General features: G+C 39.0%; 9 protein-coding genes and 1 pseudogene across 17 annotated transcripts; 7 read left to right on the top strand and 3 right to left on the bottom strand.

Moving 5' to 3' along the window:
• Positions 1 to 18,931: 18,931 nt before the first annotated feature.
• Positions 18,932 to 32,233, bottom strand: LOC127417376 (carbohydrate sulfotransferase 1-like). Of its 2 annotated transcripts, none has more exons than XM_051657377.1 (3): positions 32,086 to 32,233; positions 24,575 to 24,720; positions 18,932 to 23,119 (listed from the first exon to the last, which is right to left on the bottom strand). In XM_051657377.1, the coding sequence occupies exons 2-3, from the start codon at positions 24,711 to 24,713 to the stop codon at positions 22,002 to 22,004; spliced, it is 1,257 nt and encodes a 418-aa protein (XP_051513337.1). In that variant the 5' UTR covers positions 24,714 to 24,720; positions 32,086 to 32,233; the 3' UTR covers positions 18,932 to 22,001. The 2 variants fall into 2 exon arrangements, with proteins under 2 accessions (XP_051513337.1, XP_051513336.1); XM_051657376.1 differs by having other exon boundaries at positions 24,575 to 24,748; positions 32,086 to 32,223.
• An 8,241-nt stretch (positions 32,234 to 40,474) lies between these two features.
• On the top strand, positions 40,475 to 43,648 carry mterf2 (mitochondrial transcription termination factor 2). Its single transcript, XM_051657385.1, has 2 exons — positions 40,475 to 40,562; positions 41,306 to 43,648. The coding sequence occupies exon 2, from the start codon at positions 41,386 to 41,388 to the stop codon at positions 42,508 to 42,510; it is 1,125 nt and encodes a 374-aa protein (XP_051513345.1). The 5' UTR covers positions 40,475 to 40,562; positions 41,306 to 41,385; the 3' UTR covers positions 42,511 to 43,648.
• Positions 43,649 to 44,935: 1,287 nt separating this feature from the next.
• On the bottom strand, positions 44,936 to 49,808 carry zgc:153031. Its single transcript, XM_051657392.1, has 6 exons — positions 49,576 to 49,808; positions 47,363 to 47,412; positions 46,700 to 46,805; positions 46,392 to 46,518; positions 46,149 to 46,264; positions 44,936 to 45,710 (listed from the first exon to the last, which is right to left on the bottom strand). Exons 1-6 carry the CDS (start codon positions 49,674 to 49,676, stop codon positions 45,626 to 45,628), a joined length of 585 nt encoding a protein of 194 aa, XP_051513352.1. The 5' UTR covers positions 49,677 to 49,808; the 3' UTR covers positions 44,936 to 45,625.
• Positions 49,809 to 56,424: 6,616 nt separating this feature from the next.
• On the bottom strand, positions 56,425 to 77,800 carry LOC127417374 (cryptochrome-1-like). Its single transcript, XM_051657374.1, has 13 exons — positions 77,075 to 77,800; positions 70,758 to 70,866; positions 70,466 to 70,608; positions 61,303 to 61,487; positions 61,125 to 61,213; positions 60,493 to 60,633; positions 60,054 to 60,365; positions 59,652 to 59,803; positions 59,284 to 59,486; positions 58,720 to 58,833; positions 58,446 to 58,535; positions 58,247 to 58,297; positions 56,425 to 57,854 (listed from the first exon to the last, which is right to left on the bottom strand). The coding sequence occupies exons 1-13, from the start codon at positions 77,230 to 77,232 to the stop codon at positions 57,769 to 57,771; spliced, it is 1,833 nt and encodes a 610-aa protein (XP_051513334.1). The 5' UTR covers positions 77,233 to 77,800; the 3' UTR covers positions 56,425 to 57,768.
• Positions 77,801 to 89,164: 11,364 nt separating this feature from the next.
• LOC127417369 (ankyrin repeat and BTB/POZ domain-containing protein 3-B-like) lies at positions 89,165 to 200,220 on the top strand. The gene is made up of 17 exons (XM_051657365.1): positions 89,165 to 90,228; positions 157,803 to 157,946; positions 169,155 to 169,359; positions 174,661 to 174,813; positions 175,438 to 175,603; positions 178,639 to 178,728; positions 180,055 to 180,156; positions 190,509 to 190,602; positions 190,714 to 190,849; positions 190,949 to 191,169; positions 191,700 to 191,878; positions 194,458 to 194,563; positions 194,800 to 194,902; positions 195,137 to 195,218; positions 195,365 to 195,433; positions 198,211 to 198,324; positions 198,420 to 200,220. Exons 1-17 carry the CDS (start codon positions 89,364 to 89,366, stop codon positions 198,627 to 198,629), a joined length of 3,039 nt encoding a protein of 1,012 aa, XP_051513325.1. The 5' UTR covers positions 89,165 to 89,363; the 3' UTR covers positions 198,630 to 200,220.
• A 5,681-nt stretch (positions 200,221 to 205,901) lies between these two features.
• Positions 205,902 to 221,712, top strand: mlc1 (modulator of VRAC current 1). 4 transcript variants are annotated; one of them, XM_051657379.1, is made up of 12 exons: positions 205,902 to 206,175; positions 213,561 to 213,802; positions 214,665 to 214,754; positions 214,859 to 214,912; positions 215,267 to 215,368; positions 215,494 to 215,595; positions 216,756 to 216,824; positions 216,927 to 217,043; positions 217,162 to 217,218; positions 217,433 to 217,555; positions 219,427 to 219,570; positions 220,841 to 221,712. In XM_051657379.1, exons 2-12 carry the CDS (start codon positions 213,563 to 213,565, stop codon positions 220,919 to 220,921), a joined length of 1,179 nt encoding a protein of 392 aa, XP_051513339.1. In that variant the 5' UTR covers positions 205,902 to 206,175; positions 213,561 to 213,562; the 3' UTR covers positions 220,922 to 221,712. The 4 variants fall into 4 exon arrangements, with proteins under 4 accessions (XP_051513339.1, XP_051513342.1, XP_051513338.1 ...); XM_051657378.1 differs by lacking the exon at positions 205,902 to 206,175 and adding an exon at positions 208,299 to 208,453; XM_051657382.1 differs by lacking the exon at positions 213,561 to 213,802 and having other exon boundaries at positions 205,903 to 206,175; positions 220,841 to 221,711.
• A 2,258-nt stretch (positions 221,713 to 223,970) lies between these two features.
• LOC127417373 (pannexin-2-like) lies at positions 223,971 to 235,123 on the top strand. Of its 3 annotated transcripts, XM_051657371.1 has the most exons (8): positions 224,063 to 224,135; positions 225,931 to 226,055; positions 226,294 to 226,883; positions 230,483 to 231,597; positions 231,795 to 231,927; positions 232,029 to 232,220; positions 232,375 to 232,669; positions 233,096 to 235,123. In XM_051657371.1, exons 3-7 carry the CDS (start codon positions 226,655 to 226,657, stop codon positions 232,665 to 232,667), a joined length of 1,962 nt encoding a protein of 653 aa, XP_051513331.1. In that variant the 5' UTR covers positions 224,063 to 224,135; positions 225,931 to 226,055; positions 226,294 to 226,654; the 3' UTR covers positions 232,668 to 232,669; positions 233,096 to 235,123. The 3 variants fall into 3 exon arrangements, with proteins under 3 accessions (XP_051513332.1, XP_051513330.1, XP_051513331.1); XM_051657370.1 differs by lacking the exon at positions 225,931 to 226,055 and having other exon boundaries at positions 223,990 to 224,135; positions 232,375 to 235,123; XM_051657372.1 differs by lacking the exons at positions 225,931 to 226,055; positions 226,294 to 226,883 and having other exon boundaries at positions 223,971 to 224,135; positions 232,375 to 235,123.
• A 3,155-nt stretch (positions 235,124 to 238,278) lies between these two features.
• Positions 238,279 to 256,726, top strand: LOC127417381 (traB domain-containing protein-like). Of its 2 annotated transcripts, none has more exons than XM_051657390.1 (10): positions 238,279 to 238,604; positions 239,315 to 239,372; positions 240,161 to 240,215; positions 245,785 to 245,951; positions 246,098 to 246,238; positions 246,391 to 246,501; positions 246,734 to 246,873; positions 249,675 to 249,847; positions 250,257 to 250,353; positions 252,696 to 256,726. In XM_051657390.1, the coding sequence occupies exons 2-10, from the start codon at positions 239,349 to 239,351 to the stop codon at positions 252,865 to 252,867; spliced, it is 1,080 nt and encodes a 359-aa protein (XP_051513350.1). In that variant the 5' UTR covers positions 238,279 to 238,604; positions 239,315 to 239,348; the 3' UTR covers positions 252,868 to 256,726. The 2 variants fall into 2 exon arrangements, with proteins under 2 accessions (XP_051513350.1, XP_051513348.1); XM_051657388.1 differs by having other exon boundaries at positions 239,311 to 239,372.
• Positions 256,727 to 269,100: 12,374 nt separating this feature from the next.
• Positions 269,101 to 275,133, top strand: LOC127417385 (protein adenylyltransferase SelO-1, mitochondrial-like; annotated as a pseudogene).
• A 1,327-nt stretch (positions 275,134 to 276,460) lies between these two features.
• LOC127417380 (mitogen-activated protein kinase 12-like) lies at positions 276,461 to 284,523 on the top strand. 2 transcript variants are annotated; one of them, XM_051657386.1, is made up of 12 exons: positions 276,461 to 276,837; positions 279,261 to 279,390; positions 279,509 to 279,567; positions 280,756 to 280,867; positions 280,945 to 280,974; positions 281,058 to 281,105; positions 281,190 to 281,304; positions 281,553 to 281,624; positions 281,734 to 281,813; positions 281,923 to 282,001; positions 283,286 to 283,459; positions 283,854 to 284,523. In XM_051657386.1, exons 1-12 carry the CDS (start codon positions 276,719 to 276,721, stop codon positions 283,925 to 283,927), a joined length of 1,092 nt encoding a protein of 363 aa, XP_051513346.1. In that variant the 5' UTR covers positions 276,461 to 276,718; the 3' UTR covers positions 283,928 to 284,523. The 2 variants fall into 2 exon arrangements, with proteins under 2 accessions (XP_051513346.1, XP_051513347.1); XM_051657387.1 differs by lacking the exon at positions 276,461 to 276,837 and adding an exon at positions 276,861 to 276,990.
• Positions 284,524 to 288,358: the final 3,835 nt, after the last annotated feature.

Raw genomic sequence — 288,358 nt, 5'->3', positions numbered from 1 at the left:
TGCCAAAATCGGGCATCCATCACACACCACGCCCCAATCTGTGTTGGATGCGTCTGTGGTCAGCACTTTTCTTCTGAAAATTTGACCCAGCATAACACCCTGTTGGTAGAAGGCCGGTGCTGTCCATGGTGCTAGAGCAGCCAGACAGCGGCGAGTCACTGCGATGGAGAGGTCTCATGTGTAACAGACCTAATGGTATGACGGCGGATGCTGCCACCATAAAACCCAGTATTCTCTGAAATGACTTCAGTGGCAATGTTTTCCCCAATTTGAACTGAGGCAGACACCGAAGAATGGTCTGTATGTGCTCGTTTGTGAGGTGCGTGCACATGCTCACGGAGTTGAGACGAACCCCTAAAAAGGAGATTTGCTGGCTGGGGGAAAGTGTACATTCAGACCCAGATTTTTCAGATGGCAAAGCAGCAAGTCTCTGTGTTCGCACAGTAATGCCTCTGATTGGGCAAGTAATAACCAATCATTGAGGTAATTCAAAACACGCACGCCGTTCATTTTCAATGGGGCGAGTGCTGCATCGATACATTTCGTGAACATGCGGGGAGCCAGAGACAGACCGAAAGGAAGGACTTTGAATTGATACACAGTTCCCTCAAATGCAAATCTCAAAAAATGCCTGTGATGCGGTGCAATTGGTACATGAAAGTACAAGTCCTTCAGATCTATTGACGCAAACCAGTCCTGAAGACAGATGTGCGATAAGATTTGTTTCTGAGTTAACATTTTGAATGGGTGCTTCGCGAGCACGTAATTCAATCGTCTCAGATATAGAATGGGCCGAAGCCCGCTGTCTTTCTTCGGGATGAGAAAATAATGGCTGTAAACCCTGCCGTGTGTGTCACAGTCTGGGACAGTCTCTACTGCATTTTTTGCGAGCAGAGAGTGAATCTCAGCACGGAACACCGGCACATCCTGTGATTGGACCACAGATTGCAGGTTGCTCATTGCTTTGCCGATGGCCTGAGTGGGAGCTTTCGTGGCTCGCAGCACCAAATCTGTAGCAGTGCAGAGCTCTTTGAACAACTCTGGATTGCTCATTCTCCTTGCTCATTCATTTGTTTAAGGAGCTTAGCTGGAAAAAGCACCAACATGCTATATAAGCTCTTCCAGCCAGTGCGGACATCAGTCAACACGGCTTGTAGGGGTGGGTGGGGCAGGATTTCAATCCCATGACAGTATTATGGCAGAGGTGAGCTGCGACCACCTGTTCCACCGGGGGAAGCTTTGAGTATACTTTGTCATTTGCATGGTCCACTTTAGTGAGGATGGCAGCATCTCCGACCTGAATGCACGAAGAGTAATGCACATACCAGGCCTTTGTTAGCTCCACATGGACCTCAGGGAAGAATGGTGCGCTCCTCCAGACTGCGGTCTGTTGACGATGGCCAGTTTGCAAAAAACATTCATCCAGGCGAGACTTTTCTGGCTCTTTTGGAAGGGACCACTCAACTTAACACAGAAGAGGCGGGTGGGAGGGCACGAGAGACTGGATCTTCCCTCAGAACAAGGTTGATCCTAGAGTGCAACATCCACATATTCATGCCCTCTCAGTGAGGGCAGTCTGTCTCCATGAGGACTGCCTGTGCATTGGCACGGCCCAGGCAGTGAACACAGCTTTCATGCTCGTCAGATGGCAGGATGTGCCGTTCACATAGGAAGCACTTGCGGAACGACATCTTTAAAAAGACATGTATCATGCAAAGTGGCTCTTTAGTAAATATTATATAAATAAAAAGGATACAGTAACTCCAGACAGAGTGCTGTATGAAGCAGGTAGATGTTTCGCTGAAGTGCTGCGTTGATCAATGACGAGCATCTGAAGCGAAGAACCCGTCCACCGAGAGCATCTTTGACAGCGATGTGGAGAACTCTTCACTGGAACACACAGGGGAGCGGAAAGCCTTTGGTGCAGGCGCTGAGCACAGGCGACAAGTCGTCCTGTTCACGTCTTGCTGGGAAGTTCCATCTTCTGTATGTGTATATGTCTGTGGGACTCTAAATAACACAATAAACACACTGTAGTGATGTCCTTTGGCTTCAACCAAAAACATGTTTACTATAATATTACTACAGTATGTAAAACCATCGTTATTTTACCCGGAACAAACCTTTCTCTCAATTCCCCAACCTTCACCGAGACTAAATCACTGTGAGGAATTCAACCTTTATATTAACTTTTATTTATTATTATAAGTAGTATTAAAATAAATGTTAAGAGTGGAGAAAAGAAACAGGGTGGGAAAAAGTGGGACAAAGGCTGTGTCGAACCCGGTTGTCTGCACGACAAAAGCAAATCCACAACACTGTCACAGGTTACACCACTTCAGCAATGCTCAGGATGCAGTTTGTCTTCAATATCTCTGTTTCTACCAGACTATTGGAGTGCAAATAGCAGCACTGTGAGGCGCAGCTATTTGCTAATATATATTCTCACTGTTATATTTTTAAGTAGCTTACACTCTACAGCATTTATTTACTAGCCTTTCCACTTTCAACACAGTTTAATAGATGCAGCTAACAGCTGGTGCTCGAGGACACTAAACAATAAGTTCTCATATACGGTATAAAACCCATTGTGCCAGATTATATATTTTTTTTGAAAATTACTGTCCTCATAAAGGCCTAAAATTTCAGTCTTGTGAGTCAGGCATTTGCATCACCATCACTGGTTCATTGAGAACCATTATATCTGTGTTTTGAGCTTGATCCATTGATTCTGATAGCCTACTTGTAAAGAAAAGTGGACCCATGTTTGTATGATAAAGACTTATGAAAAGATGGCCTGATGTGCACAGTTTTATTTCCTTTGTTGATGTATTTTCTATTGAAACAAGAAGTTTGGACAGAGCATATAGAAGGGCTCTTTCCTTGAACCATGATTTGCAACTTGCTATAGTTCATGGCAATTGGTAGGGGGAGAAGACAATTTCATTCTAGAGAGCATTTAATTGTACAAAAATGTGTCTATGCCAAAGAGTGTTAAATAACTCATCAATATTTGTGTCCATTTTCATGAAAGAAATACTGTACATTTAAAATGTTTATATCTGCTTAAAGAGAGTTTTGTCAACTTTTAGAAGTGTACTAGCATATATGGCTTTAAAGCTAACACACAAGGTCTTTATCCATAAGTAACCATGCCATTATTACACATAGCCCACCACTCCTGAGACGCATGACAGTCTGAGAGTTTTCCTTTCCCCATATGTGTGTATCATCTGGGGTAACAAACACAAGGTAAATGTGGTTGAAAGGCTTCTCTGAGTGAAGTTGTGTGTTGACACTGAGGCTGAATTATGGATGAGTTCACTCAGAAGACCAGCACTGTATGGAATTCATTGTGGAACTGCTGAGTTCTAGTGCACCTTGATCCAGTGGGAGAGAAAGAAAGAGAGAGAAGTCCTGGAAATCCTCTCCCCTTCATCATACAATCGTCACTGTGATGGTGTGGTTCATCCAATCCTTTCATCTCCTGTGATGCACATGTTGTTTGGTGGATAAAATAATCCAATAGCACGATGGAATATATAACTCTTGCAATCTGTGATCTCCTCCCATGACATATCAGCCTCTGGGATCCTGTTATAATCATCTTTCTACACTCCTGAAGTTCATACTTTTTTATATGGATTGTAAAAATGCTCACTGATTCTTAAGTATGCACACAAAACAGACTAGAATTGGAAAAAACTAAATAAAATTTTGTGTATCGAGTAATTACAGTTGTGCTCAAAAGTTTGTATACCCTGGCAGAAATTGTGACATTTTGACATTGATTTTGAAAATATGACTGATCATGCAAAAAAACTGTCTTTTATTTAAGGATAGTGATCATATGAAGCCATTTATTATCACATAGTTGTTTGGCTCCTTTTTAAATCATAATGATAACAGAATGTTTGGCCTTGTTACAGACACACAAGGTGACACACACAGGTTTAAATGGCAATTAAAGGTTAATTTCCCACACCTGTGGCTTTTTAAATTGCAGTTAGTGTCTGTATATAAATAGTCAATGAGTTTGTTAGCTCTCACGTGGATGCACTGAGCAGGCTAGATACTGAGCCATGGGGAGCAGAAAAGAACTGTCAAAAGACCTGCGTAACAAGGTAATGGAACTTTATAAAAATGTAAAAGGATATAAAAAGATATCCAAAGCCTTGAAAATGCCAGTCAGTACTGTTCAATCACTTATTAAGAAGTGGAAAATTCTGGGATCTCTTGATACCAAGCCAAGGTCAGGTAGACCAAGAAAGATTTCAGCCACAACTGCCAGAAGAATTGTTCGGGATACAAAGAAAAACCCACAGGTAACCTCAGGAGAAATACAGACTGCTCTGGAAAAAGACAGTGTGGTTGTTTCAAGGAGCACAATACGACGATACTTGAACAAAAATGAGCTGCATGGTCAAGTTGCCAGAAAGAAGCCTTTACCATGCCAATGCCACAAAAAGCCCGGTTACAATATGCCCGACAACACCTTGACATGCCTCACAGCTTCTGGCACACTGTAATTTGGAGTGACGAGACCAAAATAGAGCTTTATGGTCACAACCATAAGTGCTATGTTTGGAGAGGGGTCAACAATGCCTATAGCGAAAAGAATACCATCACCACTGTGAAGCATGGTGGTGGCTCACTGATGTTTTAGGGCTGTGTGAGCTCTAAAGGCAAGGGGAATCTTGTGAAAATTGATGGCAAGGTGACTGCAGCATGTTATCAGAAAATACTGACAGACAATTTACATTCTTCTGCACGAAATTTGCGCATGGGACGCTCTTGAACTTTCCAGCATGACAATGACCCTAAGCACAAGGCCAAGTTGACCCTCCAGTGGTTACAGCAGAAAAAGGTGAAGGTTCTGGAGTGGCCATCACAGTCTCCTGACCTTAATATCATCGAGCCACTCTGGGGAGATCTAAAACGTGCGGTTCATGCAAGATGACCAAAGACTTTGCATGACCTGGAGGCATTTTGTCAACATGAATGGGCAGCTATACCACCTGCAAGAATTTGGGGCCTCATAGACAACTATTACAAAAGACTGCACACTGTCATTGATGCTAAAGGGAGCAATACACAGTATTAAGAACTAAGGGTATGCAGACTTTTGAACAGGGGTCATTTCATTTTTTTCTTTGTTGCCATGTTTTGTTTTATGATTGTGCCATTCTGTTATAACCTACAGCTGAATATCAGTCCCATAAGAAATAAAAGAAATGTGTTTTGCCTGCTCACTCATGTTTTCTTTAAAAATGGTACATATATTACCAATTCTCCAAGGGTATGCAAACTTTTGAGCACAACTGTATTTTGGATTAAACATGTTCTGAGGTATTTTATGTCAGACATTTCATATAAATACTGATAATCACCTTTCAAGAATAATTGAGAATACATTTATGTTTTTTTCCCCATGTTTCAAGAATTAAGACCCAAACATACTCTACATAAGTACATGAACACAGACGCATCTTGATATGCAAGCTCGATTTCACGTGTTGTTGGGTTGTGAAACGTGTCAGAGCGCAATTCATAAGTGCAATTCATAACCTAACGCAAGTGCGCACTGTATTCTCAGCGTTGCCACAAGGGGGCGCTACAGCGGATTTTCTTTTTTTCAATTAACAACTGTCATGGCAGAGCAGCAATTTGAGGAGAGTCTTGCCGAACAAGTTAGATTATACAAACATATTTTTCTATCGTCTTCTCAGCAAATACAAAAGCAAGCACTCACTCCTCAGCTGTCAACATGTTGACTCTACCACATCCGGTTTCGTGGCACCCCCTTGTGGTCCGAGGTTTGTTACCGCCAGAGCAACGCAAGAGCGCACGTAATGTATATAAAGTGTTGGCCATGCGTTGGCGTAGTCCTCGCGTCTGCATTTGCGTACTTGCGTAAATTATGTTTGGGCCCTTAGTGTGATATCAAAAATACTGACAAAAACAAGAATTTAATTAGTTATATAAAAAATACTGACAAAAACAAGAATTTAATTCTAAGAAACAAGAAATGTGAACATTCTTAGGGGGAATAATGGAAACAGTTTGCGGTATCAGGTCAAAATGAATTGTCTCATTGTGTGCTGCAATTCAGGCGTGCTGCAGCATAGTTATTTTTGACACAAAGTTCATGGTATAAAGGTCAAAATGGCGCATGTGCATATGAGCGAGTGCTTAACTGTGCCATTAACAAATGCACATTAGTCCTTTTAAACTACCGATATACTGACAGACAGACACAGTAAGCCCTTACTATCTGGCTATCTGCTGCAATATGGTGCATATTATGGTTTGTAGAGTTGATTTGAATGTAATCATCTTTTCATGAAGGAAAGAAAGTGCTGAAAAGCATGGAATGTGTGGGAGAAGTGAAGCTGAGGGTGCCAGGTGTACTGCAAAACATTGATGGAATTGATGCTAAGTTTGCATAGTTGTGTACATACGTGCAACAACACTCCCCTCTACCATTCAGTCCTGTTCTCATGCTGCATTTCTTCCATTTCTACTCTCAGATTCACTCCTTTTTTAGCACTAAAACATCATGCTCTTCTCCTATGGCCCTGAGCCCACTACAGACTATAAAAAGATACAGCCTCATGAAATATAGAGTATTCGGGATTCAATTTTATGGTGCCTATTATTGCAAATTGTAATATGGCTAATTACTCCTCACCATGTAAAATTGCTTCAACAATTGTCTCATGGCCCCATCAGAAGACATTTCAACCAAATGGTACCTGAGGGGCATCAATTGAGGATTTCATTATTTTAATTATGTGGACTCGTGATTTATATCCACAGGAGGAAAGAATGAGGCAATTTGTGAGTCTTCTGTTAGGCTTTGCTTTTCTCATGGGTCCCGAATCTATTTTGTACAGCTTTCCAGATGTACCAATTTGTTTTGAATAGGGGAATAGCTAGATAGATAACACAAAGGATTTTTTCTGAAGCCAATGTTATTATACCGATGAATGGTCCCAACATAAGGCCTTGGCCGTTCATAAATTACACAAATATTTATTTGCACCATACTTGTAGAGCTTATTGCCTGATCACACAGGACTTTAAATCAGTCTCAGGTGAGTCACAGTGCCATTTGTAGTTAGCATGGAGAGTCATTCATCTTAAATTTTACTGTGGCTATTTAAAATCTGTAAGATCTTGGAGTGAGATTGATGTGGATGCTCTTTAAGGATGGTATTGGGGGGGGGGGGAGTCTAAATAGACTGAATCTATTTAGATTTAATGTTTATTAGAGTTTGGTTAGCCTCTTACTTCGATAAAACACATGGAGGTCCTGTCTTTAAGTAACTGAAGATCTCTCTTGATATGTACAGATTTCCAGTAAAAATTAGTATTACAGTATTCACAGTCAGCCATGATTCTTTTAATCCATGAGTGAAAGTGTCCAATAACAGGGCGATAACTGAGATTAAGCGAGTAGTATTCAGCTGGTCATATAACTCTAACAGGACAGCCTCCATGAGGACACCATCTCTCCATGTTAGCTTGGAAAAAACAGCTTTTATAATGTTACTGATATGATTATAGTCTTCATCTCTTGTGAGTGATCATGATATACATATGTTTCAAAATTACTATTTATTTCTTAAAAAGTAAAACTTTTTTAATGAGTATAAAAATTACAGAGTGCTCCTTTAAACTTGGATATAAACAGAAAGATTTAGGTTTGGGCTAATTTAAAGGGATAGTTCATCCAAAAATTAAAATTATCTCATTCATTTACTCACCCTCATGATATCCCAGGTGTGTATGACTTTCTTTCTTCAGCAGAACACATTTGAAGAAAACAAATATTTGAAAAAAAAAAAAATATCTCAGCTCAGTAGGTCCTTAAAAGGCAAGTGGATAGAGAGACATAAATACAGGTCTAAACCAAAACCAATTAAACTTCTGTACAGCATTCCTCCTACTCACTTGTAAACAGCGCTGCTCCTCCATGTGTGTCGCATGCGTTTCAGTTCGCCTACGCGATTACGTCACACACTCATACTGCTGCTGACAGGAAGCAATGGATTATAATTAAAAAATACTTAGATATTGATCTTTTTTGCACCAAAAGTGATCATATCATTTAAGAAGACATTAATTTAACAGCTGGAGATGTATGGATGACGTTTATGCTGACTGTCTGTGATTTTTGGAGCTTCAAAAGTCTGATCACCATCCACTTGCATTTTAAGGACCTTCTGAGCTTAGATGTTTTTCTATTTTTCTTCAAATGTGTTCTGCTGAAGAAAGAAAGAATGTCATACACACCTGGGATGTTATGAGGGTGAGTATTGAATTTTCATTTTTGGGTGACCTATCCCTTTAAACAAAGAAAAGTTATGATGTAAAATGAGGGGGTAATATTTATGATTCTAGAATATTTCTTGGTCACTTATGCCCAAATGTAAGAAAATTTATTATATTGACCTTGTTAAATCATTTGTACCACAGATCAGGTTTCCTTTCCTCTACTGAAACACAAGATGTTCTTTGGAATATTATCAAATCATGCTGGGATAATATGGATCATTAGGTTTTGTACAAACTTGTGGAGTTCATGGTAGCTCACAGACATTTAAACTCAATTTTAAATGTATATGTGTGTGTTGGGGCTGCAGTGGAGAGGAATACAAAGTATCAGGGGGAGGCTGTCAGCTCTGACAGATAACTGTGACATTGGCTTATGTGGCCAAAATGGCTTAAGACTTGAGAGTACTGAAGCATTCAGTTTATTCATTTAGAAAGAACATAATTTCAGACACTTTAAAACCTGTTAAATGTCACATACTAAATGCACAATGCAAAATAGGCTGATCTTCTAGTGGTCTCAGTTATTTACAATGAATCTGAATTACTGTAGCCAAGTGGAGAAATTTCATGTAATTTAAGTCATAAATTGGACGTGGCCCCTTTAAGAGTTTTGCGATGGCCGTTGTGTAACACACATGTGTGCTGGTTAGAATGAGAGCATACACTGAGCAAGCAAGCTCCCAGTTTTGCTCATCGGTTGAGAATTCTTTGCGTAAATATCAAATTTTACACAAAATGCTCATAAACTGCATAAAATATGTGTTCAGAAGAGTCATACGTTAAAATTGAGTGTTTGTTATGGGTTATTTTTGAAGAATGCACATAGATTGCATGTGTGGAGTTTGACCACAGTTTGGTACACATGTGATGACTGGGTATGTATATTTAGTATTAATCATATCTCATTTAATGATTTATTGCCCAGAGTAGGGATGGGCATTTTGGTTATTTTGTCTACTCGAGTACTCGAGGGGCAATGACATGTACATAACTGTATATATAATAACATGGCTGACAAACGTCTTTGGCTGCTGCATTGTGTCTTGTTGTTCCAGTGTATCGTCTATTCATTGTTATAGGCTGTTATAAAATAAACTGTTTCAAAATGTACAAAAGATTGCATAATCAAAATATAATGCATCATATTTTGTCATTATGTGAAGATTCGCTTCCCAACTAATTGAAAGAATGTGCACAACACCCGTCTGTCTGTTCTCCTTCAGGTTACCATAGTAATCTTAGTAAGTACGCAACAGTTTCTTTAGTGACTGTCTGAACCGTCTATTTTCAAATCACGGATGGCTTGACAGGAGACACCATAACCATCGCATTTTTAGTATGTGTGTTAAGTTTAAATTCAGTTTTGAAGACGCTGCGTTTTGTTTAGCTGTTTGAAACACTCGCCTGCTGTATAAAAGTAAATGTTTGTCACTGACTGTAAACCTCCCTGCCCTGGGTGCCGACATGTTTGCGTGATGTAACACACTTGCATCTCGACGAAATCTCAAGACTTCCGCATGAGTTTCCAAGTTAGAAGTCTGACATAAAGTGTCATTCCGTTGCACTTTCCCCAGTTGAAAGGTGGACTGAGCGCACTGATTCCACTGTCACAGGCCTGGTGTGTAGGTCCATATTGTTGTTGCTGTGATGATTCATGAAGCGTTCCATTCAATTTCCACCTTTCATCTGGGGAAAGCACAATGGAATGACACTTTATGTCGGACTTCTAACTTGGAAACTCATGCAGAAATCTTCAACTCCCATTTTGTTGAGATGCAGGTGTGTGTAACATCACGCAAACATGTCGGCACCCAGGGCAGGGAGGTTTACAGTCAGTGACAAACACTCTGTGACTGAGAGAAAGAAAGTGGTAATGGTGCGCACACCTGAGCACTATAATGTTTAACACCTGTTTCTGATTGCAGTTAGCACTGGGGAGAGCAATTAAAAAGGGACCATGCCAGAGACGAGGGAGAGAGAGCTACCCATCTGAAAGAGACTGTGTTGTGTTTAAGCTAAAGAGTGTTATGCTGAAAAGCCCCTTTAAGTTTGTTTAATAAAGTTAGACCTTTGAGTTGAAGCCCAAGTTCCCTAACTGTCACTCACTCAACGTTGTGTCGATGTAGTGACACTAGGGGTCACTCTTGGGAGCCCCAAACACCTCTGCTTTTTTTTTTTTTTTTTTTTAAGATAATAACACATTTTTATTGAATCATGCAGCAAATCACACAGACATAATAGAAAATACAACCTCAAACCACATGAAATCAAAACTTTTTTTTTTCTCCCTGAGCAATAATCCCTCCACCCCACCCGACACAAACAAGCACTCTAGTGATCAGAAGTCAACTGACAAAGACACACAAATAGACAATAAAACAGGAAATATTTAGACATAGAAATAAAAAAATACAAATAAAAAAAAATCCCTCTCCACTTCCCCTCCCCGTGAACCCTCCGAAAAGGCCAGATAACCGCCCTACTTCCTAATGAAAATATCCATGTTATCCAGCATTCTGTACACCATCTCCTCAAATGGCGGCATCCTACCCAGCTCAACGCACCACTCACGAAACGAGGGTACATCAGACGACTTCCATCCCTTGAAAATTAACCGCCTGCCAATCATCACGCCTGTCAGGACCCAACTCTCCATGTATTTATCACCCACATGCAGAACCGCTCCATCCCCCAAAACACACAATCTGGGGCAAAACGAAAACCGTGTGTTGACCACTTCACATACGAACCTCTGTACTTTCAACCAAAACTCTTGTACCCTAACACATCCCCAAAAAACATGGGATGTGTCCCCGTCCTCCGATTGGCATCTCCAGCAGGTGGGTGTGCCTTTAAGACCAAGCCTATACATTCTAGAGGGGGTCCAATAAAATCGATGCAAAATCTTAAATTGCATAAGGCGCACCCTTGCATCTCTAGATGCAGACTTGATGTTTTTTAAAATCCCAGCCCACACCCCATACTCCAACAGCAAATTAAAAATGTTCTCCCATAATCTCTTAATAGAAGTTAAAGCTCCATCCCCCAAACTCTGAATTAGCAAAGTGTAATACACTGATGCCTCATGTCTTTTACCAAAAGCAGCAAGCACCTCTCCCAAAGTATCTGCCGCTCTAGGGGGTGTACGCTACTCCCGCAACTGTAAATACCTAAAAAACTGAGATCTGGGAATCCCAAAATGTTGAGTCAAATTATCAAACGATCTCAAAACTCCATTCTCATATAGATCACCGAATGCAGCAACCCCCCTGACAATCCAATCTGACCAGCAGAAGGGGGACTTATCAATACATAATTTTGGGTTCAACCATATGCTTGAAGCAGCATTCAAATAAATGTCAGAATTAAACACTCTGGACACATTTGTCCATACCGAGTTCAAATGCGAGATGACTGGGTGTAACTTAACTCCACTGGTTAATTTGATACACAGGCCCTGCAATGGCGAAATAGGGGCAAGAACTTCTTGTTCAATACAAAACCAAGGAGGGGCCCTTTCAGGTGGAAGCGACCAATGAGCCAAATGTCTGAGACCGAAAGCATAATAATAAAACAAAATCTTGGGTAGGCCTAGTCCACCTTTGTCAATCGGCCTATGTAATTTGTTGAAGTGCAATCTGGGACACTTCGCTATACTTTCAAACTGCTTAAAATTAGAGAGGGGGACATCTACAGGGAGAGATTGTAGCAGGTAGTTGAATTTTGGAATACAATTCATTTTAATAACATTGACCTTCCCAATTATCAATAAATGTAGTGAAGCCCACCTGTCCACATCGCTCGAAAATCTTTTTATTAGAGGGTCAAAATTAACTCTAAATCAGACAAATTTGGTGGAAATAAAATACCTAAATATTTAATGCCCTGTTTGGGCCACTGGAAAGCGCCCGGCTGGAAAGCCACTACTGGACAGTATGCTGTCAGAGCCAAAGCTTTGGATTTAGACCAATTGACTTTGTATCCTGAGAACTTGGAGAAGGAATTCATAATTCTGTGGAGGCAAGGCATAGATTTAGAAGGGTCGGAGACAAATAATAAAATATCATCTGCATAAAGCAAAAGCTTATGCGCCACACCTCCCGCAATCACCCCAGGAAAATCATCCTCTTTTCTTATCGTGGCTGCTAATGGTTCCAGGGCAAGACAGAACAGTAATGGGGAAAGTGGGCAACCCTGCCAGGTGCCCCTATTCAGAGTAAAATAATCTGAAATTAATCAGTTTGTTTGTACTGCTGCTACAGGGTGTCTATAAAGTAACTTAATCCAACCAATAAATGTACTCCCGAACCCATACATTTCCAAAATCTTAAAAAGATAATCCCATTCAACCATATCAAATGGCTTTTCAGCGTTGAGTGAAATGGCAGCGACCGGAGTCTGATCATTCACCACTGACCACATGATATTGATGAAATGCCTAATACAGGTGCATCTCAATAAATTAGAATGTCGTGGAAAAGTTCATTTATTTCAGTAATTCAACTCAAATTGTGAAACTCGTGTATTAAATAAATTCAGTGCACACAGACTGAAGTAGTTTAAGTCTTTGGTTCTTTTAATTGTGATGATTTTGGCTCACATTTAACAAAAACCCACCAATTCACTATCTCAAAAAATTAGAATATGGTGACATGCCAATCAGCTAATCAACTCAAAACGCCTGCAAAGGTTTCCTGAGCCTTCAAAATGGTCTCTCAGTTTGGTTCACTAGGCTACACAATCATGGGGAAGACTGCTGATCTGACAGTTGTCCAGAAGACAATCATTGACACCCTTCACAAGGAGGGTAAGCCACAAACATTCATTGCCAAAGAAGCTGGCTGTTCACAGAGTGCTGTATCCAAGCATGTTAACAAAAAGTTGAGTGGAAGGAAAAAGTGTGGAAGAAAAAGATGCACAATGAGGATTGTCAAGCAAAATCGATTCAAGAATTTGGGTGAACTTCACAAGGAATGGACTGAGGCTGGGGTCAAGGCATCAAGAGCCACCACACACAGACGTGTCAAGGAATTTGGCTACAGTTGTTGTATTCCTCTTGTTAAGCCACTCCTGAACCACAGACAACGTCAGAGGCATCTTACCTGGGCTAAGGAGAAGAAGAACTGGACTGTTGCCCAGTGGTCCAAAGTCCTCTTTTCAGATGAGAGCAAGTTTTGTATTTCATTTGGAAACCAAGGTCCTAGAGTCTGGAGGAAGGGTGGAGAAGCTCATAGCCCAAGTTGCTTGAAGTCCAGTGTTAAGTTTCCACAGTCTGTGATGATTTGGGGTGCAATGTCATCTGCTGGTGTTGGTCCATTGTGTTTTTTGAAAACCAAAGTCACTGCACCCGTTTACCAAGAAATTTTGGAGCACTTCATGCTTCCTTCTGCTGACCAGCTTTTTAAAGATGCTGATTTCATTTTCCAGCAGGATTTGGCACCTGCCCACACTGCCAAAAGCACCAAAAGTTGGTTAAATGACCATGGTGTTGGTGTGCTTGACTGGCCAGCAAACTTACCAGACCTGAACCCCATAGAGAATCTATGGGGTATTGTCAAGAGGAAAATGAGAAACAAGAGACCAAAAAATGCAGATGAGCTGAAGGCCACTGTCAAAGAAACCTGGGCTTCCATACCACCTCAGCAGTGCCACAAACTAATCACCTCCATGCCACGCCAAACTGAGGCAGTAATTAAAGCAAAAGGAGCCCCTACCAAGTATTGAGTACATATACAGTAAATGAACATACTTTCCAGAAGGCCAACAATTCACTAAAAATGTTTTTTTTTATTGGTCTTATGATGTATTCTAATTTTTTGAGATGGTGAATTGGTGGGTTTTTGTTAAATGTGAGCTAAAATCATCACAATTAAAAGAACCAAAGACTTAAACTACTTCAGTCTGTGTGCATTGAATTTATTTAATACACGAGTTTCACAATTTGAGTTGAATTACTGAAATAAATGAACTTTTCCACGACATTCTAATTTATTGAGATGCACCTGTATTATCAGAAGAGCTACGGCCCCGAATAAACCCCACCTGATCTATATGTATAAGAGATGTCATAACTTTACTTAATTGGTTAGCCAGAATTTTTGACAAAATTTTTACATCTAACTGGATCAGGGAAATTGGGCGGTAACTTTTACGCTCGCTTGAATCTTTGTCCTTTTTAAGAATCAGACTGATCCGGGCTTGTGTCATGGTTGGGGGAAGCTTTCCACTCTTTAATGCTTCTGTATAAACTTCTAGCAAAATTGGAGCCAATTCTGTTGCACAAGATCTAAAAAATTCAGCGGCAAATCCATCTGGCCCCGGAGCTTTGCCTGTAGGCAGGGACTTAATTACCTCGTCAAGCTCCTTCAAGGTTACCTCAGAATCAAGAGAGTTTTTTTGCTCGGTCGTCAGTTTAGGGAGTTCTAATGGATCCACAAATTTTACAAAAATAGAACTCCCTAAATGCATTATTAATATCACTGGTCGAGGTAAATATTTCACTGGCAGAAGATTTTATTGAGGGAATGGTGAAAAAAAGACTCTCTCTGTTTTATGTATCTAGCTAAAAGCTTCCCTGCTTTGTCCCCCGACTCAAAGTATGACTGTCTTGCCCTGAATAACCAAAACTCCACTTTCTGCAACAAAATAGCATTATATCTATATTTCAATCGGGTCAATTCTCTGAGGCCATCAGACGACATACAACATTTCAGCTCTGCCTCTGCCCTTTTAATATTCCCTTCCAATTCCACAAGTTCTTGTGCTTTGGATTTTTTGAGGAATGAGGCATACTGTATGATCCGACCCCTAAGAACAGCCTTAAGTGCCTCCCAAGCCACGTCCACAGAGGATACTGAGGACCAGTTGGTCCCCATATAAGCATTGATTTCAGCCTTTAACATTTGTTGGAAATCAGGATTTTGCAAAAGCGATACATTAAAGCGCCAACTATATGATTTATTTTTCTCCGTATGTGGCAACATCTCTAAACTTACCAGGGCGTGATCTGAGACTAAGATGTTTCCAACTGAGCAATCGACTGCAGATGAAATGAGGGACTTAGATATAAAAAAAAAAATCTATTCTAGAATAAATCTTAAGGACTGATGAAAACAATTTATAGTCCCTACCAGATGGGTTCAAAAGTCGCCAGATATCTGCAAGACCAAGATTTTTACACATCCTGTGAAGTGTCAATGTTGCTCTAGGGGGCTTACACACTTTCGCTTCACTATGATCAAGAACTGAGTCCATCAAAAGATTAAAGTCTCCTCCCAATATTATATCATAAGGGGTGCCAGCAATTTGCAACACCCTTCAAGATCTATAAAAAAACTCTGGTCATCAGCATTAGGTGCATAAATATTAGCCAAAATCAACCTTTGTCCCTGAGTTTCAACTAAAACACTAATGACTCTTCCTAATTTATCCTTAATCTGTTTGAGATATTTGAATTGTTGATGTTTATTTATCAATATAATAACTCCCCTACTCTTACTTGAGCCAGCACTAAAAAAAAACATGTCCACCCCATATCTTCCCAAATTTTTCAGCTTCCTGTGGGGAAATATGTGTTTCTTGAAGAAACACTATATCATATTTCTTACACTTAAGAAAAGTAACAACCTTTCTTCTTTTTATGGGATGCCCCAACCCATTCATATTCCATGTGGAGAGGGATAATCCATTCATATTAACGATTGACATCTTGATATAATAGAAAGAAAAAAAATGTGTGTCAAAAACAAGATTATACAGACCACAATCCCCATTAGTGCAACATTCAAACCCCGAACTCCCCCCCGAACCAAAAAAAAAAAAAAAGAAAACGTGCGCAATAACCCCACGCATGAGAGCACCAACCGGCATCAATCCCTCCAAACTCAAAAGGTCCATGCGTGCCTGCAAGAGCCCCCATGACAACTTTGCCATCGGATTGCTCAATTTTGCCTCACAAATTTGTAAGGCAAAATTACATAACCTGCTAAGGGAAGTGGGCGTCTGCATCCTCAATTATCTCGATGACTGGCTAATCCTAGCTCACTCTCGGGATGTGACTGGGGCTTCGGGTCAACTGGGAAAAGAACAAGCTCTCCCCAGTTCAGAGCATCTCTTTTCTCGGCTTGGAGTTGGACTCAGTCTCGATGACGGCGCGCCTCACAAACGAGCGTGCACAGTCGGTGCTGAACTGTCTGAAGGCGTTCAGACAGAAGACAGTGGTTCCACTGAAAATTTTCAGAGGCTCCTGGGGCATATGGCATCCTCAGCAGTTGCCACACCGCTCGGCTTGACGCATCTGAGACCACTTCAGCACTGGCTTCAGACTCGAGTCCTGAGATGGGAATGGTGCCGCGGGACACATCGCGTGGTCATGCCGATCTGTTGCCGCCTCTTCAGCCCTTGGACTGATCTTGCATTTCTATGGGCAGGGCTTCCACTAGAGCAGGTCTCCAGGCACGTCGTGGTTATGACAGACGCCTCCAAGACGGGCTGTGGCACCGTATGCAACAGGCACACAGTCACCGGCTCCCGGACTGGCCCGCGGCTGCATTGGCACATCAACTGCCTCAAGTTGTTGGCAGTACTGCTCGCCCTGCCGAGGTTCCGGCCATTTATCCAGGGCAAGCACGTGTTGTTATACCTTTGAGTTGAAGCCGAAGTTTTCTGTGTCCTCCTTTCCCTCCCTTCCTTGAATGTTTACCCACTCACTTTTATTAAATAATATCCATTAACAAATCAAAGTTCTTACATGATAATAAAACATGTTTAGCAAACGTTTTGCAGAGACAGGTGTTCAAAACACGGTTAATGTTTTGCACGGATACACTCTCTTTTGATTATCGTAATGATAGCATTGCAGCATCGTATATCAGTTTGGTTGCTATGAGACATCTCTGACAATCAATGTACCCCTCAAAATCACAACGTAATCAATCTCAAAATTAAAAATAAGCTCCCTCTTTGACACGTTTGTGTTTAGTTGTCAGGTAATTGTCACTGAATTTGGAATCAAGTGAAATGTCACATCATGCATGATCACCATCGATCATCCTTTTCATGATCGATCATTGCTGCCAAGTCCAAGTACCCGAGTACTCAAGTACTTGTGCCCTTCCTAGCCCAGAGTGTTTTCCAGTTTAGTGAATAAGTGTAATACCTGTTATATGTGAAAACATGTGTAATGAGAACATGTGTAATGATAATTCTATTGTTTTAAACTGCAATATGTGTCCTTAAAGCCTGGTGAAAAATTATAAATAATAAAAATAATAACATTCTGTGAGTGTTTAAGCATGTATTAAGGTGATGTATGCTGAAGCATATGGGTAAGCTAATGCTCTGTTGTATTTTCATTTAATATTAGCCTCTACCATATTCCATTGTACCATATTTCTTTCTACTGATTTTCATTGTGCTGAAATTCACTGAATAATTTTTGCTCTCATTTGGGACATTGTTCTTTTTGAGTCACATTTACAAATTGTCAGAAAACTCCTGGATTGTAATTACATTTTTCATTTTTCAAAAAAGCACATAGGCACAGTTTTGTATTTTCTTTATACTTTTAAATATATATATATATAATATGGCCCCATCGACTGCTGTTTTTTTCCTTTTTAATGAACAGCTGTCCGAATAAAACCCCAAAATATATTTTTGTATCCTTTGGTGATTATTTTCAACTCACCGGCTACATTAGTATAGTTTAGTAGCTAGATATTGTAGCTTATATTTTGATGTAGCAATGACCATAGACCAGGTATCAACCTCCATAATGTAAATAATATTTACACTCTCTAATATTTGCTGCATTCAAATATTACATCCTGCTTCCTCGTGGCCATGATTTCAGCAATGTTAATATGTATTCTTCTTCCACAAGTCTGTGCCTGACCTTTATATGATCAATGTTTTCTAAGAAAAAAGGGGTCAGATGTGGAGAACCGGTTGATTTTTTCCCCTTTCACTCCTCTCTTGGCAAGAGAATATGTGGTAGATGCTTGACCTATGGGCACTTTACCGCCATCCCTTCATGCAAATACATTACTCACATGAACAAAACCACACTGTACACACCCACACACCACCCACGATACACACAAACACACACATTGTTAGAAACTGTGCTGGATTTGCTCTGAACATTGGTTACTGCCATCCTAAGAAGGGGCTGATATTGGCTGTGAAGAGATGGGTGATTAGCTGTGCGGCTGACTCAGGCGGCCGGTGTCTTTGTATGTCAGGTTACGACGGCAAAGCCAATGAAACAGTTCTCAGAGGGTGTCATAAACTCTGCTTTATTGCTGGTTTGTGTTGCCTTTGCAGATTAAGTTCAAAGAGAGATAGCTTCTCTTCTCCCTCCATCTTAAATCCCATTTCTATTGAGTTTCTTCTGTGGATATATTCTCAGGGCCTCTGAGAAATAACCCTGCAATCAGCAGCTGCAGGGCAAAGAGTGATTGTAAATTAGGGAGGATTACTCCCTCAGGGCTGTTTTAACTCTTCTGATTCTGGGTAGAAATGTGTCTTAGCATAGTACCTTGTGGTTACATTTAGTTTGGTTTCTTTAGAAGACACCGACTCATCTCTGTTTGTACGGTCTCTGTGGTAAGTTATTTTTGCAGCCATTTACTCATAAAAGATGTCTCCAGTTCATGAGTCAAATTTAGTTTTTCTTCATGCAAAAACGGAACTGTCTGACTGGGTCACTTGGATTAACAATATATTTTTATTATCTTACTGTTTGCAGAATAATATTATACTGTAATGAAAGAAGAAAATCTGATATTCTTTAATGCCAAAACCATTTTTACTCAACATCTCAATTATCTTTTATTGGTTTTGCTTTAGAGAACATCTACACTGTAATGCACACAGTCCTAAGGCATTCACAAGCAACTATTCTAAGCTGTGATGTCGAAGTGGTTGTTCATGCTTTTAAGAGCCCTCAAAAAGCCTTGGCTAAACATACAGTACATAAAAAGGAACATTAAAAATGTCTATGTTGCTTTGAAAAAACATATTTATGACTACCTTTAAAAAGCCATCAGTGGAGGAAGATGGTCTACACCATACTGCAAAAAGCATCTTCCTCCATTGATGAATTCTGTGGGACTGTGTGCATTCTTGTGATGCCATCAACCGACAGCATTGTCAACATGTCTAGATGTCATTTTACTCCGGTTTCAGAGGAATTAGTCACATGGTATTCACAGCCCATTCAGAAAGTATTCAGACCCCTTCATTTTTTTTCACATCATTCTACACTCCATACCCCATAATGACAAAGCAAAAACCAGATTTTTGATAACTTTGCAAATTTATTAATAAGAAAAAACTGAAACTGTGTGTAGATTGATGTGAAAAATAAATAATAATTTAAAGCATTTTAGCATTAGGCTGCAACATAACAAAATGTGAAAAAAGGGGACTTAATACTGAACTGAGTGCCCATAAGAAAAGATAGCAAAATTCAAATCACATACTTTCATGAGGTGATGCACCAGCTAAGCAACAGCCATTACAGAAAGCCTTTACCAGGTATTACAGACCTCCTAAATAGAGAACCGCAACACAATCACAACAAAACTGCTTACTTGTGCTGGTACTAAAAAAAGTACTTCTGAAAGTAAAGATCATAGAAACCTTTCAATGATGTTGAGTTCATATGCATTACAAAAATATGTAGGTGGGGAAATGGTAAGTATTCTATATTCAACCATTTAGTGGAAGGTCCACTGCTTCTCATCCATTTATTATGGTAATGGTAGGCTGCCTTGCTCATCTTGCCTTTGAAAACAAAATAAAACTTACGGAGAAAAAAGGAAGGTTTTGAGTTGTGGCCATTATCCCTTGGTAATCTCTCTCTTTATTAATTATTTTATTTTCCTTTTGAAAAATATCATTCAGAACTTCAGCAAATCACACCTACATTAAAACCGAAGCTTCTGGTTCATTTTACGTATAGACATTTTCCACCATTCCTGCTTAATTATTAATACTAAGGCAGATCAATGTGTTTACACTAGAAACAAACATAAAAAGCTTACAAATGGACAAATAATCACTCAAGACTGATCATGTTTGCTGCTACAATTCAATAAGTGCACAATGTTCCACATAATTCTGTTGCTTTTTTGGAAAAGCATCCATAAATAATTAAAAGAAACAAACATATTCACGTAGCATATTAAATTACAAAATAAAGATGACAATAATTTATTTCGTCATTGCTATTTTCTATTTTCTGCATATTTATTAAATGGCAGTGCGGCTGAAGAAGTGCATTGCATATACCTGAGATGAGGAACAGTTGTTTATAAAGCATGTTTCCAGTTTATATGCATTAGTGTTTGAGTTTAAGAGTATGAGTCACATACATTAAGTAAAGAATTTCTTAACAGAACAGACAGGAAGGCAAGAGCAACAACAACAATTCATAAATTACAAAGAGATCCTGAAATCCAAGATTACTTTAAGGCTAAACTAGACTGAGACAACCTTTTCAACCTCATAATCTCTGCATTTGTATTCTCAAAACAACACATGTAATAATAAGACATTTTCATTACATATTCTTGAATATTTGAGCCTCTCACTTCCAAAATGGTATGTGTTTGTGGAATTAGTAATTCAGCCCATGATATAAACTGTAAACTGCAATTGAAGTAGCAGGGCCGTGTTTACCCAATGGGCACAAGGGCTGCAGCCCTGGGCCTGACCTCTAGGGGGCCTGGGGAACAGGAGATAGCATATTAATTAAATAGGGATTTTTATTTGCATATCACAAGTTGCAAAGTAGCTCAGCAGCTCCAAAGTGTTTTCCCAAGGTTGAGATAGCATTTAGAAACAACTTTAACCTCACTGTCTCAAATGCCACTGGAGAGAGACTTTGAAGTTAGGGCTAGGAAAAAATAAGATGATGACTTCAGTAAATCAAAACAGATTGAACTGTTTGACGGTATTTCAAACTGATCATGACCTTCTGTGCCAGTCTGATTTCAAAGATTTAATTGGGGACTTTGCTATTAAGATCAGTAAGAGAGCTTTTTGATAGTGGTGAGTGACATTTCATTCATTTTATATTCATTTATGTGGTTGTAATGTGATTGCACAAGTTTATTTTAAATTTTTGTGTGCATGTTGTACCAAGGACATGCACTGTTTGTGTCATTTTCTGATCTACATTCATACTTAAGGCCATACAAGGTCTCGTGTAGACTATGTGCTCTTGATTTTACTGGCGAGTCTGCTGAGCAATTGTTGGAAGTTGTCCTTTGGTGACGCTAATGTACATTTGGTTTACCTAAAATGATGGGCACAGGGCTCCGGGTGATAATGAAAGAATCCTGCTATGCTAATAGCTTGACTCATGAGTATTAATTACTTCACGTAACGGGGTGCTAAAGGATGGTTACCAAGCAACGTATTCATGACATAATTACTTCCCACACGGAAGCCTTCGCCATAGTAGGATTCATTAAATGGCACATGGGAGGGGTGCGTTAGCCCCAGGCCTTGGGGGAAGTAACGCAGCTCTGGCAATTAGTATGCATGTTATGAGAACGGTGCGAAATATGAAGTGCAATTTAACACAATATTCTGTGTAACCAAAAATAATTTGTTGTGAAATCTGAGTAGTTCACTTAACGCTTAATTCACTATGTCCTAGGTTCTGTTAAACTATTTGTTATATTTCTCAGTTCATCTACGGAATGGACGATAGTATAGCCTAGCAAGGCAAGAGTTCTGTTACATAAAGATTGAACTGTCTTAACAATATCAAAGTTTAGATGCACCCTCCAGCTTTGAGCTGTGGCTTTAGAGTCTCTTGTGGTAGAGTACTTGTAGTTCCACTCTGAAGAAGATGGGGCAGTACCATTGGTGTTATGAGCAATCCATGTGAGCACTCTTTGATGCAAGTCCACCCCTAGGAATCTGTAGATCTCCTTGGCTTTTTCCTCCGGATTCAGGGCCAAGTCTTCATAGCGCACCAAAAGATACCTCCCCCTCAGCCAAGTAGGCTTCTGCAGGCCAATCTCCACAGAATACTCTATATCTCTGCATGTTCTCATTATCTGTGTCAGATCCACGTACCGTGGTTGGCGGCCAGTGGCATTCCAGATCTTCCAGGCCCTGAATTTACCCGCAAAGGCAGTCATACGTGATGCAAGAATGGCTCGGGGGTCCCTCACCAAATGTACAATTCTCAAATCTAAACGGGGGTCTTCTGACAGCGTACGTAGATCTCCTACTTCGGGGATACGAACTGTCTTGATGGCTATGTGGTTCCGTGATTGGCAAGCCTGAGAGGCCAGAGTGAGATTCAAGGCTTGGCACTTTTTGGGGCACCAGGTTTCATCTGGCTGGCCTCCCAGGATCTCCTCACTTCCTTCAAGGCATACAGGAGGTGTGCAGAGGGCATGGCTAGAGCTGCGGCGGAAAAAGGCCCCAGTCATGTGATCCTGTGGTTCAGGGCGAATGTAACTCTCCAGGAAGTTGATATCACAGTTGTAGAGATTGAGAAGGAGATCTCTGTAGGCCCCCAAAAGAGCTCTACCATCCAAAGCCCTTTGCAGGTGACTGCTAGAATTAGTGAAGGCCTGCTGGACATGGTAGAGTGGCTCGTAAACATAAAAGATGCCCGGGTGCTGATTGAAAAGCTGTCCGGTAAAGGAGGAGCCACTTCGGGTTTGCGCAAATAGAAGGATGTGTTTCCGAGCTGCATTAGTCTCAGCAGGGACACGATTGTCATCGCACAGAGATTTCAATCTATGCTCTGGGGAAGAGAAGAAGAGAGAGTGAGATCAAACTCGACTCTTAAAACCACAGAGGACATTACAGGGCCACAAAAGACCCAATTAGTTCAGCTTCTACCTCTTTAATCAATCAGTTATTTGGCTAAGATATGAAACCTGGGGCTTTGGTTTAGAAATAAAACAAGACCTTTGCAAAAACTTTTATAAAGTGTAGTGCAATTCAGAAACCTGTTCTCCCCTGCTGAGAGGTAATGTAGGGCAATAATCGTGTTGTTTTGAAGATCTGGATTGCCTCATTCTGTGACAGTAATCATTTCATCATTTGGAAGCAATAAGGTAAAAAAAAAAACTAGCAAAATTAAAATCCGAACAATGACTGCATTTCTCCACATAAGAAAAAAGATTATGTGACTTTTGCTCAAAATGAACAATTACTATTTATAGCAAAAGGGTGGCAGAGAGTAATAACATTTGTAATTACGGTTGATGAGAGACTGATTGCACGTAGCACATTAGGTTGTGTGAGTAGACAATTGCTGCAAGTGCAAACAGCTGGTCTGGGAGGACATATTACTGCAGATTAATGATGAGATAATTGTAGAATTAATGATTGATATTCCATCTTTTGCTCTCTTCCAACGTGGAGGAGGGAATTTCCAGGTTGCATCTCTTAAAGTTTTCTCCTAGATGATGGCGGTTAATTTCTTTACTTACTAACATACTAAGTACACAGTTGATGCCGTAAGAGAGATACTCCTATATAGGGAGAATGTCATCTTCGGTATGATCTTGTCAAACTGCCTAGAGCTGTGGTGGCTCAGCGATTAAGGCTCCAGGTTACTGATTAAAAGGTCAGGAGTTCAAGCCCCAGCACCACCAAGATGCCACTGTTGGGCTCTTGAGCAAGGCCCTTGACCCTATCTGCTCTAGGGGTGCTGTATCATGGCTGGCCTTGCACTCTGAACCCAGCTTAGCTGGGATATGTGAAAAAAAGAATTTCACTGTATATGTGCAAATGTGTAATTAATAAATAATTATAAGCAAACATTAATTATAATTGAATATAAAGGGATATTTCAACCAAAAATAATCTGTCATAATTTACAGTACTCACTCTTATGTTGTTCCAAACCCATATGACTTACTTTCTTTCGTGGAACACAAAAGGAGATGTTAGGCAGAGCTGTGAACTTTTAGTGAACTATTCCTTTAAAAAGTGTCCAAAAATGTAACTTGCAACATACTGCTTGGAATGCATGACAGAAATGTTGATTACAAATCATCAGATGTCAACACCTGTTGAAGGTAATCATTTAATCAAAATAATAAAATATAAATCAAAGTTACCCTATGTGTACCCTAAACATTGTGAATAAAACAATACACCATTTAATCTTATACATTGCAATGTTCCTTTCTTCTAGTTAGCACTACTGCAAAATCAACACTGCTTGTATTACAGGACAGTAACTCACCTTTACCCTGGCGTCCTTGGCAGTGGGCGTAGTCTTGGCATGGGCCACTGAAGGAGTCATGGAGGGAGCGGATGGCAGTGTACTGCACCCCCATGGACGTGCACACCAGCAGCAATAGAGTCTTCCAAGAGCACTCCATATTGCTCCTGCACAATCACGATCACATTCTTCACACTATGAGAAAGGCATGCAGGGACACATTTACATTTTACTTTTATTTTGTATGGCCATGGCTAGTGTAAAGCAACTTCTGTAGAATTAGGGAAGCATTATACTTTCTTTGTTGTTCAGGGTTGATTACCCCCCCCCCCCCCCCCCACTCCAGTTTGATAGCTGCATTTGAGAGAGTTTCATGTATATTGCTTTGACTGCAGTTGGGAGATCATTACACTGAAGTGCTTGTGGGGTTTTATGGTTTTAAATTGATGCAAATGTTTGAGGAGTGAGATGCAATTTCATTGCGGGAGATAAAGCCTAAACAAGGAGTAGTGGGGTGCTAATTTTCTCCCAGGGATAGTATTAGATATAATCTGAATCAGAGAGCTACAAAATTATGCATTTTTTCTATTCTCTCAATAACACATTAGAATACTTGTCCTTATCAGCATAATATTTAAATTTTAAAATGACCTTAACACAAGGTGGCCACTACTGTCACCTGAACCAGTGTGAGATAAACTCAAAATAAGATTTTTGAGGTTCAAATGAGGTAGTGGCTATCATGAGGAGACAGAATATCATCACATTTCATGATGGCTTTATCCATGAAACCACCGGCTTGCATATGCTTCAAACCAGGTCAATTCCAATACCTCTCTAAAGACGCCTTAAAAGTGACCTTGTCTAAATGTGGAAGGTCTGTTTATAAAGCTGTATCAGCCCATTGAGTGCACACAAATGACAACCTAAACCAGTTGTTGGTCTTTTACCCTTTTTCAAATGCCCACATTGTCTCAAACATACTACTAATCAGTTGTTGTCAGCAGTTTTCAGTTAAGGCCTGCTGAAGAAATGCAGGATCTGCAACATACTCCCTGCCTCTCATCACAGTCTCATCTCTCTTCAAATCATGACAGATTGCCTCCTAAATAATGCAGTGACTTTTCTAGCTGTGACGTATGTTGCCACTTTTCTTTTGAGTCACCTCTTAAAACAATTTTGTTAATCACAGGAAGCACAAAAAATACACAGTTGGCCTCCAAATCCATTTTCCTCTTTGTTTCCATAAAAGAATTTCAGAAGGTGTGCAGAATCCATGGTCTAAGTGATTTTTTGAAAGGTGCGATGAGCGTTTTTTTATTATTATTATTATTTTATCTTGAATAAATTGTCACTACTACCTGGCAAATCACTAAAATAGGTGTCCTGAGAAATCGCACTTGTCTCTGTGACAGCCTTCTCTGTAAATGGCAAAAAAAGAAACAAGGAAGGCCTTTTTGGCCAATCCGAAAAGACTTACTTCGAGAGGGCATGTGGTTGAAGGGATAAGGTTGTCTAATTCATTAATTCAAGTCTAGTGCAAGTTAGCAATATATCTGAAGTCGCTTACAGCACCTTTAAGAGCAGTAGAAAATGCCATATTACATATTCTCTTCATGCATCGAATTTTAATTAACATCCATGTCAGAGAAATGTAGCATAACGATTTTCAATGTACTTAGAATTTCAAAATACATAGCATGTTTTTTGGCAATTTTATAGCAGTCGAGCACTCCTTATCAGTGAACAACCATGTTGGCTTGCCTGAAGTCCCTTGAACTATACATGAAAAAGCGCTTGCTGGCCTGCTAATTGTGCATTCCCTATGCCTTTCTTTGGATCTGAGAGGTGGCTAGCCTGTAGGTTCAATGTTAGATTGTGGCTCGTACATTGCAAAGCCCAGTCACGACAGCAGTTGCATTGAAAATGACATTTATATACAGAAGAGTTAATGGCATGAGAGACAGAAATGGTGAACTAAAACAGCCAAGCGCCATCAGTATATTGATCCAATTGTTTATTTCTGTAACAATCAATATATTGAATCATTTGAGGGCTATAAAGCTATCTTAGGGCTACATGTGACCTGGTGATTGTATTTATGTGAATTTCTGGTTAGGGAAACTCCAGCTCTCAGTTTTTCTGATGTAACTACTCATGTATTCACAAGAAGTTGGCCAAAATCATGATTGTTCTTAAAATTAAAAAAAGAAATCATATCTGACCTATATGTTAGTGTCTAGACATGAGTAAAGAGACTAGTGTCATCCCATAGAAAAGAAAAATCACAAATGAGATCTCATAATGTCTTGATTGTTTCTCTCAATTCTCAATTGTTAAAAGTCTGCCATTAAAAGTGAGAGTTTGTCTTTGGGAGAAACGCAAACAAAACTACATCTGGTAAGAAACCTAATTTAGTTTTTCCATTGAAACCTGTTTGAGTCAAAAGATTAGAGTCTCTAGTTTCATTTTATATGCCTTTTTTAATCGCAAAACACCATGCTGCTAAATTATAATGTACACTATTGTGTACTTTAGTGCTACTTTTCCTTAGAAATCCTATATTTACTGTGCATTATCACACTGAGAATCAATGGGTTCATCCAAAACTGAAATATTTTGGTTTCAGAGGCTTTAGATGGAATTAAGATGAAAAAAGGTGCATTTTGAATTCTTCTGATATCAGTGCAGACAGACAGCACACTGGAGGTTAAGTCATTCACAAAATAAGTAGCAAGGGAGCACTCTATAGCTTTCCTATGCAGCTAAGTGCATTCAATTCTAAAATCTGACCAAAAGTTCAGTTTCAGGCTGCAGATGATATTTGGACCACTCAACATGTTTGGCAGACATGGGAGAATGGTAATCAGTACATAGATTCAGAATTTATAATTTTATTTTAACATGGTTGGCAGTGGATGATGCAGGCCATTACTCTGAATCAGAATTAATTATGATAATTTCTAATTGGTAAAATGCTTCAGCACTGACTATCACTTGTTTGTTTAACAGTGCAAAGAGAGAACACTGAGATTTTGTTGCCAAAGTAGAACATTGTTACACAAAAGTCAAGTCAAATCATTTTTATTTGTAGTTTTTTATTTGTGCTTTTCCCAATACAAATTGTTCCAAAGCAGCTTTAGAGAAAATCAGCTGTAATGTCAGTAATGTCTCAAAACATGAATAACTAACACTGTATTTTTTCAATTTCACAAATTAGTGCCGCTGTCCACATATAAGGACATAAATTTGCTCTAGATTGTTTGATTTTTTTTGCATGCTCATCAGGTGCTACTAGTTACAAAAATACACACAGCAGTCGTGCTCGGGTCTCAGGAGGTTAATGAATGTATTAAGTGACTGTGGCAACATTTTTACAAAACCAAATTACGTGCTTCATTACACGTTTCGCTACCAAAAGCGAGTGAAATGGTATCATAATCAGACTAGGTTTTTAAGGTGAATAAAAGACAGAGGTTTTAATGAGTAACGTACCTCCCTAATGTAGGGGAATATAGCTATACCCTTTTTTATTTTTTTATTTTATCCCCTTTTTATTTTGGAATTCCCACTACTTACTAGGTCCTCGTGATGGCGCGGTTACTCACCTCAATCTGGGTGGCAGAGGACAAGTCTCCCCCTCAGCCTCTGCTTCTGAGACAGTCAATCCGCACATCTTATCACGTGGCTCGCTGCGCATGACACCGCGTAGACTCACAGCATGTGGAGGCTCATGCTACTCTCCGCGATCCACGCACAACTTACCATGCACCCCACTGAGAGCGAGAACCACTTAATCGCGACCACAAGGAGGATGCCACATGTGACTCTATCCTCCCTAGCAACCGGGCCAATTTGGTTGCTTATGAGACCTGGCTAGAGTCACTCAGCACACCCTGGATTGAAACTCGTGACTCCAGTGGTAGTAGTCAGCGTCAATACTCGCTGAGCTACCCAGGCCCCCGGGAATATAGCTATACCTAAAACTTGAACCTAAACCTAATCAATAGTGTTATAAAAGAAAATGAGAGGTGAACAAAACAGACATCCTTACCTTTAACCAATGCCTAAACATAACCAATAGTGTGGAAAAAGCAAATGCGACATGAAAAGCACATTTTCTGAAGAAACCACGTAATTTTATGTCTATTCTATTACATGTTCGTCTCACATGTTAGCTTGCGTGTTTGGCTGGGCTGTCTCCGCGGTCTGCCAAATCAGGTGAGCTACTGTGGAAGCTAATCTCATTGCAATAAGTGTGTAAATGTCGGTGAGTCTGTAATACAAGCATTAAAATGTATAGTTTTTCAAATGATGCGTTATGTAAAAGTGTTTCAATATCATAACATAGCACTGTGTGCGTACAAGTGCAGAAAATAAGTGTTAATAAAGTCATAATCATCTGTTGTATTTGTAATTTAAATCACCAGGAAACTGTGAAATGTAGAACGTAGCACGTAAAAGTCAGTTTGCAAAAATTTGGTAATAGACAATTTCAAGAATGTTAACAATATCAAAGGAATTAGAACGGAACCTGTGCATGTCGTGCCCTGAAGCATTTCTGGTAGCTGCAATTTTATTACCCAGAACTGTCAAAATAAAATGACTAGCGCATACTTTTAGAGTCGAACTAAAACAGAACAATGAAGTGTTATTACTGGATGCTTTAAACAAGGAGTCAACAAATTTTCTTAAAGAACATCAAAGGTTTACCTATAATGACTTATTCAGACGTGTTGCTGATATTGAGCTTGTCTATTCGAGAGAGGTGATGGAAGTGTATCGCAGTTTAGAAACTCAATTATTTCCTCAATGGTAAAGTCGGGAATATTGGATCGCTCCTATTATAATCAATGAAGTGTAAAAAAACGTACCTTGTGTGTCTCTTTCTTCTGCGCTAGCTTTTAACCTACTTGTTTTGAATGAGTTTGACAACTAGCCGGAAATGTTCAAGGGACAAAGACATCACTTCCTTAAACCGACAAACAGTTCTTGAAATGGTCTATAGTAACATTCATTATATGAAACTAGGTTGCAGCAATTGTCTCATTTGTGTCTTGTTTTATTTCTCCTAAGGTATTTTAGGAGGAATAACTGAGACAAGGTTTATACATATATGAAATATAACTGAGAACTGCTTAAGTCTAAGTTACAGAAGTTTTCCAGTGTGTTTCTCTCTTCAGTCATTCCAATCCTGAAAGCCCTATTGGCTGCAGCTCTTTTCATACCATTTACAGGATTTTCAGGGTTGTCTCTTACAATAAACTCTCCTATCATTCTGCTATTTCAGTCAAAAATATTATTACCACATTACAGAAAGTATAAGGGGGGGAAATGCTCTTTATCTCTGTCAATGTGCACACTGGGAGCTATGATTAGCTTTCTCTGCTCTTTGAAAAAAATCACTTCAGCCACATCGACCAAGACAATCAAACACCAGCATTTTCAGCCATGAGAGTGTTATTGGTAGAAAATGTATATCTATTTCTCTCTGTCTCAATTCTCCCCCATAAATGTCTTTGGATCTCTCAACCTTACTGTGAATATATATAGTCATATGTTTTAAAACACCATTACAACCAATTAATGTCCCTAGAGCTCGAAATGGCATTCAAATAGTTACTTTCACCTCACCTAACACATGTCTGAATAGTTAGAGAATTTATTAAATCTCTAATTACTCAAGAGGAGGTAATGAACTGAAAAAAAAGAAGAAGAAGAAAAAAGATAAAGTATGCAATAAGAAGAAAACAGTTTACAAAGGACACCCACAAACATCTTATGACTTTTAGATATCTGAAGCCTATCATGAAATGTTTGCATTTGTAGCCAGATTTAACAAGTCCTCTCACTTTTTGAAACCAATTAAGCAGGAAACCAGATATCTGTTTAAAATAAAAAGTTGGATTTGGAGTTATCTTCAAACATCTACAGTACTGTATACAGTATTGTAATTCTCTTAGAGAATCATCTCAGTCCTGGCATTTCTTATACTTATCACATCAATTCTTTTATCTGAAGGAAGAATTTTTTTATGTTTTACCATTATTTGGAAACCTAAATATCCCTTTAATGCATTAAATGTTGGCAGAGGCTATTTGCAGTAAGTGCAAATAGCGATAGATGCTATTTTCACAAAGTGCAAACAGTGACAGATGCTATTTTCGCTAAGTGTAAAAAGCAACAAAAAGCATCTTCTTTGCACTAAGTGTAAATAGCGTTAGATAATATTTGTACTCTAGTGCAAATAGTGGTAGATACACTTACACCCCTGTTTAAATACTAACATACAGTATAGTGGCATCACTGCAGCATTTTTATTGTTTATTTGGAGTCCCAAAGACACCCTACACCAACCCCTACCCATAACCCTACCTTAAAAAACTTAACCATGGTTTTACTACAGTAACCATAGTATCACCATGATATTTTTCTAGTAAAATCACAGAAACCACAAAATTAAACATGGTTACTATTAACTACTATTAACAACATGTTACTGTAGTAACACCATGGTTAGTACATCAAAATTATAATTTCCACCAAAAAAACATGGTTACTACAATATTACTACAGTAAAACCATGGTTAATTTTATCCAGATCAGGTCCTTCTACCAACTCCCCGATCTTCACTGTGACCAAATCACTGCGAGGAATCGCTTTTATTTATTACTATAAGTAGTATTATAGGAAATATTAAGAGTAGAGACATGGGAAAAAGTGCTTCAGGGGGTGGGATTCGAACCTGGATCTCCAGTGTGACAACACATACACATACTATTGTTACACCCAGAGCTACATGTGGCAGTTTGTAGTAAAATCCTATGTTTCCACCACACAATTTGAGCGCAAATAGTTAACCAGTTTAACGTTTCTGCCCCATTGCGAAAAATTCAAATATGCCCACATTCATCTGATCAGCAGTTGACCCCAAATAAATCTGTTGTGGCTGTCGTGAGTTTTGTCTGAGCAGTAGTGGGTGGAGTTAGTGTAAATAGCCTCTGCCAACAAGATGGGCTATTTGCACTTAGTGTAAATAGACACTCCGTTAAATATTTTATCATAGGCTATTACACTGATAGAGAAAACGAATCATGCCTTACTTTCAAGAAGACTGCAGTTTGATTACCTAGAGGCTATAACTAATATCTTACATATTCCATATTCCATATAGAGTAGCCTATAACATATCAGTACTGATGAAGTCAGGGGCTGTTCACACCGAACACTTTTTTGCGTCCGTCCGCGCTGTTTACGTTTGACTACCAGCTTGTTTGAACCACTGAACCCAGACACTTTAATCAAGAGCATCCTTTGTCACAGCCTCTGCTGACACAACTAAGTTGCTCAAGCTCCTACTGCGGCTGTATCAAATGCACTCGGAACACATTTGAAGCCAAGAAGTTAGTATGATCACGACCAGCTTTAATTAAAGTAAAATCAATCACCAAAACACGACTTCGATAATAGCTGGAGAAAGGTATTGCATGAGAATGGGCGCGGATGAGAGGACGATAGGCGCGCATCTTACCATTCACGATCTGCTGAAATGCATCCCCAGTAAAACGCACATGGCAATAAAAAATCCAGTAGAGTTGTTATTCAGATATTCCAGCGGTCCTCGAGTCAGTTCATTAATTTCAGCCAAAAGATTCGAGTGCTGAGCAGTCTGTATGAAATGACAGATGGATAATGTTGGGTTTGTGTTAAAGCAGGGGGTGGGCATCGCGTGCATAACCAGTGGGATATTCTCTGCCTCTGTCATTGGTTTGCATGAGTTCTTATCTTTACTCAAGTCAAACGACTTTACTGAAAAGGAACACAAAAATAAGTGATTTGTTGCCTAGAGTAAAAAGCATTTGCTTCTTGTCTTTCCTTGAATCGTTTAATGAGACATTGATCTACAAATTATTTCTGAACAAGATGGCTCGTGTATAACCAGTACTGGAGAAACAGATTTAGATTGTTCACCTCACATTACAGATTTTTTAACATTAGTAAATACATTAGGTATCATTTATTATTAATCTTAGGTAATGTTAATTTTTAAAATATAATTGTTCATTGTTAGTCCATGTTAATTAAGTATTAACTAATGTTGGCACCTATAACTTATAATAAAAAAAGTATTTTTTTAAATTAACATTTAACTAATGTAGTTAACTAATGTTAACAAATGTAACCTTATTTAAAGTGTTATCCAGATTTAAATATGAGTTAATTTTGGTGAAGAGTGCTTATTGACAGATACCTTCCCCCCTATAATTTCCTCAGTTAGAGCATGGCACTCCCAGGTAACGTGCATACCGATGAAAAATGTTTACATTGAATACACTTTCTGTTGTTCTAAATGTAAATGTAAACCTATTTTATATAATTACCTTTGCATATATCTTTGCATAATTCATTTAATTCTGATTTGTAATATAACATGAGACCAAGCAAAAGTACATTGTTCAAACTACTCAACGAATACTGACCTCTAATATAGGTCTATTGCAAAGTATTTTTTAGACAGGCTCAAGGAGGTACATAAGAAATTATAAACAGAAACATACATTTTATTAAATGCACTGATAGCTAAAACCAAATACAGCCAGAAGCATAATGTTTTTTTGTTTTGTTTTTAAAAACAGACTTTTTGGCAAATCCAAAGGCACTATAATGCCCATTATAAATCAAAGACTTGAATTTACTGCTCATAGCCATCAAGGCGAGAACAATAGACCCAGGATGCAAGGCTACAAATAACCCCATGGAGTTCAGCACCACCACATTGCCTGTGAAAAGACAACCGCAAACAAGTAAACACATTCCATGCGAGGTAAGGGGAGAAATCCCATGCAGGGAGAAAGAAATGAAGTATCGTGCAGCAGCAACCTGAGCCTGCAGGTCCACTGACACCCTGAGGAGGCACGGTACACAAGAGACTAAAGTACACAAAGATTATTTACACTAGGCATTTGGATCCCAAAAGAAAATGAATAAATATAGCAAAATAATATACCCAGTGAAGAATAGTAATGAATGAAATCAACAAGACAACTATTTAGTTGCCACCTGTGATTGTACTAAATCAAATAACAAAACCCTATGTAAAACCTTTTGACTTTCCAGTACTGTCAACCTAAATCATCAGTTGAGTTTAATCCATATCTTCAGAAGCGATATGATAGGTGTGGGTGAGAAACAGAAATTTTTTTAATTCCTTTTTACCTACTGATCAGGGCTGGTCAAAGGTGGAGATTTATAGCAAAAAAGGAATTAAATATATATCTGTTTCTCACTCACATTTATAATATCGCTTCTGAAGAAATATATTTCACTACTGGAGTCGTATGGATTGCTTTTAACATGCCTTTATGTGCTTTTTGGAACTTCAAAGTTCTGGCCTCCATTCACTTGCATTGAACGGGCCTACAGAGAGATATTCTTCTAAAAATCTTAATTTGTGTTCTGCAGAGGAAAGGAAGACATACACATCTGGGATGGCACGAGGGTGGGTAAATGATGAGATCATTTTCATTTTTGGGTGAACTATTCCTTTAATTTGAGTCCCAATACAAAGCAAAGTTCATATGCTGCTGGTGGCTTCTTATTTTGTACTAGAAGGTAATTTGAGTGTGTGCTTAGTGTGGTTATGCTGTTCCAGGGCTATTTCAGGGGCCATGAAATATGTCTTTCATGTTTTTCAGTTAATTTAATGTCTTTCCATTACATTTTACAAGGCCATATGATCACTGCTGATATACAATATGTCCTAACTGTAAAATCCAGGTAATATTAATATAAAAATATAAAACAACCTTATACATTCTGAGGTAATCAAGGTTTATAGATTTTTAGTCCAGAAATAAAACACAGAAAAAGGTCAACATTTTAAGTTGATTGTATTATAGCACAAATGACACCCATGAAATTTGCCTCTTGCCTCTTGACATGATGCAAAATGACAGTTAGGGAGGTTGACAGCCTGTTTTGACAAGTGAAAGCAGACTGTGGCCCATTCGAAAACCTGCCTGTCTAACAGGTCTACATTGCTGCATGACACATGATTAGGGACTTCGTTATGAATCACTGACATGCATCATTAAAAATGAAAACAGTTGGAAGTTGGGTAAGAGAGAGATTACGTGCCATAATGGCTTCAATTACGCACATTGAGTCTGCTTGTAAATCTTTATAATCTATATCATTTTGAAACATAAACAAAGTTGTTGTATAGTGGTAAACACTATCAACACCTCTTAAAATGTTTCTTTGTGTTTCACTCAGCATGTTGTTTTATTATGTTTCTGTTGCTTTGGCATTTTCAGTTAGTTAAATGTTCCACACTTTAAAGAATCGTTTTTTTTAATACACATTTGGTTGCATTTTTAAAAGTAATCAAGGTGTTACTATATAAAATAAAATCCATTAACAAAGGACTGGATCATTTTTATGCAGCGGATGCACTGAGAATACAATTATGTAATATAATAAACAGAACTATGGATTCAAGTTTTCAAACCATTCCAAACATTCCAATGTAACTCAAATGCCTTTAATACCTGGTAGCAAAGAGTGCTTTGGTCATATCTGATATGCAGCTGTTTCCCTAATCAGACTTCCCTGATACATCTCTACCACAAGACCACTGATGCAGATTTACATTATATGTCATAACTGTGTCCATCAAAACTGTACTGCACTCTGTAGTCTTCCTCTGCTCTGCCAGTGCCAGTGCTTACCAAGCCAACTGTTTGACTAGGTTGTAAGAATCAGCAATAGACTCAAATTCTGCCTTGATACATTAACAGCGACCAAAGAGAAATTACAACAGGAAATGCATTACTCATTCTCAGTCAGGAGAAGAATGAAAATATTCATAAATGTGATTGCACATCTGTTGTTTATCATTACCAAGAGCAATGTCATCGGAGAGATAATATTCTAATGGTAGCAGTTCAGAGCTAGAAATGTTCAGTGGGGTCCAAACATCTGGAGCACATAGAAATGGGATTCAAAATCTAATTCATAACTGAAAATAAACAAAGTTTTAGGATTTTGAAAGACTAAACTCATCTAGGTCTTAGTGGCATTGGATCTAAGTGGCTTACCCTCCTCTTCAGATAGTTCAACACCTCCTCTTTGACTAGATGCATCTCTTTTCTTAGCTTTCATTTTTATACCCAACACAATGGCAATCAAAGCCAATACAAATAGGACTATAAGCACTCCACACACAGCATACATTGTCAAGTTAGTGTCAGGCACAGATTTAGGCTCGGGCGTAATTGTAAACTGAAGATTGGTGATCTTCTTATAGAGACACATGCCAATGTAATCATCCTCTATGAGCCAATGATCAGATTTCTCTTCCCCCTCTTTCTTGTCCTTCACCATCTCTGCATCATCATAACTGGAGTATGTATCATTGGGATCAGCATCACCAACCTCTACATTCTTCAGTATTACCACGCACCAGTATGTTCCAATGTCCTCCGCCTTGGGATCAGTAATGACAATCGAGGAATCGACCTCTCTAAAGTTTACTCTGCCGTTTAGATCATGAGGTAAGGAAATAGAAGGGTCCCCTGAGTCCATTATTAGGATGTCCCCTTCACCATGATTTCGATACCACAGAATGCTGGCAAGGTCCAATTTACCACTGATAACTGTGGAATTCATGAAGCTACAACTGATTACTACCTTCTCTTTTTCTGTAGAAAATGTAACATTAGTCATTTCACATAAAGGGCAAACATTCACAAAATAGTCTTCAACAAGGATTGTGGAGAAACACTTATAAGTCCCAGAGTGATCTGAAGTGAGAGAGTCAATGACAAGGGAAAAGACTCCAGTGCTCATGTCATTTGACACAAGCATCTGATTTCCAGATGTACTGTTGAAATTTACTGGTGCTGATAAGTTAACTTGTCCGAAGGGTGTTTCCCAGTAGTTTTGTCTGAGGTGGTCTACTGAACATGAAAGGGCTATGTTCTCTCCAACAGACCGGTAAATATACTTCATTTCAGGTTCTTCTGGTAGTCTTATGGCTTGGAAGCTCCTGCATTGCTCTCCCTCCATAACAAGACAGAAGAAACTGGGTCTACCTCTGATGAAGTCATCTGAAACATGTAATGAGCCTTTGCCACGCACCTGGACGAGTCCTTTAAACTCCTTTTGCAATGGCTCCAGTGAAGTTTTAGTATCCAAAAACAAAGATGTGTTTTGCAACTCTCTGTACCATTTTACTGTAGTTGTAGCTTGTTTGCTTAAACCGATATCACATACCAGGTCTGCACCTGTGTCTGGATTCAATAAAATTTCCTTTGAACTGATCTCCTCGCCACACACATAGAGATAGTGCTTACGATACTTTTGCGTAATGTTATCACTCTTGCACTCTGTGATGTAGATGCCAGAATCAGTGAAGCCAAGAATTAATATCCTTAGGCTGAGCAGTCCTTCAGTTTGGCTGGAGATATCGATCCGACCCTTAAAGGCATCAGGCGGTGAAACTGAGCTTGAGGACTGACCCAATAGCAGCCTTCCTTCAGCAGTTATTCTGTACACAGCAATGTAGTCCCCGAAGCAATAACCCATCTCCAGTTCCTCACCAAGTGCTTTGAAAATAGGCTCTGGATCTTCCTCTGCGAGCGTGCTTTCCAGCAGCAGAGCAAGTAGTATTACAAAGTTGGTGGTTTTCTTCATCCTGTTCCACTCTATCCATCCACAAGACTGCTTTCTGCCTGGTGCATTCTACATACTCAGGAGGAATTTGAGTATCCTGTTTCTGAAGTTTGGCATTAAGATCCACCCACGTTGTGATGTTGTCCTTAGGTGCAGTTTTTTTCCTCTGTTTTTCAGGTGCAGTTTTTTTTCTTTGCTTTCCTCAAGCCAATATTTTATCTTTTAACCCAGACCACATGGTTATTATGTATCTTTTCATTTAAGGTTCTTCTCTTTAACTTGTGTGCTGTTGTGCAGTTTCTCATGAATCAAAAAGAGACAAACTTCTGAAGCATTTCATAGTCAAACTGGTTTACTTTCACTCTCGCACGCTCTTCCTGTCTTTCTCGTGTGACTGAGCACTTATTTGCAAGAGATTGTACATAACACTTTCAACTACAGTATTATTGAAGCATACCAGAGGTGATGTTAAAAAGAAAAATTGGTTTTGATGATGTACTAATCTTAAAAGCAATTCAGTGTATGTCCATTTAAGTGAAACTATATTAGGAAACACATGTCCTATTTGCAGACAGGCACAGCTCCAGTCAACCATTTCAGCAACGTTCTGCAACACTTGAGATATTTGTATGAAGAATTTACATGATTCCATTGATCAAGGTATCAAGGTATCAAGGTACTTGCTTGTTTTGATTATTGGAGGGGGGGTGATGTAGTTATGCCAAAACATCTTCTGTGAACAGGGTTTCATTTCATTGTATATCAAATATCAGTTTGACCAAACATTTACAAGTTAGATGAATCAGACTAAATGACTAAATTATTTTTTATTCAGATGAGCTTTAACAGCAACAGTAGGTTTGTATCTTATTTACTGATATACATGATACATATTACAGTATATAATTTATATATGTAAATATCAGTGACTAAATAAGAAATGGATGCTTTTAAAGCTCATGTTAAATGTCAGATATGAACATTAACTTGCACTATGAAATGTTATAATGCTAAACAGATAATTAGGAAACGTTAATTCAGATAGTTCGAAATGTCCACATTAATCTCTTTCACTGACACCATTTGGGTTGAAACCCCTGGTTATAGTGCATTGATGGTGATCTTATTACCTGTTTTGAATTCGTAGGGGAAATTTCATTGCATTTCACATTCATTGCATCATGGATCAGTCAATACATTTTATTTTCTTTGATTAGGAGCTGACCCAATATCTGATTTGTTGATTAAACAACTTCTAAATATAATATTCAGTCAACCTGGGAGACCAGGCTGTCCCATATGTATCAAAAGGTGTTTGAGAAATACCAATTTTAGTATGGTTTCTCAAAAAACAGATTTTTGTGAATTCATTATCCAACTGTGCCTTGTGTCTTAGATACCTTGTAGTTTGTGAGGGGGTCTTTGTGAGTATCCAGATTGTAGAGATTCAAGGGTGGGCTAAGTGAACAGCTTGAGTAGGCAGGCATGATCCAGCATTGTGATTAAGCTCCGACTGTGACTCACTCTCTTCTGCCATTCAAACTAATTGCTCTCTCTACTGATAACAGAACTCACAGCCCCTGATACCATTTTGAGAAACATTTTTGTTCCCAAACATTGATTTGTGCTAGAAATAGTGAACTTAACCTAGATGTACGTGTAGCTAGAAATAGTTTGCCCAACTATAATAAATCTTTACATTAAGTGAAGATCCAGTTTTGACTAGTACCTTGACTAGTAGTTTAACCCTCCTATTATATTCAGGGTCAGAGGTAGATAAAAACATTTAAATACCACATAGTTTTTAATACATGAACCAAACTTTGTGGCTTTGTCAGGACTATCAAAATGAACATAAATAGCTTTTCTTCTTCTTCTTTTTTTTTTATACAATCGTTTAAGAGATATAACCATTTAAAAACAAACGTTACATCTATTGCAATTGCATGTCAAATTTGACCTGGACATCAACTATGGCTTTACACATGATATTATGCAGATTTTTTGTACATCTATGAATTCTTTAATTACATTTAGCCTCGTTTCCATGCTCTCAAACACATTTTTTTTCTCCCGATGGGACTGCATCCACCAAAGTCCATAGTTTACTCTGCAGCCATCTGCAGACTTATCTGATGGTGAACCAGCATGCAGCATACAGTACTTACACATTAACATTCAGCAGTTCATGCAAGTAAACAGAATAGATTTTGTATAAAAACAATGAAAAGAAGTATCGATGTTGAACAGCTGTGATGCACAGTTCATTTAATGTTGTTTAGTTAGAAAAGTATATATTGGTTTCATAGATCTTGACTACTGAGTTGTTTCTAGCAGTTATTTTTCCTTGATGTTTTGACATATAAGAGGTCGTTGTACTATAAAAACATACTGTAACTTTCAGAACTCAAAACTTCCTCCTCACTTACCACCTCCACAACAACACATCGACACCTACTTTACATTATAAGCTCTGTAGCCCCGCCCAGTAGCTGTGAATATTGAGATGACAAGGAGAGAGCAGGACAGTCAAGAGCAGAGAGCCTGTCAATAACAGTGGACGTTTACTTAAGTCTTAAAGGAGAAGCAGCACCAAAATAGAGTGTTTCTGACAGAGGGTGGAAATTATTGTTTTACAAATATATGACTGTTTTTTTTTTTTTTTTTTTGTGCAAAACAACTTTACTACGATTACAAATGAGCCTTAAGGAAATTATTAAAATAATTATAATAAAAAAGGCGTGTCCCTTTAAGAGTTAAAAGCAAATTCATTCAGATTACTAGTAATTCTTACATTAGATATTGATATACATTTTTCATAATGTTACATTCAAATATAGCTTCATATAAACCTTGAAAAAATATAATCTTCACATGTAACACACTGGTTTGGCTGTAGTTAGTGTTTATGTCAAACAATTTCTTAGTTTTACAATTTAAATAGAAATGGCACACTACATTATAACAATTATATTTGTCTGTTATAATGGCAAAAATATATAGTCTATATTTTTATATTTATATAGAATGTTTTGTAAGCTTAAATTAAACCGGGTCAAAACTGACCCGCTAATGCAAAAGGTGTATGCAGATTCTGAGGGTTAGGTCAGTGGTCAATCTATATTTCCTTCTGTTGGGCTCAAATTAAAGTATATGAATCAAAAATTTCACTGGACACAGTCAGTGGGCAGATTTCCTTTTTCTTCCCGTGCTGACGGTGGCGCTGTAGTGTTCAGACTGTATGACGGCTACAAAACCAGAACAAGAGGAGTAATGAAAGGATCCTCATGACATATCCCTCTCTGAAGAAAATTGACCGCTGTCATTGCAGAGGTATTGCACATATTCATTTTCAGTTATGTTAGTGTTGCTGACTGTGTATCTAGGATTAGAGAACACCTTTTTTTCCCCTTCTTTATCGCGAGATCACGACATATTGTTCTTGATATTAAAAGCAAAGTATGTTTGTCAAAACATCTCTCAAATATCGTCCCATTATTACTATTAACATTTATATAAAATACATATAAAACAGTTTTTTTAATGCTCTAGAACAATATATAATAGAATTTTCCATGTAATAAAAACAAACAAAAAAACATTGTCTGACAGTGCCTGGTATCTTGTTTACATTGTGGGCCTTTTCGGTCTGTGTAATATCCCCAGTCTTCCCCTAGCTAATATCTAATCTTAATTCTATTATCTTAAGGTTTTGGTGTAGGATAACTCGGCACTTCTGTGACATTGTCATTTTGGCGAGCCTCAAGAAATTAGAATTTTATTTCAATCAGCCACATTTGGTAACCTAACCACTTATAGGCTCGGATGCAAATATTACCGTCATTAATGTTAACACTGCAACTTTAATTGAAAAGAGCATCCCGTGGGCTGGTGGGTTATAGTGTCTGAACACTTGAATGGGCCTTTAACCCTTAAATGCTCATTCTGCTTATTAAACTAAATATATTCTGAATATTATATCAGCTTAGCATAAACTATGCATGAATAAAAGTCTTTTATTAAAATTGTTTGTAACTGGAAGTGGATTTTTGAATATGTTTTTCCATTTGTTTCAGACGTAAGGGCTTAGGCTGTTGTTTATGCATGCACACAGTTACTCAACAGCCCCTCCAATAGACTTGTGGATTGTGCAAACATGCTGCGATTAGTCAGGACATCACTGTGCCTCTACTGCCATAGGACTCAAGTTATGCCACACATGAGGCCCTACTCCTCGTTCATTCAGGAAGAGAACACAGTTGCTGTGGACACTCTGTACGACCTGTCAGTAGACATCAGTAAAGTCCGCAAGCTGAAGGGTTGGGTGTTGCGGCAGAGTCCTGTGTATGTGAGCGAGACCGCCACACTGTTGAGGGACATGGGGGCCAATGGCCAGGTCATCGCCCGTGTCTTGGAGCTCTACCCAGAGGCCATCCTCTGTACACCTGAACAAATGGAGGTGCAGAAAAAACTGTGGATGTCAGTCTGCGCCAGCCAGAAGGATCTGGTAGGAATCATCGAAAAATTCCCTGCCTCATTTTTCACACCATCCTCTGATCATGACAACCAGACAGCCAATATTCTGTATTTCCAAACGCTGCTTCTTAACAAACGCATCATTAGTAAGCTCATGGCCACCGCGCCTCAGAGCTTCAGCCGACCGGTGGAGCAAAATCAGGAGATGATTCAAGCGCTCCAGAAGACCTATTTGGACTTGGGTGGCAGAGAGGACAACGTGAAGGTCTGGCTTCAGAAGCTGCTTAGTCAGAATCCGTATGTGCTTCTAAAGCTCCCAGAGGCCCTGCGGAATAACTTGATGTTCCTACGTGAAAGCGGCTTCACCAGCAATGACCTCTTGCAGCTACTGTCCAAATTAAGGGGGTTTGTCACCGAACTCAACCCTGAAAGCATGAAAGTCACCCTCAGCTACTCACAGGAAACCCTGGGATGCACAGAAGCAGAGCTCAGGCAGATTGTTCTTCAGTGTCCAGCCTTGTTATACTATTCCGTGCCTATACTAGTTGATCGGTTCAAAGGCCTCCTCTCTACTGGAGTCACTATGGAGCAGATCACCGCGACACCCACAGTGTTGGAACTGACAACCCATATAGTTCAGCATCGCATTCAGAAACTGCGCTCTTATGGTTATGATATACGGACTGGCAGCCTGGAAGTCCTCAATGGCACCAAGAAAGACTTTGAGATGAGCTATGGAAAACTGCATCTTAGGCGAGAGAGGCCGCATTTTAATCCAGTAGCACCACTTAGCACAGAGGATTAAGATTGCTGCACTTCCATTAAGTTGCAAGCATTGTATTGAAGTGCCAAGGTGCTACACAGAATATTAACAGTCGTGTCTGTCATCACCAAGGGAAACTCAGGTTTTCTGTATGAATAGATTAATTTATTCCTTATTATTTATTTTGGTAATTGATGTGCTGAAAAGAATAAATTGTTGAATGTTTTGTTGAATTGTTGAAGGTGATTTGATAGATATTGCAAAATTCATTGCTACACGCTTTGCTCAAAGAAATGAAGCTATATTATTTTCTCTCCTTCTCGTCATATTAGTATATACTGTGAATAGTCTATCTATCTATCGATGGATGGATGATGATAGATAGATAGATAGATACTCTGTACTATGCAGAGATGGACAGAAATAAAAAATAACAAATTTAATATTAGTGTTGTGGCATGAGCCATTGGTTGTATGAATCGAATTAATTTTTTACATTATTTTTATGACAATTAAGTGAGCCCTTCCCAGCAATTCTCATTACATTAACGCTTATAGTGTTTAATTTTATTTATATTATTCAAACAGGTCATTCTCATTAGATTCTCATTACAGTAATATACTTTTTTTACTGTATTGTAGTAAAAATACTGTAATACATTTTTTTTATTTAAATCAGCATATAGTTAACAATGACAAAGTCAACAAAATAATACCGTGATGTATGAATATATTACAATTGATCTTTTTTTCCTATCATTTAGCTGTCGTTTGATTTGCGCAGATGTGTTCTTGACTGGTTTTGTGGGATTTGCCCTAATAGTGCTTTGCCAAGTAATTTGTGCAGCTTTTAAATTCCTTTTGTTTTCTCATCAAAGTCTCTAATAAGAAGCAATATAAAATACCTCTTTGAGGTATGCATTATGTAGATAAATATTCATATCAATGAATGTTTACCTGTATGCTGCTGAACTCTATGCAGCCAAAATCTCATTTGCAAGTATTTCTCAATATTTTGGCCTCTGGGCAACATTTCGAGATAATTCTGTGCTTTTTAATGATTAGACTAAAGACTTTACTGGTATCTATAATGAGTTACATTACAGATTGCCTTGTGGCATCTGCTGTATATGCTTTGGACTTTATGATGTCTTTAATAGTGAAATAAATTACATTTCTTACTGGCTTCCAGCCTCTGTGCAGTCATTTTTATTCTTTTATTCTTTATCTTGATTAGTGCTAATAATCAAAGTACTTTATTAAGTGAATCACACGGTAATGAGTAAAAAGATGTGTCACCTTTTTGGTACTCCAAAATGAATGAATTTCATTAATATGTATTGTTGCCCTTTTATTCCACCTCTCTCTTTTGTTTGCCATTCTTTGTACTTCTAGTATACAGCGGATGTGGATTACTGCTTTATCCGGCAGATGACACTTTGAGTTATACCCTAACGCATAGAAGGTTAATAAGAGGGGGTATAAATAGCTCTTTCTCATTTGAAATGTGACGATGGGTATTATTTGCAAATGTTACACATTGATTTTATGGAGCATAACTCAAAGAAAATATGAAAACATGACACATGCAATTAAAATCTCTAATTTCCTGCTCTGGGTTCTGCATGGTAGGATATTAAGGTGGTAAATATTCCATGTCTGATGTCATACAGATCAGGCCGAATTGATAAGAGCTCTGAGAGCAGAGCCCAGTGGTTCTCTGTCCTCTGTGCCACTTGCTCTCAGAGCTCCTGATCAGAAAAACAGTGCTGCATGTCAAGCGTTCATTTTTATGTACATTTAGTAAAATTCTCAGATTTTGTGGTAATGTGTCCAGCACACTTTCTGACCAATTAAGTTCCATAACTTTCCATTATTACTGGATAAGGTTTTTAAAGGATCATTTAGATTCAGTCTGTTTGCTAATGTATCAGTCAGACTGAGTGTCAACTGGTTCAAACAAATCACTGAGGGAAAAAAAAGACTGATCGAACATCACTATGACAATAGTAAATATTTCAGAGCAAAGCAGAACCAGAACAATTTATAGTCACCATAGAAATGACCATTCATAAGATTTGATGAATTTTTTATGCCTTTCCAGGCCTGGAAAACGCCATTATAAAATCTGGTATTCCTGATTTAAAAAAAACAGATATTTCCAGCTTTTGCATTACTGTGGGAATCCTGATCGGAACTATTTTACTGAACGTGTAAATGTAACCTCAAAACTGTAAAAGTAGCCTTAATTTTTATTTATTGTTTTTTATGTTTTTTTTATGTTTGGTTGTGATCACTCCAGTTCCCAAATAAAAACACACCTCAAGATCTCATCTTAGCTCCTGGCTCCATCTAGTGGAGAATAGCATTCACCCTCCTATTGACCTTGCAATAAAGCGGAGCATTAAAGTTTGACCTCCCATTATATGTAGTCAAGAAGTGTACTGCACATGTTGAATTGTATATTGTATTAGAAAATACTTTAATGTAGCACCTCACAATAACATAGTAGCGGATACTGTCTAGCTTGTACAATGTGCGAATGACATCAGAAACCTAAATGAACGATTACACTTCATTGAGAACTATCTACATTACACTTCAAGTGCACTTTACTGAAAACTGCACACACATTTTATTACATTCAACAAAGCTTGGTTTAAAATATACTGCTAATTAAGTAGCAGCAGTAAGGCACACAACAAATGGTTATAAGGTTCAAGTACACACATACATGACTCCTACTGTATCCCATCCCCCTGATCTGCTTTGATTCATTACACTTGTGTCACCATGGTGACATGAGTAACTGAGAATCTGGTGAGTGGTCACAAACTGTTGCATGTGTAATAGTGAGGGAAGTAGTGTTCATCGCTGGCTGCATTGTCTGCTGGTCCATCTGCTGTTTCATATCACGTATAGCACGACTGCTTATGTAATAATAAAGCAAGATAATGGTGATTATGACAATATGAAGAACTAGCTGTTCTGAAATGTTTTGCATAGTGAAGTACAACAGCACAGAGGTAATCAAAGAGCCCTTGAGCTATGCATGATACTGTAATGTTTGTATTAAAACAAGTCAAATACTATTTCAGGTTATGTAAACATAAAACAACTTGTACATTTTCCGACTTGTAAACTGTGTCTCACTGCTTCAGTCCTGAGCCTCCTTCTTGAAGACTTGAAATTGAAATTTAATACCATTTTCTTCATGAATTTCATCTGGAACTCCAGGAAAGCTTATATAAAGAAAGTCAACAATTAATAAGACACAGACAGAACAATGCAAATGTAATACGATGCATTATCTGATAAATACAGTCTTCAATGTATTTAAAGTGGGGTCCAATAATCTATGGCCAAAGAAGGTAAACATTTCTGTCACAATCACATGTAAGCAAATTTGTGACACTATTCATAGTATGATATATAATATGATAATTTATGATCATATTAACTACTTTTTACAAAAGGTCAGATTTCCTTGCTTCCACTGAAGCACAGAAGAAGCATTTCCATTTTTAATTATTTTTTATACTCAAATTGTCATGCTTATACTTTGTGATGTAAATGTTTGTATCAAATTTGATTTTTTTAAAAAGAAGCATTTTTAGGCTCAGTAGGCTCAGTTTCTTGTACCCCACTTGTACCCCACAAGGAATACAAGATAATCGTACCCCTTTTGTTTTGTGAAAACATTGCGGTCGAACTCTGGGAAAAAGACATCGCAGTCAAAGTCAGCCATGATGTCAGTGAGATAAATGAGATCACACCACGGATGATCAAGACCTTCCTGATAAATGGTGTTCCAGAGAAATAAATACCACAGTTGTTTCTTTTTCTTTATTATTTCAGAATACATCTGTGCAGACTGCTCCTTTATGTACAATGATAAGCATTGTATAAATCAAACTCCTCACCTTATATATCTCAGGGCCTCCTAAAAGCCAGATGGTCTCCACAAAGTGACATAGAGGAGGTTCAGAAGCCAGACGAATTACTGACCCGAAATCCTGACACAGATAGTGAGCATTTGTTGGCACTGACCTGAAATGATTCATATACAAAATAACCAAATAAACATAAGTTAATAAATACATAAAACATAATATACAATGCAGTTTTTTTATTTTGCTGACCCCCTCATCCAATTATCAGTATGATCAGCTCTTATAAACTTCATGTTAATCTGACCATCTGGAACATGTGTATAATTAAATATGCTTACTTCAGCTTTCTGCTCAACACCACATTGATGCCATTGGCCAAAGGGAAGACCTTCTCAGGACAAGAAAACCAGGAGACTCGTCCCCAGACAATCAGGTTCTTTTTCCCTGTGGTGCATCAAAAATATTATTAAAATGGAGAATATTGATCATTAATTTCATATAAATCATTAAAAAATAAGATTATTACTTCAACTAGAACATAAATCAAACAAATGTTTACCAAACTTTAAATTTAACCCTATAACACAGAAAAGCATACAAGGGGGAAAATGGCACAATTACAATATACCATGATTAAACTATATCCAAAGTCTTTATAAAATTACTTTTTCACACTTTAAAGGTGCACTCAGTAACATTTTTTTTCCTCACAAAAAAGATTTACTTCTAAAAAAAAATGAATTGTCATTTTGAAATATAAGTATAAAATCCTAACCACTCACATTAGATGAAGAATCTAGTCATACTGTAGCTGTAACATGATAAAAGCGGTTTTATTTCACATGAAGAGGGTCCCCTCATGGGGGCTGCCATGTTAAAATCACATGACCAGCCGAATACTACTCGCTTCTTCTCAGTAACTGCCCTGTTATTGGACACATTCACTCAAAGATTACATAGAAACTGTAGAAACTGGATGCCCATAAGTCAAAGCCACTCACCAGGTGTTGACACAGCTGTAATTGTGTCCAGAAAAAACTGAAATTCTTTCCTGTGGACAACATGAGAAATATTGTGTGCCTTTGCCATTTAGATATGAATGCAACTGCATGACGTGCAAAATGCAATTTCAGCTGCATGACGAATATCATTCATGTGTTTATCACTTTCTTTTAGTAAGTTTTTAAAAAGCAGGGCTAAATCCATTATTCCTCAAAATGTAATGCTGCAAGGCTATTCTGCACCATTATCCTGCTTAAAGAAAACATAAAATCTTGATTTCTCACCAAGGGCGTAGCCAGGAAATTGCTTCTGGGTGGGCCTCAATAAAATTGGATGGGCCAAGTTTTTGCCCAATTTTTATTTTTACCACATTTTTCTTAACCTTCTGAGACCCCAGCATGACTGCTGTGTGCATTTTCCATTCTCCTTTTTGATTTGTACATAACTAGTAGCACCTAATAAACAAGCAAAAAAATAAATAAATAAATACAAAAAAAATAAAAAATCTAGAGCAAATAGTTTTCCTAAAATTTGGGTCTAAGTTGTGAAATTGTAAGTAATACCAAGCTATAAAAAGTCTGATTTATTTCATCAAATAATTTGTGTCCAGGAGTGTTGGTTATTCATGTTTTTGAGACGTTATAGACATTACAGCTAATTTTCTATAAAGCTGAATAAATAATTCTGATGAAAAATAATGGTCAGCATCATCAAATCACTGCTAACCATGTTAAAAAAGTACATTTGTGCATTATAAAATTCTGAATCTAAGTATTGATTACCATTGTTCCATGTCTGCCAAACATGTTGAGTGATCCAAACATCATCTGGAGCCTGAAACTGAACTTTTGGTCGGATTTTAGGAGTGAATGCACTTAGCTGCATAGAAATCTATAGGATGCACCCTTGCTCCCTATTTAGTGAATGACTTAACCTCCAAAGTACTGTCTGTCTGCACTGGTCTCAGAACAGTTAGAAATGCACCTTATTTTCATCCTAACTCCATATAAAGCCTCTAAAAGCAACATTTTTTCTGCTTTTGCTTGAATACATTTATTCTCAGTGTGATAATGCACAGTAAATATATAGGAATGTATTTACAAATGTTAATGAATAGAACCGTTTTGTACAATGATAACAAAATAAAACAATAACTAAATTTATATTAAAATGAAGCGAACTGACCCACAGATGTGTTAATGTTGTAAAATATTTAAAATAACTACCATGTTCTTTGAACTTTTTAGGGAATGCGGCCCTAATTTCCACATATGTGGACTTCATCTTTATCATCACGCTAATGTGCGAAAAATGAATGGATGTTTTAAAGCGGCATATCAAATGAGATGCTACTCTTTACAACCAAACAGGTTTCAGTAAAAAAAAAAAACTTAAAGAGGTTTCTTACACGAGGTTAACAACTGAGAAGCGGCACATTCAAACAGTTCTTTCACACTTTCAGAATTTATGAATTTTTTAAACTATTTTATAAATATATACTTTAAGTCAAAAAATAATCTCTAATATTCAGGATGGGCCTGGATCTAATTTGGGAGCCCACCCTTGGCTACAGCACTGTTTCTCACACAGTAAACAAGTCTGTGGAAACATCTTTGGTTTTTTATAACTTTCCTTTCTATATAATTTATTTATTTAATGTGTTCCTGTTTAATGTGTATGTAACCAACATAGTTGTTTATACAATCATTATATATATATATATATATATAAATTACTTTATATATTACACTCTCTAATACTAATATACTATAACTCTCAATTCAGTGTTACAACATGTCCATCCAAATGTCTCAGATATGCTGTGATGACCTCTCAGTCTTACAGTAATGCTTTTTAATAATTTTATGTAAAACACTAGTCTCACAAATAACAAGTTCATGGACTCTGATCTAGAAGGGTCGGGACGGTGGAGGTTCACTTTTTCCACCACTCCAATTCAAAAACCAACTGGCATTCCATTTGAGTTCCAAAGATCAATCGAATGTTCTAACTAAACTGTTATTGTCGATTGGGTGTTTTGTCAGCTTTCTGTGGAATGCCACGTGACAATCTATTGTATGCAGATTCACAACAAATTAATCTAATTATCACTAATCACCCAACCGGTGATGGAGACCAACGATTCATCTAATACAATAATTTCATCACAAAACTAAGGTGAATGCTTGAATTATTATTGTGTATTTCTTACGGAAGTCTCCAGGGAAGCTGTCCGTTCTTCCCGATGCCCAAATCTCTGCATGCAGCCGCGATGAGCCGGATCGGTTTCTGCATCTCCTTCGCGATGTTCATAATTTACGCCTTTACAAAGGGAAGCTTATGCGGCTTACTGTTTAAAATACAGTTGTCCATTGGGCTTTGGATGAGTTCCCGATTCTTCTCTGCCAAGATCTGGTTCATGGGTTTCAACATCTGGTTGGCCGACCACGTGACATCCAATGGGCGTGGCTGTCTAACACAATCAATAGTTTTTTACAGGTTAAAGAGCCACACAACCAATTGAGGTTTTGGTGTGGGGGCAGCTTGAAATGGGTTACAGAAGTGAAATAGAACTTAAATGCACTCTGCTTTACATGCCTGTGTTTTTCTATGGTATGCGTTGGTATCTAAAGTTTTATAATTAGTTTGTTTAAGGAATATAAAGAAAATTCACAGATTCCAAGTAATATCATCACAAATCTCCAAACATCCATATGGAATTTGCCCAAGTCCTAAAGGAAAATTAGGGTTTCATATATATATGTCTTATATACTTAGTCAATATAATAATTTTGAATATTCAGTAATTGGTTAGACATTGCTCTTTGTGAGTGCAAAATGATATTAAATCCTTACCCAATAATTGAAAATAACTGTGAAAGTAATAGAAATCCATTGGTCAAAATTTTGGAATCCTGTGTCATGGTTTGCACCACCATCTATCAGTGAAGAATATCTCGGTTACTTACGTAACCTCGGTTCCCTGAGACGAAGGGAATGAGACCTAGCGTTTAACACATATGGGTAGTGCCTTCTTACACGACCTAGTTGAAACCTCTCTACAATAATGCCAATATTCTAATATTGGCTAAGGTGTTTGAGCCCCGCCTGTTTTGTCTGCTATAAAAACAGGTGCACAAACACCATTTCCTCAGAATATCTATCTGAGAACAAAGAGTGCATCGCTCATGCCTCAAGAACTCCGAGTCTTGTAGAGCGGCTAGCATTCGCAATATCTCGTTCCCTTTGTCTCAGGGAACCGAGGTTACGTACATAACCGAGACGTTCCCTTATGACTCAGAACACTTGACATTGCGTTTATTAACGCATATGGGGAACATAATCCCATCACGCCACATTACGTGACATAACCTCCCAGAAAGGAAGCATGACGCCGCAGTCTCGTGGGACGGCGGCCGACATAAGTACGCCACAGTGAGTGACCCTTGTGTTGGGCCAGGAGGGGAGCACTCAGAATGAATATATGAACTATAGTCATATAAACTCAGCAAAAAAAGAAACATCCTCTCACTTTCAACTGCTTTTATTTTCAGCAAACTTAACATGTGTAAATACACTATATTGCCAAAAGTATTCGCTCACCCATCCAAATAATTGAATTCAGGTGTTCCAATCACTTCCATGGCCACAGGTGTATAAAATGAAGCACCTAGGCATGCAGACTGCTTCTACAAACTTTTGTGAAAGAATGGGCCGCTCTCAGGAGCTCAGTGAATTCCAGCGTGGTACTTTGATAGGATGCCACCTGTGCAACAAGTCCAGTCGTGAAATTTCCTTGCTACTAAATATTCCACAGTCAACTGTCAGTGGTATTATAACAAAGTGGAAGCGATTGGGAATGACAGCAACTCGTAAAATGACAGAGCGGGGTCAGCGGATGCTGAGGCGCATAGTGCGCAGAGGTCGCCAACTTTCTGCAGAGTCTATCGCTACAGACCTCCAAAGTTCATGTGGCCTTCAGATTAGCTCAAGAACAGTGCATAGAGAGCTTCATGGAATGGGTTTCCATGGCCGAGCAGCTGTATCCAAGCCATACATCACCAAGTGCAATGCAAAGCGTCGGATGCAGTGGTGTAAAGCACGCCGCCACTGGACTCTAGAGCAGTGGAGACGCGTTCTCTGGAGTGACGAATCACACTTCTCCATCTGGCAATGTGATGGACGAGTCTGGATTTGGCGGTTGCCAGGAGAACGGTACTTGTCTGACTGCATTGTGCCAACTGTGAAGTTTGGTGGAGGGGGGATTATGGTGTGGGGGTGTTTTTCAGGAGCTGGGCTTGGCCCCTTAGTTCCAGTGAAAGGAACTCTGAATGCTTCAGCATACCAAGAGATTTTGGACAATTCCATGCTCACAACTTTGTGGGAATGGTTTGGGGATGGCCCCTTCCTGTTCCGACATGACTGCGCACCAGTGCACAAAGCAAGGTCCATAAAGACATGGATGAGCGAGTTTGGTGTGGAAGAACTGGCCTTCACAGAGTCCTGACCTCAACTCGATAGAGCACCTTTGGGATGAATTAGAGCGAAGACTGCGAGCCAGGCCTTCTCGTCCAACATCAGTGTCTGACCTCACAAATGCGCTTCTGGAAGAATGGTCAAAAATTCCCATAAACACACTCCTAAACCTTGTGGAAAGCCTTCCCAGAAGAGTTGAAGCTGTTATAGCTGCAAAGGGTGGGCCGACGTCATATTAAACCCTATGGATTAAGAATGGGATGTCACTTAAGTTCATATGTGTCTAAAGGCAGATGAGCGAATACTTTTGGCAATATAGTGTATTTGTATGAACATAAAAAGATTCAAAAACTAAGACATAAACTGAACGGGGGGGGGGGGGCTCAGAATCAAAAGTAACAGTCAGTATCTGATGTGGCCACCAGCTGCATTAAGTACTGCAGTGCATCTCCTCCTCATCCACTGCACCAGATTTGCCAGTTCTTGTTGTGACATTTTACCCCACTCTTCCACCAAGGCACTTGCAAATTCCAGGACATTTCTGGGGGGAATGGCCCTAGCCCTCTCCAACAGGTCCCAGATGTGCTCTATGGACTGCGATCCGGGCTCTTTGCTGGCCATGGCAGAGCAAAGACATTCCTGTCGTGCAGGAAATCACGCACAGAACGGGCAGTATTGCTGGTGGCATTGTCATGCTGGAGGGTCGTGTCAGGATGAGCATGCAGGAAGGGTACCACATGAGGGAGGAGGATGTCTTCCCTGTAACGCACAGCATTGAGATTGCCTGCAATGACAACAAGCCCAGTCCGATGATGCTGTGACACACTGCCCCAGACCATGATGGACCCTCTACCTCCAAATCGATCCCACTCCAGAGTACAGGCCTCGGTGTAACGCTTATTCCTTCTATGATAAACGTGAGTCCGTCCAACACCCCTGGTGAGACAAAACCGTGACTCGTCAGTGAAGAGTACTTTTTGCCAGTCCTGTCTGGTCCAGCGAAGGTGGGTTTGTGCCCATAGGCGACATTGTTGCCGGTGATGTCTGGTAAGGACCTGCCTTACAACAGGCCTACAAGCCCTCAGTTCAGCCTCTCTCAGCCTATTACAGACAGTCTAAGCACTGATGGAGGGATTGGGCGTTCCTGGTGTAACTTGGGCAGTTGTTGTTGCCATCCTGTACCTGTCCTGCAGGTGTGAATTTCGGATGTACTGATCCTGTGCAGGTGTTTGTTACACGTGGTCTGCCGCTGTGAGGATGATCAGCTGTCCTTTCTGTCTCCCTGTAGTGCTGTCTTAGGCGTCTCACGGTATGGACGTTGCAATTTATTGCCCTGGCCACATCTGCAGTCCTCACGCCTCCATGCAGCATGTCTAAGGCACGTTCACGCAGATGAGCAGGGACAATGGGCATCTTTCTTTTGGTGTTTTTTAGAGTCAGTAGAAAGGTCTTTTTAGTGTCCTAAGTTTTTATAACTGTGACCTTAATTGCCTACCGTCTGTAAGCCGTTAGTGTCTTAACGACCGTTCCACAGGTGCATGTTCATTAATTGTTTATGGTTCATTGAACAAGCATGGAAAACATTGTTTAAACCATTTACAATAAAGATCTATAAAGTTATTTGGATTTTTACAAAATTATCTTTAAAATACAGTGTCCTGAAAAAGGGACGTTTCTTTTTTTGCTGAGTTTAGTATGAATTAACTCCTTCACGAACCCACTCGTGAAGGGAGTTTATTTATAATGTAAGTGTTTGTGACTTACGGTAAATTACAACGGCCTGAATGCAGGCGGTTGTATAAAAGATGGGGAGTTCATACTTTAAGGGAGGAGCATAAGTATATATATTTGGCTAATGAATAGCAAGCGTTCTAAACAGAGAGGACTTGTGAATAGAAAGATGTTACATCTAGGTTGTAAAACCTTGCGAATGTGTTTTGAGAAGACCATCCTGCTGCAAAACATATGTCTTGTAAGGACACACCATTCATCCATGCAATAAGGAGGCCATGCCTCTAGTTGAGTATGCTTTAACACCAATTGGACAAGTCTTACTTGCGACTCACAAGCCAGGGCAATTGCATCGACAATCCAGTGAGAAAGTCTTTGCTTGTAGATGGGCATTCCTTTCATGCGTCCTCCATAGCATATTAAGAGCTGATCAGACAGTCTGAACTGGCATGTATGCTCAACGTATGTGTGTAGCACCCGCACAGGGCATAACAAATGCAATGATTGATCCTCATCCGAATTAAATGGAGGAGGGAAGAAGGCCCAAAGGTGAACCACCTGCGCTCTGAAGGCCGTGGTTAGGACCTTAGGCACATAGCCTTTTTTGGGTTTGACAGTGGCTTTTGAAAGACCAGGACCAAATTCCAGACATGAATTGTCAATTGATGGTGCAGGTCACCGACCCGTTTTACTGAGGCCAAATCCAGCAGTAGTGCGGTCTTAACAGAGAGCATGCACAAATCAACAGAGTCCAAAGGCTCGAAGCGGGGCCCAGCAAGAGCTTTTAGGACTAAAGTTAAGTCCCAAGTTGGGACTGTTAATCGTCTTGCTCCTTTAAGGACTTTATGATTAGATCATGCTTGCCTATAGTGGCGCCGGCTTCATGTGCATGATACGCAGATATAGTCGCCACATACACTTTGAGCATTGACGGAGTGAGTCCTGCGTCTAATCGCTCTTGAAGAAATATGAGAATTTCATGTATGGGGCAGTTTACTGGGTCTTGTGAGAGACACCAACCAATGAACACATTCCATTTTAGTGCATAGAGGCGTCTCGTGGATGGCGCTCTGGCCTGTAAAATGGTGTTCATGACTGAATGTGTCAGTTCTGGTGCATTTAGCGTGCTGTGTTCAGGGGCCACACATGCAGGTTCCATAGCTTGGGCTGGGGATGCCAGATTGTGCCTTGCGCCTGAGAGAGGAGATCCCTCCTCAGCGGTATTTCACATGGTGAGCTGTATTGCATCTCTATTATTTCCGGAAACCATGGCTGGTTGGGCCATTTTGGTGCAACTAATAAAATAGTTTCGTTGGCCTCTCGGACTTTGTATATGACAGAGTGAATCAGGCACACAGGGAGAACGCATATTTGCGTTTCGCCAGCCATTTGTGGGCCATTGTGTCTGCTCTCAGCGGGTCTTGGGACTTCAAGTAATAGAGGGGACAGTGGGTATTCCCCACTGAGGCAAATAGATCAATTTCTGCTTTGCCGAATATTTCCCAAATCCTCATACAGTTTGAGGATGAAGTCTCCATTCGCCTGGTATAACCCCTTGGCATGACAATAGGTCCGCACCGTAATTCGGGCAGCCTGGGACATATGTCGCTCTCAGGGAGAGGAGATGACGCTCACTCAATAGGAGGAGGTGACGCGTCAGTCTCAACAGTGGCGGTGAATGAATTCCGCCTTGGCGGTTTATAAATGCCACAACTCTCATGTTGTCTGAGCGAACCAGGACATGACAGTTTGCCATTTCTAGGTTAAGCTCTTCGACTGACCTTGTAAGGACACGGAGCATCTTCCTGTCAGTGGCGCGTGCAGCAAGAGTGAGGAGCGGCAGCATCATCCACTGACCACTCGCCTGATGCAGCGAGAGACAAGACATTGCCATTATCATCCCCAGTGTCAGAACCGCTGGATGAGATGAGGCCACGCGCTCTTTCAGAGGGCCAGAGCTCATCTTGCACATAGCGTATCAGAAAACATACACTTTGTGGAGTTTGAAGGGCTCACGGGGCGTGTGCTGTCACGAGGAACACCTCAAATTCATCCTGCTCGACCTCGTAGCCCCACCATGCCTCCTCGTATGAATCCTCGGGTATCAAAGAAGAGGTGGGTGGGAAGGCGCGAGGCTGAATCGTCCCTCAGAACAAGGGCGATTTGCGAGCAAAGCGTCTTGAGACGACTCGTGGCCTTGCAATGAGGACAGTCTGTCTCCATGACAGCTGACTCTGCGTGGGCGTAAATACAGCTCTTATGTTGATCTGACAGCAGGATGTGCCTCTCGCACAAGGAACACTTACGGAACGACATCTTTAAAAAGATGCAAACACGTAAGTGTATGTATAAATATATATTTATATCACACAGTATACAATTGCTTTGTAAAGATACACAACACCTACCGAAGCACTGCGGGGAATCAGGATGCTGAGGCCTGTTCACCAGTCTTCTCATTGCTGTGAAGATTCCACCCGCTGACTCGTGTATATCGATGGTGAAGGGTAGAGGGCTTCTAGGCAAGAGATGATTGCTGTCTTGAAGAAATTCTGAGGAAATGGTGTTTGTGCACCTGTTTTTATAGCGGACAGTTTGGTGCCAAAACAGGCGGGGCTCAAACAACATAGCCAATATTAGAATATTGCCGTTATTGTAGAGAGGTTTCAACTAGGTCGTGTAAGAAGGCACACCCCATATGCGTTAATAAACGCAATGTCAAGTGTACTGAGTCGTAAGGGAATCTGTGTGATGCTTCAGTGATAGCCATCTCAAAATACAATTGCTATTACAGTTCATCTGTATATGGGCACATTTATGAACATGCTTTAAATAACCTCAAAAGCTCAGCAAGTTAGTAACAGGTCTATCATGTTTTAATTGGAATTTATAAGACCAAACAATCCAATAATAATAATAAAAAATGTTTTTTTGTCATATAAAAAAATATAACAGCAAGTCTGTAAATTAGCAAGAAAAAAGTTATGTATAATGATTTGCAGACTGAATAACTTCAAACAAATCCTCTTGTGCTTACTGAGTCACAGGCCACAATAACAGAATTACTCAATTTTTAAAAAGGTAAAAATCAGACTAAATATACATCAGATATATTTGCTGTGGTCTTTATAGACATTTTAATGTCTCTCTATAACTTAGAAACAATCAAATACTTTTCAATAATGCCCAATTTCTCATTTCAAAGAGCAACAAGAATTTTAGGCTGGTACAAACCTCGTTATCTCAGTTTTACACACAGTCCCTTTTAAAGGAATTTTCCGGGTTCAATTAACAAAATAAGCTGATTTCCACACACCAAAAAAAAAAAATAAAAAATAAAAATAAAAAAAATAAAAAAAAACAATTATAATTTAAATGCAGTTGTAGTTAGGCACTTTCACTGAAGTGAATGGCTCCAGTCCATAAATACACAAGACAAATATTTTACATGTTAACATGTTATATCCAATATTACAACTTTGTTTTCATGTCAACGAAACCCTGAAATCTCCGTACTGGATGTAACTTCACAGTTAAGTGGTTTTATCACACAAAAATCATGTTAACATTTATAATGTTTACGTCTTGAAATACATTTGAAATAATGTGCATTTTAGTGTTTATGGACTGGCCCCATTGAATGTGCCTTACTTTAACTGTGATGTTTGCCTTTTTTGTTTGTTAAATAAATGAAGGGCAAAATTATATTTTTGTGTTTATCAACATTATGCCACAAATGCTGTTAACTGAGCTTGTATTAAACTCGAAACCTTCCTTTAAGTTACATCTCATTGTGTTTAAATTTCAGCTATTGTCAAATAATCAGAAAACAACACCAAAATGGACACTAAATGGTATGCAAGAATCACACACTTGGAAAGAGAAATCAATTCATAACATTTGGTTTGTGTGACTATGACAATGCATGGTCAAACACCACAAGAACAAAAACATTTTGCTCCACAATTCATAAACATACAGTTTGCAAACAATGTAGACATTTTAAATGCTGTAACCACATACAGTATATCATGTGGCTTAGTCCTCAATGCTAACTCAAGCTCTACAAGTGGAATGACACCATGGCAAATCATAAAGGGACAGAGCTGACGATGGGCAAGTCGAGAAACTGTTCTCTGTGCTTCTGTTCAACACAGGTCTGAGGAGAAGTGTGTGTATGGCTAGAAGTCCAAGGTGACTAGTTGTTGTCTTTCCTCAGAATCTTCGATGCGCTGCCTGCTGCTGGGTCTTCGCTTCGTCGCTTCAAAGTACTCATCCCTCTGGCTAAAGACAAAGAAATGACGTTGTAGTTAAATGACTATTAATGCACAGAGACTGTACACAAGTATATATGATGAAATCTGCCATTATTCTTGGAGTGTAAGGAAGACACAAGCATCTACAAGATAAATAGCCTTGATTTCTAGGTGTCTGTGCTTTCCTAATAGTATAATTCTCCAAACACATACGGTGAAGCCATTCCCTTTAATTGAAGCCGGGGCATGTCTAAGCAAGTCTGTCATTCATTCTTTAGTATTAAATCACTGCAATTATGGAATGGTAATCATTAAATGCAAACATTTTAGGCCACAGTGAGGAAGAGAAGATCCCAGACAGTTTTGTGATATTTAATCACGAACTGAGGAATCCTTTGAGCTGTATTGTACAGAACTTACCTCTCTGTGACTGTTTGTGGGCTTGTCCAACCATACCAACACATGTGTAACCTCAGATTGGGAAAAAAGAGACAGGCTTTGCAATTCCTATTACAATCATTTTATGGAATTATATCTCATTATCTCTCCATGCAAACTCCGAGCACCCTCTACATAACTGTAGAGAGATACAACGGTCAGCTAATGTGTCAATACACACCTGGTTGTTGGGCATTGTTGAGAGACTGATGATCACATGACAATGTAATTAATGGAAACTCTGCTTGAGAACTTACTGGTGCAGGGTGCACTGGAAAATTAAAGGAAAATAGAACACTAGAAATGTGAGACTGAAATTAACCTATTTTCTAATAGAGAAAGTGCATAAATAATAGTGAAAATAAAATGGAAAAATATCCTTAACATCTCTATAGAGATCAAACAAAATAGAAGATGCACGTCAAGAATAGTATAAAAGGTGCTTGTGTGTATACCTATTTTGAGGTTGCTCTCCTGTGTGCTATCTCCTGAGGAAGGACCTGCTCTCCAAGCTGCTCTGGTACCATCACCATTGTTGCTTGTGTTGGTTGGAACAGTTGCAAGGAGCCCTGAGAAACATTCAGAGAGATCCATTAAAACCCCATTGGCTGCATTTAATCCGACATACAGCATCAATAAACCAACTGGAGTCTCTCATGTAAATCTAGTTAAAGATCAACTGTTAAAATATATGTGGTGTGATGCTTGCCCGCACAACACTTGCCCCAATGTTAGGGTGTTCTGGGTGCATTGCTATGTGGTTACCAAGATGTTCTGAATGGTTGTTGATTGGGAGTGCTGTGTGGTAGCTAAGTGGTTGCATACTGGCCCATGTCAAAAGAGCTCACCCTCCACCCCCTTCTCTCTATGTAAGTCTATAGACAATTCTGTAGGGTCGCCCGTTTGATCACCTACCAGGCGAAAATTGCAAGTCTGATCGCTTAGAAAAATTATCAAACACACATCTCCTTAGCAAGCATTACTAATCATTCTTCTGTAATGCTACATCATTTTCTTACCAAGGCCTCGGTAGCAGGACAGCTGCTGGCAGATCTGTTTCATTCGCTCTATGTTTATCCTGCTGGCCTCAGCGTGATTAACCATGGGTTTGGGGTAGTGCACTCCAATTATGCACTTGGCAATCTTCTGAACACTTTCTGGGGCATTCCAAGGGTCATAGATGAACTTGGCAGGGAAGCCCCTCAATATGGGCAAATAGCGCCTGTAACAAAAAATAAATAAATAATAATAAAAAAATAATAACAAAATTCAATGTTTTAAGATATGAGGCTCGCATCGAGTATCTTGTTATTTATATTATGATATCATTACTGTATATGTAGTAATTTGAACGATAGTGACTATAATGCAGGGGTCGGGGTGGCACCTTATAAAGTCTCCATTAGGATCGGTACGTCGACCGAAGCCCACTGGACAGTAACAGTGAAAGAACTGCTGGAAGAATGAGCTGCATGAAAGCCACATCCAGCTGCCTGCATTTACACTCCAGTCTGCATCCAGCAACAACTCCTCAAACACCTTCAAAACAAACAAACAAAATGATTACATACATATGTCCTTATAGTGATGTTATTTTTTCAAAAATACTTCACCTATCCCAGTTTAATGTGCAGAGAAAATCCTGCAAAGCCATTTGTAAAAATAAATAAATAAATTATATATATATATATATATATATATATATATATATATATAGGAGGAAACATAGCAGGAGTTATATTGAAAAATAATAGCAATGCCCAAGATTTAGCGGATTCTTTTGCGGTACCTTCATGCCCTCCTCCCAGCTGATCCACAGGTCTCCACGCGTGAGGAAGCAAGCAACACCGTGCCTGGCTAGATGATGGACCCACCCCTCCTGCCTCAGCTGGGTCATAATGGCATCGATCCATGGGAAACCAGTCTGGCCCTCTGCCCACTTTGCCAGAGCTTCAGGGTTCCTGTCCCACGGGATCTGCATGCAGATGGGATTGCCCTCCATTTTGTCAAAGTGTGGGTTGTTAGTGGCAGCCGTGTAGAAGAACTCACGCCAGAGCAGTTGACCGTAAAGTGACAGTGGTGGGATACTGCTTTTCTTAACCTGCAATTGAAAAACCAGAAAATGTTGAGGAAAAACCAGGCAGCCTTTTACTGAATGACCTTTCAATCAGTCTTCACAATGATAAACATTACCTTAACTTCCAGTAAGCCAATGATACTCTCTTTACCTTTTTGTAGAGGTCTGTGAGTTTGAAGTAGAAAAGTCTGCAGGAGAGGCAGCCAAAGCGGAGGTAAGGGCTCAGGCCTGTGGGGCTGGCCAACAAGGAGTTAGCATTCATTCTGGGACGCTCGAAATTAGCTACCCATGCCTGCAAGAAAATATTTAACAAATAACTAGGCTAATAGGCTAATAAAATTAGACCGACCGACCGACCGACCGACCGATATATAGACCATTTCAAGTATGTAAACAAAAACAAAGGAATTAGAATGGTCCAAACGTATTTCTGGATCCTTTCAACAAAGTCTCTTTTTCAAGGAAAGTCAGTCCATTCAGCGGCTATCTCTGGAACGCTCTTGGGCAGTTTGACCAGCTATTTTCTATGTAAACAAGCATCATGAAAGTTCAGCTCCCATCTACTTGAATGGGGAAAGACAGAAATCACCAAAACATCTTGTTTTGACAAGCAGGAAATGTTCATGGAACAATGACATCATTTGACGTCACCAACGAACAGTCCTTGAAATGGTCTATATATCTATGTCTATATCTATATCTATATCTATATATATACACACACACACACACATGGTTTTTTTTTCTCCATTGCAATGACAATGTCATATACTTGATGATTACCTTCCTCTCCAGGTGCCTCTCTAGACGTGTCAGAGCTTCAGTCTCTCCACCAGGCCACACTGCTGAGGTCAGCCCCTCGGTCTCAAAACCTGGAGCACACATGCATTACTCGGTCAAACACCCATTTACAACAGATACATGCACACATACACAAAGTGAGGAAATGCAGGTGTCTCACCAAGCTCCTCCAGTGATGGCACCCCAAACTTGTCGTCATGGTCATCGCTGACAGGAGTGCTGCATCTGCCAGTGAATTCAGCAGTGATTGACTCTGCTGGTATTTCTACAGGCTCCATTCTGCTGATGAGCATCTGAAATCGTTTATAGGTGAGAGGAGACTGCCCTCCATTTAACTCTATGATCCTACAGAAAAAAAATATATAAATAAATGAGCACACGAGTCAATGTTTATGACAAATGGACAATAACATGACGCACAATATAACAGATTAGGATCGTCAAACTTGTCAAAATATAAAATTTCAGGAAACAATGCTTAATACAGCAAAAGCTAATGTTATAAAACACACTCCTTTATTTAAAAGGTAATATATTATCAAAATTAACAAATTACACTAAAACAATGGCATGTAGCTTTGAAGCAAACATTGCTTGAGTTTTTATAAGTAATTATTCATCCAAAAATTAAACTACTGTCATTAATAACTCATATTATTCCAAATCCGTCTAACTTTTTCAAATGGAACACAAAAATGAGATGTTAGGAGTGTAGGAAGGAAGTGCAATGGAGTAGACGTGTCTGCCTCATTTCCCCACTTTGGTTTTGTTTATTTAGCTATTTACCCCACACAATTTTTGTGATGCATCATTAAAAGAACAAGACAAATTTATAACAGCAGCATCCATCAAAAATGGCAACTAAATCAGCAAAAGCATCCAAGAAAGAATCCAACACGAGAGCCGAGTCATCCACTGTGCCAAATGAAGTGAACATGGTGGCACTAACAGGCCTGTTGGAGGAGCATAGAGCAGCCCTGGAGGCTGAGTTCAGGGCCGCAATTTCATCTTTGAAGGTAAAGCTTGACTGTGTGCAGACCACAGTGTCTGACCATGGACTCTGACTTACCACGGTTGAGTCCAACGCTGAGTTATTAGATGAGCGTGTAGAACGTAGCGGAAAGTAAAATCTAAAGGCCGTGGACCTCGAAGCCCGTAGCAGGCGGAACAATATCAGGATCATTGGCCTACACGAGTCGATTGAGGGCCCGCTGCCCATTACATTTTTCTCTGAGTTACTCTTTGAAGTTTTGGGTAATTAAGTGCTGTCTTCTCCCCCAGAGCTTGACAGTGCACACAGATCCCTTACCACTAAACCCAAACCAGGCGAAAGGCCAAGAGCGGTCATAGTCCACTTTCATCCGTTTGAAATAAAGGATAAAGTCGTCCGGGAGGCACGCAAAAAATGAAGGGAGCTGCAGATTCAAGGGAAACCTATAGCCATTTACGAGGACTACAGCCCTGAGGTTTTGGAGCAGCGGGCCCAATACCGTGATGTCATGGCCGAGATGTATAAACGTGGCCTCAAACCAGCTCTTTTGTACCCGGCCAGGATTCGCATAACGACTAGAGATGGAAATAAGAAGTGGTTCACTTCAGCGGAGGAGGGCAAACGTTATTTTGCATCTCAACGTGATGTCTCCTAGTAACCTGAACCGTTGACTGACACTGTTGTTATTGGAGCCATGGATATTATCGGAGCGATCTGACAGACTTCTCGTCATCTTATTTAGGTCAGTATTTGACTCTGTTTTGAGTTACTAAATTTGAAAACCAGGAGGGTTGTATTGATTTCATGCAGATCAAGGTTATTTTTGTTCAGAAATGCACTTCCGTTCAGCTTTGTTATAAAGAATATGGTTCATACCACTGATCTGTTTAAACTCACCCTAATGCTCTTTGATTGTAAGAATAATCTGACCAGCCTTTGTTAACTATGCTTATTTTTATTGATACAAGTTTCATCTGGGGTGCTGTTAATGCATCTATTTCATTTTAATTGTACATTGACAATTAATGCATGTCTATCACTAATTGTTTTAACTCCAAAATATCTCAATACTTGTCTTCATTGCAGGAGTTTCAATGTATTGCTGGGAAAATGTATATGGGGTTTGAGGCAAGACTCAAAATAAGGAAACAAGGTATCCATAGAGATACGTGAGAGTTCTGTGCTAATTTAAAGGGAGGGTGTGTGGGGGGTATATGGTTTATTTGACTGTTACTGTTGTTGTTAAGTGTTTTTTTTCTCAGGATGTTATTTCTTGGTTCAGGTTACTGCAATATTTATATAAGACACTATCTAGATGGCTGTAGTACAATAGGAGCCAGTACAAATATCCGTTTTATCTCTTGGAAAGTAAAAGGCATGAATACCATCACTAAGACCAAGAAAGGGCTTACACATTTCAGCTCCTTAAAGAAGGCATTATTTCCTTGCAGGAAACTCATCTTCGCACTTCAGATGTTTCTTGTATTAAGGGAACATGGGTTGGTCACTGTTTCCATTCTAAGTACTCTGGGAGGGCAAGAGGGACAGCGATTCTCATACATAGAGACATTGCTTTTGAGCCTGGAACAACGGTCTCAGACCAAAATGATCATTATGTGATTGTATCGGGCATTTTTCAGATGATTCCGGTTGTGTTGGCATGCATATATGGTCCTACTGGGATGACGACAAATTCTCGCCATGTGTAGACGCAGCTCATCGCTGCTCTCAGGTGTAGCCTCGTGGCACAAGGAAGTAATATCCGACTTGAAACTGTGGCCATACAATCTCCATCTCGCTGGACGAGTTGAGATTACTCTGTGTTCCACCGAACACTCTAACGGATCCGAAAGAGACTGCCGAGCAATCCGCATCTTCATCCGTTTGCCTGCAGAAGTGAAGAGAAAAAGATTTCTCTTCCCTCTTCAATCAAGTCGACGTTGCTGATTTCTCCGCCAGCCCGCCGAGAATCAGCAGGCGTATCGCCCGCCGACAGAGTGAGGAAACGGCCTCCCGTCATCACCTGAGCCTCAAGGAATCAAGTTGGAGTTAAACGACGGATGAACACACATTCTACCTGCGTCCTCATGCGATTCAAGTAAGAGGTTTACGTCTGGGCAGAGATAGAATATTATAGTGTGTTATTCTTGTGTATCAAGGTTATTGCTTGTACAGTTTATGGACCGCCGAGTCCGCTCATTGCTGCTAATAATACTCAAGATATTAAATGTAACATACTGTTATCACGAATGAGATCTGCTGTGTTGTAGTCCAACCACATTGGACTGTTGTGTATTTCCGCCATCGCGGGTGAGAGCGGCACACTGAGTTTATCCATTAAAGAACCAAAGACCGCGGGACGGTTTACGAGCCGTCCACCGCGTCTCTGAGTGATAAACTAACAGCTGCTTTCTCTCCCACGATTGCGAAACCGGCTTTGGTGCCGCCACTTTATTCTCTCTCTCTCTCGTACTAACCACACACACGCGACCCCCTCACAAACATTCTCGCACACACTTTTGGCTAGTAGATAACTTCGTGATAAAGCTCAGCTTTGTCGCTAAGTTATCATACAACGGAGACACGCGGTAAACGGGCAGACGCCATTAACTGTCTTCTCTCCGCCCACATTCGCTGGCCGGAAATCTCATGTGACGTACTCTCCACGAGAGTCACGTCTGCCATTTTGTGCGAGTCACTCCTCACACACACACCCCCCCCCCCCTCATGTGTTATAGGCTTATTTTGGTATCTAATCATGTCACTGTTTAGTTTGTAGTTGTAAGTCGGAAGTTTATTGACTGCATTGTCTTGATTATTAATTGATATTACTGCATATCTTTGATAATTATTAATTATTGCTAATAACCAAACCCACTCCTGAACGTAGCGCACTACATTTACTGGTGCCCCGTATGAGGTTTTAATGAGTTAGATTCTATTATTTAATTTTAATTTTAATTAATAACTAAAGAAATAATTATTCATTATTTCTGATATTAACACTGATCTAAACAACCAGTAGAACCTACAGAAGTTTACATACACCTTAGCCAAATACAATTAAACTCAGTTTTTCACAATTCCTGCCATTTAATTGTAGAAAACATTCCCTGTCTCAGGTCAGTTAGGATCACTACTTTATTTTAAGAATGTGAAATGTCAGAATAATAGTAGAGAATGATTTATTTCAGCTTTATTTCTTTCATCACATTCCCAGTGTGTCATTAGTTTACATACACTTTGTTAATATTTGGTAGCATTGCCTTTAAATTGTTTAACTTGTTTAACTTAAATTGTTAAGTTTAACTTAACATTTTGGGTAGCCTTCCACAAGCTTCTCACAATAAGTTGCTGGAATTTTGGCCCATTCCTCCAGACAGAACTGGTGTGACAGTCAGGTTTGTAGGCCTCCTTGCTCACACACGATTTTTCAGTTCTGCCCACAAATTGGACTGTGGTCAGGTCTTTGTGAAGGCCAATCCATTACCTTGACTTTGTTGTCCTTAAGCCATTTTGTCACAACTTTGGAGGTATGCTTGGGGTCGTTGTCCATTTGGAAAACCCATTTGCGACTGAGCTTTAACTTCCTGGCAGATGTCTTGAAATATTGCTTCAATATATCCACATAATTTTCCTTCCACATGATGCCATCTATTCTGTGAAGTGCACCAGTCCCTCCTGCAACAAAGCACCGCTACAACATGATGCTGCCACCCCCATGCTTCATGGTTGGGATGGTGTTCTTCGGCTTGCAAGCCTCACCCCTTTTCCTCCAAACATAACGATGGTAATTATGGCAAAACAGTTCAATTTTTGTTTCATCAGATCAGAGGACATTTCTCCAAAAAGTAAGATCTTTGTCCCCATGTGCACTTGGAAACTGTAGTCTGGTTTTTTATGGTGGTTTTGGAGCAGTGGCTTCTTCCTTTCTGAGCAGCCTTTCAGGTTATGTTGATATAGGTCGTTTTACTGTGGATACAGATACATGTCTACCTGTTTCCTCCAGCATCTTCACAAGGTCCTTTGCTGTTGTTCTGGGATTAATTTGCACTTTTTGCACCAAACTACATTCATCATACCGCTCAGGAAGGAGACTCATTCGGTAATGAGTCTCCTTCTTGAGCGGTATGATGGCTGCATGGTCCCATGGAGTTTATACTTGCATACTATCGTTTGTACAGATGAATGTGGTACTTTCAGACATTTGGAAATTGCTCCCAAGGATGAACCAGACTTTTGGAGGTCCACAATTTTTTTTACTGAGGTCTTGGCTGATTTCTTTTGATTTTCCCATGATGTCAAGCAAAGAGGCACTGAGTTTGAAGGTAGGCCATAAAATACATCCACAGGTACACATCCAATTGACTCCAAATGGCCAACTAGCATATCAGAAGCTTATTGGCTAATTGCCTAAAAGCTAGACATCATTTTCTGGAACTTTCCAAGCCGCTTAAAGGCACAGTTAACTTCTAAGCTTCTGACCCACTGCAATTGTGATATAGTCAATTAAAAGTGAAACAATCTGTCTGTAAACTATTGTTGGAAAAATTACTTTTGTCATGAACAAAGTAGATGTCCTAAACGACTTGCCAAATCTATATAGTTTACTAAGATGAAATCTGTGGATTGGTTAAATTTTTTTTAATGACTTCAACCTAGTGCATTTAAACTTCTGACTTAAACTGTAGGTGTATTTATTACCAAGTCATTCACAGCCATCTTCGCAAAAACTTTTCACTCCTTGCTTGATGTCTGTAAAGCAGATATAGAGAGATGGTCTTCTCTCCCAATATTGTTAATAGGCTGTGTTAATTTGGTTAAAATGGTAATTTTGCCCAAATTTTTATACCTTTTTCAACATATACCAACACTTATTAACAAAGTCTTTTTTTGTTACTTTTAATCGGATAACAAACTCTTTTAATTATTATTATTAATAAGTGTGCACGCATTAAGAGAACGGTTCTCCAACCTCCAAAGTCTAAGGGGGGCCTTACCCTACCTAATTTCCAACAATACTATTGGGCCTGCAATATTAATAAACTTCTTTATTGGATTGGTCCCTCAGGTGCCCCCGAATGTCCTATTTGGGCCCAAATGGAAATGTCATCCACAAAATATTCCCTTCATTCAGAGATTTTCTCCCAGCTTCCAATAACTACCAAAGATGTCTCAGAAAGTTTAGTGGTTACCAATGCTCTTAAAATATGGGTCCAATTTAGGAAGCATTTCGGGTTGATTAGTCCATTGTCTTTGGCTCATATCTTGAACCATTATTCTTTTCAGCCATCATGTTCAGACCCACATGTTTTTCGTGACTGGTCTTCTAGGAGTCTCAGTACCATCAAGGACCTTTATAATAAAGGAATATTTTTATCTTTTACAGAATTATCAGATAAATATGATCTTCCTAACACTCAACTTTTTCATTTCTTTCAGATCAGGCATTTTGTACAAAACCTATTTCCTAAATTTCCGAATCTCCCTTCTCTCTCTCTCAATCCAGACAGAAAAGGGTTAATCTCTGTCATTTATGAATCCATAGATTCATTAAATCCAGACCCCACTGTATCTCTTAAGAACACCTGGGAGCTGGAGCTGGGAGTGGCCTTATTGGAAGTAGAGTCGGATTACATACTTGATTTAGTACACTCTTCATCTATACAGTGCATCCGGAAAGTATTCACAGTGCTTCACTTTTCCCACATTTTGTTATGTTACAGTCTTACTCCAAAATGGATTAAATTCATTATTTTCCTCAAAATTCTACAAACAATACCCCATAATGACAATGTGAAAGAAGTTTGTTTGAAATCTTTGCAAATTTATTAAAAATAAAAAACGAAAAAAAAAAGAAAAAAAAAATCACATGTACATAAGTATTCATAGCCTTTGCCATGACACTCAAAATTGAGCTCAGGCGCATCCTGTTTCCACTGATCATCCTTGAGATGTTTCTACAACTTGAATGGAGTCCACCTGTGGTAAATTCAGTTGATTGAACATGATTTGGAAAGGCACACACCTGTCTATATAAGGTCCCACAGTTAACAGTGTATGTCAGAGCACAAACCAGCCATGAAGTCCAAGGAATTGTCTGTAGACCTCCGAGACAGGATTGTATCGAGGCACAGATCTGGGGAAGGGTAAAGAAAAATTTCTGCAGCACTGAAGGTCCCAATGAGCACAGTGGCCTCCATCCATAAATGGAAGAAGTTTGGAACCACCAGGACTCTTCCTAGAGTTGGCCGCCTGGCCAAACTGAGCGATCGGGGGAGAAGGGCCTTAGTCAGGGAGGTGACCAAGAACCCAATGGTCACTCTGGCAGAGCTCCAGTGTTTCTCTGTGGAGAGAGGAGAACCTTCCAGAAGAACAACCATCTCTGCAGCACTCCACCAATCAGGCCTGTATGGTAGAGTGGCCAGACGGAAGCCACTCCTCAGTAAAAGGCACATGACAGCCTGCCTGGAGTTTGCCAAAAGGCACCTGAAGGACTCTCAGACCATGAGAAACAAAGATTGAACTCTTTGGCCTGAATGGCAAGCGTCATGTCTGGAGGAAACCAGGCACCGCTCATCACCTGGCCAATACCATCCCTACAGTGAAGCATGGTGGTGGCAGCATCATGCTGTGGGGATGTTTTTCAGCGGCAGGAACTGGGAGACTAGTCAAGAACGAGGGAAAGATGAATGCAGCAATGTACAGAGACATCCTTGATGAAAACCTGCTCCAGAGTGCTCTGGACCTCAGACTGGGGCGAAGGTTCATCTTCCAACAGGACAACGACCCTAAGCACACAGCCAAGATAACAAAGGAGTGGCTATGGGACAACTCTGTGAATGTCCTTGAGTGGCCCAGCCAGAGCCCAGACTTGAACCTGATTGAACATCTCTGGAGAGATCTGAAAATGGCTGTGCACCGACGCTCCCCATCCAACCTGATGGAGCTTGAGAGGTCCTGCAAAGAAGAATGGGAGAAACTGCCCAAAAATAGGTGTGCCAAGCTTGTAGCATCATACTCAAAAAGACTTGAGGCTGTAATTGGTGCCAAAGGTGCTTCAACAAAGTATTGAGCAAAGGCTGTGAATACTTATGTGATTTTTTTATTTTTAATAAATTTGCAAATATTTCAAACAAACTTCTTTCATGTTGTCATTATGGGGTATTGTTTGTAGAATTTTGAGGAAAATAATGAATTTAATCAATTTTGGAATAAGGCTGTAACATAACAAAATGTGGAAAAAGTGAAGCGCTGTGAATACTTTCCGGATGCACTGTATGTGCTCGAAATGGTTTGATACAATGCAAGATCCTACATAGAGTACATTACACCAACGCCAGATTAGCAAAGATATACCCAGATCGAAGTGACACCTGCAATAGATGCAGACAGTCCCCAGCCAATCATGCTCACATGTTCTGGTCCTGTCCAGGATTGGCAGAGTTCTGGTCTAAAATATTTGACACTTTTGAAAAGATCTTTAATGTATCAGTCACTCCAAACCCTTTTACAGCTCTGTTTGGAATTCCTTTTAAATTAATTTGTCTTCAACTGTACAAAATGTTGTTGCCTTTACTGGCAAGAAGGCTCATTCTCATTAAATGGAAACACCTCTCCACCTTCACATGATAGATGAATAAAATAAATTCTGTTGTGTTTGAAATTGGAAAAATTACGATTCTCTTTAAAAGGGTCCCTAAAAACATTTCATAAAACGTAGAAGTCTTTTTTAGATTACATTAATACCATGTGTTAGGTATCAATGTAATCGATGTTAGGCAGAATGTTAATGACTGACAGCCTCAGTCACTATTCACTTTCATTGCATAGAAAAAGAAGCAACGAAAGTGAATGGTGACTGAGGCTGTTATTGTGCCAAACATTTCTTTTTGGAGAAACGGAAATGGAAGAAAGACAAATGTGTTTGGAAGTACATGAGGGTGAGTAAATTATTAAAACATTTTTCTTTCATTTTTGGATGAACAATACCTAAAACAGTACTTGAAGTTTTCAGGTATCTAAAAGCAATATAAAGTATTCAAGTAAACATTAAGAAACTTAAATAAATAAATGAATAATAGTAATCAAATGAAAAACAAAACTACCATTATTGTATATCAAAATACAGGACATTCATTCGTTAATTTATTGGGTTATTATGTATAATCAGACCTTGCACATCATGGGGATGTTTAGAACTTTGGGGATGAAAGGTTTCTGTGAGTGCAGATTTCATGTGGGTCTGGTAATAACCTCCCACATGACTGCTGGCATCTACAAATATGGGCGTCATATGGGCATGTGGCAATGAGTACATACACACACTCACTTGTCAAGATCATAAAGTGTGTGGGAGATCCTGATGCAGACTTCCACCCCAGCTTCAGTGGCCAGCTTCTTAATGGCTGCATCTCGATCCTTCCCGAAGGGCTCGGAGTCATACTCATATGACAGCCGGCTGATTTTCCACTCCTAAGAAAAAAAAGAGAGAATCAAACAAGGGCTCTGCCAGGACACACACAATATAGCTGCAAACATTCTCTGAGGTTTCACACACACAAAACATTAGTAGAACAGAGCTATTAGTTGTTGACTAGTCTCTAGGCAGTCTGTTTAGTGACCTTGAATAGCCTTGGAAAGACATCCGTGGGTTGTCCCCTGATGACGAAGAGGCGAGAGTTAAGTTTGCGGAGGCTTGCATCCAAGTCCTCCAGACATTGCAGTAAAAATCTGTAATGCAGAGAACACAGAGTGCCAAACACTCAGTTAAATGAACAGGGAGGAATCATCCTTCAATAGATTTATAAAGGTAGACTCTGAACATTGATGTCAACTGTATATTAAAAATCTTAACATTGCTTTGGAAAAAATAAAAAAACCGTAAAGTTGCACTCAGTAACTTTTTTGTTTGTGTCATCTTGGAATTGTGGCACCGAGACCTAGTTGCATAGATGTGACTTCATTTAAAATCATTAGTTTTAAGTTACTGATGCCATTGCAGAAATTAACTATTCACAGTCAGCCATGATTACTTTAATGCATGAGTGAAAGTGTCCAATAACAGGGCAGTTTTTTGAGATTATTGAGTACTAGTATTTGGCCGGTCACGGGATTCCAACATGGCAGCTCCCATAAGGGGACCCTCTCCAAGTAGAATAAAACAGCTTTTATAAGATTACTGATATGACTGGAGTCTTCATATTCAATAAACTTATACATTTATACTTGGATTGTTGCACAGATGACTAGGCTAAATCTTGAAAAGAACACTGGACAGATTTGAAAGCCCTCTATGATGTTCTGTTGGCTACACTGAACATTAGGAAATAATAATAAGCTTAACCCCGTCTCAGCTAGAGTCACGCTGCTTTTGCAGACTAGAGGTCTCTCTTGTGAGACTGGATCAGCAGTACAACATCCAGTTCAGCCTGTCTGCAACCTACCTCAGGTTGGCTGATCCTGCACAGCATGCACCAGGGCCAAGGTGAAGATAAGTCAGAGCATGCCTCCTTAAAGGGATAGTTCAACCAAAAAAATTTCACTCATCATTTACTCAGCCTCATGTCATCCAAGATGTGTATGTCTTTCCTTCCTCTGCTGAACACAAATATTTTTAGAAGAATATTTTAGCTCTGTATGTCCTCAAAATGCAAGTGAATGCATAAAAATAATGTAAGCTCCAAAAAGTAGATAAAGGCACCATTAAAGCAATCTATAAGACTCCAGTGGTTAAATCTATATCTTCAGAAGTGATATGAAGGTGTGGATGAGAAACAATATTTAAGTCTAGTTTTACTATAAAAATTCTCCTCCCTGTTCAGTAGGTGGCAATATGCACAAAGAATGTGCATCACAAAAAACAAAAGAATGTGAAAGCGAAAGAGGAGATTGACAGTAAAAAAAGGACTTAAAGGGGACATATTATGCCCTTTTTTACATTATGTAATATAAGTCTCAGGTGTCCTCAGAATGTATCTGTCAAGTTTCAGCTCAAAATACCTCACAGATTATTTATTCTACCATGGCTTTATACCCGTTTTGTAGACCTGTTCCAAATGGGCTGTTTTAGTGTCTGTGGCTTTAAATGTGAAGGAGCTACTGCTCCCCACACCTGGAAGTGGGCTGTGCCTTTCCTGCTGGTGCCATGAAAAACAGCTATAGTTGTCGAAAATACCACTATCGTTTCATAATCGTTTTTGAAATAATGACCGGTTTTATTACATGGAAAATCTTCATTGCATGACCACTCATGCGGGACTGTGGAGGATGCCAATCAGTTTATATCGTAAACTGAAACAGAGCTACAGCTTCATTTTTATGGAATTAGCACAAACGGCTCTAGCAAGGAGATAAACATGGCGGACTGTGCGCTGCTCGCTCAGGTTTTAATGAGGGTGGATCTAAGCTACTCGGGCAGATCTCTTCACCAGCTGCGGGCGGTACCTTTCCGCTTTTGACATCATAAGGGGCTGCAAACCTGAACGGCTCAATTGGAGACACTGTTTTTTATTGATGGGGAAAGGAAAGAAACGAGGGGATGGTCTTTTACCATATTTTGTGGTTGTCCATATATATTGAGGACACATAATTATGTTAAAAAATTAAAAAGTGGATTTTGCATAATATGTACCCTTTAAATATTGATCCGTTTCTCACTCATCATCCTGCTTCTGAAGTCACTGATTAAACCACATGAGTCGTATGGACTACTTTTATGCTGCCTTTATGTGCTTTTGGAGCTTCAAAGTTCTGGTCACCATTTATTTGCATTGAATGGACCCACAGAGCTGAGATATTCTTCTAAAAATCTTCATTTGTGTTATGCTGAAGAAAGTCATACACACCTGGGATATCATGAGGGTGAGTAAATGATGAGAGAATTTTCATTTTTGGGTGAACTTTCCCTTCAAAATCACTGCCATGGGCTCTTACAAAATGGTCTAGGTAGTATGACATGAAACACTTTTGGGAAATTGACATGTCCTGCATGATGTGCTTCATAAAAAATTATTTTAAATAGCGTTTCCAAGGACATGTTCTGTGTCAACTACACATCTGTAAATCAAAAGCACACACTTTGGCTTGCTTCACAAAATCCAGCACTATGGAAATCTATAAAGTACACTAACTACACCAGGAAATGTTTTCTGTTTCCCAAATTTCAATTGTAGATTGAGGAAGAACAAAGTTATCTTTAAAAGGGTCATGACATGATGAATCAAATTTTCCTTGATCTTTTGACATATAAGACGTCATTGTACTATAAAAACATTCTGCAAGTTTCAGAACTGAAAACTTCTTCCTTAATAGAAAAAGAGCATTTATTCAAACCAGGCTCTAGAAACGAGCCGTTTGGAATTTGTGGAACTTGACATCACAAGGACCAAAAACATCTGCATATGACTGCCTCCAGCAAGACATCAATGCCTATTTTTCGTCATTGCACCCTTGGCCCCGCCCACTGGCGCTCAGACAGTCACACTCACACAGGTGAAGAGGAGAGAGGGCCTTTCATGGGAGATTCATCCAAAGGGGACTTATACAGGACACCTTCACATTCCTATCTGGATTTAAATGTTTTTTTTTACATAAAACTGCATTAGATGAATGGCTTTGACCATTATTGTTCATCTCGTGCCGCTTTTAAAAGATGCGATATCATGTTAAGTTAGGACTCTAAAAAGAAGACCCTGTGTTTCATCTTCTTGTTGTGCTGTTTTGAAGGCATCCTGGACCGTTTTTGCACCCATCTGTTCTATTTTTAGTACACATGCACTATATGGACGTCTTTAATCGATTAATCGTTTCGATGCATTTCCGGTGATGTGTGGCACGTTTTAAGAGCGGTACAAGCGCAACATTTAAAAAGACATCTCATTCTGCTGCTGCCAATGACTGTGTAAACAAACACGGAAGATGTGAGATGTGAAGACCAGCATCTCTGCTTTGGCCTGTTGCTGGTGGAAGCACCAAACGTCACCATGGACTGTATAACATTTGTGTATTCAGAACATTTCAGCATGGATATATGTGCTTATGGCTCATTTCAGTGTGGTTTGCTTGTGAACCAGTCACAATATGATTCAAGCTTTGCAAAAGAACTGTTATTAAAGCATGGGGCAGTTAAACACTACCAAAACCATGAGTAAACATTTTCATTCATGAATGTTTCAAATGTCATGACTGTTTTTTAGTTGCTGTGCTTTAGGGGAAATGTTTATACATTCAGATGAAATATGTTGGGTTTACATTGTGTGTGTTACCCTGAAATGTACTTTTATAAATGATAATGTGAAGTTTGCTCATTTTCTTTCAAATGAGTTTCAAATAAGGCTGTATTTGATGGACTGCATGAACTTTGCCAATCAGAACAGCTGGCGTTTAAACTGAAGTCTTAAAGGGCCAGATAGCTTTAAACCAAGCTTTTAGACAGAGGGCAAGAGACAGGGTGGAAAATGATCATATATTATTAAATTATGATTGTTTTAAAAATAAATAAAAAAAAATATGTCATGACCCCTTTAATACATGACCAAGATATGCTTGGATGGGTACTGAATGTTTTCTAATTGTACTCTACTTCCTGTGTAATACTGAGCTAAACTTGATTTAATCTTTTTCACAGCCTGTTTGTACAGTGAATGTAAATTCTGTTTTAAAAGTTTTACTAGGTTATCGTCAAAATTGTCTTCAACGTAATCACTAAAGGACTGTATACAGAGCAATCCAGGGTACTAGAACACTATGAGCTCCCAAAAGAAGCCTCTGTGTGGGGTGTTATTTTGGCAACGGATAATTATATCTATAACCATTATAAAGAGCAGTGGTGGTACAAGCGAGAGGATGTTGGAGAAAGGAGGGAAAGTAGGTCAGTGCCGAAAGGGGAGGTAACAGCATCTACTGACACACTGACCTACTTCCATGTCCTGCACCCGGGAGAGAAGTGACTGTGCTAGACGTTACATCATTATTCAGCTATGAGGGGACCACCTAAGCATGCCAAAAGAATATCCCACCACAGACCAAAAATATCATCACATAGGCTAGAGGGTGATGATATACAGTACACAATTCTACCCCAGCACATAACTGTATATCTGTACGTAGCTTTTTGTATATGCATTATTTTGTCTTGATAAATTATACCTTTTTATTATTAATTATCTGTGCACTGGAAGCATCTGTCACCAAAGCAAATTCTTTGTGTGTGTAAACTCCCTTGACAATAAAGCTCATTCTGATTCTGATTAGAGAATACTCTTAAATGGAAATACATCAAGCACTAGCAACAGGCCATAATGACAGTTTCTTATTGCAGTAGTTCACATTTACTCTATTAGTCCTTACAAAATAGTAATCCTGCACAGAAAAGACAACTAGGTCATTCCAGCAATTTAGTAATATTTACAGCAAGTCCCCAGTACAAAATATGATATTTACATATATTATTTAATTTGACCTGATAACAATTTTAATAAGCTTGGTAAAAAAAAAAAATAATAATAAAAAAAAAACAGTAATGTTACACACTACTGTGGGCATAAAAGTCGAATTTTAAATATTGAAAATCATTTTAATCTGTTAATGTCATTTCCTCATGTCCCCAGAGCTGCACGTCAAACATCTTTGACAAAAATAAGTGTTAAATTAGCAGATTTCTCCATTTTGTTCCATCCAATTATGTGGTATGACACTTTCTCACTAACATGTATTCAGTTGCGGTAAATGTGTAATTTTAACACAGATAGCAGAGGTTTAGTTATTGCCCACCCTGTAATGTCATGATACTATGACCTTTAATTGAAGATGTACGTTATGAAATGATATCACACACACCGGAGGTGACATCAGCCATTCAGCAAATTTATTCTGAGGTATATGAAGTTTGTAAATCTTTTGTTATTGAGGTTTTCCTTTATTTTGTGATGTTATTCATATGTGGTCAAACTTCACATGTCCACACCATATATTGAAATTTTTTAATTTCATGTTAACAGAAATAAAATCATCAATATAAGTTCACAATTATGTTTGCAAGATATCATTCACAGTCCATGTAGTGGCTAATTTATTATCCATTAAATGTCGACCCCATTGTCGTCCAATCCATCATTTTCCACCCTGACCCTGCCCTTTTAACTGGATGGACATCTGAAGTCATTTAGCTTCACTGGTATGACTTATAAAATCTTTAACATGTCCCTTTAATAATGAAACATAAACACTTATAAAAGTATGCCAAAATATGACCGAATTGTAGGAATGACCCAGCTAATACGGTTTGCTGGTCTTAGCTGGACTGTTGGCTGATTTTAGAAGGGTTTTGTGCTCTTTCCAGCAGGTCAGCTTAAATTAAAGTTTAAAATGTACCTTTTTTTTTTTTTTTCCAGCAAGAAAAACAAATCAAATATTAAAACACAAGGTCTGTGAAATGTCCACAACTAAACTGCACCAAACAGGCCCACTCATGGCCAACATGCTAACGTTTACTCTTTTGGGGGAAGAAAAATAATAACCTTATTATGAGAGATTCAGAGGTTTACTCTATAAAAACAAACCTCACCTCTAAAGGGGAAACATACTACATTTTAATGCAATATAATATCTTTCCATGCTATAACTGCATGCTTTATCATGTCACAGCATGCCATACAGAACCTGTTACATACTGAGCTAATGATATTCAACCTGTGACAAATGATAGATAGTGTAAAGTGGCCATATGAGGTCATTTTCAGCCTTAAATCTTTATCTTTAACGTTGTTCCACATGTAAGCACAAGAAATTATCATCAATACTTGTTTGTTGACACCATTTAAATGATTACTTTAGATTGTAGTACAGTTTTGTTAGTACCCGCCTCACTGTATGCAGGTGGTGATTTCTGACTCACTCTTGTCCTATCTGTGCTTGTGTTTTGTTCCAAATGTAAACTCACCTCCATCTGCTGATTCCCACGTTGGACGATCCCGCAAACCAGGGGTCCAGTATGTAAACGCATCTCAGAGTGTCTGCTCCCGCAATCGAGTCTCGCAGTGCTGGGTTATCATGGAGCCTCAAGCCCTTTCTGAACCAGTAGATCGTATTGACCACCATTACTCCAAGTATCCTGTAAACCCTGTAATCACGAATGTTCCCGCAAAAACTTAGATCCCAGATGTATGAAGACAGTCAAAACAAGATCTGGGCCTGCTTTTTTTCAACCTTGCTCAAGAAAAACTTTTCCCATTTTGAAGCAGGATCTCTGCTTCCGTGACTGCTGAATCAACCAGCTTAAATTCATACAGTTGCTTTGCTCACCCTGTGATTGACGCGATGCATGTACACAAACAATATATTTAGAATGTTTTATTCACACAATGCGCCTTAACCAATCACACAGCACTGCGGTGAAACTGATGAATTCATGCAAACAAACACGCACAGGAAAAATTCAACAAAGAAAACAGGAAGGAAAAGATAAAAGACAAGCGTTCAACTTCTTCATTGTGCATTCATTAATCACGCCTTATATCCAAATAATATCCATCGATAAGCATTCATTCATCTACATGGCAATACGAGCGTCGATTGAAGGGGTAAATATTACGCGATTGTTATTCTCTTCAGTTAAATCGTTTGAATTTCTATTTTCATACACCCTGTGAACAGTCAGCAATTAGTCGACTCCACCCACATGCTGACGCACATTAGCGCCTACGCAGCTGATTGGTCAAATCCGCCCGCACACGTAATTCACTATCACGTTTCTGTGGTGTGGTCGCTCAAACCCGCACATCGTATTCATTGATAATCTTACAGATTAGGTTGCTTTTGTCAAGTTAGTGGCGTGTTTTTGTTTATCTGTTATCGTAAAGTGTTATGAACCCCTAAAATGATAATTAAATTAGATAAATACGTAATAAAAACTGGTTCATGCCTATTTGCTGCTCGATTCTGAGTGTGAGTACCCGGATAGGCACATGAACACAGGCCAGGCACAAAGGAACAACAAATGAGGTAACTTGGGTACAAGTTTTGTCATAAGAAATGTTTGTGAACAAGTCAAGTAGTAGGACATTTACTGTAGTTCACCTCAAGTCTATACAGTATTAGTGCCATAACTGATATAATCATTATATAACTTAATATAGTTGGGTAATGTAATACATTATACAATATTATTAGATTGTGCTGTGATATTACTTTTCCCCACATCAACATTGACATTACACTGTAAAAAAAAATTACATTTTAATTATGCTACAGTGGAAATCTATTAATTGGTTAAACAGCAAGTTGCCTTACCATATACAGTGGAAAAAAAAACAAAACATTTTTGACAATACTTAATTAGTAATTCATTACTTATCATATTGTAAAGTAAAATTATTTAATTATTTACATCATTTACACCTTTTATATTATCTTTAACAAAACATTTTCATTTAAAACATTTTCAAATTTTCACAGCAAAATAGCGCTCCCAGAATTTAATGTCCCATCGCATTTGATTATTTTATATTTATATAATGTTTCTTCTTTTTTTTTTTTTTTTTTTTGGTTGCGGACATTGAGTGTTTTATTTTAATGTCATGAGTGATATCCTGGTGGTGTTTTGTCTGTGTGGGTAACACTGTACATAACTTTTGGTAATGCCTATTTGATTTACTTAAACTAATGTGGCCTTTTAATTTACATTTACATTTAGTTATTAAGCAGATGCTTTCATCCAAAATGACTTACAAATGAGGAACATAAGCAGTTTGTCATACAAAAGTCAACAGTGTCTGCAGTATCGCACTGCAAAGTTCTCGCTGGAGTAGAAAAGATGCAAGCGCTGAAGAAAGAGACAGACAAGGATTTTCTTTTTTCCAATTGTTAAATAGTAAGTGCATTTAGTGTGGACTGGTTAAGTGCTCACAGAACAGATGTGTTTTCAGCTGTTTCTTAAATGCTGAGATCGTATCAGCGGATCGTGTGGAGGTTGGAAGCTCATTCCACCACAGAGGAACAGAGAGACTGAATGATCGTGAAATTGACTTTGTGCCTCTTTGCGTCAGGACCACCAGGCACTGCTTGTTCATTGACCACAGAGAGCGAATTGGGACATAGACCTGGAGGAGTAAATATAAGAGGATACTGTTCCATTGACTGTCCTGAAGGCCTGAGTCAAAGCCTTGAATTTGATGCAGGCAGCTACTGGCAGCCAGTGAAGTGAAATCAAGAGTGAGGTGAGCCCTCTTTGGCTGATTGAAGACCAGACTCGCTGCAGTGTTCTGGACCTTCTGCAGTGGCTTAGTCTTGCTAGCAAGCAGAAAGGCCAACTGGGCATTACAGTAGTCCAGCCTTTTAATGACCAGAGCTTGGATCAGGAGCTGTGCAGCATATTCAGACATGAGCGGTCTGATTTTCCAGATGTTGTAAAGCTCAAAGCTGCAAGACTGGGCAGTTGTTGAGACGTTGGCAGTGAAGTTAAGCTGGTCATCCACCACCACTCCCAAATTCTGAGCTGTATTGGTTGCCATTAGCGTAGTTGAGCCAAGATGAATAGAGAGGTTGTGGTCAATTTAATATTAGCAAACTATAGTTTTGGCAAGTTGTTTAGGACATCTACTTTGTGCATGACACAAGTAATTTTTCCAACAATTGTTTACAGACAGATTGTTTCACTTTTAATTGACTATATCACAATTCCAGTGGGTCAGAAGTTTACATACACTAAGTTAACTGTGCCTTTGATCAGATTGGAAAATTCCAGAAACTGATGTCAATCTGTTAGACAATTAGCTTCTGATAGGTGTACTGAATTGGAGGTGTGCCTGTGGATGTATTTTAAGGCCTACCTTCAAACTCAGTGCCTCTTTGCTTGACATCATGGGAAAATCAAAAGAAATCAGACAAGACCTCAGAAAAAAATGTGGACCTTCACAAGTCTGGTTCATCCTTGGGAGAAATTTCCAAACGCCTGAAGGTACCTCATTCATCTGTACAAACAATAGTACGCAAGTATAAACACCATGGGACCATGCAGCCATCATACCGCTCAGGAAGGAGACACGTTCTGTCTCCAAGAAATGAATGTAGTTTGGTGTGAAAAGTGCAAATCAATCCCAGAACAACAGCAAAGGACCTTGTGAAGATGCTGGAGGAAACAGGTAGACATGTATCTGTATCCACAGTAAATGAGTCCTATATCGATATAACCCGAAAGGCTGCTCAGCAAGGAAGAAGCCACTGCTCCAAAACTGCCATAAAAAAGCCAGACTACAATTTGCAAGTGCACATGGGGACAAAGATCTTACTTTTTGGAGAAATTTCCTCTGGTCTGATGAAACAAAAATGGAACATTTTGGCCATAATGACCATCGTTATGTTTGGAGGAAAAAGGGTGAGGCTTGCAAGCCGAAGAACACCATCCCAACTGTGAAGCATGGGGTGCTTTGCTGCTGGAGGGACTGGTGCACTTCACAAAATAGATGGCATCATGAGGAAGGAAAATTATGTGGATATATTGAAGCAACATCTTAAGACATCAGCCAGGAAGTTAAAGCTCAGTTGCAAATGGGTCTTCCAATTGGACAATGATCCCAAGCATACCTCTGAAGTTGTGGCAAAATGGCCTAAGGACAACAAAGTCAAGGTATTGGAGTGGCCATCACAAAGCCCTGACCTCAATCCGATAGAAAATTTGTGGGCAGAACTGAAAAAGTGTGTGCGAGCAAGGAGGCCTACAAGCCCGAATCAGTTACACCAGTTCTGTCTGGAGGAATGGGCAAAAATTCCAGCAACTTATTGTGAGAAGCTTGTGGAAGGCTATCCAAAATGTCTGACCCAAGTTAAACAATTTAAAGGCAATGCTACCAAATACTAACAAAGTGTATGTAAACTTCTGACCCACTGGGAATGTGATGAAAGAAATAAAAACTGAAATAAATAATTCTCTCTATTATTATTCTGACATTTCACATTCTTAAAATAGTGATCCTAATTGACCTAAGACAGGGAAATTTTTCTATGATTAAATGTCAGGAATTGTGAAAAACTGAGTTTAAATGTATTTGGCTAAGGTGCATGTAAACTTCTGACTTCAACTGTATATATATATATATATATATATATATATATATATATACACAGTTGTGCTTAAAAGTTTGCATACCCTGGCAGAAATTGTGAAATTTTGGCATTGATTTTGAAAATATGACTGATCATGCAAAAAACTGTCTTTTATTTAAGGATAGTGATCATATGAAGCCATTTATTATCACAAAGTTGTTTGGCTCCTTTTTAAATCATAATAACAGAAATCACCCAAATGGCCCTGATCAAAAGTTTACATACCCTTGAATGTTTGGCCTTGTTACAGACACACAAGGTGACACACACAGGTTTAAATGGCAATTAAAGTTTAATTTCCCACACCTGTGGCTTTTTAAATTGCAATTAGTGTCTGTGAATGAATAGTCAATGAGTTTGTTAGCTCTCACGTGGATGCACTGAGCAGGCTAGATACTGAGCCATGTGGAGCAGAAAAGAACTGTCAAAAGACCTGCATAACAAGGTAATGGAACATTATAAAGATGGAAAATGATATCAAATGATATCCAAAGCCTTGAAAATGCCAGTCAGTACTGTTCAGTCACTTATTAAGAAGTGGAAAATTCGGGGATCACTTGATACCAAGCCAAGGTCAGGTAGACCAAGAAAGATTTCAGCCACAACTGCCAGAAGAATTGTTTGGGATACAAAGTAAAACCCACAGGTAATCTCAGGAGAAATACAGGCTGCTCTGGAAAAAGACAGTGTGGTTGTTTCAAGGAGCACAATACTACGATACTTGAACAAAAATGAGCTGCATGGTCGAGTTGCCAGAAAGAAGCCTTTACTGCGCCAGTGCCACAAAAAAGCCCGGTTACAATATGCCCGACAACACCTTGACACACCTCACAGCTTCTGGCACACTGTAATTTGGAGTGACGAGACCAAAATAGAGCTTTATGGTCACAACCATAAGCGCTATGTTTGTAGAGGGGTCAACAAGGCGTATAGTGAAAAGAATACCATCCCCACTGTGAAGCATGGTGGTGGCTCACTGATGTTTTGGGGGTATGTGAGATCTAAAGGCACGGGGAATCTTGTGAAAATTGATGGCAATATGAATGCAGCATGTTATCAGAAAATATTGACAGACAACTTGCATTCTTCTGCACGAAAGCTGGACTTTCCAGTACGACAATGACCCTAAGCACAAGGCCAAGTTGACCCTCCAGTGGTTACAGCAGAAAAAGGTGAAGGTTCTGGAGTGGCCATCACAGTCTCCTGACCTTAATATCATCGAGTCACTCTGGGGAGATCTCAAATGTGCGGTTCATGCAAGACGACCAAAGACTTTGCATGACCTGGAGGCATTTTGCCAAGACGAATGGGCAGCTATACCACCTGCAAGAATTTGGGGCCTCATAGACAACTATTACAAAAGACTGCACGCTGTCATTGATGCTAAAGGGAGCAATACATAGTATTAAGAACTAAGGGTATGCAGACTTTTGAACAGGGTTCGTTTCAATTTTTTCTTTGTTGCCATGTTTTGTTTTATGATTGTGCCATTCTGTTATAACCTACAGTTGAATATGAATCCCATAAGAAATAAAAGAAATGTGTTTTGCCTGCTCACTCATGTTTTCTTTAAAAATGATACACATATTACCAATTCTCCAAGGGTATGCAAACTTTTGAGCACAACTGTAGCTCTGGGAAAAATTAAGAGACCACTGCAAAATTATCAGTTTCTCTGGATTTACTATTTATAGGTATGTGTTTGAGTAAAATGAACATTTTTGTTTTATTCTATAAAGTACTGACAACATTCCTCCCAAATTCCAAATCAAAATATTGTCATTTAGAGCAATATTTTTTATTTTATTTATTTTTTTGTGCAAAAAATGACAACTGGTCAAAATAACAAAAAAGATGCAGTGTTTTCTTTATCTTCTTTGTTATTAAATCCAGAGAAACTGATAATTTCGCAGTGGTCTCTTATTTTGTTCCAGAGCTGTGTATATACACAGTGCTGGGCAGGTTACTTGTGAATTGTAATCCGGTACTGATTAGAAATTACATGACAAAAAATGCAATGGATAATATAATCTCGTAGATTACATTTTTGGAGTAATCTAATCTGATTACTTTTTTATTACTTTCAACCTAATTCTATTTTATTTTATGTCACATGCATATGAATAGAATAATAATTTTAACATAAAAGTACAAAGAGGAAGAAAATGTATTTAATTCTTTATTACAAAAAGAGCCTCACATCTGTTTAACTGTGCATTTATTCACTGAGCATTGTGCTGCACTTAACGATTGCACTGCATTATTTTATTTCTGTATTCTTTTTTTATTTTTTATTCATTTGAATAATTTTCCCTTTATTTTTATAACTTTTTATTCTTATTTCTTGTTAATTTGTTAATGATTTTAATAATTTTTATGTAAAGCACTTTGAATTGCCATTGTGTATGAAATGTGCTATATAAATAAACTTGCCTTGCCTCACAAAAAGAGCTCATGTCATTTTTAAAAAGTGCTTTAAACATTACATGAATGAAATAAACATTAAATCTAACAGCAATGACAGTGTATGGCCAAAGTTTTGAATTCAAAACACTGAGACATCAAGTTCATTTTAAGTGCATAAAACAATAGCAACATTAAGAACAATAATGACAATAAAATCAACAGCAACTATGTTGCTAGGTCAAAGCTTTTATCTAAAAACACTGAAAAACTTTTAATCCTTACTGTTTACTGATAATCCATCACCTATTCCAGTGCTGAGGTGCAAGATATTCTAAAAGAGTACAATATTTAAAAACAGCAGAGTTCCACTGAGTCACACAAGGAACTATTGTGTCAAATTGTGTCAAGTTTCATGCAGTGGATGTAAATTTTGTGGACCTTTAAAGAATAAAAAAGCAGGTCTGAACCACTGTGATGCAACTTATTACAAAAAGTTATGATTTAAGTATCATTTAAAGGGATAGTTCACCCAATAGACCACATTTATGAAACTTTATGGTTTTTGTTTTTTTGTTTTTGGAAGCTTGAATGCTCCAGTCCACGTTCATTTAAATTTTATGGAAATGAGTGACAAGCAAAGTCTTCAGAATTTCTTCTTTTGTGTTCACTCACTGAAAAATGACAATTCAGTCATCATTTACTCCCCTTCATGTTCTTCCAAACCTGTGTGACTTTCTCTCCTCTGTGGAACACAAAAGGAGATGTTACTGACAACCTCAGTCACCATTCACTTTTATTGAATCTGCAGGTTGCCATTCTGATTAGTATGTCTGTTTTTTGTTCCCAGGTAGAAAGTTATACGGGTTTGGAATAGCACTGCATCAGCATCAACAGTAGAGTGATGGGCTTTGTTCCATTTTGCTGCACATTTTGCAGATGTACTATTGTGTACCCTGTGGGAGATGGCATCCACTAGATCCTTTGAAGCAATTCAATTCAATGTGAGCTGCATACCATTGGTGTAATTTCATTCTTAAAAATGAAATTATTTCTATAGATTTCTATAGTGGTTAAATGCTGAGGTAGACCGCTCCATCTTCACCTGACTTGCTAGTAGCGAGTATCAGTTCTGAGTGCAATACAATCCTTCCCCTCTCTTCCGAAAACACTCGAAGACTTACCGAATGTATATCAGTGGTGTGCTGATTTAGAATGAAAAATGTAAAAGATTGGAAAAAGAGAATGATTAGGATGATCAATAAATTAACAATTTACTGCTGTTGCCTTGCAAATATATAATCATGTAATCTATAAAAGTAACTGTAGTCCCATTATGAGCATTTTAAAATGTAATGTAATCCAAATACAAGTACTTGATTTTGTAATATGATTACGTAATCCAGATTACATGTAATCCGTTACTACCCAACACTGAGTTTGTGTGTGTGTGTGTGTGTGTGTATATATATATATATATATATATACACACCCAGATGGGCTGCATCTTTTTTGTTATTTTGTACAGTTGTCATTTTCAGCAAATAAATGCTCTAAATGACAACATTTTTATTTGGTATTTGGGAGAAATGTTGTCAGAACTTTATAGAATAAAACAAAAATTTGAATTTTACTCAAACACATACCTATAAATAATAAATCCAGAGAAACTGATAATTTTGCAGTGGTCTCTTAATTTTTTCCAGAGCTGTATATATACACCAATCAGCCACAACATTAAAACCATCTGCCTAATATTGCGTAGGTCCCCCTTGTGCCACCAGAACTGCGCCAACCCGCATCTCAGAATAGCATTCTGAGATGCTATTCTTCTCGCCACAGTTGTACAGAGCGGTTATCAGAGTTTTTGTTGACTTACTGTAGTCAGTTTGAACCAGTCTGGCCATTCTCTGTTGACCTCTCTCATCAACAAGGCATTTCCATCCGCAGAACTACCACTTACTGGATGTTTTTTGTTTTTGGCACCATTTGGAGTAAATTACAGAAATACTTAAACCAGCCCATCTGGCACAAACAATCATGCCACGGTCCCAATATATATATATATATATATATATATATATATATATATATATATATATATATATATATATATATATGCACACATTTTATAATATATACTATGGTTATTATGAACTAAAATATACAGTGACCAAAAAGCTACTGTATTTTACAATAAAGTTCGTAAACATATCTGTAAATTTGGAACAAATCTTGTGTTTGGAGGGAATAAATAATTAATGAAAGATGTAATCATTGTGCTAAAAAAAAAATATTCTCATTCACAATGGTAACTGCTGCATTGATCCGAGACATAATTAGTTTATTGATTAAGTCTTGGACTTGCCTTGGATACAGAGAACATTAGCATACAATAAAGAAAATGAGACTATTTATCATTTAAATATCAAGCCTACTACCTTTCTACTATAACATTACTGATGATTTAGGTTCAGAGCTGGTCGTTTTTAGTTGTTAATCATAGAAATTAGTCTAGACAGACCTAAATGTCAACTGTCTTGATATAACATAAATCTTTCATCCTTTATGAAATAACTGACAGATTTCAGGTGAATGAGGTAATCTGTAATGTCACTGATCCATGCCATGAGTTCTGTCTTGTCAATATTGCTTCTTTTCTGGAAACAGAGTACTGAAAATAAGACAAGACGTGATGGTTATAATGTGTTGGAGTTTGTAGAAACACTAGATGGCAGTCTACCACGACAATTTGTGAAATGCAGGCCAATCTTAAATAATTTATTGGTCCGATCCTGATTTACAGATTAATTTTGAGATACAGATTAACTATCAGATTAAAAATGGAAATGTAACAAAAAATGTGAGGATTAAGACTATTAAGTAAAATATGTAAAAGTTGGCAAACAGTGTTGGGTAACGTTACTTTTAAAAGTAACTCTTTAGAATATTGCGTTTCTCCTTAAAAAAGTATCTTAATTATTTAAAAAGTTATTTTTTTTTATGGAAAGTAAAGAGTTACTTTTTTCTCACAGCCACTTTCTGTTCTGCTATGCTATGCATTCCATACAAGAGACATTACAAGTCATGCTACTGTACAACACTCTTGTCAAAACAACATAGTTAACAAACAGATATTTAGAAAGTAGGTCTTCACATCATATTTATAATAAAGAATCAATAACATGAATATGCATGGTTTGTTTTTCCATCAACATGGTAGCCAATATGAATGTCTTACCTAAAGCAGTAAAGTCCAACACTTGAACCTGCATCATATATGTCATCATGTGATGTGCTCATCGACAATGCCAGAGTCAACTTAAGATGTTTTTCAAAAGTCAGGATAAAATTCAGTGAGGAATGCCAGTCTAACATGTTCAAGGAATAAGTCTAAATATTCTTCATTAAAGTCATGTCAGTGCACGCTTGTTTTGAGTTGATCCACGGTGCATACACACACCACAACTTCAAAGGCGCATGTTGATACAACTTGAATGGAATAATTTTTAATACTAGCAAAATGTCATTAATACAGTTTGTTTCATGAATCAAACTACTTGTTTATTATAAAACAAAAATGTAGAATATTTTTAGAAACTAAGACATTTTCTATGCATACACAATCGATGTAGAACTTTGCTTGGAGTCGCTGATCCAGAGTCAGCTTTTCTCATCCCATTCTCCCAGTTATGGGGAGCTGTAACACAGAGCAGTTCAGCTGCATAAGTCAGTGAATTGAGCAAGTATTTCACCCTGTGTATCATGTCGTGGCCAGTGGAAGACTAGTCTTATAATCCCTCTGCCTAAACGCATTTACTGATTTTTTTTAATGCAGTGTGTATTAACACATGAATCAGCGTTTCACTCGACCAAATGTTGTTGATCTCGCATCAGGCTAAAAACACGAAATGTGCATGCACGTTAGCGAGTTGATTGACAGGCGTTGTCTGTATCTAAAAGGTGTCTGACTCTTTTACCTGCAAGGCAGGACTTCCTTTCTACATCTATTGACTGTTTGGTGCTAGAGCTTCTTTCCATTCATTTAAATAGAAGTGACTTGTCTCTGCTAAATAGTCTCTGGCCTCAAACTCTATAGAAATACAATGCCCATCATGCACTACGCCTCCTCCCCGAAGTTTGCACACTTTTACTCCTGATTTCTTGCATTACAGGGACAGTAGAGGTGTACAAAAGCAACGCGTTACTTTATTTAAAAAGTAACTCCGTTATTATGGTCTAAAATAAAAATATTGCGTTACTTTACTCGTTACTCTGGAAAAGTAATCTAATTACATAACATTCGTTACTTTTATCCCGTTACCCCCAACACTGTTGGCAAAACAGCTTACAAAATGTTATGTCTCAAGAAAAAGTTTTGTCTCAAGAGGTCACTATTGAGTAAAATATGCACCTTTCTATACTGAAGGAGGGATAAAGACACTTGACCAATGAAGTTCTGAAGTGTTTTCTTCGGAATAGAATAATGTGCTTTTTGCTTATAATACAATCTCTGATTCATGCTGTTATGCTCTGATTTAACAGTCTCTATGTCATTTTGAGTTAGCTTGTTTATTTCACGTTGTTTCACATTCTTACTGCATTGGTCAAAACTACCAGGAAAATAAGAGCTGCTGGTTACTTCACTTTTATTGTTCATTTTACATTGGAAAATGTATGATCTTTGCAGACTGTGGGAGTGAAGTTCATAAGAACCCTCCATTCAAGATGACTGATATATTATGTATACTCTTTATTATTGATGACCAGGAATCTTGTTACTCTGAGCTCCATCTGAAAGGGAGGATAGGGAAGAGGACAGGTGTTCATTTGATCCCTTTGCTTTTTGTCCTCAAACATGCTGCCCTGCTTGGCCTACTTGTCCAGAGCCGTTTCATGCATGCTTACTACTAGTTGAATGTGGTCTATCAATTTGTTTGACCACTATGTATCGATCATTCTATCTATCTATCTATCTATCTATCTATCTATCTATCTATCTATCTATCTATCTATCTACCTGTCTGTCTGTCTGTCTGTCACCCTATCTATCTATCTGTCTGTCACCCTATCTGTGTATCTGTCACCCTATCTATCTATCTATCTATCTATCTATCTATCTATCTATCTATCTATCTATCTATCTATCTATCTGTCTGTCTGTCACCCTATCTATCTGTCTGTCTGTCTGTCACTCTATCTATCTATCTATCTATCTATCTATCTATCCAATAAAGTGATCTTTATACCATAAAATTAGTATAAAAAATGAAGCTAAGTTTCAGGTAGGTGTCAAAAGGGGAATTCCAGTCTCTCTGTTGAAACAGTGTCTAAAACACCCCATAACCTTCTCAGGGGCTCTCCAGATTAACAGTAATTTCAAAACCAACGTTCCGTCAGCATACTGGATGCAGCATTGTGGCTCCTCCTCCACCTAGTGCTTCGCAGCCTTCAAACACACTAGTGTGTGTGTGTGTGTGTGTGTGTGTGTGTGTGTGTGTGTGTGTGTGTGCGTGTGTGTGCGTGCCAAACAACACCACTGCTCATTCAAAGTTGGGGCGTATTTTCAACAGTGAATGCAACAATTTGGGAACTTGCCTGTATTTCTACTCACTCACTCGTGCCATTCTAATAGCATCGTGGACCGATAAGACAGTTAAGCAGTGGCATTTCTTTGCAAAGGAGCGTTTCGTCCTGGTTTCAGGCTTACAATATGAAGTGCAGTTATGGCAAAGAGGGGTAAATCCGTGGTGAGGACCCTGGAGGATTTAACGCTGGATTCGGGTTACGGTGGAGCCGCGGACTCCTTCAGGTCATCGAGCTTGTCTCTGTGCTGCTCCGAGGCGCACATCTCCTATGCGCATGGAGGGCACTGCTGGCAACTGACTGACTCCACGCACAGTCGACACAACAGCTTAGACACCGTCAACACCGTCCTGGCTGAAGACGGCGAGACCCTGGAGTGTTCCGGACACTGTGCGAAACTTCCCGAGCTTGAGGATGTGCCCTGGAGCCTCGGGGAGGTGGAGAACGCGCTCAACAAGGAGGAAGAATTGAGGTTCGGGACCGTCTCCGCGGATCTGCTGGCGCGGCTCTCTGCGCTCGTCAGCCGCGCGCTGGTGAGGATCGCCAGGGAAGCGCAGCGCCTGAGTTTGCGCTACGGCAAATGCACCAAATATGACATTCAAAGTGCCATCAAGATGATCTTCTCGTGGACCATCTCGGTCAACTGCATCGCCGCGGCGCTCAGCGCGCTGTCCATGTACAACATGAGCACCGAGGATAAATTCAGCCGGGGTAAATCCGAAAGATGCGGCTTGGTGTTCTCCGTGGGGAAGTTCTTCAGGTGGATGGTGGACAGCAGGGTCGCGGTGCGCATCCACGAGCATGCGGCCATATACCTGACCGCCTGTATGGAGAGCCTCTTCCGAGAGGTCTTCACCCGGGTGCTGAATAGCTCGGAGGTGGAGAAAGATAACGGGATCCCCAAATTTACACTGGAATCCTTTGAACATGCTCTGAGCAATGATTCAGAGTTGTACGGCCTGCTTTTACCCTATAAGCATCTCGTATGTGGGAAAAATGCCAATGGTAAGTTCTCCACCTGAAAAGCAGTTTTACAGCCTTACAAAATTAAAAGTCCTTTGCCAATGCAAATTAATTGATTGAATGATTGTTCTAATTTATTTTATTCTGGGAGAGGGGATTTTTTTTATCCTTTTATTCTATCTTTATTTTCTTTTTAGAGTCTAGTATTATAATGTGGAACAAATGAAAGAAAAAACAGTAACCAGCTATGATGTTTATACAATGAAATTAAGATTTAGGCTCACTGCCCAGGAACTGACATCATCTGTGTGTATATATTACAGTCTCATCAAGGATGTTTGGCTCAAAATGCTCAGTGAAGTGAGATAACTTGATTTTTCAAGGATGTGCTTTGAATATAGATTGTGTGTATGGACATGGACATTTTTGTCTGAGTACTGTGTTTAATGTAACAGTGTGTTAGAGAGTGGTTCATTTCTAACATACAGTATTGCTCAGCTGCATTTGGCACAGGTAATTAGTTCACAATTCCATTTTGTTCTCTTTAAATGCATCATTTGTACATTTACAGCACAGAAACATATCATTCAGAGTGTGTCCAGGCTGTAGTTTTGTAGTTTATGTCCAGGATGAGAAAATCAAGTGATGGACCCTAGAGGGAAGGGGATATTCAATGTATAACCTTCCAGTAATGCTTGTGCAACAATGTGGACTTGACAGTATTGCAGCACTATAGAGAGTGATGATGTCATTGATTTAATATAGCTGCCTGACAGAGAGGTTTCTCTACATTAAAGTAGTCTTTTTGTGTCAATTTTAGGATTATATATGGACCAGTGCCTCTTGCAAAGATATCTAACCTACCATACATACTGCATATACAGTATGGCATATATTGTGTTTATACTGTATACTGCAGATGTATAGGATAAAGGCACACACATACATCTATACTTCACAGAGATACAGAAATCAGACAGTGATGGTATAAAATGAAGGAATCTTTAGGATTAGTTTTAATGTATATTGGGCAGACTTTAGTATCCCATTTCTGGAGTGCATTCCCCTCTGTCGGAATGACTCATTTTGCATAGATTAAAAGGTGAGTGTTATATTAACCCAATTACAAGGAGATTATGTCTCCTCCATAGTAAGGTATATTTCTTTCTTAAGGGTTGTTTCAAGGTGGGCTGCTAGATAATAGCCCACCCTTTGTTCTTCTCAGGAGAGCAGTTTTAATTGCACTCTGGGTTTATTTCGAGAAACACATAGAGCATACATCTGCTTTAAATTGTGGTAGCGCAAGAGTTTGTATGCGTGTGAGAGTAGCTTTAGACATGCAACTGTTACACAACCTCTCAATTTCCTTGAATATGCATAAACATATTAAATGTGTTCCATAATGGAATTTATGAGCTTCCTCCTGCTGTGGTGGAGATGTGGAGGCTGTCAGTTCAACTGCAGAGGTGGCCTGCTGTGTGTTACTGTGTCTGATTTGTGCCAGGCACTGAGGGGTGTCTTAGTGTTTGGATGTGAGAGAGCTGAATGTGTGTGTGTGTGTTGAGGGAGGCAGTGTTAGGTCACCCAAGCCTGACACAGCTCTAGCTGTACCAGGCTGCCCCAGTACACAGCAGGTGTCTGGAGCTTTGGGTGTCAGGGATTTCTTTGGGGCGGGTTTGCTGAAGGGTGAAGGCATTACACACGGTTAAGGGTAATGTTGGAAGATGAGGTAACTGATCTGGGAGTCTGATACTTGGATATATTGTGAAAGATACACTTCATATACTATGTATTCATATACATTTTTATCCAAAATCTTGAAACAAAAGTCCATGGACACATTATGTGCCAACTACCAATTTATCTAAAAGAAATCATTGGGAAATGGCAGGGGCGAACATACAATCATACAAACTGTTGAATTCTGAATGCTGTCAATTGAGTTTGATCTTACTTATTCAATTCTTGATTTGTCACAGTCTTGATAAATGTCAATTAAGTATTCATGTAATGTTGAATTATTAATTTGTTCTTGCCTTGAGAGAATGAAAACTGCAAAGGCTGTGCATTAGGGATGATTATTTTTTTTCAGGATCTTTTGAACGTTTTTGGCTGTCAGATTCTCTGCCCAAAGACTTTGCTAAAAATGCTGATATAAAATCACCATGATCCTCATGTTGTGCAATACTGCAATGCAGGAAAGACAATACAAATAAAAAAGTAAAGTTAACATACACTGAGACCTCTTAGAGTGAGATACCTGCCTAACAATTTGCCTGAAAGTAAAAGGAAGTCTCATGTGACCAACTTGTGCCAATCTGTCAAACAGAAGCAAAATTCTATCATTATTTTTCATTCTGTACATTCCAATTAGGGATAAATGGTTCTGCTGCTGCTAGTCGACACTGGAATTAGTAGTCGGTTAATATTTTCCCCTATTAAACTGTTCAACATTTTTACACATTTATGTTTGGCTTTATATATTTACAGAGGCTGCGCTTAAATTAATGTCATATTAATGTTACACATTTTAAATATAATTAATAATACAATTATTATTTTTAAAAAAGTGGATATCTGGAGCAGATACAAAGTTTAATTTCACCTCAGGCTGAGTGTGCTTCTTCCCTCTCACTCATGGCGCGCGCAGGAAAATGTCCTCTCTCAAGACAAGCAAACTCAGCAAAGTAGTTATGAAATCACTTCGGTGGTGGTGCGCTTGATGTGTATTTTAAAAACCCACATGACATTGAGAGAAAACAGAATGAGTAACAGGTGTGATCTGCGCTTTTTCTGTCACAGGAGCACAAATGAAGGGACTGGGATGACTTCAATACTCGCGCGCACTTGCGTGATTCAGACTGCGTGCGCAACACTCGCACAAAACACAGCTGCGCGTGTTTGGATGGGAGGCATGTTTGGTGCACGGGATGAATGTCATTGAATTTGCTTTGACGGAGGCTCAAGCAAAATTTCATGCCGCATAAGCGGATTCAGTGTCATTTTTTTCTTGCGGTCTAGACAAGCTTTTCATCTAATGACACGTGCAGCTGTCAGTGAAAAACCGTGTTTCATTATTCAGTCTCATGTGAAGCCCTGACCACTGATATATACGTGCACATGGATATATATCGACATACACAGTGTACAAACCTTGCAAATAACTGTTTTCTGCATGGTATCGCGTTTTCTAAAGCCAAACCAATTCCATACCACAAAGGATGCACTTTTTCCTTCATAATCTCCTCTTATCTTCTCTTTCAAATGAATTTAAGGAACTAGCAGTCACTCTGCCTTCCTCCATTTATCCGACAGAGTGTGTAATGCGTACGTGTTATGTGCTGTACACATTTCTCGTGTGGCAATTTTGCATTACTGCGATAGAGACAATAATCCAAAATGTATACCGCTTGGCAAATTTCTACCGGTTTATCATGTCTACTGGTATATCTGTGAAGGTAAAATTATGTCTAAATGATTTGCATACGCAGAGTAAGATTTGTAAAAGCGTCAATGAAGTTACAAGCGTGATAGAAAAATGTGTATTCACAGAGTAAGATTTGTAAAAGCGTAAATGAAGTTACAAGAGTGATAGGAAAATGTGTGTGCACAGAGTAAGAATTACATGTATGCACAGCATTAAAGTATTGCTAATATTTGTTTCTTATGTTGCAACTTGATTTACACTTTCACAAATCTTACTCTGTGCATGCAAATTTTTCTATCACTCTTGTAACTTCATATACGCTTTTACAAATCTTACTCTGTGCTTGCAAATCATTTAGGCACTATTTTACCTTCATATACATATATCGCACACCCCCATGGTACGGGAAGCGGATTTCCGAAATGTTGACTTGAAAGTCGCCATGGATGTTTCGACATTTGAGTTTCCACTGAGCAGGCTTTTTCAAGCTCAGGATAGTCGCCTCAGGTGAGTCAAGTCTTTCACCGAACCATGTTGACGTGTTAATGTTGCTTATCAAAAAAAAAATTGCTTTTGAGTATGTAGCCTAGAAAATGTTTTCTAGTTTTAGGCTTGGTATGCCATTTTTTTATCTGCTGATTGAGAAGGCTATTTTGAACCAAGATCGTCATTTACGAGTGGGACGGGTGGGACACTTTTTGCCTTTGCCAATTATTCAAATAAATTCGTGAAATAATAGCATACAATCAGTATATTGAAGTATTAGATCCTTTGAGATGGTTTGGTTATTCTTTATGCTAGAGATATTGATTATTTCCCTTTTTGACAGACTTTTCATTGTTATGGCACCGGCCTTTTCAAAAGGTTTTACACACCTTGTTCAAGTTCAGCTGTGAATTCACTACATTCTGTGCAGATGAAAGTGGCAATATTACATTTATGTTGCTAATATAGCTTATTAATGTCATATATATATATATATATATATATATACAGTATAGCATGCGTTTGAAAAAAGTTGATTAACCCACCAAGCGCTTTAGTTTATCATGTTCAGCTCTTAATTTCCCGCAGCTCAGATGCCCCATCTCCTCAAAATACTATGACTGGGTAATTTGACAAATTTTATTTAACAAGGCTTTTCAGAACTTATCAATGTGGCTGGAAACATCATAACCCCAGACAGACAATGATTAAAAACACCTGACAATTGTAAAGTTTTCAGCCAAGTTTGGGCTGAACCATTTAATTACTGTCCAGCTGTTTACTGATATTTAGTTGTGTTTAATATTCGAATATAGCTATATTAATATATTTTGACATTCTGGAATATTTGTACCCGATGTAAAAGAGGCTTGGTTCAATAAAAACCAATACAAACTATTTTAAATGTTTTTTTATTATTTATATTATTTATTATTATTTGTGTTTCCTATTATATGCAGGGGTGTAAAGTAACAATTTACGAATACTCACGTTACTGTAATTAAGTAGATTTTCCCAGGAATTGTACTTTTTTAAGTAGTTTAAAAATTGTATACTTTTACTTGAGTACATTTTAAGTGCTGTAACAGTACTTTTAATGTGCTATTTTCCCACCGTCTGTTTTCGCTACTTCCCTGTCCTGATTTTATTTTTTCTATCAACCTGATTGGCTAGGGAGAGTCTCATGACTCCCGTCAAATCAAATCACACATAAAAAAAGAACGGCAGCTGGAGATCTGGCGCCAACTGTTATGGATGCAGAGGATGCCTCAAACACAGTTCAACACCTGAACATCTCGGCCGCACCTGACAAGGCTTTTCGCAATGAAAAAGGCCAGTTGCTTGACTGTGTCATGTGAGTTTAACTTGCTCTAGCCAGATATCAGCATTAATTCTGCCTCTAATTTTAAGAAAGATATCAAGGTAAATTTCATATTTCTGCATACAAGATTCTCTGTGTCTATAATGTAGCCTGATCTATCACTGAGATTATTGGGTTGATGTGAGAGATTAAAGCAATGTTATCAATAGGGCTGGGCAATAAAACAATCTTGATGTTTATCTGAAAAAAAAAAAAAAAGAGAGAGAGAGAGAGATGTCCTCTATATCGATGATAAACTTTTGAGTAATTTTCTATACTTAGCCTATGTTCTACATCTAGACCAGGTGTGTTCATTACATCGATCGCGATAGGAAGACAAACACTGGTTGGTTGATCTAGATGAAATATAAAAGATTGAATTGTATTTCCTGATGTCTGTAGCTGCGTGCTGTTTGATTGACAGGCGGCTAATGTTTGTGCGCTAATGCGGGTATGTGCCTAAATGGTCAAATACACTTCATAATTCTGCCAATGCCTGTCTTGGTGAGGCATTAAAGTAAATACAGTCGGTTTGGTCTAAAGTGAACGTAAACAGTGGGACAAAAAGCGTATTTGCATCAAAATGTCGGACTTGAAGTGTGCACGTAACCGAATTGAGCACTGTCTAGCTATGTCATATAAAGGCTATTAATCAAACAACAATAACAAGGAAACAAGAAAACCACTCACTACTTTTGGCTGAATAACTTGAGTAGTTTTTTTTATAATACCAACCTCTTATGTAGAGTGTGTTAATTTGTATAATAAATTACCAGGAAAGTAAAAATGATAAAATAATTTATAATTATGCTTAACCTTTATAAAAAAAAAAAATTCTAATGCCTGATAGAAAAGTATAAACCTTTGTAGAGCAATACTTCAGGCTAGGGCTGCACGATTATAGCAAAAATCATAATTGTCGATTATTGCCTTGGTATTGTAATTGCGATTATTAATGTCGATTAAAATATCAAATTACCGTGACGTCACAAAGTAAGCAAAGTAACAGATTTCAATGGTGGATATGAGCTGCACTCCAGTTTTTTTAAGCATCTTTTAAGCATTAAATATTGTAATAATGTTTGTTAATGTTAGGCCAAATAAAACTTATTTTAAATGGATATCTATGGTATAAAATAAATTAAATTATTGCTAAATTACTTTTTTAATTTTTTTTATTAACAATTTTTATTGATTCACATATACAGTTGTGCTCAAAAGTTTGCATACCCTGGCAGAAATTGTGAAATTTTGGCATTGATTTTGAAAACGTGACTGATCATGCAAAAAATTAAAAGTTAAAAATTAAAGTTTAATTTCCCACACCTGTGGCTTTTTAAATTGCAATTAGTGTCTGTGTATAAATAGTCAATGAGTTTGTTAGCTCTCATGTGGATGCACTGAGCAGGCTAGATACTGAGCCATGGGGAGCAGAAAAGAACTGTCAAAAGACCTGCGTAACAAGGTAATGGAACTTTAGGTCTTACGCAACAAACTAATTGACTATTTATACACAGACACTAATTGCAATTTAAAAAGCCACAGGTGTGGGAAATTAACCTTTAATTGCCATTTAAACCTGTGTGTGTCACCTTGTGTGTCTGTAACATGGCCAAACATTCAAGGGTATGTAAAATTTTGATCAGGGCCATTTGGGTGATTTCTGTTATCATTATGATTTAAAAAGGAGCCAAACAACTATATGATAATAAATGGCTTGATCACTATCCTTAAATAAAAGACAGTTTTTTTGCATGATCAGTCATATTTTCAAAATCAATGCCAAAATTTCTCAATTTCTGCCAGGGTATGCTAAATTTAAGCACAACTCTATGTATCTCATAAGACAAAACATATATACATAGAATCAAACTTAACCCCAACTATTCCTCCTCCCAATCCCACCCTAACCCCAACAACATAACAGTGGTCCCAAATGACATAGACACACACATGCACAAAAAAAAAAAAAAAAATAAACAAATAAAAAAACACAACAACAATAATCACACATCCACAAATTACAAATACCCACCCCATTTCTCCACGAACACTTTATACCTCCCCGTTCCTCTGAATGTAACTTCCTCAAAGGCCGCCACCCTTCCCATCTCGGAGCACCAGTCCAGAAAAGAGGGCGCTCCAGCCAACCTCCAGCCCCTCAAAATGATCTGCCTGGTGATCATGACACTGGTTAAGACCCAACTCTTTATGTGTTTACTTTCAATGTCAATGACCGCCCCATCACCCAAGATACAGAGTCTGGGGCAGATGGTACCAGAATGCCTAACACATCGTACACCAGACTCTGCACCTTTAACCAAAACCTTTGTATTTCAACTTTTAACTTTTCTGGTTAGATTGATAAAGGCTGTGCAATGGCAAAATAGGGGCAAGAACTTCTTGTTCAATGCAGAACCAGGGAGGGGCTCTTTCAGGTGGAAGCGACCAATAAGCCAAATGTCTGAGACCGAACGCATAATAATAAAACAAAATCTTGGGTAGGCCTAGCCCACCTTTGTCAATCGACCTATGCAGTTTACTAAAATGTAATCTGGGGTGCTTACCACTCCAAATAAAAGACTTCGCTATGCTCTCAAATTGCTTGAAATAAGAGAGGGGGACATCTACCGGGAGAGACTGTAGCAGGTAGTTAAATTTTGGAATACAGTTCATTTTAATAACATTAACCTTCCCAATCATCGATAAATGTAATGAAGCCCACCTGCCTACATCGCTCAATCTTTTTTATTAAAGGGTCAAAATTAACTCTAACTAAATCAGACAAATTTGTTGGGAATAAAATACCCAAATACATAATGCCCTGTTTGGGCCACTGGAAGGCGCCTGGCTGGAAGGCCGTTACTGGACAGTACGCTGTCAGAGCCAAAGCTTCAAAACTTAGACCAGTTGACTTTGTATCCTGAGAATTTGGAAAAGGAATTAATAATTCTGTGGAGGCAAGGCATAGATTTAGTTGGGTCAGAGACGAATAATAAAATATCATCTGCATAAAGCAGAAGCTTATGCGCCACACCTCCCACCACCACCCCTGGAAAATGATCCTCCTTTCTTATTGCGGTTGCTAATGTTTCCAGGGCAAGACAGGACAATAATGGGGAAAGAGGGCAACCTTGCCGGGTGCCCCTATTCAGAGTAAAATAATCTGAAATTAATCAATTTGTTTGTACTGCTGTCTATAAAGTAACTTGATCCGACCAATAAATGTACTCCCGAACCCATACATTTTCAAAATCTTAAAAAGATAATCCCATTCTACCATATCAAACGCCTTTTCTGCGTCAAGTGAGATGGCAGCGACCGGAGTCTGATCATTCGCCACTGACCACATGATATTGATGAAACATCTAATGTTATCAGAAGAGCTACGACCCCGAATAAACCCTACCTGATCTATATGTATAAGAGATGTCATAACTTTACTTAATCGGTTAGCCAAAATTTTAGCCAAAATTTTTACATCTAGCTGGATTAGGGAAATTGGACGGTAACTCTTACACTCGCTTGGATCTTTGTTTTTTTTTAAGAATCAGACTGATCCAGGCTTGCGTCATGGTTGGCGGAAGCTTTCCATTCTTTAATGATTCTGAATAAACTTCTAACAAAAGTGGAGCCAGTTCTGTAGCATAAGACCTAAAAAATTCAGCGGTAAAACCATCTGGCTCTGGAGCTTTGCCTGTAGGTAAGGTCTTAATTACCTCGTCAAGTTCCTCCAAGTTTATCTCAGAATCAAGAGAGTTTTTTTGCTCAGCCATCAATTTAGGGAGTTCTAATAGTTCCACAAAATTTCTAATGTCTTCATCAGTAGATGAAGACGTGGAACTATAGAGATCAAGATAGAATTCTTTAAAGGCATTATTAATATCAATTGCTTTATATATCTTGCCAAAAGCTTCCCTGCTTTGTCCCCTGACTCAAAATATGAGTCTTGCCCTGAATAACCAAAACTCCACTTTCCACGACAAAATAGTATTATATTTGTATTTCAAACGGGTCAATTCTCTGAGGCCATTAGATGACATTCAGTGCTTCAGCTCTGCCTCGGCACTTTTAATATTCCCTTCCAACTCCACTAGTTCTCGTGCTTTGGATTTTTCGGTGAATGAGGCATACTGTATGATCCAACCCCTAAGAACGGCCTTAAGTGCCTCCCAAGCCATGCCCACAGAGGATACTGAGGACCAGTTGGTCTCCATATAAACATTGATTTCAGCCTTTAACATTTGTTGGAAATCAGGATTTTGCAAAAGGGATACATTAAAGCGCCAACTATATGATTTATTTTTCTCCTTATGTGGCAACATCTCTAAACTCACCAGGGTGTGATCTGAGACTAAGATGTTTCCAACTGAGCAATCGACTACAGATGAAATGAGGGACTTAGATATAAAAACAAAATCTATTCTAGAATAAATCTTATGGACTGATGAAAAATGTATGGTCTCTACCAGATGGGTTCAAAAGACGCCAAACATCTGCAAGACCAAGATTTTTACACATCCTGTGAAGCATAAATGTTGCTCTAGGGGGCTTACACACTTTTGCTTCACTATGATCAAGGACTGAGTCCATCAAAAGATTAAAGTCTCCTCCCAATATTATATCATGAGGGGTGCCAGCGGCTTGCAACATCCCTTCAAGATCTGTAAAAAAGCCCTGATCATCAGCGTTAGGTGCGTAAATATTAGCCAAAATCAACCTTTGCCCCTGAATTTCTGCTAGAACAACAATGACTCTTCCTGATTTATCTTTAATCTGTTTGAGGTATTTGAATTGTAGATGTTTATTTATCAATATAATGACCCCTCTGCTCTTACTTGAGCCAGCACTAAAAAAACATGTCCACTCCATATCTTCCCAAATTTGTCAGCTTCCTGTGGGGAAAGATGTGTTTCTTGAAGAAACACAATATAACATTTCTTATGGTTAAGAAAAGAAATAACCTTCCTTCTTTTTATGGGGTGCCCCCAACCCATTCACATTCCACGTGGAGAAAGATAACCCACTCAAATTAACATTTGACATTTGATATAATAGAAAAAATTAATTGTGTCAAAAACAAGATTACAAATACCACATTTCAACATCAATGCAACAGTCAAACCCCGAACTTTCCCCAGAACAAAACAAACAGAAAAAAGAAAAATGTGCGCATTAACCCCGCGCATGACAGCTCCAACTGGCGTCAATCCCTCTAAACTCAAAGAGTCTACGAGACCCCCCGTGACAATTTTGCCATCGGATTGCTCAAGTCCGGTGCTTCTATACATATTTTGTGAGGCAAAATTACATAACAGAAAATACTTTGTAAAACAGACCCCAGCCAACAGGCAGAATAAACAGAATGAATGTGTAGATTCATTCACAGAACTGTCTTGAAGGTGTGTTCCCCCACAAAAAAATTCCAGCTGATATAAAGCCATTCAGTTTCCTCTGGCCGGGAACTTCAGTGTAAAAACGATCTTCTGTCAATGCAAAAGTTTCTTGAAGGAAGTGTCATTCCACAAAACAAACTCCAGCAGCTAGGTGGAGCCAATGCAGAAAGAAACAAAAATGGCGCCCAGCTTCCTTAGACAGTCGAGTTATGTACAGCGAGTCAGTCCACTCACATAAGTAACATGCAATGGTTTACTCACCCATAGTTTCTATAAAGGACAGTGCTTTTTTGGGGCATAAAAATACTTTGCGGCCATCTTTGGTGTCTATCCTCAGTTTGGCCGGAAACATCAGTGCAAAAGCGATATTCCGTTGATGTAAACGTTTCTTACATTCCTTGAACCGATCACGTTTCTCTCTTGTCGAATTTGCAAAGTCCGGGAACAAGAAAATATTGTGATTCTTCCAAGAAAGCTTTCCTTTGCTCCTCGCCTGGCGCTACACGAGATCTTTATCGAATGATCTCAGAAATTTGGCCAGAATTGTTTGGGGCCTGTCTCCCTCAGCAGATCTCCGAGCTGGGACTCTGTGAGCTCACTCGATTTCCAGTTTATGGCCTGTTATGTCGAGCAGACTCGGGAAGAGCTTGTCCAGGAATTTCACCATATCTCTGCCCTCTTCATGCTCAGGAATTCCAACAATTTGTATATTTTATCTTTGAGTCCTATTTTCGAGATCTTCCAATTTTTCCAAAATGTATTCCAAATCTGTTTTGGACATTGGTGGATTAGCAGATAATTCCCTTTCTGATCACTCGAGATAACCGAATCATTTCTCAACATCTGCCACTCTTGTGACCAACTCAGAGAATTTTGTTTCCATCGCTGTAATAGATCGACATATTACAGCGAGATCCTCCAAGTCAGCAACAACCTTCGTCAGCATCACCGAGATGTTGGACAGTTGATGCTGAATTTCTTCTACCGACGTGCCTTCCAAATCGAGTCCCCGGCTCGCAGGGCCGCCAGAGGTTTCAGCTAGAGCAACGTAAGTGTCTTTTAATGTCTCCAGAGTCTGAGGATTTTGACTTCTTTGCCATGTTTACCTCAAAGAGCAAATATCTAACTGGGTGTATCGAATCTCACCGGATCATAATATGAAACTAATTAAAAACTAGCAAAGTGCGCAGAGCTAGTCGCTCACACGTCTGCTTCTTGCATGGCGTCATGTGACCCCCAATCGCTAAATTACTTCTTAAATTATTAGTCCACATACAGTAAATAATATGACATTTTCAATTTTCAAACTTATTAACAGCCGATTTAAATTGACCAAGTTACTTACTGCGTTCAGTAAGCCCTTTGGTGGCGAGACAAGGGACCATTCATCCCTTTAGATCTTCAATGGTGATCTTGTTTATGTACGATCATCGTTAGATAATTTTTGGCCTCAGTGGTTGCACTTTGGAAATTAAAAACAGTAATTTGCGATCGGAGTTTGTGCAATTCGTGAAAATGTTAAATCTACTAATACCAGCTGCATGGCAAATGGGTCTTATTATAGCAGACGCGATAACAATGACAGTGATTCCTGAAATATGCTATTCATGCCATATTCTTTATGTTGGCTACACCTCCAAAACAAACTTAGAACAGTTAAGCTGAATTACTTTATTGCTATTTTGTACAAATCAAATTCACATTGGCCTACTTATTAACATGACAAAACAAAACTGTTATTACATTTTTAATAAATTGTACACAGAAATCGAGCAACGCGACAAACTCTCCCATTACAATGACTGCTGTCACTCACTGCAGGTTTACACTGTTTGAGACCTGCATTTCGCGAATGCTCTCATTAAAAACAAAGCTGTCTAATCAGCATAATAAATCAGTTATTTACACCATGTCTATGCCTTGATTAGAATGGGAGCATTTTAGTTTTGTCGTGTTGCTCATTTGCAGTGTATTTAACATCTACGTTCAAAGCGAGCTGTGCAATATGCAATGAATCCAAAATAATTTCAAAAAGGCTTTTCGCTCTTGTTCTACAGCTTCTTTTCGAGTGTCAGGTGATGTTTCCTCAGTATTAATTTTCGTGTGCCACCACGAGCAGAGGTGGAACATAAAGTAAGCATCTGGACATTCAGATGGTTTAAAACCTGCGCATTAGGATCAGTTGTCATTACTGATAGAAGCGGCTGGCCATTGCCCTTTTCATTGCTCAACAGACATGTTAGTGATTGGTTAGAATACTCAACTGCTGCAAAAAAACGTTGTAAATAGAAACCATTGAAGCAACACGAGCAGACTTAAACTGAACGCTGTAATCATCAATTTTCACGATTACATAATCGAGGCAGCCGTAATCGTAATCGCGATTAGTTTTTCGATTAATTGTTTTTTAAGAGCATTTATAGTAAAAATTGACTTAAATATTGATCTGTTTCTCACCCAGCTTATCATATCTCTTCTGAAGACATGGATTTAACCACTGGAGTCACATGGATTAGGCTACTTTTATGCTGAGTTATGTGATTTTTGGAGCTTCAAAATTTTGGCACCCATTCACTTGTATTGTGTGGACCAAAGGAGCTGAAATATTCTTCTAAAAATCTTAATTTTTTTTCTGCTGAAGAAAGAAAGTCATACATATCTGAGATGGCATAAGGGTGACTAAATGATGAGAGAATTTTCATTTTTGTGTGAATTATTCTGTTAAAGCCGATTTGGCCCCTGTACCTACTGCTCTACCGCCTCTATTGTGCGGAACATGACGTGCCAAGTGACCCTGATTTTTTAATGTTTTTTTTTTTTTTGTTTTTTTTTTTGCATTCCTTGCATTGTTTTGAACATGTTTTATGTGCAACAATAACTCTCTCAGTAAGCATTAAGGGAAATTTAGACCCTACACATAACCTGATTTTAATGTAATTGTTTCATACATTATGATATTGAAAATAACTTTAGCATCTTTTCATTTCTGTAATCATGTCACATTTTTTTTTTTTTTAAATCAGATTCATTTAGTGTTTACAGTATCATAGATAAGTGATGTATTTTAAAAGCTGTCAGTCACCAACACCTATAAAATACCCATATTTTTTATTCTTTCTGGCAAACAGCCATAAAAGGGGATGTAAATTACAGTATGTGTGCTACATTTTTAAATTGCAGCATCAAGTTTTTATTATAAAGGGGCATAGCTTTCGCAACTCAGTACTCAATACTCACTACTCATGAGTACGTTTAAATGAGCTACACTTTTACTCTTACTTGAGTAGTTTTTAGGACAGGTACTTTTACTCTACTCAAACTACATTTTTTGTGAAGTAACAGTACTTTTACTTGAGTATTATTTTTCAGTAATCTTTCCACCCCTGGGTAGAGTCTTAAATGTATAGATGATGATCTTTTGCAGGCATGTAGTGTAGTATGCATGAGAATGAAGCCCAACTGCACAGATGGCTCTCAGCAGGGCCGATGTGGCAGGTTCTGAGAGAGGGGAACACTCCTCTATTCATCAAAATGGACTGAACTATGAAAGATAATGAGCTGAGCATTACACACACTATTTCTCACTCAACCACTGTTATGTGTGGATTCACCCACACACATATGCATGCACACACATCGCAGCTCTTGTAAATAAACCCACACACATATGGATGCATGGCAGGAGTGAGGGCACTCACATTCACACAAACAAACACACACACACAAACTCAAAGACGACATATTGTTTGCAATACATATCAGTTTATAGGTCAATGACGTGACATTGATTGTTTTCAGCCTGGATCTATTAATTTGAGAAAAACAAAAAAACACTAAAAATGCAATTCATTCATAAAATGATTTGAATACACCTCTTCTATGATGAACACGTTTTCAATGTAATTGGAATGCTTTTTATTGGCCGTAAAATTGTGAAATGTCAAAGTCGTATAATTTTCCTGTGATTGTAACAAATTAAAAAAAGTCTAATGGCTGAAATTGTGTTATGCCAAACTGAAAAAGTAGTTTGGCATAACACTATTTCTTAAAAAGTATGGAAGTTTGGTCCAGAAAATATTCAAAAGGAATTGGGAAATTATTTAAAATAGCAATTGATAGTAAGGTCAATAATGCATGCTCTGACAATGTATTGGAGTATCTATAAGCACAAAGGCCGTCCTTGTATTTCCCCGAAGACTGGATGGAGATTAAAAGCAATCTTCACTCCAACAAACCCATCACACTGCATTTGAAAAGAGTCATGTCAAACACAGGCACCCAAGACTGGAGGACAGCCAAGATACTTATCAAATAAATGCTCAGAGTGAATTTATCACAATTCACCATTAAGGCAGCCCAGTGGACAATGACACTAGAGATGCAGTTGTAGTGACCACTATCAGCTTGCTCTTAGCAGTAGACAGTAATGACAAAGATCAGTCTGTGGCTTTCCAGTGCAAAGTAAGAAACAACATTCCCACAAGCCAAGGTCAGACAGAGGTCAGATAGCCTCCTTCAATAGCAATCAATACCACTACGGGTTTCAATTTACTAGTATCTTTTGCTTTGTTCAATAGTTCTAACAACATTCTATGGGTGTATTCAGAGTCGGATTGGGAAACAAAATTTTACAGAGACTTTCAGGATTCTTGTGGCCCACTGCACACTGCAATAGATATCTAATTAATCTATTATTATTGATTTAGTATTTATGGGTATTGCGCATAAATAGAACAGATCAGTCCATGCTATGACCCACTTAGGGATGTTGATTTGTTTACATTTTCATAATCAATTGTTGTGGAAATTAACAATCAATTAATCGTTAATGTTAATACCTCAAAACGCATGTGGAGGACTCCAAATAATATGTGCATGCAGCCTACTTTTTAAATCTAATTTAAATTAATACACTTAAGAAATGCTAGTATTGGCATTTACCTATTAAAATGTTCTTGTATGCAGAAAACATAATGTTGAGAAATGCTCCATGATTGATTACATTGAGCCCGATTCATCTTTACAGGTGAGGAAGTGGAGGATGCATGTCTGTGTTTCTTATTCTGTGTTGTGGACAAAACAGCACTCAAGTGCCAGTGTGCCCTTTAGTGGCAGATGACTGTATAGGCAGTCTTTTCAATGTCTGCTGGCATTTGTGCTGAAATAAATTAATTGACGATCGATAAGCTTAAGCGATCAAATTATTTACAACAATGAATCGATCATTGATTAATCATTTACAAACCCACTGACTGATGTTATTGACGATGCCTTGAAATTGTTATAATACATGACACACAAGCTCATTTGCTCTCGGGTGCTTACCTTCACCCAGCTGGATGGTAAGTAGACTAATAGCAATAACAAAAATGTGTTTAATTATTTAGAAGTTTATGATTGGCAATATTCGAAAATAATTTATAGATCAGATACATTTTATGAATTTCAGTAAAGACAAAAAAAATTAAGTTGCTTGGTTTTATTATTTCCCACAACTGATGCTATTGAGGTCCTATGGCACAATGCAATTTCAAATCTAATACATATTATGATCACAAAATTAATGATCATACACAACTAAAAAACTGTCTTACCTTTAAGTAAATAGTCATCTTAAGAGAACACTGTAATCCGGTTGATCAAGTCTGTTTTTTAGGAACTTCAGTGCAAACCTCCTCTTACATTCCACTTAGAACTTAAGAACTTGTTGGCAAGCCTAATTGTACATTTTTGCATCAATTTGCACGGTTTTTCAATTGTTGTCTCATGTAAACATGCGCTAGACAGACATCTTTGACCATTTTGAAGTGTCTTGCTGTTGTTCAGCATCTGGTGCAGGAGTGCTACTTTTTTAGACACTGTGACAAGTTAGAAAATAACTTACATTTTTTTAAATGCATCTCGGGACACCTGCGTTCTGCTCTATACGTTGAGCTGCTTCTAGCTTTTTTGTAGTGCAAGGGCACATTCGGTGTGAACGGCCCCTTTCTCTTTCTTCGATCCTGTTAGATCCAATGACAAAGAGGGGTGCATGGAACATTCAGGAATGAAGCGTTATGGGGTTTTTTTTATTTTCAAAATTAAATATATTGTACAGCAATAATGTAAATTTTTTAAGGAGATTTTTAATATTTTGGTTCTTTATATATATATATATATATATATATATAAAATGCGCATCAGCCTACTAGCTGCCCAGCGTCTTTACGACCCATCTGGAAAAGCCCTGACACTCCCAATGGCCAATCTGACTCTGGTTGTATTCCATTTGGTATATTTCCTAGTTATCTGCATCATATATTAAAGGACTCTGTAAGGTTTCATGCTCTTGAATGCCTCAGAAAGAAGAAAATCCTGTCCCTCAGTTTGTAATAACAAACAAAAATCATGTTTACAATGGAAGTCGATGGGGCAAGCTGGTAAGGCATTCCAGAGCGTTTAAAAGCATAAATGTGCAGGTATTTTTGTTTAAGCACATATATTAATTAAACAAAAATGTGCTTGAATATCCAAAAAACAAAACAAAAAAACCCCTCCAAATTCTTTGTTTTTACAAACTCAGGGACAAGTAAATATTATTTTTTGTTGTATATGCTGCAGTGCTGGTTTGTGTTGGTATGGTTCTAGTTTGGTTAGTGGACCAGCATTGCGTTGTTGTTTACCAAAATGCTGGTTAACCAGCATGGTCTTTCTGATGAAGGTGATTGACCAAGGGAGGCTTCAGAACTGATAGGGACACCAGTATCTCATGCTGGCGATCAGCATCCAAAATGCAATGCTGATCTTTTCAACTGAGGGCTGTTTACTGTGTTACTGGCTGTTCTCTTCTTATCTAGGAGGAATTACTGCTTAGATCTTGTGGAGGTCTAGAGCTGTGACCCTGTAAGAGAGAGACATAAAGAAAGAGACAGAGAAAAAAGTAAGAGTTTTTTTGCCACAAAATGTTGAATGGAGTGTTGTTCACATGAAGAGGTACTGCAGACTGCCAGCGCACAAAAGGCTTGATGGAATTCATTGCTTTGTGGATAGAAGGATTTAGAAAAGAAAAAAAAGAAAGAAAAAGAAAATTCAGACTACCAAGGTGTGTCGCCTGTGTTCATGCATATGTGTGCGTGTGTATGTGCATGAAATATTTGTGTGTGGGAAACTGCCATATGCTCAAGGTCAGATGTATAAATGTGCATACTGAATCAAAACAACAGAAACCATATTCCATATAAAGGACATAGAGAGCTATTTTACTCTACACTTGGAAAAGCACAAGTCAGTTGTCTTGTTTGACTGATTGCCACAACTTCATCCTGTGCAGTAGGCATATGGTTTATATTATTTCAAGGTGTGTGTGCATGTACTTTTTTCTTGTTTCATGACATTTTTATTGCAAACACATGATCATTTCTGAATAAGTCTTATTTCATGTAAAAAGTGGGCCACTGCTAAAGAAAGTGGCTTAAGCGAACATAAGGAGAGGCCTGTACCATCATAGGTCTCTTTCTGGAGAGGACAGACAAAGATGCATTCAGTTAATGGAAAGATTTACCAAAAGTATACTGATTACTGCAGGAAATTAAGTATAAAATAGAACCTACTGCCTTTTTTCCTCAGTGACACAAAGTAGAGAAATCAGTGTGCAATCAATGAAGTTGGCTTGTGCTTTCCTTCATTCTGTTTTCCATTAATGTGGCTTGTCATTACAGTACTACTTTGTTTCTGACTTAAAAGCATTTAGCATAGGTGGAGAAGACACTGCAATTGTAGGCGCCTACTATATATTTTATTATACAGTCTGCAGACACTTTTATACAAAGCAACTTATAGTGCATTCCAGGTTAGGGTTGCATGGTTTACCGGTACTAATGAATTATCGCGGTACCCAAAAATTTAAACGGTACGATACCATCTTGTTGCTAATTTTCGTACCATATTGCAGTATGCTGTCATTAGCAAAATGATATGAGATGTGACCATTTTGAGATGAAATCAATGACAATGACAATTATATAATATTAAATGTTTGTATTATTATTATTATTATAATTAGTATTATAATCTGTAAGCAATATCACAAATGCAAGTGTATTATCAGCATGTTGTGATTCAGTAATAGCAGCCTTGTGCCACAGGTAATCAGATTTATTTTCATTAATATTTTAATTAATACTGTGAAGTTCTTTTGTGCAGTATTTTATTTTACCAAAAATAGAAAATAGATTTTTTGTAAAAAAATTTGCTGATTATAGTATCGATTTAGTATAGATACCAAGGTACCAGGGCTGGTATCATCCTTAAGCCAAAATGTTGGTATCGGAGCAACCCTATTCCAGGTATACGTTTATTGTAAGTATTTGTGGTCCATGGAAACTGATCCCAAGGCTTTGGCATTGCTAGTACTGTTCTCTACAAGCTGAGCTAAAGGAACCCTATACTGTTTGTTTGTTTTCTTATTCTTTTCACTTAATGGGTGTCTACAGCCCCAAGAACCATATGGTAAAAAGTTATGAAATTTGTGTCAATTATAGGGCAGGATCTCTCTGGTCTTTTGACCAGATTTGGGGTCAGTTTCTCAAACCCTCTAGCACCACCAACAGTTAAAATTTACACTTAACTCTTGAATGGTGTTTCATAGAAACAAATTTCCTCCCAACTAGTTTATCTCCCAACTAGACCTCCTACACGTCTCAGATCTTCTACAGATTTGGGTCACATGGAGTCAAATGATTGTTACTGTTGTAACCTCCGTTCCCTGAGCCGGCTTGCAACCACTCATTCAAGTTTGTGCTGAGGAGCCAAGACAGAGTCCCGGCCATTTCAGTGAATAGTTCAGTGCTGTGGCAGGAGGGACACAACGTCTCATTCTGTCCATCAGGGAACAGAGGTTACATCAGTAACCAAGACGTTCCCTATCTATCACTCACTCAATGTTGTGTCGATGTAGTGACACTAGGGGTCCCTATACAAAATGCCACAACCAGCTGAACTGTGTTACGTGGATCGGCGGTGCAGGTGCAGGCAGGTCACCATGTGGCTAGTAACAAGTGCACCCAGCCCCATCGTAACCTTCCCAGTGCCCCACAAAAGTCGCATAGTCCCTCGTACCTCAAGGGGGGGACAAGACGTATATGAAAAATACTTCATATGGGGTTACCGACAGGGAACCACCACATATGGAGCACCTATCCCAGTACAGGGGCTGACCTGACAGGGCATACTTACACGAGTACTGGGCCTGGCATCGAATTCCTCCACCGAATTTGCCTGCCGCAGGGTGCTGGGGGAGGAAAGACATCCAGGGTTCACCGATCCTGGGAACTCACGTGGATGAAAAAAGCGCACGTTATCCCCTCAGGGAGGGTAAAGGCGCTGTGTGCAAATGGTACACCCGGCCAGCTGCCCGCATACTTACCTGTTCGTACCTGTTGATACACGGGATGGAACTGGCTCAACCTGGAGATTGTAAAATCTCACAAATGTATTGGGTGTCGCCCAGCCCGCTGCTCTACAGATGTCTGTTAGAGAGGCGACATTCGCCAGGGCCCAGGAGGATGCCACACTCCTAGTGGAGTGTGCTCGTACTCCCAGGGGGGATTGCATGCCCTGGGCCTGGTATGCCAAAGCAATGGCATCCACGATCCAGTGGGCAATCCTCTGTTTGGAGACAGCCTTCCCCCTCTGCTGCCCCCCAAAACAGACAAAGAGCTGCTCAGAGCGTCTAAAGCTCTCCGTGCGGTCCAAGTAAAAACACAAAGTGCATACCGGACACAGCAACGACAAGGCTGGGTCTGTCTCCTCCTGGGGCAGCGCTTGCAGGTTCACCACTTGATCCCTAAAAGGGGTAGTGAGAAACTTGGGAATATAGTCCGGCCGTGGTCTCAGGGTCATGTGAGAGTATACCGGAATGAACTCTAGGCACGTATCACTGACATGTCCCTAACCCTCTTGATGGAAGTGAGCACAGTCAGGAGGGCTGTCTTAAATGAGAAGGCCTTTAGCTCGACTGACTCCAGGGGCTCACAGAGAGATCCCACGAGGAATGAGGCATGGCCTAGGAGGATTCAACCTCCTGGTGCCTCTAAGGAACCTGATGATCAGGTCGTGCTTCCCCAAGGACTTACCGTCCACCGCATTGTGGTGTGCCGCTATAGCGGCCACATACACCTTCAAGGTGGAGGGGGACAGCTGCCCCTCCAACCTCTTCTACAGGAAGGAAAGCACCGACTTGACTGCGCATTTCTGTGGGTCTTCAACTCCGGAAGAACACCAATTCATGAACAGACGCCACTTCAAAGCATACAGCTGCCTCGTAGAGGGAGCCCTGGCCTGAGTGATAGTGTCTACTACCGCCGGTGGTAGCCCACTTAGGTCTTCCGTGTCCCGTCCAGGGGTCAAACATGGAGATTCCAGAGGTCTGGGTGCAGGTGCCAAATTGTGCCCCGTTCCTGATAAAGGAGGTCCTTCCTCAGGGGAATTCACCAGGGAGGGGCTGTTACGAGGAGCTTGAGCTCCGTGAACCAAGTCTGGGTGGGCCAGTATGGCGCTACCAACACGACATGTTCTTCGTCGTCCCTGATCTTGCACAAAGTCTGTGCAAGCAGGCTCACTGGGGGAAATGCATACTTGCGCAAACACTGGGGCCAGCTGTGTGCCAACGCGTCTGTGCTGAGCGGGGCCTCGGCCAGGGAGTACCATAGCGGGCAATGGGAGGATTCCTGGGAAGCAAGCAGGTCTACCTACGCTTCGCCAAATCAACACCAAATCAGCTGGACCACCTGGGGGTGGAGTCTCCACTCTCCTCTGAGCATTACATGTCGCGACAGCGCGTCCGCTGCGCGATTGAGTTCGCCCGGGATGTGAGTGGCCCACAATGACTTCAGTCGCTGCTGACTCCAAAGGAAGAGATGGCGGGCGAGTTGTGATATGTGACGTGAGCGTAAACCGCCTCCCCCCCACACCGCGATTTATAAACGTTACCATTGCTGTGTTGTTCGTCCAGACTAACACATGCTTGTCCTGGATAAACGGCAGAAACATCCGCAGAGCCAGCAATACCGCAAGCAACTCCAGGCAGTTGATATGCCAACGCAGTCGAGGTCCTGTCCAGGAGCCCGAGGCTGTGTGCCCATTGCAAACGGCACCCCAGCCTGACTTGGACGCATCTGTCATGACAACGACATGCCTGGACACTTGTTCTAGGGGAACCCCTGCCCGTAGAAATGCAAGGTCCGTCCAAGGGCTGAATATGCAGCGACAGATCGGCGTGATAGCCACGCGATGCATACCGCGATGCCATGCCCATCTCGGGACACGAGTCTGAAGCCAGTGCTGAAGCGGTCTCATATGCATCAACCCGAGTGCCATAACTGCCGCCGAGGACGCCATATGCCCCAGGAGCCTCTGAAATTGTTATTCTTCCCCTGAATGATTTCAGGCAATTCAGCACCGACTGAGCGCGCTCGCTCATGAGGCACGCTGTCATAGTGAGTCCAACTCCATACCGAGAAAAGAGATGCTCTGCACCGGGGAGAGCTTGCTATTTTCCCAGTTGACCTGAAGCCCTAAATCTGTCTGTGCATGTGTGTATATTTGTTGTTCTACTCTTGCATGTGTTTCAGCTTTGTGTTTATACTTTTCGTTTATGAAGCCTAGCCATGGGGAAAGTTCTGAGTCATTAGAATATTCATATTTTGTGCCCCAGCCGTGGAATCCTGCCTGGTCTGGTGTCTTCGATTAGGTTGATGGATGACGAAGGGTGTGATTTATGCAAACAGAGAATTCATTAATGACTAAATTACTGCAGCACAGTGTCTGAGATGTCAAACACATCTGGATCACAGCATCACTTTATTGTGAGAGATGTTTGGACGTGACGGATTGGAAGGGCTTCTTCGGGATCATTGTGACCTTTCCAAAATGATGACAAAAACATTGTTTTCCTTGGTATTCTGTTTTGTGTGTGAGGACTAAAAATGTCTGTGTTCAAAACCAAAGGCAGCTATATACCTTTTTGTATTAAGGTGCCTCCTGTATCTAGAACCTGTCACTCTAGAACAAATTCTAGTGAAAACCAAGCAAATATTTAATGATTGTGTTTAGTTCTTGGTAGAAATTAAATCATAAGTTGAAAAAAAAGTTCAATTTCACATTCATGAATTAAATTAGGATAAATCTATACTTCTGTAGAAAAGATCAGATCTCATCTATGCAGCCTTCAAAAACAGACAAGATAAAGTAATCTTACAAGACAATGACTCATTAGAGTGCTCTCTTTCTACATATATTTAAAGAAGTCACTATTATTACAATTGCTTTAGAGAAGATTGCGTAATTTTACTGGTTTCAGGTGACCATGCTTTCATGTAAATAGGGGAAGTGGTCCACACGCAGATGGCTCTAAATCATATTGGGGCCATTAATCATGCCGTTTTACTGTAAATCAACTGTTTGAAAGTAAATCCTACATATGACTGGTGATTCTCATTTCCTCAGTTACAGTTGAAGTCAGAAGTTTACATACACAAGTCATTAAAACTCATTTTTTTAACCATTCCACAGATTTAATATTAGCAAGCTGTAGTTTTAGCAAGTCGTTTAGGACATCTACTTTGTGCATGACATGAGTAATTTTTCCAACAATTGTTTACAGACAGATTGTTTCACATTTAATTGATTATATCACAATTCCAGTGAGTCAGAAGTTTACATACACTAAGTTAACTGTGCCTTTAAGCAGCTTGGAAAATTCCAGAAAATGATGTCAAGCCATTAGACAATTAGCCAATTACCTATTATTAGGTGTACTGAATTGGAGGTGTACCGGTGGATGTATTTTAAGGCCTACCTTCAAACTCAGTGCCTCTTTGCTTGACATCATGGGGAAATCAAAAGAAATCAGCCAAGACCTCAGAAAAAAGTCTGGTTCATACTTGGGAGCAATTTCCAAATGCCTGGAGGTACCACGTTCATCTGTACAAATAATAGTACGTGAGTATAAACCCCATGGAACCATGTAGTCATACCACATAGATGCATTCTGTCTCCTAGAGATGAACGTAGTTTGGTGCGAAAAGTGCAAATCAATCCCAGAACAACATCAAAGGACCTTGTGAAGATGCTGGAGGAAACAGGTAGACAAGTATCAATATCCACAGTAAAACGAGTCCTATATCGACATAACCTGAAAGTCTGCTCAGCAAGGAAGAAGCCACTGCTGCAAAACCGCCATAAAAAAGCCAGACTACAGATTGCAATTGCACATGGGGACAAAGATCTTACTTTTTGGAGAAATATCCTTTGGTCTGATTAATTTTTTTTTTAACTGTTTGGCCATAATAACCATCGTTATGTTTGGAGGAAAAAGGGTGAGGCTTGCAAGTGAAGAACACCATCCCAACCATGAAGCATGGAGGTGGCAGCATCATGTTGTGGGGGTACTTTGCTGCAGGAGGGACTGGTGCACTTCACAAAATAGATGGCATCATGAGGAAGGAAGATTATATGGATATGTTGAAGCAACATCTCAAGACATCAGCCAGGAAGTTAAAGCTCGGTCACAAATGGGTCTTCCAAATGGACAATGACCCCAAGCATACCTCCAAATTTGTGGCAAAATGGCTTAAGGACAACAAAGTCAAGGTATTGGAGTGGCCATCACAAAGCCCTGACATCAATCCTATAGAAAATGTGTGGGCAGAACTGAAAAAGCATGTGCGAGCAAGGAGGCCTACAAACCTGACACCAGTTCTGTCTGGAGGAATGGGCCAAAATTCCAGCAACTTATTGTGAGAAGCTTGTGGAAGGCTACCCAAAACGTTTAACCCAAGATAAACAATTTAAAGGCAATGCTACCAAATACTAACAAAGTGTATGTAAACTTCTGACCCACTGGGATTGTGAAGAAAGAAATAAAATCTGAAATAAATAATTCTCTCTACCGTTAATCTGATATTTCACATTCTTAAAAGAAAGTAGTGATCCTAAGACCGGGAATGTTTTCTACGATTAAATGTCAGGAATTGTGAAAAACTGAGTTTAAATGTATTTGGCTAAGGTGTATGTAAACTTCTGACTTCAACTTGTATGTAACTCTTTTTATATGCTCAATTTTAGGTGTCTCACTCTCTGAAGTTAATTTACAATGCTGCCTGTGAGGAAGAACTGACAAGGGGACCTGCATAATAAAATTATTGCATGCCCGGGCATGTTAACTAATGCTGCACTTCTTAGCTTACTGGTTATAGACAGTATAAAGGGGGGAGACTGACCACTTGTAGAAAAATTAATGGAAGAAATCATAACCCTTACAGTGCTAATATGGCGGCTGTAGGAAATCAAATCAAATCCAATCACTTTTATTGTCACACAACCATATACACAAGTGAAAGTCTTGGGTGCAGTTCCGAGCAACATAGCAGTCATGACAGTGGTGAAACATACTGTATACTAATTTACAATAAACATCAGATTTACACAACATAATTTACATATCTAATGGAGTGGTTGTTGTGGTAAGCAAACTGCAATGGGTCCAGTGAGGCAGGCAGCACAGAGAAGATGTCATCTCTGATTAGCCTCTCAAAGCATTTGCTGATGATGGGGGTCAGAGCAACAGGACGCCAGTCATTTAAGCTAGTGATTTTGGATTGCAGCGGTGTTCACAGTGGAGTTTTTATTCCCTTTGTAGTCCGTGATGATATTAATTCCCTGCCATATGCTTCTAGAGTTGGTGGTGTTGAACTCTCCTTCAATCTTGTCCCTGTACTGGCGTTTTGCTGCTCTGATAGTTTTGCGGAGGGCATAACTGGCTTGTTTATGCTTCTCCGCATTCCCGGAATTAAAAAGCGGAGGTCTGCGCATTAAGTGCCGTACGAACATCACTATTAATCCATGGTTTCTGGTTACGGTAGATCCGTATTCATTTGGTCAGAACAACGTCCTCTACACACTTTCTGATGAAACACGTTACGCTATCAGCATAAACCTCGATGTTGTCATCAAAGGCGGACCGGAACATCTCCCAGTCCACGTGATCAAAACAGTCTTGTAGCGTAGAATCTGATTTGTCTGACCAGCACTGGATCATTCTGAGGGTGGGTGCTTCCTGTTTCAGTTTCTGCCTGTAAGTGGGGAGAAGGAGAATGGAAGAGTGGTCTGATTTGCCAAATGGTGGGCGGGGGAGGGATTTGTAGCCATCCCGGAAGGGAGAGTAGCAATGGTCCAAAACCCGGTCCCCTCGTGTGTTGAAACTAATATGTTGGTATTTTGGCGTGATTGATTTGAAATTGGCTTTGTTAAAGTCCCCGGTCACAATGAACGTGGCCTCAGGGTGCACGGTTTCCTGCTCACTTATACTCCTATACAGTTCCTTGAGTGCCCGGTCTGTGTCGGCTTGTGGGGGGATGTACACAGCAGTGATAATGACCTCTGTGATTTCCCTTGGTAGCCAGAATGTTCGACACAGAAGCATGAGAAATTCCAGATCAGGAGAGCAGAAAGATTTGACAGAATGTACGTTCCTCTGATTACACCAGGATTTGTTGACCATAAAACATACACAACCACCTCTGCTTTTACCTGAGAGATCTTTCACTCTGTCCAAGTTTCCGTAAGGCAGATAATGCAGCAGTCCCTCATCTCTTGTTGGAAAGAGATCCGCACTCTCAGCTCGCAGAGCTTGTTGTCCAGAGACTGAACATTTGCCAGTAGAATACTGGGTAGCGGGGGTCAATTTGCGCGACGGCTTACTCTGATGAGAACGCTGGCTCTATTTCCCCTTTTCCTTCTGCGTTTCTGCGGCTGGGCAGCCCAGACAAAGGGCTCCGTTGGCATGTTTGTAAACAGCGGGTCGGCATTGAGGAATTGGAAGTCGGTTTTCGGTGTGCAATTGCAGAACCAATATCCAAAAGTGTTTGTCTATCATATACAATAAGGCAGACAACATCCAAGACAAAAAACATAAGAACTGTAAACAAAACAAACAAAAATCTGCAATGTTGTGTCGGAGCTCGCAACGCAGCAGCCATACTCGACACCATCTTCAGTTTCCTTTTGGAATGGAAGTCCTGCCAGAGACCTGTTTGATAGAGGCATTGCCTGTTTGTTTACTCTGGAATGTGCCTCCATATTAGCTGGATCAGCCTAAAAAAAAATTTTTTTATATATGATATCATTGTTGTTAGATCATATTGCTGATTTGAAATATATTATTGAAATGTATAGCTGCCCGGAGGTGTTATCAAGATGGCCACCTAGTGAACACACTTGCTTTAAAGAGACTTCAGAATTGCATAAATTTATAAATTCAGAATTCAGAATTTTGCCTTTGTTAATATGTAGCAGCAAAGAAAAGTCTGTAAAAATACTGTATGAACAACCCACTTCTGTGGATTTAGCTGTTTTCGGCTGTCTGCGTGCTCACCAGATGACTAATACAGTAGCAAATACTGTTTACACATGCCCTTTGGAGCAAGTGAAAGAAAGTGCTTCGGACTGTTTTCACTTTGCCCATGTAGGCTAACTTACTGCACATAATGTATGAGAGACCCCTTATCTCCACATCAAGATACTGCCCTGAAGCTCTTTTTTAGAAAGGTGCTGTCTGAATCTCGTTACTCGCTCTATCCTTGCCGTATAAAGCTATAAAGCACTTTCTACTCAAGTGTATACAGAAAACTATCCTGCCATTTCCCATTTGTCTTCAGAGGGTATGCTTCCAACTGTGTCTTTGTACATTTCCCTTAGAAAGTGGGTTGTAAGAGTTGTATTAGAAAGAAGTAATCTTTCTGTGAATGTCTGCCTGACCAACCAAAAGCCTTGTGGTGAACTGAGTTCCCCTCCTGCACAAACGAGTAAAATGTTTCCATCCAATTTAGTCCATTCACTCTTGTAGCTGAGGCCGAAAGTAGGGCAGCCAATGGCTAAACGCAGAGCTGACTGGGTAAGCCTTTATTCGAATGAACAGATGGAGTTGGAGCTGGCAGTCATTTCAACCTGGGCCAGATAGAGACATAGGCTCTCGTTTGGAAGGCTGCATGCTAGGTAGGACGCGTCCTTTGAAGGCTGCGGTATACCGAGCGTCCTCCTTTAAACAAGTCTTGTTTAAACGAGACGGCCTTCGTTGGACGGAAATGGAACATAACATGGTTGCTATGACAGCATGCCACTCTTTAAAAAGCACGAGTGCTTGGAGTGAGAAGGGAACAATGTCCCTTTAGAAGGGAATGTATGAAGTAAATTTTAGGAGAGTTATAATGATGTAAAATGAAAAGAAAATAGATTTTACAGGTGTAGTTTTAGTCTAATAATTTATTTTAATTATATATTAATATAATAATACATATTATATACTCTGCACCCATCTACTGAGGTACTTCAACTTGGGAATTAACATTACTTGCGTTTGAACATCATATTTACGGGCAAATTGGCGTCATTTTGTTTAGACATTTCCGTTGAAGCAAAGAATTGTGGGTTGTTAGTGCCCACGAAGGATACACCTCATGCATCCTCCGAATTCCCATGAAAGAAGGTCACATTCGAAGGCTGCATTCAAAGTGTCCTACTCGCTTTTCTGAAATGAGACGGCCTCGATGACGTATGCGGCCGACAAATGCGACCTCCGGAGGACGCAGCCTTTAAAACGAGACACAGCCATAGTCAAATCAAGAGGAGATCCTCTTATGTCTCTCCATAGCTGCACATGCACCAAACCATAGTATTTCGTAGGGGCTGTCATAAAGAAAGTAACCATCTGGAAAACAAAGTATTTTAAAGTTTATGTCATAAAATGTTGAACTTTCCCTTCTCCACATCAATCTAAAAGCACACTACCAAGCTGTGTTTGACTTTAAAGGGGTCATATGAAGTATCAAATTTCCTGAAGTTTAGAGATAAAATAGTATTTTTATTGAATAAAAACATACTGCAACATTCATATCTCAATACTTCCTCTACTGTCCGAAAATAGCATTTATTGAAACTAAGCTGCAAAAATGGCTCGTTCAGACATCCTTGGATTTCTGATGTCGAAAACCTGAAATATTAACATAAGACCGTCCACATTTAATGACGCCTATTGTGTCAGAAACTAGACCCATCCATGGTGAGGTAATAAGGAGAGACTATAGTCACTTTTTCACCATCAGGCCGAATGGAACAGTTTGTAATCGTGCCATGCCGAACCATGCTCAAGTGGAAATGCTACTGGAACTGTTTCTCACTGTGCTTAGAATCACTCGGCCTGATGGTGGTAAAGCGGCTTATGATATTTTTCCTAAACCCCAAAAGAATGACAAGTTTACTGATAAGATTAAAATGTGGAAAAGTTTTGTGTTTTGGCAAACACCTTTACTAACATTACTACTAACTTAACTAGACCTAAGTGAAAAATGAACAATAATTTTATCTAGGGATGTGCAAAGATAGTCAGCATTCAGGTAACCATTCAACATGCCACTATTCGAATACCAAAATCACTATTTGTTTATTCCACACATGCAATGGAGGTCTTCAACCCGACCTGAATTTGATGAGTTCTGACAAACCATTGGGTTTTCTGGCCTTGTTTGGCTCAGTTTTTCAAGTATAGGGTGAGTGAGGGGCTGTTCAAGCATGCTTTTGTGTGCATCTATGGCCCTTTAAAAATCAAAGCACCCAGAAGAGGCTGCGCTGCCTCACGGAAATGTGAATCTGCATGGGCGCATATACAGGCAGTGACTGTTTGATTATTTTTATTTGACTTTAATGTGAGATTTTATCATTTGAAGGTATATGTATTGTGCTATTTAGGCTCATAGCTCAATTTGCACATTATTTACTGCTATTTTGAGTAGTGTTTGAGGAAATTCCATAGCAAGAAATGTTCAGACGACTTCAGACGAAAAACTGATTAATTGTGAAATTTTGCGGTTAACTGACAGCTAAAAACCATAAGCGTGCACATCCCTAATTTCATCATATGACCCCTTAAAGACAAGCTTAAATTTTATCTTACAATTAAAATGGACTTACTAAATGCTCAGGACTTTTTTTTTTTTTTTACTGAAAAAATAAAAAATAAAAAAATAAATAAATAAAGGAAATTAAAGAGAGCAACTATGGTTAATTTTAGAGGGTTGGAACATCTCACCAGTGACTCAGATATACACTCTCCTCCTACACTTACAGGCATTCTTAAGAAGTGACAAACATGATGATTTGAACATGAAGTTAGCCATTGTTACAATGCATGACAAAAGAAAATGCCATAGTTGCACAAGATCTGTCACAAAAGGAAGATTTGTTTTTCAAAATACATCTGCCATGCAAAGAGGGCATCAAATTAACATTTGGTTTTTAATTTGATTCACTTGATTCATTCTGCCCTGATTAAAAAAAACAACAACTCTATTTTGTTTAAAAATAAAAGTGAAAGAAATGTTCTTTTAACGAAGATCTGACTCATTCAAAAATCACCTTGTGCTGATCAGATGTGCGACCTATGTAAAGGAACCTTTTAAAAGAAACTTTCAAAACTTCCTTTAAAAGAGATAAAAGAGGAAGAAGTAGGATTTCTCAAAAACAACAAGGATGTAGCACCAATGGATCTCCTTTTATGAGCTGCCTAAATATTCTGGGCTTCCCCTTTGAAGACAAAGCAATGTTAAATCAGTGAATATCAGTTGGTTTTTTACATTATAGATATTTGTGTGTCAAATCAGTTCAGTAGATGAAGCAGTGATTGTGGGATGTGTGTTATGTGTCCTAGCCTTCATGCACTAATACAAAAGTACCAAAAGTACCATGGTACATGAATATAGTAATTATTCAGTACCATGGTATTATCATCTGACATCATCACTGTACCATGGTACCACCACATAACTTTTTGTAAGGGTAGGAACATTGTGGTTTAGAATCTGGTATTATGTCCTGTGAGAAAAAACATTAAAAAAAAATAAAAAAAAAGAGTACTGTACATTCATTAGAAGCCTCTGATATACTTGTCTTTGTTTTCACTGTCAGATGTCCATCCAGTTAAGTGCTGTGGTTCAAGAGTTGAATACACAATTGTTTCATCGTTAATAGGGGTTTCAGTGTGTTGGCATGGGGCAAGAAATCTTTCGACTGTCTAAGCCTGAGGTGATCTTAGGATGGATCACTGACACTTTTTGCAGAGAACATTTCAAATTCACTAGCTGAACCAAACAAATGCTAATGAGAAAGAATCCATAGTCCAGTGATTGAACATTCCACAGCATTGCAGCATACTCTGAAAAAGCCTCTCCCAGTCAAAACACAGAGCAGTGTAATTGTTTTACATTTATATCAGATCAATTTTTAAAATCGTCATTTAGTAAGGATTTTAGTCAAACATATACCTAACCATAGTCAGTTTGGTAGAGAAGTAATACTGCAACAGTGTATGTAGCAAGAAAAGAACATACTCAAAATAGTACATCAGTTATCAATTTTACATTGCATTCACACTGTTAAACCATCACCAAATGAAGCCATCAAGTCTTGCTATAGGGTAAGTTTTAGTTATGTGACAGTTGTTTTTTGGAGATCCAATAGGCTTGTCAGTGTTCTCCTCTTGCTTACCTCTGAAGAGACATTTGAGTCTCTCCTTTGAGAATGTCGGTAGATGTTTACACAAAAAATAGCTCAACGTGCTGAAGGGGCCCCATGTCAAAAGACATCAGCAAACAATAAAGCAGTGCCCCTGCCAATCCCTCTGGCTTTTATTCAGAACTCATGCAACCAGTCCATCTGTCCTGAGACTCTCCCTCTGAAACGCTCCTGCCTGGTTCCTTTTTATATTAATCTTCCTGCCAAGCACGGCATTTCCCTATGGTAGAGTTGCACTGTAGATTGGAAAAATGTGTTTTGTGTACGCTAATGATGAACCACACAAAAAAGTATGTTAGGCAGTATAGCAGTTTCAGTCACTATTCACTTTCATTGCATCTTTGTTCCATATATGAATGGTGACTGAGGCTGTCAGGGTGAAAACATTTTAAAGGGTTAGGTCACAAAAGAATGAAAATTCTGTCATCATTTACTCACCCCCATGTTGTTCCAAACCTTTATGACTTTCTTTTCTGAGGAACTTGAATAAGGTGTTAGGGTCAGAATGTTAGCCTCAGTCACCACTGACTTTCATTGTATGAAAGAAAAAGATAAAAAAAAAAAAAAAGAAAAAGATTCCTTTAAAGGAATTTTCACCAAAAATGAAAATGTTCTTAACATATACTCACCCTCAGGCCATCCAGATGTATATGACTTTCTTTCTTCTGAAGAACACAAACAAAGATTTTTTTTGAAGAGTATCTCCATACAATGCAAGTGAATGGTGACCAGAAATTTGAAGGTCCAAAAAGCATTAAAGTAATCCATATGACTCCAGTGGTTAAATCCATGCCTTCATAGGCGATATAATAGGGGTTGGTAAGAAACAGATGAATATTTAAGTCCACTTTTACTTCCACATTCTTCCTCTTTTGTTTTTTTTTTTTTTTTTTTTTTTTTTTTGGCGATTCACATTGTTTGTGCATATCACTTCAGAAGATATGGATTTAACCACTGGAGTCTTATGTATTACTTATATGCTGCCTTTATCTACTTTTTGGAGCTTCAAATTTCTGCCCACCCTTGAATTGCATTGTATGGACCTACAGAGCTGAGATATTCTTCTAAAAAATCTTCATTTGTGTTCTGCAGAAGAAAGAATGTAAATGATGAGATTCTTTTCTGGGTGAACTATTCCTTTTTTTCTCAATTTGGAATGCCCAATTCCCAGACTGCTTTTTAAGTCCTTGTGGTTGTGTAGTGATTTGCCTCAATCAGGGTGGCAGAGGATGAATCCCAGCTGCCTCCGCATCTGAGACCATCAACCCACACATCTTATCACATGGCTTGTTGAGCGCGTTGCCACGGAGACATAGCACGTGTGGAGGCTTCACACCACCCACTGCGGCATCAATGCTCAACTCACCACACGCCCCACCGAGAATGAACCACATTATGGCGATCACAAGGAGGTTACCCCATGTGACTCTACCCTCCCTAGCAACCGGGCTAATTTGGTTGCTGGAGTCACTTAGCACACCCTGGGATTTGAACTAGTGAACTAGTGAACTCCAGGGGTGGTAGCCAGCGTCTTTACCACTGAGCTACCCAGGCCCCCATGGGTGAACTATTCCTTTAAGCAAATTCTTCTGGTATGCCTACAGATTATGGGCTATTTACTTTTGAACTTCATGGCAGGTACTTAACATGGGATGGTGTGTATGTGAAGGGGATTCAATTAAAATGGTTCCAGAATGCAAGTGCAAGACTGATATTCATGAAGAACAGCACTCACTGAACTCTCTCCAACTGAGAATCTTGCGCAAGAAGCAGCAGGGACTGTCAAATCTTATCCTTGCAATATTGCTGTAGAACATCGGTTTCTTGTACACTGTCTTTGACATGGTGGCCTATCGCCTTCGGATAAGTTACGCAGAAGAAAAGAACAGTCTTGTTTGAATGTCACTGTGGATTGACGTCCGATGGACACGTTTATGCATTATTCTGTAAGAAAATACAGTTTCTTGAAGTTTACAGAAGATAGAAATAACATACATAATATACGAAAAGATTCTTTGAAATGGCTCAAGACTAACTGGATCAGAGCTGAGCTTTTCAACGGCTCTGCCAAACACAATAATGACTAATGTCAGAGTGTCAATGTTTGTTGAGCCTTTTTTTCTTTCTTTCTCCATTTAATTTACTCATTTCCTGTCGTCAGCCTCCAAGTAACCCTCTTTATTCCACAGAACTCTATGAGGCTAACTGACTAAACTGTTGCGTCACTTTCGCACATAGTACTTCAACACAAAAACCTGTGTCTTATTAATTTACCATCTCCAATCTAATTTAACTGGGTGCAAAATGTGCTGAAATTGAAATTACTGACATTCATTGACATCACTGAACAGCGCAAGCATGCCTCCTTTCTATGTAAAATAGTCTCATTATAGATTGTATCTTATTCATAAAACTCAGCACTATTAGCCTTTTTACAATTAACGTCATACTGTTAATGCCATGGAAAGCAGGCGGTAAACTGAATTTTATTAAAAATAGATGTTTGTGTATATTTTCTATTGATCATATCGGCAGTAATTCATAAAATGATGATCTAATGTTATAGATGAGTGGTGGAGTGATGCTGTACAGTCTCAGTAAAGTTGTACAAACTGCATTAAGCACTACAATTTTGGGTGTGTTTATGCCGTTACCTGATTTGCATAATTATATTAATGAATTAGGTTCTAAAAGACCGCAGACAGCATATGCAAACAAAAAACGGTATCTGCAAGCATAATTTTTTTCTTAGTGATTTCCCCACTGTGGAATTACTTTTACTTTATTTAATATTGTTTATTCAGTGCCCCAGTTTTTAGTCAAATGGCTTTCTAGTGTAGTGACTGATTGGTTGCCAGGGTTGTTATTTCCTGACCTGGGTTCACATCCGGTATGCTTGAGATTGATCCCTGTTTGTTTGACCACATAGTGCTGGCTCTAAAAATAAACCACCAGTAGGCAGCTTCTCCCCTGCTGTTCAGTTCAGTATGTGATTAAATACTTCTGATATCAGGTTTCTCTTATCAGGTGTGGTGGTCCTATGGTTACTTTTCATTAGCTACAATATTTAGTATAAAAGTTATTGTGTTAGTAACTTCTATCTGTTGGCCAGAGAGGCTAATTTCCCTTATTTGATAAGAGACAATGATGACATGCTTGATTGGCTCATTCACTTCATTTATTTGTCATTTGGTAGTCTAATGTTAGTCATTCATTGACAGTGGCAGAGCTTCAGAAACATTTAAACTCCATTTCAGCAGCAAGAAGTGTTATTAATGTAACACTGTGTAACAATTTTTTTATTTTTTTTTCTGGGTAGTAAGTGTTATTTCTTAATTACTTATGCCTCAGAAGTATAGAAAATGGCTATTATTTCCCACAAACTTTGCTTTTGTGACCAGGACAGTGATATTTTGAAATTTACCTATTTCCAATGAGAAAACAGGTGAATTTGTATCTTTTCGTTAACATAAAGTCAGAAAAAACAACAACATATCAATCCAAATTAACACGTATTTATACTAAAGTAATATTCAAAGCCGTGCTGGTCCATAATGGTAACAAGTACCCGTCTCTTCCCCTGGCTCACTCGGTGCACCTCAAAGAGGATTACAACAGCATCAAGACCTTGCTGGATGCCTTGAAATATGATGAATATGGCTGGGAGGTCATAGGAGACTTCAAAATGGTGGCATTCCTGATGGGTCTCCAAGGTGGTTTTACCAAGTTTCCCTGCTATCTTTGCCATTTGGACAGCAGGGACACCAAGGTGCACTACCACAGGCGGGACTGGCCACAGCGGACCGAGTTCTCTGTGGGGAGGAACAACATAAAGTGGGAGCCACTGGTGGACCCCCGGAAGGTGCTGATGCCACCACTGCACATCAAATTGGACCTTATGAAACAATTTGTCAGAGCTCTAGATAAGGAGTCGGCAGCCTTCAAGTACCTTCAAGATTTCTTCCCTAAGCTGTTTGAGGCAAAGTTCAAAGCCGGTGTCTTCGTCGGACCACAGATAAAGAAAGATTTTGGATTCATATGTTGTTTTTTCTGACTTTATGTGAACGAAAAGACACAAATTCGCCCGTTTTCTCATTGGAAATAGGTAAATTTCAAAATATCACTGTCCTGGTCACAAAAGCAAAGTTTGTGGGGAATAATAGCCATTTTCTATACTTTTGAGGCATAAGTAATTAAGAAATAACACTTACTACCCAGGAACAAAAATTGTGTTACATAGTGTAATCCTCATTCGATTGTAATTGCTTCATTTACAGTTGAATGAAAAAAGACAATTTATTTGTGGTCAGAAATCACCAACATAGACTTTAGATTTAAACATTTGCCAAAGCCTTAAAGCCATTGGGTTTGGCCAAAAAAGGCTGATAAAGAGGTCTGCATTTATGATTAATATTAAATGTGGGCAATGCATTATTTCAGCTGGGTTTGTACCATGGCCTGGAAGCTTTATTTGCCTATGATGTCACTAGGTACCCCTGCCTTTAGGAACAGAACATTCCATTTCTGTAGCCACAACTCATAACATAACATAACTGGAAACCATTGAAAGAATCTCTTGATAACACCCAGAAAACTGTCATCATCCCTTAAGTATCTCAAGTAAACAACATTTCTTTGCTAGACCATGGTATGAATTCAATGTGCTCAAAGTATGTCCAGCAAATGCTGTGGAAATTATAGCCTCATTATGTGTTGTTTATTCCAAAGTTGATAGATTTACCGCCCATTATTATGCAGTATTAAAACTACTTAAGTTCTCGTCTTTAGGGTTTTAAGAGCCCTATACATGACCGTGATCATGTCATAAAGGACTTACACTGCATTTACATTGTGTTGGAATAACCATCATTATAAAATCTCTAAGATTCTACTCTGAGTATTCTACTCCGAGTCATCTGACACAGAAATAATTTGTCTCTATGGTAACATTCCAAATGCCAAAGACGGCAGATGTGTGGTTTTGTTATTGTAGACAGCGAAATACAACATTAAAGGTGAATTGTGTAATTTCTGCGCCTATAGCGGCACCAAAATGATTTGCAAACATAATTAGAAGTTTGTCAAGACAAAATTTGATGTTGGCTTGACAAAGTCTTGTTTGAAAATTTGACAGTCAGGCAGACAGACGAACAGACAGAAATGGTAGATCTTATTTCGTTAGATTACTCAAGGTCAGTAACGTATTCTAAATACTTTGGATTACTTCTTCAGCACTGGTAGATTTTTTCACTTGTTTTGACTATAAAAACTCTGCCAGTACAGTAAGACAAAATACACGTTACAAATACATTCTCTGAAAAACCTAAATATCTTATGCAGTGTTGTTTCTAAAACAAGATAAATCAAATTGAGCTTGTTTTAAGGATTTTTAGATATTTTTACAGGAAAACAATACAAAAATTATTATCAAGAATACGATTTTTGCCCTAATATCAAAGGTCTTACTAGAAAAAAAGAAATTATGATCCAACGTGAATTTTCTTGATAAAAAAATATGATCGTGTCTGCTAACGTGCATGTAAAATGGCTAGAAATAGCATTTTAGCTTAGCGTAAAGCTGACAATTTACACAAGGTTTATTTCTATTTCTTCTGCTCCAAACTTACTTCAAACTTACTTCTCTGTCTGCTCGTATGAATGTAACACATCATAAGAAAGTGTTTCACCGCTGTTCAAATGCACTTTGGATCGCATCATTTATATGTTTAAATGTTTTCCATCTGAAAGGACTAAATATTAAATGAAACAAATGACAATAAAATGCAAAGTAATCTCTTCAGTAATCAAAATACTTTTTGAATGTAACTGTATTCTAATTACCAATGATTTAAATTGTAACTGTAGTGGAATACAGTTACTTATATTTTGTATTTTAAATATGTAATCCCATTGCATATATTTTGTTATTCCCCAACCCTGACCTTTATGTTATCTGGTACGGAGTTTTGATAGTCCGCTGTGCAAAAACCATAATTCTGAACAGTTTGGACAGCACACAATTGCAGAACAGTCTGAAGGTCTGTGCCGAGTTTGGCGGATGTAGCTAAAACAAGGAAGTTACAGTCATAAGTATTGTCTTCGCTCAAAACAGTGTAAAACAGTATGTTGACTTTTTCAAGCTAACATTATGACTGTTTCAAACAGATTCCCTGAACACTCCCTCCATCTGCCATTTGGACAATCTATGGATAGTTCTGTGACTCAACAATGGAGTACAAGATCTAGAGGTGTACATCTGTAAAAGTGCCACATAACGTTTTGTTTAACAAGGAATAATTCAGAATGACCGATGTAAGATCCTCTAGTATGTTATCACTAAATGTGCTGATTAAACTGATGGGCTAAATGAGGTCTGTTGAGTCATTAAAACGACTTAGAAGTCATCTTAAAAAGAATACTGAAAACAGGCTCTGCCCTGATGAGGTCCGTAAAATGGAGTTAGTCCACTCCATCAAGCTTGCTGACATTGGGTTTTTTCATCCAGTGTGATTTAATCTCTAGAGACTCAATTTAATTCTGTTCATGGTACATTTGCCAGCACTAGGATGGTTTTCCCATGCTGTTGTCTGTGCCATATGGAAATTATTTCACCAATCCACCTGGAAATTCATGGAGCCAAAACTGATAAAAATATTCCCTCTAATTTAACTGGACATTTGTGCCATTATAGAAATGACAAGACCAGGGTTCAGTTTTAACAGAACACCTGTCAGCTTTGAATCCATGATGAAAAGAACCAATGTGTCTAGTGTTCATGTGATATATGTGTTTGTCTAAAAAATAGCCTAGAGTTTATTATTCAAATACTCAAAAATGATCAAAACATTACAAGATTTATAGAGCCCGTGAAATAAATTGCGTGGCTTTTTGTAGCTTTGAGGTCATCTAACAGAAATAGATTTAAAAATTCACAGACTTTACAAATTTGTGTCCAATAGAGCTCAACAGTGCCCACCCACTTTTTCAGCTGCCTGGGTTCTGGAAGTATTTTCACCATTCATTTCAACATTACAGACTTTGTTTTAAGGCAAAAAATTATTTGAAAATCCGAAAAAAAGACAAATGTACAAGTATGTGTACTTACCGTCTTTCATGAGGGCACGAACTACAATCCAGTGAAGCATTGCGAATGATGTCTACTATGGAAATATATAAAACTATTGATTTTAGGTTGTTGATTATGAGTATAGAAACAATATAGTTTATGTTTATTGTGAAGCATTCCAATAAACAAAATTATATAAAAAGTTTGAGAGTGTATAGGGAGATCGACTGGTTTGTATCATTCACAGTGTGTCATGGTAGTGGGCGGTCGCTTCTTGTCTTATTTCATGGGGTTTGTTGACCGCAGTTCTCTGATTGGTGGATCTTTTTATGCTGTACCATGGGCAATGTAGTTGTTTACCATGCATTCCGCTATCAAATATGATTTTTAAACAATGAAGTTGAAATAACGCAGATGGATGGCTTCAACAGAAGCATATACCATCTATGAACAACCTCATAGCTCACGGTAGGTCTGCCTCTTAAGGTTTATTGTTGAAAATCTATTTGTCTATGAGATAAATGAATGGGATTTTTACTTCCGGAACCAGACTGTTGTGCACTATTAGATGCTCTTTAGAATGAGAATGTCCCTCCCTCTTCCACCTGCCAAATCATGGTTCACATTTGTGCCATAAACTAAAGGTTAATGGCTATTTTATAAAAAGGGATATGTCCCACCCCAAATTCCTGTTTAATTAGTAAATATATCAACACAGGAAAGAAAACTGCACTGTTTTCATCAAACGATTCCATGGGTTTCTTAAAGTGTACCATCAACAACAGGCACATCTTTCATTATTATCAGAATCAGCTTTATTGCCAAGTATGCTTACACATACAAGGAATTTGTCTTGGTGACAGGAGCTTCCAGTGTACAACAATACCATTTATTATGGCTCACACATTACTTGGTCAAACCCCAGTATGCACTTTCAGAAAATTACCAACTGGGGATATCACCAAACTCAATTAATTTAACTAGGGTGTCCAGTTTTTCCCAGATCAGCCACCTATTTAAAAACCCTTTCACAACTTAATTAGAAATTTGTCTAGTAGAAATACTAAAATGAAGATACATTTCAGACATATCATGATATGTGAAAAGGGTCTCAAATACAGGACTCTCTTTGGAAAAACTGAACTAATCAAACTGATTTCAACACTGTATAATTGACGTGCATAAATAAACAAATACTTTTGCCTTTATGAATTCAGAGCCTCTTTCTCATACCCTCATGCTAAAGATACATTGAAACAATGGACTCATAATCAACATAGAAGCAAGGATTTAGTGGTCCAATTGTGTTTTGTGAAGGTCAGGGAGGTTTTTGTGTTTTGTGGTTTTGAAAACTGCTGATGGAATCAGCTCTCAAGCTGACAAAGGACTGATTGTATTTCATATGCTCCAGCAACAAATGCTATGCAGATACATCTCATGCTTTCCTTTGCAGACTTTTCTGTCTATATTGCTTGAAGGGTAGCCATTATCTACTTTGCTTCTCAGTAGGGCTGGGCGATATGGACCAAAAATCATATTTCGGTATTTTTAGGCTGAATGGCGATACACGATATATATATATATCGGTATTTTCTACGAAGTGGACTAAATGTTCAGTTGTAAGCTAAAGCCACATGTGAGATAGTAAATGAAGCTTGCAATGTGCTTTGTTTCGGGGCAGAAGACTTTTCGGGCTGCAAAGGCTTCGAGGCTGGGGTTGCAGCAACAGCACGAAGTTGAACATATACTGCAGTTTATGGCACTGTTGTAAATGGCGGAAGAGATTTAAAGTGCTTCCACTTTTGGATGCAACCTGTTTATGGCATTCTCTACAGATGCCATGCAGGGCTCGACATTAAGCATTGTGATGTGCTTGTCCATTGGTCATTCACTTGTCCGAGCAAAAAAGTTACTTGTCCAGAGAGAAAAAAGGACATGTATTGGTTACATGCTCAAATAACATGACAGAGTTTCTGTTGTATGTTTTCTAAAATTACGACATGGCCAACCTAATAGTATTATACCTATGCAATCAGCTAGATTCTCTTGGACAGAAATGTAAACTGCGATGGGTAGGGGAGGTTATTTTATGTTACATGTACGCACGGTAGTCAAATAAAGGAAAGCATCCATCACCATCATTTACAGCAGAGGTGCTCAAGACGCTGGCTACCACCCCTGGAGTTCGCTAGTTCGAATCCCAGGGCATGCTGAGTGACTCGAGCCAGGTCTCCTAAGCAACCAAATTTGCCCAGTTGCTAGGGAGGGTAGAGTCACATGGGGTAACCTCCTCGTGATTGCTATAATGTGGTTCGTTCTCGGTGGGGCACGTGGTGAGTTGAGTGCGGATGCCGCGGTGGATGGTGTGAAGCCTCCACACGCGCTATGTCTCCATGGCAACACACTCAACAACCCACATGATAAGATGCGCAGGTTGATGGTCTCAGATGCGGAGGCAGCTGGGATTCGTCCTCCGCCACCCGGATTTAGGCGAATCACCACGAGGACTTAAAAGCACATTGGGAATTGGGCATTCCAAATTGGGAGAAAACAAAAAAACAAAAAAAGAAAAAAACAGCAGAGGTGCTCACACTTCTATGGAATAAGACTTTTCCATCATGTTATTGCAGCAAGATTTACCATACACAATATATACATTTATCACAATACCAAAATTTTAACCCTAACCTAACCCTAACCCCATTCAGAATGAATTTGACATAAAACTACTACTGGTCTTCCCTGTATGAATAATACTTTAATACTTTTATACTAGAGTTATACAAGTAAAGTTATCCAGCCAAGTGTCATGTCTAGATGTGTTTTTGTTCATGTTTTGTGTTAATGTCTTTTATTTTGAAAAGTAGTTCCATGTCATGTTATTACCTGTTTCCCTGCCATGTCATGTGATTCCCTGTTTCAATGTCAAGTCATGTGATCATCCTGTTTCCCTCATGTTCATTGTGTCTGTTTTCCATTGGTTCATAGTCTTGTTATTGGTTTATGCTCATTGTCTTGTTATCTTGTTTAGAGTTCTGTTTGTTCATTGGTTTATGTTTCCCATGTCCATGTATTTAAGTCTCATGTTTCCATTGTATCAGTGGCAGGTATTGTGTTGTAACATTGTTTGGATGTCAAGTTATGTCTTTTAGTCAAGTCAAGTTTATAGTTAAGGTTCATGTTTCCTGTTTATGTTTTCATTTCACGTCTTGGGTCTCCAGTTTTTGGAATTTCTGCACCATGTAAATAAACTGCACATGGGTTCTGCTTAATTACCGTCTTCATCTGCCTGTCATTGCCAGCATCGTTACACCAAGAGCAATAAGTGGTTTTGTCATTTTCTTGTTATTGTTTGATTAATATTAAGGATACACTAGACAGCGGCAGGTCTATTAGGTTAAATTTAAACTTACAAGTCATGCATTTCGATACAAATCAGCTTTCCCCCCCAATGTTTACATTCACTTTAAACATAACTCTCTGTGTTTACATGAACATCTCACCAAGACGGGCATTTTGGTGTAATTTTGAAATGTATTTGACCGTTCAGGCGCGAGCGTTCTCGGAGCGCATGTGCATGTAAAGCACGCCGCACACACTCAAGCCGTCTGTCAGTCAAACAGCACGCAGCTGTTTTGCTGCTCATCTGACCTTTTAAATCCAAACCATCTCCAAATAATTGAACCATTGTTTTTCTTTTTACTAACCAGGTATTCTTCGGCAGTGTGAACTGGCGCTGTGTCTCCCTCTATGTTGCAGGAGAACTTGTGAGCGAGTGGGTTCGGGTTTGCGCTCAGACACAGAGGAGAGTGTGGGCGGGGTTGTGCAGAGAGTGTGAGAGAGGAAAGATGCAAACACGGCACAGCTTTACGGAAGAAATGGGTTATGTAATGCAACATCAAACTATATAGATATAAACTGTATTGTCTCATCCTATATCTCGTTTAAAAATATATCGATATAACTTAAGTCAATATACCACCCAGCCCTACTTCTCAGCTGCAATTTTCAGTTGCACTATCCACCTCCTCATAGCATTTACTAAGAGGTCATAAGGTCCAAGTCATCATTATGCCCTTTCCCACTGACAGTCCTGGTACTTTTCCCTTAGTACCTCACATTCATATAGTACCATTGTAGTGACTTCAACTAGTATTGATCATTTTTATTCTGACATTATTTGCATGCGTGTATCAGTAACAACAACAACAAAATCAACAACACTGACGGAGGACGCCAGGATTGGAGCTACACTTTTGTTTGTTTAGGGCTGTTTTATATTAACTTTGGCTACATCGGAAAACATAGGCAGCTGCCTTATCAGTTAATGGTTTAAACATAAATGCTTTTGGATGAATGGAACTCTCTAAACAGTTTTAAAAGCATGTTATTTCATCCTACCTTCATCCATCCTTATACAGCCTCCGAAGGCAGCATTTTCCAGTTTTCACACATGAGCGAGGCATGAGCGGCACGTTTTATTTCGGCACCCATGTTAACAGATTACACAGTTCACGCTGCAAGCGAAAAGCATTCTTTAACCATGGAGCACACGCTGAACTCAGCGGACATGTTGAAATGCATTATAAACCTATTTATGAACACAGTCTTTTACAATAAAGGCTTTAATGACTCAACATAAATTACTGTACTGAAATACTCACTCATGGACTTAAAAAAGGCGTCTTGATGCAAGTTAACCTCGCAGTAAAAGGCATGCAATTCTTCCCTCATGTAAACTAAATTTAATGGCGGTTTAATGTATAATAAAGTTAAATTACCCACTCTCAATAAGCATCTGATTATTTATATCCATCATCCCAGGAAAAAGTCGAAAGTAATCCAGAAATCACTTTATTTTCTGTATAGTCACACAGTGCAAATGCGATAAACTCAAAGCATGTCTCCCAATAAAGTCATATACACACTTACACACATATGTGAAACGGGCGATTGTCTTTGGATACTTTGTTTGTTATATTTTATTTCTGCTACGGGAATTATAAAATACGCAATCCTCTCAGTAGCAGGCAAGTTTGTTTACTATGGCGGCTGTGGAGCTCCTCTCCTTTCTCAATGCAGGTTTTTGTCCAATCACAGGCTGCAGCACTTCCCACAGTCCCACAGTCCCTATCCACCTTATTTTTCAGCGTAACTAGGGCACCGCCATTATCAACCTTGAATGTGAACCTCTTCTGGTATAAGCCACCTTCAGTCATTTCAGCGATACAAAAATACTAATTTATACTGCTTTCTACCACGGGTCTGTTGAATGCTTGATTCTGATTGGTTGACAGACATTCTAAGGTGTACAATTATTTTTCCAAGTAAACGCACAGCAATGAAGTAGTCCCAGGTCTTGAACCATTATGGTTCCATGTCACTTTGCCAAATTATTTCAGTTATTTCAAAGAGCCCTACAGGCTACCACAACAACATAACCAAATAAAACAAAGACATTGGTTAAGTACATCGGATTAGAATGACAAACAATGTCTATAATATCCTAAATTTATTTCAATTTCAATTAAAAAGCACCCTTGCATTCCTCGTCTCACCCGCACTTACACACGCTCACACACACACACACACACACACACACACACACACACACACACACACACACACACACTACCTTGTTAGTGACTCCAATGCCGAAAACAAGCGCATCCTTCATTGCTAGTTCTAAAGTAACGTTTTTGAACTACTGTAGCAACAAAGGCTTGAGCTGTATCAAAGCTAGATACACTTGATCAATACAACAGTTTCTATATTATCTGAAATATCTGTGGGAAACACCCTCACGCTCCCCCTCCCCCTCTCTTAAACTCTCTCACACGTGGACACACATACAAATACGCATTACAAGCACACACTTACTCGTGAGCAAAAACAGAGCCGTCATGTCAGCGCACACCTGTATCTCTGTGGGGCTGAAAACAGTTAAGATTTACATTGGAGAAGCTATATACAAAAATGACGACACTTGCTGCTGCTGAGAAGTGCTTAAACTTACATCTTGGTGATTTTGAAGCGATTTTACTTCTGACGAGAGCTGCAAAAAAAAAGGTAATCCCAGAAGTGACCTCTCTCAGTTTCTCTCTTTCGATCACTCAAAAACAAACACACACACAAATGCACACACACATGCACAAATGCACTACTTTGTTACTCCAGTAAGTGCTCCAGTAAAGCAGTGCAAGCCTCGCTATCCTTCGTTGCTAGTTCTAAAGTGACATTTTCAAACTAGCAACGAAAGCTCGGATTGTATCAAAGCAAGATGCTGAATCCGTGACGGAAGAAAGTAGTTCCACTCACAAGAGCAAACTGATTGATGTCTTAAGGTGTGGTAACCGTGGTATAAGCAGAATAATTGACTACAGTCCATTGAATTTTTGAAAAATAATGCACACCCGAGGTGTAACGTCATTACCACCTTGGGTGTGCATTATTTTTCAGTAATTCAGTGGTCCGTCATCAATTATTCCTTACATATATTGCAGGCTGGCAATACATGTGATCACATTATTAGCATTCATTATTATTTTCATGAACACCTTGGTTTGTAGCACATATAGTTTTACCGTTTATCGCATTTTGCATCCGTTTTATCACACACTGTTGCACAGGCAGAATGAATGAGAGATCAGGCGCTGAAACACTCAGCTCCCGCAAACTACATAACCAGGAGAGAGGGGGAGAAAGAGAGAGAAAGCCGCTGGGAAAATGCTGCTTCAACTTTCTTTGCCTCATAACTGCATCTTGTTTCATTTTGGTAAAATAATAAACGTATTATTCTCTCATTTCTTGTCAGAGAACATTCCCACTTTCTTTACGGTGTATAGACACGCAGATCTCACATGGCTTATGAAACATCGCGTTTGGAAATAAATAAAGGCATCAACGAAGGTTTCACAGATAAAAATATGAATGGAGGTTTACATGCAGACAAGAAACACGGCATTGTCACGCTCTCAGTAAAGAAGCAGATTTTATTATTGTCTCTTCAACACAACACACAGCAACAAGTAAATGATCTACTTACTCTTCTACTATAAATGCTGATGTTAGAAAATTATCTGACATTAGGATATTATTCTGCTGTACATCTTGGGGTTGTGTGATAGTTTATAAGGCCATATCACTAAATTCTGGTCTTATTATCCTTCTAGTTATTTACATTGCGGTGAGTGACAGCCCCTCCCCCCCCAAAACATTGATCACTGTGCCCCACCACTTTGACAACATTTCAACCACCAACGTTTTAGTGCAGTGGTTGGACTTTTCAACTTCAGACATAAAATTATCCTGCTTAGAATTAACAGTCTGCCCATGAAAAAGTCTTTATAATAGAAGCAAAAAAGGAGAATGGATGATAATAGTGCCATACAGTACAAAGGGTTAATCAAATCACAAAATAAGATGTGCCCCATGTGCATACAGACTTCATATAATGACCCCCTTAAAACAAGAAAGAAATAATTGAATGTTTGAACTTGAGCTCTTTATCTCTCTGTAGCGGAGTTCACACCAGCAGAAGTTGTGTAAGTAAATTATATTTGTTTATTATATTTAGCCTAAAATGTACGAAGTATCAATCCTCTTTGTCTTTGATTTTACTGATTTTTAGTTTAAGTTTGTTTATCTAATTTTTGTTGTCCAAAGGCCGCACAAAATATTTAAAAGACCTTTTCTCTCAGAAAGGAAAGATCATGATGCTGTCATCGGTGGCTAATTTCTGATTTCAATAGATAAGAGGCGAACACGACCTTTACAATGAATTTGCAGAGATTCTCAAGGCGGGACGCATGGAATTCATGTTCAAGTAACAGTGGTAATACATTGAAAATATGTGTTAAGGTCTGTAGGTCATAGCAGTTGCATAGCATTATTTCTGGTTAGTCTGATATGTGGGTATGATTTGGTGAACTGAATTGACTGCTGTGAAGGATTAGATATGCTAGTTATATGGTGCATTTTGAATTTTGACTCCCTGCAAAACTGTATTGCAAAAGGCTCAGGACTGATCTGGGCCCCGTTTCCCAATAACGATTGATCTTAGCGGTTTAGAGCGTTTTCTTCAAGCAATTTTATGAACATTCGTTATTTTTTTGTGCGTTTCCCAAAACTGCACTTAACATGAACGTGCGAGGACGTGCTTTAAGTGCTGCTTAAGAGAGTTGCTGTCCGTGCGTGAGGTGCTGAAATGTGACCGTCATTGTAACTTACTGTATATTTGTGCGTAACTTTATAAACATTTGTAATTTACCTCGCTGGAAATGTTTATACACATTTAACCTAATTAATTACACATATTACATTTTACATGTATTATTGCATAGTGTTTTGCAATAAATTTGTGTAGAACAATCTATTTATTTTATACAATCACTGCTTCGTTCATCAGGCATGCATTTTTTATATTTTGTTTTCACAAATTGCTCTGTTGGTCAAGATGAAAGTTTCCAGGATCAGTGAAGACAGTGGAGGCCCTGTATATGGTCCTGCCAATGACAAACTTTAATTGGATCTAACGAGGCTCACCATTATTGCGAAGCACAAAATAAGGTGATGTGTGGAAGCTGCACTTTAGGGACATTCACCAATCTAAGGGAGGACTGCTCTTTACTCCCAAAAGTGATAACGCTAACAGCAATGCTACACAACATGCGTGGTAGGCTACTACATAACACGTGGTGCAGGCGAGAATGCCCTTGTGTGTCATGAGGATGAGGAGCTAATATACAGATGATTTTCATGCACGGCAGAAAGTTATTGACATTTTTCCTCCTCTCTCTGATGTATGTATAATACTATTAAATGATCATAAATTTAACACAGTGTCTGCTTTAAATAAATAATCAATGGGTGCAGAGTATCAGATAGGGCACTATATATCTACACTGGTGGCCAAAAGTTTGGAATAATGTACAGATTTTGCTCTTATGGAAAGAGATTGGTACTTTTATTCATCAAAGTGGCATTCAACTGATCACATTGTATAGTCAGGACATTAATAATGTGAAAAATTACTATAAAAATGTGAAAAAAATAAATAAAAAATTCAGAACAAAACTACTTCAAAGAGTTCTCATCAAAAAATCCTCCATGTGCAGCAATGACAGCTTTGCAGATCCTTGGCATTCCAGCTGTCAGTTTGTCCAGATACTCAGGTGACATTTCACCCCACACTCCCTGTAGCACTTGCCATAGATGTGGCTGTCTTGTTGGGCACTTCTCACGCACCTTATAGTCTAGCTGATCCCACAAAATCTCAATGGGGTTAAGATCCATAACACTCTTTTCCAATTATCTGTTGTCCAATGTCTGTGTTTCTTTGCCCACTCTAACATTTTCTTTTTGTTTTTCTGTTTCTAAAGTGGCTTTTTCTTTGCAATTCTTCCCATAAGGCCTGCACCCCTGAGTCTTCTCTTTACTGTTGTACATGAAACTGGTGTTGAGTGGGTAGAATTCAATGAAACTGAAAAAAAAATAAAAAATGTAAAAAAAAAAAATAAAAAAAATAAAAAAAACTGTCAGCTGAGGACATGAGAGGCATCTATTTCTCAAACTAGAGACTCTGATGTACTTATCCTCTTGTTTAGTTGTATCTGAGCCTTCCACATCTCTTTCTGTCATTGTTAGAGCCAGTTGTCCTTTGTCTTTGAAGACTGTAGTGTATACCTTTGTATAAAATCTTTTCAGCTGCTTGAATTTGCAATCTTATTCTTTCGGTCACTATCCAAAGCTCATGAGGTGAGGGTTGGAACACACACTGACTGGTAAATTGAGAGATTTGCCTTCAGGCTCAGCTCCTTCTTCACCACCATGGTCCGGTACATTACTGCAGACGCTGCACCAATCTGCTTGTCAATCTCACGCTCCAAATTTCCCTCACTCGTGAACAAGGCCCCAAGATACTTAAACTACTCCACTTGGGGCAGCTGCTCTCTCCCTATCTGAAGAGAGCAATCCACCATTTTTCGTCAAATTCATTCTCTTTAAAGAACGGCCACTATAGGGGGCCTGGGTAGCTCAGTGAGTATTGACGCTGACTACCTCCCCTGGAGTCACAAGTTCGAATCCAGGGTGTGCTGAGTGACTCCAGCCAGGTCTCCTAAGCAACCAAATTGGCCCAGTTGCTAGGGAGGGTAGAGTCACATGAGGTAACCTCATCGTGGTCGCGATTAGTGGTTCTCGTTCTCAATGGGGTGCATGGAAAGTTGTGCGTGGATCGCGGAGAGTAGCATGAGCCTCCACATGCAGAGTCTCCGTGGTGTCATGCACAACGAGCCACGTGATAAGATGCGTGGATTGGCAGTCTCAGAAGCAGAGGCAACTGGGACTTGTCCTCCGCCACCTGGATTGAGGTGAGTAACCGTTCCACCACGAGGACTTACTAAGTAGTGGAAATTGGGCATTCCAAATTGGGAGAAAAGGGGATAAAAAAAAGAACTGCCACTACAACCATACACATTCAGTCGCATCCCAAGCTGTTTTTTCAACATGCTGCCGTTTTTAAGATGGCATGCCAAGTTAAAAATAATTCTACTTTTAAAAGTGCTTCTCGAGACCCCTCCATTCTGCTCAATTCTGTTGCACTCTGCCTAGCTATTTTTCAAGACAAGAATGTGTCTTATGTAAATGCCCCTTAAGAGTCCGATTGGGGTCAAGTGAAACCAAACCAGCCTAGGCTTCCTTAAGACTGATTAGTTAAGTAGTCATTCAGACGATCCACCAACTCATTAATTATCAAAATATGTTTTTTTTTTTTTTGTTGCATACCTAAAAGATTATAAAGACAATCCTCTTTGTTACTTTGTCTTGGGTCCTTTAGTTATAAGATATAAAGAGAGTTAAATATTTACAGTACACACATCATAACAGTTAAAGTTAAGTTTTTTCTTCTAATTAATCTTTTCTTGTCTTTTGAAAATTAATCTCCAGTGAGGAGAAAATGTGCAGATGTTATAGCAAACACAAGTTGCTTTATCTAGAAAATATAACAGGTGTTGTTAACTAAATCATTAACAAGCAGGCAATTGTCAACAGATTAAATGTACATATTTTCCTCATCAAGGTAGAACTGTGCACTCTATTGCAAGTTGGTAAGAAAGTAGCTGCTGAGAAAATAACATATTTTTTAACACATTCACTGTGAATGATTCACATTTTCCTTGGACGTGTAATAGCATGTGGTAATTTCTTTCACCAGCTTGCGTAAAATCATTTTTAATTACCATGCACTTTTACAGTTTGTACAGGGCAGATTTACAGTGTAATAGTTGTTTGTCATACCCTCCTCTCGTTTTTGTTATTTGTACACTGCAAGCGAGCAATGCAACAAAACTAGAACTATAATCGATGAAGCTGTCTACATTCCAAGCATGCAACGTTGATTACAACGTTCACAGTGTAGACAGCGTGTTAGCCTAAAGATGAACTCCAGGTCTCTCAACAGAAGCTGCACTACAAGACACACTACATCATCTCACATTTTCTGCTCTAACCCATTCAATGATTGAAATTCAAGAAAAATCTGAAGAAGTTTTCCTACAAAACAGATTTAGTAGCAGAAGTGAGAGGTTGGTGTTTTGCGGCATGGGAAAAATAACACTATAATACCACTATACGATTAATGTGCTCTCTTGTGGAATCACCAAGTGTTTTGTTTAATTTCAGCTAATGTGGAACGTTGATTGAATTAAGACCAGAGATGGAAACTGAGAGTACATACTTGTCCACAACCTCTGCGTTCCCCATTTATAGTCCCCTGTTATAGATTAAAAATGGTGGCTTTTTATGCCTTAGAATTTGTAATTTCTGTTTAGTTACCTTTGGCTCTCTCTCAACTCCCATCACTGCAAATTCAGGAAGTCTGTAATTATAGTAGGTTCACTCAGTCACTGAGACTCCAGAGACGGACGGTCAATCCGAAGCCTGAAGCCTCACAGGTCTGTTACACTGCACAGTATTGAGAGCGGATGTAATGTCTCGTCTCACAGTCACAACCCTATCACGTTTAACTTCTAGACATTTCACTCTTGGAAAATTTTTGGTGTGTGTTTTGAGTTTTAGCAAGCTAGTTTCCTTCTCATTTTATTATATAGTGTATAAACAATTCCTCAAATTAATGTTGCATGGTAACCAAGTTCTAGCTAAGCATCTAAATGCCTCAGTTCTGGTAATACAACGTCCAAGTTTACTGAGAACTATAAAAGAGTTGTTCAGTAATTAAGTTTAGGTCTATGGGTCTAATTTTTTGTTCTTTGAGGTTGACAAATCAGCAAAGCTTTCCAAAATCAAGCTTGGTAGTAATGGCTCAACATTAACTTGATCTCAGCACCTCCAAAATATCCTTTATTCTTTAGACAGTTCTACAAATCCCGTACCTTGTAATTACAGCATGAACTTTTCCCAATGTTATTCTTCTCAGTGCTTTCAAGCCTCATAGTTGCAGAAATCACGTTTTATGAAAAGTGTGGTTTGCACCATTCTCTTTAAGCTTAATAGTGTGTGTTATTTGGGTAGGGGGTGGAGGGTGGAGGCACGATAAGACGTGAATGACAGGGGAGATAAAGGGAGGGGGATATTGGCTGTCATCGAAGCAGAAGCCATGCTTTTCATCACATGCTGTCACTTGCACACACTAAGCTGCAAAGCTGTTGCTTGTGGGTGTAAACAATACCATAGCGCCATGGCACCCACATGAAATAATGACAGGGCGATATTTTGCACAAAGGTATAAGCAGAGTATCACTCCAGGTGCTGTGTGGATTTGTGTTAATTGTGAATTCGGTTCCGGATGACAATTGCACGGTCTGCCTTGACGTTCACTTCCAGTATTTTGGTGGAACAGCCATTTACTCATATATGTGTGGTATTATTTTTTCTATAAGACTCAGTTTTGTCAGAGTGATTTTAAATGGGACCTTTGGAAATCTTGTTGGTTCACTCTATAAGGAAGGGTTATATAATTTGTGTGCTGTGTTTTGAGACTACATTAAAGGTTTTAAGGATTAAAAATAATTACAACAAAGAAAAGTTATTACATTTTTGAGGTTCTGCACTATTTCTAGGTCACAATTTTTTCTTTATAAGCAAATTTGATATATTGACCATGTTAACTTCGAAAGGTCAGCTATCTTAGGTTCCATTGAAACACACAATATTCTCTTTGGAACATTCTCAAATCATACTGGGATAACATGGATAATCATTCATTTTTCACAAACTTGTGGAGTCCATGCTAGCTCAAGAGCATGCTGACATTAGAACAAATGGGGACATACCAAATGCTAAGAAATTTTGAAATTTTATTTTATTTTTACTTAAATTGCTATGCTGATAAAATACAGTAATTTGTGATAGAGGTAGTCTATTTTCACTTTTGGGCCCTGTTGTATCTTTGTATGTTTGAAAAATCTATTTACATAAGTCTCTCTCTTTCTATCTCACCCTCTGTGAGACTCATTCATGCATGTTTATGCCAGCAACTTAATGATATGATGGGAACTTTGTTGTCCAATTTAATTAACTCTATAATTTAATCTTTTGTTTTTTGGAGATTTTTCCCCTTTTTCTCCCAATTTGGAATGCCCAATTCCCAATGCGCTGTAAGTCCTCGTGGTCGCATAGTGATTCGCTTCAGTCCAGGTGGCGGAGGACGAATCCCAGTTGCCTCCGCATCTGAGACAGTCAACCCGCGCATCTTATCACGTGGCTTGTTGAGCGCGTTGCCACGGAGACATAGCGCGTGTGGAGGCTTCACGCCATCCACCGCGGCAACCACGCTCAATTCACCATGCGCCCCACCGAGAACAAACCACATTATAGCGACCACGAGGAGGTTACCCCATGTGACTCTACCCTCCCTAGCAACCGGGCCAATTTGGTTGCTTAGGAGACCTGGCTGGAGTCACTCAGCACGCCCTGGGATTCGAACTAGCGAACTCCAGGGGTGGTAGCCAGCGTATTTTACCACTGAGCTACCCAGACCTCTATAATTTAATCTTGAAAGACGTCCTCACCACCTCAGAGTTCCAAGAAATACATTGTGAAGCTGTTCTGTGAATCTGTACCATTGCCAAAAGTATAATACAACTTAAAATAGCATTGGAAGGAAAGAAGCAGGACATAGTCTGTGATATAACACTGCAATGTCAGGGCTGGTTAATGTCCACAGACAGTAAGGATTAGAGACTTGAGTCCATGAGCCGGAGTCGGACAGTATTAAACCTAACTAAAATCACATTATTTAGAACTATTTGATCTTGTTAATTGACAAACAATCTGTTACGTGAAAGTAATTGGTCGAGCTCTTAGAAAGATTGCAAGTTCATCACCCAGCCAGACAAATAAACTCAAGGCCAATGCATGGACTATTTATTCACAAGCCACAGCACTAAGATGCTGAAGATTTCATGTATTACATTTATTGATCATGAGAGATATAGGGAGAAATGTTGGGGAAGCTACTCTGAAACTGTAATTTGGCAAGCTAAGACACTCATAATTTAAAGTAGTTTAATCACAGTCAAGCTACCCTTTTGGAAAAGTAGTTTACTACACTACAACATAATTACAAGATAATTAGAACAGTACTTACCACAATGAGACTCTCATTTAGGGTGAAAGGATTAACACATAGGTACACTAAATACAACTAGCTAAACTGCAAAATCACTCTAAATTGTAAAGCTGAAGTATGTAACATTTCAGTGTTAAAATGCATCCTTCTATCCCAGCTTAATATGCAGAGACAACTATAAGTCATTCAGAGGTTCATTTTCTCAAAAACTGTAAACGCTGTTTTTAAGCGACCCACTTAGACCCGCCCCAACAACGTTACAAAACCAATGGCATGAGTTGGGGGCGGGACTATCTGATGGTTAGAACAACAGCAGACGAGGAGCGTATTCGGAAAGCCATTTTGAAAACATTATTTTATTTTTGCAGTTCCATTTGTTGGCGCTAGTGTCGCAGAAATTACACACTTCAGCTTTAAAACTGATTCAAAAACATGATCACACCATGCCGACCCACTGACAAGAGGCATCTCCTATCAGATAATTTTTGCTTTGGCACCAGTGTGTTTACCTTCCCTTGTGGCTCGAATGGAAGCGTGTTTCGTCAGCGGGAGACCCTGGTTCGGATCCCAAGTTGAAACCAGGAAGTAATCGCTTTCACTTAATCACTGACTAGTGCAATTCGGAGGTTGCATTTTTACCTCCAACATGACATTTTGATTCCACTGATGGTAAGGTTTAGGTTTGGGGTTTGGTTTGGGGGTTTCAGTTTATAAAATATTCATTCCTCTTCACTGTATTACAGCTTGTTCAACTGAAAAAAACTCGCTTCACAACTCACTTTTGGCGCCCCTCTGTGGACTCTTCACTCAGAAAAATGGAGCTCACACTTGCCCATAAGTCCTAACGACACTTACCGTTTTGGCCACTGGAGGCAGTGTTTTGAATTTCGGTAAACAGACCGATTTTAGATAAAGAAAACTCAACCTACTGTTTCCGATTTCACTGTGAGATAAGTCTGTAGAAAGAACGCTGTTTAGTGATTACTCACAAGAATCTGTCAATCAGCTTTTAGAACCAGTTTATTCAAATGAACCATATGAATGAACTAATTTGCTAAAATTAATGATTATAAGGGGAACACATTTGATTTAATTGTCAGATTAAGCAATACAGTGTGACATAAACAATATTGATGTTGTGATTTGTCATGCTACACTGCCACTTAATTGAAAAAAGCTTTCTACTTGAAAAGTTACACTAGTTTGAAAATAGCAGAGCAACTCCTGTCACACCACTGGAAACTGTAGTTAGCTAGCCACTATTTTTATATATGTATGGACTTGCATTCTGCCTACAAGGGACATAGTGTATACTGAGACCATCTAGTGTTGTATTTAAAGACAGTGCACTGTTGATATAAAGTCTTGAGCCCACAAATCTAATGAGTAACTCAAAACATTATTTTGATCCACCCAAAATTGGTCTCGAATTTCAAATTTGGAAAAACCTCTTGGAGACTAGTCTGATTTTCTTAAGGGGTTTCCACCCTCTTTTTAAACAACATTAGCAGCCTGTGACCTCTCTGGCAGTCAATTCATATTATATAATGCATGTGAATATGCCTATTGAAACCGTTTTAGCTTGGGTTTAATGTTCTTGAATAGCATAGCAGTAACAATAACAGTATAAAAGGTACGACTGTAGGCATCATATAACCTAAAAGCCATGAGTTTTGCATCGTGAAAAATGGTTTCTGAAGGGAGCAAGTATGTTGAACTTTAATCTTCTGTTAAGAGCCTCTGTTTCCAATAATAATTTATATCCTTGTATTGCATAAACCTCACCCAGTTTTGGCTCTCAGTTTGGGGAATTTGCTCAGTGGGGAAGAATGAGGCAAGTTGAACCTTTGGAAAACAAGTTAACGCTTCATCTACTAGAGTCTTTGTTTTGGAGCTGATTTTTGTAAGACTAGGAGCTGAAGCCAGACTCAAAGCTTTGAGTCAGGATGATGCTAGTGGAGATCTGCTTCCAGCACGACTCACGGCGGAGATGTCCAACAAAATAATACTTACACGTTTGTTCCATAAACACAGGTTTTGTTGTCTTAATGGACACAACTAGAATGTGCTGAAATTTTACAGACTTTTCCCTTGCCGTAGGAAGGAGCACCAGCTGTTGTTTTGCACACTCAGCTAACATTGCATAGTTTGTTTACAAAGGTCATAAAGTGTGGTGTCTCTAAACACACCAGAGCTGATTCACACCATCAGTCAAATTCATTAAACAAGCAGATTTTGCCAGCTGAGCCCCCTAACACTTCCTGCCACACATTAGTTTTTAATGGGAATTGATGCAAAGAATATTAAAAAATGACTTTATTTTGACATCTGTATTGTCTGCAATTGGGTTATATGTGAATTTGCGTCAGAGAGGAAGAGTGCAACAGTAATGTGATTGTAATACTATTATACCTGTAGGAAACGCTGTGACAATAAGTAGGTAAGATACATTTGTGAGTGACCACCTGCTAAAAGACATGGGTGGACTATTAAATTTGATATATTTAAATACCATGTTTGATTTTGCTGTACTATAAAGCAATAATTGGCCACAGTAACATAAATAGGGTGCCCACGGTCATGGAAAACCAGGCCTGGCAAAGTGGAAATGGAAATATATATTTTTTAAAGTAATGAATATTATTTTTCTAGTTATGCTCTGCTCTCTGTATTGTTCTTGAATAAAGTAACTCTTGCTCACAAAACCTAGTGATGTCTGATTTGTGAGCAAGTCATTCTTTTGTGTCATTCTTTTTATTTTTCTTCAATAAATTGGTTGAACAGATTCACAAATAGACCTGAATGATTTTGAATGATTTAAAAAAATCCTAATGGAAAAGACAACAAATGGAAAAGTCACGGAAATTCATTGGTACCTTGCATAAAAACTGTTCTAACCATTGTGCTATGAAGCCCGGTGCCACACTAGTCGATTTTTCCAGTGATCATTTAAATAAATAAATTAAATTAAATTTTCAGTCTTGAGCTTCATTTACATAATTGCTGGCCAGGCGGAGGGAGATGAAGCACAAATTAGTGTCTACCAGCGGGAGGTCGTTATTCATTAGACTGTCGGGACTCCCTGCTGAGTTAATGGTTACAGTAACAGAAAAAAGGATCCAACATGACAGAAAAGTTTATTCTGTCGGCAGGGTGGGCTCATGTGTTCTCTTCAAGTGACCAATAAGCTTCTTCTTTTACTAAAGAACTGACAAGACGTCAAGCCGATCCGAACGTTTTCATCTGCGATCGCACTTAGCTGCATGTCATCACAAACGCTGATCGTAATCTATAGTGATTCTGTCACCAACCCTGCATCCAAAACCGCGTACTGTCACAGTATGTACTGTATTTGATGAGAAACGCACTCCTCGGCTGGTAAAACAGTACACTCTTTAGGTATGCAAGAGGCAGTATGAATATAATTCTGACATACTAACATCCGGGAACGTACCTATGGTCCCGTGAACAGAATATATGATGTGACAACAACAACCATGAAAATAATCCACTCAAGTTTGGTTAAACAAGCGCCATTTAAGCACAATGAGCAACGTTCTTTGTGTATACAGCACTTATTGTTGAAAACAGCCTTCCGCCCCACGGTTCTCCGACATTTGTTTTAAATCCAGCGTTTTAACGTGCCGTCTCCTCAGCTCCCGATGCATTGTGGGATAGGAAAGTGTTCAACCTATCCATACTTCGGATTCCCGCCGGAAGTAGTAGGTCATCCAGGCATTTCTCGCTTACTGTCTTATGGATACTATGAATTCGGACATACTACTCCACTGGCATACTGTTTTTGGCATACTATATAGTAGGGAAGTATGGATATTCAGACGCAGGGTAAGCATTTTTCCAGTGTTTTTCTCCTACACTAAAATGACTAATGATATAAAAAAGCAAAGCCACAACAGTCAACCGTTTTTAATGAATGTAATTTATTTACTCACTGAAAGCTGCATATGGACATACGTGTTCTACGTCAAGTCTAGAGGGGATAAATATACAATCACACACTTTCACAAGGTAAAGTTACTCCATGAATCACTTCCTAAATCACTCTTTTACAATTGTTTATGCCCATGCGGTACTCCTGTTGTTATTTTGGCGAGCTCTATGTGACAGGGAATCAGAGAGAGAGAGAGAGTTGCAGTGAGTTGGTCTGTCACTCCTCCACCATTCTTAATCAGCAAGTGTGTCATACTTCCGAATGAAGTGAGCCAGATCTCAGCAAAACAGTCGGCAATTGTGACATCCTCGGCCAAAATCTAGTTGTTTTGAGTCTGCTAGTGTGATGCCTGTTTAAGCATATTAGTCCCGTCTGGTTTGCAGTGTTGTAATACTTAAGATCGGTCTTGGTCTCGAGACCACTTTTTGAAGGTCTTGGTGTCGTCTCGGAATCGACCGCATTTTTACTCGGTCTTGTCTTGGTCTCAGACAAAGAGGACTCAGGATTTTATTTCAAGACCGGTCAAGACCACAACTGCGGGGATATCACTAAATTGCCTGTGCATTTTCTGATTTATTTGTTAACATCATTACTGTGATTGGATGTAAAACTTCCTGCTTCAAATGCAAGCAATAACTTGACTCATTTCTAATTTGAAATTTTTGTTACTGTTAATGGCTGTCACCCCTCCCCACCCCCTTCACACGCACTCCAAGAAAGTGAATGCGGGAGACAGGAGAAGAAACTGTGGCTGTCTGAGAGATGTCAGACAAATCTTCTGTAATACAATTTGGCTACCTAAACCAGTGTTTTCCAACCACTGTGCCCACTAGTGTGCCGTGAAAGATTGTCAGGTGTGCCATGGAAAATGATGAAATTCCGCAAAATAAATAAATACGTTGTTTTCCGTATTTTAGTGAAGGCATATAGACGGTAGAAGAGTTTTAAAGTTGCCAATTCAGTATATTTTCCATTACAAAGTATTTTATGCAACCAGTTTAAATATTTTGTCCATCATAACATTATTGTTCTAACAAACTCTAGTCCGCTGTCAAATGCAACTCCTCACATGCCCACAAAATGATGCTTCATCATCACATGTGTAGTAAAAACATTCAGTCAGTGAAAGAATGAATAGAATACAACAGGTGTATTGTTTTACTAAAACAATAAAAAAAAAGCTGTTTATTTGTGCACAGCATAGAGTTACAGATGTCCTCTCGCTTACAGTGCGACTTATGTGCTTTTTTTTTCTCTCTATAAACAACGCGATTTTGACCTGGTGCGACTTATAGTTAGGTGCGACTTCATTATGGAAAATACATTAAATAAATAAAATGTATTTGCTGTGCCGTTGCAAGAATTAATTTGCAAGAACAAATCTACAAATTGGGAAAAAACAAATTTGTTGGTTTTTCATTATCCAGTTTGCGCTCTTGGCATCTGTGACCTCCTTATACAGCGTACCTATGTTACATTTTTTCTAAACCACAAAAAGTTAATCTGCAAAAAAGCGTCCAAAAGAAAACACACAGCAGTATGTAAATTCTGCAATGCAATGCTTACCGAGATGGCTGGGACCATATCAAACTTTTATCAGCACTTAGAAGGGAAGCATAAAGAAAGGTAAGCTAAGTGTAAGTGATGCTAGCAAAGCTAGCTAGCTAATGTTAGCAATCTGCCTCTTGCTGCATTCCATTCAACTCGGAAAGTTACTATATTGTTTAAGAAAGAATTGAATAATTGTTTGATATATTCTGTACTTAATGATGGTTTCTTGGGGAAGAGTCATCCAGAAAACCTGATGCAGTGCTTGCACAAAAATTTTATTGTTTAAGGTGGATGGTAAAACTTGGAAAAGGAGTGTTGAATAAAGATGGTTAAGTTGATTTTTAGCTCCTTAGTGTTTGTTTGTATTTGTTTGCTCATAGAAAACAAAGGAAAATTCCCACTCATAAAATTCACCTCTGCAATGCCTTATGATTATTTTATGAAGACATTTCTTATGGTACACCGATACTTACACACACACACACACACACACACACACACTTGACTACAATACTGCTGGTTTGTATATGTTTTTTAAACTTGAGTCATAACTTGAGCCAACAGATTTGATATTATATTTCCATGGAACCCTAAATGCTCTGTGTTAAGTAACACTATTGAACAGCTAGACAAACAGAAATGTTTGGATCTAATGGTCTCATGAGCAATTGATCTGTTGAGTTTTTAGATCTAAACAATGAAGATTTTGATTACAAAAACAGATGACAAAATGAACCGGCTGACGGCTGAATGACTGGACAACGGATACAATTTGTGATTATCTTAAATGTCACGAAACTGAAACTGGCAGACACTCTTAATAATTAAGTGAACTTCTAGCTTTGGAAAATTATAGGGAGCTATTAACAATTGAGCAAATGTGCTCAGCTCTTTACTGGCACTTGCACTTTGATTTCTAAATGCAAAGTTTATTAAAAATATATCAAATGACCAATTTAACTGCGATTGACGATGGAGTTCTGAGATATTGTTCTGTACTGGGGAGCTCAGTTACAAAGGTCCCTCATAAGGCCTCCATCAAATCACTCTCTGACGTCTCATACAGCCCACGTTAAAGACCCAATAACACGGAGTGCCTCTCAGCGAAGTCAAAATGATGAATCGCACAGATCCAGTCAACAATTACTGTGCAATTTGAAGCGCAGTTGCTCGCAAATTACCACTCTGCACCAGGAAGAATGCAAAGAGTAATGAGCAGAGACTCAAAAGAAAATAAAGTTTTCAAAAAGGAATGCCTCAGAGGAAACACACAGAGGAATCTGTTAGCTCCTCAGAACTGCATTACCATCTGGATGTTCATGCAGAACATGTTTCTTTATATTCTTCCAACAATGTACCCCTCTGTCTGAATGCCCTGATATTGGTCTCGGAGGGGGCCGGCAGATAGCTCTTTGTCCCATATAGCTGATAAGACAACGCAGTGTGTTTTTGATCATTAATGACAGTTTGGCTTACTTCAGCAGGGGAGAGATGGGGCATTGCACGTGCTGTAATCGTGGTCACTACAGGAGGTAGTGCTTTCCATTACAAGTTGTTTTGGAGTTTTCCGGAGAGAAGTAACAGGGCCTCTGGGCCCCCCAATGACACAGACATTTCACTCAGTATCACTTTGGCACATGCAGCAGGCATAAACAGCATGGTCATTAAACAGCATCCATTGACAGGTCATGTTTTTACATATCAACATGACAACGTGTGTGTTTGTGACGCCAACAATTATGCCACGGTCCAAATCACTGAGATCACATTTTTCCCATTCTGATGGTTGATGTGAACAATATCTGAAGCTCCTGACCGGTATCTGCATGATTTTATGCACTGCACTGCTGCCACACGATTGGCTGATTAGATAATCGCATGGATGATTGTTGGTGCCAGACGGGCTGGTTTGAGTATTTCTTTAACTGCTGATCTCCTGGGATTTTCACACACAACAGTCTCTAGAATTTATTCAGAATGGTGCCAGAAACAAAAAACATCCAGTGAGAGGCAGTTCTGTAGACAGAAATGCCTTGTTGATGAGAGAGGTCAACAGAGAATGGCCAGACTGGTTCAAACTGACAAAGTCCAAGGTAACTCAGATAACCGCTCTGTACAATTATGGTGAGAAAAATAGAATCTCAGAATGCTATTCTGAGATGCAGTTTGGCGCTGTTTTGGTGGCATGAGGGGGACCTACTCAATATTAGGCAGGTGGTTTTAATGTTGTGGCTGATCAGTGTATATGTTTTAAATTCAAACAGACGTATGCCGTCAGTGACAAATCCAAGGACCGATCCAACTTTCTGATCACTGAACAACTCTGATTCCTGGGTCTGCTTTTAAAAACCATTAAAGGCATGCGGTCAGCAAGCACTGGAGACATACTGCATAGTTACACAGCACATGTAGACTCTGCTGCGTCTCTTCTGCGTCCCTCTCTTAAAACTCCCCCCTCTGATGCCCAGAAATGCAGCCTTCCTGGTTCTCATTGCTGTACAGATGGCCTCCATCTGCTTGGGGCAGCCTGGGGTTGGCTGGCTCTATGAGCACGTGTGATTTAAGCTATTACAGAAACACACTTCAAACTATTGTTCGATCTTCTCTGCTATATGGTTAAAAAGATTTTGGCTCAGGGATTCTGATTGGAAGGTGTTTATATAAGGTGTAGGAAAGACCACCATTACATAGTTATTGCAAAAGTCACCAGTGTATCTCTGAAATACCATCTTGCACAGGAAATATTGGATATTATTTTACTCATGTGTGGGTTTGTGATGAGGAGGAGGGCAGGTCCGGGCCGTGAAGACACACGGCTGGCCCTGAATCAGGCTAATCAGCCGGGAGGAGGAAAAAGATGAGCCGGAGGCACAAGTTCGAGAGATAGAGAGATGCATGAGGCCGCTCTGCATGTGTGTCTGTTCGTTTGTTTTATGTTGTTTTAAGCTCATTTATATCATAAAATTTTACGTTAACTGTTCAGCCAGTTCCCGCCTCCTCCTTGCCCGTTCTTATACTGTTACAGTGGTGACATAACCCGGGAAGGAGGAGGGATGCGCTGTTGTGGAGTCTTCACCGCTGCTGTCCGCCAAAGGAGCAGCCGCGGCCGTCTGCCTGGGGATGGAGGGGTCACTGCCACTGCCGTCTGCCGAAGAAGGGGAGGAGCAGTTCCATCCGCCAGGGGCCGGGGAGGAGTGAGCTGTCATCCGCCAGAGGGCGGAGGAGCAGTTAGGGAACCGGGCGACAGTGTGTCTGGAAACCGGCGGGCAAGTTTTTCTCTCCTCTCTCTCTGTCGCTCCACCTCACTCTTTCCCTCTCCCCTTTCCCTCCCCTCGTCTCTCCCAGGGCTCCAGAAAGGCGGGGAAGACCTGCCGGCAGGCACGGCCAGAAGGGCAACGCCTCCCCTCCAGGAAGGGCAGGGAGGGGAGTGCGTCATGCCGGGGGCTTCCCCGGCCTGAGTCAGGCAATGGAGGAGTCTGACGAGGAGGAGGGCGGTGCCGGGCCGTGAGGACACAAGGCCGGCCCTGAATCGGGCTAATCAGCTGGGAGGGGGATAAAGATGAGCCAGAGGCACCAGTTTGAGAGAGAGAGATGCACGCAGCTGCGCTGCATGTATATCTGTTCGTTAGTTGTTTTAAGCTCATTTATATCATAAAATTTTACACTGAATGTTCAGCCGGTTCCTGCATCCTCCTTGCCCGTCCTTATGTTACAAGGTTTAACCCAGCATAGGGCTAGTATAGCAGTTAACTAAGCGCACAGCTGCATGAGTGAATACGATAGGTGTTGTGGGTGTAGGTTTACATGCGGTCTGTTCCAAAACCTAGTGCACTTCCTGGCTTGAATCACTTTCTAGCTTTTACATAATATGCTGTACTATTGTCGAAGCTACTTTGAATCTGTAGCTTTCTTAACTGCCCCTTTTAAACATAGTTAGCTACACTATAATCTGCAAACACAAAGTAGCCTGATAAAAGCTAGCTATTACAGGGGGCTATATCATATATAACTAATATATAACTCAGATTATATAATTCATTTTTTTTTACAACCAGAACAGCATTTATCTGGCACAAAAACAAAGATCACAATTAGGGTGTCCACAAAACTAAAACATTTACACTATCTAATAGGAGTATATAAAAGTATAATTATGTACTGTAAATTAGTTGAACACATTGATGGACATATTTATCGAACTATTTTATCTCAATTATTTTCTAAAATGTATCTAAATATTTTGCTTTAAAAGACGTAAAATGTAGCGAAGGCATCTGCACACTTTTTTATTTCATTTAGATGACCTGTTCAGACTTAAATTTAAACTGTTCACTTAAATACTCTTCTCAAAGCTTAAACCAGAGGACAGTTTAGGCACACACGTTCGCACACTGTAATGCAGCATGCTTGCGCAAATAGTGTTTTATCACACTACACCGCTACTGGTTCAAAAGAGTAGTTTGTTGCTGGAAAAGCTACACTGTTTTAAACAACTGCTTTACGGTCACACTCACACTTCTAAACAAGTTAGTAGTATTACAACACTATTATGCTGGCATTGTTCTGTGAGAAATTCAGGGAGTTGTTTTTCCAGATTCATACTGGAAGAAGGAAATAGAGAGAATGTGCTTATATTGCCATCTGTGTGCACACAGCCACGCTCAGCCTAAGAGAATAGGCTGGGCTTTACTGGCCTTTAAAATAGATTTAAATACAGACTCAGAGACCCAATGAGGTCAGTGGCATATCCACACTCAGCACGAGTGCATGGGAAAGCTGGGAAAACACTGTTCTGGCCCATGCAGCGGCTCCGCCCCAGGGATTGCCTAAGCATACAACTCTGCGCTACCCGGCTAATATTCTCCTGTCAGCCTGTCAGGGGACTTTTGGTCGGCTGGTCCTCTGTGAAGGATGAGATAAGTACTGTAATGCAATTCTGGCACCCCTAGAGGTAAAATGCAAATTATTTTGTAGACCCTCTTATCTGAGCCAACCTGGCTGTCCTATGGATGCTGGTTTTTCCTTACCAAAGCCTCTTTTCTTGTCTAGGAGTGGGGTGCAGTACATTGCTAATGTGAATTCATTGGGTTTAAACATTGTCGCAGGGCATTGATGCCTGCACACCCACAATACTCAGTTGGTTTAAGCCCATTAAATGTCTTTGCCAAGCCTTTATTAGATGTACCCTTGTGTATATTAGCAACAGACCTTCAATTTATTGGCTAGCTGTAAGGAAAGCTCACTTTGATAAAAATGGAAAAGTTTTAAATGTTAGATGCTGCTGCTGTTTTGATTAGCCCAGCAGTTGTTTCGCAAAAACCCTTGACAATAGCGAGGCAATTTGAGGTCAACCAGAATGCTTTAATAAAAACAAACTACATCACAATGTTATGACTTATCACTCTTATAATAATATACTCCAGTTGTAATGTGGGTTCTCAACCACAGCCTAGACCAAGGAGGTCTGGATCTTTGATAGTAAAATATCTTTTTGAATGACTGAATTTATTCCCAGCAGAGAGTCAGAATGTGGCAAACCTATATGGCAAGTTAATCCTTTCATCAAATACTATTCAAAAGAATATAGACTTGCATTATGGGTATCAATTTGGACATAATTTGAATAGCCGTAAGTCTTAATCGACAATGGCATCACTGGCAGATACTGCACACCTGACAGACATGAATAGGTGGCTTTTCACATCATGATGTTCCCTGTATTGTGATTTTAGTTTATTATCATGCAGCATTATGAAAATGCATTTTCATTCTGATCTTCAAAACTTTTTAAACCTTAATGATTAAAGTGGTGAAGGCAATGTTTAAAAGAACAGTTGCAGGCCTTAGGAATGTTTTCCTGCACCCTGATGCTTAGATTGTCCCTGCATTTCTCACTCTCTTTACAAAATAATAACATATCAATCTATCCTCCCTGAAATATAAATTTTATCATTCATTTCTAAAATTTAACCACAGTCATTACTTTTGTTGCAATTCCTGTATGCATAAGGCTACAGTTAGCTGACCACTGCAACCATTAATATTATTATTTTGCAAGGGGCCATTCAATTCTTTATTACTCAACCAGAGAGAGCAACTCAGGTGCTCAGATGTGTAGATTCAGTACCCCCCCCCCCTCAAAAACGTATTTGGACCCTTAAGCCACACTTAAAAATGTATTAATTTAATTGCATTAAATAAGAACATGGTTTAAAAAATTCTCAGAGCTGAACAATTACGTTCAGGCATGAAACTCTGAATGGTGCAAGCTGATAGGTCCTTTGACGTGTAAACAGGTAGCCAATTTGTGTACTCTCTCTTTGCTTAACATTTAAATTTACTCAGTTTGCAATTAAACCAGTTTCACTGCAGCACGCTGTGAGAGTTTTCTCTGAAACCCTCCACTTCCCCAGCTCCAACTGTCTAGATCTGCTTCATGGGGATTGTATTTATGTTTAATTGTGCATCAGTATGTCATCAATGCTTGATGCAGCATGTCTTGTGTTTTTCTAAATGTGCAGCAGCAGCATGTCCACATGCTTAACTTAGTATGTCTGTGTACTGTATGTTCTAGCAGTAGCAAGTCTCCATACTTGCTCTGCCGCTGCAGCAGCAGCAGCATAGAAGATCTAGTCCCCCAAGACAAATATTTCATCAATGACCCTATTTACACCTTGCATTAACATGCGTTTTCAGTGATCGGATTGCTATCAGATTGCACTTGACCACATTAAATGGCAGGTGCAAATGCACCCAAGACATATTGTGAACAGATCATGATCGGATGACTGAAACCACATTCGGAGGTGGTCAGGAACGGATTTTGACCAAATTCAAAAAGGTGTTAATGCACATGCATTTTCGTTATCCAGATACAACTACTGTACGTAAGTAATTAATTATGTGATGAGGTTGAGCTACAGTCATCTAAGTCATTAAAGCCCTGTGTTACGGGTTCTTGCCTTTTTCTGTTTATTCAGCCATCGCAATGTGAAGAACAAAACAGACAATGCAACCTTGCAATCTTGTTACATGAACAATGAACAAAATTCCATGATTTATTCCATTGGAATACACTTCCAATATGTCATAACCACATTAACATGCTAAATCTTTCAGAGTTGGCATGAATGAACTTTGTCTGAGTAATGACATTCATACATTTTTAATTGTGAATTAAGTGAGGAAGTGGGGCCAAAAGAAATCCAGCGCGATGCCAGTTATCACCCGTTGCTTTTAGTGTTTCAGGCTGGACGTGTGTGAACCTGGCATACTCATCTGTCAAGAAAACCTGCTGAGAGTTTTAATAAGTGCTCTGGACTCAAGAGAGTGTAGGGAATGGGGGAAATTCTGCTCCACTTTAGGAACTTTTACACCTGTCAGTCATTCCTCATTCAGTTTAGAGTTGGGAAATGGATGGAAAGGTATTGCAGATATTATTTCTAATAACTTTCATGAACACCAAAGTCAGCTTTGCTGATAAAACATTAATTTGGCTTTGCTAAAATGTGAATCTATTAATAGTTATTTAGTGTTCCCTTTTTCTTGTGGTTGCTCATAAGATTCTACATGTCAACTGTTGATCAGCAAGAATTTAAGGTTTGCTCAGCACAGTAATTTTAATGAACTGAATACAACCTCATTAGATAAGTGGCAAAAATTACATAATGATTGGTAAAACCCATTTTCTTGTTTTGGGACAAGTATTCTCATACTCTTGTAAAGTGAAACAATTTTTGTTATCATTACTACAGCATGAGTAGGAAACTTGGACCTGGACATTGAGAAGTGAGGTGTGGTCTTGCATTACTAAACACCTGTACATCCTCCCTTGCCGCAGGCAAGTAACCATCACTCCACCCCTGCCTTGTCTCCATGGCAACCTAGTAAAAAAAAAACGGATGCGCTTTACTTTTTTTCCTCCTTGAAGCAAACACATTTACTGTAAGATAGACCACATGATCTACATCATAGCAATTATGTAAGGGTGCAGTTTTAACAACATCCCATAGAAATGCTATATGATGAGTTTGTCAAGCAATATATTTACATTATGGAACAGTAAATAACGTACACTGCCATCACACTATTGTCTCCCTGGGCAAACTGATTTAGGATTTATATCTTTCTCATTCTCAGGCACCTCCTAAAATTACATTAGCTTCACAAGAGTAAATGAGATTGGTCAAATGGAAGCCCTCCTGTCATTGGACAGCAAAATAGAGTCATTTGTTTCTGCCACATCATAATTTAACATGCCGTCGGCTCCAGAAGTGCTCGGTAACTATAGAAGTGATTGCAACACATAGATGAGAGCAAATCCAATTTTCGTGGAGCCCACCCATCCTGTTAAAAACAATAACCACTGTGATTCAAACACTGACAAAGTCTCACCTCAGTGATTCGACTGTGAGTGTGGCTGAAAAGCTTTGTGATGGTGCAGTAAAGCTGAACATGGTGCCAAGTAAACCTTCAATCTAACACTTTCTGATGTCTGTATCACTTTGTGATGCAGAATCTCCTATATCAATACAATGTAGAATTGTCAGACGTGTCATCATTGAAACCTCGTCATGATGATGTATGTGTGTAGACCTTAATTCCCAACCACAAACAAAGGGTGGCAGTTCTTTACAGTAATTGCTGGTTGTCCGGAAATGTGATACACCTCCCTTTCTCCTTGTGAAAGCAGGCAAAGCAAACAACCTGCCAAGTCTCTCACCTGTTACCACCTAGGCCAGAGTCCTTTGGGACCTGTTTAGTCTTAAAGATATTGAGTTAAATGAGCATCCCAATATGCCTGACACAGTAACTCTGGCTCAACCAATGGTGTGAGTTTGGCACAAAACAATCTGTTTGTTCAACCAGTGGAAGACAGAGGAAGTATTCAAGAAATTTATTTGAAAACAGATAATGTATTATTTACACAGTTTCATTTGATTATGCTAGTAGTACAGAAATTACACACTTCAACTTTGAATGACCCTGGAGGTTTAAATATTTCTGTCTCTAGCCACTGCTTATAAAGTTCCTCTAGCTCTACTGGTACAGCATGGTGTTATGAATGACAGTGTCATGGGTTAGAGTCCCAGGAACACATTTGCATCTCCAAGACATTCTCCTCAGAACCTCTTAGCTGTACATGCATGACTTTCTTTCTCTCTCTCTGTTTGTTTCTGGTGTCCAGGAATCCTAAGTTTGCCAGACAGTTTGAGCCTGCACAGGAACCAACAGCGCTCAGGTAAGGCTGGAGATGCCTACAGCCAGTCCGAGCAGCGTACTATTGAGCAGTCTCTGCTGGCTACACGTGTAGGGAGCATTGCTGAGCTCAGTAAGTAACCTTGACTGCTGTTTTTTCAACCTAAATCAAAGCTCTTTTGCTTCAAACACTTGTTCTGTACCAATTATACCATGTTCAGAACAGCACAAATTAATGTGAATTAATATGTGTTTGTATGTATTGATGTGTAGTAGGCCTGTTTTAAGAGTTTTGTTCTGTCTTGTGATCTACAGCTCTTTGGTTTCCATGTATGGCACATATCACAGTTCTCGGAAAGAGCCACATAGAAATGTTCATGTATTTTCATTTTCTCGTTTGAAGTAGTGTATCCCCTGGTTGCATTTTCATAACTGGGTAGTGTTTACATATCCATCTACTAAGGATACAGGTCTCTTTCTCTCTCTCTCTCTCTCTCTCTCTCTCTCTCTCTCTCTTGCTTTTTAAATCTCGTACTATTCACTGTATTAGATTTTCAGAACAAATAAATGCAGTGTGTCGATATTTTCGCAAAATGAAATTAGCTGGTTCATTATACCTATCGTGGCAGCTCTGAGGAGAAATGTCCACTGTGTGGCGCTAAAAGCAAGTTACATTTTCTCCCAAACAGATGACGTTTTTAAAGTTTATGCTTTGTTGAGTTTAACAAAACCCACATCTCTACCCTAAACCTTAAACCTAACCAATAATGTCATAAAAGCAATGGTGAGATGAAAAACACAATTGCTGAAGCAACCACATCATTTTGTGGCGCTTCTATGACAATTTCAGTTCATGTGTTGACTTGCATGCTCTTTATGACTCGTACCCCGGTCCTTCGGATCAGTTGAGCTTGCACGCAATTTGATCGCATTCAAACAAGCTTGTAAATGCAGTTGGTTATATAATGCAAACATTAAAATGTCACCTTCAATCACCCTACAAGTCATGTGCTATACAATTTCAAAGATATAAACAATAACAAAGAGTTAGAACGCTACTGGTTTGGGAGCACCTCCGGTATCATTACCAGATCCTTTAAATAAGGCTCTGAGTTCAAATTTTTAGAGCTCTACCTCTCAAACTTACAATTAGTTGGCATAAATTAGCCTCGCATTACTGCAGTGGTTGATGCATGCATTTGTGGTTGCTTTTTAAGAGATCTAAACACTTTCATTTCTCCAGTAACCGAACAACATGGTCCACATTTTAATAATGACATTTTATGACAATCATGTTAATGCTAGTAATGTTAATCATCTTCAAGGCACTATAAATGAAGTGCCTGCCGCTGTGGTTTTGAATGAGTATGAGTAGTGGGGAATGTTAAAGGAACAAAGACATCACTTCCTTAAACTGACATATAGTCCTTGAAATGGTCTATAGCAGTTGTTCTAAATTTTTTCGCTTCACGCCCCCCTTTGAAACAAGAAAAACTAATCTAATCAAATATGATTAAAAATAAAATGAATAATGTTTAACATTTTTATTGAATTAAAATTCTTTTAAACAGATATAACTACATTTTCTTTCATCTTCATGTTGCTAAATGTTTTTAAAATTTTAAAATACAATGAAAACTGAATAAGTTACAATCTTCACTAAAAAAGGATCTAAATGAATGAACATAAATTCATAAAAATGTAATTATGCATATATACTTTCAAAATATCAAAATAAATAAATAAATAAAAGTTATACTACTGCAGGAGCAACCCTGGGGCATGAAAACTTTGCAAATTGCAAATGTTGTCAGCCAATGACTGTATTACATGAGCCATGGAGCGCTTAGCCTCTCAGAAAACCGAATCCTCCATTCTTCCGCATTTAACTATCAGAATGTTTAATATTTCATTGGAGACATTTTTACACTAGATAGATAGTTATTTTTAATAAAAACTGATAATTGCAAGGATTCAAACCTGAAAGGAAATAAGCCTCAGCAGTCTCTATAAAAGTATTTTCTAAATCCTCATCCATTAATATTAAACGACTGTGATTGGCCCATCCTGGCCAGCGCTGAAAAAAGTAACAAGCAGGGGCAGACTGGGAAGAGAAATCGGCCCTGGATTTGAAATAAAAACCAGCCCAAATGTTGTTGACCTGAGGGTTAGGGTGTTCGGTCCCATTTCATGGCTGGCCCACCGGGAAATGTCCCGGTTCTCCATATGGCCAGTCTGCCCCTGGTAAAAAGTATCAAGTGACATCGCTATCTACGGTAGCGGTCAGGACCTCTGGACAATAATTTACACTTGATTAATTCACTCTCAGAAAAAAAGAACAAATCTGTACCTTATGCCCATCACTGGGATGGTACCTGACAATCTTTAATGACCACTGAAATAAAAACTGACCTTTCTGCCATCATTTACTCACCCTCGTCTTTCAAAAGTAGTATGACTGTTTTCATCCGTAAAACACAAGATTGAGGGATAGGAGGATCTTGTTTGTGGCTGTTCAAGCTCCAAAATCACACATAAAAGCACCATAAAGTCATCCATAACACTCGTGTCTTAGATTTAAATTCTTCTGAAACCATATGATAATGTTGTGAGAGGAACAGACCAAAATGTAAGTGGTAATTCACCTCTTCACCCATTTGAAACTGGCGCGCACACTAGAACGGATTCTTACATTAGCACGGTCACCATGAATGCTTTTGGCTGTCAAGAGCTGCACACGGCAGGCGAAAATTTGAACAAGGCAGGAGAAAAGGGAGAGGAAAAGAAACTGAGCGCATTGTTTATTTTTTTTTTTATTAATGTTGAATGTGTGAAATTGAAAAAGATTTCACTGTCCCCTTCTGCAAATCCTGGTCCCCTTCAGCATATCGCGACCCTCTTCATCATATCGCAGCCCACTTTGGCATATCACGGTCATGTTTCACGACCAGCCCACTGGGAAAAGTCCTGGTTCTCCCGATTGCCAGTCCACCTCTGGCCTCTGTTTATTTCACCAGGAAACTGTCATAATACGAACAACGAGCAATGAAATTCTTTTGCAAATATGTAGGTATAATAATGTGATTCTATTAGTGTAACGTTGCTGGAAACAGGCAGACAAAGAGACGATGATGTAGGAGTGATGAACCCAAGTGTGGTTTTATTTACGGTTGTGGAATCCAAAAAACCCTGACTACAAACGTGAAACATAAACATGAACTTCAGTATAAACTTGACTAAACATAAACTTGACTTGGCTTGGTTAGAACAAAACAAAGTTACATTAACAATTCCTGATATTAGACAATGGCAAACATGAGGGCTAAATACAAGGACATGGGTAACGGGTAAACAGGACAACCAATCACAAGACTAAACTATAAAAAAGATAACAAGACATGTTAACTGACTGGGAACCACACATCTAGACGTGACATATCCCCCCCTCTAGGGGCGGCTCCCGACACCCCAAAACAAAGACACAGTGTTCAAGATGGAGCTGGGAGGGGGGGCTGTGGTGACTTGATGTGGCAGGCGTGAGCGCTGGCTCGTAGAGCGGAGGTGGGCCTGGACCGTGGAGCAGAGGCGGCCCTGGACCGTGGAGCAGAGGCGGGCCTGGACCGTGGAGCAGAGGCGGGCCTGGGACATGGCATGGAGCAGATTGGGATTTGGCTGTGACATGGCATGAAGCAGACTGAGGCGTGACATGGCATGAAGCAGACTCATGCATTGCTGTGACATGGCATGGAGCAGTCTGGGGCCTAGCTGAGACATGGCATGGAGCAGACTGAGGTTTGACTGTGACATGGCATGAAGCAGACTGTGGCGTTATTGTGACAGGCTCAGGCATTGTTGTGACATGGCATGAAGCAGACTGAGGTGTTATTGTGACAGGCTCAGGCGTTGTTGTGTCATGGCATGGAGCAGGCGTGGCTGTGAAATGGCATGGAGCAGGCCGAGGCGTGGCTGTGACATGGCATGGAGCAGGCCGAGACGTGGCTGTGACATGGCATGGAGCAGGCCGAGACGTGGCTGTGACATGGCATGGAGCAGGCCGAGACGTGGCTGTGACATGGCCTGGAGCTGACTCTGACATGGCTGTGACATGGCCTGGAGCTCACTCTGGCGTGGCGGCCATGACATGGAGCAAAGTTGTGGAAGGTGGAGCTATGGGAGGCTCAAGGGACGAAGCTGTGGCAGGTGGAGCTATGGTAGGCTCGAGACTAAGAGTCCTGGATGACTGGGAAAAACCCTCAGTGGTCGTGAACATGAGCCGAGTCTTAGGAGTGACCTCTGTGGTCATGGGCATGGACTGAGTCTCAGGAACAACCTCTGGGGTCGTGGGCATAGACAGAGACTCGGGAATGACCTCTGTGGTCATGGGCATGGACAGAGACTCGGGTACGACCTCCGTGGTCATGGGCATAGACAGTGACTCGGAAACGACCTCCGTGGTCGTGTACATGGGCAAAGACTTGGAAACAACCTCTGTTGTTGTGTACATAAGCAGAGACTTGGAAACGACCTCTGTGGTCATGTACATGGGCAGAGACTCGGAGACTACCTCTGTGGTCATGAACATGGGCAGAAATTTGGAAACGACCTCCCTGGTCGTGTACATGGGCAGAGACTCGGAGACGACCTCTGTGGTCGTGAACATGGGCAGAGATTTAGAAACAACCTCCCTGGTCGTGTACATGGGCAGAGACTCGGAAATGACCTCCGTGGCCGTGTACACGGGAAGAGACTTGGGAACGACCTCTGTGGTCGTGGACATGGGCAGAGACTCGGGAGAGAAAGTCTTTCTTCTCCTCCTCCTCCAGACGGCCGAAATTGTCAACGCTGGCTCTGGGACGGACGAGGCTGGCAATGCCGGCTCTGGGATGGATGAGGCTTCCAGCTCGTTGGCCGTGTCAGGCGTGGGTGTTGGCTCTTTGGCCGTGGCAGGTGTGGGCGTTGGCTCGTTGGCCGTGGCAGGCGTGGGCATTGGCCGTGACGTGGGACTCCGGCTCGGCATCCGCCTCCCCCACAGTGAATGTGGAACCTGTAATCTGCAGGGCTAGGTCGATATACTGAACCAGACTGAGGGAACTGTGACCGCCAGGCATCAACAAGGAGATTGGCTCACTCAATCCGAAACGGAAACAGTCTTTGAGGGCGACCTCATTAAAGGCAACCTCACTGGCCAGAGTGCAGAAGTCCCCCACATATTCCTCCAGGGATCGAATCCCCTGACGTAGGCGCAGGAGCTGGACCGCTGGGTTCATGGTTGGCAGTCAGGTATTCTGTAACGTTGCTGGAAACAGGCAGACAAAGAGACGATGATGTTGGAGTGATGAACCCAAGTGTGGTTTTATTAACAGTTGTGGAATCCAAAAAACCCTGACTACAAACGTGAAACATAACATGAACTTCAAAATAAACTTGACTAAACATAAACTTGTCTTAAACTAAACTAAACTAAACTTGGCCTGGCCTGGCCTGGCACAACAAAGTTACATTAACAGTACCTGACACTAGACAATGGCAAACATGAGGGCTAAATACAAGGACATAGGTAACAGGTAAACAAGACAACCAATCACAAGACTAAACTATAAACAAGATAACAAGACTAAATGAACATAAACCAATGAAAAGACAAGACTAATAACAAAGTAATCAAACAATGAACCAATGGAAATAAGACACATGAACAGGGGAAAACACATGACAAGATCACATGAGGGAACAGGAAATCATATGACATGACTGGAATAGGAACTAAACTTGAAAATAAAAGACATGAAAAAACATGAACAAAACACATCTAGACATGACAATTAGACCAGACTGGAAGTATCTGATTTTAAGAGGGTGTTAAAATCAGATTGCTACATGTAAGTTGTTCAATAGAGCACTTAGTAAACCTGTATGCAATTTATCCGATGGTCACCTCAACCTTGTCTTTAAAAAGAAAAAAAAGAAAAGAAAACAACATTAAACCATAAATTATGGTATGTAATGTATTTAATCTATATTTAGATTAAACCTGCTTACTTAGAAGATTTATCTTGTCATGTAATTCAATATATTTTACAGCAAAATGCTTGCTCTATTCTTGAGGACATTGATTTTTAATGCAATACTAGATGTGCACAGCATTGGCACTGGACAGACCTTTAAATAGAAATCTTGAGAAATGTAGTCACAATATCTTAAACTCTGTAAGAACCAACACAAAGATTTACATAAAAAACAAATCAGCATGGAACAGTTTAATATCTCAAAAGGAAATGGCAAAGTTCCCATGATTAGTCAGCAAAAATGGATATGCACAAAATGCTGCTGTCTGTTCCTTTAAAAATGAAATTTCAAATCTCCATTTGTACTTTTTTGTAGACACTGTATCCATGGAGATTTCCTTAATATATTACCAGCTCTTCTACCACCCCTGACAACCCCCCCCCCCCCCCCAATAGGGGAGGTTGAGGGCAGTTTGAACTCTGGATAAGGACAGCGGTACTCCCTGCTTTACGCATTCAGCATGGGCAGAAACAGCAACTGTCACAAAGAGACTCTTTCTACAATTGGACAGTCACAACAGAGTGCTCACATACAAAGGGCAGAGTTTATTTTAAGAGAAGGCTGAACTTGCCAAATGTAAATCGAATTATGTGTTCTTTGTTATAATGACATAAATGAGTTTTTGTTAGTGTATGGGTGTGTTACTGATGTTTATAGGGTTTGCCTGTCCAGAAGGATTTAAAATATAATAAAATTGTACTCTATGCTGTGACTAAAGCCCCCAGGTCTATATTCAGAGAGAACAGCAATTGATTCCTAACCATTTTTTGTCCTTTAGAGATTTTGTTATTTTTATTTTTTTGGTTGGAGTGCAATTGTGTCTCTTTACAACACAATGGGCTTTTGCTATTTATCTGATTAGCAATAGGATCAGAGTTATTGTGAAGTTTAAAGGTATAGGTCACCCAAAAATTACAATTCTGTTGTCATTTACTCATCCTTATGTCATCCCAAACCACCATGGAACAGAATAGGAGAGGTTTGGCTGAATGTCTGAGCTGCCCTCTATACCACTCTGTGTAAGTGAATGGGGTCCAGGGACAGTCAACCTCAAAATATCACCATAAAGTAGTCATTATATTCCCAGAATTTTCCTTTTTTGGGGTGAACTATTCACCTAAGTCTTAAACAAAAAATCTGTATTTTATTAGATCAGAATGGATGTCTTTTAGATGTTGATTTCAAAGTCAATGTACATCTGAAGTACATATAACCTTCATAGGCTTATCGTGTTCTTCTTATGCCGTTTATCCACAGGGCAGACCGAAATATATCCGATCATACTATAATTTTACGTGAATATAATTACACACTTTAAATCTCATAACATCAGTGCAGAACAATAGATAAGATCTTCCTATTACAAAGGTTTTTATGTGTCTCTTATGAGTTAACTACAAGCAGAAGACATTTCTCCCTGCAGAGTGCCAGAGGTTCAAAAGGTCAATGCATAAGAAGCATGTTTTGTCATATTCTTGTCTATAAAGATTAAATCATGTCATTGGATTTGCAGATCGTTTTCTGTAATTATTCCCTTTCAGGACTTGCCTGCAAGTATACTGTACATTGTCCCTCTCTATGTGTTTTTGGTGTAAATTCAAGAGTGTTTAATATAATGCAGATAGATTATAGCTTGCTGTATAGAAAAGATAACCATCAGATATTTAAAGTTTAGTTGTAAATTTATGTTAGATAATCTCTCACTAATAATTTAGAAGCAAATAGACTCCAGAGGAGCTAAGAACTATTTTACTTTATGGGCTTTCTCCTGCATTTTAAATTGTTTCATTTAATGGTTTGTTTGATCTAAATAAGACTAATTCTCTGCCTTCACTCTTTATGTGTGTGTGCGCAGGAATTTTACCTTATTGGCTATAGCACTTATTCAGCCATTAACAGCTAATTGGAAATTTTACATTTGTTTTATTTTATTTTATTTTATTTGTTTAGAGTCATTTTCTCATTAGTCTCCATCAATTCTAAAAGCAGCCCTAATGGGAATGCCTCTTATGCAAAATACATAGGTCTTTTAATGTCTTCCATTGGGCTCTTTCTCAGAACGAGACCTGCACCACAGTCTGGAGTTTGTTTTTTTCTTGGGTTGGCCCGACACCAATCGGTGCCCTTCATGGCTTGATTGCCATCAGTGAGTGTTTCCATGCCGCCCATAACGTTTTTTTTCTGTTTTCTCAAAACCCCTGTTTCCTCTCATAGTTCTGCTAATGCATCTATTCCCTCCTGCCCTATAAAATGCTCGTTAGACTTGCTTCATTGCTTTGCAGCACTGTTGCTGCCCAATGACTGGTTCTTAATTGTTTATCTACACTTTTCTTACAAGATTTCATTTTGTTGTGTTTTTGTAGTAGGGACTTCTTGCAGCCACAAGGGCTGGCGGGATGTACATTTTTGGGATGTCTGGAAAGCCAACTACATTACATGGTTCATTTTAATATAACAATAATAGAAAAATAGTAAACGTGTGAATCTCACACACACACACACACACACACACAAAAAATGTCCAGGTCTCATTTCACCCAAAAACAAACAAAAAAAAAACTAAAAAAAAAAAAACTAAAAGATATTTTGCATATTTCTGTGATGTGTTAATACTTTACAATTTAAATAATATATAATTGTTACAGTAATGAGAATTATTTTATTTATTTTTTTAGCCTATTACAGTAATGTGAATTTACACTGAAAATGTTCTTAATTGTATAATTTTGCATTTTATAGATTATTAAAAAAATCATATTTCTTTCTTTTGATTTTGTGGTAAAATATGTTTTATATTTTAGATGATATATTTTATACTATTTTCGAGTGATTCACCTTCAAGCCTAAATCCCAAGAACAGAAATAAGAGAAAATACTATATATACTGATGTTCTTTACAAAAACATTTCATTTAAATGTCACAATGGGGCTGTTAAAACATTTAAACTTTCACCCACGATGTGCAACTTTCCAGACTTTTCAGATATCAGCTACAGTTGTTTAAATTATTCAGCAAATCTAAAGTAAAAAAAATAAAAATAAAAAAAATCATCCAGTTACATAAAACCAAGCGTGTCACCTGCCTCTCTCGTGGCCTTTCATTGGTAATCTATGTCACGGCTGAGGCAGAAAAGCCAATCGATTCTGCTCAGTTTTCATTGTAAAACACCATTCTGCATCCCCCATTCCCACCGTCTAGTGAGTGATGAAGGGCACCTTGTCTGCTGTTACAGATGAGAATATCATATTATTCCCAAGATGCACAAGCAAACATAAATGTTCTGCTGTATTGTTTTTATCTTTGGTTGCCATGCCCATGTTTATTCATACTAATATCCTGCATATAGATGATTGGCCCTCTTAGTAGTGAGGTACAGTAAATTACTAATAGACAAAGACCTTTTGCAGTCATTGTGTTTGTTTAGTTGGTTAATCTTGTGCATATCTCTCTGCCAGTTCCTCTGCCACCCCCCTGACTTGAGGAAATGTCACACGCTATCATGAATAAGAGATGAGTGTCGGTCACAGAAGTGCCCCAGGTGGCATCTAGTCCCTTTCCTCCTTTCGAAACCCTCCTGCCACACTCTCTGACTGCTAACGCTGTGTGCCTCTGTGTTGTCTAAAGTTTTGTTGTTACGTGCACATAAATGCTACAGTGCCCGATAACATATTCCATATAATCCTGTAATTACTGTATAATTACAGAGCATATCTTTGGACTGCGCTGTCAGATAGTCCACATAGTTTCCATTCAAACCGATCAGTATTTTCCTATTTTACAATAGCTTTATTCATTCTTTGTTCTTTAAATCTGCAGCCTTGACAAAGAAAATCATAATGACAACAGTTAAACAAACCATTTATTTCTGTGAATGCTCATCTTGCACAGTCGCCAGACCTGTTAATTCATTTGGAGTAACAGAGATGTGAAATGTTCTTTCAAGAACAAGTGTGACTGCTGCAGTTATTGAAGTTGTTGAGCAACACACAAGGCTGTTTCCCAGCATGTCTTTTAGAAGGGCAATGTGTACTGGCTGCACTGAATGCTGAAAGCAGTGCAGTGGTTGCACTTGAATGCATTTAGAAGAATTAGGTCTCATGGATTAAATGAGGCCTTGGATGACATGAAAATTTCACATATGAAAGGAAATAGTCATTAGAGTGCGAGTGGGAATGTTCAGTGTGCCAGTGTAATGAATGCCTGTTTGATTTTGTTTGACAAGAGGTTTGTGACACACTTCATTTTTTATCTTTTATAATGTTCACTACCATATCATATAGTCTGCTTTTTACAACAAAAAATTTTTTTTCATTCAGATATGCACATATAAAATGTGCGTGTGTGTGTGTGGGGGGGGGGGGGGGGGGGGGGAGATTGTATAAAATACAATCAAATTCTGTGTTATTTCCTCATTTAGTTAAGTAAACGTCTATGTGTACACGTACTAAGCATTAGTCTGTCCATTAGATGTTGGCTAAATCTGACAAAAGCTCTAAGAGGACCATCTTATGGGAACATGAATCTGAAAAATTATTCATACATAAAAAATATATACATTTTAATTTATTCTGAAAAATGCAACAAAACAAAATCCTTTATGGGTTGGGTTAGGGGTCGGATTAGTCAGCAGTAAAAAAAAAAAAAAAAAAATTAAGAGTATTATAAAAACAATAGAGGTCTAGGATATATCATCACTATTGAGAGGCTGTGTGTGTGTGTGTACTTCACTCTAGTTTGGAGACAAAATTATCCCTAAAAGTGAGCTAAATAAGACAGAACCTCCCTTTAGGGACATTCAGGCATGTTGACGATTGATTCATAAATAAAGCAAATACGTTTTTTAATTCTTAAAATGTTAAAGGTTTTATTTTAGACTTAAGGACAGGTTGTGGTTCTGGGTTATTTTGTAGTGTTTATAATTTGCTTTATATAAAACAATAGATGTTCATGATATGTCCCTATTTAGATAGCTGAGTGAATGTGTGTGTACTGTACAGTATGTATGTGTGTGTTACAAAACAATGCCAGAATGGGAAAGTACGGCCATACCATGGCACTTTTGCATAACAGGTTTTGGTGCTATTCAATTTGATGGACTGGTCGAGAATTTAAGTGCTGACAAACATGCTGCAGAGAAACTCCAAACAGCTGACTTGCACACAAAGATTGACAGAGGGGCTAATATTTTATGTTGTTACATCAATTCAATGACAGTACTGTCCTTCATCATTTCCATCACTCCCAGCAAACCAAAGGTCTGTTGTGCCCTGGCAGGTGATTTGGTATCCAGAGCCATGCATCACCTCCAGCCTCTCAGCATAAAGAACCACAGCAATGGCACACCACTCCCTCAGAAGAGCAGCCTGATCCACTGGGAGCCCGAGGCACTATATACACTCTGTTACTTCATGCACTGCCCTCAAATGGAGTGGGAGAACCCCAATGTTGAGCCCTCTAAAGTCACCTTACAGACGGAGAGGTGAGAGGACTTTAGCTGTATCTGCATGCATACCCTGAAGAAAATTATTTGGTGGTGAAGTATAGCAGAAAAGATTTTAGTACTTTAAGATATAGATGTGTGAGTTCAAGCGCAAACTTGAAAGTATTGAACAAATTGTAAATTTTTACACAATTCAAGCTTGTAGAAATTAAAAGGGATCATTCACCCAAAAATTACAGTTCTGTCAAAATGTATAGGATTATTTGTTATATGCACAGTGAATCCTCAAGTATCGATCCCAAAGTAAGAAAGCCTTTATTTGCAGATTTTAGTGAATTTCACAGGAAAAAAATATAAGTAGTCTACTTAACCTTATGATGCTGGTGTGCAGCATCCCCGGTGGGCATGGATGATTTAAATGATTTAAATGATATCAGATCAGATTTGTTAGTAAAAACGACTCTACAAACTGAAATGTTAAGTGAGATTTACTTGCTGCGATGTTATGTCACAAAGTAGAGTTTACTATTTTATAATTAAAACTCTTGCAAATCTTGCGAAATATATTTTTATTAAATCTTAGTTGTCATTAGTTAGTTGCAGTATGGTGAACATGGCTGGGTATTTTTGCTAGGGAGTGTCACCTGGTCGCTCAAGGTACTTGCCTTTAAGAGGCCCTATTATGCTTTTTGGGATTTTACCTTTCCTTTATTGTGTAATATAGCTGTGCATGTAAAAGGTCTGCAAAGTTACAAAGCACAAAGTCCACACCAAAGGGAGTTACTCTCTCCCACAGAAAACACTGCTCCTGAACTGCCTGAACTGCCTGAAACACCTGGTTTGCAGTCCAGCCATTACTTCCGTGACTATATGCCACTATGTAACACATTTGCATAATGCCCGCCTAAGGGTTACTTTAAGATGAAACTCGGTTATGGTAAGGGGTGTTACATTTCTGACACATGCTCTAAGCGGTTAACCAATCACAACAGACTGGGCCAGCTGACCAATCAGAGCAGACTGGGCTTTTTGGAAAGGGGGGCTTTAAAGAGACAGGAGCTACAACAGAGTGTTTCAGACAGAGAGTGAAAAGAGGTGCTGCAGCAATGTACAGTATGAGAAAAATAATGTGTTGTTTGAGCATTAAAGCATGTAAACCTATTCTTGTAGACCCCCCAAAATAAAATTATGAACCATTAAGTGATGCAGTCATTTATTCAAGCTGACACAGTAATGATGAAATGCACAGGACTGTTAATGTGAAATGCTGTAAAACAGACTGCAAAGCAAAAGCAATGCAATGAAATAATACCATATTATGAATAAATGTATACAGTAGTATTCAAAACACTCACATTCTGTATCTGATGGAAACTGACCGGGCTGTAGATACTGTATTTCATGTTAGCTTAAAAGATTTTAAAGGTGATATGTGTACTTTTTCAATGTTAATATATATTCACTGATCCCAACTTTAAATGCAGAGATGACTACAAGTGATTCACCCTAATAGTGTGTACACACTGTGTCTCCGTGTTACTATCAAAATCGGCACTATCCTTGTTTGTTTGAGCATAAAAGCCAGCCTGACAAAGCAACATTGGCTCAACCAATGGCGTGAGTTTGTCTGACCAATGGCAAACAGAGGCATTGTCTGGGAAACCTGCTAAAAATAGTAGCACAAAATGCAATTTAAAAAACAATTAAAATACTTACTTAACATACTTTTTGGTTGATTTAAATTAGTATTTGTGAACATTTTAACCTTGGCAGAATATACACTGGTGGCCAAAATTTTGGAAAAATGTTTTTTGCAGATTTTGCTCTTATGGAAAGAAATTGGTACTTTTATTCACCAAAGTGGCATTCAGCTGATCACAATGTATAGTCAGGACACTAATAACGTGAAAAATTACTATTAAAATTTAAAAAATATGTTCAGAACTTAAGAGTTCTCATCAAAAAATCCTCCATGTGCAGCAATGACAGCTTCGCAGATCCTTGGCATTCCAGCTGTCAGTTTGTCCAGATACTCAGGTGACATTTCACCCCACACTTCCTGTAGCACTTGTCACAGATGAGGCTGTCTTGTCGGGCACTTCTCACACACCTTACAGTCTAGCTGATCCCACAAAAGCTCAATGGAGTTAAGATCCGTAACACTCTTTCCAATTATCTGTTGTCCAATGTCTGTGTTTCTTTGCCCACTCTAACCTTTTCTTTTTGTTTTTCTGTTTCAAAAGTGGCTTTTTCTTTGCAATTCTTCCCATAAGGCCTGCACCCCTGAGTCTTCTCTTTACTGTTGTGCATGAAACTGGTGTTGAGCGGGTAGAATTCAATGAAGCTGTCAGCTGAGGACATGTGAGGCGTCTATTTCTCAAACTAGAGACTCTGATGTACTTATCCTCTTGTTTAGTTGTACATCTGGGCCTTCCACATCTCTTTCTGTCCTTGTTAGAGCCAGTTGTCCTTTGTCTTTGAAGACTGTAGTGTACACCTTTGTATGAAATCTTCAGTTTTTTGGCAATTTCAAGCATTGTATAGCCTTCATTCCTCAAAACAATGATTGACTGATGAGTTTCTAGAGAAAGCTGTTTCTTTTTTTGCCATTTTTGACCTAATATTGACCTGAAGACATGCCAGTCTATTGCATACTGTGGTGACTCAAAAACAAACACAAAGACAATGTAGTAATAATAATAGCTTTCAACTGTGTTTGATATAATGGTAATTTAGCATGTTTACTCAAGGATAAGATGTTGGAGTGATGGCTGCTGGAAATGGGGCCTGTCTAGATTTGATCAAAAATGACTTTTTTCAAATAGTGATGGTACATTTACATCAGTAATGTCCTGACTATACTTTGTGATCAGTTGAATGCCACTTTGATGAATTAAAGTACCAATTTTCTTCTGAAACAGCAAAATCTGTACATTATTCCAAACTTTTGGCTGCCAGTGCATCGCTGTAGATGTTGCTCAACTGCTGATATGAGATTCAGCTCACACTCTTAGAATCCAAACTGTTACCACACTGTTATATCTCCAAGGTCATGAAAAGGACTTTGGCCATTTAAACTGATTAAATCAGTTGCTTTGAGATTAAATGTTGCTCTTTTTGTCTCTAATGATTTTATGAACTGCAGAAAAATGAATAATATGTATTATTCGTTAAAGATATCAAATGTTGTGTAATGTAGAGAAAATGCAATTACCCTGCAACCTTGTTTGATTATTTTATATTTGTATTTTGATACACATATTTAGACAATGTATTAAATATAAAATTCTGTTTACAAGAGATACATGAAACTATGAGTGAACTGCTGTTATCTGTAAAGTGTGTTACACATTTAAACAATGAATATAGTATTTGTATACTACTGTATGTTTACCCATTAGTGTTGTCAGCCGTGGCCCATACATTTTAAGTCTAGATTTCACAATGAATAAGACACCGTATGCCTATCATACATTACGTGACAGTCAACTAATAATACCAATTGACATTTTAAAAACACGTCCACGCACAAAAGCCAGAACCAAGGAGGTTTAATACGAAGAAAATTCTCTCTAATAATATTTGTGATTTAAATTTTGCTTGCAATAAATTTTGTTTTGTCAGGGTACACGGTTACTTTTCAAAACTTGATCCGACACTGAATGCTCAAGCAGTCTAATTAACACTTAGAAAACTCCTGATGTTGCTATAACAATGCAAAAAGCACTTACCAATTTACTTGAAGTGAAAATCAGTCCTCCTTTCCTGTTTAATTAATGAAACGCACGATCATGCAGAACATCTCAGGTTTTTAAATCCATAAGGATCTCTTTCTCAACGGCAATACCAGCAGTGATGACAGCCGACTCGTCAGCAAGATCTCGCGTTCTTCGCTTTCAAATTACGTACATCACTTAAAGCGTGATTGCATCACTCAAGGCCAGCTAGAAGGCCTAGACTGGGACATATCCTAAAGACCACACCCACCAAGAACAAATAAATCAATCTGATTGGCTGACGAATCAGACAATCTGACTTTAGATGTCTATTCACTGCAGTGCTGAGGGATTCTGTGGAAATTCTGAAGGCCTGACGGGGTGAAGCTCAGACTCACACGCTGCTTCGGCTAAGGAGCATGGCTTCGGGCATGCGATTTGTGAAACAGTTGTCACCACTTTGCTTGTAAGCATCAAGGAATAAATTCTTATTGGCTAAACGTTTTGTTTTTTGCTGTTCGTTTGTAGATGAATTAGGAGTGGAAAATGATTGAAAATAAGGCAAAAAGGTCAATGAGAATGAAAGGATGAAAAGATATTTATTTATTAGGCATGTTACGCCAGCAGAGAAGGCTTTGCTGGCCCTGAGAAATCGCCACTGAGTGTTGTATGTATAAAATAAGGTAAACATAATTTACTATATACAGTTAAGACCAGAGTGAACATGTTACTATAGATAGGGCATGTCTGAACATGTTGTGCAGACAAAATGTCAGCCAAAGGAGATAAGAGCAGAGAGAGAAAATGGTTGGCAAAGTTAGATTTATGACCCAGTTGCAAGAGCTGAAGTTGAATTCGAGGCCAAGATGATAAAGACGAGACTGTTTTGTTGTACAAATATTTTATTCGACTTAGAATAGAGAGAAAAACATGTATTAAGTTAGACCAACGTTATATATATATATATATAATATTATATATTATATATAGAATTAAAAGAAATATACAGTATATTACCATGGATAGAGAGTAATGTTTTGCAGGCGAGGCATCGTGGAGTCAACAGCAGAGAAAAACTCATCGTCATCAAAAAAGGAGGCAAAGCGAAGACTATTTAAAGAGACATTTGGAGGCGAACTTGAAGTTACAACTGACGACACCAACTGGGCAGTTACCGATAGAAAGGACATCTATAAAAGACTGATGCAATGATGATTACATCAGATGCTGCTTCATTTTGAACAGTATCTCTGACGCTAGATACCTTGCTGATATTGCCTTTGATAGAAAAACTTTTTTGATCTTTGTACTTTTTTTTTTTACTTTGTATTTACCTAAAATCGTTTTGACTGCTAGAAAAGAAATTGTAACCAATAAATAGAATTGTATTGATTATAAGAAATTTGCCTACCGAGGCTTTGATTTTTGATGTTTTGTGATCATGAGCAAGAACATATACCACAAAGGAGTCTTCTGTCCAGGTTGTAAACATTTTTAAAATGCATATCATGTAGGCCAGATTCGACTTACATCCCCTAACCTGAGAAAAATAAAAATGAGGTATACGGTGTTAAGTTATGCACCACATAACAATAGGTAAATCACATTTTGTCTTCCCCTGCAGGCCATTTCTAGTTCTGCCTCCTCTGATGGAGTGGATCAGAGTGGCATTGGCACACGCAGAGCATCGACGCAGCTTTTCAGTGGATAGTGATGATGTTCGGCAGGCGGCCAGACTTCTGCTGCCCGAAGCAGACTGTGAACCCCGCCAGCTGAAGTAAGCATGGTGCCATTAAATTAACATCCCACTACAAGATATTGCTTCCCATCATGGGTGAAATGAAAATGGCTCATAAACAGTCTGGGCTTGGAAAGCATACAGTAACCAGTGTAACCCATTTACGTCATTCATTGTACCATAACTGCTTTTGGATTGCAAATAAGCAGAGAGCATAGCTTTAAAACAGATTCAAAGGGATAGTTCACACAAAAATTAAAATTCTGTTATCATTTACTCACCCTCATGTTGTCCCAAATCTTCAGTGAAAGGGAGAATGGCAGCCTCAGTCACCATTCACTTTCATAGTATGGAAAGATGAAAATGAATGGTGACTGAGACTAACATACTGCCTAACAACTCTTTTTGTCTTCCATGGTATAAAAAAAAAAAAAAAAAAGGTAATATGGGTTTGGAACAACAGGAGGAAGAATAAATGATAGATAATAACAAATAAATGTTTTTATTAAAATAAATGACAGAATTAAATTTTTTTTGGATAAAATATCCATTTAATGAAAGATTCACCCATAGGGAGAATGTTTAATTTTGTTGAAATATGTGACTCAGGCTGTTTGCAGAGGATTAAGACATCAGAAAGATGTTATTGTGTTTGTGCCCCAGGACGGATGACTGTTTCTGCGTATCACGTAAGTTGGATGCTGCCTCAACTGAGGCTAAGTTCCTGCAGGATCTTGGCTTTCGCATGCTCAACTGCGGCCGCACTGACCTTGTCAACCAGGCCATCAACTTGCTGGGGCCAGGCGGAATCAACAGTATGAGTGAACAGGTTTGAATGTGAAACATTGGCATATTCAACATTATTAGACATACATGGGACATTCTTATTCTAGAGAACATTTAATTAGTCCCTGAGTGATGAGTCATCAGTAGTTTTTTGCAAGAGAAATACTCTTCTATTTAAATGTGTATATCTCCTAAAAGTTAATTTTGTCAATTTTTTGGATTGCACAATACATAATACATGGCATAAAGCTTACAAAAATGGACTAAAAACGCAAAACCCCATTTCAGGATTTCATGAGACACCTACGGTCAGGGGTGGTGGGGCTTAGTGGTTAAAAATCTGGGCTCCTGAACCAAGGGTTGCAGATTCAATCCCCAGGAGAAGTGATTCCTGGGTTAAATTTAGTTACTGTAAGCTTCATTGGATAAAAGCATATGATAAATAGGGAATAACCCAAATAATACATAATACCTGCTTTTGTGCAATGCCATATTTTCCCTTAGAACCTCAACAGACCTCACATGAGTTTTGTTTTATTCTGCCTCTTCTATTCAATAAAGACAGACATTTATGATTCTAAGGTGACTATTTAATTAATCTCAGAACAATACACTCACATGCACTTACATGGTCAAGTCAAATTTTTTTCCTGTGCTCTCTCAAAACTGGCACTTGCTGCTACAGCGTACACAACACTAGTTCCTATTGTCACAGGTTTGCTCAGTTTCTCTGAGTATTCGAGGTGTTTAACGGTTGACCTTGTTAATCAAAGCCAGGGCTTAGGAAATACACCAGTGCTCCTTTTCCACTATTGAGCTCAGGGAGTGGAAATGTTTGCAATTCCCTTTGTTTCTCAGCTGATCACTCTTCATCTGATTTTCCATTTCTTGATCTGAGTAGTGTGGCTTTCCAGGAGTTTGGTTTCTATCAACACAAGGCTTAAATTATAAGGTTATACGGTTACCAATGTCTTATGTAAAATAATAAAGCAATCTATTTGAATTATGTTCAGCATACATAATTGAGTAATTTACACATTACCAGACATGATTTTATATATATATATCTATCTATATATATATGTATATATATATATATATATATATATATATATATATATATATATATATATATATATATATATATATATACACACGGGCAGTTCGGTTATATATATATATATATATATATATATATATATATATATACATATACACATACAGTGCATCTGGAAAGTATTCACAGCGCTTCACTTTTTCCACATTTTGTTATGTTACAGCCTTATTCCAAAATGGATTAAATTCATTATTTTCCTCAAAATTCTACAAACAATACCTCATAATGACAACGTGAAAGAAGTTTGTTTGAAATCTTTGCAAATTTATTAAAAATAAAAAATGAAAAAAAAAATCACATGTACATAAGTATTCACAGCCTTTGCCATGACACTCAAAATTGAGCTCAGGTGCATCCTGTTTCCACTGATCATCCTTGAGATGTTTCTACAACTTGATTGGAGTCCACCTGTGGTAAATTCAGTTGACTGGACATGATTTGGAAAGGAACACACCTGTCTATATAAGGTCCCACAGTTAACAGTGCATGTCAGAGCACAAATCAAGCCATGAAGTCCAAGGAATTGTCTGTAGACCTCCGAGACAGGGTTGTATCGAGGCACAGATCTGGGGAAGGGTACAGAAAAATGTCTGCAGCATTGAAGGTCCCAATGAGCACAGTGGCCTCCATCATCCATAAATGGAAGAAGTTTGGAACCACCAGGACTCTTCCTAGAGCTGGCCGCCTGGCCAAACTGAACGATCGGGGGAGAAGGGCCTTAGTCAGGGAGGTGACCAAGAACCCGATGGTCACTCTGACAGAGCTCCAGCGTTTCTCTGTGGAGAGAGGAGAACCTTCCAGAAGAACAACCATCTCTGCAGCACTCCACCAATCAGGCCTGTATGGTAGAGTGGCCAGACGGAAGCCACTCCTCAGTAAAAGGCACATGACAGCCCGCCTGGAGTTTGCCAATAGGCACCTGAAGGACTCTCAGACCATGAGAAACAAAGATTGAACTCTTTGGCCTGAATGGCAAGCGTCATGTCTGGAGGAAACCAGGCACCGCTCATCACCTGGCCAATACCATCCCTACAGTGAAGCATGGTGGTGGCAGCATCATGCTGTGGGGATGTTTTTCAGCGGCAGGAACTGGGAGACTAGTCAGGATTGAGGGAAAGATGAATGTAGCATCCTTGATGAAAACCTGCTCCAGAGTGCTCTGGACCTCAGACTGGGGCGAAGGTTCATCTTCCAACAGGACAACGACCCTAAGCACACAGCCAAGATAACAAAGGAGTGGCTCCGGGACAACTCTGTGAATGTCCTTGAGTGGCCCAGCCAGAGCCCAGACTTGAACCCAATTGAAAATCTCTGGAGAGATCTGAAAATGGCTGTGCACCGACGCTCCCCATCCAACCTGATGGAGCTTGAGAGGTCCTGCAAAGAAGAATGGGAGAAACTGCCCAAAAATAGATGTGCCAAGCTTGTAGCATCATACTCAAAAAGACTTGAGGCTGTAAAAAGTGCTTCAACAAAGTATTGAGCAAAGGCTGTGAATACTTATGTACATGTGATTTTATATATATATATATATATATATATATATATATATATATATATACATTTGCAAAGATTTCAAACAAACTTCTTTCACGTTGTCATTATGAGGTATTGTTTGTAGAATTTTGAGGAAAATAATGAATTTAATCCATTTTGGAATAAGGCTGTAACATAACAAAATGTGGAAAAAGTGAAGCGCTGTGAATACTTTCCGGATGCACTGTATATATCCCATAATCAAAACATGAAATCAAGACATTTTTATTTGTATAGCGCCTTTCACAACACACATCGTTTCAAAGCAGCTTTACAGAAGATCAGGCATTAACAGAAGATAAAACTGTAATATCTATAATGTCTTAGAGTCATCATTGTGTAACAAAAAATGCTGTCTTAATCCAACCTTGCCTGGCCGTCATATGCATGGTCATGATTTGATTTGTCTTTTGTGTGTTTTCCAGGGCATGACCCCTCTGATGTATGCATGTGTCAGAGGTGACGAAGCCATGGTTCAGATGCTGCTGGATGCAGGAACTGACATAAACAGTGAGGTTTGTCACTATATCTTCCTTGTGTTCTTGTCCTATATAGACATTCTGTACACCCATCCTGCCCACAGTGCCTCATGGAGTTTCTTGTGTAGTGTTTGTGTTTTGGTGTTTTGGTATGACAGGAGAAAACTCAAGATTACGTTGCATGCCCCTGAGGTGTTTTTCTTGGTGGAGTGTTATACATTTGTAGGAATTCACTGTCACAAGGTGTGAATCATCATGTTCTCCCAGACTCTAGAAGATAGCACAGACAGAGTTCTGTCTAATATGCACACTGTGTGTCACTATTGTCAGCTTGATAGAATATGTCTCATAGATGTTACCGGCATAAGTCAGTGTAGCCCGGACATACTGTTGTTTGCAACTGTGTCATAAAAAGTGTCAACATTTCATATACATCTATTATCAATCAGACTCCTTTCTCCCACTCAAAAAGCCTTACACCTTTAGAAAGTCTGAGACCAGGGTTACTTTATCTTGACTATATCACAAAATTTTGGATTTGTTTTTTACTGTCCTTGCATATGTGATCCAGATGATTGGGCACCATATTAATATATACTGTAGTTAATTTTAAATTTCCGGTTCATTGGGCGTAAGACTTCATACTTTAGAAGCTTTATTTGCCAAGTACAAAAGCTTAAAGTGGTGGTGGAATCAAAAATAGAAATAAAAAAGAAATATTTATGCAGTCCGAAAGTCTGAGAATACTAGTAAAAATGCATCTATTTTGCAATATTCTAATTTTATCATTTTACATTACGAATTATATTAACAGCATAGCAATTTAAGTGAAAAGTAGATTTTTTGGGGGATTTGGTATGCCACCTTTTTGCCTTAATAACTTCACAGGTTTGTGCAAAACCTGGTGATCTATGTTATTCCAGCATGATTTGAGAATGTTCCAAAGCAAGAAAATCTGACCTTTTGTACAAAGAAATGGGCTCTCTAAAATGTGCCTACATTTGAATAGTGACCTAGAAAGAATGCAGAATCTTAAATATTTCTTAGTCTTTTTGTCATAACTTTTCTTTGTTTTAACTTTGTCAAAATCCCAAAACGTTGTTTATTTAAATAAAAACAATCCCAGATTTTCAACATGGCCCCCTCTGTATGTATATATATATATATATATTGCTGAATACTCAAAGCTACAGTGCAGGCAGCCATTTTTATAGAATGCAGCTTTTCTAAAGTGTCAGAAAAGCCAAAGAGCTTATTTCCATATTTTTAGCTGAGTGCAGCATGTGCTTTTCCCCGGACAGGACTTTAAAGGTCTCCATCTCTCTCATTTTTGCCCTGCTCTGCCCTCTGTATCTCCCTTAGGTGCCAAACACAGTGCACAAGTACCCCTCAGTCTTCCCAGAGATGCGGCAGGCCACACCTCTCACCTTCGCCGTGCTCCACCAGCACATCCCTGTGGTGCAGGTAGTGACCTCTCTTTCCCCACCTGAACTTTAGCACAGATTTAGATATAAATAACTGTGTAAAGTTGTTTTATGCTGATTCAGAATATAACTCCGGTAATGTACAATATGCATCTGTTTTCTCCTGAAAACCTTGTCTGCATGAATTGGGGTGCTTGGTGCTCACTCATTTACCATTTAGTCATGATGTCATTTTGATTTTCGTTTTTTGTTTGCTTATTTAATGTTTTTCATTGCCACTGACTCTAGGCTAAGCTGCTAATGCCTCTTGTTTTATTAACTTCAGCAGAAATTGATTTGATATTAAATTGTAATAAGTAATCTTCACTCATTTTATAAAGTCAATTTGAATGTTAAATAGTTAATACAACAAATTATTTCATTGAGTCAACTTATTGAAAAATGATAATATATAATAATAGTGGCTTCAGGATTGTTTTTCCTAAAGTCACTCACAAGTTTTGACAGTCACATATTTTGGCCTGTGCCTGGCCCCTGTAAAGTTTGCACTATAAGGTTTGACCGACCTTTAATATACAGTAAGTCAAATATCACAACTTTCAATTTTTATGACCCTCACCTATTGTTTGAGCTGACAGGCATTAAAGGATTAGTTCACCCAAAAATGAAAATCCTCTCATCATTCACTCACCCTCATGCCATCCCAGATGTGTATGATTTCTTTCTTCTGCAAAACACAAATGAAGATTTTTAGAAGAATATCTCAGCTCTGTTGGTCTTCACAATGCAAGTGAATGGTGACCAGAACTTTGAAGGCCAAAAAGGCAGTGTAAGACTAATCCATAAGACTCCATTGGTTAAATCCATGTCTTCTGAAGCAATATGATAGGTGTGGGTGAAAAACAGATCAATATTTAAGTCCTTTTTTTAACTGTAAATTACAGTAACACTTTTACTTCAACATTCTGGTGTGGAAGTGACTTTCACTTTCACATTCAGCCACCTACTGGTTGGGACTGGTGAAAGGTGGAGATTGATAGTAAAAAAGGACTTAAATATTAAAACTGTTGCTCACCCACACCTATCTTTTCGCTTCAGAAGATATACACTACCATTCAGAAGTTTGGGGTCACTTGCCTGAAATGATTCTCATGATCTTAAAAACCTTTTGATCTGAAGGCGTATGCTTAAATGTTTGAAATTAGTTTTGTAGACAAAAATATAATTATGCCAACATATTAATTTATTTAATTACAAAACTAAAATTGTATTTAAAAAAAAAAGATTTTGAAATGGATGACTTGGACCGAATCATTTTTAATTGTATTTTTTTTTTTTTTTTTTTTTTTATGATTAACATTTTTATTTATTAAAACACAGAAAAACAAAACATAATTATAAATGCACAAAATAAACTTTTAACACCCACTCTGGAAGGCGCCTGGCTGAAAGGCCATCACTGGACAGTACGCTGTCAGAGCCAAAGTCTTAGATTTAGACCAATTGACTTTGTATCCTGAGAACTTGGAAAAGGAATTAATAATTCTGTGGAGGCAAGGCATAGATCTAGTAGGGTCAGAGACGAATAATAAAATATAATCCACATAAAGCAGAAGCTTATGCGCCACACCTCCCACCATCACCCCTGGAAAATCATCCTCCTTTCTTATCGTGGCTGCTAATGGTTCCAGGGCAAGTCAGTACAGTAATGGGGAAAGAGGACAACCCTGCCGAGTGCCCCTATTCAGAGTAAAATAATCTGAAATTAATACATTTGTTTGTACCGCTGCTACAGGGTGTCTATAAAGTAACTTAATCCAACCAATAAATGTACTCCCGAACCCATACATTTCCAAAATCGTAGAAAGATAATCGAATTCTACCATATCAAACGCCTTTTTGGCGTCAAGTGAGATGGCAGTGACCGGAGTCTGATCATGCACCACTGACCACATGATATTGATGAAACCCCTAATATTATCAGAAGAGCTACGGCCCCAAATAAACCCCACCTGATCTATATGTATAAGAGATGTCATAACTTTGCTTAATCGATTAGCCAAAATTTTTGACAATATTTTTACATCTAGCTGGATCAGGGAAATTGGATGGTAACTTTTATACTCGCTTGGATCTTTGTCCTTTTTAAGAATCAGACTGATACGGGCTTGTGTCATGGTTGGGGGAAGCTTTCCATTCTTTAGAGATTCCATATAAACTTCTAACAAAAGTGAAGCCAGTTCTGTATCATAAGATCTAAAAATTTCAGCGGCATAGCCATCTGGCCCCAGAGCCTTGCCTGTAGGTAGGGCCTTAATTACCTCGTCAAGCTCCTCCAAGCTTATCTCAGAATCAAGAGAATTTTTTTGTTCAGTCGTCAATTTAGGGAGATCTAATGATTCCACAAAGTTCCTAATATCTTCATCAGTAGACGAAGACATGGAACTATAAAGATCAAGATAGAATTCTTTAAAAGCATTATTAATATCAATGGCTGAGGTAAATATTTCACCATCAGCAGATTTCACTGAGGGAATGGTAGAAAAAGACTTATATCTAGCCAGAAGTTTTCCTGCTTTGTCACCGGACTCAAAGTATGACTGTCTTGCCCTGAATAACCAAAACTCCACCTTCCGCGACAAAATAGTATTATACCTGTATTTCAATCGAGTCAATTCTGAGGCCATCAGATGACATTTGGTGTTTCAGCTCTGCCTCGGCACTTTTAATATTCTCTTCCAACTCCACGAGTTCTCGTGCTTTGGATTTTTTGGTGAATGAGGCATACTGAATGATCCGACCCCTAAGAACTGCCTTAAGTGCCTCCCAAGCCACGCCCACAGAGAATACTGAGGACCAGTTGGTCTCCATATAGACACTGATTTCAGCCTTTAACATTTGTTGGAAATCAGGATTTTGCAAAAGGGATACATTAAAGCGGCAACAATATGATTGCTTTTTCTCCATATGTGGCAACACCTCTAAACTCACCAGGGCATGATCTGAGACTAAAATATTTCCAATTGAACAATCAACAACCGATGAAATGAGGGATTTAGATATAAAAAAAAAATCTATTCTAGAATAAATCTTATGGACTGATGAAAAAAATGTATAATCCTGAACAGATGGGTTCAAAAGTCTCCAAATATCTGTAAGGCCATGATTTTTACACATCCTGTGAAGCGTCAATGTTGCTCTAGGGGGCTTACACACTTTTGCTTCACTATGATCAAGGACTGAGTCCATCAAAAGATTAAAGTCTCCTCCCAATATTATACAATGAGGGGTGCCAGCGGCTTGCAACATCACTTCAAGATCTATAAAAAAGCCCTGATCATCAGCATTAGGTGTGTAGATATTAGCCAAAATCAACATTTGCCCCTGAATTTCAGCTAAAACAATAATGACTCTTCCTAATTTATCTTTAATCTGTTTGAAATATTTGAATTGTAGATGTTTATTTATCAGAATAATGACTCCTCTACTCTTACTTGAGCCAGCACTAAAGAAAACATGACCACCCCATATTTTCCCAATTTTTTCAGCTTCCTGCGGGGAAAGATGCGTTTCTTGAAGAAACACTATGTTTTAACCTTCCTTCTTTTTATGGGGTACCCCAACCCATTCACATTCCATGTGGAGAGAGATAACCCACTCATAATAACATTTGATATTTTGATATAATAAAAAAAATAAATTGTGTGTCAAAAACAAAATTATAAAGACCACATTTCAACATTAGTGCAACAATAAAACCCAAAACAATAAAAACAAACAGAAAAAAGAAAAACGTGCACATTAACCCCACGCACGACAGCGCCAAAAGGCGTCAATCCCTCTACACTCAAAGAGTCCATGCACGCCTACGAGAACCCCCATGACAACTTTGCCATCGTATTGCTCAAGTCCGGTGCTTCTGCACAAATTTTGTGAGGCAAAATTACATAACAGAAGAAATTCTATGAAGCACAAATAACTTTCAGTTCCCTATCTGTCACTCACTCAATGTTGTGTTGATGTAGTGACACTAGGGGTCACTCCTGGGAGCCCCAAACACCTCAGCTTTTTGGAAAAAAGGCCAATGAAAATTGACGAGTGGAATTTGCATGCCACTCCCCCGGACGTATGGGTATAAAAGGAGCTGGTATGCAACCATTCATTCAGATTTTCTCTTAGGAGCTGAGCAGTTCTATTCATTGAAGCTGAATTCATCCGCGAGTTCATTCACCTCATCTGCTGGATTCTACGGCACATTTCAGCGGCTTCTCCCCCTCTGCACCCATGGAGTGCAGAGAACGCCTCTGGGCACTTCGGCAGAACAACAAAAGAGTATATTCTAAAAGAGTATATTTTCTTTCTAAAAGAGCGGCACACACGGAACGTCTTTTTAAAGATGACTTTCCGTGTTATTCCTGGTTGCGGTCGTTATCTCTCCGCTTCTGATGGCCATGGTCTTATGTGTCTGGGCGCTGCCCACGCGAAGACATCTTTCGTGGATGGGTCTTGTCCTCATTGCGAGAACACGACCATGGCAACATTGCGGTCGCGGCTTGCATTCATAAGAAATCAAGCCACCCCAGCGGCTCCCCGCCTCGGTCCTTCTACCTATGGGTTTGGGGACATCAATGGGACCACCTTCGCCGGGTATCCCTCCACGGACCTCCCATTCCCCAGCACTCTTGCTTGCCCAAGTCGGGCGCTCGGACGAGATCGCCGGCTCGTCTCAGTGCGAGTTCGACCTCTTGTTCATAGCCTGGGAAGAAGACGAGTTATCGAGGGCAGCATCGGAGAGTGGGCTCATCCAGTCAGATGCAGAGACTTCGACTGGGCTTCCTCTTTCGCGAATGGTCGCCCAGACCCAGGCCGACGTGGAAATGACGGACATGCTTTCCCGGGTGGCCATGAGCGTCAGGCTAGAGTGGAACCATCCACTCTCCCCTGAACCCTCACGGCTCGACGATTGGTTCCTGGGCTCGGGGTGCCGCCCACGGCCATGCCCCATCCTTGTTCTTTTCTTCCCGGAAGTGCATGAGGAGCTGACATGATCATGGGAGGCACCTTTTACTGCCCGGTCCCGGTCTTTCAGCTCCCCGCTCTCATTACGCTCGATGGTGGAGCGGCCAGGGGGTATTCGGTGATCCCCCGGTGGATAAGGCGTGGTGCACTTGTGTCCGCAGAGTGCCGTCACCTGGCACGGGCGCCCGAAGCTCCCATCCAGGGCCTGTAAGTTTACGTCGTCCCTGACGGCTAAGGCCTACGGTACCGCTGGACATGCCGCCTCCGCCCTGCAAGCCATGGCTCTCCTGCAAGTACACCAAGCCAAGGCGCTAAAAGAACTGCACGAGGGTAGTTCTGACCCAGGATTGATTCAGGAACTGCGCTCGGCGACCGACCTCACTCTCCAGGCGACGAAGGTCACGGCGTGGTCTCTCGGCAGGCAATGTCCACCCTGGTGGTCCAGGAGCGCCACCTATGACTCAACTTGGTTGAGATGCGAGAGGCTGACAAGGCACGGTTCCTTGACTCCCCCATCTCCGAGGTTGGCCTGTTCGGCGACACCGTCGAGGACTTTGCCCAGCAGTTCTCGGCGGTGAAGCAGCAGATGGAGGACATACAACACATCCTGCCCCAGCACGGCTCAAGACCCCGCACCCCGTCTGATCGTTGCCAAGGGCGTCCTCCTGCAGCAACAACACCGGCTCCACCGCAGCCCCCCCATGGCCCGGCCCCGGCATGGAGCCCAATGCAGGAAGCAGATGCCACCCGTCTCACGGCCGGCCGCTAAGAACCCAAGGAAGGCTTCAAAACGCCCCTGAGATGGGCAACCCAGGGGCGAGGAGACCCGCTTCACTGGAGCTGGTGAGCAGATCACTCCATCCCCCAGTGGAGGGCCGGGAGGAGAATCTTTTGTTTCGTTTTCATTTAATTTCTCCGCATGTCAAAGAGGCTGCGGTACCCAAAAATTCAACAAAAGAGTGGTTTTCTTGTTCCCTGGGTCACATGTCCGGTGCGCACGGCCATCGTCACGACCACCATCCACCGTCCCATCTTTGCAGGTATGGCGCTCCAGCGGCAGACCCCCCGCCCCTGTGCACCCAGCTGTGGCACAAACACTCCCACACGGGATTGGTTCCGGTGGACTACGGGGACGAGACTCCTCCTCCCCCCTCCTCGGCCAATCTTATGGTGGGTAAGTGCTTCGATGCCAGGTAAGTGCTTCGATGTCCCTCAAATCCCCTCGACTTGGCACCTCGAGCTCCACCCCGCCACGAGGCCCCACCCGCCAGTACGTCCGATGTGATCATTCCCTTGGTCCCCCTCGCCCGGAGTTTGGGCGCGTGACTCGCGCTTTCCAACCCGTCGCGATGGCTGACCCGGACCTTCCGACTCGGCTACGCGATTCAGTTCGCCAGGCGCCCGCCTAGGTTCAGCGGCGTCCGCTTCACCTCGGTGAAGGGCGAGAACGCTGCTACCTTGCATGCGGAGATCGCTACCCTTCCGCGCAAGGGTGCGATAGAGCCTGTCCCTCCAGCCAAGATGAAGAAAGGGTTCTACAGCCCTTAATTCTATTCATTGAAGCTGAACTCATCCGCGAGTTCATTCACCTCATCTGCTGGATTCTACGGCACATTTCAGCGGCTTCTCCCCCTCTGCACCCGTGGAGTGCAGAGAACGCCTCTGGGCACTTCGGCAGAACAACAGTATATTCTGTATAATTAAGAGTATATTCTAAAAGAGTATATTTTCTTTCTAAAAGAGCGGCACACACGGAACATCTTTTTAAAGATTCCTTTCCGTTTGTGTGTTTTTCCTGGTTGCGGTCGTTATCTTTCCGCTTCTGATGGCCACGATCGCTGTCTTACGTGTCTTGGCACTGCCCACGTGGAGACATCGTTCGTGGATGGGTCTTGTCCTCATTGCGAGAACATGACCACGACCAATCCTGGACCTGAGAGTACTGAACCGGGCTTTGCACAGATTCCCGTTCAATATGCTGACGCAAAAACGCATTCTATTGAGCGTCCAGCATCAAGATTGGTTCGCAGCGGTAGACCTTAAGGATGTGTACTTCCACGTCTCAATTTTACCATGACACAGACCCTTCCTGCGGTTTGCCTTCGAAGGCCAGGCGTACCAGTACAAGGTCCTCCCCTTCGGCCTGTCCTTGTCCCCTCGTGTCTTCATGAAGGTCGCAGAGGCAGCCCTTACCCCGCTAAGGGACTGGGGCTTTGGGTCAACTGGGAAAAGAGCAAGCTCTCCCCGGTTCAGAGCATTTCTTTTCTCGGTTTGGAGTCGGACTCAGTCTCGATGACAGCGCGCCTCACGAACGAGCGCGCGCAGTCAGTGCTGAACTGTCTGAAGGCGTTCAGACGGAGGACAGCGGTTCCACTGAAACTGAAACCTGGGGCATATGGCATCCTCAGCGGCGGCCACACCGCTCGGGTTGATGCATATGAGACCGCTTCAACACTGGCTTCAGACTCGAGTCCTGAGATGGGCAAGGTGCCGCGGGACACATCGCGTGGCCATCACGCCAATCTGTCGCCGCCTCTTCAGTCCTTGGACCGACCTTGCATTTCTATGGGCAGGGGTTCCCCTAGAGCAGGTCTCCAGGCACATCGTGGTTAAAACAGAAGCCTCCAAGACGGGCTGGGCCACCGTATGCAACGGGCACACAGCCACCAGCTCCTGGACTGGCCCGCGGCTGCATTGGCACATCAACTGCCTAGAGTTGTTAGCAGTACTGCTCGCCCTGCGGAGGTTCTGGCCGTTGATCCAGGGCAAGCACGTGTTGGTCCAGACGGACAACACAGCGACGGTAGCGTACATCAACCGTCAAGGTGGTCTACGCTCCCGTTGCATGTCACAACTCGCCCGCCGTCTCCTCCTCTTGAGTCAGCAACGCCTCAAGTCGCTATGAGCCACTCACATCCCAGGCGACCTCAACACTGCAGCGGACCCGCTGTCACATCAGGTTACCCTCAGGGGAGAGTGGAGACTCCACCCTCAGGTGGTCCAGCTGATTTGGAGTCGATTCGGTCGAGCACAGATAGACCTGTTTGCTTCCTGGGAATCCTCCCACTGCCCGCTTTGGTACACCCTGACCGAGGCACCCCTCGGTATAGATGCGCTGGCACACAGCTGGCCCCCTGGATTACGCAAATACGCATTTTCCCCAGTGAGCCTACTTGAACAGACCCTGTGCAGGGTCAGAGAGGATGAGGAGCAGATCATCCTAGTAGCACCCTACTGGCCCACCCAGACGTGGTTCTCGGATCTCACCCTCCTCGCGACAGCCCCCCCCCCCGGTGAATTCCCCTGAGGAAGGACCTTCTTTCCACCCTGATGGTGTATGTAGCTGTTATTTCGGCTCATCATGATGCAGTAGATGGTAAGTACTTGGGGAAGCACGACTTGATCATCAGGTTCCTGGGAGGCACTAGGAGGTTGAATCCTCCAGACCACGCTTCATCCCCTCGTGGGACCTCTCTGTAGTCCTTCGGGGTCTACAGGGAGCTCCCTTTGAGCCCTTGGAGTCAGCTGAGCTTAAGGCACTCTCTTTGAAGACTGCCCTCCTGACTGCGCTCACTTCCATCAAAAGGATAGGGGACCTGCAGGCATTCTCTGTCAGCGAATCGTGCCTGGAGTTCGGTCTGGCTTACTCTCACGTGATCCTGAGACCCTGACCGGGCTATATGCCCAAGGTTCCCACGACCCCTTTTAGGGATCAGATTGTGAACCTGTAAGCGCTGCCCCAGGAGGAGGCAGACCCAGCCTTGGCGTTGCTGTGTCCGGTGCGAGCTTTACGCATCTATTTGGATCACGTGCAGAGCATTAGAAGCTCCGAGCAGCTCTTTGTCTGCTTTGGTGAACAGCGGAAAGGAAGTGCTGTCTCCAAACAGAGGATCTCCCACTATGTCATTGACGCCATCGCGATGGCATATCAGGCTCAGGACGTGCCACCCCCTGTGGGGTTACGAGCCCACTCTACCAGGAGTGTGTCGGCCTCCTGGGCCCTGGTCAGTGGCACCTCTTTGGCAGACTTCTGCAGAGCAGCGGGCTGGGCAACACCCAACACCTTTGCGAGGTTCTACAATCTCCGGGTTGAGCCAGTCTTGTCCCGTGTATTGGCAGGCACGAGCAGGTAAGTTATGGGACCAGTACGTGAGCTAATGAGACCCTGTACTGAGGTAGGTGCTCCACATGTGCTGGTTCCCCAAAGGCGACCCCATGTGATATCTTCCGCAAAATCGTTTCCCTGTTGGTAAACTGCATCTTTCTTGGGAAGAGGCCCCTCTGCCCACGGTCGCCATGCTCTGTAGAAACTCCTCCCCCTTCGGGTAGGACCTACCATGGGATCTCTCCACATGACATACTTCCGACAAGACTCGGTAAGACCATGTGACATATTCCACTCAAAATACCCCCCCCCCCCCTTTTTGGGGGAGTGTGGTCTCCGTGGTGTCTTCCCTTTGGGAGGGACACCCCCCGACGCAGACACTTATGACTCCCAGTCGGTTAACAAATTCCACTCTTTTTGGGGAGAAAAGAGAGGGAAAGGGGCCTCGGCTGGGCTAGCCTGTCCCTATCATTGGGCAGTCGACTTGTTCCTGAAGGACCGTTCGACATCATAAGAGCATTGGGGGAGGTTAATTGACGGCCTGGTGCGCTGGCTACGAGGCACACAGGGGTCTGCCCGTCACACACAGCCAGTTCACGTAACACAGTTCAGATAGTTGTGGCGTTTTGTATAGGGACCCCTAGTGTCACTACATCGACACAACGTCGAGTGAGTGACAGATAGGGAACGTCATGGTTACTTTCGTAACCTCCGTTCCCTGATGGAGGGAATGAGACATTGTGTCCCTCTTGCCACATCGCTGAACTACATGCTGAAATTACCGGGACCTGGTCTCGGCTCCTCAGCACAAAACCTGAATGAGTAGTTGCATACCAGCTCCTTTTATACCTGTATGTCTCATTGGCCTTTTTTCAAAAAAGCAGAGGTGTTTGGGGCTCCCAAGAGTGACCCCTAGTGTCACTACATCGACACAATGTCTCATTCCCTTCATCAGGGAATGGAGGTTACGAAAGTAACCATGACGATTCATCCACCGCTGTCCCGAAAGTATGTTCCTCCACAAAACAGGCTCCAGCCGCTAGGCGGAACCAACACAAAAAGAAACAAAACAGGCATCCTGGTTCCTCGGACAATAAAGTTTATATTTAACGAGTCGAGTTGACTCAGAGGCTACATAAGAAACATACCATGATTTCCTCATCCTATTTCCATATAAGTCTATGGCAGAAATAGTAAGAGTAGTATTGTAGCATGCTATCCCGAACTCAGCCTCTTTCTATACCTGTCTCTTCTTCCTTTTCTCTCAGCTTTTGCTGGATGCTGGAGCTAATGTGGAGGGCTCTCTGCAGGATGGGATGGAGAACTACACTGAGACGCCTTTGCAGTTAGCTTCAGCTGCAGGTAAGAAAGCTCACACTGCAGACTGGAAAAGAGTGTCACTTCCTTCTCCAGTTACCGAATTATCAGCCAGCAAAAGCTACAAGAGGTAACTCAGCATTTTGCTTGCTGTAGGGAACTTTGAACTGGTCAGTCTGCTTTTGGGGAGAGGAGCAGACCCAATGGTTGGGACCATGTACCGCAACGGCATCTCCACTGCACCACAAGGGGACATGAATTCCTACAGCCTGGCTGCAGCACACGGACACAGGTAACGCATTAGTACATTAGTCAAACGCAGACACTCACAGAGTCTCTTAATTTATTAATAAAACCTGCAAAACCTGTATCATCTTCTCTTGTGCTCTAGGAACGTGTTCTGCAAACTGCTGTCGCAGTCGGAAAAGGGAAAGGCGGATGTGCTGTCTCTACAGGAGATCTTGGCGGAGGGATCCGACACAGAAGAAAGGAATTCCCTAAAGATGGAAGCAACCCGCACAGGGAAGGCTAAACTCAAAGCTCTGAGAGAAGCTATGTATCATAGCTCTGAACATGGCTATGTTGACATCACGTTGGACATCAGAAGCCTAGGTGAGTAATGATACAGTATCTAATGTTATAAAATAATGCTACCTGAGTGGATTTCCATAGCTTATAACAGAAACAAAGTAGATGCAATCCTAAAGCCAAGCATCACTTTTATTATTGCTTATACTGAAGTATTAAAGAGGTAGCTCACCCAAAAATGAAAATTCTGTCATCATTTACTAAGCTTAATGTTGTTACAAACCAGTTCAACTTTCATTCTTCCTTGTAACACAAATAGATTTTCTGCAACATGACAGCCTTTGTCGCCTATCAGTTTCATTGCATCTTTTTTATTTTTTTTTTTACGTGCAATGGGAGTGAATGGTGACTGAGGCTGTCATTCTGCCTCTAACATTTCCTTTTGTGTAAACGATAGCAGAATTTTCATTTATTTGAATTAAGAATTTTTGAATAAATCTAGTTTATCCTATATGTACAATTGGTCAAAGGTGACTCAACAGAGCTTGCCTAATACTGAATAACTTATTAAAATAAAAAAAATATATATATATATATATTTTTTTGTGTATTAGGGGTGCCTTGGACATTGCACACCTGGCTGGAGTCCCTGCGAACTTGTTTCCTGCAGCACCGGAGGCCGCTGATCCAGGGTCTGCTGAAGGAGTTCAGCTCGATTGAAGAGGAGGAGTACACAGAGGAGCTCATAACACACGGTCTCCCACTAATGTTCCAGATTCTGCGTGCCAGCAAGGTGAACACACACATGCAAAACTGACTAGAACACATTTTTCATTATATTTATTCATTTGGAAGACACTTTCATCCAAACTCACTTGCAGGTAGATTCTAAGTATACATTTTATCGGAATGTGTGTTCCTTGGGAATTGATCCAATTTCACTAGCGTTGCTAGTGTAATGCTGTACCAGTACAAGAACATGCTGCGCAGGAGTTTTCTTCCGAGATAGGGATTTCTACGAGTTAGGGGCCGTTCACAAAGGATGTCCATTCTCATGTTACTTATGTTATGCCCATGTATTAATTGTTTTTATATATAAACATGCACTAGACGGACGTATTTGACCATTTCAACGCATCTCAACATTTTTCAGCATCTCGTGCCATGAGCACATTTTTAAGACGCTGAAGTTCATGTCGGAGCTGTGACCTTGTGGTCAGTGCAAGTGCCCCGCCATATTGAGCTGTGGTGCTTATGATGGGAGATCCAGGGTTTGAGTCTAGCCTAGCTAGAGGTCATGTTCCTATCACATTCCCCCTTCATGTCCTCTTGCTTTTCTTTCTCTCTACTACTGTGTCTATCAATACAATGAGGCAAACATTTTTTTATTTTTTTTTTACGTTTCACAAGACACCTGCATTCAGTTGCGCTGTGTATAACTTTTTTTAATGCAAGAACACCTCCTGTGTGAACAGCTCCTTACTTCTCCAAAAATCTGTAGAGTCTAGAACCTTAGGGTACACATCAGTTTATATGAACAGGAAGTGAAGGCAGAGCCTCGTGCATTTTGGATTGGGCAGCATGTGGACATCCTCCTCCAGTATTATGTAATAGCGAGCTTTGATTTGAAGGTAGTAGAAAGTATCCTTAGACCTGTGTGCACATACCTTCAGCACAGACTGTTGGACCTTGCTCACATATCCCAATCTACTTCTCCTACGGCTGATCAGACAGTGCAGGAATAAAAGATAAATGCAGACTTCCTTCCACTGGGGCATGGGGGCCTAGGTGTGTGTATGTGTGAGCATATTTGTAAAGGTTGATATATGGTAGAGTCAAGAACCTCACTCTGAGCCCTGCAGGGATGACTGACAGTTTCCGCTCACTGCTCAACCTTCACAAACAATGTGTGTCTGCTTGTTAGAACAAAAAGAGAGCGAGACAAAGGCAGAGGGATCGAGAGAGGGAGGAACTCGTAGCGTAGCACTGACAGCAGGTGATTTGTAGAGGCAGAGGCAGGCAGTGTGAGAAAAATGTCAAGTTGATGACAGTCCCTCAGAGAAGCTGATCGTTCAAACTGCAGAGAGAGTGATCCAACAGGGATTTAAGCATCTTCATGCACTTAGCGTATTCTGATCACAAAGTACTATTACGAAAAATGGCCTGTTTAGTACGTCCTAAGTGGAGAGACTGAATACTGTGATTTTGCTATGCAGACAATGCAAAATATGTGTGCACAAGCTCTCACACACGACAAGTGCACAGTTTGACTTGAGTGGGGTGGTTTGAAGCTGACTTTGTGTAACACATAAAATAAATTACAATAAATGATCAATTATACATTAAATTTAAAGTGAATGATGTGTACCAGATGTGCATGACTTTCTTTTTTGTGCTGAACACAAATTAGAAATTGTTTTTTAATTTTTTAGAAAAATATCTCATCTGTTTGTCCATTCAAAGCAAGTGAATGGTGACAGGAACTTTGAAGCTCCAAAAAGCACATAAAAGCAGCATACAAGTAATCCATTCAACTCCAGTGGTTAAATAAATGTCTTCAGAAAAGATATGATAGGTGTGAGTGAGAAACAGATCAATATTTAAGTCAGTTTTTACTATAAATTCTTCTCCCTGCCCAGTAGGTGGCGATATGCAAGAAGAATGCAAATTGCCAAAAACAAAAGAAGAACTCTTAGGAGAGAAGAGCACTTAGGATGGCTGATGAAAGTGGAGATTTATAGTAAAAAAGAACAAATGATATGTTCCTCACCCACACCTGTCATGTACTGTAGCTTCTGAAGACATGGATTTAAACACTACAGTCATATGGATTACTTTTATGCTGCCTTTATGTGCTTTTTGGAGCTTCAAAGTTCTGGTCACCATGGTTTGAATGGACCAGCAGAGCTGAGATACTAACAAGCTTCGTTTGTGTTCAGCAGAAGAAAGAAAGTCATACACATCTGGGATGGCATGAGTGTGAGTAAATTATGAGAGCATTTTCATTTTTGGGTGAACTATTCCTTTAAATAAATAATAATAAAATAAAAAAAATATTGAATTTTGAGGCACTGAGAATAAGTAGTTCTGTGTTCGAATCCCAGGCGAACATGCATTTTTTAATAAACAATTTTGCAGGGATGAATTTACTTGCATTTATTTGGTGATTTTAGTAACTTGTTCAACTTGAACTGTGTTGTACGGCGCTGTTAACATTAACACTTTTGGCCTCTAGGAGGTCATTCGCTCTCTGCACACGACCCTCACACATTTGTAGCACAGGCATTATAACACCCTCAAGAAAGGCAGAAACATGTTTTATATTGGTGTTTGATGAGTAGGGTCTTACCTGTTACTGTTTCTCATTCTCAGAATGAAGTGATTAGTCAGCAGCTGGCTGTAATATTTACTCAGTGCTACGGGCCGTACCCGGTCCCCAAACTCACAGAGATCAAGAGGAAACAGACATCAAGACTGGGTATGTACCATCAGACACTGCTTTTGCTGGAAAAATCCACACTAAAAATGTGTGAGTTCACATTGAAACACCTCTTTTTATGAAAGAAATGTCAAGTGAAAAATGTCATCTGTAGGTGGTTCTGCCATTTTAGTTTACAATTATTTTCCTATTCTGTGTTGAACAAATGTGTTTTACTTATTTTTTATGTAATACTTGTAACTTTGTTCAACCTCTGTGATATGTCTGTGTGTCAGATCCTCATTTTCTAAACAATAAGGAGATGTCAGATGTGACCTTCCTGGTGGAGGGAAAGCCATTCTACGCTCACAAAGTTTTGCTCTTCACCGCCTCCAACAGGTATGTCAGTGTTCTGCATCCAACCGAAAGGACACACTGGTCAATTATGAAAAGTGGCTGATGTTTAACTTGAATGTTACAATTTGTTTACAATTTATGTACAATTACAATTGATAATTAATGACACAGATATGAGGGTTAAGAACAGGTTATTTTTTTTCTTAATTAATCTTTGGGTTGAATGAACTTTTACTGTATTTGTTAATGTCTTAACATCTCCTGTTTTTCCCCAAGGTTTAAATTGCTTCTAGCAAACAGACCAGCTGCGGAGAACACCTGTATCGAAATCAGCCATGTCAAATACAATGTATTTCAGGTACTGCCTGGCGGCTCTGCTAATGCTCTGAGAAAAGAAGATACAAGAGTGGCTTGCTATTTTTAATCAACTTTTATTGAGAGGGAAAGAAGAGCTCGTCATTCTATTTTGTACTCTGTTGTTTTAAAATGTATATTCATTTACAGCTGGTGATGCAGTATCTGTACTGTGGTGGAACAGATGCACTTCACATTAGAAACACAGAGGTTATGGATGTAAGTATTATTAATTATTAAAATATTATTATTATTTAATTATGTAATACAATATAGCACATACAGTATTTCTCTTGTAGAGGATTGTTGAAACATTAAGCCATGAGAGGCAGTGAGTTACAGTGATTTGTACCACAGTTCAGAGCTGCTGTTAATCATGACAAAGCTATAACCATGGTAAAATTACTGTAATGCACAGACTCTTGTGGCTAATTGGGTCAATTTTGCCATTTCCATTTCAAAAAGGTGATTTTTAAAGTACATTTCTGTAAGATTTTAAACCTTCTATCAGACATAGAATGTTTTTAGGGCCACTTCCACACTAATACGTTTTCATTTGAAAATGCATAGGACCTACATTTCACTACGTTTACATCTGTCATCCACACTAGAACGCCGTTTTCCTCCACTGAAAATATTCCGAAAACGCTTTCCATTACTGCATACTTTGGAAAACAATGACCTTAGTAAACTTAAAACGGAGGTTTCAAACTTAAATGGATTAGTGTGGACGTGGCCTAAGTGTTAATAATTTGCACTGTGCCATCTCAAGCTAAATTTAAAAACAATTATATAAATGGGATATACTGTAGACATGCCTTTTGCCATTTTACAGTTAATTTAGCCATTACTAGATTCATGCTCAAGGTGATGACACTGAAAGGTGTTTTATTAGAAAGGGAATGTAATGCTGATATTTCTACAAATACATACTTTTTAATTATAACTTGTTTTCAGTACAAAATGATGGTAACAGTGATAACAATAGACTGTAAGATCATCCTCTATGACAAACCTAATTAAATATGAGATAAAGAGTTAAAAAAAAAAAAAAAGAGTAGATACTTGCTTGTACTTGTAAAGTTCACATCCTGAGAGCATAATGATGTAAGTATGACACTTTTTTTTTTTTTAATCATTTATGAAATTGTACATTATTTTAAATAGGGGAAGTTGTGATGGTAACATGGTTATTTATTTTTAATCAATTTGTGCATATTTGCTAATACCCAAGGAGAAGTTGGAAACAGGGCTGAGGACAGGCCAAAAACATCCTCATAAAGAAAGACAATGAAAAAATGTGTGTTAAGAAATTGCCTATAATAACATTGTGTTTGCATCAGCTATTTATTAAGTCATTGTTCACTTCTTAATGAGGGACACAAAAGTCACAGATTTAGCAAATTACCTTATTGCATTTCTGAAACAGCAGCAACAGTAAAAGACACCAATACTCTATAAATAATTACATTTATTAATAATAACAATGAATAATTATTTGATTTAGTAATATAATTCATTAGCCTTACTGTACATCATAACTTAGCAAATTAGTTGCATTAATGTAGAATTGAGTTAATGTGATCACAGGTGTGCATACTGTACATCCAGTGATGGGCAGATACTACAGATTACTGAAATGTAATCAGGTACTGATTACAAATTACATGACATAAAATGCAATCAGACACGTAATCTCTTAGATTACATTTTGGGGTAATCTAATTTGATTACTTTTTATTATTTTTGGATTACTTTCAACCGAATTCTGCATGGTTTAATTGTTTGAGTGGTGCTTAGGTCAACAAATTTAAATAGATGATTGCAAATGTAAAAATATGAAGGACGTTTTAATTTCATTTCATGTTTTCCCCCGTGATGCTGACATAGGTCTAGACCCTCCATCAATGACAGACTCAAATATGTTTGAGTTTAACAGGCATTTCTAATTGGAGTTTTTAAAATTATGGTCAGGTTCCCAGGGGACGTTAACACAAATGTGGTCATACAATTTTAACATTTTACAAAAGCCATCCACATGTAGTAAAAGATCAGACCAGATATATTTGTGAATCAGCGTCACAAAAAGGTCTCAGAGTCATCAATACACCAAAAGTGCATTCATATACATTTTTGAAGCCAACTACAAAAGCAATTTAAGAAATTAACTAATCTTAATATGAAATGAGGTGTATTTGTGCATTTTGATACGTTTGATGGACAAAACCCTTCCAAAGACATTGTGACACGTGGTTATATTACACAGAGTGATCATTCAAATAATAATTGATTTTTTTTTTGAGTTGGTTAGATTTACGATGTAAAGTAAAAAAAAAAAACATGCAAACATTCCTCTAAATGCTTCTTTAGATTTGACATAGAATCCTTTGCGGTTGACAGGATATTAACTTTTGGAAGGCAGAGTTTACATTGCACAGTGATGTTTTTGCCCCGTGTTTCCTTAAAAATGAAATGATCTCTATAGATCCAGTGGTTAAATTCTGAGGTAGATTTCTCCATCTTCACCTGACTAGCTAGTAGCAAGTATCAGTTCTGAGTGCAATACTCACAATCCTCCCCCTCTCTTCCGAAAACACTCGAAGACTTACCGAACGTATATCAGTGGTGTGCTGATTTAGAATGAAAAATGTAAAAGATTGAAAAAAGAGAGTGATTAGGATGATCAATAAATTATTATCAATTTACTGTCGTTGCCTCGTTAATATGTAATCAAGTAATCTATAAAAGTAACTGTAATCCGATTATGTGTATTTTAATCCAATTACAAGTACTTTTGTAATCTGATTACATAATTCAGATTGCATGTAATCCATTACTACCCAGCACTGTGTATATATATTATTTTACAATGACTTTGAACAAGGCTCATCCAATCAGATTTTACAGCTGGAAATATTTGTATAAAATTATTATATTGAGGTTTATTTCCTTTGGTGTTAAGGACCCTTTCTCTGGTTCTGTCTCCTCTTTGCCAGCTCCTTTCGGCATCAAAGTTCTTCCAACTGGAAGCCTTACAGAGACACTGTGAGATCATCTGCGCCAAGAACATCAACACTGAAACCTGTGTGGAGATTTACAACCATGCTAAAGTAAGAGCAGTTCATATATGTTGGCTATCATTCCATCATGTTTATCTTTCCATGTGATATGTGTATGAAGTGCTCATTCCTCGTTTCACTATTAGTTCCTGGAGGCACCTGAGCTGTCTGCCTACATCGAGGGCTACTTTCTGAAGAACATGGCAGTTCTTATAGAGCTGGAGCCATTTAAACAATTGCTCTATAACACCCCGGTGGAGAACTGCTGCCCCGACGTTTTGCATGACTTGGAGAAGACATTGTCCACACGCATTCGGTCCATTCACCTGTCCTCTTCTAAGGGATCCATCGTCTAAAACTGTCTCTGGACCACATCAAAGCATGCAGCGATCCCAAATATGCACTCCCTCCAGGACTCTAGCAGTGCAGTCTAAATGTGTTCATTTAGTGGCAGTAGCAGTGCACTTGTACTGTAGTTCCTCAGCTGAGTGTACACTTCATCTAGGACTGTTGTGATTTCTTCTCAAATGCTGGCCAGTTCACATGACCTGTTATTTAGAGTATAGCCATAAAGGAAACAATGCCATTTTATATTTCATATCAAAACTGAATAATACCTGTGACAGAACATGGTGATGCTAGATGCAGTACCCGTACTAATTTCTTGGAATATTGTAATTCCAGTACTAATTCTAAAGCAGTATGGAGAAATACAGCAGCAGTGTATAGACCCATAAGTGGCACTGTTACTTTGTATGGAAATCTGGTGAGGAAAGGATCTAAAGCAGTGGTTCTCAACTAGTGGGTTATGACACAAACTTGGGTCACAGATCTGTACTGATAGGGTCACGGACAGCAATGTCTAAATGCCAATAATAAAATGCAACTAGTCAAATAATCATGCATATTTAGGATAGGAAAATAAATAGGCTCATAAACTTTTAAAAGGGAGGAGAAAACTCTTCCAGTATCATTAAATATGGGTTCACTTGCAACAAGGAGAGACATGATTTGTGCCGACCACAATATAGTTAGTGTGGTGAATTACTGGCTTTCAAGATGGCTTTTCGAGTAAATTTAGAATATTTATTTATTTATTTAAGATATTTTTTTATTATTAATAATATTAATACATTTCAGTGTTGGATTTTTAGGAAATGTTTGTTTACTTTTGTGCAATAAACAATTCTGGTATTGTGTTGTGTCACTACTTAATGTCCAATGTAAAATCTGGGTCCTGAAGCAAAACCAGTTGAGAACCATTGCTCTACAGCAAGCAGGGCACACACTTTTGGTAGAGTACAACATGACTTGGGGGTGCGAGGAGTTGTGTATGTACTGTATGTATATATATATATAAAACAACTTTCAGTTATTGTCTGCACTGGTTATAGATGTTCCTAGATTTGCTTCCTAGATTTGTATTTTCAAGCATTCGCACAGAAATCATGTAACAGTTGTACAGATATTGCTCCTATTATGAGCAACCATATGTTTAGAAGGGAAGGCAGAGAATGTGGCTGCCAATGTAAATATAAATTTGCAATCTGTCACATGGAGTCACTGATCTCCGACTGTAAGTAGATGTAAATAAAACTGACATCATAAGACTTTCATTGAGAACTCACAATAATGTACAATGTAAGTGTTCTTGAAGTCTTAACTGTTGTAAATGTAGATGAGTATGCAACTATTTTCATGCTTGGGTTTTGTCATGTCTTGCAATGACTTTACACTTTTATGTGTGTGTGGGGGGGGTCTATTTTGTCAGAGAAAGTGAATTATTATCAGCATGGAGTGGCATAAATGTAGCTGTGAATACCTAGGAGAAATGACTGATTCAGAATGTGCCTCCAATATGTTCTGATGTGCTGTGTCTCTAATGACATTTGTGTAAAGTCACTCTGTGACTAAATCAATGTTCTTTATAAAGATTACTACAAAATACTCATGCTTTTTGTCTTTTTTTGACAGGCTTGTGGTCCATGAGTTTTGTTTGTTTGTTTTTATTGAAGGAGTCTAAGGAATCGTGATGCTGTTTGCTGATTTTAATGCCGTTGGCTGATTCTGCAGTCTTTTCTCTTGCTTTCCGGGAAATAATTTTTGTGTGTTTACAGTAAGTGTTAAGTGTGTTTAAGTTGCTTGTGGTGTGTACTTTATAAAGGTTTGATCTCAGCAAACCAGACAATGTTTACGGGCAGAACAGATGCGGTGGATTGAGAGGGGCAGGCAAGGAGGGAAGCATGAAGAGGTGCTATGAAGAGGCAGGGATACATGAGTCTGAAAAGTGCAAAGAAAATAAGATTTAGGAACAGGAGAAGCATTGCCCTCCAATGGTTATAGGTCTGGGCTACTGACGCAAAGTTTTCAAGTTCAAAGTTCAGGGGTGGTCTGTGATCTTGACATCCCACACTATTGATCTAAACCCCAGATTGATCTAGGAACTGACTCTCCAATTAGAGTAAGTTACTTGGCAAGCACAGTGACCCTAAAAATGTTTTTGAACAATTAAGCTACACATACAAATGTACAAATGTCATTGCATTAGATTAAATATCAAACCAACTTCCATTTAAGTAAAATAGCACAAGCACACTTTTTATGCAAAATATTTCACAAAAGTTTGCCTGGTTTTCATTTTGGAACAGTGTATACACAATATCACAGATACAAAACAAACAAACAAACAAAAACACCTTTGTTGAACTACACCTGCTAAGACATGTGAACCTGAGGGATCATACATCCATTAAACAACCCTGGGGCCAAAAGGTTAAAAGTAATTGCAAAAATTGCTAAGAAAAGTAAAGTTAGTTCTAATTAGTGGTCTGCTTTACTTTATACTTAATTGTCCACTGACCTGGAAATTTTTCTTTGGCTTTTAACAAGAGTACACAGACAAAGAAGGAATAAAAACACACAGTAATCACACACAAGAACTACATAATGATCACAGTTACATAAACAAATAAAAATGAACAAAACTACCATTACACTCCTCCATTAAACAATCTGATGGCAATGGGTGCAAACTAATTTTTATAAACCTTTAAATAATATGGAACCCTATACTGCCTTTCAGACAGGAGCATTACAAATTCAGAATAAAATGGATGTGTGGAATCAGATGTAATAGTTCTTGCACTTCTGAGCACTACATTCTGATACAGACTGTTCAACTGAAGCTGTTGCTTCCCAATTATTTTTCCTGCCATTCTTACAATTCTAGAATGTAGAAAACTTATCTTTCCTCCTCAGTCCCAGATTCCCATACCAGGCTATACTATTAAACATTAAAATACTCTCCACATGACTCTTGTATACCATTTCTAAGACTGGGTAAGAGGTCCTTTGAGCTCATAACCACAACGTTTTAACACTTTCCCCTTTTGCCCATCAGGGTCTGGTGCTTTGTTAATTTTAATACAGACCAAGCACATAGCTATCTCTGTTTCTGACGACATGTAGGCATCATGTCTCTTCATTTTTTTCTTTTGGCATCTATAGAATCAAATCTACCATAAAAGTAATTAAGTGTTAACAAACCTTGCACAATCAACTTTTTGCATATTTTGTCTTACTTCTATCTCCCCATTATTGCATGTAATCCTTCCCAGGCCTGTTTCACATTCCCCAAAGAATATTTACACAACTATTTTTAAAATCTATTTTAGCCATCCTTACTTTAGTCCTAAATTCCCTCTCTTTCTCCCTAACTATATCAGTATCTCCTGTGATAAAAGCAACCTTCTTTATATTTAGACACACCTTCAACACTTGTCATCCATGACTACTCTAATTGTCTTTACAGGTATTACTGTAACAAACTGGCCCTGGAGACAGTGTTAGGATCCATGTGCAGGAAGGTTAAAGTACACAAGCAAACAATCCAAATCGGCAGGCAAATAGAGGTAGTTGTTAAGCAGGCGGTATAATCCAATAAACCAAAAAGACAGTCCAACAAGGCAAACAAAACAAAGGGGTATCCAAAGGCAGTAAATCCAGGAAAACAGGCAATGGTCATAACAAGAGAACAATCGGCAATGGCAATGGCAATGGCAATGGCAATGGCAATGGCAATGGCAATGGCAATGGCAATGGCAATGGCAATGGCAATGCGCTTGGTAAGGCAGGATAAACTGGCAATACTTCGCAGAGTCAAAAAGGAACAGCATGGTATTTATATAGTTCAAACAGGAAATCACCAAAGAAGAAACGGTACAGAGTTAGTATTCAGGAGAGGACTCCCTCTGGTGGTTGGTAGGAGGGGTAACAACAACCTCAGATGTTACAGAATAGTTGGGATGGGGGCACCTCCGTCGGTCAGCCTGGAAGCGTTGTGCTCGGACCGCTCGCTGTAGCCGGACATGTGCACTGTCCCACACCCTCTCGCCATGGTCTTTGTGGTATGGGCAGTGGTTGAAACAACCCCGTGGGCAGTTCTCTGGGGGTCTTGGATTGGGCACACACCTGACAAGACTTCACATAGTTAGTCACATCATGAATCAACGATGGCCACCAGAAAGAATTACATACCAGGGTAACAGTTCTTTGGATACCAGGGTGTCCTGTGCTCAGGGAAGTGTGGACCCATTGGATAGTCCTCTAACGTAGAGCTTGGGGTACGTAGTGCTTGGTAGGGGGGCAGTTAGGTGGTGACGGTTCATGCTGTTGTGCTCGTTGTATCTCCTCCATGTAGCTGTATTGGACAGAAGTTCAATAGCACAGTCCCATGGATGATGAGGAGGAAGTTGTGTAACTTTAATCTTAATAAACACGTCCCTGAACTCTGCATACTCCTTGGGACTCGTGGTCTCCTTCTGTGATTTAGGACTCTCAATACTGGTGATAAGGCAAGGCCTGGAAACAGCAACATGGAGACAATGTTTATGACAGAAACTTGACCAATGTGTGAGCGCACCTTGGTTCCAGGATATCGATGGGTCGTGGATGGCCAGCCAGGGATGACCCAGGATAAGAGCATGCTTGGGTGAGTTGATGACATATAGTGAGATATTCTCTACATGAAAAAGTCCAATCTTGATGGTTATAGGAACAGTCTGTTGTGTTATGGCAGTACCAATAGGTGCATTGTCAACAGTAGTGATGTTAATCTTAGGAAAGCATTCAATTGTTGGTATGTTGAGTTCTTGAACAATCTCCTGATTAATGAGATTAACAGCAACCCCAGAATACACTAATGCTGTAACACAACTTACATGATCACCAATGGAGATCTCTACAGGCAACAGAAAATTATGTTAAATGGGTGATATAATGTTCATGGTACTCACGTGCTGCCTTGACTCAGGGGAACTTGATTTCTTGTGTGGACATGCAGCATTGAAATGACTTGGTGAACCACAGTAAAAGCAAAGGTTTTCATTGCGTTGCCGTTGGCGTTCCTCCATGGAAACACGATTGTATGCAACTTGCATGGGTTCGGGTGATACAGTGGATGCCTTGGCCTGTACTGAGACTGTAGAATTTGAGGTGAAGTGAAACTGAGGCCGTGAAGCATTCTGAAGCAGGTTATCAATCTTGATGGCCATAGTTATGTATTCAGAAAGATTCGAACCTTCACCCTTGCATGTCAGTTCCGTCCTGAGTTTCAGGTTAAGCCCTTTGTGGAAAACAGTCTTCAGAGCGACATCATTCCACCCACTCTGAGCCGCTAGTGTCCTGAACAGAACTGCATAATCCGCTGCTGATTGATGACCCTGGCGTAGATGAAGTAGCTGAACAGAGATATCTTGGCCAATCGCTGGATACCCGAAGACTTCATGGATTTGTTGAACGAAGTAATCAAATGAAACCTGGATTTGAGTATCTTTATCCCAAACAGCAGCGGCCCAATCGTGAGCTTTGCCGGTAAGCAGTGACATCAAAAAGGACATTTCCTGGCGTCTTGATCAAATGATTCAGGCTGATTTGAGAAAAATACCTTGCATTGTCATAAAAAAACCTCTTCCATCCATTGTTGTCCAGTCCTTAGGACAAGTTTTTCACTTTAAATCTTTTGTCGATATTTTGGCAGAAGATCAATGACATCATGGTTCAATTTGCCTAGAGCAGGCCTACATACTGCTTTATAGGTATCAGAGATGTTCCCAAAACACATCCAATATCCATGTTGAACGTGTCTGATAGGTAATATACTGTTGAAGAGTAGAAGATGTGCAGACAAATCACAGTTATTAAAATATACACAAACACCGGCTGGTGCACAGACCTCACCAGTGCATCATTGACACAGTTACTAGGATTTTGTCAGCTGCGTCGGCGTCAAGCATCATTGGTTTGCAGATGCCAATGTTTGATATTTTGTTAATGCAGGGTCAAGAGTGTAACGAGATTACAGGGATTTTGATTCATCCCATTGACTCAAATCTTAAATCCAATCCATTCACGAAAAGAGTTCAGATTAGTTCAATGCCAGTATGTGGCGACAAATGAATGTGTGTAATGTGTAATGATTGAGTTACTGAATCATTGATTCAACTAATTTGTTAAAAACACAGAGTTGTTTATGAAACAGTGGAGGTGAATGAGAACAATTTGTTCACTTAAAAGATGCGTTCAAAACACTGCTTTGTTAATGACCGAAACACTTCTTCTTTTAGGCATGAAAAAGCTTGGACAAAATGAAGGTAGTATCACGACGAACAAACAGTAGGCTACATAAAACAGGTATTCAAATGCATTATGCTAAATAAGCAACCACATTGACAGTGTGTTGTATGTTCTGAGTATGGCAAGTGGTTTTTACATTTATTCCTTAAAACTTACTAGTTTCTATTTTTATGTAAAAAAAAAAAAAAAAAAAATATATATATATATATATATATATATATATATATATATATATATATATATATATATATATATATGTTATTTTATTTTTATGCTATTTTTAGTCACTAAAACATAAGTACTAGAATCATACAAATATATACTAATAAGTTTTAAGGAATAAATGTTAAAATGGCTTGCCATCTTTGAGTCATTTGCAAATGACAGTTTAAAGGTGCTATATGTAATATGTTTACTGTACTAAATCATAAAATGACCATAATATGTCATTAGAGAATTAGGAAACAACAGTAAGTTGAAATACTGGCTTCTCTGATAACAATGCTACAGCCAGTATATCCTACTTTGAAGTTTCCATTCCAGGCCGGAATGTCTGTTTATGTTTTGGCCTGTGTGATCCCTCCCACTACCAATAGTATTACGACACCGCCGGGTTGCCAGATTTGAACAAGTTTGCAGGCAAACAACACTGTGTGCAGCAGCCATGGAAGCCAGCAAACGAACTGGATCAGAGATAACAGATTCCACCAGACATAAAAAGCCTCACCATCCGTCTAAAAACCACCAAGACCAGAGGCGTAGTAAAACAATGATAAATATTGGAGATGACTTTTGAAGATGGAGACAGCTTAAAGCCCAGAAAACCTTTAAAAGGGATGCTGAGTTGGCTAATTTGCTTGTCAACATTTCTGGCAACCCGCATGAGCTTCCAGTCAGGGGCGGGGCAGACAATTCTCCAATATTTTGAATTTGGACTGCAGTACCCATTTCAAACACTTGTTGTCAATCTTACATATAGCATCTTTAAAATCCTGTTAGAGGACACATAGAAACCAAACCTTCAATGTTAAAGATATGCCAGCTGACTTTTTCTGCTGTAAAAAGTCAGGGTTGACAAACCAAAAATCAACAACGACCAGCCAAACCACAGCCGAAGCCATGTTTTCTATACTACATCAAAAGCAAGTACCGCCTCGTGTTTATTGACAGTGGAGGATAATTTACGACTTGCTATGTCAGCAATTGAACAACGGATTGGCATGGTATGATGTACTCTCAGAAAAAGCCTCAACTGTCACACTGAATACAGTAAGTCAAGGTCCATATATTTTATCAGTATGTGTACAGTATACTATTTAAATACTATGTCAGAAATGTTACCACGCATCTCTTTCTCAGTGGATCTTGCTCACAAATAGAGGCACATGTACTGGAAGCTTGAAAACCCCTAATCTCATGTTATTAGATTCATGCATTTTAAAGTGTGGCCAAAGTGTCCAAATTCTTTTTGGAGCCACTGACTCTATTCTAAAGCCATAGCCCTGCACTATGTTAACCTGAAGAATCTGAGTTTAGTAAATTCTCGAAAAAGTACACTATGGGAGAATTGTAGCATTTCTTTCTGACATCCACAGTGCCATAAATTAGAGAGGAACTATTTTATAGGAAGGAAGATTTTCTTTAAATACGCGCTTTTAAAATGTGTACCATAAAACACACACACTCACATACAGCCACAAACATACTATTTTAGCTATTAGACACCCTCCCACTTGCATAGTGAAGGTCCACAGTGTGGGTAATATGTAAGCATTCCATGTGGGACACCATATAATATTTTTCCTTATTATTCAGGTGAGAATAAAGAGAAACATTAAGTTTCTCTTTGCTACAGCTCGCAAACTTTACGCTCTTTCTCTACGCCCCATAAACTCTTACAATTAAATGGCTATTGAAAGGCCAGTGATAGTGAATCAATAATACTTCTGCAGAGATTTCAGTGGTTTTGCATGCCTCTGTTGTGTGTTTGTGTGTGTGCGTGTCCACATGAGCATGTGATCTTTGTATAGAGCATATTTGGAGGGCAGTGGAGTGTGGTGGACAGCCAGAAGAAGGAGAGGCTGTTAAAAAAGGTATCCATGGATACTGCTGTTCAAGGACACTTTTTAACATCAGCATTGCTGTGCAAAGAACAAATACAGCACTTTTACTCTTCTCATCTCTTTCCCTTTCATGTCTGTAAAGCAATATGTGGCTGAAGTCCGCTTAGTTAACTTTATGATTCTGAATAAGACAGATTGGATCTATTCGCTTCAAAGGCATATGAGATAAAGTGCTTGAATCTTCTGAAATGTGCTCAGCCATTTGATGTGACACTGTGGAGCATGTGATGGAGTGCACTGCCCACTGCTTACAGACTTCTGAAGCCCTGTGGGACATCCAGATTCACTGGCCTGTTTTATTCACTCCAGTGCTGCCTGTAAAAGAGGGGATCCAAGAGGGAGGAGTTAAGAGAGAACTGCCCTGTGCTGCTTTGAACTTGTTATTTACAAGATTCCAGAGATTGTTAGAGTGGGTTCGCTTATACTTTGGGGACAAATTTGTTCCCAGAAGTTTGCTAAATCGGACAAAAGCTTCCTTGGGGACATTTTGGGACATCCTCATTTAAAAATAAATAGATAAATAAATAAATAAGATTCATAAACAAAGATAAATGTTGTTTTTTTTATTTTTTTTTTTTTATTTTTTTGTATTCTGAAAATGCTAAAATATTTATTTTAAGGTTAGGATTTGGCTAATTGCTAAAATGTGCAGTGTTTATAATTTATTTATAATTCAATACAACAGAGTAAGAATAGTGTCTATTAATATATATATTAAAAAATTCTGATAAATCATCATTACCTCAGCATAAATACAACACAAGTTAATGTAAAGTCTCCATCAGGTTGAAAAATAAATGAGTGTGTATCTTTGAACAGATATGTGCTGCCTAGTGTTGACATACTCATGGATAAGAAAAGGCATTTGTGTTCATCTGACTGTGTGCATGTCTACATATGAAAACTTGTTTCAGATTATGTGCATTCTTTCACTTTATGTGTTTTTTGTGTGTATGGCAGCGAGGGGGTGTTGATTTATGTGTGAGTTCTCTCAATGAGTTGAACAGAACAATAAGGGGCTCTGAGCTCAGCAGCCCCTCATCTGAGCCCCATCTCACCCCTTCATTTGCTTTCACAGACTAAAACTGGCTGGCAGGGCAACACACTTTCTGTTCCACCCTTTGAAATGCTAAAAAAGTTTTTTGTTTTTTTTACTTGGAGTGGAGGGGACAGAGAGAGAGAGAGAGAGAGAGAGAGAGAGAGAGAGAGAGAGAGAGAGAGAGAGAGAGAGAGAGAGAGAGAGAGAGAGAGAGAGAGAGAGAGAGAGAGAGAGAGAGAGAGAGAGAGAGAGAGAGAGAGGAAAAACAAGAAGACTAAGTAAAACATAAAGTAACACTAGAACCTTGGCTAGTACTTGCACCTTCACAGCAGAGAGTGAACAGGTGGGCTAAACTGACATAAAGACATCTTTAAGCAGGAGGCAGGTGAGTGGGAAGCAGAGATCAAGTTAAAGAGGACCAGAGAGATAAAACGAATGAATGTGGTTTAGCAAGTGAAACTGAGAATGAAGTTTAGAGGAAACGTTGATGTTTTCAAACTTTTGATGAATGATTGCCTTTATGCATTTTCCCTGCACTTCATCCTCTTTATTGCTCTGTGTTCCTGCGTTGCTTATGTAATACCATGAAAGTGCTTTGTATTCATTGTGCGTGTAGTTTTTGAAGAGGGAACTGTTTGATTGCAGTTTATTTCTTTATTATTGAACAAAATATTCCTTTTTTCCCCTGGAAATAAGAGATTTCGGAATTTATTGGTGAAATGTAGAACCGAGGGCTCATGTTGTATTTCTCGTGAGATTATTTATCAGTGCAAAGATGAGATATAGAAGCTTTTAGTACAAAACAGACACTTGTGTGTTCTTGGAGCACTTTCAAGCCCCTGCTTTCTTTAAACGATGAAGTATGCATTTTTCAAAAGCTTAGCAGGTTGCAGTTATGTCACTGTAAAACCCAATATTTTCTGCTTCATATGTTTTCTCAAGTGTGCCTAATTAAGCAAATGTTCATGTAAATTTGTTGAATGAAGCAAGATGTTGAAATTGCAAGAAACCATTTGGTCTCAGTTTTATTTGTTATGTTGGCAAAATATTTTAGAGGCGCTATTTATAAAGTTACGCAAGGTTTGGCAGTGTGAATGAGAGTAGTCTGTCATCTGAAGTAATATTGATATCTACTGTAGTATGCTTTGAAAGGCACAATTTAAAACTATAGTAGTGTAAACACAGATCTTTATGGATTTGCACTAAAATTTCATCAGATAATTTAGACATAATCTTATCTCTGAGCTTCCAAACTCAATATGGGCAATCTGTTGGAACAGCAGAATTAAGAAATGGGAAATTAACCATATGTTGTCCTTGTGGTTCAAAAATACTTTTTAAAATTATTATTATTATTGTCACTTATAAAAGTGCCTTAATCCTCACACAAAACCTTCACAAAAATAACAGCTGTTAATGCTTTATAAAGATACAGTGGACCCGAAAAGTATTTGGACACTGATGACACACTTAAATATGTAGGAATGTCTTTGCATTAGATGACAAAATATCAAACCAAGTGATATGTATTTGAAAGATAGCACAAACCAACGTTTTAGCAAAACATTTGACAAGAATAGATTTGTTGGTTTAAAAATAGTGTGCAAAATTAAAACAAGAAGTATTTGGACTCTTCCTGGTTGTCAAATGTTAGTGGGACATGTAGGCTACTGTATGTACAGTATTATGTGATAAACTACCTGTGGTACCTGCGTAGTTCTGAGAAAAAGTCTAACCTTGTTCGTATGCACTTGGTGTGATGTTTTGCATCTAATGCAATGACACTGGAACATTTTTAATTGTGGCTTAAAGGAAAAGCTCACCCCAGTCCCCAAATAAAAATTCTCATCATTTATCATGCATCCCAGATGTGTTAGGGCTGCTTGATTATGGCCCATAATCACCATTATTTTGGTCAATATTGAGATTACTCATTGACTTTGGAAACATCATAAATTTATTGAACTTTTTAAAAATCCTTGTCTTTTTAACAGTGGATTTCCTTGAACTTGAAATGTAAATTGCACTGGGTAGGGGAGGAGGCTATTGTCATATGATAATCATTTTAAGTTATGTATGGTAGTCAAATAAAGAAAAGCCTCCATCGCCACCATTAACAGCAGAGGGATGCTCATAGTTCTATAAAATGAGATCTATTTTTTCATTATGTTATTGCAGCAAGATCTACCATGTACAATAAAGGCTATATATTATCTCAATAACAAAATGTCAGTAGTGAAATTTGACGATTCTCAATACCAGCTTCAAAACCACAAGAAATAATAACACTAACTAATATGTTAATTATGGAAGAATGGTTCCAAGTTCTTAAGTAATTATTCAACAAAGACTAGTAAACAGTCAGTAACAGTGGCATGCACAGACCTTAGCAGGGACAGTGGCGGAAGGATAAAAAAAGGGCACTGATTTTTTTTTTTTTTTTTTTAATGAGTAGTAATTATAAATACTTAACTAATTTCTTTGCTTTTTGAGTATTTAACCATTTTTGAGTATTTAACCGTGTGTGTGTGTGTGTGTGTGTGTATATATATATATATATATATATATATATATATATATATATATATATATATATATAGTAGATTGGAGTACCATGACAGTATCATGAAATATGAACATGGTCAATCATTCAGTACTATGGCATTACCCTGGTAACGTGGTGCACGGTGAGAAAGTGGGAGTGCGATTAAGGGCAGCCGGTGGAGTTTCTGGTGCCTCCCTAGGGAGTTGGTACCCTACGCAGGCTGCGTAACTTGCGTATAAAATGCGTAGGTACTGTGGTAGCCTAATGGTATTTTTCTGAAAGTGACTAGTCTAATGGCTTATTAGTTTCACAAAACCAAACTGGCTTTGGCTGAACTTGACAGCTCCTTCACTTTATGTCAATATTCAAGACGAATTTAATTTATATCACTGAAAGCGACGCGAACGCTTCCATTATAATTAATAAATCTGTTTACACTGCAGGTGCGCTATGTCGGAAATGCGGTAGCAATCGAGTATTATTCTTTTGATTAACTTAAAACACAACACATGGAGTGGACTTTTTTATCTGACCTGTTACTCGTCTGAGGTAACAGCACTTTGATGTTCCGGGGCGAATTCAAAACTGCATCGTTTGCTTCCTTGAAGGGCACTCCTGCGGGAGGGGACGCCACTCGAAAGCTCGTTCAAAACGAAAGTCAGAAAATACATCTTTTCTCGGAGGGCCCTTCCACAAGACTATTAGCGAAGGGTACATTCATATAGTAATGCCATGTTTCCCTCAGAGTACGCACTTTAAGAACTCTGCAGTTCGGAGTGAGTATAGGGCATAGAGAAGATCATATGCGATTGGAATCCCCCCCCCATCTGCTGTAGCGCGCGCTCTTAAAGGCACCTCGCTTAATTTTCTTTATCAAGCCTGCGATTTACAAAGACATTTCATAATAACACATTATTACTGTTATTGTGAGATTATGACGAGATTTTAATTTTGTTTTATATAACTACTTTAATTTAATTATTACAATTTTCCCGTTCTGTGCACGTCAGTAATAAAATAACAATAAAAAAACAGCAATGAATAGAAATAGATTTTTTTTTAAAAACAAATTAAGAAAACTCAGTGCTTTTTTAACAACTTTAAAAGTTTTTAACAGCAGTATGCTATCAAGTATTCAAGTAAACATTCAGAATGAAATGCAACACAAAACTACTACTGGTCTTCACTGTATGATTATAATACATTAATACTTTTTAAATCTACTAAAGTTACTCAGTCAAGAGCAGTGAGTGTTTTCTCGTTTACTTATTATGGTTGTTTGATTATTATAATGACACACTAGACAGCAGCAGGTCTATTAGCTTACATTTATACTTACAAATCTGACATTTGAATACAAATACGCTTTTTTCTCTGCTGTTTCTGTTCACTTTAGACATCACTCTCTGTGTTTACATGAATACCTCACCGAGATGGCCATGAGACTGTTACTGTACTTCAGTAATTTTTTTAATATTTGTACTTTACTTGAGGATACATATTTCTTTAGATTTTTACTTTTACTTCACTACATTTTGAAGAGAAAAATTTATACTTTTACTCCGATAAATTTCTCCAGACCATTTCGTTACTTTTGCGACTGAACACTGCAAAAAATAACATAGCTGTATGTGTAAATTGCATGCAGATTGGCGTTAGTGATGTCTGATTCGTGAAAGAATAAATTGAGTCGAATCTTTTAAATTTGATTCAACTGAACCGATCAAAACGATTCAAAAAGTGGTCTGTATGATTCGTTTCGCGAATCACAAATCTGAATCAAAAGGGAAGTGTGCGCTGGACACCTTGTTCCGTCTGTCTCCACTGGGAAAGACAAGAAACTGCTAATGTAAGTTTAAATCAGTTTTTAGACGAATTAATATACTATACTGATGGGCAATGTTATTTTGTTGCACAAGCCTGTCACCTCATATAAACTAACTAAATGAGTTTATTTTCTGGCAAGCTTTACTCTTCATCAGCAGCACAAAATACATTAAATCTAAACTGTACAGTCACCAATTTACTTGATTTTTGCACGTTGTTCATGTTGTTCACTTTGTTATTTTGCACCAGATGAGTGCATTTACACACTGACTGATTGGTCAGAGCAGTTCTTGAGTTAAATCCTAATATAAACTCCAGTGGCAGCACCAATAAAATTAGTTGCTTCTGTAATTTATGCGATTTACTTGTACTTTTGAAACTTAAATAAATTTAATATCAGTTACTTTAATACTTTTACTTAAGTATTTTTCTCATGAGCTACTTTAACTTTTACCTGAGTCAATTTTCTATGAAGGTATCTTTACTTTTAAGTATGACATCTGGATACTTTATACAACACTGCTGAAATGATGATTGCCTAGGATACTGCTGATGTCAAGATTTATAGTGAAAAAGGCCAAAATCCACTGGGTTGCTTCAGAAAACATGGATTAAACCACTGGAATATTATGGATTACTTTCATGCTGCCTTTATGTGCTTTTTGGAACTTTAAAGCTTTGGTCAACATTCACTTGCATTGTATGGACCAACAGAGCTGAAATATTATTTTTAAAATCTTTGTGTTCTGCAGTAGAAAGAAAGTCATAGTCATCTGGGATGGCATGAGGGTGAGAAAATGATGAGAGTATTTTCATTTTTTGGGTGAACTATCCCTTTAAGTGTCCAAATACTTTTGGGGGGCCGCTGTAGTTCTGTTTTAGTTTTTGTTTGACCTTCAATTACACCAAGAAAAGTGACAAATATCATGTTCTGAATGACATTTAAAGTTCTTTGGGAACTGAGGTTAAGTTTCAAGTGTCATTAAAAAGATTCAAATTGTATTCTGTCAATAACTCGTAGGCTATATGCTTTACCTTAATCTTTAAATGTTTGCATTTAGTGAGTGTTTTTGTGTCTAGTCAATGTAAGAGATTTATATGAAATACATTTTTTTTGGAGCTATGGATATTAGGATGCAACGAGAGGAGGCATCAGCCCAAGAAGTGTTCAGCTATGCCCAGATGTCCACCCTGGAACGAAACAGTGGGCTAGGGACACTGAGTCGGCATCTGGAGAGAGAGAGGTTGGAGAGAGACAGTTACACAGTAGATGTCAGGGCCAGTGACCTGCAGCTGGATAAGCCTGGTCCATTACATCCCTGCTTTAGCTACAGAATCTGGCTTTACAGTGTCGTCATAGGGGTAAGAGTTCAAACCTTGGAGTTTAGGATTTTGACCAGTTTGAAATAAAGGAATGTTATGAAGTTGAATGAGAAAAAAAATAATTCAGATTCTTTTATCAAATAAGCAAATTTGTGACATTGATTATGACAACTCCTATGTACAAAAGGTCAGATTTCCTTTCTTCCATTGAAGCACACAAGGTGCTCTTTACAACATTTTCAAATCATGCTGGGATTACATGGATCATCAGGTTTTGCACAAACTTGGGGAGTCTATGCCAGTTTGAAATCAAAGGGAAAATTAAAGGGATAGTTCACCCAAAAATGAAAATTCTCTCATTATTTACTCACCCTCATGATATCCCGGGTGTGTATGACTTTCTTTCTTAACCAGGACACATTTGAAGACAAATAGAAAAATATCTTAGCTCAGTAGGTCCTTAAAATGCAAGTGGATGGTGATCCAATTTTTGAAGCTCCAAAAATCACAGACAGTCAGTATAAACATCATTGATGCAACTCCAGCAGTTATATTAATGCTTCTAAAGCAATACGAGCACTTTTGGTGTGAAAAAAGATCAATATTTAAGTACTTTTTAACTCTAAATCATTGCTACACACCTGTGATATCATGAGGGTGAGTAAATAATAAGAGAATTCTCATTTTTGGGTGAACTATCCCTTTAAATTCAAGGGGGAATTCATTTTAATTTCTCAATGTTTTAGCTTTGAACTCCAATTATTATGTTGATAAAATAACTTGCAATTAAAATGTAAATTAGAAAAAATAAAAAAGCAATAGAGGCATCACTAATGATCTGAGAGTTTTGTATCCCACTGTATTTAAGGACTGAGTGTGTCCATCTTTTTCTGACCCCCAGAGTAGCTTGCTGATAGCAGCAGCTTTCTCCCTCTACATGGGTAATGTGTTTCCAGCTGCAATGGACTACCTACGTTGTGCTGCTGGATCTGTGAGTATCTCTCCACAGGGTAGTCCTTCACAGATTAATATGCTCATAGATGAAGCCATTAGCTGATTTGATGTTGACATTATGCTTGGCTTTCTTGATTTCAGAGTATACCAGCTGCAGTGGTGAGCTTCACTATTGCCAAGAACAGACAGGTTGCAGTAAGTGAAAGGATATTTTTCAGCAAATACAGAAACATCATCTCAGCCAAGTTGTAAAAGCCTTCTCTGAACTAATAATCGTTGGAAGTTAACAAGTTCTTTGGCCAAATTAGTTGCTTGAATCATGCATATAAGATAGATTTAAACAGCCAAGCAGGACCATAGCAAGGAATTCTGGGGCCCCCTGTCTGTATATTGCTCTGGCCCCTTACCTATTAAAAAAATACAGTTTCAAATTTGTTGTGGGCCCCCTGGAAATTTGGGCCCCTAGAATTGTTACCACCTTTCACCCCACTAGCTATGGCCCTGCAGCCATGAGACTGCTGCTGTATGTAACTCTTCCTGTGTTTGCAGGTGTCTGATTTTCAAATGGTTTATGTGTCTTCCTTTGCTGTGACAACTACTTGTCTGGTGTGGTTCGGATGTAAGCTCGCTATTAGTCCCTCGGCCATCAATGTAAGAACATCACAACTATAATCCCAGCAATACAGCCACTAAACAGTAATGTGCACGTTATTTCTCTATACATATAAAAAAATAGCCTATATTGTTACAGTTACATGCTATTTGTTATCTTCAAGATTAACTTTAACCTGCTCCTGCTTATTGTGCTGGAAGTGCTCACGGCCAGTACTGTTATCCTATCAGCACGCTCGGCTGAGGACTGCTGCAGTCATGGAAAGGTGTGGCCATTTACATATAATCTGACTGCAATATGATCATAATTACATTTTCCTGGGACCCAGCAATTAGATTTTTGTGCTCTGAAGAGGACTGAATTTTTCTGTGTCAATGCATCCCACAGTTTAAAGCAGGGGTGTGGCCACAAGGGTGGCACGGGGTGGCAGCTGTGACCCTAAAAATTTGCTTTGCCACCCCAAATTGGACAGTTAAAATGTCACAGCTCGCAAACTGGAGACGCTGATTTAAACACAGAGTCGCAGCGGCTTAACCCATCCGTGTCACACTTGGTCAAAGAGTGACGTTCCGCCTTATAAGTACAACACTTGCACACGTGTTATAAGCCAGTAATAACACCGGTAAAGTTTACATGCAACATGAAACCGGCAGAAGATGCCAAAAAAATTACGTGTGCTGATCGGTTTTTGCTCAAACCGCTAAACAATATTGGATTATGTACATATCGTAAAACCAGAGGTCAGGTTCCTCTCGAGTTTTTTTTTTTTTTCACCACTAAATAACTGAATGTTTTTTTCTTGCTACAGTCACTTTAGCTTGCTCTCTGGGGGCTTTAGGACAGCAAGGCACGATTTTCTATAAAGCTGATTTGAAACTAAGTGTATTGTGAAAAGTGCTATACAAATATAAATGACTTGAGTGTAGACAAACTAATTTTTCTCAAGAAAAACATGAAAATTGTGAGTTCATATTAGTTTTTCTCATTACAATCAAAATAAACGCAGTGCTGTTGTGTAAGTTACTTTATTATAGAGCTCAACTTTTTGTTGCCAATGTCAGACACTTGTGTAATTTATGATTTAAAAAACATTTATGTTGAATCCTTGAATAAGTTTGAGTGAAACATTTATGAGAAACATTTTTTATTTTTTTTACTGTATCATATTGTGAGGCTTTGCATGGTATCGTATAGTAAAATTTGTGTATCGTTACATGCCTAATTTCTTCAAACACTAACGCCATGGGAGGAAAAAATACAAATTTGCTAGGTCCCAGGAGGAAATTATCAGGATATTATGTCCATGATTTAGTGTATTTGTCTGTAGCATATTTGATTAGCATTTTATGTACACTCTCTCCTGTGCATATCTCTCTGCTTTTTTTTTTTCTTTCTTCATTGCTATCATCAATCTCTTTCCTCCAGCCAGTCTATGATGGCCCTGTGGTTGTGTCCCCGGCTTCGTTCCCCACTCGTCTTCTCAAGGCTTATGCCGTGAGTTGCCTGCAAATGAGAGTATATGTGTGTGTGTGTAAATATGTGTGTGCGCTGATATACGATGTGCACTGTAGATATGCGGCTATTTCTCTGATGCAGGTAATTGAGGTTATAGTGGGCATCTCTGCTGTTTTTGGAGGGATTATTGCTCTTAATTTGGGTGCTCTCCTCCCAGAACCATACCTATCTGTCACTTTCTTCTGGATTCTGGTAGCTGTGAGTTTTGATTTAAAAATATTATTACATATATTAGTCCAGTTTATAATCCTCTAGAGCCATTCAGTGCAATGTTGGTTCACTGCTAAACTGTTTATGTGCGTGATAACCCCTGCAGTGTTTCCCCAGTGCCATTGCCAGCCATGTGGTGGCAGAATACCCCAGCAAGAGTCTGGTGAGTCACCAACAGGGTCTTTTCAGTGCTAAAGCAATCCAGACAAACGTCCCAGGAGGACAGTCACCATTATAATTAATTTAGCCTGTCTGTTTGTCTTTTCTAAAGTGCGATTTTCTCTAAGGACTGTCACTCTGCTTTTTTTTTTTTCTTTACTGCTCCCTTGGTCTCCCTCTTTGTCTCTCATACCCATCAATCACACACTCTGCTGTAGGTGGAAATGCTGATTGCTGTAAGTAGTGTGACCTCACCACTGCTTTTCTCAGCCTCTGGATTCTTGTCCAGCAGCGTGATCAATTTTATTAAGATCTTTCTACATGAAGTACCATTAGCGAAGGTGAGTTCAGTGTTATTTCTGTCCACCGAATCACATCAAATCAGTTCCAATATGTCTGGGGTCAAACTTTTGACACCATTAAAGGAATAGTTGACCCCAAAATGAAAATGGTGTCACAATTTAATCATCCTCATTCTGTTCCAAAGCCCATGTGCTGTTATTTTATCTGTGGAACATAAAAGGAGCATTTGAAGAATCTTCATGCAGCTCTGTTGCATACATCTGTATGTTGCCTTAATTGATTTGAGACAACGAAGGGGAACATTTTTAGTAGATTTGGAATATGGTGCTTTTATGATGTTCTATGAACAGTTGATGTATGCAAAAGAAACGCTTAGATTCTTCAGAAGTTCTCTTTGTTTTCCACAGTACAAATAACAGCATATGGGTTTGAAACGGCATGTGGGAGAGAAAATAATGGCAGAATTTTAAAGATGCAGTATGTAAGATTCAGAAACCCTTGTTATTAACGACACCTGTGGCAGTTAAGTGAACTGCAGCCAGCTACCTGTTGCTCGTGCTCGTGCACACACTCCATAGGGACGCGAGCGAGCATCGGCCAAAACAATGATGTAATGTACAAAGAGACTGAACGTGATTTACTGGCATCATGCTGACAGATGAGGTAGCAGAATTAAAATCACGCAGTTGTGATTGTTTTACTACAAACTTTGAGACTAATCTAAAACTACTTATCAGCTAACATAGCATACTGATACACACACACAGCTACATACTACTGAACTATACCAGACAGTTTACTGTTGCACTGCACTGTTATTTTGCGCTATTATATGTTTTATATGTCGTATGTTGTACTACGATCAAGAAACCAGCGTACTTGCTTAAATTTACAGTATCCTATATACCTGACTTTTAGTATGAAGAGAAGATTGTTGAAATTTTTTGAAAGTTATAAAACAAGGTAGCTTGCAATTCGTCAGCGTTAGCAGGCAAGATCAAGTTATCTAAAATTACACATATCAATCCTTATGGCACTATATTTCACATGCTTTGCAGTTATGTAAGCTTACCTGTCCAATAAGAAGAATGCCAATTCAGGGTCAGTTTTGATCCCCAAAACCGAATGAAGGTCCCTCCAGGAATCAAATGCCCTGCCGATGTTCACTCTAGTTTTCACTCAACCACGATCACGTTCCTGCTTAACCAGACGGGATTCAGTAGATAAATGTGTTTTTTTTTATTTATTTTTTTGGCTTACTCTGAGTTTTTGTAGGAGTCAGTGTTTTGCTTGGAGCCAGATGTTGGCTGGATTCCATCTCTAAGATAACGTTACCCAGTGTTGCAGTTTGTTGTCGCTGTTGAATAGCGGAAGAGAAGCACTGAGGCAAGGCTTTTGGGAGCGTGCATAAACGTCACATCCTTTGGATTTCCTGGCAAAATCGACCCACTTCCTTCACATGAAAATCAGTCTACAGGCTTTAATAGGCAAACCTAGGAAGTCCGGGAAGGGTTCATTTTTTAAGTTGCATTATAAGCTGTTCACACATTGGCAAAAAAATGCGAATATTACATGAAAATTGTTACATACTGCACCTTTAAGATAAACTATTTGGTAGGACTTTATTTTACAGTACTTTACTTACTAAATAATAACAACAACTACAGTAATTACTAGATACTAAACCTAACCCCAACCCTTGTACCCATATTAAGTATGTGTAGTTACCTAATATTACTCAGTACTTTCTTTGGTAAGTATTCACTGTTTACTGAAAGGACACGTACTGTAAATAAGTGCAACCAACTATTCCTTTAAAATATAAACCTCTGATACATTCTCACTTTTACACCCATTTTAGAGGTTGTTTAAATCACTTTAAGGTTGTGAATGTGTGTTGTGCATGCAGCAATCATATGACATACTGCAGCTTGTCCTGATGGGGCTACTGCTGGTGCAGGCAGTGCTGACATTAGCCACCATAGTGCAGTGTGCTTCCTACAAGAGCCATCTCCGCAAGGGAGCAACTGAATGGGACACAAGATATTGTGAGGTAAACACACAAACATACCACCATATACCATGACTGACAATACATTTTAAAGGGTTCGTTCACCCAAAAATGAAAATTCTCTCATCATATACTCTAATGCCATCCCAGGTGTGTATGACTTTCTTTCTTCAGCAGAACACATTTGAAGAAAAATAGAAGAATATCTTAGCTCATTAGGTCCTTAAAATGCAAGTGGATGGTGAATCGACTTTTGCAGCTCCAAAAAGTACAGTCAGTGTAAACATCATCCATACGACTCCAGCAGTTAATTAATGTCTTCTAAAGCGACATGATCGCTTTTGTTGCAAAAAAGATCAATATTTAATTACTTTTTAGCAATAAACCATCACTTCCGGTCAACAGCGGAATGCACGTGTGATGTAATAGCATTGGCATGTGAGACATGCAAGAACTGACGAACGTGCGACACACCCGTAAGAGCAGTGCTGTTTACAACTGAGTAGGAGGAACGCTGTACAGAAGCTTTGTTGGTTTTGGTTTAGATCTGTATTTGTATCTGTTTGTTTACTCACAATGGTGCATTTGTGTGCGTATCCTGGATGTCTCAACTGAGAGAAGAACGTGAGATTACGTCCGTAACATACCAACATGATTTCGTCACAAGAGAGACCACATGAACTCAGCGTTCTCGTGAATGCGTAAACAGCTGTTGACCGGAAGCTATGGTTTATAGTTAAAAAGTACTTAAATATTGATCTTTTTCACACCAAAAATGATCGTATCGCTTTAGCAGACATTGATTTAACCACTGGAGTCATATGGATGACATTTATGCTGACTGTTTGTGATTTTTCGAGCTTTAAATGTCATATCATCATCCACTTGCATTTTAAGGACCTACTGAGCTAAGATATTTTTCTTCAAATGTGTTCTGCTGAAGAAAGAAAGTCATACACACCTGGGATGGCATGAGGGTGAGTAAATGATGATAGAATTTTCATTTTTGGGTGAACTATCCATTTAAGAGTACAGTAAGTGTGTTGTATGTGTGTTGTATTGTCCTTACTGACTGTGCATGTACTGTTAACAGAGATAAACAGAAAACTTTGTACTGCACCCACTGTAGTGTGATGAAAACAAAGGCACCCAGCAATGGCAGTGCTGTTCCAGCCATCTGACTCTTGTCACAGTGGTGGTTGTTTTGATTGACAAAAGATAATGCCAAGGTGGCCATTGGAATATGACATCATATTATTTCTTTTCAACCTCTGGTGTCAGCATTTCCTGTCCTCTCATTCTTTATTTACAGCAACAGACGTCAAATGGCACACTCAATAAGTTTGACAAAGACAAGGCCTGGAAAGCAGTGGTGGTCCAAATGGCCCAGTGAGCAAAGATACATGAATCAGAGTGGGAAAAAACAGAGAGAAAGAAATTGAAAGATGAGCGTGTGTGGAGGATAAGAATGTCGCTGGAAAAGCTTGCGGAGACAGTGATTGAACAAACCTTTGCAAGCATGAGAGGAAATGGAATGTTACGGATGAAGGAACATAACTGGAATCATCATCTAGTTCTGAAACTTGCTGAAACTTGTTTTGTCATAACCTGACACTTGTCATCATGTATCTGTAAAAGATTTTATTAAATAAATGACAGTTTAGTCAGGAAAAGAACCCAAGTCACAATTTGTGGCAGGTTTTTAGCAAGCTCTTTAAAGTTGTGTCTCACAATCATGAATATAGTCTACTATAACAGTCTGAAATAGAAATCATATGAAGAGCAAATGGTTGAACAACAATGTACATATGCAAGTAAATTTTAAACCGACTATGCATTTACAATCCACAGTACTTGATCTACATTATCTAGATTTAGACTGCGAACAGGTATATTATATAAGAGGTTGGCAGAGTAGGGGCTTAATATATGATGTCTTTATAAATTCTAACACACTGTAAAGAACCATATTGCAGTTCAGAATGGTCGCATATGCTTAGCTGCCTTCAACAGTTTCACTTCATTAGATTTTAAATTTGTACAAATGTAAAAATGTAAGTTCTACATTGAACTGGCATTGAATATCAATAAAATTCAGAGGATGTTTTTGTGGATTGTGAATACTAATTTCAGAGTTCTTTAGTAAGAGCCTAATGTGCATGCAATAAAATATGACAAAATAGAGACTTGTGGAAAATATATTTTATAAATATTCAATAAACCTTAGTCAGGTGAGGACAATGACCTTAAAAGAAAATATTTGTGCCCTTGAGTCGTCCCTGCATTTACCACAATGGTGATATAAATATACAGTATACAGTTCTATGTGCAAAAGTCTTAGGCACATTAGATGTTTCAATTTTAAATTCCTAAACATTCCTTTTGCAAATAGAATAGAATAGAAGTAGAACAATGAGTCCTGCAACAGATGACATGGCCCCACAGAGCCCTGGTAGATGAATCGATAGTTGAGGAGTGGGGAGAGACACGGTGAAAATACACATTCATTTGAATGGACTGGGGACAAAAAATCGTATATATTTTTCGAAAAGATTCAACTCAATTGCTGCTCGAGTCCGCCATGACAGTTGTTGACTGAAAGAAGAAAACCCGCACTAGTTCCCCTTGTGGCAACGCAGAGAATGCAATGCGTACTTGTGCTGGGTTATGAATGGAGCGCTGACCACTGATCTATATATATATCTATATATATTCTATATTATAGATCAGTGGCACTGACACTTTCCACAACGCGTGAAATCGAGCTTGCGTAGCATGTACTTGCGTAGAGTATGCTTAGGCCTTTAAATTTCCTTGCTGTTAATTCTTTTTCTTCCCCTGGTTAAAAACTGCATCTGGAATTTAATTAAATTTGGAGTCTTGTAGTGTCTGTCTGGCCCTCCCCATCACAGGAAGGAAAGACTAAGAACATTTAATATAGGCTACCAATTTTAAAAACTTTTGGCAGATTAATGGCCTTTCTTTCAACACATTATCATATCAGCAAAATCCAATATTGGTCGACCTCTAATTTGTATTTATTTATATAATGTGGATAAGCAATGTTAAGACCATGCTGAATATGTTCCCCTGCCTGTTTAAGAGTCTTTGATACATGATTTAGATTATTTGGGTTTGTTTTGGTATGGGGATACGGTATTCATTTTATTTGTTCAGGTCTTGAAAAAGATCTTAAAAAGTCTTAAATTAGATTTTAAAAACACTGCAGCAACCCTGGTGCTGTTCTAAACGCATATGGTGGTCACACCTAGTTTGATTTAGTTTTTTGTAATGTTTACTGAACTTGTATGAAGTTTATTGATAAACAAAAATGATTCATGGCATTATTTTTAAAAACATCCTCACTATACAACATTTTTCACAATTGCCTATATTATATATAGCACAGTACTCTATTTATATTTCTAGTTTTTCTCTGCTCTAAAATATTTTATGAGCTAGATATTGCTGTTGTGTAGAGTAAAACTTGCTACATGCCATAATAGCATCTGATATGTGAGTGAATCTTTTTTTTTTTTTTTTTTTGAAGATTCTAGTTCTTTTCAATTCATTAGTTGAAACAGCTCACAAAACAGTCTAAATGATTCTTTAGCAAATCGGTGTCAATTGGAATCAAAATACGTTTTAAAAATCTGTATCCAGTAATTACAAATAACTGGAAATGTCATGGAAATTCATTGGTCAAAAAGGGGTGGGACCCTGTACATTGATTCCTCTAGGAAGCAACATATAACATGTTGTTAGTCTAAAAACAACAGGCGACAAACACTTAAGAGGACAAATCAATTAAATTAAATCAATCACTTCTTACTTCACATGACAGTAAAGTCAATGATCTTTTTATACTTATTATACTGTCTATTGGTAGCTGTCATGAAAAGAGGCACTGTAACCAGTGAGGAATGTTAATCTAACTGAAAGTGCATGTTTCTCATGTAATCTTTGCATTTCTCACACTACAACAGCAACCGCTTTTAACATTTCACACAACTTAAGGTTAACATTAATTATACATAAACCATAGGCCTATAGAATGGAATATGTATTGCCAGGGCTTGTGCAAATTATTGTCTGCACAGTTTAGCAACATTAAGTGCAGCATGTGGACTACACAGAATGTTTGTTGTTGTTTTTGTTTTGGTTTTTTGAACAGTGGAAAGTGTATGAACACGAACATTCCCAAAATTGTTATGGTTTGTATTTCCATATCCATACATATTCATGGTACGAAAACGATACATGGAGAACAAGCGATGAAAACGAATCTCCATGCAGGTCTGCCTGAAGATGATCGTGTAAACCGGAGAAGTGAGAGGTTTGTCATGGGAGGGTGAGAAGGATGGCGAGAGGCGGAACAAACCGGTGTGTGTGCCCGGATACATGCTGAAGCGACTCACCCGCAGTGCAGATTAACCCTTGAGACGCCAGAGAAGCTCAACACTGAGTGAAGCACAAGTCACCGCATCTGCGTCCTTTGTTTTTGGGATTCTGTCGTTGTGCGTTGATCTTTCTTAATATTGATTATTTGATAATGGGCTTCGGGCGGTGCGCGTTCCTTATTACCATTGACTGGCAGACTGGCACAGGTATGTAACACATCATGAAGATGAGAGTCTATGCAGCTCAGTCATCTCTCACTCTTTCACTCTATAATGTAGAATTGCTTTTATCATTTCTATGTTTTAAGCTGCTGTGTGTCATTCTAACCAGTGATGATGATCTGTAGCACCGGTGGAAGGACAGCTCCTCGTTTGAGCATAATCGATGTGCACTGCATGACCTCTTAATGGTCCTAAACATTTAACTGTCATAATGTCAATATGTCGGTCCGTGTCATTACAGCTGTGTCGATAAAGCTAGATTATATCTGAGACTATTAGGAGAGTGTAATTATTATGTTGAAAGCTACTACTGTTGATGCGCGTTTGCTTGACACATTCCTAGTCAATATGAAGTTGTTTGAGAGTTTTATCAGCTATTCCAGTCTTCTAAGTCTCAGAGCTACGTTCCCACTAGAAGCCTGGGGTCGGCTAATGAGCGGCGCCTTGTTATACCAACACAAAGAGGCACCAAAACACTTTCCCGAACTTTACGTTTTACTGTACCGCGTTGGTGGAATGACCTTCCCAACTCCATCCGTGAAGCTGACTCACTCTCTGTCTTCAAAAAACGACTAAAAACACATTTTTTCTATGAGCAATTAACCATTCACTCATAAAAAATTATATATATTCTTTTTGCACTCTGTCTTGGATTCTACTATTCTGATGCTAGTGAAACTTTGTAATGCAGCACTTTTCGTACCACTGTCTCCTTAAGATGAATCGCTTATGATATTCCTCTTTTTTAAGTCGCTTTGGATAAAAGCCTCTGCCAAATGAATAAATGTAAATGTAAATGTGTTGCATGGAGGATTTAAATAGCATATTATGCCAATTTATTTCAAGTTAATATTGATAAGACTGTGCCTGGCAGAGGCAAAAGCTTAAAAGCGAATTATTCATTTTTAAAGTTTCTATAATCAACACTAAACCATGCCCATCCACCAGTCAATGCTTAGTTTTCAATCAAGTGAAAAAGGCAGTGTTATTTCTTATGTAGTAGTGTATTCTTTTAAATTACTGAATTTAGCAGGACAGGGATGAAGTGGGTGTACTGATCAACTATCTTCATTAAATAAAATCTGCAACCTGAAGAAATTTAAAGCGTTTAAACCTATCACTGGCAGAAAAGAATAAGTGTAGCCAGAGAGAGAGAGAGAGAGAGAGAGAGAGAGAGAGAGAGAGAGAGAGAGAGAGAGAGAGAGAGAGAGAGAGAGAGAGAGAGAGAGAGAGCAATGATGGGTCATAGGGGAATTCAGAAATGCTGTTGAGCTTGAAGGACATTTATTCAACCACTCATTAACCCTGTATTAATACACCCTCTTATGCACACACAGGAAGTGATGTCACACATCAATAAGTGGCCTAAAATAATACTAGGTTGCAATAATGTTTTGCTTTGTGTGCCGATATCACATTATGTATGGTATACAATTTACATATAATTTTTTTGTAATAAATATTCATTTTTATTTGAACGTAAAATAACTTCAATGCATTCAGTTGTAACCAAAAACTGATTTATTCGATCACCAAAATAATTGCATAGACATTTAAGTCAATACAGATATTAAGATTACTAAATGTAATTTGTTAGAGAGGAGCAAGTTTGCTTTTTCAGGAGTTCTTGCCTGTTTTGTTATTTATTTATTTTTATTTTATTTTATTTATTCTCTTTGTTAGAAAAGAGTACCTTACTGATTTCTTGAACTCAAAGCAAGATATACTGATTTTATAAATATATGACAAACATTTTCTTGTCTGTGTTTTTTATGCTGAGGGCAAAGACATTCTGTGATGGCTCAAGATTCCTTCTATTGTTGAAAAGCATTTGTTAGAATACCTTCAGTACACTGGACTTTCTCTGTACTCTAACACGAACTGTCTTGAATGATTAAGACTCAAGTAAGGATGTCATTTTGTCCTTGGTGCGACTTGTATAAGCTAGTGCATGCTCTCAATGGACTCCACAGATATTTACACTTCATTGGTCACTGAACTGAAGGAAAGTGCACTTTCAAGGAGTCTTAACATGCAGAATAAATTCAAACTACTTTCATAGTTAGCATACTATGTTATCACCAGCATTTTGGTAGCTTTTATTATGACTCAACCGTGAATTTACTTTCTTGTTCATTTACAGGTTTTTGGAGAAGTGGAGTAGTTTCACTAACAAATTCATCTCTGCTGTCCACATAAGATGCACCAACAAAAAAATCAACTCTGATTTCCCTCTCTTCAGTCTACCTTTGACAAGATCAGAAAGGGCACAATCCATCAACAGGCCAGCCTTCTCAGGCTGAACACAATGTTCTCTTTGTGACTTTTAGAAGATTCACTTTCATCCTTTAAGTTAACACCTTTTACATTAAACATAACTCATTATATTATTGCAGAAAACAGCCCTCAGCCAATCCAGTGGCTGACGGGTTAGGAGGAGGGGCTTCAGGAGTATCCCAATAGGAGTGTTGTGAGGTTAGTAGCGAGCAGGTTGCTGGTGCCGAATGCAGAACATCCTCGAGCAGAACTTGGACATGGCCACAGCTCTGCTTGCGGGTGAAAAGCTGAAGGAGTTGATCCTGCCGGGTTCCACCCAGGATGAGAAGGGTGGGGTACTCGCTGGTCTCATGGTGCAGCTCAAACTAGAGTTGCCCTTTGACCGGGTCGTCACCATAGGAACTGTCATCATCCCTATACTGCTGGTCACATTAGTGTTCACACGGAACTTTGCAGGTTAGTGGTGTGCCTCAGTGACAGCATGTTATGCAACATTTTCTGGAAAAATGTACCAGTTCATTGAAGCTGACCCTACTTGGATAATATTTGTAGTGCACTCATGGGCACCTAGCTGCAACCAACCTGTGCTGCTTGGCATGCCAGTTTCAGTTTGTGCCATGCAGTTTCAAACCATTCCATCATATCTACCACTTATTATTTGATCATTGAGTTACTGTAGCTTAACTGATAGAGCATGGTGTTAACAATACAAAGGTTTTGGGTTTGATTCCAAGGGAACACAGAATCTGGCAAAATGTATATCTTGAATGAGCTGTCACTTTGCATAAAGGTGTAACGAGCGATAGTGAGACAAACAAACCCAAATGCAGAGGAACAGTTCAAAGGATTTTTTTACAATAAATGTGAGCAGTCACTGTGGATGTGGAGGATCCCGGCACCAGTTGCAGTAGCAGGGAGAGATGACAGAGAAGCGTGTGCGCTGTGGCTGCGCCCGAGGCAATCTGTGAAGAGTATGTTTGTAGAATGAGTGTGTGCATTGTGAAAGTCAGGAATAAATTTGTGGAATCCTCCGTTGAAGCTTAGTGAGGTGCAGAATGACAACCAGCAGGGTTGGGAGATCTAGCTCCAGACATGTGGGCAAAGATGAGCTATCCTCCGTGGAAACCCAGCTGACACGCAGCAAACTGGAAGGCAACCACACACCCGACACGCAGGCAACCAACAGATACACGAGACAGGACCAACTAGGCAGAGAGAGTAAGGTTAGTTACTTCACACCAAAACAACAATCTAGCGAGACATTCAGTCAACACTGAACTACATTTAACATTAAATCAGTCAATCCAGCCAAGGACATGACACATGAGAGGATTAATATAGGCATAGAACAAACAAGGGGCAGGTGCATCTCACAGCTGAAAGTTGGCATGATCAGCATTCCCATGGAAACAATCAGGGTTCCCATGGAAACGCTGATTCCACGTGCCAGCGGCACCTGAAACACATGAGGGCGAAAACATCAACACGCTTGGAACAAAACAAACAGAACATGGAGCATGAGTGTCCAGATCCCGACACAGACCAAAACCGAACCAGACAAGAAGTCAGGACCAAGACACCATGCCCCAGACACGAAACACATGACAGACAGGGAACGATGATAATAAAAGATAAACAAAATGAGAACTAACAAAGAACAGAAAACACAACAGAAAGGGAGGGAAGGGAAGGAAACTAGGGAGGGAGTTTAAGTAAAGGGGCATGGTCCAGAGGCCTGGGAGGAGGCCTCAGGACAGAGGCAGGGTCTGGCGGCCTGGGAGGCAGCCTCAGGGCAGAGGGGACAGTGAGCTGGGCAGCAGCCACTGTACAGGGTTCAGGGTGGAGTGGCTCAGGGGGCTGAGCCGTGGACCATGGACACTGGGCATGACAGTGGACCGGCCTTGCAGCCGTGAGCACAGCAGCTGAAACTGGAGAACGACCTCCTTCGTCATGGGCACTGGCAGGGGCAGTTCAACAGCTTCTGTGGCTGTGAGCACAGGCAGTGACAATGGAACAGCCTCCTTGGCTGTGAGCACAGGCAGTAACAAGGGAACGACCTCCATGTTCGTGAGCACAGACAGTGACAGGGGAATGACCTCCATGGTGATAAGCACAGGCAGGGAAGGGCAAACAACCTCCGTGGCCATGGTACCAACAGGGACAGGTCAACAATGTCTGTGGTTGTGAGCACAGGCAGTGACAAGGGAACAGCCTCCATGGCTGTGAGCACCAACATGGACTGGGGAACAGCCTCCGTGGCTGTGAGCCAGGCACTGGCCGGGGAACGGCCTCAGTGACCGTGGGCACAGGCAACTCACGCATGGCAGTCACTAACAACCGGACCTGTGCACTCACACAAAGAACGTATACGAGACAGACAGGGGACGATGATGCAACGGTCCTGTCAGACAGAAACTCAACCGGACAAGGTGACAGGACCGTGACAAAAGGCCTCTGCCAAATGCATGATATGATACATAAAGTACAATTAGGCTAACAAGACATTCATTTAAAATTGTTAACTAGATGGCATGGCATGAAATTCTATTTCAGAAATATTTTAGAATAAGCATAGGTGACTGTGTGCCAATTTTTATTTGTTGACATCACTCAGATCTTACCTTTCATCTCTTACTAACAGCTCTATGGGGCCTTCTCTATTCCTGCTGACCACTGCTGCCCAGAAGAGGAGAAGTTAAAACACAGTGCTTATTTTTGCTAGGGAGATTGTAGGGGGATTAAGTAGGAAAAGAGTGAGAGAGAGAGATAATGATATAGAGAGGTTGTTTGGGGAGTGTACTCTAAACGCTGAGTCAGTCTTACTGCATAGCAGCACCAACCAGCTGTGACTGAACATCGAGAATCCTCCTGAGGAGAAACGTGCAAGATAGTTTAGATCTGAATAGCTGTTAGCGATATACTAAAATTCTTGCTAAGGATGGCTAGAACTCATGTTAGACTGCAGCTAAAATTGCCTATTCATCTTATATGAGTTGCCACTCACGCTGGGAGATTTTTTATTTATTTTTTTTGGTAGGGAAAAGACCTTGATCATAAACTCTTAATGGTGATCAGAAAAGAGTACAAGTAAAGATCAAACCATCATCCTTCTCTTGGCTGAGGCTTAGTTAAGGGTTAGTATATTTAAATCACAATTTGAAACTGTATTACATCTGTCAGTAAGCACTGATGGCTAAAGAAGAGCATGCAAGAGGTTATGTTCATCTAGCCAAACATAAAGCATTGCTTTGTAAAACTAGAACTGATTAAAAGTAGACCGTATACAACAGCCCGATCTCATGAAAAGTCGTAATCATATGAAATCGCACAAGTTGGTTCATATGGACTCATAAAAATTGTAGATGTGCAAATCCCTGGATGTGTAATGCGGAAGTAATTTGTAACCAAATTGCACTGCATAACTTGCATTTTTTGTAATGAAAGTTTAATTCTGGCAAAAGTACAATCCACTCAGACATAGAGTGAAGAATTACAGCTGCTGTAAAATAATTAGCCACTAGCTATGTCCAATTGGCACAAATGTAGACAAATGTTATTATTGATTCATCACTGGATTAGCCTGTACTGCAATGTAAGGCTAACCTATTCCATTTAACAGAAACTTGTTGACTGCTCATTCCTCCACTGCAAAGACCAGCATTGCTGTCAGCAGCTTATGTTGTATTTTGTGTACTGGTCCAACAGCATGGGATGCTGGTGTTCCCACCAGGCTTCTTAACTATCTTAACCAGCTTCACCAGAAAAACCATGCTGGTCAACCAACTTCATCATCTCGGCTTTGCTGGTGAGAAGCATGGCTGTGCCAGTCCACCATCTAGACCAGCACTGAACTAGCATTAACCAGCATGGGAATTGCATGCTGGTTAAGCTAGTCTTTTTAGCAGGAGAAACAACTCTCTTCGGGGTATACTGGTTTCCTGGGCAGAGGCAGTTGGGGTATTTAACTGATTGCTGTATGGCATAATCCTGATTATTTTGGCAAGAGGGATTCTTGTGGTTTCTTGTAGTTAATTAATCATTCCTTTCCCTTTTAGAGGAATCTATATATTGCTACACACCACACAACTTCACACGAGATCAGGCCCTGTATGCCAGAGGCTACTGCTGGACGGAGCTGCGGGATGCAGTACCTGGTGTCGACCCTGAACTCCGGCCCTCCCTGTTTGAGCACAAGTTTCTGCCTTATGCTCTGCTGGCCTTTGCAGGCATAATGTATATACCTGCCCTGGGATGGGAGTTCCTGGCCTCCACTCGCCTCACCTCTGAGCTCAACTTCCTCCTTCAAGAGATCGACAACTGCTACCACAGGGCAGCCGAGGGCCGAGCACCCAAGATTGAGAAGCAGATCCAGTCCAAAGGGCCAGGGATTACAGAACGCGAGCGACGTGAGATCATTGAGAATGCTGAGAAGGAGAAGAGCCCTGAGCAAAACCTCTTTGAAAAGTATCTAGAAAGGCGAGGGCAGAATAATTTTCTGGCTAAGTTGTATTTGGCACGGCATTTAGCCATCATCTGCCTCAGCTCAATCCCCATTACTTACCTGAGTACTTACTATGCCCGTCAGAAGCAGAACGAGTTCACCTGTGCCCTGGGTGAGCCGCCTGACACTAGCAGCATTCCTGAATTGCGGTTAAATGTTAATTGCAAACTGCCAGCTGTGCAGCTCCAGCGCATAATGGCTGCTGTGGATATCGCCTTGCTCTGTACTATGAACCTTATCATCCTTTTGAACTTGCTGCATTTGTTTGTAGTGCGCAAGTCCAACTTTGTCTTCGACAAGCTACACAAAGTGGGCATTAAAACACGCAGGCGCTGGCAAAAGTCACAGTTTTGTGACATCAATATTCTGGCCATGTTCTGTAATGAGAACAGAGACCACATTAAGTCTCTTAACAGACTGGACTTTATCACTAATGAGAGTGACCTCATGTATGATAATGTGGTGCGGCAGCTGTTGGCAGCCTTAGCTCAGTCCAACCACGATGCCACTCCGACTGTGAGAGACTCTGGTATCCAGACTGTTGACCCCAGTATGAACCCATCTGTGCTTGGTGTAGGAGATCTGGGTGGAGAACCCTCAGTAATCAAAAGACCCCGCAAGAAAATGAAATGGATCCCCACATCTAACCCTTTGCCACAGTCCTTTAAAGTAAGACTTGAAATGAAGTTCTCATTCATTGTAGCACATTTATATGCAAATTTCTAGAACAAATTTTAGTTAATCCACTTTGAACTGTACTACTGATCATAAACTCCTGTGGGATCACAGGAACATGAATAAATGAATAGCCTACTTTTCTTATGATCCTTCAGTTAGTTGGAATTAACTTATATTTCTATATACAGGAACCCCTCACTCTAACCAGGCTGGAAAATAGTATGAAGGCAGAAAAACCTAAACCAGTGCGGAGGAAGAATGAAAGCATTATGGCTCCACTTCTGGACAGTAAGAGCACACAACATCCTCCTACTACCAAAGGTAATGCTGGAGTGAAACCTGGTCCAAGTCAGTATTGTTTATTTTACTGAGGTTAAAATCCCTTTATCTCTTCTGATACTGTTGCTAATTTCATTTTTCAGCTGCAGAAACATATAATATAGAGAAGAAACACACTCTTAATCTCACACTGGATGTTCATCCTTATATGCTAACCATTCAGAAAGCAAAAGCAGAAACAGTGAACCCCGACCCACCCCCTGTTGAGCACTCTCTTGACAATGTGTATATTGAGGGCCCACATACAGTTGGCCATATCTCCTCTTCTCTAACTGGTATGCCAAGATTTTTTTGAGGATACGTCACCAGGGCAGCCAGACCCTGTTGTTGTCTGTCTACCTGTATGTTTAAATAAGATTTTGCTGGATTTAAATGTTTTATATTGGTACTACTGAAAATTCTTTGTTTATCACCTTACTGTCCCCTTAGAGAAGAAAGATTCTCCTCCACTGTCCACAACCACTGCCTTCTCCACAGCCACACTCTCCACAACATCCTATATGAATGGTGGTACAACCAACCTGCCTCCATCAGACTCCCTGAAGGTCAAGGATCCTCTCAATCAGGGGGCTGAACCTGAGAGCCAACCTAGGCCTTTCAGCAGAAACCCCTCACACCCACTGCTGAGCATCCATCACACTTTGTATGAGGAAGAGGAGGAGCAAAGCAGAAGAGCCAGACTAGCCAGACCTGGCGAGCTGATTGCTGCTGGAGAGTGCTGAAGGCAAATGCAGATAAACATGTGCACGTACTCACACACAAATGCAATAGCACTTAGAATATGAATTGAAGCACAAAGGAATATGCTGGTTTTTAGGTGATGTTTTTGGTTTTCCAGTTATGTGTGGATCTCTGATTAATACATTTTTAGAGATAACGATTATGGGACATTGGGGTAGGCAATGTTGAGATGTTATACAGTAACACATTCACACTGTGACAAGGAGGAGGGTGTGGCCGGGCCGTGAGTGTGCACAGCTGGCGCTAAGTCAATTAATTAGTGGGAGAGAGAGATAAAGGGGAGCCGGAGATGCCAGTTCGGGAGAGAGAGAGACACACACGACCATGCTGTGTGTGTGTGTTTATGTTTGTTTTATGTTGTTTTAAGTTGCGTTTATGTCATTAAAGTTTACGTTGACTGTTCTGCCAGTTCCCGCCTCCTCCTTGCCCATCCCTTACCCGTTACATTGGTGCTGAAACCCGGGAAGGAGGAGGGATGCGTTGTCATGGAGTCTCTATGCCGCTGCCATCCGCCAGGGGAGGAGCCGCGGCCGGGAGTCGGAGGAACCGCTGCCATCCACCAGGAAGGGGAGGAGCCGTTCCATCCGCCAGGGGTCGGAGGACTCGCTGCCGTCCGCCCAGGGAGGAGCGGCTGTCGTCCGCCTGAGGACCAGGCAACGGCGTGCAAGTTTTTCCTCTCTCTCTCCACTCTCTCTCTCCCTGTGTCTCTCCCGCTCACCCTTTCCCTCTCCCCTCTCCCTCCCCTCATCTCTCCCTAGGTTCCCAGGAGGCGAGGTGGACCATTGGCTGGCTGAACAGCTAGAAGGGCAGCGTCTCCTCTGCAGAGATGGGGGGGTTGGGGTATGCCAGTCCAGATGGCACCCCGGCCTGAATCGGGCAGGGGAGGAGTGTCACGAGGAGGAGGGCGTGGCCGGGCCGTGAGGTTGCTTGGCCAGCGCTGAGTTAATTAATCAGAGAGAGAGATAAAGGGGAGCTGGAGATGCCAGTTTGGGAGAAAGACACCCAAGACGTTGTTGCTTACCCTATGGGTTGATGTGTCCCCTATAACATTCCAAATGAAGGCAGACGCACATAAAATTTATTTTTATTTTTTATTTTATTTTATTTTTTGCAAAAAGCACGATTTGTTCATTTATAACATTAATTTTAATGCAGTTTCATTAACTTTAACACGCACATTTTTTTCACAGATATCAAGAGGTATCCAACGCAATACACTTTATGTATTCTTAAAATATGCAACCTCACATTATTATTGTTGCAATAATATGCAGATATGGAATGTATATACTAAGCTGTATAGAAAAAAAATGTCTTCTTACATTTAATAATATGAAATATTTTAGTCATTTTCCTTGTTCAAAAATGATCATCACTATGGTAATTTACAAAACCCATGGCTTGTTTATCCACACACCTTCTGTGCACTTATTCAATGGAATTGAATCAGTCTAGGTCTCTGGGTCAAAGTGTTAAAGACATTCAACTCTAGATCATCAAAGAGGAACAAATGGATTCTTACACCAGCTTTTTTGAATTGACAGTGTTATGAGGGGAGGATTTCAACTTCTTTAGCAAAGTGCTGTTTGACCTTTTCAAATTGAAGAGGAAAACATGCCTTTGATATCTGGTTCACCATCACATGAACCACAACTCATGGATATTGTCATTTTGCCTTTGTAAATCCTGCTTAAAACATTTGATATTCACTGATGCACCTTGTGCTGATGTATAACAAATAGCTTGCCAAAAACAAATTACACTGATTGTGAAAAGCGCACAAGAACTCACGACACTTATAATCCAAGAGCACCTTTAACCACAAGGCATGAGCTTGATATTGGGAAATAACTACTGCAGCTCACTGTTTTTTCTAGCACATACCATGATTCAAGTGCAATATTTTGATAACGATTATATGTTATAGGGAACAAAGATCATGAATGACAATACCATTTGAGTGGAAAGAACCATGGCTTTTTAGATCTGAAAATACTTTGGTGGTATGATGGGTGCTAATCTCACACTTGAAAATCTAGTATTGTGACTGTATGAATAGCACTCAGTCCTTGAGCTGACATGTCCAAATTGTGTTAGACAAGGTATGTGTCAAAAAAGTTGTCTTAAAGTCATGATTATTTTTTCCACATACATATTACCTTGTACTATTTGTTATATTATGTTGAAAGCTTGTAAATTAATATTTTTATAGCACCAAATTATGATTTTATTACTTTTATTTTTTAGTTTCTTTTGTCTATTTCTGTTCCACAAACTAAGCTGGGATTTCTTGAAAATGTGTTTATATACAGTATATTCATGGAGCTGCAGCATTTCAAGAAAGTAACCTGCATTTAGAAATCAATTAGACTATGCTAAAAAAAAAAAAATTATAAAAACAACAAAAAAAAAAAACAAAAAAAAAGAGAGAAAAGAATAGACTATCACATGGGTTGTATACTGCATGTCCAGTTGTTAATTACACTCATGTTACATTATTTAAATACACAGATGATTTGAATCATTTGAACTTTCACCTAATCTGTTTTGCACAGGTCAGCCCTTTATCTTTTAATCTCTCTGACCCACTGCAATTCACAAAGCATGTGATCTAAAAGCACTTTGTAGAAGAACTGTCCCACAAATGAACTGTATATGTTTGATAAGAAATATCTGTTATAGGTGAAAAAAGCTCATAATGTTATTTAAAGCTAGAAGTCCAGAGGATGTTGTGGTGAGCAGGGGCGTAGCAGTCAATTTAAAAGAGGGGGGACACAGCTATCAGTAGGTGGCTCACACAGACCCAACACTTACAGTTCAGTATTTATATATTAATATATAAGTATGATATAAGTATTATATTAATATATAAGTATTATATACTTGTGGTATTTGTGGTATTTTAAAGATACAAATATTGCAATTTAAGTGCAAAATTGAGCAAAATTAGCTGCAAAAATAAAGGGCATCTTGTGGAGCTCTAGCTTCTGTTTCACACGTGACAATAAAAGACTGAGCACAAGCTGGTCCTTTTTTTTTTTTTTTACAATAATGCCAATTGTGCATGTGCACGATTTTATTTTTTACTCTGTGCATTGAGGGATTTAACTTTAACCAAGTGGCTTGAGTGTTTTGACTACATTCACCAAAATGTATTCAGATCCATTTAATGATTAGTCCAGTGACCATTTCTGGTGATGCCAGAAGTTGGTGACAAATTAGCGTCTTATGCGAAATGAGTTGAATCAACGAAATCAACGATCAAATGAAAATTTTAATCCTTTAAAACGTGTATGTCTACAGATCTACAAAGATAATTTAGTAGAGGTTTTAAGCATTATAAGAACAAAGCAAATCTATAATTTCCATACAGTCTGTAAGCTGCAGAGCATGAATCTTATCAAAAGACAACAATAATAGTCTTATATTATTATGAGTTTCAGTAACGTCCTTAAGTTTACACACACACACACACACACACATATATATATATATCATATATATATATATATATATATATATATATATATATATATATATATATATATATATATAGACTTCAGTAAAATGCCTAAGTGTTTTAAGAACACAGCAGATCTATTTGTTTTCTTACAGTTTGATGACTGCACACCAGCATAGAGTTAAAAAACAGGAGCTGATATTAAAAATAGCTTTACATATTTAACACAGATCTAGTAATCTGCTTAAATTGGCAAAAAGTACCAATCAAACTATTACCTCACAAACATAATGTAAAAAGCTCAACTTAATGTGTTAATATCGTGCTGATATAAACTCCACTTACAATGTGTGCTTAAAAGAAGGATTGTTCTTTGTTTGTTTTCTCATTTGTGTGTTCCTCATCTCTAGATTATTAATTTAGATCAACATCTATTGAAAGCAACTTTGTAGAAATGAACGGAGCCTAGTTGATCAGACTGTCTGACTGATGGCCTATTACATAAGGGTTGTTTCGGCTCATGAAACTCACTTGTGATTGGCTGGATGGTCGCTCAATCAGCCCAAAGTAACAAAATGCAAAGAATACTGTATACAAATCCACCATTTGGACTCGGTATGGGTTTAGCTTGGAAAAGTGTGGGGGACAAAAATCACCTTTTTAAAGAGTGCGGGGGACATGTCAATCCCCCCCCCGGCTGCTACTGCCTTGGTGTGGTGAGGGTAATGAATTGTAGTCACAGAGTAATACAATTTTTTAGACCTGTTTGGCTTTCTAAATTGCTTTAATATTACTCGACTAACATTGATAAAATGCATTATGAGAAAGAATGAAATGTTTACATTAAGCAATATAACCTGATTTAAATATGAAATTAGCCCTAAGGATTTGTTTGGAGCCCCAAAGCTCTTTTAATATCACAGAAACGGACAAGTTAACATTGAATTGTCATACTGATGACTGTTCCTAATCTTATGAAAATTACATTTCAACTTGATAACAGTCATCACAAACCCTCCATAATAGCCACTTAAAATCTGGTCTCTAGAGGCCCCTGATATAAAACATGAAATGAATTTTCCCATGTTATCATTTTCTGATAGCATACACACTGTAGACTGTAGAGGGTAAAAGCAACAATGACAGCTGTCAAATGGGTTTCTATTGGATCAGATTAAATTAATAATTTTTTGAAATTAGTAATTTCGAAATGACTGTTATTACTTTTACTTACTTCTCTGGGACCCCAAAACATAAAGACAGTAAAGTCAATTTCTAAAGAACATGTGGTTAAAAAAAAAAAAAAGAACGATTTGCCTCAGGTACCCGAAGTAGACAAAGAACCGGTAAACACTTTCTCCTTCTTAAAGGAACAGTTCATCCAAAAATGAAAATTCTCTCATCATTTACTCACCCTCATGCCATCCCAGATGTGTATGACTTTTATTCTTCTGCAGCACAGAAAAAAAGATTTTTAGAAGAATATTTCAGCTCTGTTGGTCCATACAATGCAAGTGAATGGTGACTAAAATTTGAAGCTCCAAAAAGCACATAAAAGCAGCATAAAAGTAATCCATATGACTCCAGTGGTTTAATTCATGTCTTCTAAAGTGAATCCAATTGCTTTTGGGTGAGAACAGTCCAAAATATATAATTATTTTTTTCACTGTACATTTTGCACTTGTAGTCTCTTGGCACTATAATGATTTCAAGCTTGAATACATTTCCTAGTGCTGTCTGTTCACTAAAAATCATTTGGATCATTTTAGAAGACATTGAGTAAACCACTGGAGTCTTATTAATGACCTTTATGGTGCTTTTATGTGGTTTTTGGAGCCTCAAAATTGTGACCACTACTCACTTGCATAATGGACCTACTACAGAGCTGAGATATTCTTCTAAAAATCTTTGTTTGTGTTCTGCAGAAGCAAGAAAGTCATACACATCTGGTAAATGAGTAAAGTGAGTAAATGATGAGAGAATTATCTTTTTTTTTTTTTTTTTTTTTTTTTTGTGAGCAATTCCTTTAATAAACTACATTGCCCAGGGAGCATTGTCGCCATGGGCGGAGCTCCAGGTTCACTTCATGTAAGCAGCTGACAATACCTCTCACTTTAATCATTTCAGTTTTGTCGAGGCTAGATCCAAACTTCAGTCTAGGTGGTTGTTTTCGTGTGCATTTTTACAAATCTATCAAGCATAAAAAAATAATAAAAAGATGCTAAATTAAACTCTGGACAGACTGAACGGAGAACCAGACTTTAATAACTTAGTCTTGGTCAGTTTTTCTAAGTTTTTAAAGGATCTTAGCTTATATTAGCATAGCATCGGCTAACAGCTGCTTTTGAGTGTGCGCTGTTAGCCTGTAGCCGACCAAACTTATCAAGAATCATACCTCTCTTGAAACTGACAGTCCGGTCCGGTGGGAAGAGTGGAAGAGCTGCCTACAAAGCCAAATGTAAGAGTAGTTTTCTATATAAATTATGGAGTGGCATCTGAGATTGCAGCTATAGTTTATCAGTCTGCGGCTGCTGTAATTTAAAAATTCTGCGGCCGTTAGGATTTGAGTTTAGAAAGTGCACGAAATTGCACTGATTAAGGATTCTTTTCGAATTTTGACTTAACAAAAGTTGTTTTGAAAACTATAGGCGGCAAGCTGTCAGAATTTCGTTTGCTCTGGTTTGAAGTGCTGATCAGGCGGTCTGATGACAGCAGGTAGCATCCTTTTAATGTCTGACTTCTGTAGGATTTGATCTGTTGTATCGTCAACACAAAAATGCTTTCTAGTGTGACTTTAAAGAGTTGGTCATGAGATCTCAGACATAAGCAAACCTGATGTGCTGGAATCAGAGCAGTTATGAAAAGTATACGTGGTCTAGTCGCACCAGTCAAGATGGCAGGTTGATAATCGAGCCTGTCCTTATGATGACTCACTTTACACAGCCATACCCAACTAAAGAAGTCTGAAAAGTTTCAAATCCTTTAATCAGACACTGTCTGAGTTAGGTTCAGTGTTGAGTAAAGCAAGTCAGCTATTTCAGATAGAACATTAAACAGTTTTTCATTGGGCTGTTCCACTGTTTTCCTGTTGAATGACTCACTTATTTTGTGGAGTCATTTGAGGGTTGTTTTTGCATCTGACTCATATATGATCTTTTCTCCAGGTAGAGAGGTGAGACATCAGTTAATTGAACTGCGGACAATGGAACAGGACAACAACTCGGAGGTAAGAATTTGGCAGGAGGGATCCCAGGATGTCTGCTTTGTGCCATGAGTGATTTACTTGTACTTCTTTGGGAGAGTGGGAAATGTTTTTGGAATATTTATTTAAATAAATATTATATTTTGCAAAATAATTTAGGATTTTACCTGTTATTATGCAAGCCGTTTAAGTAACTAATAAGGAGAATTTGATTAAAGCCCTGGACATATAATTCAAAATATAAGTGAAAGAAATCCCAAAAATGGCTTAAAAACTGATAAAATCTTACAGATATTGTCTCTTTGCTGCCGTCTTGTGGGTACTTGGAAAAATGTTTTTTTTTGTTTTGTTTTGTTTATTTAGGTGACCTTTTCCCACCATGAAGTAATATTCACTGCATTTGCAGCATAGTTGTTTTTGTGATGCTTCTCATCAGTGTCCGCTTCCTAGAAATTAATTCTGTGTTTGTTCACACCTGGTTTGTAAATTGCTAGTATGTATGTACAGTACTGAGCAAAAGTTTTAGGCACTGGTGAAAAATGTTGCATAGTAAGGATGTCTTCAAAAATAATGCCATAAAGTTTTCATTTATCACCTGTGCCTTCAAAACAGCACCAATTCTCCTAGGTACTCCTGGACACAGTTTTTCTTGGTTGTTGGCAGATAGGATGTTCCAAGCTTCTTGGAGAATTCGCCACAGTTCTACATAATATCTTAAGATAAATGTTTTTGTGAAACATCTTATGTGCCTTAGACTTTTGCACAGTACTGTATATCAAGTTTATAATATGGATGTCATTTTTTTTTTGTAGGATGACGTTGGCCCACCAGAAGATGACGCACAACCTTCATTTCCTCTTGGACTCTGTGAGTAATTACTGAATTAAAGTTAACAATGTCGTCTTTATCTGAATCCCAGTGTCTTTTCAAATTTTATTTCGTGAGTGATAGTGCTATGTAGACTATGACAGTGCCTTAAATTATTCTTGAAGTTTACATATACGTACTGTATAATGTTAACACTCTCCTTGTGTAGTGCACATTTACCCACCTTAGTTAAGTAATAATAGCATAACTACAAAGGCAAGTAATTGCGGGGGGAAAAAATAACCTCACTGTACACTCACCAGCCACTTTATGAGTTACACTTGTACATCTACGCGTTCATGCGATTATCTAATCAGCCAATCGTGTGGCAGCAGTGTAATGTATAAAGTCATGCAGATATGGGTCAGGAGCTTCAGTTAATGTTCACATCAACCATCAGAATGGGGAAAATGTGATCTCAGTGACTGTGGCATGATTACTGGTGCCAGACGGGCTGGTTTGAGTATTTCTGTAACTGCTGATCTCCTGGGATTTACACGTACAACAGTCTCTAGAGTGTAAAAATAATGGTGCGGCAGCAGTACAAACAAACTGATTAATTTCAGATTATTTTACTCTGGATGGGGCACCTGGCAGGGTTGCCCTCTTTCCCCATTATTTTACTGTCTTGCTCTGGACCATTAGCAGCTGCTATAAGAAAGGAAGATGATTTTCCAGGGGTGGTTGTGGGAGGTGTGGCACATAAGCTTTTGCTTTACACAGATTATATTTTATTATTCATCTCTGAACCCACTAGATCTATGCCTTGCCTCCACAGAATTATTAATTCCTTTTCCAATTTCTCGGGATACAGAGTTAATTGGTCTAAATCCGAAGCTTTGTCTCTGACAGCGTACTGCCCGGTAACGGCATTTCAGCCGGGCGACTTTCAGTGGCCCAAACAGGGCATCAAGTATTTGGGCATTCTATTCCCAGCAAATTTGAATGATTTAGTTAGTTAATTTTGACCCTTTAATAAAAAGGTTTTCGAGCGATGTGGCTTCATTACATTTATCGATGACTGGGATGGTTAATATTATATCCAAAGATATCCAAAGCCTTGAAAATGCCAGTCAGTACTGTTCAATCACTTAAGAAGTGGAAAATTCGGGGATCTCTTGATACCAAGCCAAGGTCAGGTAGACCAAGAAAGATTTCAGCCACGACTGCCAGAAGAATTGTTCGGGATTAGGGATGTGCGAGACTAGTCAACTAAACGGTTCGGATGCTGCTAGTCGACACTGGAATTACTAGTCGGTTAATATTTCCCCCATTAAACTGATGATAATTTTTACACATTTACGTTTGGCTTTATATTTTTACAGAGGCTGCACTTAATTTACTGTCATATTAATGTTACATATTTTAAATAGAATTAATAATACAAATATTATTTAAAAAAAAGAGGATTGCTGGAGCAGATACAAAGTTTCATTTCACCTCAGGCTGTTCGTGCGTCTTCCCTCTCTCTCGCGGCGCGCGCAGGAAAATGGCCTCTCACTAGACAAGCAAACTCAGCAAAGTAGTTATGAAATCACTTCGGTGGTGCGGGAATCGTCTTTCCAAATGTTTGAAAGTCCCTAAGGATGTTTTCACATTTGAGTCTTCTTTACATCCGTGCATTTTCCTCTGAGTGGGCTTTTTCAAGCGCAGGACAGGCGCCTCAGGTGAGTCAAGTCCCGTATTTCACCTTACCATGTCGACGGGTTAATTTTACTCATCAAAAAATTATTCTTTTGAGTTAGTAGCCTAGAAAATAACTGTTTTAGACTAGGTATGCAATTTTTTTAATCTACTGATTAAGAAGGCTATTTTCAACGAGGTGCTGACTGCTGAATGGGTTAAACTATATTTTATTCTGTGTGCACGTCATGTTTAGAATTCATTAGGTTTATTGTAGGCTACATCATAGGCCTATTTTTTCTGTCCTATAGCTACTTTTTTTTTGTTTTTTTTTTTTGTTGTTTTTTTTACATCGTAACTTATTGGTTAACGTTCTTTACCGAACAGCTGTCATATTAGATCAACGGCTAATGCACGACTGCACGTCGTGAAATACGCGTGACTTTTCAGCACATTTTCTTTTTCCCTCATAGATTTGGCTTGCCTGTTAATTATTTTCAACAATGTCCTGACTGTTTTAATATGTTTAGTAACTTTTACTTGGTGATTTCCGTTTAGAACAGGCTTTTAATGATTGTTCCATTGATCCTGCTCTATTCATTCATGTTTTCAATAAATATGTCTGTTAAATATTCGCTAATGTTGATTCAGTGAATGCGTGTCATGTTCTATATTTAATGTACAATGATCATAATGCAAGACGAGCACGTCGCAGTTAAACACCCCATTTCAGTGGAATTTAGCATCGGATTTGGAATAGATTAAGTATTTTTTATGGGTCGCATACATTTTTTTTTTTTTTTTTTACTGTTTTCTGAAGGTTGGTTTCTCTTTAGACTAGTTGACTAGTCGGTTATAAAACTTCCGTTTAAACGACAGTCAAATTAGTCGTAGCGCACATCCTTATTCGGGATACAAAGAAAAACCCACAGGTAACCTCAGGAGAAATACAGGCTGCTCTGGAAAAAGACGGTGTGGTTGTTTCAAGGAGCACAATACTTGTTGACCCCTCTCCAAACATAGCGCTTATGGTTGTGACCATAAAGCTCTATTTTGGTCTCGTCACTCCAAATTACAGTGTGCCAGAAGCTGTGAGGCGTGTCAAGGTGTTGTCGGGCATATCTTTTTTGTGGCATTAGCTTCTTTCTGGCAACTCGACCATGCAGCTCATTTTTATTCAAGTATCGTCGTGTTGTGCTCCTTGAAACAACCACACTGTCTTTTTCCAGAGCAGCCTGTATTTCTCCTGAGGTTACCTGTGGGTTTTTCTTTGTATCCCAAACAATTCTTCTGGCAGTTGTGGCTGAAAACTTTCTTGGTCTACCTGACCTTGGCTTGGTATCAAGAGATCCCTGAATTTTCCACTTCTTAATAAGTGATTGAACAGTACTGACTGGCATTTTCAAGGCTTTGGATATCTTTTTATATCCTTTTCCATCTTTATAAAGTTCCATTTCCTTGTTACACAGGTCTTTTGACAGTTCTTTTCTGCTCCCTATGGCTCAGTATCTAGCCTGCTCAGTGCATCCACGTGAGAGCTAACAAACTCATTGACTATTTATACACAGACACTAATTGCAATTTACAAAGCCACAGGTGTGGGAAATTAACCTTTAATTGCCATTTAAACCTGTGTGTGTCACCTTGTGTGTCTGTAACAAGGCCAAACATTCAAGGGTATGTAAACTTTTGATCAGGGCAATTTGGGTGATTTCTGTTACCATTATGATTTAAAAAGGAGCCAAACAACTATGTGATAATAAATGGCTTCATATGATCACTATCCTTAAACAAAAGATGGCTTTTTTTGCATGATCAGTCATATTTTCAAAATCAATGCCAACATTTCACAATATCTGCCAGGGTATGCAAACTTTTGAGCACAACTGTATATATGTGTGTGTGTATGTGTATTCTTAAGTGTTTCCTCTTGTCTGTTTTTTGTTTTGTATGTCTGGTTACTTTCATTTTGTGTCAGACCAATGGATGTTTGTAGGGGAGGGGGTGTACAGGGGGAGGGACATATAACTTTATAAATTGATTCAGTGTGTGTATGTTCTGTTTGTGTAATCCTGTTTTTCGAATCAATAAAAATGTTAATATCAAAAAAGAGAATGGTGTGAAAAACAAAAAACAACCAGCAAGCAGCAGTTCTGTGGGTGAAAATGGCTTGTTAATGACAGAGGTCAGAGGAGAATAGCCAAACTGGTCCATGCTGACAGTAAGGTGGCAGTAACCCAAATAAACACACGTTACAACAGTGCTATGCAGAAAAGCATTTCTGAACATACAACACGTGGAACATTGAGGTGTATGGGATACAGCAGCAAAAGACCCCTCCATGTACCACTACTGTCAGCTAAGAACAGGAAACTGAGGCTACAGTGGGCAAAGTCTCCCCAAAGCTGACAAATCTGGATTTCTGCTGAGGTACACAAATGGTAGGCCCACTACAGCCTCAGTTTTCTGTTCTTGGCTGACAGAAGTGGAACCCAATGTGGTCTTCTGCTGTTGTAGCCCATCCGCCTCAAGGTTCAACATGTTGTGCATTATGAGATGCTATTCTGCTCACTACAATTGTCCAGAGATCCAGTCTGGCCATTCTCCGTTGACCTCTGTCATCAACAAGGCGTTTTCGTCCACAGAACTTCTGCTTATTGGTTGTTTTTTTGTTTTTTGCACCATTCTCTATACACTCTAGAGACTGTTGCATGTGAAAATCCCAGGAGGTCAGCAGTTACAGAAATACTCAAACCAGCCCGTCTGGCACCAACAATCATGCTACGGTCTAAATCACTGAGATCACATTTTCCCCCTCTTCTGATTGTTGATGTGAACATTAACTGAAGCTCCTGACCCATATCTGCATGATTTTATACATTACACTGCTGCCACACAATTGGCTGATTAGATAATCACATGAATAAGTAGATGTACAGGTGTACCTAGTAAAGTGGCTAGTGTATATTCAGCAACTCTCATGGTGGCTTTTTCAAAATGTTGTAATGCAAAATATTGTGGTGATACTATGGTTACTGTAGCAAAAACATGGCTAAATTTTTGTAAGGGAAGGTTAGGGTTAGTTTTAGGTGTAGGGTGTCTGTGGGACTCTAAATAAACACAATAAACACACTGTAGTGATGCCGCTGTATGCTAGTATTTAATTATGTGCGCAAATAGGATCTGCCACTATTTGCACCAAGTTGCAAATAGCATCTAACACTATTTGCATTTAGTGCAAAGAAGATGCTTTTTGTTCCTACAGTATACATACACTTAGTGTAAAGAAAATGCTAATCCATCCACTACGTCATACGCATTGAATGACCTCCTTGCTTCAGGGAAAATTTTAATGCAGGACTGGAGCAATTGTACATTGTTTTATTAAATGCTGCCAGGAGATGCCACAGAATAAGTGTAGTGTCTGATATAATGAGAATTGAAATGCCTGTGATGCCTATACACCATCAGCCCCCGCATACCTGCAAGCACCCGCGCTCAAAACTGTACTGGTGGATTGTGAGGACCCACTGTAATGACCAGCTGTGGGCTAAACACTTCAGAATATCAAGGGCTATGTTCGAAGAATTGTGTGCCTAAGTCGGACCTTTCATTGTGCCAGTCTTATTCATGCTATCTCACACTTATGACATGTGTACAATTGGTCAAAATACGTCATTGTTTTGCGAATAAACTGTTTCCATCACCTTAATGTGCATTTTAACTAATGCGAAACTCTATAAAATCCATCTCTGTCTAGCGCATTAAATTTTAAGTTAATTTTTGCTAATTGCTTAAGTGAAAATTTTCCAGTGCTAAAATCGGCTCACTATTTCAGGTAGCTGCTCATCTATCATGGCTGGACAGCAATGTAACAAAAGCAATATTCTCACTCCTCATTCTGATGCCATGATATTGGGTATCTGAAATGTTTTTGTCCTTTTAGCGGACTCTGAGGCAGTGGAAGTATTGTGGAAGGTTCGTGCCCAACGACGGCAAGCGGAGCCTGATCTGCCGGACACTGTGACATGTCTCACTACACCAGAGGGTTGTATTGTCTACCTGGTTGGCACCGCCCACTTCAGCGACAGCAGCAAGAAGGATGTTGCCACTGTAAGAATTAGATTTATCAAAAACTGCCTTTTTTGTGTCGTAATGACCAAGGTTTGATTGTAAGATGCATTGTAAGGACTATCCAATAGTTCTAATGAGTGATCAATTAGATGTTTGCTATTTTGTTTTGACACTATTTGCCTCAGACGATTCAAGCGGTCCAGCCAGATGTGGTGGTGGTGGAGCTATGTCAATATAGAGTGTCCATGCTCAAGATGGATGAGAAAACACTGCTAAAGGAGGCTAAAGACATTAACTTGGAAAAGGTCCAACAGGCCATTAAACAGGTCAGCCATGAAAGAAAAGACTGATGATATAATTAAACATTATTCCTCTGTAACTCATTTGCATTCATTTTTATCAGAAATTTTATCAGTGTAACCTAATCTTTAATGTCTCAATTTTCTTTTTTCTTCTCCATTCTCCTTTTCTGTGTCAGAACGGAGTGATGTCTGGCCTCATGCAGGTACTGCTGCTCAAAGTCTCGGCTCACATTACAGAACAGCTGGGCATGGCCCCCGGAGGAGAGTTTAGAGAAGCCTTTAAGGAGGTCAGCGTGGATACACATCCTCTCCTTAACTCAAACACTAATTTCTGGTCCTCATGGTACTGAAATTCTCTGTAACTCATGCCTGACTTCTAGCAGATGTCACCAATTATTAAAGCACAATAAATGCACGCAGTCACAAATCCTGAAATATGAAACTTGTGGACTTTGCAATACATGTGCATAATACACAAATTAACAATATGGATTTTTTTTGTCTTTTTACCTAACTCAGGCAGGAAAAGTGCCCTTCTGTAAATTTCATCTTGGGGATCGGCCCATCCCAGTAACATTTAAACGTGCAATTGCTGCTTTGAGTCTGTGGCAGAAGGCTCGACTGGCCTGGGGCCTGTGCTTCCTATCTGACCCCATCAGGTACAAACTCAATATCTGCCAACACCACTTTGTCTCTATATGTACAGCAGTCACATTCTTGGAGCTTTTTAAGAAGTGTCTTTGAATCTATAACAGCTTTAACTGTCATGGCAAACATGTTGACAAAAACTCACTCTGGCGTCACATCTTTTCACCCCAAAACTTAATGAAAAACAAATGTTGTGCATAGAGGAAAAAGAAGCATATTTGATTAAATAAGACTATATTATTTGGGGTATTAAGAGTTTTTGCATTGTGACATTATTTGTATGTTTTTCATAATTCCCATAATATAATAATTATTATTATTATTACAAAAAACTGGCCGATATGCAAGAAATATTTTAACGATATTTTAAAAAATAACATTGCAATATCCGATTACATTGTCAATCCCCCTGGCGAGGGATCAGTGCATATTCTTGCTTTGATTTTGCTTTAACGGTTTCATTCTTTTATTGAAACATGAAAAACTAAAACCAAAAATATTTCTAAGTTCAAATTTCACTTCAAATTTAACGAAAAGCAATTAAAAATAACGAAGTTGTTAAAAAAAAATCTTATTTAACTACCTTCCCAAATCCTAACATTTAATGTGTGTGTGTGTGTGTGTGTGTGTATATATAATAAAGTAAACCTGCAGAGTTGCATTCCCGTTCACAATGCAATGTCAAGTGCGAACTGCTCTGTGGAAAAAAGCAAACTAAACTCAGAGCGCCTCCTGAGATGATCTGAGGTCATTTGCAGCATTCTGATAGACAACACTATTCTTGCAAACTGTTTTCTGACAACAGGAATAGAAAACTGTGAGAACTCTTTACATGTGCGTGTTCCACGTGACATGCTCGCGCTGCACGCTTCTGAATAAACGGAGAATCAGATACGCACATCGACTGCTTTTCTGTCATCTATTCTAAAAAAATATAATAAAGTGTTTCTTCAAGTGCGTGTCTTTGTGTTTTACAGCAATTCTTGTCATGTGTCACTCCGAGATGTCTTACAGGTCAAGCAAGTTTTTCAATCACGTTATTCATTTAAACTGCACAATGAGGACTTTAAGCCATCACGGCGTCGGTTTCTGTTACAGAACAATTTTCGTAAAGCTTCTTTGAAACGATGTGTGTTGTGAAAAGTGCTATACAAATAAAAATAAGATGACTAAATGAGAAAAGCTGCATCTGTTTGTGAAATACCCACATTTGATGGGTGCTAATTTTCACACCCTGGAATAATAAATATATTTGGTGACTTCCAAGCACCATGGTTTTGTCATTTCCCAAGACCTAATTTTTATATGGCTAAATTGATATATTCTGACAGTGTGAATAAGTTGGTTCTTCTTTACAGTTTCCTTTCATCAGGCTCCTGATTAAACTACAGCCATGTCTTGGAATTTCTGAAGGCAAACAAAACAACTTACATTGTCCTACAATCAGAGAGCATTACAAGAGTACAGTTTTTACGCGGATGGAAAACTGATAGCTTGGTCCATAATTATGAAAATGCACCATAGATCTTCCATATTATCCACAGTTTTAACAATGATATTTGTAATAGTTCATGGACACCATAAGTAAAACCATGCATGGCTCCTCACTAACATGGTTAGTAATCATGGTTTCTATATAAAGAACTATGGCATTTTTATAATGAAAAAACAGCAGTCTAAATACATTTAGAGAGTTTTTCTGCCACAACTTCCATAGGGAATACAGTACAGTTAGGGTTACTGCAGTACATCCATGGTAAAATTTTGAAAACGTTGTGATCTGAGAATTGAAAAGCCTTCTAATTTATGTTTTCTCCTGTTTTTTTGGTCGGTGCCATTTAGAATGTGGGGGCTGTTTGTTTTAAACTAGTTTCATCACTGAGACATAAGAGTTTTGCAACCTTATTCAGACGGGTTTTGTAATCCTCACCGTGCATCTCACTGGTTCACAAGCGCATTTTAAAACAGTCTGTTGTTCGGTTGAGACCTGCCTCAAATTACCACACCTGCTCTGCACTCTTGCTGCTATGATTAAGCTGTGTTGATCATTTACCCATGTAGCACTGTTTCATTCTGCTTTTGAAGCGAGCAAAATGCGCTCCAAAACATACAGATTGTACGGGAAGGCTCATTTATATTCACGAGGAAAGAGTTAACTGATTGTTCAGTGAAACGTTGCGATCCCCTTCCATCCTACGTTTCAGAAATGAGCTTGCGGGCCACTTGAAATGAAGCGAGTTTGACACGTGTTGTAATGCGGCGACTTCACTGAGTAAGTGCATGTATTTGTGTTTGTGTGTGTGTGTGTGTGTGTGTATGGTGGGGTCTCTTTCGCAGTGTAAAAAGTGCACAGCTGACTGGGGCTGGCAAGCATTATGTTGCATCAAGAATATTAAAGTAACCATGTGAAATTCCAACAGCGGCACATAATTCAGTAGTGGCACAGCGCCGCTGTAAAATGCATATAGGGGAACGCTGCGTTGTCTGTCAGTGAGTGTCACAATCGGCATTGGGATATTTGTAAGATATCGTCGATATCCGATTACATCGTCCTATCACCCAGCCCTATTGTAATGTATTGTCTTTTTATATATTTTATCACAGCAATTAGCAATTATTGTTTGTTTTTTTTCGCTATACTTTTAACATTACAATATTAAGAATGAGTTGTTTTTTTGCATTACAGTAATGATACTGTCAAAAACAGATACTGTCATTATCATTTGATTTCTTCGTAGAATGTTCTTGACTGGTTTGATGAGATTCACCTGTAAAGTGAATCTGTTGATGTCTGTCTTTGTGCTTTTATTAGTAAAGAGGATGTAGAGAAGTGTAAACAAAAGGATCTTCTGGAGCAGACCATGTCAGAGATGATCGGCGAGTTTCCAGCCCTCCACCGCACTATTGTTGCAGAACGCGACATCTACCTCACACATACACTTAGACAGGCAGCACGCTGCGTGGAAGCACCTACTAATGCGGAGAGTGAGTAATGCAGTCCTGTTTCATAATGCCACAGTCTTATCCAGAGATGCTAATTTGAATAGAAAATCTTCTTAAATTCAGCAATAAATATTCAGGCATGCCCAGTGCTTCATCAGTGCAAGAAAAAGAAATTGAGTGGTGGTGATGGCATAGTGGGCTAAAGCACATAACTGGTAGAAGGTTGCTTGTTCGATCCCCACAGCCACCACCGTTGTGTCCATGAACAAGGCACTTAACTCCAGGTTGCTCCAGGGGAATTGTCCCTGTAATAAGTGCACTGTAAGTCGCTTTGGATAAAAGCGTCTGCCAAATGCATAAATGTAAAAGTAAAATGAGTCTAAAAGTACTGTGTCATGTTATTTGTTGTTGTTATATGAAACCTCTTGTTCCAAATCCCTCTCTTTCTCAGAAGTGCCTGCTGTTGTGGTTGGAGTGGTTGGGATGGGTCATGTCCCTGGCATTGAGAGGAACTGGGACAAAGAGCTCAATATTCATGAGATCATGAGGTGTGTATCTACAGTCACAGTTATGTATGCATAGCAATATATTGCAAAGCATGTCCATGGACTTTTTTATACATCAACATCAAGATTTAAGGTAACAATATATATATACAGGTGCATCTCAATAAATTAGAATGTCGTGGAAAAGTTCATTTATTTCAGTAATTCAACTCAAATTGTGAAACTCGTGTATTAAATAAATTCAATGCACACAGACTGAAGTAGTTTAAGTCTTTGGTTCTTTTAATTGTGATGATTTTGGCTCACATTTAACAAAAACCCACCAATTCACTATCTCAAAAAATTAGAATATGGTGACATGCCAATCAGCTAATCAACTCAAAACACATGCAAAGGTTTCCTGAGCCTTCAAAATGGTCTCTCAGTTTGGTTCACTAGGCTACACAATCATGGGGAAGACTGCTGATCTGACAGTTGTCCAGAAGACAATCATTGACACCCTTCATAAGGAGGGTAAGCCACAAACATTCATTGCCAAAGAAGCTGGCTGTTCACAGAGTGCTGTATCCAAGCATGTTAACAGAAAGTTGAGTGGAAGGAAAAAGTGTGGAAGAAAAAGATGGACAACCAACCAAGAGAACCGCAGCCTTATGATTGTCAAGCAAAATCGATTCAAGAATTTGGGTGAACTTCACAAGGAATGGACTGAGGCTGGGGTCAAGGCATCAAGAGCCACCACACACAGACATGTCAAGGAATTTGGCTACAGTTGTCGTATTCCTCTTGTTAAGCCACTCCTGATCCACAGACAACGTCAGAGGCGTCTTACCTGGGCTAAGGAGAAGAAGAACTGGACTGTTGCCCAGTGTTCCAAAGTCCTCTTTTCAGATGAGAGCAAGTTTTGTATTTCATTTGGAAACCAAGGTCCTAGAGTCTGGAGGAAGGGTGGAGAAGCTCATAGCCCAAGTTGCTTGAAGTCCAGTGTTAAGTTTCCACAGTCTGTGATGATTTGAGGTGCAATGTCATCTGCTGGTGTTGGTCCATTGTGTTTTTTGAAAACCAAAGTCACTGCACCCGTTTACCAAGAAATTTTGGAGCACTTCATGCTTCCTTCTGCTGACCAGCTTTTTAAAGATGCTGATTTCATTTTCCAGCAGGATTTGGCACCTGCCCACACTGCCAAAAGCACCAAAAGTTGGTTAAATGACCATGGTGTTGGTGTGCTTGACTGGCCAGCAAACTCACCAGACCTGAACCCCATAGAGAATCTATGGGGTATTGTCAAGAGGAAAATGAGAAACAAGAGACCAAAAAATGCAGATGAGCTGAAGGCCACTGTCAAAGAAACCTGGGCTTCCATACCACCTCAGCAGTGTCACAAACTGATCACCTCCATGCCACGCCGAATTGAGGCAGTAATTAAAGCAAAAGGAGCCCCTACCAAGTATTGAGTACATATACAGTAAATGAACATACTTTCCAGAAGGCCAACAATTCACTAAAAATGTTTTTTTATTGGTCTTATGATGTATTCTAATTTTTTGAGATAGTGAATTGGTGGGTTTTTGTTAAATGTGAGCCAAAATCATCACAATTAAAAGAACCAAAGACTTAAACTACTTCAGTCTGTGTGCATTGAATTTATTTAATACACGAGTTTCACAATTTGAGTTGAATTACTGAAATAAATGAACTTTTCCACGACATTCTAATTTATTGAGATGCACCTGTATATATATATATATATATATATATATATGACATATAAAGTCAAGTGTGTGTCTGTAAAGTGTATACCATTTGTTTTAAAGCTGAAGTATGTAACTTTTTCAGTGTTAAAACATATCCTTCTATCCCAGCTTAATGTGCAGACAACTATAAGTCATTCAGAGGTTCATTTTCTCAAAAACTGTAAACGCTGTGGCTCTGTTTGTTTAGAGCTACCCGCTTAGACCCATCCCAACAATGTTACTTAACCAAAGACGTGAGTTGGGGGCGGCACTATCTGATGGTTCGAACAACAGCAGACGAGGTCCTTATTTGGAAAGCTGTTTTGAAAACATTGTTTATTTTTGCAATTTCATTCGGTGGCACTAGTGTAGCAGAAATTACACACTTCAGCTTCGGGCTTTTCACCATTTTTAATAAGCTTTTTGTCTAGTTCAACTAGTTCATTTTAAATGGTCCCACAGTGTGACAGTGAATATGAGATCTTAAAAGCTGCATGTATAATTATTATTGAAGAATTGGTCATATGCTATTTAAAATAGTTGTAGATAGAGTATAGCTTGTCACACCGCAGGACACGTCAACTACCCATGTACTGTGGTGTCTAAACTGTACCAGATTTGTCATGACAAAAATCTTTGTTTCCTTTCTCTTAGTGTTGCTCCTCCATCTCGGTTTGGCTGGGTATTACGCAACATATTCAAGGGAGCAATGTGGGGACTTCTTGGTTATGCCTGTTTCCGTGCCAGCAAGGGGGTGGGCAGGGCATTACTCTCCCTACCCACTGTCCAATCATTGCTTGAAAATATACGAACGCCTGCCGTTTGACCCTATTCTTATCGACACAGACATTTCTCCAGTGAGATCAGGATGTCACTCTGAACACCCATAGCCTTAACTACAGGAAATAGGTGGGGGATGAAGGGAAGATTAGAGGCAGACATAGCCTCCATCCCATGTGAGGTGAACTGCATTTTATAGCCTTTGACTAGCTCTCTGTCACCTCATCGACCCACTGTCCATCTGCTCTGTGTACCTGTGGATGCAGAGTTGTACTGCCCAAGAAATCAGACTGTGCTTTTTTCCCCCTTTTCACTTTTTCCTCATTCTTAAAGTATGACTCTAGGTAGTTAGTTGTTTACATTTTACATTTAGTCATTTAGCAGATGCTTTTATCCAAAGCGACTTACAAATGAGACACATAGCAAACAATTTGTCATACAAAGTTTAACATCTGCAGTATAGAACTGCCAAGTGGCTGGAGTAGTAAAGATGCTTGCACAGAAGAAAGAGACAGACAAGGATTTCTTTTTCCTTTTTTTTTTATTTTTTTTATTTTTTTTCTTTCTGTACATTAAGTGCAGGTTAAGTGTAGTAGTAAGTGCAATTAGTGTGGGTTGGTTAAGTACTTGTGGAACAGATGTATTTTCAGCTGGTTCTTGAATGTTGAGAAGGTAACAGCTGATCGTGTGGAGGTTGGAAATTCATACCAACACAGAGGAGCAGAGAAAGTGAATGATCGTGAAATAGACTTTGAGCATCTTTGTGATGGGATCACCAAGTGTTGCTCATTCATAGACCGCAGAGTGCGAGTTGGAGCATAGACTTGAAGAAGTGAATTGAAGTAAGCATTAACTGTCCTGAAAGCCAGAGTCAAAGCCTTGAGTAGTTGATGTTGTAGACTAGTTGAAGCAGGAGACCCTCCCTCTGACGTGTTATCACCTAACTTGAACTGAATGAAAGTTTTATTCTGCTCACTATGTAACACAATTTTTGTTCCTGGGTAGTAAGTGTTATTTTCTAATTGCTTATGCCTCAAAAGTATAGAAAATGGCTATTATTCCCCACAATCTTTGCTTTTGTAACCAGGACAGTGATATTTTGAAATTTATTCTGAATTTCCAATGAGAAAAAGGGCAAATTTGTGTCTTTTCGTTCACATAAAGAAAAAAACAACATGAATCCAAAATCTTTCTTTATCTGTGGTCCGACAAAGACACCGGCTTTGACCTTTGCCTCAGATAGCTTAGGGAAGAAGTCTTGAAGGTACTTGAAGGCTGCCGACTCCTTATCTAGAGCTCTGACAAATTGTTTCATAAGGCCCAATTTGATGTGCAGTGGTGGCATCAGCACTTTCCGGGGGTCCTCCAGTGGCTCCCATTTGACGTTGTTCCTCCCCACAGAGAACTCGGTCTGCTGTGGACAGTCCCGCCTGTGGTAGTGCACCTTGGTGTCCCTGCTGTCCCAAAGGCAAAGATAGCAGGGAAACTTGGTAAAACCGCCTTGGAGACCCACCAGGAATGCCACCATTTTGATGTCTCCTATGATCTCCCAGCCGTATTCATCATATTTCAAGGCATCCAGCAAGGTCTTGATGCTGTTGTAATCCTCTTTGTGGTGCACAGAGTGAGCCAGGGGAAGAGATGGGTACTTGTTACCATTATGGAGCAGCACGGCTTTGAATATTACTTTAGTATAAATACATGTTCATTTGGATTCATATTTTGTTTTTTTCTGAGTTTATGTGAACGAAAAGGCACATATTTGCCCGTTTTCTCATTGGAAATAGGTAAATTTCAAAATATCACTGTCCTGGTCACAAAAACAAAGTTTGTGGGGAATAATAGCCATTTTCTATACTTTTGAGGCATAAGCAATTAGGAAATAACACTTACTACCCAAGAAAAAAAAAAAAAAAAAATTTGTTACACAGTGTTATTCTTCTTGGTTGGTTCCTGCTAATGGTTGATAGTGTATTTTGCAGCGGGTGGAGTTCATCAGTCCAGTATTACTATGCCCTCTCAGTTCACATTTTAAAATGCGACATGGTCTGGGTCACAATCTGTAGTTCATTAAGAATGAATAGTAAAGCCACCCCATTTATTCAAGTGATTAAAGTGAATGGAAGAGTATCCCATTAAGGGCCAATTTTTTAAAGCTGCTGTGTGCTAGAAGTGACATACAACCATTTACAAAGAATAGTTAGTATAAACCAGAATTTTATTGAAAGTTTGACTTGATAAATACATGTAATACTCACTGAAAAATTATTATGACCGGCCACAGTTTAAGAAACGCCAACCAAGTCACAACTAGTTATATTCACTGAATGTGTGCAATATTTTTCTAGTTCGTGATAATCCCAACATAAACTTTGGCCATGTTAGTTATCAAGTGCCTCCAACCACATGACCTGGAAAGGGCTTAGAGTTATAGAGACTAGTCAGACTGATGTGCTCTCTTTACCTTGAGTCATAATAAATGGGTACTATTAAATCCGGAGTTCTCAGTTTTATGTACGTCACCTCTCCGCTTCATAATTGGTAATGGTAACAGAACCAATCTTGCTAATAACCAATCTTTCCTTTTTAAGAACCAGTGAATTATACAAGTAATTAGACATTGCATAAACCCGTAAATAAACGTGTTTTGGCACAAAATGGGGGAATTGCATGATTTGCTATTAAACAGAATTGCAAAACCAATAAGCTCTGGTTAATTCCAGTTTAAATAGCTTTTTATTATTATGGCTTTTTCATTCAGGAGTTCATGGAAGCAGTTTAAGTTCACAAAATTGGTGAAGTTAAAATTATTTGCTGATAACTGTGAAATGTATACTTTTCTCTGTTATTAATCATCAGGCTACAATTACCTCAAGCTGTTAGTCCTAAATGGCAAAGGAGACAATCAAATACAACTTGAAACTATGCTGTTGTGAGTATAGAGAATGTCACTCAGTAGATCTCTTAGTAAGAAAAGCCATCACTAGCATGGACCATCGGGGCACAATTCTGGAATCATGCTTTATATACATAGGGGGAAGGTGGGGGATATTTCTGTTTGTCTGCTTAAATCCTTGCACTGCTGCCTTTACCTGTACATCACATTTTGACTTGTTTTTCCATATGTCGCTTATTGTGTATGATATGATTCGACTGAAAATAAAATTTGTAGGTCACATGGACATTCTAAGCACAATACTAACACTTGTGTGACTATAAAAGTGTGGGGGGAATGAGTAATGCCGAAAGCTGCCTTTTCTTTGTTCTTTTAAATTTTTACATTGTCCTGAATGGAAACTGATCCCTGTTTTGAACCATGGAGGGGTTCAGATTAAGATGTGTTTGAAACTTTGCACGAGAACCATGTGTGTTTATGCGAGCAATGAGAAGAAAAGGACTAATATATCTGCATGATTTCAAATGTAGATGGCTTATTGTGATCTACTCTGTTTAAGCTATCTGTACACCCGATTATGATGGTTTGAAATGTATAATAGTATTCTGGGGTATTTGTCAGTCAGTGCCCTGGTGCATAATAATGCTATCAGTAGAGCAACTCTCCCTGCATTTAATTTGATTTATTTTGGATTGATTAGATTGTATTTAAAAAATGACTAAATGACCCCATTGTTCCCCTAAGGTTGGTCTCAAAATGCTGAGGTCTTCCTGTAAACTAAAAAAGAAACTTTGGACTTCTACTGTCTTGTCTTCCTGTAAACTTCTTCATGCCATACTACTACTATTGATCAGACAGATCCAATGCACTTATGGTTAAATGAGAAAGGTCATGGGCAATAAATACTTGATACACCATTAATGTACATCCCTAAGTTTTCTGCTACAAATGACATTTTTATCTAACCATTGTTAACTGTATGGAAAGGGGAATAAAATGATGATTATACAACCTATCTTATGGTTATTTGTTTGTCATTGTCAACAAGCCAATGCTCAATCAATTAAGTAATATAGCTTTCTATTGATTAATTATGATATTATATATTAATACAATATATAAAACTATATTAATATTATATATTAATCTAATATAATATGTAAAATCAATTTTCCAATATACGACATTTGTCTATTTTTAACTCTTCAGAACATGTAAATACATTATTTGTATATTATAAGATCTTATCCAACAGACGATGAGCGATATTAATATTCCATGTCAAACAGTATGTCCTACATTGTAATATTAACTTCAGTTACACTCTTGTTCAAGTAATCGCGCCATTCTAACTGACAAACAACTATTCGCTCCGGATGCATTTGTTTCTTGGGGGAACGAAAACAAGGGCGGACCGGAGTTCTATGGACTTTTGAGAGCAAGTTGTCTCTGTCATGCATTACGTAAGTATGATAGTCGCTCTGCTTATCTAACAAGTTTGATAGTTTGTAGACATAAGCACGATATGAATGGCTTCTTTTGTAACTCGTCTGACACGGCTTTACATTTCATGTTCTGGTATTATTGTACGCAGATCTCTTTCACATGAATGGACCAGCGCCATTGGAAAAGAGAGTTGCGACACTATTTGAACTCGCCGCCACTTGGTTCATGTCGCTCTCAATAGTTCCAAACAAATCCGCGCTGTCAACCTGTTTTAATGGGTTTAAGTGGGGCAGACAGCATCAGCAACTATATTTGCAGCAGTTTTCAGTAAATATTAACGCATAATGTGCATCGATTACTACGTTGACTACATTTATAGTAGCATTTTTTTTCTGGGGAGTGATGGAGAGACAGCATTAATCAGTTTTTCTGTGTTTAATTTGTGAGGGGAGATGGCTCCCATAACGTACAATACATTTACAGTATGTATGTATATATTAATATTTTTCACGTGCTTCTATGGTCATAATTGCTCACATCCTAATGTTATCTTATGTTAAGACATTCACATAAGCATGCACAACATGTGAATATCAATGAATGCAAGCAACTGCTCAATTTTCAAGTTTGGTCAATAGTGCAAAATAAACAAGGCAACCAATTGCATTCAACAAAACATTTTATTATATAATATATCCAGGCAGAGGGTAGATACGTTTTTTCCTTGAATGGACAGTCTTCATAGAAACTCATTCGACCTTCTACAGGGTAAGATGGGCCAGGAAAGGCATAAAAGTTTTCAAAATAGCCATTGCATTCTTTCTTTCACCGCAACAGTAGGAAGAAAAGGAGATCTGGACACCTGGCCATGAGCGCTCGATAAACTTCACTGGATGATGACTGCTCAAAACATCTCCAGAAACACATGCAAGAACCACAGAGTCAAATTCTTACCCATACAATGATGTCAAAAACATTCAAACTCTACACCTCAAGTAATGCTACAGTTATTTGAATTTTTGGGTGAGGGCATTACACTGCCAGAAGCAGACAGTGGTGGAAGATGTATTCAGATCTTTTACTTAAGTACTAAAGTACTAATAACACACTGTGAAAATACTCCACTACAAGTAAACGTCCTGCATTCAAAACCTTATTTAAGTAAAATTATGTAATTATTATCAACTAAATTTACTTAAAGTACCAAAAGTAAAAGTACTTTGCAGAAAAATGTTCCCTGTCAGTGTTTTACTATTATATATGATGTTTTTGGATTAATATTACTGCTGCATTAATGTGTATGTTGCATTTTACTGCTGTAGATGTTTAAGGTTAAGCTAATTTTAACTACTATATATACTGTTGGGTAGTTTAATCTACAGCAATGCATCATATTCTATCATCATATGTTTGTAGTGTCACTGTTCTGTGAGAACCACGTATCTAAAAAGTAAACTTTTCATGATCTCAGAAAAACAGCCCTATTTTCATCTCTGTGACAATGCATTTTATAGCTAATCCAAGGGGGGTTTTAAATAGTTTATTTATCTTAAGAAGTAGGAGAATTTGGGGGGCTTGGGTAGCTCAGCAAGTAAAGACACTGACTACCACAACTGGTGTCGCAAGTTCGAATCAAGGGCGTGCTGAGTGACTCCAGTCAGGCCTAAGCAACCAATTGGCCTGGTTGCTTGGGTGGGTAGAGTCACGTTGGGCTAACCTCCTCGTGGTCGCTACAATGTGGTTCTCGTTCTTGGTGGGGCGCGTGGTGAGTTGTGCGTGGATGCTGTGGAGAGTAGCGTGAAGCTTCTACACGCACTATGTCTCCTCGGTAATGCGCTCAACAAGCCGCGTGATAAAATGTGCAGATTGACTGTCTCAGATGTGGAGGCAACTGAGATTCGTCCTCCACCACCCGGATTGAGGCGAGTCACTATGCCATGACGAGGACTTAGAGCACATTGGGAATTGGACATGCCAAATTGGGGAGAAAAGCGGAAAAAATCCAAAAAAAATGAATAAAATGTAGTAGGAGATTTTTCTCAACCCATAAAGGAACACTTAATCTTTCAAAATCACCACATTTGGAAATACATGGTTTTCACTGGACAGGAAGGGTATGAAAAATTGTAAACAGAAAAGTAACTACTGTAGTAACCAAAGCTGTCAGACAGATGTAGTGGAGTAAAAGTATAAAGTTGCATTAAATAGAAATACTCAAGTAAAGTACCACAAATTTGTACTCAATACTTTCGTAAATGTACTTAGTTACATTTCACCACTGGATGCAGACCATGTTATAGGCCCCAGAGGAGAATGGGTCTTGCGTCGAGTCGAGCCTGTTGCTGCTGGAGAGAACTGGGAGTAGTAAAGAAAGATGAAACTGTGTTAAGCACTCATGTTGCTAAGATGGTTCTGGTAAACTCAAGATCTCTTCATAATAAAACATTCATTTTAAATGACTTTGTTAAGTCGCAGGACTTGGACCTCTTATTCATAACGGAGACTTGGCTTCGCATCGGTGAGTTGGATCCTTCAACTGAACTTTCTCCAAATGGATATGATTTCTTTAGTTCCTCCAGGACTGTGGGGCGAGGTGGGGGATTGGCTTCAGTTTTTACTACAGGCTCAGCTGCCTAGTCCAGTACTTTGTGCTCTCATTTTTAGGCCACCTAACTATAATGAGGAAATATAATATTTTGTATCATTGCTATGCTGACAATACTCAGCTATATATTCCTCATAGTTCTGATTACTCATGCTCTGGACATTAAATGCTGGACTGCAAAAAACGTTCTCCAATTAAATGAGAGCAAAACTGAGGTTGTTGTGTTTGGTCTTCCTGGTGCTGTCTCTGATATCACTAGAAACCTAGATACTCTGTCTTCAAATGTTCATCTTTTTGCAAAAAACCTAGGTGTAATTTTTGACTCAGAGTTAAATTTTGGAAAACAGATAAATGCTGAGGTGAGGAGTAGCTTTTTTCAACTATGGCAAATAGCCAAATTAAAACCTCTGCTCTCATCTAGACTTGACTATTCCAATGCACTGTATATGGGTCTAAATCACTCATCTCTGTATCGCCTGCAGTTGGTTCAAAACGCAGCTGCTAGGTTGCTTACTGGTGCTAGGAAGAGGAAAAACATTTCACTGGTTTTAGCATCTCTCCACTGGTTACCGTTGTAATATAGGATCCATTTTAAGATCTTGTTATTTGTTTTTAAAGCTTTAAATGCTGTCAGAACTTCTGAGCTATCAACAATCCCCTAGAACCCTCAGATCCTCAGACAAATTTCTCCTGCAAATACCTCACCTTCGCCTAAAGTTTAAAGAGGATCATGCTTTTTCTGTTGCTGGCCCAAGACTATGGAACAGTATACCTCTGGACATTAGGTCTGCCCCTTCCCTTCCTGTTTTTAAATTACGCCTGAAGATGTATCTGTATTCCTTGTCTTTTACATGAATGTATATTGTGGATTTTATGGGTAATTTTTTGTTGTTTTTTGTGTTGTTTTTCTTATTAGTCTTTTATTCCTCTGTATCCTGTTATTGTTTTATTTGCTAGTTATTCTTAAATGTGCTATATAAATAAATTGACCTTGACCTTAAGGTTAATACATTGAAGGACATAGATTAAATACCAATGTAATTAAAATACCAAGCCAATGTTTCCCAAAGATTTTAATGAGGTAGAGATTACAAAAGTGAGAGTACACATCTACAGTTAGATCCATACATATTTGGACATTGGCATGATTTTTGTCCAGAACATTGAATCTGAAATTAAATAATGACTATAGACTTAAAGTGCAAACTCTCAGCTTAAATTTGTGGGTATTTTCAGATGTATCAAGTGAACCATGTAGTAATTATAGCCATTTGACAGACTGCCAATTTCAGAGGACTAAAAGTTATTGCACAAGTTCCTATAAACCTAAATAAAATGATCATATTTAGTACTTGGTTGCAGATTCTTTGAATTTGATGACCAAATAATACCCTCATACTAAAGTTGAAAGTCTGCATTTTAAACTCCTAATTATTGTTATATTTAAATTCCAATGTGCTGAAGGACAGAGCCACAATGACCAAAAATTGTGTCATTGTCCAAATACATTGATCAATCTGTATAAATCTCAAACCAAATTTACACCTGTAGGCTAGCCCAACACCTAAACTTCTTCCTACAATTACATGGGTTCGGACATTGTGGACATGGGATGTGTTCCTCGCCATCAGGAATCGGGTTAATCCCTGGCAACATTTCAGCAGTTCCCTCTACTCGTGACCACTGATAGGCAACACCATGCGGATGTGCCTGGTGACAAGCAATCTCCCTAATATCAAAAGTAACAACACAGAAACAATTCATTATCAGGGGTGCAAACTCATTAGGGGCATGGTCCCCCGGGAAGAAACTTTTTTAAATATCAGCTTTAAAATGTGGCTTTACAGTCAATTTTAGCATGAGGATATAGGGAAAAACTCACCCTAGAATTAACGTAAAGCAGGGAGGGGTTAATTGGCACTCCTCTGGAAACTGAAGTAGTTTTCATAATATCTAACTTTTATAGATCGGTCTGTCTTGCTTTGGATAAATTAACCTGTGTGGTCAGAGGGAAATTATATAAATTCAGTCAAATATGGGACACTTTTATGCAATTCCTGGAAAGTGATTAGGCTGAAATTAATGAGTGAAATTGATAAATAAAATGACAGCACCCAAAAAATAAAAAAAAATACTTTACCTCTTACTATTATATATTATTATTATTTTCACCCTGAATGTTCAGTGTTGAGGGCGGGGGAATGGAGTGTTTATAAATGTAAACCAATAATCAAAACAAGAAAGTACACCCCCCCCCCCCCCCCCCAATATTTATACCATGATCAATGGAAACATGTAAATGCTTCACGCTGCATATTCTAATCCAAATAGCTTCAAAAGTTGAACACCTAGAAGGCTGAAACCACTCTCATCTTGACCAGTCGGATTTGTGAATTTTTTAACAGCAGTTTATTTTCCTGTCAACCCCTTTTAAGTCCATGAGTCGGGATGGTGACAAATAAGTGCCCTTCATTTTTCGCTCTTCACTTTCACACTTCCAGCAAACATGCTGTCTGGGTTCATGCAAATTTCTTGTTTTAGATAGAGCCTGATTTGTGAAACTTTCACTATCACATTTGGTCACATTTGATTGCGTCCTACTGCTCTACCCCTTGATGATTTGTGAATTTTTTCACAAGTAATCAAGTAATCTCGTTTTCAGGTAAACTGTTGACCCAAGAACTCTAAAAGTTGGTTAAATGACAAAAACTGATCTGTAAAAAAATTCACAAATCAGGATGGTCTATTTAAGCCTAGTGTGACACGTCTAGGTGCTCATTTTGACGTTTATTGGATTTATGGCATAGAAAACTCATTTTTCACAATGCCAATATGTACGAAACCATTAAAATGACAAATCAATCTGTGTAAGTTTTCCATCATAATTATTATGTTTTAAGATTGTAACCTCTCAAAGCCTATAACACAGATTTTTCAGGTTAACTGTTGACTCCAGAACTCAAAAAATGGTTGAGACAAAAACTGATCTGTGAAAAAATTCACAAATCATCAAGGTCTTTTTGAGCCTACTGTGACCTGTGAAGATTGTCAGTTTTTAGAATTATAAGCTGATTTCCTATTATTACTCAAGGCAATGGGGCTAGAGCAGTAAGACAGCATATATAGGTTCTGTGAAAAAACAAAATTTATGTTACCCACCTATCGAGAAGAAAAAGAGCAACTTCTGCATCCGTCTTCAAGCCTTTTACCTGTTGGAGGTCTCTCCACCACTGAAAAGCCTCGCCGATGTTGACACGGCTCCTAGCCCTCGATTTCTCATAATCCTTCTTTTTTAGTTTATACTCATCTGACCTTTTTCTCTTGGTCTGTTTCTCAGCCATTTGTCCTCCTGCCATTGCTCTTCTAATGAATTTCCCTCTCGCTCTGCCCCCATCCTGTGCATGTGCAAGAACCACCCCCTGTTGCTGACTGGCTGGAGTAATGTTCTGTGGATCAGTCTGATCCACTTTGTTTTTGTCCCATTTACAGAGCCAGGGCTGTGTACACAGAAAAAAATGATTTGTTGGCTCAACAACCATTACGTATAAAGGTAAATAGATTAAAATCAAAAAACTTGCATTTCATAACTTTTAACCTCTACTTAACATATATTAGTGCGTGCAACACAAAAATATAAATTACAAGATGAACTTAAGTGTATGCATAAAGTGAATGAAAAAATGTAAGTTACGTCAACTACCATTACAATTACGATAAAATTAAGTAAACCTAACATAACATTTTACGTATTTGATTGTGAGCCACGTGATATGCAAATATCTTATCCAGCCAAAAATTGGAGCCATTTTCTGAAGCGCATGGCTGTGGAATCGGTGAAAACATTTTCAAGTAAACTGTCTTTAAATAACAAAGTAAGATATTAGAGTTTGACTTCAACATCCATTAATGCTCATTTATTGCATTAGTGGGGTATATTCCTAAATGGAACTGAGCCATTTTCTGAAGTGCAACGTGCTGAAGATGGGAAAAGAGGTAAGCTTAACTTTTTAACATCCACTCGTTTATTGCGTTTGTGGTCAAGGGGGCAACTTTTAAACTGAATTTTTTCATTGCTACGAATAATGCTTCAACAATTAGAAACGTGTTACTTGTGAATACTTTGCAAGTATCGAGTTTGTACGTGTAAGTTAATGTACATGAAAGGAGTAATGAGTTTTCGCGCGTATATATTTTATAAATGAGTGTGCTTCCATGGAACGTATGGTCAAGAGTTTATATGCATAGTGGTCAGGGCCGTAATCACCATAGACACTGAGGGGGACACGTCCCCCCCAATAATCAGATATGGCCAATTTGTCCCCCCCCCAGTATTTGATATTTTTGATGCTGCTCTGCTGCACTCAATTATGCACCACTATGTATGTTGTTAGGATGAAAAAAAAAGTTTTTAGGCTGGTCTGCTGGCGGTCTAGCAACGCTCATCAATGTCAAAATGTTTGAAATGGCCAATCAAATCAAAGAGGGCAGGGCTTTACTGTTCACTGAAGCCGCACGATGCTTCAGTTTTAACGGCGAAAGAGTGCGAGGTAAGATGTAAGCTAAGTAGCTAAAGTTTAATATTTGACACCTGTTTTACAACAGAAATGTTAAATGACCGACAGTAATAATATCCAGGGATGCAAACATTTACGTGATTCATGTAATGTAATGTGTTATTGTCAATGTGACGAGACGAGAAACATTAATGGAGCCGTTTTCAGTATATTAGGCAGAAGATGGAGAATGAATGTGTGCGTATTGTGAATGAATGCAATGAACGTGGTTACCTGGCTTTACTGGTAGCCTTTCAGTAAATTCATCTAAGAAAATGATTCATAAAATTAAAAGTGGGAGAGTTATCATCCTCAGACTTAAACTAGAACATGGTAAAATGTGTAGATTTGACTCAAGTGTGTTTTTAGGTTGTGGTTAGGACAGAGTCATTTAGTAAAATAAAAATATATTATTTGCAAATCTAGTTCTTTAACTATTTTATTTTTATTCCTTTAATTCTATTTTCTGGACAATAAACCCCCAAGTGTCTGCAACCAGCTCCAAAAATAATATATAATAAAAAATTTAAAAGCTAGCTTTATCAGTTATTTTATGTTGTTTAATTCTGTTGTTTTTCTCTCCATCCATCTTTCCATGTGGCAGTGCAAACAGTTATGATGCAACAATCTGGATCCTGTTAGAACAAAAGCATTGGAGGTAACAATTCACGACAATGTTTGTTAATTTCACACTTGAATATTAATTGTTTTTGACAAATTGGCTTTTCCAAAAAAGGTGACATATCATATAGTTCTCAGTCAGTTTAGATATAAAAGCTTTTACTGAAACGGTCTGTGCTAGTGAGACACTGCAATGTCTTGTACATTCATACAAAATATAAAACTATGTATTCCTATTTTCTCCTTCTAGTCGATAATGATATGGACATGCAAATTTTGTTTTACAGTCGTTTCTACAAAAGCGGATTTACTTAAACATTACAGATTACAACATGACTGTCTTGGACGGCACCGATCACTTCCATGCATTTTTCCGGATTGTCCCTGTTTGTTTAAAACATTGAACTTATGAAACATGAAAAGGCACCATGTCCCCTGTGATGTACAGGCACCTGCAGAGAACTTTTCCTTCTCATGTCAGCATTGTGCCTGTATTACATTTTCAACATTGGCAGAATTCTTTACACATCATAGACATCATTTAAAGAAATAGGAAACTGTTGATTGTGTTTTTAACCAGTGTGATTTCAGGACAAATGTTTATGGCACATTTGCTGCTCACAAAAGCAGAAAGCATATGCCTCATTCTGTCACTGACTTTAAACCACAAGTGCTGCATATCAAATTAGATTCTGCCTGTGGCCATTCCAGCAGCATAACTCATGAGGAAGAAAGCGAAGAAGAAGAAAGCAGTTTGCCACTGAGGGCAGAAAGTGAACCTTTGCCAGATTCTTTTGAAAAAAAAAAAAAAAAAAACAATTGGTTCTGTGCTGCTGAAGTTGGAAAGCCTGTTTCATGTATCAGGCAAGTGCATTGACCAGTTGGTGGAAGACTTACTGTTTATTTCAACAGAAGGGTCAGCTGGAGCATTTAGATGTGTTATTGAATAAACACTGAAGAAACATGACTGCGTTCTTGACAATTAAGTAATCACAGATTTAATAAAGGAACTTTGTGAGTCAAGACCATTAAGCAAGTCACTTGGAATGGATGGTCCTTTTAGTTCCTCATATAAGAGTAAAAAGTATTATAAAGAGAACTTCAACATTGTGGAACCTGTTGAGTATATTATGATGCAAAGGAAAAACTGAGTTTTCAGTATGTGCCCATTCTCAAAGTTTGTCTCATTTAATGAATGACACGGATACTTCTCAAAAGGCACTTGAAAGATCTCAGATCACTGAACAGGATGTCCCAACATACAAATCTTTTCATGATGGGCTATATTTTCGGCAAAACCCTTTTCTATCTGAAGGAGAAGTTAGAATTTCCCTGATTTTATACATTGATGACCTGAGATTTGCAATCCACTTGGAACGTCCCGAAAAAAGCATAAAATTATTGCAGTTAATTCGGTGCTGGGAAATGTACCGTCACTACTTTGTTCTGAGTTGTCGTCCATTTATTTGGCAGTGCTGTGCAAAGCAGAAGATGTAAAACGGCATGGATATTCAGTTGTGCTAGAACCCCTTTTGAAAGATCTAGGAGGATTGGAGAGAGAAGGTATTGATGTGTGTGATTGCAGACAATTTGCAGCCCATTCACTTGGTGGGTTTGTTGAAAATTTTTCTGGACCATATCCCTGCAGGTTTTGCCTTGGCCAGCATTAAGATTTTCAGCTGAAAGAAGTACCTTCAGGGGCATTTCAGAGAAGGACGAATGAGCAACACACTCTACATATTCAAACAGCATTAGAGGATCCAAATGTTGCCCATTCATTTGGTGTCAAAAGGCAATGCATCTTGACCAACAAACTGGATTATTTCCATGTTTTCTCAGGATATCCACCAGATTTCCTGCATGATGTTTTTGAAGGGATCATTCTTGTAGAACTGGCTTTATGCTTGGATATTTTCATCAAAAAGAAATACTTGACAATGAGTGAGATAAATGCTGCAATCCAACATTTCCCATTTAAATGGACCGACAAAACCAACTGTCATTGTCTCTGTCTTTTGGAACTCGAAAGAGTATCAGCGGAAATGCCCATGAAAGCTGGGCCTTGCTCAGGTTTCTTCCATTTCTCATAGGTCCAAAAATTCCAGTTGATGAACTTGCATGGTTAATTCTTATGGACCTTAAAGAAATTGTGGAACTGATAGTTTCACCAGCCAGTACTCAAGAGTCCACTGGTTACCTTTATATCAAAATATCTGAGCACAGACACAGATTTTTGAGTGTATTTCCACCGCAGAAGTTGCTCCCTAAGCATCATTTATTGGAGCACTATCCAGAACTGATACAGGCTTTTGGTCCTCTGGTGGCTATGTGGACCATGCGCTTCGAGGCGAAGCACAGTTTTTTTCAAACATGTTGTGCAACACACCCATTCTTTCAGAAATATCTTGCTTTTGCTTGCAGTGAAACACCAGTTGTTGATGGCTTTTCACTCTCATAATTCAGAGAATTTTAAACCATCACTTTCTGTTTAACATGTGTCCAGTGTCAATTTGGATTTGCTACATAATGATGTACAGGAAGCAATTCACAAAAAAATTCCCAAACAAAACATCAATAGTGCTGGCAAACACGGTATCTTGTTACAGAATAAAATACTGTAAAGGTATGGTTCTGGCTCATGGTTCCACTGCAGGACTTCCTGACTTTGTTCAGATGCACCAGATGATGGTTGTAAAAAAAACTCTGTTGGGTTTATAGTGAAAACACGTAGAGCCTGGTACAATGAGCACTTGAGGTCTTTTGAACTGGATGCACCTGGCCGTGTTGAAGTACTTCTCCAGAAAGACTTGAGTGATGTTGTACCTTTAGCTGCATACACTGTCAATGGAAAGTGTATGGTGACTTTGAAGCGCTTCATTTCTATACAATTCTAGGTAATCATATTGGGTAATTTTTAACAGGATATGGCTGTTATCTATATTCAGTGCCCTCCAAAATGTTTGGGACTAAGACATTTCTTTATTAATTTTCTTCTGTACTCCACAGTTTTAGATTTATAATCAAACAGTTCACGAGTGGTTCAATTGCACATTATCAAGATTTATTAAAGAGTATTTTCATACTTTTTGGTTTTAACATGTAGAAATTATAACAGTTGTTATACATAGTTACACCCATTTCAGGGCATCAAAAAATTTGAGACACAGCAACAATATGTAAATTATCCTTTGCATGTAAAGACTGCTCGAAGTCTGCAACTCATAGATGTCACCAGGCCTATGCTCTACCAGGCCTGTACTGCAGCCATCTTCAGCTCCTGCATATTTTATGGTCAAGTCCCCTTAAAATGATACTCCACCTTAAAATTAAAATTCTGTTATTGTTTACTCATCCTCATGCCGTCCCTGATGTATATGATTTTCTGTCTTCAGAAGAGCACAAACTTAGATTTTACAGAGTAATCTATCTCTGTGAGTCCATATGCAAGTTGATGGGTCCCTCAAAGTTGACGCTTTAAAAACCCACGCAAAGCGAACGTGACGGTAATCCCAGTGGATGAAACAATGTCTTCTGAAACAAAAAGATAGGTGTGTGTGAGGAAAAATACTATTATTTCAAACTATAAACCATCTCTTTCGGTAAACTGTCATCCGTGCATTCATGGGTTCACGCTTGTAAACATCAGCACGTGAGCTTCAAAAGACACTACGTCACGCTTCACAGTGTCCTAATGTAGTACTTCACAATGCTGTCATGAACCGATGTATGACAGTTGACCCGAAACAGTGGTTTATAGTTTAACAACTTTAATTTAATTTCTTTAGTAATTGTCTTATATATGCCTATTGTTTTGCTTCAGAAGACATTGATTCATTAACTGGGGTCGTATGGATTATCATGTTTGTTTTGCGTGAGTTTGAGGGTCCCATCCACTTGCATTATATGGACTCAAAGAGATCGATTTTTTTTTTTTTTTATCTTTTTGTTTATCTGAAGAAAGTTTTATATACATCTGGTACAGCATGAGGGTGAGTAAATGATGAGAACATTTTTGGGTGGAGTATGTTTTTAATTTTTCTACAGCATATAAAAAACATGTTAAATCAGGTTCTGATCAAGTGACTGACTTGGCCATTCTCCAATTAGCTTTAAAAAGAAAAAACAAAAAAAACAAAAACTTGTTGCTTTAGCAGTGATGTAGGATTTAGCAGCAGAACTTGAGAAGATTTTTCTGTTCACGTTCAAAATTCATTTTGCTTCCGACTTCATTTGCCATCAGCATTTACACCATCAGTGATGAGTGAGTCAAAAAATTTCTTCATCCCAAAACAGTATGGGGTTTCTGTATACGTGTGCTTTTGTGTGTATCCACCATGAAAAGCAGGTTTTTGTTTTATGTACTTTTCAGACCAATGCTTTTGAAAAACGTAGAGAAGTTGTGATTCGGTGTTTAATGGTGTACCTCTTGAAAAATGCTGATAATCTCATCATGCATTATCAGGTCAGCATCTGAAATACATGGAATGCTCTATGGTATTTGTTTGATGTAGTGAGATCCACCACCATGAAAGTTGAGCTCCAAACCTAAATAGTCAACTTAAATAATGGCAATTAATCAATTTCACCCAATTAGATAGAAATGAAACAATAGACTGTAACAGATTTATTTTATTTTAAAATATAAAGGTAAATTTCAAAACATTCTGTCTCATTTTGTGTTTCACTGCAATATATTTTTCACACTATAAAACAATCTGAAGAATACCAAGTAATGTTGCAAGTAAATACACATTTGCTATGCTTTTCTTTAAGGATACTCATGGGAACCAGGAGGAACTAAAGCAGTGCACACTGAGGATTATCACGAAAGGTGGCTCCATGGACGATCCTTTACAGACTGGGATAGTGCTGGAAGGCATAGAGGTGCTGACGGGGTTGGCAGGTTTTACGAAGGCTTGTGCTTTGCTACTTGGCCTAATTTATGCAATTAATCTGTGTTATCCCAAAGAGCTCAGATACACATTTGAATTTTTCCAAAAGATTCTACTGGAGCTAGACAGTGGCAAACTTTCTTCAAAGATTAATTCTCTGAAGAACAGGCTTATAAAATATGTTTGAGTCACAAGACATGTTTAGTCATACTCATCTGGTTCTAGTACATTGTTAGTCTGCACATACTTGTTTGATTGCAGTCTTGTTTCATTCTTAGGAATTCTTGTTTCATTTGTTGCATGTTCCAAAAGTAAATGTTGGAAAAATGTTAATCTTTTAAGAAGTGTTGCAAAAGGTGAAAAAAATTAAGGAAGTGACCTATTGTGAACTTCCATTTGTCAACTTGTAACATTCTTTTCAACTGTACTACATTGATGATTTTTGGTTTCAGGCTATTTTAGTTTTTTGTTTGTTTGTTTGTTTGGTTTTTTCCCCCAGAGTAGTATTGCAATCTCTGTCAAAAAAAAAAAAAAAAAAAAAAGATTTATTTTTTGAACTAATTATCTGAAAACCTCACACATGTGAGTACAGTCTTGTTTTATTCTTAGGAAGTTTGTTGCATGTTCCAAAAGTAAATGTTGGAAAAATTGTAATCTTTCACGAAGGGTTGCAAAGGGTGAAAAAAAAAAAATCAAGGATGTGACCAGTTGTGAATCTCGTTTTTTCAACTTGTCACATTTCTTCAGCAGTACTACATTCATGATTTGTGGTTTCACGCCATTTTAGTTAGTTTTTTGTGATATTTAAAAGTGATATTTTATCTTAGTAAGCTGTACTCAATTCATTTGTTCACCATAGCATTGCAACCTCTGTCAAAAAAATAAATTAAAATGCTATATTTTGTGCGATTTGTATGTTTTGTTTATTTTAACAAATGTTTAATGTTCTGGAGCAGTGCAGTAGGCAGACCAGTTTTATTTAATAGCTCAAGATGTAAAATAAGTTAAAATGTGAAGTTGGTTCAGCTCAATTAATTATCTTTTTTAAATATAAATTAGCTTAAATGTTAAGTTAACACAACTTGCAATTACTTAGTAGATTCTATTGTGCTGGATATTTTTTAAGTAAAGAATATTGAGTGAACTCATATATTTAAGCATATATAACAAAGTTTTCTTGTTAATTTTAAATAAAATTGATCCAAGTTGGATTTACTTAAAAAGTGTGATGCAAAAATGGTGCATGTATATTTTAAGTAAATTCAACACATTATTTTTACCAGTGTAAAAGTACTATATATATATATATATATATATATATTTTATTTTATTTTTTTATTTTTTTTTTTTTCAGCCCACCCACACAGACAGATAGCAGACTGTAAGGAGATATATGCAGAATTTGACAAAAAGCGTATTGGATTAGAATTATTGAGTGCACCTTGAACAAATATGCCCCATTTACTCATTAAATTTATGAATGAGCGCGGATCGTGATACTTTCCATTCAACTCGGATGTGGGATATTTCTACTTGATATCTCTGATCTCCGACCATAAAGGCATTCCATTGCCAGATGCTCGGAAGATGACCTGTAAGGAAACAAAACTTCAACGCTCCTGTTAGCTTAGCAGGTGTTTGACTGTCACTAGAGACGTCTCCTAGCAACCCGATTGATAAACAATGCTGCAATGCTAGAATTTGTGCTACAGGAGTACGATTATCAAAAGAGACTATAATAAACCATGTTTTATACACCCATTTCTGCAGGCGTTTGTTAAACATGCTTTAATATGCAGGAGTTGTGCGTGGATGCCACAGAGAATAGCGTGAAGCCTCTACACGTGCTCAACAAGCCACGATAAAATGCACGGATTGACTGTCTCAGACGCGGAGGCAACTGATATTTGTCCTCCACCACCCGGACTGAGGCGAGTCACTACGCCACCATGAGGACTTAGAGCGCATTGGGAATTGGGCATTCCAAATTTGGGAGAAAACAACAACATCAGTGTTGTGGTTGGGGTGTTGCTGACGCCTTACACAAAGCAACCTTAAACATAAATGTAATGTTTTTTTGAACTAATTAGTTCCTTTAGGTGTGTTTGACTGGTCTCCAGTCATCTCATTATCCGTATTTACTGTATCTGACAAGCAGCCGTCAACAGATTTAGCTTCTCATGCATTAGGACTCTATTAGAATGTGTTATGACTAATCAGTGATAAGGCTTACCAATAAATAAATAAAAATTACTTTAAAGTTTAATTCTAAGTTTTATTCAAATTGTCAGTTAAAAATTTTATGTTACATTTATTTGTAACTTACAAATAAGGAAAATATGTACACAAGTGATTTTTCTTTATTTTTTGTAAAATTACTATTATTATTACATTTTTTTTTTTTTTTTTTTATGTCAGTTCAATCTTTGAAAGAATATATATTAAATAACCTGACCTAACAGGTTGACTACCAATTTTAGGGGCACTTGTGCTGACTACTTCATAGATTTTCTTTTTAAATGAAATCCTTTTGAAATGAAATCATTTATTATTAGATATACTGTATCTGTGCATCTTTATAGTGTTTAGATTTACTTGAATGTTTGTGTATCTTTATTCCTAGGTGACTGTACGAACAGCCAAGCTGGTGGCTCAGTGGCAGTGTGTGGGTTTCTGTCATGGAGTCCTTAATACTGATAACATGAGCGTCCTGGGCCTCATTTTGGATTATGACCCTTTTGGTTTCATGGTAAAACCCTCTCACAGAACCATGGCTTTTTTAGTTAAAAAATAATTGTCATTACTTTGTTCAGTTAATTCCTCATTCATTTAGTTCTTCATGTTAATTCCATTATGTTATGCTTTCAGTTTTGTATTCCACAAAATGTTCGTAATTTTAACATGAACATCACTTTCCTTGTTTTCTCTAGTTTGACCCAGATTTCATCTGCAATGCTTCTGAAAATTCGGGCCGTTACTCTTAACAGGCACAGCAGGCCATCTGCCGCTGGAATTTAGCTTGGCTAGCAGAAGCCCTAGTCCCTGATCTACCTCCTGACCGGGCCGAGCAGGTGCTGGATGAGTACCTGCCTCTTGGTAATGCCTTCTACCTGAGCAACATGAGAAAGAAACTTGGTCTGCTAAGGAAGGAGGAACCAGAGGATGAGATGTTCATCACAGAACATATGGAGACCATGCATAACACTGATTTGAAGATTTTTTGACTCATGACAACTTGGGATGTCAAAACCAAAAAATGAGTGTTTGGGGGCAGGAAACCCTCTTTCTATCTGTAATTTCTGTCTCACCCCTTTCTCCTCTCGGGTGTGGAATTCACCGATACTTTCCGCAGCTCGAGTCAGATTTCTTACCCCACACAAGAGGAGGGAGAAGATGACAATGTGGCTATTAAACAAGCCACAGAGCTGCTTCGACAGCAGTGTGCCTCTCTACAGGAGCAAAAATCCGCTAACAGACTTACCATGGACCCACAATAACATAAATGTTCCTTGCCTAAAATATATCTTGTATTTGTGCTTTTCTATTTTAATGTCTCTTTTCCTTCCCAATAGTGAGCTTGCAATGCTGCTGTCCATGGCTCAGAGTAACCCTGCACTGTTCCAGATGATGTCGGACAGAAAGACAGTGGCCCAGCAGCTGGAAAGACTCTCAAGATTGAAGGAGCTGATGGCTCCCACCAGTGAGGAACAGCTGAGGGCTAAGCAGAGTGAAGACTGGACCTGCTGAATCAAAAAATCCAGGTACAGTAAGGTGGTTTTGAGTGGTTTGTAAAGAGACTTTTGAACTAATGCAATGATTTTCTTAAAGGGATAGTTCACCCAAAAATTCGCTCATCATTTACTCACCCTCATGCCATCCCAGATGTGTATGACTTTCTTTCTTCTGCAGAACACAAATTATGATTTTTAGAAGAATAAATCTGCTCTGTAGGTCCATACAATGCAAGTGAATGGGTGCCAAAATGTTGACACTCCAAAAAGCACAAAGTCATCTTAAAAGTAATCCATACAACTCCAGTGTTTTAATCCATATTGTCAGAAGTGATATTATAGGTGTGGGTGAGAAACAGTCATTTCTTTCTTGAAATTCTTCTCCTTGCCCAGTAGGGAATGATTTGCATGAAGAATGTGAATCACCAAAAGCACAACAAGAACAATGTGAAAGTGATCTGTTTCTCACCCACACCTATCATATTGCTTCTGAAGACATTGATTAAATCACTGGAGTCTTATGGATTACTTTTATGCTGACTTGTGTGATTTTTGGAGCTTTAAAATTTTGGAACCCATTCACTTGCATTGTATGGACCAAAAGATCTGAGAAATTCTTCTAAAAATCTTCATTTGCGTTCTGCAGAAGAAAGAAAGTCATACACATCTGGGATGGCATAAGGGTGAGTAAATGATGAGAGAATTTTCATTTTTGAACTATTACTTTAAGGGTATTGTTTTTTTTTTATAAACATTGTTTATTTGAAACTGAAAACAACTGAAGAAGCATACAGTAGTAGGATATGAGACATTTTCATTCACAAGGTTCTGATTTCTTAGAATCAGTGCTTGTTTCACTTCTGATGGCACTCCTAAGTAGCCCTCTTTAATTCATTTTATTTATATTAATTATCGATACTACCCTTATTGATCTGAAACTCCTCAGATGTACCTCATATGTTGTCTGTTTACCTCATAAGGCAGCGACTTGCTCGTGAGTGGGAGTCAACGGTTGATGTGAAAGCTGTACAGGGGGAGAGAGTTTGTGTGATGAACAGCACCAACCCACGTGTGGTACTCAGAAACTACATCGCCCAGAATGCAATAGAGGCCACTGAAAATGGTGACTTTTCAGAGGTGATTAATTGCATTTTTTGCTTGTCATAATCAATTCTTTGTGATCTGGATTGATTTATTTCTTGTGATGTAATTGTATTGTTCCAAAAATTGCACTGTTCCATATAATCAAAATTCTAAGTGTTTTTAGAACCATTTTTAGAACTTCTCATCTTCTCAAATCCATTAGGTCCAGAGTTCTGAAAGTGTTGGAAAAAACGTTCTCTATGCAAGAAGACTTGAACAGCCAGGCTGGATTGAGAGAGAAGTGGAGGATCCAGGAGAGAGAGATGATGTGGTAGAAGAAGGGAATACTTCAGGGGAAGGCATAGGATCAAGAGCAGAGGCTCGAGTATTTGTTCCATTTGACAGCAGGCCTCCTACCTGGGCCAATGAGATCTGTGTCACCTGATCATCATAAAACCTTCCTGACAACTAGCCTGTTCCTTAATGCAGAATAAATCTGCAGAAGCTGGGTAGGTGTCAGTGGAGGCATTAAAAGAGTTATTAAACTCTGTCCACCGCTTAAAAACATGCAGTGAGATAATGTGTAGAGGCTAAATGCTAATCTCATTGTTATCATCAATATTCGTACTACAGTCCAGCTCATTTATCTCTGTTTGTTTGACTGGTTAAGAATGACAACTTAGAACACTAAGATATAAAATGACCGTGGATCTGAATGTAGAAGGGTGTTCAAAGTTAAACGCACAAGCCATTGAGCAATGAAGCTCTAAAACTTAAACAAATAGTTCACCCAAAAATGAAAATTCTCTCATAATTTTCTCTCCCTCATGCCATCCCAGATGTGTATGACTTTTTTTCTTCTGAAGAACGCAAACAAAGATTTTTTGAAGAATATTTCAACTCTGTAGGTCCACACAATGCAAGTGAATGGTGACCAGAACACATAAAGGCAGCATAAAGTAATCCATACGACTCCACTGGTTAAATCAATGTCTTCTGAAGCGATATGATAAGTGTGGGTGAGAAACAGATAAATATTCAAGTCCTTTTTTGCAATGAATCTCCGCTTTCTTCTTCTTTTGTTTTTGGCGCTTCATATTCTTTGTGCATATCGCAACCTACTGGGCAGGGAGGATAATTTATAGTAAAAAAAGACTTTAAAATTTGGATCTGTTTCTTACACACACCTATCATCTCACTTCTGAAGACATGGATTTAACTGAAGTCGTATGGATTCCTTTTATGCTGCCTTTATGTACATTTCTGAGCTTAAAAATTTTGGCCTCCATTAACTTTCATTGTATGGACCTACAGAGCTGAAATATTCATCTAAACATCTTTGTTTGCGTTCTGCAGAAGAAAGTTATACATATCTGGAATGGCATGAGGGTGAGTAAATGATGAGAAAATTTTCATTTTTGGGTGAACTATTGCTTTAAACGCACAAACAGATGTAATCCTTTCTTAAATGGATATCTATCTCACTTTGAATCATGTAATCAGTATGTAGCACTGATTTAGTATTTGATCCCTTTGTAGTGTTGCAATAGTCTATTATTCAACAACTACTGCTACTTGGCAAAAGTGACCTGACTTTAAATAAGCATTTTTTTCCAGGTTTCTCAACAGTCATTGGCAAAACTGAACCATATTTCTGAAAAAATTTAATTGCAAAATGCATCATGAGTGTGGACGTTGTAATTGCCTGGGGCCCAATAGTTGAGGAACATGTTAATACAGGTTCAGGTGTGCACTTAAAAAGTATTGCAAATCTATTCTAAACAGTGTCAAGTATTTGTAGACATGAAGAGATCTCATATGGAGGGTGGAACACTTTGTTCTTATTTTTAAACAAAACAAAAGCAGTTCTCACACGCACAGGCAAACATGTTCATGAATGTTTTGTCCCAGTGACGTAACACACGGCCACGCTGGAGAGGGAGCGGTCACGCGCACACTCGCAATCCATGTACGCGCACAGGTAGGCTTTGCTAACATCAGTGCTCAGGTAAACCTGGAAATCACGGCCGCTGGACTCGAAGTAACACGTTTAAAGGTGTATTCACCAATATGTCAGTCCGCTCAAGACCTGGCTATTTTCGCCAGGAAGTGAATAAAACAGTTTGGGAGGTGCCGGAGAGATACAGAGATCTGAAACAGGTGGGGACGGGGGCATACGGGACAGTATGGTGAGTGCGTCTCATTTTCACTACTTCCTGGTATGAGCCATAGTTGATATGGTGTCTCTTTTAAAAAACACTGAATACATGTTGTCACTGGAGGCAGATCCGTGTGGGGAGATTGTATTCAAAATAAATGATGCGAAGAAAGATTGATTTAAGGTCAGATACAAGGTGCACAATGTCAGTTATACAATACAATTGGGAATAGGGCATTGTGTATTTCTCTCTGTTTCGGATGTATGCTTGTGTTTTTATAAAGTTACACTTAAGTCACAAAAACTGAAAAGTAGATTATGAATAGAGATACCCATGTGCCTGTAAAACTGCATTGCTTTGTCGACATTTCTATGTTATTATTTTAAAATGGCAGCTGTTGACGAATGCTGTTTGTGGTTTATTGCATGTCGATCGTCCGTTCAGTTTCACTGAACTATATGCGTTCTTCAGAGCGTGAGCCGATTTTTGTTTGCTTTACATAAAAGCTTTACATAAAAAATAGCATGAGTACATATGATCGTTTTTGCCATTAAAACGAATTAGCCTATATATTACACAGAATTATATGTTTCACAGTATATCGGTGATCTATTGTCTTTTTTTTTTAAATTATTATTATTATCATCGGTTTATCGGTAGGCTATCAGTAAGAGATAAAACAATTTTGAATTCAAACTATACTATTTACCTTGCCATTCTTTAATAATAATAATAATAATAAATAAAAAAGAAAGGCTTCTAAAAATATTTTCTGCTAATAAAAAATAGAAGGTAGCCTAAATCAGTGCTTTAAAGATTTGCATGGGTAGAGTAAGATTTGTAAAAGCTTAAATCGAACCTCAATCGTAAAAAATTGCATAGGCACAGAATGTTTTGTAAAGGTATTAATCAAGTTGCAAGCGTAAGAAAAATATTTATAATAACCCGTGATATTTATACAATTTGCAATATTTCAATGCTTTATTATTTAATGCTTAAAGTTTTATTAATCTGTAACATCACAATAACACAAAGTACATTTGATTTGTATTCTTCTGACTTCCATTTTTTCCGCGCTTACACTTTTGGCACTGTTTTTTCACCTAAACACGACCAAAAACATGGCAAACCTGTAATCAGCGATATGCAAGCAAAGAAAGGGTGTCATGAACAGCATCACGGATTGACCGCGTAGAATCAGTTTGTATGTGTAAAATAAACTATTAAAAATCTTTAAATGACTTGTGTTTGTGGCATAAATATTTTCCAGAAATAATCCGTTACACACTGTTCCGTCTTCCCTTTTGTTGTGCTCACACTTGACTTTTGCCACGAATTTCTCACTCAGAAGAGGTTTGCAAGCGGAAGGTGAAGGCGGGTCTAACTGCTTCTTAAAACCAATCAAATTAGGTTTTCATTGACCAGTTTACTCTGACCTGATTGGTTAAAAACGTTTACTTAGTGTTAACGCGAAGTTACAGATCCACAACATATGAATTACACTTATGCACAGCATTAAAATTTTGAAAAAAAAAAAAATATATATATATATATATATATATTCCTACGCTTGCAACTTGATTTACAACTTTACAAACGTTCTTTGCGCATGCAATTTTTTTACGCTTGCATTTTGATTTACACTTTAAAACATCTTACTCTATACATGAAAATATTTTAGGCACTCATTACCTTCATAAAAAAGTATTAAAAAATACCGTGGTGCTACCATGTTTTTTGTATTCAATATACCATGGTAGACTACATGTAAAAATATTTATTATTATTTTTTTTTTTTTTTTTTTTTTAAGGGTTCGCTATTAGTGCATTCTAGAGTCTTTTACAACAGTTTATAAATAAAATTGCTTCTTATGTTTTGCATAAGCTACTTTCGTTGTGAACATCAGCCATCAATTGTCTGTCAAATCTGTCATGTAATGTATAGTGTTGTGTACTGTATCTGTGTACTGCATCCAGCATGGATTGGGGACTGTTATTCAACCATGTGTTATACTGTAATGTGCTATTCTTAGTGATAATCAAGGCAAACTTATCTGTATTTTTAGTGGTGAACAAAGTTATTCAGTAACGCTTTACAATAAGGTTGTATTATTAAACCTTAGTAAATGCGTAAGGTATCATGAAAGTACCATGAACAATATATTTTTACAGCATTTATTAATCTTTATTAATGTTAATTTTTAAAGTTCAATTGTTTATTGTTAGTTCATGATAGTTCATAATGCAATAACTAATGTTAACAGATAACTTCTCATTTTAAAAATGTATTAGTGTATTTTGAAATTAACAGTAACCATGATTAATAAGTGTTAAATATTGTTCATTAGTAGTTCATGTTAACTAATGTTAACAAATGCAACCTTAGTGTGAAGCGTTACCAATTATTCTAATTCTAAATGCCTGTAAGCATTTACAACTGATCTGTCCTTCAGCTATGCATTTGACCGGAGGATGGGGGCAAAGGTGGCCATCAAGAAGCTCCATCGTCCATTCCAGTCTGACCTGTTTGCCAAAAGAGCTTATCGGGAGCTCAGGCTGCTCAAACACATGAAGCATGAAAATGTAGGAAACCAACGACGGACACTCCATGTTCAAGCTTTCTCATTTCCGCTTGAATGAACAGATTTGCAGGCTTTACGTCACACTCTATTTGACAAGCACCTTTCTGTAATTGCTTCAGGTTATTGGACTCCTGGATGTTTTCACCGCAGACCTGTCTCTTGACAAATTCCACAACTTGTGAGGATTTAACTATCTCTAACCAATGTGCTGTGTCATTTTGGTCTAATAGACAACTCTGTGGTCTGGTTACTGTGTCAGGTTGTCTTGGGCCCCGTTTATACCTGGCATTAAAGGAATAGTTCACCCAAAAATGAAAATTGAATAGAAGAAAAAAAAAAAAAAAAAAAAAAAAATATATATATATATATATATATATATATATATATATATATATATATATATATCATAATTTATTCACCCTCATGCCATCCCAGATGTGTATGGCTTTCTTTTTCCTGCAGAACACAAACAAATATTTTAAAATAATTTTCTGCTCTGTTGGTCCATACAATGCAAGTGAATAATGAGCCAAAATCTTGAAGCTCCAAAAAGCACATAAAGGCAGCATATAGGAATCCATAAGTCTCCTTTGGTTAAATCTATGTCATCAGAAGTGATCTAATCAGTTTTCAGTGAGAACAGACCAAAATGTAGCTCCTTTTTCACTGAATATCTTGCCATTGCAGTCTCTAGGCACGATCTTGGTTTCAAGCTCGTTTACACCTCCTTGTGCTTAATGCATGTGCAGAGCGCTAGATGGTGCTTCAAAGTGTAATCGAGCTTGAAATCATGATCGCCAAGGAGACTGCTGATGTAAAGATTTTTAGTGACATTTTTGAATGTACTGCTCTCACTCCAAACCGATTGGACCGCTTTAGAAGACGTTGATTAAACCACTGGACTCTGATGGATTACTTTTATGCTGTCTTTATGTGCTTTGTGGAGCTCCAAAGTTTTGGTCACCATTCACTTGCATTGTGTGGACCTTCAGAGCTGAGATATTCTAAAAATCTTTGTTTGTGTTCTGCAGAAGAAAGAAATTCATACACATCTGGGATGGCATGAGAGTGAGTAAATGATGAGAGAATTTTCATTTTTGGGTGAACTATAGCTTTAACATCCGTCTCGAGTGATTCGATCACAAGTGGTGAGACGACGAGACAGATCACTGTTTACACCTGGTAATAACACTACATCTCCAGTGACCACCTGTGATCGAGTGCCTCTGATTTTGTGACTACATACATCACTCACTTCAGTGTGTTGCTGCATGTTGAAGGATGCATAGTGATCCTTAGATTCATGAGCCTTCCCTGAAATAAGCTTTATACTACTCCTCTCCCCTTCTCCCATCCCATTGTGTAGTTACTTGGTCATGCCTTTCATGGGTACTGATCTTGGGAAGTTGATGAGAATGGAGAGAATGTCAGAGGACAGGGTTCAGTTTCTGGTCTACCAAATGTTAAGAGGGCTCAAAGTGAGTATTTTAAGCCCTCAGTAAAGCATGCTCACGTTCCTTCAAACATATTTTCATGGATCTGTTTGTGTTAACAGTACATCCATGCTGCTGGGATTATACACAGGGTGAGTATGTTTCATTTTGTCCTATCCATGTATATAACTATTTATTTCCACAAATCACTGACTTGATCTCTTTAAACTTGCAGGATCTCAAACCAGGCAATCTGGCAATAAATGAAGAATGTGAGCTCAAGGTATCTCACCATGTGTATGTATGAAAGCAGTATGTGTTCTGTTGCATCGGTTAGCATCATAAAGTCTTGTGTCTTATGCAATAGATCCTGGATTTTGGCCTAGCAAGGCAAGCAGACAGTGAAATGACGGGCTACGTTGTGACACGCTGGTACAGAGCGCCTGAGGTCATTCTGAACTGGATGCATTACACACAGACTGGTTAGTCACTCGTTGTATATTTATGTTCATTTTCTGTCTTCTGAGCTCAGGTTGCTTCTGTGGGACTGTTTCTTGTAATTACCGGTACTCTTTTGTTGTAGCTTTGGATGAACTAAAGATGATCTAAAAAGAGCTTTAATTAGGCTAAAGTTGTTACTCTATTTTATTGCCCTCATAAAGGCAATAGAAGCTACTTGATAAATGAGAAACTTATTGAACAATTCACATTTGATTACATTTCTCCTCAGTGGACATCTGGTCGGTTGGTTGCATCATGGCAGAGATGCTGCTAGGGAAACCACTGTTCAAAGGAAACGACCGTATCCTTCCTCACAACAAATCTGTGATTTTTATGTTCAAACTGCAACTCACAAGATGATTTACCATTGTTATTTGAGTTTATCGTTATCCTTGACCCTATACCTTCAGACCTGGATCAGTTGATGGAGATCATGAAGATTACTGGGACCCCCACAAAAGAGTTCACTGCCAAACTACAATCTGAAGATGTGTGTGTTCAATGGCATTTCCTTATAAAGATCAGTCTGCAGAATTCTCACTAGATAGATTATGCAAAAAAATATAATGTCCAAAATGATGTGATATCTTTTTTTCTAGGCTAGAAACTATGTTGCAAAGTTACCAAAACTTAGAAAGAGAGATCTTTGGGCATTGTTACCAAATGTTAACCAGCAAGGTAAGACCATTTTTTTTTTTTTAATTGTTGTCCTAAATTAAATTGATAAAATGCAAAGAAGGGGATGCATGCATGTTTAAAGGTTGTTAATTATTATTATCATACTTGTTGGTTGTTGACATATCCTGCGGTGTGACATGCTATCTAAGTATATTTTATAGAGCAATTTGAAAATTCTTTTGTAGTTATTATGTGTGCAGATTTTGAGACCTCATATTAAATGGATAGTTCACCCATAAATGAAAATTCTCTCATCATTTACGAACACTCATGCCATCCCAGATGTGTATGACTTTGTTTGTGTTCTGTAGAAGAAATAAAGATTTTTAGAAGAATATCTCCGCTCTGTTGGTCCTCACAATGCAAGTGAATGGTGACCAGAACTTTGAAGGCCCAAAAGGCAGTATAAAAGTAATCCATATGACTCCTGTGGTTAAATCCATGTCTTCTGAAGCGATATGATAGGTGTGGGTGAGAAACAGATCAATATTTAAGTCCTTTTTTAAATTGTAAATCTACACTTTCACTTTCACCTTCACATTCTGGTGTGGAAGTGACTTTCACTTTCATATTCAGCCACCTACTGGTTGAGGCTGGTCAATGGTGGAGATTGATAGTAAAAAGGACTTAAATATTGATCTGTTTGTCACCTACACCTATCATATCACTTCAGAAGATATGGATTTAACCACTGGAGTCATATGGATTGCTTTTATGCCTCCGTTTTGTCATTTTTGGATATTTTGGAGTTCTGTTCACCATTCACTTGCATTGTATGGACCAACAGATTTGAAATACTCTTCAAAAAATCTTCCTTTGTGTTCTGCAGAAGAAAGTAATTCTTTATAAATCTGCGATAGCATGAGGGTGAGTAAATGATGAGAGAATTTTAATTTTTGGGTGAACTATCCCTTTAATTTAGAGACTACATGGAATATTTGTATTTTTTATTCTATTTTTTTCACACTTTAGGACCATATAAAATGAACTATTAAGGCAAAAAAAGGTACTTAAAATTGTGAAAAAGTGAAAGAAAATGGTTTGCAGTTACAAGATCTAAAATATATACACTTTCCCTTATACTGTACTGTACTGTACATGCATATAAATTTTAACATGAAATCTTGATGTGGATATAAAAAAGTCCGGGGACATGTTATGCATCAACTGTACATGTTCAGAAGCTCCTGATAAAATCAAGCATACTGCCATGCATGTCTTTACTGAAAACAAGTTTGGATGTCTCATAAGTCTGTTGTTGAATCTTGTTGCTCTCTGTCTCAGCGATCCATGTGTTAGACTGCATGTTACTCTTGGACCCTGAAAGTAGAGTAACAGCAGCAGAAGGACTGGCCCTTCCTTACTTCTCTGAATTCCGTGAACCAGAGGAGGAGACTGAGGCCCCACCGTATGATCATTCATTGGATGAGGCTGATCAATCAGTGGACCAATGGAAAAGTAGGTTTAGGGAAAGGGGTGTTCCACACGTGAACTTGAAAGCATACTGTATGAGTGATGTTTGATTCACAACAATAAGATTTGTAGTTCTTATGGTTTAATTAGTCAGTATATATTTACTGTGTTCTTGCAACTCAAATGGCAAAGCTAGAAGGGGCAAGGTCTACCTTGAATGGACTGTAAGCTGCTTTGGATAAAAACATCTACCAAATGCAGACAATTTATATTTAATTGACTCTGGTAAATACTTCTAAAATTGGACACGTGTGTTTTTAGTTTCAGGTTTATTCCAGTGATATAAGAAATAACCAGTTTTCAAACTTTTCACTCCATTGTTTCTCCATCTGTCCATATCTGTTCTTTCCTTCTTCCATCTCTCCCTTCTTTTTACCAGGACTCACCTTCACTGAAATTTTGACCTTCCAGCCAGGGCCAGTGCGGATGGAATCTAAAGAGACAGCTCTCTGAGACTGCTAATACTGAACACGCCAATATTTTTACATCAGCAAGGCTTTGCATTTTCTTTGTACCATTTGTCATATACAGACTTGTGTATGGTTTTCTTTGTACTGTTTTTGTGTCCAACAAAACCTGTTTTGTATCCACAACGTGAGTTGTGTGCTGTTTTATTTAGTGTTTCAACTTGTTTTGCTCCCGTGTTAGGCACAGTTAAATTACCAACTTGAATCAGACCTGCAACTTACCTGCTGGAGAGTTGGAGGGCATAGATCTAGCAAATATGTGATTGTAGTAGTACTAAACTTTCTCTGTGGAGAGAATCCCATCAGGAAAATACAGGTTATTACTAATACTAATTATTTAATTGTATTTCAGTTCTTTAATGTGAATGTCTGTAAGCCTATTCCTGTACATCTCTTTGTGCAAAAAAACAAAATAAAAATGTTTAGCAAAACCCCACAGCCAAATACAATAGTATTTGCAACAGTATTAATTCAAAACAGGGTGTAAACCTGACCAGTCACAGTTGCAGAAAATCCAGGAAAATTGTGTTTTTAATGCAGAGAAAAATGAGAAGTGTACAATGAGAATTTTTTTTTTTTTGATCACATTAAACATTTGTTGAATATTAAAAAAAAAAAAAAGTCTTATGAGAAAGAAAAATGAATCTAATCCTTCTAATCCTCAATAATATATATTTTTGCATATTCAAGTGTATTTAGAAATTATTTAATGATCTCTGGCACTTGAGCCTGTTGAAGGGGAAGAAGTCATTTTAGTCTAGTAAAATTCTGGAATTTTTCATTAATTCCAGCAGAGGGCAACATTTGCACTAGGCACTTCCCCCAACAACATTTGCCTGTAATGCATTTTTAGAAAGCTGCAGTGTTACACTAGGCACTTAGTCCATGTAAACTTTGGGTCCTTGGTCACCTCTTATCCTCAGTGTCTTGGTTGTGTTACAGTATGTTGTCTTTTGCTCACGCGAGCCTAGTTTAGGGACACGGTTCCCTGTCCCATGGGCAACTTTCTCCATTCCTGCAGCCCAGTCTTTGATACATGGCCTTTTTTGGCCTCTGTTTAGAGTCCTTGTATGGTTCATGTGAATGTCAGAGTGTGTTCTGGCCAAAGGAAAACAGAGGTGGGGAAAAATACATTTGTCTTCCTGCTTTCTTCTTGGCAGCCAGATGTTATGACACAAAGTGAAAGAGGAAGAGAGACACAAGGCCAATCCTGCAGTTTCTCTATTTTTGCCAGTTTATTTAAAGAACTTCTCTGATTTTGTAACACAAATATCTACAGTGATTTGTAGAACAAGTGGCTGTACAGTGCAGAGGTTGGTTAGAGTATCAGAAAAGTGGGCATAAAAAGTAATTTTCTTTTATAAGTCTAGGGCCATTTCAAGACTGAATTTTTACAATACTGGTTTTCAAGAATTTCACTCATTAAACTCAAGCCCATTTTCACCTTAGACACGCAGGTCAGAGTACATTTGGACTGTTAAATTTAGCTCTGAATTTTGTGCTTTTCAGTAAAATTGAGCAGTTGGGACAAAATGTTTGAACCGTAATTCAAAAGTTTGGCATTCTTTCTCACCCCCTAATATAGTGGCCCCAGAAAGCATTTGGACACTTAAGTCACATTTAAAAATGAATAAATGTCATAATATAAAATGAAATTGCATTGCAAGCACATATTTTTGAACATATTTAAGAACTAGTTTTCCTTTTTTGAGCTATTTTTGCAGTTACTTTTAAGCAATCGGTGTCAATGTGATTTTTAGTGGTTTTAGTATTTATGAAATAATTTCCCTTCAAGTTCACATAAGTGTCCTAGTGTCCTTGCAGAGAAACGACAGGTGTGTTTTGGCGAAATTCTTCGTTCTTCTGGGTTAGCAGTGGTTTTTGCCTCTCCACTCTTCCATGGATTTCATTTTTGGCCAGTGTCTTTCTGATAGTGGAGTGAACAGTGACCTTTATTGATGCAAGAGAGGCCTGCAGTTCCTTGGATGTTGTCCTTGGCTTTTTTGTGACGTCCTGGATGAGTCGTCACTGGCTGTGTCTCGTCTGGAAGGATGCGTCCTCTGGAGGTCGCATTTGTCAGCAGCATACGTCATCGAGGCTGTCTCGTTTCAGAAAAGCGAGTAGGACACTCTGAATGCAGCCTTCGAATGCGACCTTCTTTCACGGGAATTCAGAGGATGCATGAGGTGGGCTTAGTGGGCACTCACAACCCACAGTTCTTTGCTTCAACGGAAATGTCTAAACAAAATTTAATTTTAAAAAATAGCATCAATTTGCCCGTAAATATGATGTTCAAAAGCGAGTAATGTTAATTCCCAAATTGAAGTGCCTCAGTAGATGGGTGCAGAGTATATAATATGTATAATTATATTAATATATAATTAAAATACAGTATTAGACTAAAAGTACACCTGTAAAATCTATTTTCTTTTCTTTTTACATCTTTATAACTCTCCTAAAATTTACCTCATACATTCCCTTCCAAAGGGACTTTGTTCCCTTCTCACTCAAAGCACTGGGGGTTGTTAAAGAGTGGCGTGCTGTCATAGCAACCATGTTAGGTTCCGTTTCCGTTTGTCCTATGAAGGCCTTCTCGTTTAAAGGAAACTTATTTAAAGGAGGACGCTTGGTATACTGCAGCCTTCAAAGGATGTGTCCTACCTAGCATGCAGCCTTCGAAACGAGACACAGCCACTGTGCGCTTGGAGGAATTTTGGAAGGTCGGCCACTTCTGGGAAGGTTCACTACTGTGCCACGTTTTCTCCATTTGGAGATAATGGCTCTCACTGTGGTTCTTTGAAGTCCCAGAACCTATGAAATAACTTTGTAACCCTTCCCAGACTGATGTATTTCAATCACCTTTTTCCTCATAATTTCTGGAATTTTTTTCGACCTTGGCTTTGTGTGCTACTGGGTGAGACCTTTTAGCCAACATCATGCTGCTGAAAAAGTCATTTTTAGGTGTTGATTTGATAGAACAGGGCTGGCAGTAATCAGGCCTGGGTGCGTCCCCATTATGCAATTTCATAGATTTGGGGAATTAGGGGGCCTGTGTAGCTCAGTGGTAAAAGACGCTGGCTACCACCCCTGGAGTTCGCTAGTTCGAATCCAGGGTGTGCTGAGTGACTCCAGCCAGGTTCCCTAAGCAACCAAATTGGCCCAGTTGCTAGGGAGGGTAGAGTCACATGGGGTAACCTCCTCGTGGTCGCTATAATGCGGTTCGTTCTCGGTGGGGCGTGTGGTGAGTTGAGCGTAGTTGCCGCAATGGATGGCGTGAAGCCTCCACAAGCGCTATGTCTCCGTGGCAACGCGCTCAACAAGCCACGTGATAAGATGCGCGGATTGACAGTCTCAGACGCGGAGGCAACTGGGATTCGTACTCCGCCACCCGGACTGAGGCAAATCACTACGCAACCACAAGGACTTAAAAGCATATTGGGAATTGGGCATTCCAAATTGGGAGAAAAAGGGGAAAAAATAAAAAAAACAAACAAAAAAAAAGATTTGGGGAGTTAGTAACTAAGGGGGCAAATACTTTTTCACACATGCCCAGTTGGTATTGCCTTTATTGTTTTATGTTAGATTTTGTTAGAATATTTTTAATGATTTAGTATTAAAGAAGAAATCAGGTTGGGGGCAAACACTTTTCCACAGCACTGTGTGTATATATATATATATATATATATCACACAATCTCACAGATATCTCTTTACATTGAGAACATTATGTCCAGAGATTAGACATTGTTATCTGTCATTGTCACACATCCCGTATACTCAGTTGCGCAACACTTGATTTTTGTAAACACAGTCTTTCATTTTGTTTGCTTATATGTTGACATAGTTCGCATTTATCTCAAATTTATGCTCTCATATTGAGAGACCTTGTGTTGCATAAGTATCTTCATGAATTTCTGCGTTTAAATATTGGAACATTTCTGCATTTATTATTCCTGTCAGCTCTTTTTTTTTTTTCAAACTAAAATTATTTCAAATGCACTGTCCTCCAACTCTTTCTGCTTACATTGAAATACTGTCCATCAAACTTGCTATAAATATACTCTACTGCATGCTTTCTCTGCATATTTTGCTCTGTTTCATTTCTTTCTCTCCTTCACTCTCTCTGTCTCTTGCACAAGCACAGGGAGATGCACATGCCTCCGTGCTGTTTAACAAACCTTGAGGAATCCTTTGGCTTAACAGGCTGTGCAAGAGGAAATTCCACAGGCTCAAATGTTCTAGGCGAAGGCCCCAGTGTAGATCAAGAACCCGGGATCCCACCAACACCTCTGCAGTGGCAGCGTGGGGGCCAGGAGGAATTAACTTTCTGTACCACAGATGGTTCTTCTCCAGTCAGCAGACAGACTATGGTCAGAAAGGTATTTTAAGTATCACCATGCTCATAAGAAGTAAGTGTT

Source organism: Myxocyprinus asiaticus, chromosome 26, assembly GCF_019703515.2.
Source record: "Myxocyprinus asiaticus isolate MX2 ecotype Aquarium Trade chromosome 26, UBuf_Myxa_2, whole genome shotgun sequence".
Taxonomy (NCBI): Eukaryota; Metazoa; Chordata; class Actinopteri; order Cypriniformes; family Catostomidae; genus Myxocyprinus; species Myxocyprinus asiaticus.
Note: the sequence above shows the minus strand (reverse complement) of the source record. Positions and strands in the feature narration are given on the sequence as shown.

Bases quoted from the DNA above. Each gene is read 5' to 3' on its own strand.
- LOC127417376 (XM_051657377.1), bottom strand. From the start codon at position 24,713: ATGGAGTGCTCTTGGAAGACTCTATTGCTGCTGGTGTGCACGTCCATG. The intron at 23,120-24,574 runs GTGAGTTACTGT...TCTCTTCCCCAG, and splicing joins CCAAGGACGCCAGGGTAAAG to AGCATAGATTGAAATCTCTG.
- mterf2 (XM_051657385.1), top strand. From the start codon at position 41,386: ATGCTGCGATTAGTCAGGACATCACTGTGCCTCTACTGCCATAGGACT.
- zgc:153031 (XM_051657392.1), bottom strand. From the start codon at position 49,676: ATGAACATCGCGAAGGAGATGCAGAAACCGATCCGGCTCATCGCGGCT. The intron at 47,413-49,575 runs GTAAGAAATACA...TGTTGTCCACAG, and splicing joins CAGCTTCCCTGGAGACTTCC to GAAAGAATTTCAGTTTTTTC. The intron at 45,711-46,148 runs GTACGATTATCT...TCTTTATATAAG, and splicing joins GTTTTCACAAAACAAAAGGG to CTTTCCTGGAGTTCCAGATG.
- LOC127417374 (XM_051657374.1), bottom strand. From the start codon at position 77,232: ATGGTGGTCAATACGATCTACTGGTTCAGAAAGGGCTTGAGGCTCCAT. The intron at 70,609-70,757 runs GTCACTAAACAG...TTTTTTTCTTAG, and splicing joins TCTTTCCAAGGCTATTCAAG to GAGTGGAAAATCAGCCGGCT. The intron at 60,366-60,492 runs GTAAAGAGAGTA...TTTCAATTGCAG, and splicing joins TCACAGACCTCTACAAAAAG to GTTAAGAAAAGCAGTATCCC.
- LOC127417369 (XM_051657365.1), top strand. From the start codon at position 89,364: ATGGCAAAGAGGGGTAAATCCGTGGTGAGGACCCTGGAGGATTTAACG. The intron at 169,360-174,660 runs GTGAGAGGACTT...CTTCCCCTGCAG, and splicing joins GTCACCTTACAGACGGAGAG to GCCATTTCTAGTTCTGCCTC. The intron at 175,604-178,638 runs GTTTGAATGTGA...TGTGTTTTCCAG, and splicing joins TCAACAGTATGAGTGAACAG to GGCATGACCCCTCTGATGTA.
- mlc1 (XM_051657379.1), top strand. From the start codon at position 213,563: ATGGATATTAGGATGCAACGAGAGGAGGCATCAGCCCAAGAAGTGTTC. The intron at 214,755-214,858 runs GTGAGTATCTCT...TCTTGATTTCAG, and splicing joins TACGTTGTGCTGCTGGATCT to AGTATACCAGCTGCAGTGGT. The intron at 216,825-216,926 runs GTGAGTTGCCTG...TCTCTGATGCAG, and splicing joins GTCTTCTCAAGGCTTATGCC to GTAATTGAGGTTATAGTGGG.
- LOC127417373 (XM_051657370.1), top strand. From the start codon at position 226,655: ATGCAGAACATCCTCGAGCAGAACTTGGACATGGCCACAGCTCTGCTT. The intron at 231,598-231,794 runs GTAAGACTTGAA...TTCTATATACAG, and splicing joins CTTTGCCACAGTCCTTTAAA to GAACCCCTCACTCTAACCAG. The intron at 232,221-232,374 runs GTATGCCAAGAT...CTGTCCCCTTAG, and splicing joins TATCTCCTCTTCTCTAACTG to AGAAGAAAGATTCTCCTCCA.
- LOC127417381 (XM_051657390.1), top strand. From the start codon at position 239,349: ATGGAACAGGACAACAACTCGGAG. The intron at 239,373-240,160 runs GTAAGAATTTGG...TTTTTTTTGTAG, and splicing joins AACAGGACAACAACTCGGAG to GATGACGTTGGCCCACCAGA. The intron at 246,239-246,390 runs GTCAGCCATGAA...TTTCTGTGTCAG, and splicing joins TCCAACAGGCCATTAAACAG to AACGGAGTGATGTCTGGCCT.
- LOC127417380 (XM_051657386.1), top strand. From the start codon at position 276,719: ATGTCAGTCCGCTCAAGACCTGGCTATTTTCGCCAGGAAGTGAATAAA. The intron at 279,391-279,508 runs GTAGGAAACCAA...TAATTGCTTCAG, and splicing joins AACACATGAAGCATGAAAAT to GTTATTGGACTCCTGGATGT. The intron at 280,868-280,944 runs GTGAGTATTTTA...TTGTGTTAACAG, and splicing joins AAATGTTAAGAGGGCTCAAA to TACATCCATGCTGCTGGGAT.